Source organism: Pipra filicauda, unplaced genomic scaffold (assembly GCF_003945595.2).
Source record: "Pipra filicauda isolate LSUMZ 115617 unplaced genomic scaffold, ASM394559v2 scaffold275_size1018216_pilon, whole genome shotgun sequence".
Taxonomy (NCBI): Eukaryota; Metazoa; Chordata; class Aves; order Passeriformes; family Pipridae; genus Pipra; species Pipra filicauda.
In genome coordinates this window covers 459490-746807 of record NW_024104393.1, presented here as the reverse complement: position 1 = coordinate 746807, position 287318 = coordinate 459490, and the positions used below count along the sequence as shown (strand labels likewise).

The window sequence follows — 287318 nt, the reverse complement described above, 5'->3', positions numbered from 1 at the left end:
ACAAGACAAATGCTTTGATAAAATGGGATTGTTTGTTGGGGTTTCTTTACAATGAAGAAGTTACAGTTTGCTGTTCCCCCTGTCCTAGATGGCCATAACTCATCCCATGGCTCAGTTTTGGTTCTGTTTCCTCCTGTGCAGCCTCAGAAAACAGGGCAAGTGAAGCAGCAGGGGAGAGCACAGAGAAATACGTGTTCCAGGGGGGATCTGTGTTGCTTGTTAATGCACCAGCAGGGCACAAAGGGCCAACAATTTGTGATTCAGTGAAAGTGTCCATTCCTTTCACTTTTCCTCCCCAGGAGCATCTTCCCTCCCCCTCTTCCCCTTCCTCCTGCTACCCCCAGTTAAGGCTCTCAGAGCCATAAATTCAGTGGCGTGTGTTTGAACCCATCACTTGTACGGGCTGAAAAATTATAGCATCATGACTTGCAGATGCAAAAGTCCACCCCCAGAAATGTAGGCTGGGATCTGATATTTGGTACTGCTGTGCAGAATTTTTCCTAATTTCTACTTTATATTGGACATCACTTGAAGTTACTTAGCTGGTGAATCAGCTCCCCCACAGCCTTTAGGTGCAGAATTTTATGGGTCAATGAGTAACTGTATTCAGAGAGCCTCAGACAAGTCATTTCTTTACTGCAATGGGCCTTAGCATGGACAAGGATGTTCAACTCCAAAAAGGAAATGCTGGAAATCAGAACCACACAGCTCTATTTCTATGAGAAGCTGAAATACTTTCTTTCAAATGTGGAGGTTTAGCTATTTTGTTCTTTGCTACACAGCAATAAACACATCCTTTCACAACCTGAGGTTGGGCAACTGCCAAACCCCAAAGATCAGGGTTTAACACAAAGGTGGATCGATGTTAAATATTTCTTGGGTTCAGAAAAAACAGTGCAAGCTGAATCCTATGAAAGCTGTTAGTGTCTCTCTTTTTAGTTTCTCTCCTAAATTAAAACACACAGTTTACTAACAACACTAAGGTTTTACTCCATTTGGAAAGAGGAGGGATATCCCAGTTAGAAAACAGGCATTTCCCTCCCTCTCAGGCAGCAGCACCCCCAGTCCAGGTTCACTCCTGGCAGGAGCATCACACCAAACAAAGTAAACACTGTGGGAGTTATAAGAAACAGGCTGAGCAGGAAGCCACAGAGATAGAAACAAAACCCTGGGCCTGACTTGAAAACTGAATAAATGTGATACAGAAGTAGTAGCTGGAGAATAAGAGGCAGAATCCCAGCGTTGGTGCTTTTACACTCTGTGTTTTGACCACAAGAAGCTTTTTTAAAAACAGATTTTAGATGGTTTGCGCTTATCTGAGACTTGTAGAAAAAGTTCTGGAGGAAAATCCCTCAGAATTGTAGTCAAAATTCCCATACCTGGGCCTGTGCTATGTGGTCCAAATGCCGAGACATATGAGATGGTATTTTAAAAATTAGGTTCTTGAATTTTTTTCGTGGGGTGTACTGGAGGTATCTGGGAAGGTGGGTGTGTAAGACCACATTTTCCTCCATGTACCCACAGGGACACCCCTCAGCTCTCCATGGACAGGCACACAGAGCTGTCTGTCTGCCACTCGCTTAGAAAACAACCAGTGTTTTGGGAAATCTCTCCCCAAAAATGCTGCTCCTCAGCTGGTGAGAAAGCCAAAGATATCAGCAGTGGGAAGGTGCCCAGAAGAAAAGGAGGAATTGGCTTTCCTAATTCACAGAAAAAGCTTCTTAACAATTGCATTCCAGTACAGACTAAAAAGGCACTGATAACCTGGATCACATTAATTCCCTGACTTTGGAGTTCTCCCTGTAGGGAGCACAACATCCTGACTTGGGGCTGAAAGTATCAACACCTTTATTTTTTATCTGAAGGAGACAGAGGGTAAAAGGTGCCTTGAGAAAATATTCTCCTGTGCACTGACAGTTCAATTCCCTGACAGCAGCTCTAGGGAGGGATTGGAGGGTTGGATGCAGGGAGAGCTTTACCCTTCCCCAGTCCTGGTTCACGTCCATCCCAGGGTGGCTGAATTACAAAACCTCCCTTTTGTTGGAGATTTCACCCTCCTGGTTTTTTTGTGGCTCTCTGTAGTGCAGAGGAGCATTTTAATGTGTGCAATCCTTAAATGTCAGCGTAATGGAAAGCAGATGAGTCTTTTATGACAGCAATTTTTCACTCGTTTTTCTTGCTAAAACTATGCAGCAGGAATAAAAAAAAGATTTAGATGGTGCAAAGTGTGGTTTAAATCAGACATCACAATAATTCTAGCTTTAGCCACGTGAGCCCCATCAGCATATTAAGGCAGCAGCCTCCTTTCAGAATGCTCTGATGCAAACTTAAAATTCTGAAGTTGAATGAGAATTCCTCATTAGTGTTGCCCAAGCCTTCTGCTAATCAGGCTTTGTTATGGGCTGAATTATGGGCTGCTGTCCATGTCACAACGCTGCCTGGGCAAAGAAGGGACACTGAGCTGAGGGACAGTGAATGACCACACAGAAACTCATCCCAGGGCAAAGGAAAAGCAATTTTTATCCTGTTCCTCCTCGCACCTCCCTTCCAGAATTCTGTGTGTGGCACTTGCAGAGCCTTCCCAGAAGGAGCCCAAGATTTAATGAGCATTTGAAAGTTAAATAATTTGTAGATGTTACTGTTGTGAAGCCTCTGCTTGCAGAGAGCCAAAAAAAGCTATGCAGGTGAAGCTGCACCACTCTACACTTACCCAAAAATCTCTTCAGAACGTCCAGGAAATGTCAACTGAGCCAGATAGGCACCAGTTTAGGAAGGTCACAGACTAAGGAGATGTTGTTGTTACAGCTGCTAATGGATGAAGAATCTGAAATTATGAGGAGAGTATAGATCAGCATTTAAAAGGTGGACTAAAGTTATTGCAGAGATACAATAAATCTAAGTAAGATGATCCCTTGTCCAAACATTATATTGAAGAAGGTAATTTAATGCTCTTTCTTTGAAAATAATCAAAGTAACTTCATTTTCAAGTGCCATAATTCTTCAGTTTGCATTAGGTTTTGTTATTTAATGTTTTTTATTGAGAAAAAACATACTGAGAAATTTAAATAAGCTTCTCCTCCAAGGACATGCAAAAATTGTTTTGTATGAATAAGTAAAAAAATCAACCCAAAAACTCACGCACACATTTTTTTTATGTTCATGCAGCAGGAACCCCAGTACACACATGTCTTATCTCAAGCTGTCAAATGGCATCTGGACACCCAATGTGAAGGCTGCCAATATCTGAATCTCTGGATATCAACTCCGGTTGCATAAGTAGATGAAATATATTTTCTTCACACCCTTTTGAAAACTTTTCAAACACTCAGGTACTTAATCACACTGTTATTCAACTGTATCATAGTAAAGCCTGTACGTATTTCTCCTGTCAGGCTGAGGCAACACAGAACTCTAAAGCAAAATTATAAGCAATATCATTAAAAGAAAAAAAAACATACAAGTCAAAGGAAAAAAAGGCAACCCTTCAGCAGGCCAGACAGTGACTTGTGAGATCATCTGAAATGCTTTTCTTCTGTCTGGACTAAGGATCTGCTCTTCTGGTGGAGGTGGGAACAACTCCCTTTGCTGAGTGCCATGGGAGAGAGCTTCAGCTGTACCCTTTACTCTTCCAAAGACCTCTTCTTGCTCGTCACAAAAGGTGAGATGCACAAGGTAGGTAGAATTGTCACCATTTTGGCATCTAAACTCACATTCCTTTTTCAAAAGTTTATGGAATATGCCTTGAGTAGTTACATTCATTATCAGTAAAAATGGGAACTGGTTCCTACATCATCAGCAACCTTTTCAAATCCAACTCTCAGACTGAGACTGAATCAAACCCAGTGACCCCCAAATGTCTGCATTAAGGGGCCTTAAACGATTCCCCAGCTGTTCAACACCAGCTCCAGATTTCTGGCTGTTCCAAAGCCAGGCTGCTTTGGCCAAGGAACACAACCTCAGACTAAATCTGAACTTGTGGATGTTTAACATCTGTTAGAACTAGACCCGACCTGGTAATAAGCTGTTCAGGCCTTGTCCTTCTGGAGCTCATCTGGCTTTGATCAAAGCACACCAGACTACTGTGCAGGAGATGCCTGGTCTGCCTGAGACAAAGTCAGAGGCAACTAATGCTGATTAAAGTGTGTCTCCTGGATCTACCACTGGGGAGAACCATCTCCCCAGGATTCAGAGGGACACCTAAGCACCTGTAACTTAAGAAGTCTGGGTTTTGTTCTCTTGTGACCTGGTCACACTTGCCACTGCTGCTTGGGCAGTAAACTACCCATGAAGGGCTTCTGCTAGAGATTTCATCCATGCCACACAAATACTGCATTCAGACAGATCCATAAACACTGTAGGTCTAGAAAATATCATCTTCAGATTTCAAATATGTTCTGAAATAAAAGCAAGAGGATCAGGATTTGATCCCAGCTATTAACAACCTGACTTTTCACCCAGGCTCACCTGAGATCTCACCATGCAGATCACTCGTGTTTCCAAGGTTTCCTGCCTTTTCAGCAGTGTACATTGAAATAACACAAAAATCATCCTTAGCTTTACGAGGGGCCCAGAAAGAAATTTGTCAGGAAGTTACAATCTTTGAGAAGGACCAGACAGGAGCTGCTTTGTCCATGCACTGCCCGAGGGAGAACCTGCTCGGATGCCTCTTCCTGACAACATTCCCATCCTGCCACCCAGGGACAAGAAGTGTTTAGCAGCCAGTGTGCAGGTCTTTCCCTGTCTCTGGGTTCATGGACAGAGAAATTACATTCTAATAACAGCAATCTGTCCTTCTAATGAACTGCACTGGAGCTGGATGGCAGACCCCAAGGCAGCAGAGCCGTGAGCTGCACCCAGCCCTGGTGGGAGCTGCAGCCTGGAGTCCATGAGGGGATGCTGTCATGGGAGCAGGGGGTGATCCCAGTGCTCAGTCATGCAGGGAACACACTCACAGTGACAGAGCTGCCCAAGTGAAATCACCTGTCTGCCCAGGACCCCTTAACCCCCAGTGTGGGACCCTGGAGATGCTGCAACCTCACGGGTTCCACACACACCTGAGCACATCTTGTGGCTCTGCCACACATAAAAGCTTTGGTTTAGATTCACAGGCTCAGCAAGGGGATTCTCAGACTTTTGGAACAAGGTCACTGGACGTGGATGGACTCTATTCTTCATACTGGACTTAGCTAACTCCAGGCCTGGTTCTCTGCTGTCACCACCCACAGGTGTTCAAAGCCTCATGCTGAGGTGGCCAAAAGGGGTTGTTCCTCAGCAGGTTTCCCCTAAGACCTGCCACTTTTCTTGTTAACCAGTTGCTAAATAAAACTCACACTTTCTTATGCTCTGTTTACTCAAGAGAGCTACTGAAACCTCTGCAGGAGGCTGGTTTAACTCCTTAGGTAATCTCTTAAGCAGTTGTAATTAAAAATCTGCTTGTAACCGAACAAATGAGCATCAATACTTCAGACCTGGAGGGAGAGCAGGACTTCTCTATTGCTTGATAATTTGAAGATGGCTGATAAAAAAATGTCAGAAAGTTGAATAGATGATCTGTCCAACATAGCAAATTTTTAATTTACCCTGCCTTGTTTATGACTCAGATCTTTACAGCGCTGAGCCACTGAAAGCTGCAGCATTATTCAGCTGCACAATTGGAACAAAGCAGCAAACAGTTCAAATTAATTCTGTATAAAGGCAGAACAAATTGTATCATTTGCAATGCAAATGTGATTTCAAGCTTCATTAGCATCTTCTTTAAGGTCTAGTGCCTCAGTAGTAGGATAGAGTGATGCTTCCCAATCTCCAAGACTGTGCCAAACACTCTGCCACTCCTTAGTTCCTTCTGTCAGGGAAGAAAACAGAGGAACACAACAAGCATCAAAAGCTGACAGCGGTAACAGAACTTGCTTTGCTCCAATTTGAAACTAAATCCAAAGGGCCAGCTTTTATTTTAGCAGGGTAAATTCCTGATGCACTCAAACTTTGTCATTTATCCTGCCTTTGCTTAAATACCTTCAGATCACAGTAGTGAACTTGGTACAATAAAACTTGGTATTCATTTCCTCAAAAACAACCCCGATCCCTATGAGCTTCCCCTTACTCTAAGGAGTGAAAATGAAATCAGACTGTGAGATAAAACCTTTGTACAAATGGAGATGTGAGATAAGAGCTCCAGGATTTTACTGCTCCCACCATGCTCTGCTTTCCTCCTGTGCATCCCTTGTGACTCCATGGGAGGATATTCAACGACTATACAATATATCATCTGTTTAATATTAAGTACATTTAATGGAAGATATGGGAACAAACCACTCACAGATAGTTCAAAAACACAGTATCAGAGGTGTTTAAAGGCCACTTACAGAGGAAACTATACTGGTTAAATTTGTTTGTGGGTTCAAGCTGATATGATTACAGCAGAGTGGCCTTCCACGAGGGTAACTGCTGTATAAACCTCCAAGGAACAGGAATATTTTCATGGACTTGCTTAACTTTATTTGCACTACTGGAGAAGTCTTCCCTTGCAAGCAAGCCTCCAAAGGGGGATGAAGGGTCTGGGAATGCCAGTGTTCTGATGGAGTGGCCACGAGGGGTCCTGCTCAACTCAAAATGGTCTGAACCTCCCTCAGTCGAATGTGATAAAATGCAAATGAAAACATGCCCAAACTGTGCACACAGGCTGGATACATAGATGCATATGCTAAATTTAGGAAATGCAAATACACATCTGATTCATCTGCCCAATGACTGCCAGTGCAGGAATAAATCAGTTAATTGGCTCAGGCCAGAGCAGCCAAAACACCAACTGTTGACCATGTCCAGTCACCAGCTGAGTGCACAACTGAATAAACACCTTCTATCAATGCAGGTTTTGGCTGTTGAAACAGAAAGCTGAATTCCTGGTGCTGTTTTCTGTCTTAAACCAGTTTTTCCTTGGGATCATGGAACAACAGTGTGCCAAGGTTGAGCACGGGGCTGGTGAGAGCCCATCTGGCACCGGGGAGTCTTGAGTTAAACTGAGTGCAAATAATGTGTCTGTCAGGAGTCAGACACTGCCAGGAAGGGAGGGGTGACAATCCAGCTCTGCCAGGATGGCTGGGGGGGGTAGCACAACGATGCCATCAGCTGCCCAGCCAGGACAGAAGCACCTTCAGTCAGGTTGAAGCACACAAATAAAATGCTGGTTGCAGAAACCACAGAAGCGCTTCTGGGAGAACACAAAACTCTGAATGGAGAAATAAACTCCAGATTATAGGTACAGATAAATATGTGCCCTTACTTGGTGTATTGGACTCAGAGCAGCAGGGCTGGAGTTCAGCCACTCTGGGAGCTGATGTGTCCCCTTTTAACCATCCACTCTTTGGAAAAGTGACCTGTCAGGTTTTTTTCCATGTGAAAAACCGAGCAGGTTGTGTGGTGAGTGGCAGAGGCCTGGGGTGTGAGGGTGCTGTGGATGCACAGCAGCCTCTCACTGCTCCCTCACAGCCCTCTTTAAATCCTTCTTTGACAGAACAGCCTTACTCAGCTCCTGTTTTGCTCCTTGAGTCATATCTCTTTATTTTACTGACAAAGGCAAGTTTTCCACCTTCTCAGCACTGCAGAACCAATCCAGGGAGCAGATTCCCCTGCATCCATCATGAAGATGCAGCACAGCTCTTGCTGCCAGAAGCCTTTTCTGAAGAATGACAGATGCAGACAAATAAATACCAGCTGGTGGAAATATAAAGTTCTAGTGTCTTATCTGAGACTTGACTTTTACCTTCTCATTTGAGATGTCTCCTTTAAACCAACAAGAGGCCTCCCAAAGCTGCACACATGCCATTGCTCTAAAAACTTCTATAATCATATCTTGTGAACAAACATGAGTCATGAACAAAATCCTGAAAGCAAAAAAAAGGCTTCAAAATTAATCTACATAGTCATCACATTACCTTCAGTGCTGCCTAAATTCTTTCTCTAACTCACTTTGGCATTTTACAGATGAAGATAAGGGACACCCAGAGTCCAACTGGCCAAGTTGCCTTAGGCTACAGTGGGGAGATATGGGAGGAGAAAAGCAAAGCAGTACTGAAGATCAGTTGAAAATGGTGACCCGGCAGCAGGAGAGGTGGAGAAAGCAGGGAAAACTGAATATTTCTTTTTTTTCTCCCAGAAAAGGTTTGAAACTGAAGTACCCAGAGGGTCTGTGGGAAGTGGAGGTGTGAGGTAAATCTTCTCCTGCTTCTGGCATTTCCATTTATTTGTCCAAGCCCAGAGCCCCTGAGGGTCTGCAGGGCTGTGGTTACAAACTCAGCCATGAGTGTTTGCAGGGCTCTGGCACAGCCACTGTAGGAGCCTCTCTACAAGAAACAGCCACTGCCCTTCCCTCCCTGGACAGATCATCTTCTCCTTAAAGCCAAGTCAACTTTGGATCCTGGGCCCAGGAACATCGTACAGCAGAGTCAGAACAAAGAAATGGCAGGAGCCAGAAGGACAGAGGCCAGAAATGTGTCACTTTGGGAGTTTTTGGCTGCAACAGAAGGTGGTAAGAGGAGAGAGTCCTGGGAGATTGAGCTGACCCCAGCAAAGCCCAGTGTCCACAGGCAGCAGACAAGGAAAGGACAGAGGAATTGTTTATATTGTAAAACCACAGCTCTGGACGTGAGAGGGTGAAAGGCCTGCAGCTAATATGGGAGAAATTTGAGATTCAGTAGGTGCTGCTGCAGCACAGACACCTTGCAGCGCTTTTCTGACAGAAAACAAGGTCTCTCATCCATCACTTCCAACTTGCAGAAGTATCAGTGTTAACACGCTCCAATGCTCCACCAAGTCCCATGGAAACAGGTCACAATTTTCTTGTCAGATCATACCTAAAAGGCATTATACATATATTTATTTCCATCTGTTATATAGACTTCATCACCATAGTAACTTATCCTTCTGTTAATGCCACACGTTATCTTCCTGTATTCCAGAGAGGCAAAATACAGTCTTCTGTTGTCAGCACTCAAGGTTACTGCACCATTTTCACAAGTGATTTCAAGAGCTCACCATGGCTAGCCAAATTCTGCTGCCTGCTGAGTACTTTGGCCTGAGGCAGGAGTGGGGAGAGGAGCTCCCCTGCAACAGGGCATCGGAAATAACTGGAGCACAGAAAAGAGCACTATTAATGATTGCATTCTCTGCCATCTATTGCCAAATCAACTGCTCTGAATATTGGATTTTTTTCTAATCCTTAAGCCAAAAAAAATAAAAAGGCAAGAGAGAGAATCTGAGTCCAAAGAGGCTGCAGGCACCAGTTGCTGCATATAATCACTGAAAGCTATAGCACTGTGAATATATTTTTGATTATATTTCAGTTCTTCATTATTAAAAATGGGCTGCAGTTGATTCATGGTTTTGCTGCAATCAGCTGAAACTCAATTACCATCCAGTACAAACCACTCCTGAGGCAGATCTCAGGCTGCCAGGAAGAAATACCACTGTATTCCCAACGCGCTCCTTTCCCCGGTGGCAAACACAGCTCATTTGTTTAGGTGCTTTGGGAATTTTCTGCAAACCTTTGTACTAACAAAAAAACTACATAGTGGAGCTGGATTTTTCTTCTCAGGGAACTTTAATTTGATGTTGACCATGGCACTATATTCCAGCATCACCAGAGCACAAATCTTTCCATGGCAGGAGGGAACTTGCCCCTGGGGTCCCGCAGAACCACCCACACGGCCCTGCCCACACCCTCCTGCACCCCACCGATCCAAATCCTCATCTCTCTCCTGGCTTTCTTTCCTCCTTCAGGTCAATCCTGTTCTCACAAGCCCACCAGTCCTCATTAGACACACCATGGGGTATCAGCAGGTTGGGGAACGACGTTTATATTTTTGCCAGACGTTCAGCACGAGCAGCAGGAGCAATAATGGCCTGTCACTCTTCCCGTCCCTTTTCCCTTTCCCTCCCTCCCTCCAACCTGTCACTTTGCTTTGGAATTGCCCACGCAAAGAACTAGGAAATTACTTTCATTTTCCCTGAATATTAGACAATTTCTCTGTGCTTGTACCTTTGGTGGATTATTCCTACAGAGTTACAGCCCAAAAGGGTGTTGGTGAAGTTTTACGAAGAGTGTCGCAGGAATACACAAATTATTACACCAGTGCTGAGTTCTACCTCTAATTATAGGCAATTTGCATCCACTGCATTTATATATTTATGCAAAAATGCAGGTTAAGAAAGAAGATAGATTTGTACATCAGCTCAAGTTCAGGATGCAGCATAGAGCAGCATGGGGAAGAGGGAATTGCAGAACAGGTTTATTAGGAAAGGGGCAGGAGAGAAATAGAGCCACAGTCTTCATGTTCCTGTCCTTCTTCAGAGGTTGTCAGTGAAATCATATCTCCATTGGCAACATCACAATCGTCTCCACAGCAACAAATGTGATGCTGCAGAACACTGAAATGTCTATTTTTAAAAAGGTAGGAGGAAAACACAAATGTGGAGCATGTAGGGGTTGAACAGCCACACAAGTCTAATGACTATAATGGGAGGTGCATAAAAATACTCCCTGAAAGAGAAGCTGAGCAAAATCAGCTTCTGAAAATTTCTTCAAGAGTAACATCTCCTGGAACCCTTCGACATCTCACGGGTGAAGACAGCAAGGAAGTCACAGAGGCAGCAGAGTTCCCCCTGAGCTGGTATCCCTGTCTCTCTGCTGGGATGCTCCCCAGCCCATGGAGCCAAGCGAGGCAGGTGCCAGGAGAGGTTCTGCATAGCCATGAAGGAGATCCCCACGTGTGGGACTGGCAGAGTGAGAGGGACCAGCTGATGGAAGGACAAGTCAGTGTTCTACACTGGGTTAAAGTGCAATTACTTAAAAGAGAAAGACAGCTTCTTTAGGTCCTTAAAAGGACCATGGTTGTAGTGGTCATTAAGGCTGTGATGCACTGAATTCCTCCATTTCTGAGACAATTCTCTTGAGGAGACTTTTTGTCACAAGATGCAGTAGAGTTTCCCACAAAAGGGGGAGATGGATGAACCCTCTTTTCCTCCATTCTCCCCTCTACCAGTCCTGGACTCTAAATAACATCCTGCCTCGTGCATGAAGAAAGCAATGTGACCCTGATAGCCAGGAGGTGTGTTGCCAGGTGGCACAGGTCCTTCATACACTGACAGCCTGTACTAAGATATCAGGAAAAGGTCCTTCACCCAGAGGGTGGTCGGACACTGAACAGGCTCCCAGGGAGTCGTCACGGCCCCAAGGCTGCCAGAGCTCCAGGAGTGTTTGGACAACGCTCTCAGGGACAGGGTGGGATTGTTGGGGTGTCCTGTGCAGGACCAGGAGTTGGACTGGATGATCCTTGTGGGTCCCTTCCAGCTCAGAAGATTCCATGATTCTGTGATACTTACCAAAGACCCCAAAATAAGAGTGTGGAGTAAGAACAGATTTGGACAAATGAACCGTGCTGACGTGTGGTGCCTCCAAATCCCTTCTGGCCAACATTACTATTGCCCACCTTTGTGAATTACAAATTGTAATCAAATTTGTGCAAAACAGAACTCTAAAAAGATGAAAAGGCTATGTTTAAACTTTGTATAGGAAGTATAGTGCTGTAAATATTTTTAATTGGTGCTGTGAGTTATGTTCTATGCAGCTTTTGCTGTGCACTGGGTATGTTTGGAGATCAGTAGTTTATCACTGGAACTGGCTGATGGTTTCCACTAACAAGAACCAGGATATGAGAGTACCATAAATAGTGTAGAATAGATGGGAATACTTTTCACTGCACAAATAATATATCCTTCTTCAAAATGAGTCTCTCTCCTCTGGCATGACAACAGAATTTGATTGTCTTCAGTCCATTTGGGAAAAAACCCAACCCTCAGAAAATGCCAGTTTCTCAAAAAAAAAACCAGAACAATGTATCAATTTTTGTAAAGGTATCACCTGGAAACATTTTATACCCTGGGAGGACTTTCAGATAATATAAGGTGTGGGAAATGTTTGCTCTGCAGGCCAGGGGTGTCTGGACACAGATTTAGATTCCTTTTCTCTCTAGATCAACCTAGAGGAGTGCCCATGCTCTGGGAAGAGCAGGTGGGCCTTCCTCAAGGCTTTGGAGGGATTTTAGCCTCACCTCCAGCACAGCTCAAATATTTTTTTAAGCCACAGCGAAAATATTTTTTCAGGACTGGAAATCGATTTCCTTCCCAACTCTGTTTTTAAGCAGCAAGTCAGAACAAACCCACCTACTGTTTCCTTCATGCTCTTAGAGGTTTCTCTTCCTCTGCCTCTTCTAATAATCGAAATTCAGATTGCATGACAAGCGAGGCAATGGCACAGGACTGCTCTGCTCCCTGCAACAGCACATCCAACTGCCTGCAGGGAGAGAGCAAGGCAGTAGCAAAGCTCAACCAGCCCTGGTCCCTCTCATGGTGATTCCAGAAGGCCATGAATCCCACCCAAACCAGGCCCACGGGCACCAAAGTGGATGCCTGGCTGTGGCCCATCCACACTAGAGGAATCTCTCTGCATTCAGAGCTGGGCACTAAATTTTGAAAAAATCTGATCCCAAATTGTCAGATCTCTACGAACTAGGAAAAAAAAAAATCTATCTAAGAAAGTCACGTTTGGAGAACAAAGCTGAGCCTTCACCTTCAGGTGACACCAGTGGAAGCCCAGGAAGTTGTTAAATGTGCTTAAATTCCTGTGTAAGGAGAGATGAATTCTCTCTGCAAAGTATTTTCAATAACTCTTAAATGCCAGAAGAATGAAACTACTCTGCTGAAAACCAAAGGACTCTGAGCATTTCTCACATTTCTCTGTTTATAACATCACACTTTCAGGTAGGGCTGATTCTCCCTTCCTGACAATAGATATTTAGAGGTCTACATTCCTCCCGGTGACATAACTTTATCTCTTTTTTTTGTGTTGATAACAGAATGTTAGCACACACCAGTGCAATTAATATTTTATTATTTTCCTATCTCATAAAATATAGAAATTTAAATCACCAAGGCATTAGCTGAATGAAAGGAGCATTATGTTAAAACAGCTACACAATGTGGTTTGCCTCATGTAATGGGACACGTTTAATGCAGTTTTACACAGCAGCCTTTCATCATTTACATTTGCCTCTGGCTTAATAAACTGTGTCATTCTGTTTAGGTTTGCTACAGTTGGATATAAATGGTTCCCAGGCAGCATCCTCAGGAATCACACCTGGAACATGGCAATTGGCAACCAGCATTTTCATACATCACTTGTGTGCTTCTGCCTCTCAGCCTTAAGGTTTAATATTTTATTTAGGAGGATGCCAAGCACTTCCATTAAACTTGATGGCCAGCCATGATACCAGACAGCGTAAATGATGGGAGGTCTGAGCCTCCTCACTTGGAATAACATCTTGTTCCAGGAGTCATCACACTGGTGAGGATACACACACCCTCCTGGGTCCTGGAGGAGATAAAACAGGGTCTCTAACATCTATTTTGTTGTTACTAAAACATCTAAGTGTCCTTCTCCATGAAGATAATGAAGTTAAAGGCTCCAACAGGGCTGGGGACTCACCCCCAGCGTTCCAGGGGTTTTGGGTATGGACAGGAAAGAGCAGAGACACATTCTGGGAGATGGTTCATCATGGAAGTCACGTTTCCCAATGAACCTTTTCCTCTGTGCAGGACCCTCCATGGGTTGAGGAAGTCCCCCCAAACAGCAAAGTTTGAATGCCTGTACAGAGCAGCATCTCCTGGAGGCTCAGGAGCTCAGCCTACGCTCAGATCAGTTGACTCAACGTGTATTTTTAAGTCTACAACCACGGTAAGATTTCACAAGACAAATTTTCTGTACATATTAGGGAGCTGTCAGGAAAGAGCCACTTTCACATTGCAGCTGCCCCTGGGGACGTCGGAGCTGTCGGAAGTGCCGGGTCTGGGAGTGGGGAGCACGGGAACGCTGCGTAGGGCCCATCTCAAACCCTTCTCTGACCATTTCAGGGCAGTGTCTCCGGTGCTTCTCAGCACACGTGGACAGATCTGCTGCACAGCAGCTGAGGCAAGGCTGTGATGTGTGTGGGGGCACAGGGATAGCTCACAGCCCCAGGAATAGGAAGGGAAGGAAGCATCCTGGGGCTTCATGGAGCCCAGGGTGCAGCAGGGAAGTTTCAGTAGGAACAGGCAGGACTCTTCCCAGGGGCATCACTCAGTGACACCAATGGGGCAGTGAGGACTAAACAAACACTGCTTTTCCCAATCTGCAAGTGAGAAAAATATGTTTATACACATTTTTACATGGCAGTCTGGCTTCCCTCTCTTCTTCAAATCAGGAGGCATTTAAAGAGACACCAGGAGCTTCGTGCCATGGGCTCATCTGAATTCTGTGGAGCTCAAGGTGCTTCCTAGACCTGAGCACCCCGTGTGACACCTGAGCAGCACCTCAGTGCTGCAGAGACACAAACCACAGGCACAGGCAGGTCATGCTCTTCTAACAGGGGAACAGCAAGTCAACAGTAGTCAGAAAATGAAGACAGATGCCTTGACAACCCCTGTTTTCCAGTGTAAACATGACTCCAAAAGCATACAAGGAGTATTAGATTTAGCACCCAATAAAACGAGAATAAACATTATGGGGATTTCTTTAAAAATCACCTTTCACAGGCATTTTTATGCAGGCACAGTTTCTGATGTACAGAAAATGTTCACTTTATGAAAGAGATTGCAAGCACACAGATCTCTGATCTCTTTCATTATTTTTCATTAAAAATCAGGAGTTGTGCTGGGTTGAAAGTTCTCCAAGATTTTATTAAATTGGGCAACACCAGAGGAGAAATAACAAATATGTTCACAGGGATAAAGTTTTGCTCTCAGTATAGCCTTCACACTTTCAGTGCTGGGTTTCCATTCTTTCCCTCTGGCACTTTCTGGCTCTTGTTCATTTTGATGTTCATAATCTTAATTTAAATCTAGATGCAGTGTAATCTTTGCTATGCCATATCATATACACATCTTGTTTGGAAGCTGCTTTTTTTTATAGGCATGCCAAGGAATGCCTTTCATAAAATTCTACCTGAAATGTTCTTTACTCTTAAATAACAGAATTACAAAGTCAGCATAATGGTAGCAAAAGAATGTGAGAGTGAGAAAGGAAAAAAGGAAATTAAACAGGTAATAAAAGAGATTTTCAGATGAGATTTGGAATCAAAAGTAGTACCAGGAAGGCATTTCAGTGGAAGGGAATTGCAGAGGAAAAGGTTCTAGTATAAATCTTACAGTAGAATAGAGTGTGCAGGCAAAAATTCACAAGTTATACAGAAAAGCAGCAGGGCCAAGGTAATTTGGGGATGAAAGAATTGCCTAGAGAAGGATGTGGTTGCACCCTATGGCATGTTCATAATGGGAGGGGTATGAGAAGTGTGTGGAGAAAGGCAAGAGTTCACCATTAGGCACCAATACTCGTTGGCAATGTCTTTAGACACATCTGAATCCCCATCCAGGATGTCATGGAGCTGGGAATTTGGGACAGGAGGATGTTCAGGCTCTGAGCACCACTGGCAAAGCAAGGAGGTCAAGAATGGGCAGCCAGTAAAACTGTGCTGTCAGACTAATCACCCTCAGAAGGAGATTACACTGTACTCAGCAACTGCATGGATGGTTCCCATTCACAGCAAACCTCATTTAATTCCAAATAGTTATGAAAGACAAATCCCAGCTGCAGTATTAACACATGCACAGCCTATCAAGGTATGAGAGGGAGCAGACCAGAAAAAACACAGTACTCATGTAACACTTCCACTCCTGCAATCACTACAGTTAATCCCCAAGTCCCTTAATCAAAACTCATCAAGAAAATAGAGTTGATGAAATCAGAAGAAATATTGCTTGAATAACTCTTGAGATGGGATTGGAGATTTTTGCAGCTCTACATTATTAAAAATGATGGGCAAATCCTGATCAGCTTCTAATAACATCAGGTATAATAATCCACATGGTTTTAGTGGCTCCCTTTATGCATTTTAACTACAAAAGCACTGATTATCATAACCTGTCAATCTCAAGTAGGTTTGGAAAACCCATTGAAACAGAAAGCAATTCATTAAGCCTGCAAGATATCAACAGAAATCAGCAAAGCAATATTTTTGAATTGCCCTCATCAACATTTTCTAAAACAAAAAGAACTCCAAAACATAACACACAATCTGAAACTGGGATTTGACCAGCAAAATGACAAGTGTAATCAGTAAAACCTTCACTAGGCTTTCAGGTAAACAGAAGAGTACCCAGGTTAAAGAAGAGGTAGAGAAAGTTTAAAATTTTTTTTTCTTTCTTGAAGATTTGATACAAAATCCACGACAGCCTCCTGCTGTCTGTCTTCACAGGGTTTACCAGGAGCTAAATCATGTACTTTCCAACACAACACTACAAGAAATACTGTGATAAATCCATTCTATGTCAGCATTCATGCATTATATCCCTGATTTGAAATTATAAAATATCCCTAAAGCAGTATTTTATTGCTTTTATAGATCAAATTTAAAGTGACTACATTTCTGGTAACCTACTACACAAGATCTTGTATTAGACAGACCTGTTCCTGTGCACAATGCAATGTACTCCTACCACAGACCACAACAAACACTTCCAAAAATTTCCCCAATGCCTGGAGTTTTCATCCTGCTTTTCTGAAGACTGCCCTATTGTGGCTGTAACCTTTCCAAAGCAGCAATGACTTGCAGTGGTCTGGAATTGCATTTTTCACATTGAACTCAATCCAGAGACAAACTTGTGTCGTGAGGATGGAGATTTCAAACCCATGGAAATCCAGGTACTTCTGAAAAGCTTGGACTTCAAATACTCTTATTTTTCCAGCAAGTCCCAGGATTAATGAAGGTCCATTACAGGATGGAGCTACTGAGCACAGCTCTGGTGGGAGCTCTGCTCTGGAACACTCACAATTAATGTGCTGCTTGAGGTCCCTCCAGCTGCATTTCCACAGTCATATCATATATGTGTGAATTGAAAGAAATACTTTTCCTTTATTTGTTTAGAACAGGGGCACTAAATGATCCAGTCCTTATAAAAAACAACTTTTAAGCACTTTAAGGTTTAAATATTTCCTAAATGGAAGAGGAGAATGGACACCAGCACCTAGAGAATCTTCCTGGGGACAGACTTTATTGAGTTGTATAAATTTTCTGCTTCCAGATGCATTGAGAGCACAGGTTTTACTGTGTTCAGAGAATCTTCACTTCCAGCCTGGGTAGGAATCGGGATTTACAGAGAAATGTGGAAATAATTAAAGTAGGGGAAAAAGCTACTCATGTTTTAATTCCATGCTTAGGTTCATTTGGAGTTTAAGATGAAGGGATGAGTCATCAGTCCTTATTTTATTCAAACCCAGGCCCTGGAGAGTATTGGATTACACAAAGTTACAGTCTGCGCTCTGGCAAGAACCAGTTCTATATATTTTGCCATTTTCCTGATCCCTCATATTTGAAAATGAGCCTAAAAGCCAGCAGCCCAAAGCCAAGCTTGTGTCCTACAGAGCCCCTGCCCTCCCTCCCTCCCCTGGGCTGCCGTGGCCAGTAACACCCTGCCAAAAGAACAGGCCCTCAGGGACTCCCAACCCTGTCTAGGACATGAAGGACTGTGCAGGGCTGCTCACAGGAGCTGAGGCTTTAGGGTTATTGGTTGTGACAACTTAGAGGAAGCACTTTCAGAAACACTTGACGTGAAAAGAAGGAGCTGTTTGTCTGTCTCACCAGTCCCCTTCCCCTCCCTTGGGGATGTCAGTACCTCAGGGTAAAGAGAAAACTGTTGGATGTTGCTTATAACAGGATTAATCACAACTTCTGAAGTTCAGAGAGTGACCTTTCCTAAAACCCATGATTTTCTGACAAAAGCATTTGTAAATTAGAAGGGGCTTGTCTGTGTTTAAAGGTTTTGGTAAGGTCTGGGTTCAGTACTACAGCACCAGGACGTGTTAGGGTTGTTCTTTCCAGTCTTCCCTCAGGCTGCTCTGACAGGAGACTGGAGAGGGACTGATGGGCTCCTGCCTCTGCCTGTCCTTAGGACACCAAGTAGGTGCCTGGGAGCAGGGACACCCTGCTGAGGACTAGGGTGGCCCAGTCCTTATCTCGTTTGCAACCCCTTTTAGCCAGATATGCTCAGTTCCAGCTGCTCCCCAGAAAACACAAGGAATTATACCAAGACAAATCCTCAGCTATTGGAAGTAGCTCAAAAGAAGAGAGACTGAGGTGTCCTTTCCATTCAGATCCACAGGCTTCAAAAATCCCCTCAGAAATGTATCTGTTCTGTCATATCATCAGATTTAGCAGTGTAAAACAGGATTTCCAAAATGAGAAACAATTTGTTTCATCATTAGAAACTTCTTTGTCAGTTTGCCCAGACCACCTCATAGAATCTATGAGCACTTTATATCCATCAACACACATTTAACTGCCAGTCCCAGACAGGCTTTCCATCTTACAGACTATTATCCCTCTGCAGTGGAGCAGAAGCCTTGATTTGACTCATGCACATATTGGGGTTTTGAGTTTGTTTGTTGGGTTGGTTGTTTTCCCCCCGCTCTCTCTTTTCACTCTCTTCCTCCAGCAGAGTTGAGAATAAAGTGATTTGGGCACTTTTTACAGGAGCCTCAACTTCAGGGAGTAAAGGCCTGGCCACATCTTACCACCAAGTCAGACATCTAATCCCGGGCTGGCAGTGAGCCTGAACTCCCTCTGCATTCCAAAAAGGAAAATCAGCACTTTGAAAGGGTAATTCATCTTTTCCCAAGACAGGCAGATGGATCACGATCACCCTATGGAGACTTAACTTCCCTGCATGGTCTATAGAGGGAACTCAAACCCAACTTAGCTGGGCCAGCCTGTGCCTGGATGGTGCTGGGGGAGCTGAGTGAGTATTCAACACACAGCTCCATAACTGCACAAATCCAGCTGGATCCCGTGGTCCCCAAAAATGCACAATGAACATGAACATTTCAGGCAATACTTGTAAATCTTCCTTCACTATACAGCACCTGAGGCCTGGTCTGAAAAACACTCTTGAAAACAAACTCCCTTTGGCAGGAGATAAGAGAAAGGGTTACCTCATGTGCTACTCGCAAATCAAGGAACCAACTAGTCATTTGTGTTGGCATTTGAATGGGACAAAATAGATCAGCATATACATAATTGTTGGATGAATAATTCTGCACCTAAAATCCAAAAAGAACATTTTTAAAAAATGAGAGAGAAGCAAGCGAAGGCACTCGGAGCACCCAGCAAATGCATGAGAAGGTCCTGAGGTCTTGGGTTTCAGAAGACATTTTGTTTTATTTAAAAACTGGAATTCTTTTTATTTGGCCATGCTTCTTAATTTTCAAATACCATGTAATCTAAAGCCAAGCAGCGCCAACAACAAGCACTACAAGAGTCAACTGGATCCCATCCAGACGACAATCAGTATAATGAAGTTTAGCAAGGACAGGAGTCTGAATCACCCTCCAGGAGAGGTCACTCACTTGGTAGCCCAGATTCAGGAACAGCAATTTTCACTTGACCAAGAAGCAGGATGAGAAAGAAGCCACATATTTCAGAGATGAAAGTTGGATTTACGATTAGAAGATATAAAAGCAAATATAAGTTCAAAGGAGATTGAATGTTCAGGACTCTTGAATGAGTCATATGCCAAAAAGACTCCAGTCTGGGGAGGGTGTAGGATGAGGTGCAGCATTGCTGATTTCTGCATCTTCAGCACTATCAACAATTCCACTGCTGCTCAAGACTCAAATGTGGTCTATAAACCCAAGAAGACCCAAATGCTGTTGATACATATCTTGTTACTTCGGAGTAGTCTAAGTTCACCTCTCCTAGAACTGTACCTTTCCATCTGCCCAACTGAACTGGATAAATCAGTATAGATCTGATGATGCTTCGTCTGCATCATCATCCCTGTACAGACTGAATTCCTGAAAAGCTCAGCAAGTCAAATATTAAATACAATATTCATCACAGCCATTATGTGCCAGCACCAGTTCCATTCCTTGGTGCACCACAGGGCCACTGGGCAGGATGTTTCAAATTAGTCAGTGCTGTGGCTTTTTGTTCCTCTGATGAATGACATTTGCATGCTGCAGAGGAATCCAGCTCAGCTCCCACTGTGTCACATTCATTTGCCCAGTAGAAATCAAGCATGCTGCCAAGCCCTGTCCCGTGACCCTCTCTCAGTCTGTTTGTCAGGCAAAATTCCAGGAAATCGGGACTTTTCCTGACTAAGCACTTCGTTCTCTGACCCTTTAATATGATACACAAGAATTACACAAGCAATGTAATTTACTACTGACACTTTTCTGCAGACAATTCCACACACAGTTCTGCTCCACATCTCAGTGTGAATTCAGCAACATGCAGTGTAACAAGGGTTTGATCTCTCTGGGAGCTCTGAGCACAAACATTTCAGCCAGACTCCTTCTTTGGCTTTTGACCAGTCACTTGAGCAACTTCAGTGTCTCTACCTGTGGCATGGGAGGTGAGGAAAGCTTTGTCCTTGTCTGCACAGCAGTTTAAAAAGCAAAAAATAATGAATGGCATAGCACCCAGTCAGGAATTAGCAGTACATTTAGAAGCACCAACAGAAAGGACTTCATTTAGAAATGAGGAAAAACATAAGAGATGAAAGGATGTCTTCTAAGGGAGACAGTGAAATGCCCTCCAAATGGAGTGCATATATGAAAGGAAGACATGTTTCCAGTGCTTCAAATACATATTGAAAATAAATGTCATATATATTAATATATTAAAATATATTAAAAAGAAGTACAAATATATATATAACCCAGCTGTGTACAAATACACAAATAGAGCCACAACCTGAGGAGCCAAAAGCAGCTTCTTTTTTGGAAGAAAAGGGGGCAAATCATGCAGGAAGATGGGACAGACACGAGACTGGACTAATATTGCCTCTGTTTCCCAAAAGCTTTATGAATATATAAGTATATAACCCCCCAACTTTTACCCATGTCATAAGTTCTCACGACAATTGTCCCTAAATGCAAATTTTGGGTTTCATCTTCAAAATGAACAAGGAAAGAAAACCAAATACATCAATGACATATGAAACAGGATCCATTTCACTCTAAAGCCCAGGTATGTCCCAGATAGAGCAACAGAAAGAGAAGAAACAGAGTTTTAGGAAGCAATCCTACCATGACAACCTCTTCACCAATGCCTTTATGGCCCTTCCCAGGCTACAGGGGAATGTGGATTGTGGCAGCATCTCCCCATGGGCAATGCTTACTTTTTCCAGGCCAGGAATTCACCGTCCCTCGTCTTATCTCACCTCTGCTGCTCTTCATTGCCCACCTCTATACAACCATCCCCTAAACCAGGGAGGTTTTTGTGAGCAAACCACTCATATACCACTTCAGACAAGATATTTCCCAAAGCCTGAGGTGCCAAGGAATTCACTTTTCTCCAGAGCAGAGATGTCAGCACCCTCCAGAGTGCTCTGACCACTGCAGCTGCCTGAGCTGGCTGCACAAAGACACACACACGGGCACCAGCTGAGGAGGTAAAAACAGCTTCTTTTTTGGCAGAAAAGATGCCAAATCATGCGGGAGGATGAGAAGAATTTAACATCAGAATAACACTGCCTCTGCTTCCCAACAGCCTTCTTAATTCAGAAATATTCAAGCATGAGAAAGGACATCTAGAAACTCCATAATCTGTCTTAATCTGGCCCTTTACTGAGAAGAAAAAAGGTATTAATTAAAATATATCTACAGAAAGCCCCAAGAAGCTGCATTTTAGAAGCAGACCTTTAAGTATGCTGTCGAGAAGAGACAGGCAGGCAAAGCCCATGGAAAGAGGGGTTAAAACTACAGGTTGAGAAAAAAGGATTGCAGTGGTCCTTTTCCTGGCTGACTCAGGGCCTCAGTCAAGTCACTCCATCTTAGGAAAAAGAGGAGAATGTTTAGCTGTTTTAGAGGAATACTGTCAACATTTTCAAAGCACATCACGGAGGGTAACACAGAAGGAGCTGCACAAGGATAAAAGTAGCAGTGTTCAACTCTCTGTCATCAGTAATACCATAATTCCTCTTCCTAACAGGTCAGTGTATTTGGGGGGTTTTCTGTTCCAAATTTCATAATGCAAGAGAATCCTCAGAACAAAATGAAGGCTTTAAAAATCATGGCCTGTTTAATCCAATCATTTAATCAAGTTAGAGGAAGCAGAAGAGCAGCAAAATGAGGAACAAGAGGCTGAGAAAGAATGCAGACATTAAAAAAAAAAAAAAAAGACTCATACCCTGACTGTGGCTTTTCTCAGCTTGGAAAGCAGCTGATTTCTATGTGTCCTGATCTCTGGCCTTTTTAAAAGTAGTGTCACCACTGATGCCCCACTGCAGATGAAGGCTGTGCTCCGTGGAGTGTATCCCAGCAGTTCCTCATCACTCATCCCTTCCACCTCAGCAGCACAGACAGCCCAGAGTGACATTATATATCATTGCATTAAAAGCCCAAGAGCTGATCTTGCAGCATTGTCCTTCCCTATGAAGCCCATTTAGGAGATTCCTAGATGCCTTTTAAAACAAAGCTATGAGGAGAGCTCTCATAATTACAAGAGACTAACCACTTTGAGGGGTAATTTGTGGTGGCTCTTGGTGGACACTCGCCGCTCTCACCTGTATTTCTGGGTCTTTTGAAGCTTCTGTTGAATAAGAATTTTAACTGCTCCGTAGCAGAGGCTCAGCCCTCTCAGCCTACGTGAAAGCTGGCAATTACACAGCTGCAGACAACATAAAAAGCCTTTAAGAAAACTGCACATTTACTACTTTAATAACACCTCTGCCTTCTCTCTGCTTGGCACACCAGGTGCAGTTTGAAAGGCTCAGATCCCGCAGGGGAGTGACAAGGGAAGGGAGAACAATTCCACCCAGGATCCTGCAGAGTGAGGTGAGTGTGTCAGGGCTGTTCCCCTTCCCCAGCCACCTCCTGAAATTCCTTCACTTCTCCCAGAGCTCCAATCACCTGAAGCCAGCGCTGCAGGAGCCCCACGAATCGTGCACATGTTCCTGCAGCACTGACCTTCTGTGCAGCTCCTGTTAATTAACAGGATTTGCATTTACATTTTCTCCCTTATCCTCTTTTCCTTACTTCTTCCCTCTAAACATGCCTATTCCCTCTTCCTTCCCACTGTTTTTACAACAACACATTGAACGTGAAATATTCCCATGACGTTCCACTACCCCAACTTGCTGTTCACCACATCATTCAGCAGAGACAGTCCTGCCTCTGACTTCAGTTTGAAAACAGAAGCACAGTAAAACAGGAATTAAATTTAATGTTTATAGAGGTCCTGTCCTGTTAGACAGTCACTATTTTTGAGGTCATAGAATCATAGAATGGTTAGGGTTGGAAGGGACATTAAGGATCATCTAATTCCAACCCCCAAATATCTTCTTTCCCTTTATTCTTCCACTTGACTGAGAACCTTTAAGTTGCTTAATTCTTCAGCACTGGACATAGCTTTACCCTTGAACAGAAGAGTATTTTCTTCTGCTCAGCTTGAAAGTTAGTTTTAGCTGATTAACTCAGACATGCTCCAGAAAGATTTTCTTTTAATTCAATTTTTAAATGAAGAACATTATGTTCACATTAGGAAGAGCAATAAGGGGGGAGGGAAAAGGGTTGATTTCTCAATAATTATTAAAAAGACCAGAATTTCAATTAAATTCATGAACAGGAAGGGTAAGAGAATCCAATTATATCAACTCTTGCTTCCATCAGATGCTCCATGGGAATAAAGATGATCACATGTGTGAGTAGAAATTGCAATATGAGATCCCACATTAAGATATTGGCTCTGAACTGCAGTAAGAAGCTTTGATTTTCTGCCACTTTCCCTGACAAGGGATGCACTTCTCTTCCCTAATTCACACAAAATCAGTATTTATCACCAAGGTTTCCTTTGGGTTAAGAGATACCAAGAACCCATTACAAGCACCTTATTCTGTATCCTCCCAGTGTGCATTAAAGATTTGTGAATTTGCCATCAGCTCAGCTGGATCGTGATTAGTGGAAGCAGAATTGTGCCAGCCACTCTATAAATGGAATTTTCAAGGCAGAAAAAAACCCCAAAAACTAAAAAACCAAACCAACAACTAAATATATGCTGTTCAACAGGATGAGAGATGGAGAAAATTCTCGACTGTCAGAACAAATGTAGCTGTGAGGAGAAAAAGGATGTGTGTGTGTCCAGTGTTCATTGATTCAAAAAAACAAAGAGAAGAAAATAAATATTTCCCTTTCATATTTGTCTCATTGCAGGGATTTCATCTCACTGCCACAGTCTGGGAACGACACGTGGGTTGAAAGGCTCTGCCTGTTGCAGGAGGGGATGGGCACAGCACCACACAATCCCTGTGCAGTGATATTTGCTTTAATATCCTACCCGGGCAAGCAGAAAAGGCCAAACTAAAAGTACTTCTACAAAATGAAAGGGGTGAAGTTTAAGAGGTTGTAGCTCAAGAATCAGCTGCAAAATAAATTTATAAGGCCAGTTTTCTGCAGCTTTGCACCTTTGTGTTGTCACAGACACTCTCATGCATCCATAAAGATGTACTCAAACACTTGTAAATCCCAACAGCACTTGGGAAACACTGAAAAAACCTCTTCTGGGGTCAAATATATGAGTTGGGACTCATTATCACCCACCTAGTCTGCTCTACATCCTTTGTTGTTGTTTTCCTGCAGAAAGGCAATTTCATCAAGGGAATAACCAGCAAAAAAAATCTCTGGTACAATATTAGGAGTATAAAATCCCTTATTTTGGCTAAATAGTCCTGCCCCAAAAGGCAATATTTTTAATAAAGGGAACCTCTCCAAATGTGATGATTTACTGATGCTGCTGCTTTACTGGATCTGGGAGTTTCTACACAAGATGACAGGCAAACCTGATCAAATTTTCTGAGGTATTAAAAGCACACTATTCAATTCTCAGGTGCTAAAATAGCATCACTATTAAAGTCTAAATGCGAGAACACCAAGAATAACCTTTTTCTGCAGGAAAACATAGAAGAATGTTAACTAGACAGAATTGGTTCACGCTGGAATTTTACCATGTTAAGATTGATGCTCTGTGCAAAAACAACCACACAGATACTTCATTTGCAAGGGCCAGACTGGATTTTCTACACAGATAAAATGGACACATTTAGTTTGGAAATGGTATGTTTCAAATGTCACATTTCTAATATGATGGGAACTTTTATTCACGCTTTATTCATAAACAAGCCCGTCAACTTTCTGAGAATCTTGCTACAGTGAAATAATGGTGCAATTATACTCATATTTAATTTATGATGGAAGTCAAAAAATCTACTTTCACTCCTTGAATTTCCAGTACTTCTGTTAACTCACTGTAAGCCAGCCCACAGAGTGACAGGCTTGGTTTTCCTCTGTTTTTCTCTTGTTTCAGAAAGCAACGTAACCAACCAACTAAACTCTGGTATCAAAGTTCATCCAGGCTGTGACAGCAGTGACACATGTCAGCACTGACTGGAAAAGAAAAGCCATTGACCACAAAAAACAAAATATGGGGTTTTTTTCCAAAAGGAAATATTTATTTCTTCATAAGGGCAAGTCATTTTATATAAAAAAATGGGAGAAAATGATTCATATTGTTTGACACCAAATGAACCCAGGCAGCTGCAACCAGACCTCAATGAAATTTAAAGCATCATTCAAAACATTTTACCTCCAGCCCACTGGGAATAACTGAGCATAAGCAACACGAATAAAGGTGCTCAACATAGTTCCTGTCCTCACTTTAACTCGGGCACAGACTGTCAGAGGAGACATACCTTCAGCAATGGAGGGGATTTTCCAAAGAACAAACACACTTCACAGGAAAATATCTAGTTCCAGGGGCTTTTTAGGTTTTAAAATGGATTTTTAGATAAATAACGGCAATGTACAATTACTGTCCTCATTTTCTCACAGAGGTTCTCCCATTGATGCAAGGGTTGAGAAAATAAAGAGAATAGCTGGATGAACGAGTCAGAAATCAGCAGTGGAAGGAAAGGGAGATAGCAAAAAACCATTACCTGACAGCAGAGAGATACAGAGCTCAGCATTTTTATCAGTGTTTGACTAATGGAACTTCAAAATTAGCCACAGGAGGAAGGGAAGGAGGTCAAGGCCAAATGGTGACACTGAAAAGGATGCTTGTGAAAAAACACTGAGCTGCCAGACCCCACTCTTGGCTCTCAGAAATGCCTGGACTCGGGCACTTTGCTGTTCTCAGTGTCACACTTCACCCAGGGCCTGCTCAAAATTCATAGAAATCAGAACAAAATTCACGTTGTGCTTTGATACACAAAACGTACACCCAGGGTTTAGTCTCATCTCCCAGAACAGGCAACACTTCTGGTTATTAACTGACTGGTTGGTTGTTATGCAGCACATCAAGCCCAGGCTCCAGAGAAGCAATCCCATGGGATAACAGTCATGGGCATCTCTTCAGGAGCCTGGGCACCACTGCAGAGACAGAGTAAGGCAGGTTTTGGTAGGAGGACAGGTTTTTGCAAGTGAGAAACAAGATTTTCTCTTCTTAAAGCTGTTTCTTAATTCAGCAATTCCTGAAGTCCATCAGCTTAATCCTTCATTCTTTCCTGGCCCATCCCACACTATTCCTCTTCTTGTCTAACCCCTCTCCCCTGATTTTCAGATGTGGTGACATCAACCTGCCCTCAGCAGCTACTACAGGAAAAGGAAACCACTTCCCACTGCCCACCTCATTCCTAATGCTTAAACAAAAACACCTTTCTCCTTGGAACACCTGTTTTCCCTTTCTCATTTCTTGCATTAATATCAAAACAAATATTTAAGAAGCTTGGTCTCAAATGCAGTGTTAACCACAGCAGTATTAAAATTAACAGTCAACTCATTTGTGCCTCTAGTTTTTAAAACAGACACACACTAATGAATTATGCACTGGTCAGGCACAGGCCCACAACAATTGCACCCTTTAGAAATCCTAGTTTCTTGCAAAATAAGAAAAGGCCCAAGGTCAATAGAGAGCAGCCCTGAAACCTTCTGCATTCACTGACCACCCTGGTGCATGTTCTGTGGTCTGAGATCTGGTCCTTAACAAGCAGAGCTAGTGAAAACTGACAGGTCTAACTTCAAACCAGACAAAGCCTAATTTTAAACCACGTCAACACAAGTGCTGTGATAACACTTCTAAATAACCTCTTAAGCACTACTGTTCCTCTCCTGGGCTCTCCATCCCTAAATTGGTACTACTGGGGAGTTCAGGATGCTTCTGAAATGCTTTGATGGTCTTTAGTTTTCCATTTTCTTCCCTCACAGAGCTCTTCCCTCTCACTGAGTCAATAGAATAATGAGGAGACTGTTCTTAGGTCTGAAGCTGAGTAAGTGACATTTCTATTCATTATTTATGTGCCTTGAAATTCTCATGAATACCACCACTGATAAACACCTTAGTTCTATCAGTTTATTTCTAGATCACCATCACATACAAAGTGTGCTGCAGGTAGCAGCTAAATCCAATATTTATGAAGTGATTTTTCTTTCAATGAATATATAGAAACTCAGCGTGGTTACAACTACAGCTATTCTTTGAAATTCCAAACTGGGGACACATTGAGTAGAAACACATCTCTGTTGGCACTTACACAACAGCTTGAAAACGTCATAATCTTTCAAAAAGGCTCCAGTGGAAGTAATCACGTTGTGCTGTGCAGAATTAGCTCTACCTAAAGGTTTACTTACTTCATGGAGTAAGTTCTGTCTCTTTGAGCAGTGCAGTAGTGCACCAGCCATCACTGTCAGCATCCCCTGGGCTGAGGGCACAGTGACCTCTCCGACAGCCACAGGCAGAGATTTCAGAGGTGACAGCAAAGAGTTTAAGTCCATGCACAAGTGAGCAGGTGGGTCAGGGGGAGGTTTGTACCAGCCCAGCACAGCAGGAAGTTGGGCAGGTGTCACTCTGGCCATCTGAGAGACCTCCAAGGCCAGCCCGAGGCACAGCTCTGGAACAGCCTGTGCTGGTGTCAAATGCATGGGTAGGTCAGACCTCTAATTGGATTAAACCTTGCTGGAAAGCTTCTCTGGGTTGAACTTCACCTGCTGCTCTCAGACACTGCAATTACAGGGTGTCCATTCACAGCAGTGCCAGACAAAGCCTGGGAAACTCATGCAATTCAGGATTTTTAAAACTTCCAGAAGAAGGTAAGGAAGACAGGGATCTCCATGCTGGATTTCGTTTGACATCCTGGATAACTCCAGCACATTCAGCAAGTTTAACCATAGAACTTCATGGCTTTCGTGTCCTTTTTTACAGGACTTTGTTGTAGGTCATTGCACAAGTACACACAAATTGAGATGCCTTGGTAAAATAAAGGGCAGTAACTAGAACTGACACATTTTAGGCTGCAGTTACTGATAAACAATGATAATGAATGAATGAAATACAACTCTGTTGTACAGATAATATGGGGGAAAAATGGTGCAAAGCTGAATAAACAGCGACATTTAATGACTGCCTTGACAAGAAGCTATACATTTTGCTCAAATCAAAGACTAGAAATTGTATATGACTGCAGATTGAAAAACAAATTATATGTCTCACTACAGCCTCTGTCAATTCCACAGGTCTGTATAACCCTTTTTTTTTTTTCATATTTTAAGAATCATCACAGTTCTTCTGCAGAAGGTTGGAGGTCACAGTGTACTTCAATGAAAATCAGAGAATCACGGAATGGTTTGGGTTGGAAAGGATCTTAAAGCTCATCCAGTTTCACCCCCTAAATTGGGCAGGGACACCTTCCACTAGCCCAGGTTGCTCTAAGCCCCATCCAACCTGGCCTTGGACACTTCCAGGGATGGGGCAGCCACAGCTTCTCTGGGCAACCTGTACCAGGGCCTCCCCACCCTCACAGGGAAGAATTTCTTCTGTATATCCAACCTAAATTTCCCCTCTCTCAGTTTGAGCCCATTCCTCCTCTTCCTATCACTACAGTTCCTGACAAAGAGACTGCTCCTCCAGGAACACTTCAAAATTGTCTGCTCACATTGATAAGATTTTTAATTACTCCCCTGCAGGATATTGGTTGCTCTGTTCCAGCCATGTCCACTTGCCAGTTGTGGGGTCAGTCCAGAACCGCCTCTCTTTCTCCTCTGGGAGCCCAGGGCACATCCCTGCACTGCCTCACATCACACAGAAACCTAAAAGCCTTTTGGTCCCGGCGAAGGCCCAAAGCCAGGACCTTCCAAACCTCTGGGATACCTCGGGAAGTTTTGACTCACAGCCTTTGATCCAGACACCATTTAGTGGTCTAACAGCACCATCCATCCAAACCCCACATTGTTCATCCTCTGAATCTGCACAGCCAAAGGAACCTTGTTAATACAGGTGACTAAAAGATTCCACGGCAGCTCACACTGAAACTGTGCAAGGGGATTGATGGGATTTTAATGCCAAATCTAATTTGAACTCTCATCCAACCTCAGAAGTGAAGCAAAGGCTGATGTATATCTGAGTGCCCACAGCTCTTCCCTGCAACATCGCTGCTCTGCAGCCATTCCCAGCCTCTCCCTGATCCCACTCAGCCAGCAGCAACCAGCAGTGGCCACAAACAGTTGTGAGTTATTTTCCTCTGAATCTGACAAACTTCCCTCTGACTCAGCCTGATCTTCATTCCAAAATAGGGAAGAGGAAAGCAGCCAAGCCGAGGAGAAGAGGAGGAAAGGGAGGAGCAGGCAGTGGATCTGTTTTTGGAAAGAAGAGCAACAGGAAGCTCAGATGCCTCTGAGTCCCAAGCAGAACGTTTTTGATCTTTTTTTCCCCATTGAATTCAACACTCACATGGATCTTGGGATAACAGTGGAGCAGAATCAATGGGCACAGCATTCTTCTGGCATGAAGGCACAAGTAGTGGGTAATTACACTATAGATGTTTTTGGCACACATAGCCACCACCCATGGTCAGAAATCCTGGCCATCAGCACATAAACAGATCTAAAGGGGAGAATTTCACCCCAAGAATGCCCCAGTTTATGGCAGGATCAAATGGAGGAGACACTAGTTTTTATTTGATCATTTGCTCTTTTCTCTCCCCCTCTGAGCACATTATAAGATTAAATCCTCCCTCCCTCGATTCATTTGTAAAGAAAATCTCTGTGCCCAGCTCTGCAGTCACTCAGCATCCAAACCTGGGGCTGCTGTGAGCTGGCTCTGGGACTGATGGAACCTAGGAGCTGTTAGCAAGAGAAATGAGCTAGAAAATATCCATAATGAGAACATGACCAAAAATAACATATAAAAATGAGAATCCATCCATCCCAACAGGAAGGCAGCCACAAAACACTATGTGTGCTCCTTAAACACCCTGCAGCAGGCAGTGCTTGCTCTGTGGAGTTCTCCTGCACTGAGGATCATGTTAGGAAAACTGAGCAAGGGTTTGTAGTTTGGCTCTCATTTCGTGTCTGCCACTCACTCCCCTCTGTGCCTACAGAGATGCCAACCAGGCCCTTTACAAAACCCTTTAAGGACTTGAAACACATTTTGCTTATCTAAATGCCAAAGCTACTGCCTGTGTTCAGCACTTGCTTCCTTGGGGGAGCATTTCTCCAGGGAAAAAGTGCCCTCAGCCTTCACAGGGCTGTTCCATTGCAGTACAAGGGGCAGGGAAAAGTCTCTTGTCCTCTTTCTACCCGTGGGACCCCATGAAGGGTTTGTGAGGCAGCTGAGCCCTTCTTTCCAAGGGAATGTTGTTCCCACCAAAGCTACAGAAATTCATGGGTCCGGGTCTGATGTTCCGAAGTGGGTGTGACTGGATTTTGGGCCAGTCTGCCAGAGGGATGGGTAGTAGAAAACAGCTATACAAAGGAAGAGAAAATTAAGAAAGGGCTACCAGAGGAAAATCCCTGGGCAGGGCACAGCATCAAGGAGGTCAGTGTGGGGATGAAAGAGCACAGAGGAATACCAGTGCAGACCTTGGAACTGGTGGTGGAAGGGTTGGCCATGACAAGCAGTTGAAGCTGGACCTCGGGAGAGCACAAAAAATGGAATTTCCTGTTCCTCAAGTGTGGATATAAATAAACCCCACTCACACTCAGCTCACAGCAGACGTTCAGCAGAAGCCCAAAACTGCACTGAACACCAGGTTCACGTGTCTGACCCCAGTGTTCCCCATGGGCAGAAGGGATGTGGGGAGGCAGGAGAGGCACACAGGGAGGACAGCACCATCCCTGCACTGCCCCACAAAATGGACCACTCACTGCAGGCCTGTTGCCATAACAACCATAAGAAATGTCCATAAATAGAATATCCTCTGCCAGCAAGGGATCATGTTGGCAGAGATTTAACTCCAGCTTCTTACAGTGCACCTGCTCCTTAAATATCTGTATAGATACACATATATGTATAATCAGAATATGCATAAGTGAATACATATCTATTCACACAAGAACTATAGTCAGGGTCACTTATAGCTGTGTGACTACCTAAGCTATGAGGATAACCACTCAGTTCTGTGGTCTCAGAACTGTTCTACTCCTCCTCTGTGCTGAGAAAGGCATTTGTTTAAGGTTTGTGGTCTTGGAGCCCTGCATAAGTCCTGTCAACTCTGTCCAGGGAGAATTCACCAAAGCTTCTTGCTGCCTCTCCTGTTAAAGAAGCAAAAAAGATAAAGGGCTGTCCCACTTATTTCAATAGAATGTCAAAAAAAATACTGAGAGTGCCCAGATAAGAAAGCAATTTCTCTGGCAGGAAAGAGGCAGTGGATTCTTGACAGTATTTGCAGATCCCAGACACAAACAGAACGGTTCTTTCTCAGATTGCTGTGTGATGCAAGAGACCTTTACCACATCCTTTCAGTGAATATCTGCATCTTAAACCTCCTGTGACAACTCAGGCGTTTAGTCAAAGAGACATTTATCACGGAAATCACATTACCTTTTTTATTTTTCGTATTTTTATTTCTGCACTTCAGTTGTCACAGCAGCAAGAGACTTCTGAACTACACTCCCCTGATAACTGTAATAGCTCCCTCCAGTCACTGCCATCAGGGCTCCCTGAGAGGAATTGAACACCTTAAACTCAACCCCCTTCCAACACAGTGGCAGTCATTGTTTTCAGATCCTACCTATTGCCAGCACTAATGACACCTCTGCCTTCCACCACGCAGGGAAGTGACACCACCAGAGCTCCCTCCCTGCAGCCCTTCACCCACCTGTGACACAACCCCCGAGGCAGCAGAGTGACCCTCACCCCCACGATCCTTGTGTGGAATAAAGATGTGTAAAATAGACACTTTATGTGTAATAAAACCCGTCCCCTTGTGCTCACAATCCAAGAATAAACCGCCCTTGAAAGCCTCTGTGGGACACTCAGGTACCCCCAGCCTGCTGAGCCAACACCCCCTGAGCAAGGGGAGCTGCAGGGGTTTGCAACTCTGGGACCACGAACACTTGTCAAAGGATGGTGGTGGCTCTCACACCCAAGAAACCACCAATGCAAACAGATTTATGCAAAAATAATGGTTAAGCAAACGAAAAATTTGAGCTCTCCAGGCTCAGCTCAGGGCTCTCCTGTCAGGCTCCTCTCTTATCCTACATCTGGGGCTGTCTGATAGCTCTAGCAAGAAACAGTGAAAACCCTCAAGGGTCACTTTATCCTCTTGGCTTTTTTAAAATTACTTCATCAGTTGAAGGAAAACAATGCCATCAGTCCCCTTCCTCCCTCCCCAGCTCTCTCTCACAAGTGTTAAACCTCTTGGACTCTATTCCTAAGGTTTACTGGGGAGGCAAGTGTCACAACCCACAGGATTCAGGAGGGAAACTGAGGCACAGGAACTCACCTCACATGTCTGCAGTAGGGTCACCCTGTCAGGAATTCCACAGTCAGGAATTCCAGGCCCCAACAACACTGTGTTACCCCCTGGATCTCACTGCTCACCAGCAAAACCCACCTCCCAGCTGGGGTCATAATGATCTCTACTGTGACTAATAACTCTCTCTCCAGAGTCCTCACGTCTCACCTGCACCAGGTAATCCACTGGGATAAATGGGATTATAAAAAAAAGCTTCCCAAGGACCTGATTGCACCACTAATATTTACTCCTGGACTCCTGCAGCTGCTTTAATCCTGATGATGTTGGGCTAAACTTCAAAATAAACAACACTCTGCATTTTCCACCACCATTAAATGTAATTAATGGATACAATTAATCAGCCAAAGGCAAATCCTATGGTAGAGTCCATAGCAATGTAAATTTTTGTCTATTTTTTGAAGGTATTTTATTTACTTGGCACCTTTGGCTTTGTCTTTCATTCATCATAATCTTTTTATCCCCCAAAATCTCTACTGATTTCATTTCAAACTGAGCTCTTAATCTCATTCAATACATGTAGCTGTTAGACATTCCATATTTTAGTTGCCTGGGAAGTTCACAAAACCAGCTTTTTAGAATCTCATTTTTCATTTAAATATTTTTCAGATTCTGTTTTCAGCACACTCACTCATTTGGCTTTCTGTACTCTGAGTCTAAATAAATGTGTATCACGACAAACCTGTGACTACAGGGCAGTAAATACTCAAGTTCCACCTGCAAAGAGCTCATTTTGTGTGTCTGATTTGGAGCCTCTAAGGTCTCCAAATGAGGGCATGATATTGGCACATGATAAGGCACCTCATTTGTATGTCCAGTTCCTCTGGACACCTTCAACTGGTTTTTTATTTTCCCCACAGCAACACCATTTATACATCCAGTGCCACTAACCCCACTTGTTGATTAATAAAGGAATCGTGTGTATGTTTTACTGAAAAATTGCATGAAAAAAATCAGAGCACAGGTATGTGAGGAAGGAAGACCAATGTGAAAAATCTGAGCCCTCCTTTTCCAACCAGCTCCAAGTTGCATCAAATGTTTAAAGCCGGCTGAAGTCAGGCACGTAAAGCAGCAGCAAAATCCTCTTTCTATATTGTCAAGAGATTTTCATCCCAAGGGCTGCTGAAGAGCTTTTCCGTGATATGCAACGTGATCTCAAAAAAGAGAATAAATTCTGGGCTGAAACCTGAAACATTTCTGTAAGAGAAACTTAAAAGTATGGGCAGAATATGTTGTGCATTAAAATTGCAATGAGATATATTGCTGGGACACAGGCTTGACATCAGAGGTCTTTGAAAAGGCACTTGCAGTGCCACGAGGTCCTTGTAAGGTCTAGATAAAATTTTAAAAATTAGCTTTAAATCAGAGCTAAAAGGGTTCATTAGTGCCATGTGGTTCTCTTGCTCCTGGTGGGCAACCAACACACTCACGTGGGTTGGGAAGGGTTGTAGGTCCTGCCTGGGCTCTGCTCTTCTCACAGCTCAGCTTCTCAACTGGGGCAGAGGGGAAGAGAAAAATCATAGCTGAGAACTGACTCGGGTGAAAAATCAGTAAATAATGGAAAGCAGTTTTAACCCTCTTCACACAATGACATTTTTGTTAGCAGATAATTCTCAGATTCTCCAAACCAGGAGTTTGTTGAAGCAACTCCACTGGGACACCAGCAGCAAAATTCTGAGTTACTTGTCAGTGACTGTTCTGGCTAAACAGATTTTCTGCCAGTTCTCCACTAAAAAATCAGGAGCTTCATGAAGAGGCCTCCTCAAAATAGTGTGGTACAAACTTGCCCTCTGCAGTTAATGTGCTGCAACAAACTTTTCCTTTCAAACTGACCCCAGCAGGGCCTTTCCATGGGAGAAATGAATTCCTGTATCCCTGCAGGGATCAATCTCTTCACCAGTGACTCCTCCTTCACACCTCCAGGCTCACTTCAAAGTTTACACCTCATTTCATATCAATCAATCACCATGAAAAACAAAGTTCAAAACACCTACTTAAGGCATAAAAATTATAGGCACCAAGTAAGTGGGTTAAATAATATATTTATCAACAACAATTCTTGTAGAGAAAGGAAAAAATCCTGGTCAAATTTTGTTATAACAGTGGGATAAGTTATCCCTGATTAAAAATATGTACATGAACTGAAAATAGTGATAGAAAACAGCGTGGACAATTCTCATCAGACCAGAAGCAGCTCACAAACTACAGGTCACAGCTTGGAGAAAAACAAGAACTTCTACAGATCAATATCAGTAAAAAGTAAAAACCCACGTCAGGTTTTGATTTTGCAAAATCACTGGTAATCAGACCAAGAATTCTTCTCATCTCAGGACCTGAAGTTCAAAGGAATATTCTAATATTGATTTGCCTCTAAACATCTCCCTCAGAACATAAACCCGAACAGAAGAAAGCCAAGTACATGAATCCATGAAAATAAAAGAAAATCTTTAAAGAAAAAGTTTTAATTCTTAACAAAATGAAAACAACATAAACAAATGAAACCAAAACCAAATAAACATTAAAACAAACAAACAAACAAACAAAAAAAACAAAACAACAACAAATCAACGACCAAAAAAAAGAGGAACACAACCACAGGACAGTTGTTCTTTGAGACCTGAATTAATATGTGAAAAATTACAAGTCTTGTTGCACCAACTACTTATTAAACATGTGGCTTTAAACATCTTACTTTGATCCCAGACTGGTCACATCCACCTGTGGCCTTCACATGAGCATTCCATGCTTGGATGAGAAACTGCCCCGGAATCTCAGCAGGGCTGAGAAAGCACCATCCCACACATGTTCTGTACATGTGAAGATGCACAGTGGAAAACATTTTTGCCTTAAAAGAAGTAATTTTTAATGTAAAATTCTTCCCTAGCACTTTGCAGTTGAAATATGCTCTTGCAAGAACTAATCCATCTTTCATTTTGAAGAGAGAGAATAAAATCAGAGGGAAATGTTTATTCCTCTAATACAAATCTGTAACATCAAAAGTCAGCTGTAATTTAATTAGCTGCTATGGCAGATTAGAAGACTTGTGATTCCTGCAATAAAGAGAGATGTTTTCGGGAGCAATTAACACAAGACCACATGTGAAGCCTTGAAATTTAGAGAGAACAAAGGTGGGAGGTGGAGATGAAAATAAAAATCCAGGAAGTGGAAACAAGTAAGTTGTTTTCTAATTTTTAACACAGTTGTCCTTGCTTGGGGGAAGACAGGTTACTGTTATAAGCAGATCAAAGGAGCAAAACTGGTGCAAAGCTTCCTCATGTGCAGAATGCAATTCCTGTTAGCAATGTCCCTCCATTTAGAGCGAAGTTGTTTATTCACTAAAAAAAATATTACTGGTAGCAGCAATTTGGAGGTTCATGAACTTTTATTATTTGTTGCATTTAATAAGCGCAGAGAAAGGAAAAGGTCGTGTCTTGACTGGAATAGCTTGTAAGTTAATTTATCAGCAAAACACAGAAGCTGGAGATAAAGACAATCTACTTTTAGTTGCTGTATTTGATTGTTTTTCTTATGGCTTAATAGTGTAAATTAAAAGAGAGCTTAAATGTTAGCACCACTGACAAGATGGCACATCCAAAATAATAAGGAAGCAAATAAAATGATTCATGTGGAATTTTGAAATATCTCAAAATATGTCAACCACCAGATGTCACAAAACCTGCAAAGGATGATGCACTGCAGGGAGAAGGGCAAGGCTCTGGCAACAGCACAGCAAGGCAGGAAATTATCCTACAAGTCTCTGTAAATCTCAGAGTCTTGGAATAAAGGGAATAAAACACACTTAAGGCAAAACAAACTGAGATTTTCTCTACCACCCTCTACCTCAAAGGAGAAGTGATGTGTCCAAAACCAGCATCCTGAGCATGACAGAAAACACAGGCCACCTGTGCACTAAAAAAAGGGCATTCAAAAATATATAGTTTGACCTTTTATAAGCACTGGCAAGGTCAGTATGTTCACCATCACTCATAAAATCTACAGAATTCTGCATTTATTTTTACTCACATCCATATACATATATATATACACAAAATGCTTACTGTATCCTCCATGCAACAAATCCCATGTGAAAGACACCATTCAGAATATCTAGAAAGTACTTTCTCTGTTGCCTTTGCCAAATGCATTTTCACATCCTTAAGGAAACACTGAAAATGAGTATGAATTAATTTATATCAAATCTTGATGTTGAGAGCAAAATCCTTAGTCTAAGCAGTGATACTCAGTAAAGAACCCAACAAAACCTGACTCTTATTATAAGCTCCACAAAAAAGTGTTCGAAATTTTAGCTGAAATGAAGATTAAATCCCATTGTATACAATAATAGATCCTTTTCAAGCGCTGTGAAAAAGAATATGTGCACTTCCCCAGCCAAAACAACGATGTAAATCAAGAATATCTATCAAGGGAGAGACCACAGTAGGTATGAGTTGGAGAGGAAAAGTGATTCTTAGCATTCTATATTCAAAGGAAAATTCATTCAGAGCAATAAATAACTTTGTTTTGTTAATATAACCCCTGCTGCTTTGGTGTGATGCAATAATCTCCAAGAGCTGCAAAGATAGGAAAGAAAACACTGAATTTGCCCGAGGAGGCAGCAATTTATAACCTCTGACAGGGTTATCCTACACTTGATCACTTTTATTTACGTCTTCTCTCTTTTAAAAATTAAATTAAATGTAAAGTTGTCTCCTGCCAGTACCAAACCCTTGTATCCTGCGTGTCAGACTTGGAAGGTCACTCTTTATACTCTTATATTGAACAACCCCATTAATCATCAATGTTCACCTTCACCCAATAGTTGAGCAGGACATTGTTGTTGTAAAAAATGCTTTTGAAATATCCCATATCAGGGATGAAGAGCCTTTGGGAGTGCAGCAGAGTGATTTCAGAATGTTAAGGTAGGAGTTGTGTGCTCAAATTAATTAAGCTAATTAAAGATCAACGGTGAGAAAGGCTAATAAAAAGAGACTAAGACAGATTTTCAACTGCTTTGACCTTGAGTTGTTAATGAAGTCCAAATCCTCTCACTAGGAAATGTGGTTGCTTTGTGGAAGCTTGATAGTCTGCAAATGAACCCACAAAACAGCCATATACATCCTATTTATTTTCTTCTGGTTGAGGATACAACAAGGGAAATATGGGCTTCTAACTTGAAGCAGCTTGTGACATATAGAAAGGAAACAGAAGCAGGTTTTCTGTCAGATCACCCACTACGTCCAAAATAACAATCCACCCTATCCACTCTGACAAAATAACACATAATAGAACTAAAACTGTGCTGACAAAAATAGTCTGTTAAGCTTCCCATTCCTCTGAGGCCTGAAGTCTATTTTTGCTGCCGAGAGCTGAAGTTACACACGCCCCACCGAAGCCTGCTCGGCTCAGCCAGTTGAAAGAAGCAGCCTGCAAAGCATTAATAATTCATCTGATTTACTTCAGCTGGCACATTTCAGCAACCAAACTGCACCAAATTCTCCTGCAAGGAGAGAGAGGGGCCATTTCAGAAGGAGCTTTACAGCACGTTCCTTTTCTTTTTCCTTTTCCCTGTATTTATTGGCGATGAAAGTCGTCACGGGCAGTCAGGGAGAAGAAGGAGCTCACGTAGCATCAGGGTAGGAAAAGCAGAGACACCAGAAGGATGAAATTTCCATGTCAACCATGATCCACCAGTCCAGATTATTTCTGACAATTCTGTGTTCTCTGATAGTCATTTTGAGAAGTTTTCCTTGGCATAGGAAGAGCAGCAAAGACCTTTGGCTGCCATCGCTCCTCTTTCCAGTTGTAAAAATGAACGAAACTTAGGCACCACTCACCTGGGAAACATCCCACTATTTTTTGTATTGATACTAGTCATGTACAACTTCAAAAGGAAAGTCTCTGTTGCCACACAGCACATCAGTTTTATATGTCCATTCATTTTACTTTCGAAATATTTTCTAGAATGAATTAAACCTCTGGCTGCCTCCAGGTTTATTCACGCTATCGATTGCTCTGGAGATGAGTGGGAGTAATTATTTTGAAAAGGTTCATTCTCAAGAGTGAACATGGAGGGTGTTAAATGTATTCAAACTGCTGAATAACATACAGCTGAAAGTGAGAAAAGATGCAACTTTGAATGAATGAAAAGGAATTACACAAAGAACCGGGGTCTGAAATGGTAATTTTTGATGACCACAGCAGCATAAAGAGGATGTTGAGAATGCTCCAAAATAGAGATTTCTCACAAAGCAGATGAAATGGAAAAGGCCCAGATTATTTCTTGACAGACCTGTTCCCTTCCATGTGATGAAGGGAAGGGTTGCAGTTGTTTTATTTTTACAAACAGCGCCCTGGACACCAAAGTCTTGCCTTTTCCACTGCTATCATGGCTCCCTGGTGAGCCCTTCTCATCTTTCCTCACCATGTGTCTCCAAAGGGCATTTGCTACCAAGGACAGCCTGTGCCTCTATTGCCAGTGCCTGTGGGGGACTCCATTGCTGCAAGTTTCTGCCCAGGCTGGGGAAGGTGGTGCAGGTTGCAGCACTCTGGGCACATCCACCTCCACTATGTGTTCAAATGCTGAACAAAACTGGGACTAAAGCAACCAACATCCTGAGGGAAGTCCCAACCCCACCATCACCTCCCAGAGGAAAAGGAGCCAGCATCTCCAGTGTGTGGCTGGGCAGGAAGAATGATTTACCACCTAAAAGGGTTTGTCACAGCTTAGTAGGAATATCAGGTTTCAGTGTTTGGCCACAAAAGTGGGTCCTGCAAGATCCACGATTACCTTTTCTGTCATAGTTAAAAGTGTGGATGTCAAAACATTAGAAAGATTATGATCCATGGACATTAATCATCCAAGCACCTGGGGACTGAAAGCTCTGCAAAAGAAAGGACACAATGTGTGACAAGAGAAAAATCCATGGGCTGAGACAGTCTGGGGGTTCATGGAGAACAGCTGTACCTCACAAATAACTTTGTGCTTTCAGCTCTGTGATTATGTATAAGCTTATATATATAAACTATAGCTTCTTAACAGATGGGAAGAAATCCATAAATTAGGCCTCTCTGGCATTAATTTGTCAGTGATTTTTCGTTTGCATGAAACCAACCTTAATTAATTTGTGTTCATGAAAAAACCCCAAGACCTTTCACCATGTTGAAATTCACCCTCCTGTGGAACAGGTCATTTATTGAATCATTACTGAATTAACTTTCAGTAATTAAGTCTCTACTGTATAGCAATTATTTGAGTAGGTTCTTACAATATTACAATAAGAGAGCACTAAAGGCCACTTTCAGAAAAGTCATTTAGTCTAAAAAAATGGAATATTGTTTGTCTTTCCCAGTATGCTGTTCTGGCCCACAAAAACATAGAGTCCTCAGGTACCACTGGCTCAAACATGGGCTGGCTTGGAAACACTTTCTCACCTACACAGGAGGAGATCCCTTTTTTTCAGAAAATACAACATTTAACCAGAGTGCTCCATTTCCTGGTTTCTTCAAATACTTGTGCCGTGGTGATAGAAAGCAAACAACCAGATCTGCCAGACCCGTACTGGTCATCACTTCAGTATCTTGTGAACAAATAAACCACAGAATGGATGTGGGGGTTTTTTTTGCCAAAATCGAAATCTCCAATCACCTGGGGTAGCTCATTGTGAGGCATTTCAGTGCCTTGGAGCAAACCCAAGAAGTTCTGTGTAAGAAAAGCAGCACCAATCTGACACATTATGGAGGCCCTGGAAGCTTTCTAGCACAGATTTCCCCTTGAAAGTGTGGAATAGCTACTGGACAAGCTAAGAACAGTCATTGGAGAAATAATCAGAGAAAAGAAAAAGAATAATCCTGCCAACTGTCCAGCTGTACAAGGAGAAGTGACAGAGCATTTCATGTCCTCTGTCACCAAGCTTGGTGACATTCAGAAAAGCTTGGGCCATTCAGAAATGTGTGGACCAAGCCATTCTTCTTAAAAAGATATCCAATACATTTTGGCTGATTTAGCCTCTTTTTCAACAGAAAAATTTGTCCATGCAGAAAGAGAGGAATCTGACAGTTTGTCTGGGGATTTCCAAGCCTTCAACAGCAAATCCCAGGGCTGCAAACATCAAGAAGGCCCAGACAAATTGCTCCTGAAGAGGCTCAGTTTGTCCATGACATAGGACATATTTTGTAAGACAAAGGCCACCCTGCAGTAAACCCAAGAGCAGAGCCACATCATCACTCCTATTTGCTATTCCACTGGCCACATCCAGGATCTGTGCCCTGGGAACAGCAGCCTCCAGAGCCACCAATGCTGGGGCACAGAGGCTGCACCACATTGGCTTTCAGGGGGTTTAGTGCTCCAGGGAGGGTGATGCACTCACAGGATGTGAACAGCTTATTTTTAAAAAGCAGATGTTTAAACAGTTTCTATGTATACGTAAGCCAAGGATTCCAACTCATAAAATTATGGAGTCAGAGCAGAAATTTCATGTGTGGGAAGAAGAACATCAGAAAAGCTCAGGAGCTGTTGCAGGTTTTTGCTCCCTGCGGGTCAGGCTGTCCTTGGAGGAGATTCACAAGACAGGTATGGGCTTCCTGCAAAGATACTGCCAGTCCTCATCAGATTTTGACTGATTAGGACAGGCAAGCCAAATGAAGAAGTATAAGTTGCCAACCGACCCAGACTTAATCTCTGGGACACATCACATCCTTTATTTGCTCCCTGTGTTTCTCTGTTTGTTCCCTGCCCTCCTTGCTCTTCCAGCAACAGGCACAGATTTATTTCACACTGGTGCCAAAAAACCAGTCTTTTTCCTGTGAGAAGTCATTTGTTAGGAAAAGAAATTCACAGTTAACACTAAGGGACTTATTTTGCTTTTCTGCTCATAATTCAGGCTGCCTGATTTTGCTTGTTTCTGCAATTTCAGATATATATGAGCCTGTATTAAAGAGTTGCCTGGCACAAAGCCAGCATCATTTGCCTACTCTTTGATGCCAAATGCTCTTGCTTTTTCCATCTCCTTCCAGGATCTCAGACACAGCCCTGCAGCCATCTGCAGAGCTCTCCCCTCCTCCCCCCAGTTTCAATTATTTTGCCATCTAAGCAGCAGTTACTCCAACACTGAGCTGCAATTCCCAGGAGACTGCAGCTCTCCTGCAATTTGACTGTATTTCTAGCTGAGCATCTTTCCCATTTTGTGATATTATTTTAATCAGCTGAACATCACCAGTGTCATGCAACTTGCAATTCCTGGACAAATCTGTTTGGAGTCTTGTAGCTTATTTCCTTCGAGTCTTATAAGTAAATTATAGCTCCCAGCACCAAAAGATTTCATTACGATGACAAACGAGCTCCCCAGTCAAAAAAATGGGGTGTTTTAGCAGCCCTTTCCATCCCAGCAGGAGGTGGACTGTCCTGGGTGTGGACCTGCACTGACAGAGGACAGCCCAGAATGAGTGGGTCCAACATTTGTTTCAATAGTCAGACACTCCAGTTTTGAAGCACTGGAGAAATCCACTTTATTATCCTCCATGCATTTCCCAGATGAACTAAGGGAAATGTGTAATCCCTACACTTTTAGGGTATATTCTTTGCTGGCAGGTGGAGTTTTCAATTCTTAAAGGATCAGAGGGAAGTTCCCATCCACTGCTTAGGAGTCACTCAGGTTATGCCCACTCAGTCTTGTCACGACTCTGGCCTGTACAGGGTGGCCTCCTCCCTGTCCCTTGGTTTGCTCTCTAACTTGTCCTCCTATTTTATTGTCTCCAGTATTTTTGAGGATGAGGAATTTTACATTTTTGATTTTATTTCAGTTATCTCTGTTTTCTGGTCTGGCAGCTAAAGTTAGCACCTAAAGTTATAATTTATCACACTGCAGAAAGTAATTACTACAGAAATCACCAGTTCAAGATTTGCCCAGAGCTGTGCAGACATGGGAGATTTTTGGTAACATTTTAATCACCTTAACAAGGAAAAAAAAAATTGCTAAACCTGTGCTGCACCTTGACTGCTGTTACCACAGACACTCAACTCTGATCCTACCACTTCTGCATGCAAAACATGCCAAAACATCACCCATAAAAAGCCACGTTTGTGAAAATTAAGCAGCCAAACCACTACTAAAGAGGCAGTGCCAGCCCTCCCCACCGCCCCAGCATTTCTCCATCTGCACCATGATCTGCTAAGAGAATAAATACATCTGAAAAGTAACCTGATACATCAAAACCCAAAAACAGACCCAGTTCATTTTCAGCTGGATCTGCTTTGTGATCCAGGACAGCAGAGGAGGGGAAGAAGGGCAGGGTCCCCCTGCCAGCAGCTCCAAGCCACACAGCTGGAGGTGTCTGCCATGGGCACTCACAGGAAAAGCTGTCAGGATCTGCTTAATTGTGTGTATTAGCTCAGGAAGAAAAAAAAGCAGCTTGCCTCCGCTTGAAATCTAAAAGGAATTCTAAAATACAAAGGGCTCTGATTACAGCAGCTTGGCTGGGGGACAAACATGCCCAGGAGTCACAGTAGTGCTTTAATGTCTTCCAGTATGTGGACATAGGATCCCACAGTTTGGCACAACCCTTCTGACTGAAAGGCAATGTCAAGTCTATCACTCCCCACAGCCCTGAATTAGTAGCTAAATGTCCTTCACTCATGAGCCAGCTCATCACCAGCTTCCACGGCTTCAGTTCTCCAGGAACTAACGTGTTTGCAGCATTGGCACAGGATGGTTCTTTCTGCAGTCCCCACAAGAGCTGTCCTGGTCAGTAATCCCTGCCCTCACTGCCCTTTCTGAGCTCATTGTCCTGTGACAGGACGGAACACGAAGCAGGTCCACATAACACAAGGTAAGGAGCCTCCTGCCCCACGAGCCACCACAGCTCTGAACCCCCACAGGACAGCTCAGCACCTTCAGCCAGAGAACACCAACAAGCACAATGCCTCTCATTTATTCTAGTGATAATTCAGGCCATTGTTGCAGCCTTCTCTTCAATTTATTTGAGCAGCTGTTGCACTTCCCTGGTTACCTGTGTTGGGTTTTTCATTTATTCGGGTTTGTAGCTAGTGTTTGCTGCTTTATTTTTAGTTCAGTGGTCTGACTTCAGCTCCCCTGGCCTGTGACATCATTGCAAGAATGGCAGAGAGGAGGCATCTGTGCTTATGAGCACGAACAAATGAGCAAACCCAGCACTGAGCACTAATAACCATCATAATCCTGAAGCCTGGAAAGTGCCCCTGCCTGTTAGAGTCAGACCTGAGCCTGACCTTCCTCAGGCTGCACAGCTCATTACAGAGATCAGAGCCTTGAACTCCCTCCCTGTGCAAGCAAAGGGATGGGAGCTTTGGATAACCCCTGTCCCTACTGTACCAGGAAAGATGAGCTGATGTTCAATGACAGGAACAGAGGGAGAAAAAAATCAGTTCTCTTGCTGGCAACTGCGTAGCACTAAACTGCTGAAGTGAACTGGAAAGTGTGAGCTTAAAAAAATACTAACTTAGACAAAAAAAAGGCACAAACCAGCTATTTGTCTACCCTACATACCACCTTAAACTGAAATAAGTGTGTCCGAGAGCACAGATCCTGCAGTAATTAGTTCTCTGATGATGTAACTCAGTTGTAGCTGTTAAAGTTTGTGCAGCCCATGATTGGAGTTACTTGTTTTTCCATTCCTTTCAGCCTCCTTTTTCAGCACAGGCTCCTCTGGCTGCAGTGCACGAGCTGCTTGCCAAAGATGCCAATAAACATAAAGCAGCAGCACAAGCACACCAAGGGAGTCTGTCTGCACAGGAAACGTGCCACAAACACACCATGGCAGCTGAGCAGCCTCAGACATTTCCCTGGCCTGTATCTATTCCATTGCACAGCTGTAAAACTCTTGTGAATCCCATTTATACGAGGTGCTTGTCAGCTGAACAGAAAATCACAGGTTCTTCATTTCCATGGACACACAAAACCACAAGAACTGCACAACCTGGTAACTCACCGTGGTGACACTTGTGAGTTCCTGACCATCCCCAGCAAGTGCAGAGGGCTTTCTAAACTTCCAATTATGCAAAATATATTTGCCTTCTTTCAGCTGCCTGTGAAGTCTTCATTCATTCCCCACTTATGATGCACAATTTTTTTTGCTTTAAAAGTTTTCAGAACAGGCTTTTTCTATTACTCTGCTGACACAGAGGCAAATATTTAACCAGCATGGAATAGAAGGATCCCTTCAAGGTCCAAAGAAATACAAGTGTTTCTACATCAAAGATCTCATCAGAAAGAGAAGCCAGCAGTAAACATGAAATGGAACATACCAAAAATGCTTGAGAACAGCTAAAAGGACCCTCTCTGCTCATTAACCCACAGAGAAGTGGCTTCTGCCCCTTCAGCCATTCACAGATCACCCACCCACCCACCCCAAGGTGCTTCAGCCTCAGTAACACAGGGAACACTTTCCTTTTTCTTTGAATTGTACAAACCACTCTTTGCTCATGTTTATTTTTCCAGTTGTTTATAGCACAAAAATCTTAAGGGCAGTTCCACAGGTGCTGACTGGATTCCACTGAACTGGAACAGGGGTCTCATAGCACTAAATCCACTGCTTTGTACAGTAATGCTTGAAAAGCAATTTTATCCCAACATTAGACACACTTATTCCCTGATCTCTGATTCTCTGATCATCCTTTGCACTACAATGCTGCTGCAAAGAGATAACACACAATGATTGGAACATTTGTGCTTTCCAGTAGATTTTTTCTTTTTTTTTTTTTCTTAGTTGGTCATTGGCCAACTTATAAAGAATGAGAAAATAAAGGGAGAATTAAAACAGGCAGAAGTCTCACATTTAAAATCAATTTCAATTTGGGTTCAGCCCCTGTGCTGAACACCAGCCAAGTTCTTACAAACAAGTCTCACCAATCACAGAAATACCCAGAACTCTTGTTTATAGGCAGAGTTTATCTGATGCCAGAATAATATTTCAAGCACTAGAATTTAATTCTTATTTCCAATACGTTTGGAGAATGAGCACATTTCCATTTCCACAGGTGAATATTAGTTAGATGCAGATCTGCAGATCCTTATTACTTTCACGAGCATTCAGCTTTCTAGTGACAACTACAAAGAACAAATTCCCTGCCTGCAAACCATATAGCTGCTCTTTGGTGTTCTCCTGTAATCTCATAAACTTGCATTATTATATCCAGCATCATATGCAGTATAAGAGAAGTGTTTTATTTAACCCAAAATGTTATATAATAGAACCAGCAGCAGCATCTTCTCAAAGCTTAATTTCCTCTCTTCACGGCTCTCAGCAGTGTCCAACCCATGAAAGTATTTATTCAGTCACAGCACCAGCTACATAATACTAAAGATTTCCCTATTCCCCAGCCTTCTCTTGTTTCCTCTCCTTTAACTCACAGTTCCTCCATAACAGTTTATGGAAGTGAATGGATGATTTGGGGGATTTGCTGTTGTTGTTGGGGTTTGTACAAAATGACCCCCAAGATCCTCGAGGTAGCATCTGGCTGCAGAGTGTGACATACGTTTGTCTCATGTATTTTTTTCTCCATTTGTGAATCTTTCAGCAAATTGCCCCATTTTCTGCAAGCTGACAAGGTCTGAGGGAGGATTTGCCTGGCTTTTCTCTCATGGCTTATTTACCAAGTTGTATCTGTACCAGTGCTCTGTGTTGAGCTACTCAGGGTACCCCAGATTGCACCACTGTGTCAGGAGAGCAGCTCTTCAGACAGAGGGAGGGCAGCAGACAGGCCCCAGAGTGCAGTGGATTCAGCCATCTCTAGATACCACAACTTGCAGGAGAATATGATGTTCTTACTGAAAATAGTCCCTATCTAATAGTGTAACAAAACCAAAGCAAAAAACAGCCACTCTCACATTACCATTTCTGCCTGAACAGCCTTTCAGAAAGCCAAACATGTTCACGTGCCCTAGTTTGAGGGGGCTTCACTAGATATTTTCATATTTAAACTTCAGAATAAAGACCCTAATCCTTCCCTCTTTATTGATGTTTAGAGAACACAATTATTGCTGGAAGGTTCACTTGTTTATTCATGAGGAACTCGCCAGTTGAGCCAATGGCTGCAGTTCTTAGCTGGAATCTAAGCTTTGCCTAAGGTTCAGTAAAACCCTTTCACTGTCTTCAAATTACTGCTGCCTCTCTGCAGTTTGTGATCCAACCCAGAAACTGCTTGTACCTCTCAAGTCGTGCTTCTGTCAAGCCCCAATTACAAGTGTTAGGGTTTAATGGTATGATAACACTCCTGCTTTTAAGTACAAACCACTGTCAGACCTTTCAGGTGAAGTAGGAAGAGGTATCAGGAATTACTGTAAGACATTCAAAGTTAACAGCTGCTGTGGAGAAGTGCAGGTAGTAAAAGGTTGGTTTTTAATAAAATATGCCACTCACCCATAGAATATAAAATATTGTAATGAATAAATAGATAATTTAAGAAAATTCAGGCTGAAGTCCCTAAGCATTATCATTGGAAACTTGCAGTGAACAAAGGCCAGAAGTTTTCTGAACATTAACATAGAAGTTTTATTGAAGTTTGTGTTCTAAATGTTGGTGATAATATTTGGCACATAAACCCCCTGAGTTCAGAATACCAGAGAGACATTAAATTGTTTATGGCTGAAAAAGCACAAAATACCAGACCAAATTACTTTGCAAGAGAGAACAGGCCATGCCAGATGTTTCACGACAGTGTATATTTTCAGTCCTTAATTAAAAGAAGAAACAAGAACAACAAGTCCCAAGTCACAATCATTACAAAACTTTGGAGGGAAAAAAGCTAAATCAAGTCTCTTATGATTCTCTAGGGACTTAAATTAAGTGCCCAATAAAATGGGCAGTTAACCAGATAAGCACAGATCTCTTCACTACTTTAATTAAATGTGACTCATCTAAGTCACAATTGTCTGAGAAACTTCAGGTGCTGTTTTCAAGGGGGGAAAACCCAGGCTGTGCTACAGGAGCAAAGTTGAAAATTCACACTTTGGAGGTAAAATGTGTAGATAAATATATGACAAGGAACAGACTCAGAGAATTTGCAAGGTGTGCCACGCGGTGCACATTTGCTTTTTCCTGCCCAGGGAAAGGTAATAGGAAGCAGCAGCATTTCAAGGGAACTGTAAGTTATAATGTATGCAAATGTACACTGAATAAAAATCCCCCTCAGGAAAGCATAATAGCAAATTGGGACTTTTTGGAAAACTTTAGGGTTTGCGTTGAGAACTAGAATTAAAGTTTCAGAAATTTGCTACCAAAAGAGAATCCCAAAGGGTGCATTTCAGGCAGAGCAACAGGACACAGGCTGTGATACCTCCTGCAGTCCCAGAGTTGTGTCCATGACCTGAAGACTTCCCAGGCTGCTCCCAACACTGAGCTCAGGGGTCCCAGCTCCCACATGGGCTTCTCTGGCTGCATGCACCCAGGAGCACCTCTGGACCACAACAGCAGCTTCCCACAGGGAGCTGTAAATCCAAAGCAAAGGGAATGGCCAAGCTTGAAACTTTGCATCCCCAGGTAGTTTGTCTGTGCATCCGCTGCCCAGCTGAGGATGAAGGCAGACAACAAGGTCAGAGATGGGTAAACAAGCGTGGGTGAAGTAAGAACAGTTCACTTGTCTGTCCTTTTAAGTCCAATCCCAAATCCTGCCAAGTATTCAAAACACTGTCAGTTGAGTGTTTTTTTCATATGACACAGGACTTGCAGTCCCAGGGCTGGAACAGAAACAATTGCAAGAAGAAAAACGCTTTCACTGGCCTGTTGGAAAAGCACTGCAAAAAGGGGTGGAAACTCTCCTGTTTGAAGACACTTTGCTCAATTCACTGCTCAAGGAACCTGGAGAAGTTTTCAAATTCTTGTGACTTTTTTCAAATGGAAATTCTGAGGTCTTAACCAAGAAACTCCCTTTGCCTCCCTGGCAATTTTTTCTTGTTCTGTTGCAAAACAGACGAGTCTTTTTTATCCAAAATTGAGAAGCAAACAAAACTACTGAGGGAAATAAACACAGAGGTGAAGATTCTTCGCCCTGGGCAACAAAAACCCCAAGAAAACCCCAAAAAATCCCAAGCAATATCATCCCTGAGCCTTTTATGAAGGGATTTCACACAGTGCCCTGCCTGCTGGATTTCTGGGCAGTGCTCTACTGTGTTGTATGATTATCTGGTATAAGACGTGAAAAACTACTACAAAGCAGCTGAACAACATGAGATGACCCAACCATAATCCTACCTCTGCCTTGGCCGTAGCTCTTGTGTCCACTTGATCTGCACAGGATGAAATCACCTCTCTGGGCAAACACCCCCCATGACTGTCCTCAGGGAGTGCCCTGAGGGCACCTGGGACTGCAAATAAACATAAGGAGCTTTAAAGCCTGGGTGGGAGAGACCCAGCTCTTCACTTCAGCACTCCCTCTACAGCCACTACCAGCTCTCAGTTACCCAAACCAGCAATAGCTGCCCAAACAACTCCAGCTGGGCTGGACTTGGTCACATCCTTACTCAGCTGCTTTGTCTTGTGCTGTTGGCAAATCACCTGCCCAAAAGAATTCCTGCCTCATCAAACATTAGTTACAGTTTTCCCCCAGTGCTATGGAGAAGTGTTGTGAACTTGCATTTCGGAATTTTGGGCAGAAGATGCAGAATAATTTGTTACAAGTTATATTCTAATCTCTGCAGGTGTATTTATAGCACAAGGAAAGGAGGGGACACTGGATTTACCTGCCCTAAAACTTGTGTCACCACAATGATGAAAATCCAGTAACTTTAGTTTTACCAAAGTGGGAATTCAGATGTGAATTCAAGGTTTTAATTCCTTTGTCTGAAGCACTACCTGTCACCAACCTGAGTGAAGGACACTCCTAAAACACTGTCCCAGAACAGGAGCTTGCAACATCAAAGAAGAAACTGCAGTAAATAACATGCAATCTAAGCATCTCATAACTGTCAGTTTGTCTGAAATCACTTGTTTTCAACCACCTATCTGTGTTCATTACAACTCCCTTTCCCTTCCAGGATTTTTACTGTTTTTAAGATAAGGGAGGCAGCACCACTAAATAGCATTTGTGCAGCTCCCACTTACCCCAGTGGTCATTTTACCTCTGACTAAGCCACAGAAACCGTTCTTGCCGCAGAGTAAATCTGCCCAAAATGGTCACTGAGCATTTTGGGCTTCAGGAGATGATCCATTTCACTCCAGTGACATTAAACTACATTTGAACTTTCGAAAACCTAATTTTCGTGTAGATCGATATGGTCAATAGAGGTGTTAAGGGAAAAACAATTACATTTGCTGCACCTGTGCACTGCATGATAACCCACACACAGGTGCTGGTTGCTGGCCAAAAAAACTCTCCTCTTCTCATGAATCAAGAGGAGACATTGGTGATAACATCTCTCAGAGGAGAAAAAACAAAAACACTGACAGTGGACTCAACCCTTACAAGTGTTAAAACCTGCAATTATTTCCTTCAGTGACTTAAATCACTCTCCTCTCACCTTTAGATCCAGAAAGACTCAAATATTTCCCCCTCCCCACCTCTGTCTGTATTTGGCAATTAAACCAACAATTATTATTGGTGCCACAGCCTATCTATGTCAGTGATCTGTGATCAACTCAAGTTCTCTTCAACATGTAAATATTTCTCTGTAAACCTGGCAACACTGGATTTATGGAGAAAACTGTCAGCTTCTCAAGGAAGAAACTATATCTGCTGAAACATTTGTGCAGTGTGTAGTAAAACATAACCTTGATCCAAATATAAAAAGTGTTTAGGTAGGAGATGAAAGGGGTGGTTTCTTGAATTAGAAATAATATCCTAGCCAGGAGTTATTCATGAAAGGGGAATCTTAATATTTACTTAGGCTTTCAGCAGCACTGAGTTGCACTAGAATTTATTAACTTTTCAAATATTGCACAAATATGTACCTGGATACTGAAATGCTACCCGCTAGAAGTTTACCAGAAATAGAGTCTGCCAAAACAGCGCCTATTTTAAGCCTAGAACTGGGCTTGATTCTCCTTCACCTGAAGTCAAGGATAAAAATATTCATTTCCATATTAAAAAGCAGGGTTTCCTTATAGACAAGAGGTCCAGAAAAGAGTTATCACAGACCCTGAACAAGGCCACTTCACACTATGTACAACAGTTAATGTATTTTAGATGTTTGTTCTACATTGATTGGAAAGTCCTGGCAAGGCATAAAACTCCACAAACAGTCCATGGCGTGGCACAACAAAAGTTTACTACAAGCCATATCCCTGCTCATTTTTCATGTAAGATCATTTCTATTTTAATAAATTTAGTTCTGAAAACCTGAATCCAGCTGAAGTTTCCTCGGGGGGGGATCAGATATTTTTTTACACAACACAGGTTGCCTGTTTTTACAAGACATCAGGCTCACAAACCTGCCTGGAAAATTTGCAGTTGAATGGTGAAAGGGCAAATAGCATCCAGTACCAGAGATCTGAAAGTCTTTCAAATGGAAACAGGGATGTGGCCCTGGAAAAGAACAGGTGTTGCAGCGACAAACACACAGTTGTGTCTCTGGGGCACAGGGTTCATCAATAATGGATACCCCGGCATTCAACTGGATCCCTTCCCCATTTAAGTTTTATACTGCTTGTTCATCTTCAGTATTTTTTTTCCCCTTGAGGGGCCCCAACACTTTGTTGTCACCGTTCCTGAAACTGGCACTTGGCCCAGACAAGTTGTCACTGAACACACGCCCTGATTATTCCTGCACAACACAGAGGGTTTGACAATTCTGATGACAAACAAGTGCTGGATGCACAAGGAACGGTGACTGCCCCCCACGTTCTATCTAAATGCCTAAAATGATACCCTGAATATTTACAGGCCCCCAAATTGAACTTGGCACAATAAGAACTTCAAGGAGAAAAAAATCCTCCCTCCTCTTTTGCAGAGGCTGTGACACCTGATCTTCACTCTAAATACTCCAGTGTGCAAAGAGCCCCAGGTGTTCATCTGGAAACAGTCAGTGATGGTGTATTTGAGCTAGTCTGGGTTGCTAGAAACCTACTAATGCCTGGGTTAAACTTATGCCCAGTCACCTGTTGTACCTCTGAGCTTGTTTAAAGCTGTTGTTTAGGCTGTGCAGCTGATTTCTCTCTGTTTTGCCCATGCTCTAAGTTACACAGAGCCTCCCTCTCTGCTGGCATTTTGCTCAGTCACACAGAGGTGTAACACCCAAAATTGACAGATGTCATTACTAGTTTCCAGATACCCCAATTTCTCCTCATTAAACTCGTCTGTACCAGAGCAACCTGCCAACCTAAAAACCATATGGTTTCCCTTCACACACTTGGAGGCCCTACTGCTTCCCTGCACAGGAACACTCCAAACAACATATGGGTATGGAATGGATACACTTCCTAGAGGGCCATAACACCAGCTTAGCTTGCACCAATAAGTAAACTCCATCCAGCTTCCTCAGACATATCCTAGAATATTTTCCCACTTTCACTCTGCTGGGAATTTCCAGGGGTCCCAGGATCCCCTTTGCAAAGCCACAATCTACATGACACCATGATTAAAGTGTTGCAACCAGACATTTGCAATGGCACTGACCAAACTCAGAGCCAATTCCAGACCATGAATTCAAATACAGAAACATTCAATTCTTTCGGTTCAGTTGGAAGCTCCTTACGTAAAACAAAAAAAAAGTTAATTTGCTGTGCCTTTATATTCACCTTGAAAACCAATGGCCAGCACACTGAGCCTCCAGCCAAATCCCACCTGGCCCTCATTATTCCTCCTGTGAATTAAGTTTACAGCTGGAGCCACACAGTGGCACATTCAAGGAGTCAATGCCCAACAGTGGCACTGCAGAAGGTTTTAGCACCTTGGCTGGAGAGCCCAAAGAAACTGTTCTCTGGCACAGAGGAGGAACTGGCAACACAATGTTTGCTGCATGTTTATAACATAACTTAAAGATTTCCTGTCAAGGTTAAGCTTGTTCAAATGGCAGGAAGGACTTGAGGACCCTGAAGTGGTGGGAGACCTTGACACAGTGACAGAACCTTAAGCAAATGGATTAGAATGAAAACACAAATGCTGCTGTGACAAGCTTGTGCCCTGAAACAGAGATTATTCTGTGCTTGCAAATATACTTGGGGCTGAAGACAAACTTTTACTCGTGTTATTGGTTTTGAGGTTTGTGTTTCAGCTCGAATTCTCTGTGGGAACAGTTTGATCTCTTCAGTGCTACTACATTCCCAGAATCAAGTCAAATCCAATAATGTGGTGCAACTCGAAAATAGCATATTTGTTTCTAACTCATTTCTGAACGATTTTCATTATTGCTGTTGAAGATGTAAGGATCAGACTGTCCTTGTACTGAACACTTTGGGAGTTTTCTATAAAGGTTAGGAAATTCTGTAAGGGAGGAGCAGTAACTTTACGCTGCTAATCTGACCACAGATCTAAAGACTGCATCAGCACCTAATAAACATGCAATAACATCAGCTTCTGTGGGAGGATGGAAGTAAGAAATGAGGCTCACAAAGTCAGCCCTGGTGTTATCTAACCCACAGGCAGTGTCAGAGGGACTGGAGGAGTTAATGTGCAGTTCCAGTAACTGCCAAGCAAGGCTCTATAATCAAGGGAGCCATTTAACTTGTCAAAAGTGAGGAACATTCCACACCAAAGTGCTGCCTTTCATTTATGCCCAGAGAAATCCTTCTAATAGCTTCTAATAGCAATGTTTAAAGGACTTATCTTAGGAGCCCCTTTGTACCACGCTTCTGTTCTTTTCATCCTCTTGCAAAGCCCCCACTGAGAGACCAAAGTTATAATTTCTTCTGCTGGTAAGTGCCCCATAGGTTTAGCTGACCTTTAGAAGAGACATTCTTTTCCCTCACCATCTCCTCTGAAGCACCTTTTCCAGAGCACACCCTGTGGGTCCAGGACTTCTGGTGCCACAGGAGAGTGACAGGCAGACACATCCCACAGCACCAACGACCTCCAGGATCTCCTAAATACTCCTTGCTCAGTGGGGTGGGGGCAGGAACACGAGAAAAACATTCCTAGAGATGCAGAGTAAAGAGCACATCAAGCCTCTGACGTGGAATTCTGTCACCTTCCCTGGCCAGAGCTGCACTTCCCAGCAGGACCTGGAGCCCAGGCTGCTGAAGTCTGTTATTAGCCCTGTGTGGAGCCATGGGCAAGACACTGCCAGTGTCCCCTCACACAGCAGCCTGACCTGTGTCTTCACTTGAGGTAGCCTGGGATTTCTTTGGATTTAAAGAGAGGTGATTCACAGGCCAGTCAAGCTCTTCCTTAGACCAAAGCATTTCTGTTACCACAAAATAAAGCAACTAAGAAGGGCTTTTACAGTATCGTGGGCTCCCCACACACAGAATCAAAAGCAGAGTCCACTGGCCAGGAGGGAACAAAGTTCACTCAGGACAGGAACCACGAGCCAGCTCAGGAATCCAAGGGACTTGCCATGGCAGAGACCTGGTTAGATGAGCAAAGCTTAGCTGATCCCAGCAGCTGACCTGCACAGACTGCATGGGAACCCGGGAACTCTCCCTCATTCCCATGGATGTGATCCTGCCTGGGACACCTTTATCACCCTGCCCGTGTAACAGCCACACACATCCCCTGGGTTTTCTAGACACGGGAACCCCAACTTGCGTGGAGAATTTTATTTGATTCTCTGCAAGTCAGGCAGATCAGCACCTTTCTCTCCTGTATTTACCTCCCAAAACCCACATGGCAATGTCTCTCAGTTCACCAGATTGAGAAACTGCAGTTTCCTTTTCACTAATATATTTGAAGACCGTTATTTAATTAAATTACATTGAAGTCTGCAGGATCCCTAAATTAAAAAGCTGTCCTAGAATTGCAGAGTAGAATAATGATTTAAACTATTCCAAACAATGAAAAGCACCAATTGCTCAGCCTGCCAGGCCCCGGAGGAGTCAGCAGAGCCTGGCAAGGTGAAGTGACAAGAAATCCTACATTCCAGTTGCAGAGAACAAGGAAAGAAAGTGGTGTCAGGAGCCAGATCAGAGACAAGCACTACGTTCCTGTCTATTTATTCCTTGATTTGTTAAATGTTGTCCAGTTAAATGTTTTAAAAGCAGCACTGTGGACAACCTGAACGTTTCTGCAGCTCCACTCTGAGCACTGTTTTTAATCACTTCCTCAAACAGGGGAAAACAAGCCACTTTTGTTACCTGACATTCAAAGCCAACAGGCAACATGATTAAGATGAAGCACCTTTGGGGTGACATGGGAGAGATGTGCTGAAGCAATGGCTGGGTTGGGGTTTTTAGAGCCCTGTTGAGCCCCTGCCCCAGAACACACAGAAATGGGCACTGAGGGAGTTGTGGCCCCTGTGCTTTGGGACACAGGACACACAGGCTGGACTGCAGCAGCAGGGATGGAATGAGCTTTCCAAAGATGCTTTGCAAACAACAGAGGCACTTATGTAAAGATTCTATAAAAAAAATAAATTACGTAGTAGAGGGGGACAGAGAGCCCAGCACCAATTAATCATCAGGGGCATGATTTCAACAGCTCCATGTGCACCAGACCTTATCCTGGCACTGGTGTTTAGAGCAGCTCTAAGTCTTTGCACAATTAACTTCCCTATAAAGAAACTGCAGAAAGCATTAATGACTGTAATGTCTCCTTAACTAGCAGTAAATACAGGTGAATCAGTCAGACCAACCAACTCAGAACTTCTAGTGCACACAACACACTAATATGTTGCTAATTAAGAACCATCAGTCTTGCTTTTAATTAATATATTGGCTTGCTTGAGATTTAATTCAAATCTTACCAGCTCTCATTTTTCCAATTCAAAACATGTACCAGGCAAAACTATACAAAAGGAAAAACACAGCTATTCCATTCACATTTGTGGAGATAAATTCAGCATTTTAGCTCCCAGCTCATTCTGCCTTCGAGATTAGGATGTGAATGTGAGAGAAAAGGAAAGGCAGTGTTTGTGGCTCTGTGCACACGTTCACACAGAGTTACATCTCTTAAGGTAGGAAAGGAGCTGTTTCTGGGAAGTCTGATTTGCTTGCAGACACTGGCCCAAACTCAGCTCCAAGCTGTGAGGCCCTGGGTCAGACCTCATTTGTGCTCAGTGCTAATCATCCTGGGGCTGCAGATGTAAAAGGAAATTAAACTCTCCTCACAGGTATCATGTTTGTAAGTGTTCTCCCAGCCATCAGCACCAGGCATTCCACAGCCATTCCTCCTGCACACAGCCCAAACCCCTGTGCCTTCATCCCCATCTGGGAGGTGAGAAGAAGATACTGAAAATAACACTGAAAAAAAAATCACATCAGGACCTACTCTGGAGCTTCTCCTCACTTGGAATAGCAGCCAGTTTGCACATGTTCAGAGATTAAACTAACAAAGGAGCCAGAAAAACAGTCCTAATCAAAATCACAAATTCACTGAAGTTGGTAAAGACCTCCCAGATCACTGAGTCCAACCTGTGCCCAATCCCCACTTTGTCACCCAGCCCAGAGCACTGAGTACAACATCCAGTGGTTCCTTGGACACCTCCAGGGATTGGGATTCCACCACCTCCCCAGGATAGACATTTTCTTACCTCCTTGTACACTGAGCAAGCAGTAGAAAGACAATAATTATTCTGGAGTATTTACAGCCTGAGAGAGTCAGGTAAAGGCTGCACAGGTGACTCCATGGGCACCAGAGCCAGAAGAACTCATTATTCCCAGGTGATTTGGTGCCTCTGGCTTCAGAGATCCACCAACATCACAGAGCTTGGTCTTCAGGAGTTTGTGAACAAATTCTCAGGGGACAGGATTCCTTCAGTCTTCTCTCTCATGAAGTGTAAAAGCTACAGACTAAATCAATGAATCACTGGTTTAGATAGCTATGTCCAAAGGCAAAATGAGAACTACTTTTGCTACATCACTGCATTTTTAAAAAATACAAAGAGCACTCAGCGGATCCTCCCATCTGCTTTATTCCCTGCTTGGATCCCCCCAAACCTCACAGAGCTTCTGAACAACTTGTGTGTTTAACAGCAAATACCCTGAAGAGCTGTTGAATTGAGATTCAGAAAGTGTCGAATACAACCTCATGAGAATTTACCTAGAGGCAGAAGAGGGAGATGAGAAACAAAACTATTTCCATTTTTCCTTGCTAGAAACAGAAAAGTATCCAAGTGTTTTGCATACATTAAAACTGAACAGAAAGATGCCTTTAAACTGCACAGCAACTTCAGTTTCACAGAGTTACTTAAATCATATTTTCAGTCCCACTTTAATTCCCTCTCTACAATATTGGTTTCCTGCAAGACGGAATATTGTCAGGAACAAGAGATTTCCAGGGAGTGTAATGGAGTTGCATCTGAGAACTGATAGGAGTAGGAAATCAGCCCTTCCTATGGACAGAATGGAAGCACGAAATCATTAATTACTCTAATTAGCCCATGACCTCACACTGCTATAGAGAGTGCTGCCAGCTCACAGTAACTGAATCACCTTCAGTGGGGGAAAAAGTAAAATAGAACTTTCATCTGCCTTTCCCAAGATGGAGCTCAGAAAGATCCACGTGAGATAAGCAGGTCTTTGCCATTTACAGCAATTTCCTCTAGGGAAAAAAAAAAAAAAGGGGATTCCTGTCTTAAAACTGTGTAAAACTGTCTTGAAAACAACACAAAGAGTTCATTTCCCCAACAAAATGGTGAAAAGAGAGTTAATTGCCATTGTGTGGCTGTCTAAGGGCTGTCAGTCACTGGGTATGATGTGTATCCACACAGGTGATATAATGTATTGGTACCCCTTCACAAAAGAATTCTCTCCGTGGCACATCCCCAGGGAAAGAGAAGTTCTCCCCAAAGAGAAAAGGTTCTCCAGAATCTGACCCACTTTATCTTCTGAAAGGAAAACAGCAAGAGTTCTTCAGCAACTAGGTTTTTTTCCAGGGCAATTATCCAGTGATGGAAACACCCTAGGGCTGCAATCCCTCCCAGTGTATTCCTTGAAGGGCTGAAATCCAAATACAAGAATGCCTGGGAGGGAAAATTAAGGAGAAGGATAGAAATAGAGACATTAAGAAAGACAAATGTTCTGTTGGTAGGCAGGCTCCTGATGAAAGGGGGATTATGATGATTAAAGAAATTGTAAGAAAACAACTTTAAACAAGGAGGAAAAACGTGTTACAAGAAACAAATCCAAACACAACTGTCCTGGCAGGGAATGCTCCATCTCCACTGGGCCCCTCACATGGCAAATCCCTCCCAAACTCCAGCCCTTTGTTTGGATTTCATGTGCACAAGTGCTCTGTCCGTCTTCGTGGTTCGCTCATGTTTCCCTTTTATCTCAGGGAGTTTCACATTTATTTTAAGGTCTTTCTGGGGGAAGAAGCACAGCCTGGCTTATGCCTCCATGGCTTTGCCAAGCAGGCAGTAAGTCCTGTACACTGGCACCAACAACTCATCTTGCCTGCTCTGGGGATCAGGTTTGTCAGGACATGGAACAGCAGGTACAGGTGGACACGTCCTGCAAAACAACAGGGCCAGAAAACAGTGTTCAGGGGAATAAAGCATGTTTTCTGTTATGAACTTTTATAATGTTGTGGTAAATTCACATAATAACTCACTTCAATTTACACAGAAAGCCAAAATTTCTCCCCCAGTGGGCAGGCTCTCCCTGCCCTCTCTAACCTGTGGGAAGTACCAGCTCCACCCTTTCATCCATCCATGGAGAATCATAGAAACATGGATGGGACAACCTCAAATTGTGCTGACAAATCAAATTGCTGCTGATTTATGCTGCTTTAAACAGAAATACATCACTTCACACACTTTGTCATGGGCCCCTTCTCTTGAAGAAGCCACCTGCCATCTCCAGTGCAATTCCAGTGCTAGGACAATATTTGGCACAGAATGATTAGGCAACAGTACAAATGCATTACTCTCAGGTCTCCATATGCTGATCAGCTATTTAACTAGGCAGCTATTTTTAGCTCTGCCAAGCAATCAGGATGGTGTTCACAAAACACTTCACCTTAAAAAAAAATTGCTTTCCTCAGATGACATTGTCAGGCCCTTTTCTTTTCACCTTTAATGTGAAACTTCAAATAAAAAGAGGTAGTCTATTGAGAAAGTAAAGACTGTTCTTAATGGTGGAGAAAAATGAATGTGTAATAGCCTAAATTTTACTTTAATGATACCAAGTGATAATCACTCTGGGAAAGAATGTTGAGACACAATGGACACAAGATAACAGACAGGAGGGAAGCTGGTCAAGAGTAAAGAGAGGAGAGGCATTGTCTGTCACCAAGCATTTTGAGGAGGCCTTGGAAGAAGCCATTCCCATGGCTACAACCTCAAACCACAGGAGGTTCAGCTGGTTTAAGGACCTTCAGGGTCTTCACCCTATTCAAGAAGCCTCCTGCCTTCAGAGCCAATTGACTGCCCAGAGTCTCAGAGCAGCTCTCACACTCAAAGCCCAGCTTTAACAACACAAATAACAAACCATCTACATGTTTTTTCTGCCAGACTCTTACCCTGTTAGTACCTTTCCCTTCTATCCTCCCCTCTTGATCCCTCGGATCCCACACACCAATACACTTTCACTCTCTCCCAGTCTCTAAAAGCCCTTCTCCAAAATACACATTTTTCTTGAGCTGTCCACTCTCCCTAATCCCCACAAGTCCTGACACTTTCATCTTCTCAGGCTTAGGATGAATGAGACCATCTGAGGTTTCGAGAGATTTGCAGCCAAGTCTGATTCCTGCTCTGGTCTCTGGGATGTTTATGTAGACCCAGAGAAATGGCATTTACAGCAGAGTTAGTCTGGGTGTTACAGAGCATCACTGAGATAAGCCCTGGGTCTACAACACAGAGTGACAGACTCATTTATGGAGCAGGATAGAATAAGACCCAAACAACTGAATACCAAGTGCTCAGTGTCTCTCAGGACGTCAGCTGAAGAATTGAGCAATAACCAATGTTACATTTGTGTTACCAAAAACCAGAATGGGCACAATTAACCTTGCAAAGAGACAAGAGAATTCCGTGCTCTATCACAAATCACCTTCACTCTCAGCAGTTTTTGGCTGTCACACAGTCCCATTTGCAGAAGGGATTCATCTTTATCTGAAACTGTAATTGAATGCCAGTAGTTACCTTGGTGACATTTAAAAATCTATCCCTGTGCTTTGCTGTCAACACTTTATAATACAATAAAGTGCCTCATGGAACAAGTCAGAACACAGCTTAGGGAATAGTTCCTATGACAACTACATGGATCAAGGAGGTGGCAAAGATCCCCAAATGTCAAATGGACAGTAGCACACAGGTAAAGAAAGGCCAGGCTGAAGTCAGTGCTGCTCCTAAAGCTGCGCTGAACTGCAGCTCAGAGACCAGCTCCAGACATTTCTGTAATTAAACAAAGTCTCTAGTTCTCCAGGTCCTCTCATTTTCACTGAAATTGCCAAGAACCCTGGAATTTATTATGCAATCAATCCAATTGATTCCAGCAGACCTCTGCTGGGACTAATCATTAGGAGTGAGGGAGAAAGAGCCCCACTTCCTGTTAACATTGTTTGTTGTACTTCAGATATTAAATAAGAGTAGGGAATTTAATTACCAGTCAAAACAGAGGATTCCCATTCCATCTGTGACAGCTCCTCTGTTTGCTTTCAGATCCTGGAAGAGGGGGCTCTGGGATCACGTTCACCCTTAGCATTTCCAGATTTACTGTCCATCAGACACCCAAAGAGATTTGTTTCATTGTCATTGGCCCACAACCACACGCTCTGCGTCTCACAACAATTAGGGAGAAGAGCTTGGCTGAAGCACAGGGTTGCTGAGGAAAGCCCCCAGTCCGTCCTTTCCTCAGGAATGCCTATCTCCATCTCTTCCTCCTGTGCTCTTGCCTTTTGCATTCTCTTCCCTTAAGTTTGCTTGACCTTTCCAGCCTCTTCCAGGCTTTTCTGCTTCCTCCCAGTTGCCCCAAGCAGCAAAGTCTCCTCCCCAGCACACAGACCTCGGGCACTTCCATCATCGACCATCTGGGGCTGTGGCACAGAAGCATCTGGACCATTGGTCCCTAAAGCAGGGAATTAATTCTCTTTTGTTGTAGAACTAAATCTGAGCACCAGTTTGTTTGCAAAATGCTGCACAAACCAGCTGTCTGCAGCCTCCCTCCAGCCCTTGCATCACGTGAAAGCTGTACATGGCTCCTGGAGATGTCCCATATCTGCATTCCAAAGTCCTCGATTCAATATCCAGGAGGCAAAAAACAGTTTGACCTGTTCTGAAGATGAGACTGAGCTTTTAGGCTGCTCCTGAATTATCAGTAGAAGCCATCCAGTAGAAGAATGCATTAGAAACCCAGGTTATTTATTTTATTAAAGAGCATTTTCTACTCACACAAGGGTGATGGACCTCCCCTAGACACATTCAAGATATGAAAAGGGAAAGGGTATGTGTGTTTCAATCAGAAAATGCAAAAAAAACTGTGGTTTTTTGACACTCTCTAAACATGTGAGAAGTGTTGCCACATTTTCATTGGAATTTCAACACGAGAACAAAAACACAAGTGAAATTGATAATAAAAACGTGGCTGGGAAAGACAAACAAGGTAAACGAAGAGATTATAATCTTGCCCTTCAGTAAAGTCCTTCTCACCTTAAATCTGCCCTGAGTAAAGATAATCTTGCCACAGGAGACCACAAAAGAGAAGTTATTTGCATACAGAATAGGCTCACAGAAAATTAAACTGCTGTGGAAAACTAGAGCTTATTATGCAAGAAATGTGATAAGCTAAAACATACAAAAAATCCTCCTCAAGATCTGAGCAACATGAGCTAAAAATACCTCTATTGCATGTCATTTACAAATTCAAAGGGTTGTTTAGGCTGTGTTTAGATTGTGATCAAACAACACTTGATACATTTTTTTCTTCCACTTATGATTAAAGATAGTGCTGGATTTTAGGTGTTCTGATTGCTTTCCTCACTTCGGTTTTATTTCTATTTTTAATTTGCACTTGATGTTCCTGCACCTTTCCTGAGAGCAAACAGCAGCACTGGGAGGGGACCAAGGGAATGTCTGGATACTGTGGAATTGGCCACTTTTCTTAGCAAAAGGACAGGAGCGATGGTGCAGGAGCAGCCTGGGAACTGCATCCTGATTTCCACAACCAAGGGCTGAAGATATTGTGTTCCCAGCCTTTATCTTTGCTGCTTTTGTTCCTCACAAATGTGCTTTGCAGGTGCAAGGCTCAAGTCACCATCTGCACACACCTTCCTGTAGTCCCAAGTGTGTTAAATGTCACAGATACCTCTTGTGCCAAAAAGGTTTCTACATCCAAAACTTCCTAAGACTCTCAGGCCCTCAGCATTCCACTGGTGTTGCACCACACATGACACCCATCATTCCCTGGAAGTGGACCAGCACTGGGGCAGGTGACAGCCAGCACAGGGCAGGTGTCCTGGAGCTGCACATCAGAAATGCTGTGCAGGTGCCTGGGCAGGGGAATTAAGAGTCTCAGCACAACTTTTCAAACTTTTCATTCTTTCCAGCTGCAAAGAAGAGAGCTCAGTGCCGTGATGAAAAATTCTTGAACATAAATTACCATCATTTTTCTGTTACATAACATGATTTATCCAAAGCATGCACTGGGCTCATTCCAGTTTCCACTGAAGTCAATAGAATTATAAGTGTTCGGCACCTCTGAAAAATCAGGACATGCTTATTCATGGGTATAATTTATGGTACCCAAATTAGAACAGTCTGTCCTTAAGTTACCAGTGCAGAATAGGATGGTTTCTCACTCCTTCCCCTTCTTTAAGGACATTAATGGAGCAACACTAGAATTTACCCCCAGATCTTCAGTGCCAACCTAGAACAGGTCAAACAAACCACAACACAAGCCATATGAACTAATGATCCTGGAAATAGATTCTGCCCATCCATGAGATCAAATTGGCTTTAACCAACATTTTTGCCTATGTGAACCTTCCCTTCCATGAGGTTTCAGAAAGGAATAACTGCCAGAGATGTTTCAACACAAGTGTGTCCCAAGTTATGTGTGAAGAGTGACCATCATCTAGCAAGGACATCAGGAAAGCCAAACCAGAAAGCAGCAGAGTAGGAAGTCTTCTGTACTGACAGTTCTGTTCATCCTTGTGGCCATTTTCTCAAGGAAGCACTGTTTACCAATCCCTCTTTGCATGTCTTTTGGACAGAACCTTTTTTCCTCCTGGATGTGTTCACAGCTTTGGTTGATCAAGTATGGCAGTAAAAATCCAGTCCTGGATTTTTTGCTTCTTCAGAGCACAGCAAACATGGAAATCTGCAAAACACAGCTCAGCCTTGCTCAAGACCCCGGGATCTCTCCCGAGGCACTGAATTGAGGTGACTGTTCATCTCGAGCTTCCCCATGAGGTGACAAATCAAGGGGGTTGTAAAGAACCCACCTCTGGGTTATTTCAGGATGCTGAGGAGTTTGGGACTGCTACACAACCCAGATATCCTTAACCTGCACCCTGCAGGTGGGCACCAGGTCAGCCCTGCCAGACAAACTCCCATTCCCTCAGTGTGGGGAGAGAGAAGTGAAACTCCTGGGCTGGGAATACACCAGAGCCGGTGGGAAGGTGATATTTTCCTTACCCCAAATTCACAGCTCTTGTTTTCCTCCTGTCCCTGGGCCCCACACAGGATGGCCAGATGGGTCCCGCCAATCACTCCATGCCACGGTTGCACCACACAAATGTGCTCGAAGGAAAACTCCTGCAGCACCAAGAGCAGGGCTATTACGGGAGTCCAGAAACAACAGCTTGTGTGTTCACGTTTCTATTCCAAGTTTCAGATTTCTTCAGAAAACAGGAGGCCAATCTAATCCCTTTGACTTTGAATCCCTCGGAGGAAGGGCTGCCTAATGTGCCTGTCAGGCTGAAAAAGGGACACAAACCTTGTCCCCCTCAGCACTGCTCCAGACCAGAATCGTGCCACATCCACCTCACATCCCCAGGCTCTGAAAATCAAAAAGGACTTTGCAAGAGATCTATTTGCAGGTGATCAGACAGCATGAAATTCAGTGATTAAACAGAGCTGGCAGATACTTTATCAGAAGAGATAAAAACCCAAAAGCAACACTGAGTTTTGCAATTGCAGCGTTTAAGTTAAAAATATCAGGTTGAGGGAATTACATGAACTCAATTTTTTATTTTTAAAAGTTCCTAAACCTAAAAATCCAAAATGACCTAAACCACACAGCACATCTAAGTCACCTGAAAAGGACCCTCCTGAAACCCCTCAGATGTCATTTCTTTCTTTCATTCAAGCATGCCAGATAATCTGAGACTTTGTGTGCAAAGGCACTCAGCAGCACGTGGTGAGAAGGTACCAGCCTTCAGAAGGAACATTTGTTTAAGAAATAGCATTTCTGGAACAATATCTCCCGATTTCTTTATTCTTTCCTCCCTGTCTTCCAGCACTGGTCCCCCTGCCCACCGGGGCCACCTTTGCACCCTGCCTTCCCCAGCTCCATGAGGGAACAAACAGGTCCCTACACCAAAGGTCCACTTAATGGATACATTTTTCTCTGGAAATGCTGTTCAGCCAAGGATTGGCATTTACAAGGTCCCTCCAATCTCAAGGCAAATAACCTTCAACAGCAGGATTCAGCCCAAGGCTTGGAGAGCACAGGGACCCCGTGTTCCTGGGGTCACACACATCCCCCTGCTCCATCACTCAGTGTGTGCCACTTCCAGAGTATTCAGCACATCCAGGCTGTTAACAAGGGACACTCCTGTCTCTGGGGAGGCAATAGAACATGCAGAAAGCCTCCTTTTTCACCTCATTTTGCATTTGTGCACCACATCCAGCCCACATCCCTTCACTCTTGTGACATCTGAATCCTTGCACATTCTGTAGAACAATCCATGTTAAGTGGTTTATCCACCACTATTCCAGGAACAACTCCCCCCTCCAGCCAAGCAACATATGGCCTTTAATCATCTGCCCAGAGGGAAGGCTCCAGGCTAGAGACTGAATGACAAAACTGGAAAAAAAACAGTCAAGAAATTTCTGCACCAAAGTTGTTTCCTACAAGATTTCAGCATGAACTGAAAAATACCACTGGCAAAATTAAAAAGCTTTTTCATCTTTCAGCAAATTCACGGAGAAAAGGTGATGGATTTCCTCATACCCTGCTTGATGTCTCTGAAACCAGTAAGATCTGAATGCTCCTCAAAGGCCTCAGACTCCTCAAATGAGGCATACACAGTGCTTGCAACAGCTTCCTAGAGCTGCAGCTTGATGTACTCAACAACAACGTTCGACAATATTTAACTTGTTTCACGGGAGGAGGTGTGGGAATGCTTTGTGGAGCTCAGTGATTCACCAAAGCAGTGCAGGGAGTGCAGAAACAATGGGGAATTGTTCTTTTCGGATTGCTAACCCATTACTACGGTTTTATCATGTGCTCAGCTAATGCAGCAATCAAACCCAAAAAGACAGGAAACCCTTTACATTAACCCCCCCCAGTACTAAAGAGCTCACAGCAGTCTTAGAGCAGCAGTGCTGGCCCAAGAGACACAGCAAAGCCCAGACAACAACTGGAGAATCTTCTCCAGCTCAGCAGCAGCTCAAACCCTGCACCATTTCTGAGCAAGGCAGTCTGATGTTTGCAAGAGAAGAGACCTACATGTGAAGTGGCAACGACTGATGATCCTCACCTTGGGGACATCGAAAACTCCACCACGGACCCGTGTTGGTGGCACTTCCTAACACAATAAACTGCCCTGCTCTGAATGAACTTCCACAGCAACAAAGACCCTCTTTCTCCACACCCAGCAGTCTGATGCCACCGCCTGACCAGCAGATCCTTTGAGAGGTTCGTCCTACCTGACAGGGTAGGAGCACCTGATGGTGCTCTGCACCATCCAGCAGAGCAGAACATATGGCTCAACTCAACCTGAAAGGTCTTTTCCAGCCTAAATGATTCGATAAAGAACCAGATTCAGGCCTTGCCTTCAGGAAGCGGTTTCTAGAGTGTGACCTTAAAAGAACCAATCAAAAACTTCCCCCAATTTTAAAACCCTAATGGCCATTAGGGTGAGTCTGAATGGTACAGGCTATAACTCAGGATAGTAGTTATGATTTTTTTTTAAAAGGATTCTATCCACTGAAAACCAAAATTAACACATTTCCCACAAAATTAAGGGTCTTAACCAATACTTCAGATACAACTATTTCAAGAGTCCCTCACATCCTGCACAATATAACATTTCTGTGTCCTTATTGCTGCTCAGCAGTGTGAGGGCAGGCAAAGACAGCAGTGCTTTGAGCAGAAGACATCCAGGTTCTGTCCATTCCCAGCTACCTCACTCTGAGTACAGTGACCTGTTTATTGATTCCAACACACGTGTGGGTGGTTTAACTTGAAAAAACTAATATTAGGCATCACGTGTAGCAAAGTAAACTTTTCACAGGGAAGATGTTTCTATAGTAACTAATGTTTTTCTAGCAACACATTTCACATCAGGGTTGCCATAGAAACAGGACTATAGAGACGTGTTCACCAAATAAGTTGTCAATAGCTTCTCCCCCAGCCTGGTGTGCTCCATGCATGTCAACCTAAGGGTTAGCACAGCACCCTGTGTCTATCCAGGGAGACTCCTAACAGGAGTTATTCTCCCAACAGGAGTGTGAAACGTTCCCTGCCCACGTGAGAGCATAATTTCCCCCATATAGTTTCATGACCACGTTTTTCAAGAGTAAGTGAAGTGCTCACTTCTGGATCAGGTTGTAAATCCACGGAACTCAGAGCTGTTGGACAGAAGGGTGTCAGTGAAACACCCTCATCTGCAGGAAAACTGTAAAATCACTGTGCTGGAAACACTGAGCTGTTAAACCTCATAGAAACCTTGGTGTTCATGGTTCGTGTCAAAGGGATGTCAGCTCACTCCAGGAAGAAAACTGACTCCCTCTGGGTTTGAGCTTGTATTTCGGCTCAAGCATTCCCAAGGGGGGTAACATACAGACTCCCACTCACCTCAAAGGAAACTCTGCAAAAAGATCACAGCTCTAATCTGGCATTTACATAGTAGCTGGGATTTTAATTACTGTTTGTTCAGTACCTTCCCATTCATTCAGCAGCAGCCAAATGTACACCTTCAGGACTATCACTGCTCCTGACCTTTGCTTTGCCTTCTTTCCCACTCTTTCATTTCTCACTTCTCTTCCCTGAAGTGGTTTTTCCCTCACAGTTCCCTCCATCCCTAAACTCCCCAATCCACCAAGAAGTAGATGCTAATTTTCATTTCAATCATCAGCCCTTTCAGTCTTTACCTGTTACTCCTGCTTAAACAAAAGCCAGAGAGAATCTGGTGAAACAGCTTAGAGGAATTTATAGGGAAGGAAAGGGAGCAATTTACTCGAGTGCCATTATGGAGAGGTTCCAACTCAAAACCTGCTTCAAAAAAACCCAAAAGCAAAAAAGAAGACAAAACACATGATGCTGAGACCTAGAGAGAGTGAGACTGAAATTCCCTTGCTAACTCCACTCCAGTGGTGACTCTAATGCCTTTTAGCTGGGGGAATATCCAGGCTCAAAAGGCAACTGCTCAAGCACTACAATTCTTGTTCCCACCAGTACCTCTAGTGCTGGTTTATACTCTCAGTTCCCTGTACTCAGTATGTTGAGGTGCAGAACTTGGTGCTGGCACACAACATCTGCACTTAATCCAGGGAAAAATAAGCATCAGTGTTACAAAGGTCCTGTGCAGACAGACCCAGGGCCCCAGTAGAAGAGCCCTTTCTGCTCCCTTCTTTAGAGTGATCTACAAGAAAATAGTGGACTGGGGTTATGTGATAAAACCTGGTTTTTCAAGCTCATTCTCCAACCTGCAGCAGCACCGGTTGGAGTATTTTAAATTATTTAGTATTTCTATAACTATGCAACGGCACAACACTGAATGTGGCACCCTCCATGTTTCACACTCTGCCCCCTCCTACCTGTTACAAACAGAAGTTGCAGGAATACAGCTCTTGGTACCTCGTTCTGAGGTGTTACAACAAGACAGTCCAAATTAACTGCATTGAGGAATCATTTTCAGGAGCAGAGTGATGGTGTCCCTGTTTCCACTAAAGACTCACCAGTATAACCTAAACCAAATCTGATAAAATTTACCTGGGACAGGTCATCACTGGGGTTTTGGAGGAGCCACATACCAGACATGATGGGCAGGAAATATCTGAGCTATAAAAAAATGCCACCAGAATTCCTAAATAGCAATATATGGGCCTGGGCAACAACGTGAGGATGACCTTAAAATTCCTTTGCTGACAGATTGTGAGTTACAGTGAATTTTACTAATTCATATATACAGATTTTGCTCACCCTGGCCTGTCTGCTCACAAAGCCTTAGGTTGGAATCTGCTCAAGCCAGGAGTTGTTTACACATGTCCAGGAAATGCTAAATATAAACTGGACAATATGCAGACAAACCATTTTTATGAACTTTTTAGGTCAAGGTCCAGGTCCTCCTTTGCACCTAAACAGCACCAAGAAGACAGTGAAAATCTGCTCCAGACACAAGTCTAGGGGCACTACTGCAACTTCAACAGCAAGTTAAATCTGCAGTCTTGCCATTTTTTCCCCTACCTCATCCTCCAGACCTTTAAAGCTCCTCACCTCTCCAGCTCCTGCAGCCCAGTTGAAAATGCCACCAACTGGGTCACCCCAAGGCAAGCCCGGGGCTCTGAGCTCACACACAGTCCCATTCAAAGGGAATGACTAATGACCAGTGCTGGGGAGCCACAGGAGATGAGCCCAGTCCGAACAATCTAAACCTATAGCACTTATGAACTGATTCATATCCTTGCTAATAAAGGCAGAAACTAATTCTCACTAGAATTAATTACCTCTTCCCTCATCACATTGCCCCACAGTTCTAAATATCTCCTTTTGAAACAGTGATAAAAAGAGGTCTTCAAATGCATATCTATTCCTTTTTGTTTGTTCAGGGCACAGCCTCTTGATGGAGACCATTTCCCACACGTCATTCAGTCATTTTAAAGTATTTAATGAGTTAAGGAACAATCTGTAAATCAAGAATTCCAGTGGAATCATTTCACTATAACCTTTAGAGACAGTGGACAGACATTTGGTCAAAAGAGCCAAGAAGAAATGCAGTATAAGACCAAAAAGGTCCTAAGTTATCCTCACTAACAGACTCCCCAGATTCCACAGTGTCATCTAACATTTCCTACAAAATTCAGAATTCTTTCATTCGGTTATAAACTGAATCTAACCCACCAAAAGAAAAATACACTGGAATTTCAGCTAAGGCCTGTTTACCTGCTTTTTAACTCTCTCAAAAGAGGCAATACCTGGACATGCTGCCTCAGGGTAGGAATCCACTCCCCAAACACAGCTGAGAGAACAATACAATCACAGTGAAATGCACATTTACATTTTAATCGTTTATGCAGGAGCATTTGCTTTTCCAAGGATTGTTACTCTGGCATCCAGGGCATATTAATGAATAACATCTATAGAGGTGAGCCACTGAGATTTGGGTGCGAGTTTGAATGTGCAAAGTATTCAAATGTGCTGGAACACATCTCCCAGCTGAGATCTAGTGGCTGTTGAAGTTTAATCACTAAATGGACAGAGATGAACTGTTAAACTGCAATGATACCAAGGGCTGCATGCTTTAGATTTACCTCACTAATGCAGTACTCAGTTACTGTGTTTAAAATCTACACTGTTGAGATGCAACATTTCATTCATAGATTCCAGCTACTCCAACGTTTAATTGTCACAGGTGAAGGTGTGAGACAAGTCCTGTGTCCTCATTTCTTCTGAGGACAGCCTGAGCCTCTTTTTGGATCGCTTTAGTCAAGAAAGTCACAAGTAAAATTCCCAGCATTTCAAAAATCCTCATAACCTCCACCCCGAACAGGTTCCATCTGTGCCTTGTTCCTCCTCGGTGGGGTTACCATCAGTGATACAAATTGTCCTGCCATCCCCACGGTCTGGTTTGGGTCTTTGTTCTCCCAGTGGAAAAAAACAAAGTGTCAAGTTCTCAATCCTTGCCCGGCAGACACATTAAACTCCCTCTGTTCCCTACTCGCAGAAGATCCCCTGGTTCAGCCTCAGCCCAATCTAATTATCTGCTCAGTCACCTCCTCCCGTACATCAGGTCACACCGATAACACCGGTGTTTGAGAGTCACTCCCAGCTGATGGAGGGTTGAGCGTTCAGTTGTGTGTCAGAAATCGGCAGTGCCTGAGCTGTCGGTGATTTGCGCTGCTCATTAATTCAGGGCAATGAGATGGGGTGATTAGAGCTCTGCTCCTTAACCAGGCAACAGTGAGGAGCTTACAGAAACTCCTTTAAAAGCAGGGAAGATGCCCTCAGGAAAAGAGTGGAGTTCGGTACTGGGTAGGACAATTTCCCCAAGCAAAGAGAAGCAATAATGAACAGGGGGAAAAAATAATCCATCCTCTCAAGCACACAGAAGTCCTTCAGAAGGGGCCCCTTCCCTGCACCTCTCTGCAGCTGCTGCTTACAAGTCGCTAGAAGCAAATCCTGAGACAAAATTAGCTTTTCCAAATGGCAAAACCAGAAGGTGGCAAACCGTGACATATTCCCAGGCTCATACACCAACAAAACATCCTGTAAGCAATTTTATTTTTTTTTATAAGGAAAATTTAGAGAACACAGGCTGGGAAAATAGCTACAGTCTTAATATGGATGAAAGCTTCTACCCTAAAGTCCAATCACACAAATAAATAAATCAAAGCAAGCGACATTTCCTATTAACAATCTCCACTGGTTATTTTTGCAACTCTTGAGAAGCAAAATAGTAAAAAATACCAAACCCATTTTGCTAAGATGGTGAACAAATTGGATGCCTGTTAAGCTCTGATTGCTTCTTAAATATTTAGCTAGACAGGAATTTCTTGAAAGAAGGAAGTTTAAGGACTTTTCAGTCCGATCCTGTGAGACCTGAATGCAAAGCCCGCCTTGTAAAATATCCTACTGCTTGTATGAAGTCTCACTAAATTAGCTTAATGACTGAAATTGGACTGATCTCACTGTGCCACCAGACTCAGAATCCAAATATGAAGTGTTCAGTCAGAGTCAGACCTCTCAGATTGCTCCAAACACTTCCCTCCCCCACTTTCTTTTTTTAAGACCTTTTTTTTTAATTCCAGTAAACATCACAGCATTGTTCCAGTGCTCCAGGATAATCCCAGTGATCAGCCACTTGGATATCCAGATCAATTCACCCTCCAAAGCTGCAGGTAAGTGAGCATACATAGGTGCTGCACAGGTTTTGCTCGAGGAAAATGGATTATCCCAAGCTCTGCTGCTGCCTTTTCCCATGGTAATTTTGCCTCCCTAGGCACAATACCTTTGGAAATGCCTGTAATGGTTTACATTCAGGATGTAACAAACAGGGCAAAACAAGGGACATGCTAATGAAAGATAATTTTACTCTCTTGCAAAGGGAAAAGTCAAAAAACTCCTCCAGGCCACCCAAGATTACACTGCACAAGGAGCAGGTTTGGCAGCAGGAATGTTGCCACCAACTTCCCAGGACAGGTCACCCAGTTTCACCTCTGAGTCTCTGCATCTGAGTAATGGGTGTTTCTCAACGTCAAGATCAAGGCTCCTCAGGGTTTCAAAACCCTAAACCCTGCTGCAAGTACGTCACAAGAGCTATAAATAAATCTCCTCAAGTCCCCAAAACTCTCATGTCAGTATAATTTCAAATAAGCTTGGCCAGAAAAGATCAGCTGCTCTGGGTTTGCATGTTTGGTTCTAATAGCACTGAATGCCTGGTAACAAGATGAAGAGCTCTTATAAAGAGAGACAAGCAGTGATAAATTGTATTATGTACTAATACCACCCTCATTGACAGCACTTATCTGCAGGACTAAGGTCTGCACAGACAAAGGGAGTTAAAAGCTCTGTTATCATCAGCAAGGGCTTTGGCCTCCCTGTCTGGCTTCTGGACCAGAGGGATTCACAGAGAGTTTCTGACTCCACTGAAGTCAATAAGAACATTAACTCCACTGGAACCAGTTTCCAGCTGCAGCACAATTGCTGTTTTACCTGTTCCACAGCAGAGGTTGGTAAGAAAACTACCGACCTCGAAGTACCCATTTTCCTGCAGTGAAGCCCTGCACTCACACACATTACAGACACTCCACACATACTACTGTACCAGTTAAATCCTTCCTTTATATCAGCAACAAACCTGCAAAGTCTTCCTCTGTCCTCACATCTCTGGGACCAAGGTTATGCAGAAGGAGAGAGTTTGGCAGCACAAGAAAAACCAGCAGTTCAGACTTGAATTTTAAACCACCTTACCTGCACTCTGATGTCCTTCTCAGTTAATCTTACAGGCTCAACTCTGCACCAACAGGCAGTTTACGTTTAAGTCTGGTCTGTTCGGTCTCTTCTTATACAAAGCACTAAAAATTGGTGGCTGAATGTGCTCCATCCCAGGCACTTCAGAGCACCAAGGTTTGACCTGAATTTTAAGTGTTACTGGAGTTAAAAAGAAAACAAACAAAAAACCCTAATCAAGCAAACAAAATCAGCTAAGTGAGATCAACACACGGTGTGGAAGAAAGTACCACCGTGATTTTTTTGGGAAAGAAAAGCAGCAGGGAACTAAGAGTGAAAACTGGGAGACAGTAAGAACACGTATCCCCCACACACAAGATATTGCTCTCAGCTGCTCAGGAACTCCGGGTTAAATACTCCTGCATGGCCACAGGTGTTACCAATAGGTGCAGAAATAAAGTGCCGATTTTTAAAGGGAAATCAACATATTCTTCTGATGAGTAAAACAACTTTAAGTCCTTTCTAACAGGAACATATTTAACTATCCCCCAAAATAATCTGAGGATTATTGAGACATCCCATAGCACTGCAGGGAGTTCATTTGCCAGTATCCTGCCCTCCTCCAGGATTTGTTTTTTAAGGTTGTCTTAGAGGTCTAAAGAAAAATCTAAGAGACTCCTATTACAAAAATATGTTTTCAAATTCCTGCTTTTAAATCGGCTGAATCTGCTTTGCATTGGGGTGTGTTATCTTCACCCTTTTCCTTCAGGTGAGGACCATTTTTATCCCAAGCTTTTCCTAGTGCTCTCCTGCAAGGACTTGAATACCCAGTTCTGTTTCTTGTCAGCAACTCCCAGCACTGCTGGTGCCCCTTCTCACCAGGCATTGGGAGTCTGCTTCCTTTGGGGAAGGTAATGTACGTGTGAGGTGTTAAACACGTTAAAATGATTTGCTTTTGTTTTCCATCCCTCTATAAATGGCAACAGTGCTGTAGAGTTACCAAAACGTTGTTACAGAACACAAGCATTTTTCAGTATTCCCAGAAAAGCAGAGAACCTCTGCACCTCGGCAGAAGCTCTGCTTAACCTTAACCACTGACACTATCATTTGACAGCACCTTTCATTATCCCCCTTCTTCGAGGCTTGATGGTGTATCAGCTCATCAGCATAAAGAACAAAACTTCATTTACAAGACAAATACTGTAAACAAGAAATTAATTCAACAGACCCTTTATTTCAAATGAGAAGGCTGATGATAATTTCAGTGTTAAAAAAATCTCTTAATCCAGTAATTAAATTCTGTTCCACCAGATATAGTCAAGCATATGCTCTGCCTACACAGGGACTGATTAACTGACCCTCAGATGACATCATCCACCCATCAGTGGGGACAGAACTGTCCCACCTACATTAATGAGCATTCAGAGTCATTAATGAGCTCGAGATACCACGTCCTGCTGCAGGAAAGGAGAACCTGCTCTCTCCTGCCCTGCTGAGCTCACCCCTCCTGCCACAGCCTTGTGTAGGGCTCCTCTGGCTGTCACCAGCCTCTCCCAGAGGTCCTCACTGCCGGGATGGAGCTCAGTGCTCTTCCCTGAGGCAGAGGAGTGATGAGAAGCACAGGATAAAGCTGGTGCTGCTGTCCACATTCCTGAGCTCCTCCAGACCTGCTCCCCCTGCAGCAGCTCGGGGCTGAGCCGTGTTTGTGGGCTGTGCAGGGGGAACGTGGCATGGCTCCAGCTGGTGCTGGACAGCAGAACACAGGCTCTGCCCTGCACGGCTCTTTATTGAGATGGATGGATGGATAAAGCTCCAGCAGGAGCGTTTCAGCAGCCTGAGATGAGGGGCATTACTCACTGCTGCTCTGGGCCCAGAGAGGGCCATCAATCTGTGCAAGGCAGGCAAACACCACACTCCCTGACCCTGAGCTGCCTTTTCTCTTTCTGAGCCCACAAGCTCCGAGGAGACCAATGGGAGTGTGAACTTTAAAGGAATCCAGGACTGTGCCAATAATAACCAATCTAGACACAGCCCTCCATTCTCCCAGACAATCCATGTTTTAACATCCACTGCTGAAGTAGAAGACAGCTGGACATCCCTGGATCCTCTCACAGACACAGGACAACATCCATGGGCCATGGGGACCAAGAACTGCACATCTGGATCCCTGTGACATGGCTGGCATCCCATGGAACCAGAAATACAACAGTTTTAGTCTTTTTTTCCCCATAAATCCCCCCCATGAGAAGCATTTAAACTTTGACTCTCATCACTAACCCATTTTTTAACTTCCTTAAACAAGAAGATATAAAATAAACAAGGAGGATAGAAGAAAGAAACCAGTGAAGTTCTGTAGTTTAGAAAGCACAATTAAAATACAACAACCCCTTTTGGAAAAACTCTGAACACACATGCAGTCCTTTTGTATAATCAGTTTTTTGACAGCATTCTTAAACTAAGTGTGATGACTAAAAGCAACATTGAAATTAAAGAGCAAATATGTGGGGCTGAAGTAGGTTTCTCTACAACACTAGGGAAGGAGAACTGAAGATGCTGGTCAGGATGAAAGGATTTTGTTTAAGAACACATGTAGCTGGGAAAAGAAAAATTGATTTTCCAGACACTGCTGTAAAACATGCCAAGAACCCAGAGTAAACCAAAGAAAGCACAAGCTACAACTGGATAATAAAGCATCCAAAATTTTCCATGTGTGCCCATTTATGGGAGGAAGAAATTACCCTACATTTAACTTGGCTCCCTCTGGCACAGCTCAAAAGACAAGAAACATTTATAGAAAGCAGAATTAAGTATTAAAACAGAGAATCATCAACAGGGAGGAGCTGATGAGCAACCTGAGCTCAGCAACCCAGATGAGCTTGGCACTGAGCAGCAGCCACAAGCAGAAACCCCTGAGAGCCCAGGAGTGGAGCCTGATGGGCAGTAAACAGGAGGGAAAGGAAAACTCCTTCTGGATGGAAACCCCATTCCGACGACTGAGGTGACAGGAAATATGACTATGTTAAAATATTGTGAGTCTATTTATTATTCCAGAGCAAGACAGGTGCCTATCAGGGACCTTTCACTGAGCTCAAGGAACTACGATGATTTACACTGGTATTCCTTCAGATTACACTGGGTAATAATCTTTTTTTAGGCACATTTTTTAACTCATGCTACAAGTGATACAGCCAGATAAATGCACACTACCCATGCATATAAAGAGCAGGTTATTTTTTACCTGGGTTGTCCAACACTGCTATGACCTCACACATCAGTGAAGATCCCAGAACTGAAGAACATCCTGTATTTTCAGTAACCCACAGCCACTAATATTCCCAATGTAAATCTGCCAGTCACTCACAGGCTAAAGATTTCTAACATAGCTAATTAATGTAGAAGTATAAATTGTGTTTCCATATAGTCAGTAATTTTAAGGTACTTAGGCCCTGAAAGAGGCAGACAGGCACACACTGGAATGTTCTGAGGTATCTACCACTTACATTATATACAAAATTACATTCAAGTAATTACCCTAATGTTAAGAGGAAAGCTGACTTGAGCTACTATTGTTCTATTCTCCAGATCTGGCTTTCAAAGTGACTGATAAACTATTCTTAATTTTGTTCCTGGCCAAAAAATACGGCACCTGATTTAGTATTGATTTGCTCATTGTTATTAGAGCAAGTACAGTAGCACACACACACCTCAGGAAAAGTTGTAAAAACCAATGTGAGGAGCAAAAAAGAGCATGATGGCCTGAGGGAGATGCCCCGCCCTCAGCAGTGAGGAAGAGGAAGGCTCAGGGAGAGCTGTACAGGACTGTTCTTCACATCACCAAGTGTCACTCCTGAGAACAGACCACGGCTTTTGAACCCAGACTAAATAATTCAACTGAAATGATGACAGTAGTAGCCCAATTAATTACTCACAGGTGCCTATAAAATGTTTCAGAACATTTTTCTCAGTTTCAGACATGCAAACCACCCCAGTGGGTAACACTCCCCCCTGATTCCCAACGTGGAAATACCCCACTGCCTCCAGGATCACAGAATTAAAATGTTGAGCATATTCTCTTCCCTGGGGAACACTTGATGCCTTTCAATATTCCAGTTTTATATTCATTATTAATGCTTTCCAGATCATTTCTCAAGCTAATAGCTCCCCAATTACACATAACCTTAGTAACTACTAAGAGTAGGGAGAAGCTTATTACAGTAATAGTCCTGGACACATCCATTTCCCATACATAAAGGACTTAGTGACACACTCATCTGAGTCTTTCAGTTTTATACAAGTGATCTCAAGCAGAAAGAAAAGAAAAAAGAGGAAAAGTTTGCTTCTGACACGTGATAACAGTTCAGCAAAATATCCGAAAGCAGGGCTTTTCCTGGCACTTACCTGTACCCCTGGGAGCTGTGCTGGACAAGGGGCACCAGAAATGGCCACTCTCTGTTTCCATCTCAGGTACCTGAGATGTGAACCAGCACATCAAATCTGACACATGAAGTGTCTCACCCTGCAGCACCAAGGCTGAGTGTGCAATGCAGGACACTGGAGGTTTGCTGCTCTGGACCCAGAGGTGTAGACAAGCTCTAAATAGGATAAAACAGAAACCATTGAAAGATTTCTGGAAACCTACTTAAAAATCTGAACTGTATTTGTTTTATTTTCAGTTTACCTTCTACATCACTAAATGAACAAAGATTGCCCAAAATGTGCATAATCTGCAGTGGGGCCTCAATCAGCCCCTTCATTTGCATGTTTTACTTTCAACTTCTGAGGTACCTTTTTATGCAGAGAAAAATAAAAGTTACTTTCAGTCTCCTTAAGCCCATTTTTGTACTTTGCCGTGATAAATTATTCTTTTAATTTGGAGTCTGGGAAAGAAAGCTATTTTCTAAAGGCTGGAACCTCATTTTCAAAGTAAAATGAAATCATCCAGTTCCACAAATTTAGAGTTTTTTGTAAGTATAAATCTCTGAAGAAATAGTGGTGGAGCTGTTGTTCAGACCCAGTGCAGCAGGTAGTGATGGTAACGAGCCCAACAATGACAGAACCAAGCAGAGATAATTCACCACACATCTCTTTTTATTATTGCTGCTTGAAATGTCCCTGGTCTCTATAGCAGCACTGCTGTGGATAAATATTTCCTTTGTTTCCCTTCCTTCTGTAGGTAAATTTACCTTTTCCTCTTTAGATAGCAACTGTTATCCCAGAAACCAATTGTCATGTGGGCCAAATTCATTCTGGAGTGAACCTTACATCTTCCAAGAGGTTTAGTCAGGAAAGTATTTGATTAAGCAAATTTAAAGTGAACCTAATTCTGTTTTATGCTTTAACAGAAAGGGCTACAGGTATAATAAAAACTAAATCTATGGGCCAGTACGACAAGAATCAACCCCAGATATTCTGAACTTGGGGAGAATGTGGTCCAACATTCATTTCTCCAAGTGTTTTGTGATTTACCTCACTTAGCCCTGAGCTAGACGGTAACATTTTGCAGAATTTGGGCCTTAGGATGTCGTATGGCACAGCTGGAGCAATTCCTGCCCCCGGGAATCACATTGTCCAGAGCAGCTGTTGTGATTACAGCCAATGACTGGGAGTGGCATGAGGATACTGTTCATTCCATATCTAACCCAGAGACAGAGGAGTTCAGGAGAGGATCCAAGGAATGCCCCAGGACAAACAGCTCTGCCCATGGGAAGCCCTCAGTACATGGAGGGCTGCTCAGGACCATGGCAATGTGCCTTGTTCACTGTCTCCTGGGACAGCAGGACCAGAGAGACACCACAAGCTGCTTGGCCATGGAGCTGCTCAGCTCTGCTCCAAACACCACACGGTGTTTCATGTCTCCTCCTTGCTCAATGGATTATCCTCTGGCATCCTGCCACCTTTGTCATAACTGATTATAATTTCAACTTGATGAAAACCTTGTTCTGAGTCACAGCAGGGAGTAACTGCATCATTCGAGAGGTTTCATTTATACCTGCCAAACTCCAGGCATACACTGCACTGAGAAAGGACTGGAAGTGGTGGTACAAACAAATTACTCCTGCTGGAAACTTCAAATGTGCCATGACTAAACACTCAGTCTTGATGTCTTCATTTTAGTATGTAAATGATGCAAACAATAAGACAATTCCATATTCAAGAGGGGTGCAGGTATCTCTGGGACTGATGTGATGGCTCTCTTGAAATAAGAGTTATTTCCTGGAGGGTATTTTCAGAGGTATTAGGAATTGGTTGAAAATGCAATGCAGTGTGCCCATGGCAGCACACTAAGACATGCTAGAGGAGACTGGCAAGAAATCTGCCATAGGAACACTCACAGGGAATACAACAGAGCTTCCTCTGGGATATCACCAGGAGCTGGAACTCCAGACAGCATGGAAGATAACTGGAAAGTTTTTCCTGCCCAAAGTAGCAAGAATGAGCATTCATGGTGGAATGCTGCAAGCCTGCAGTATCACTGGAGGGTGAGTCTCAAAGCCTGAGGGCAACAGAGCAGGTAGGAATGGGCTGTGGGACGAACAGGTGGAAATGGGCTGTGGGATGAACAAGGAAGGAATTCTGCTCTTCCAGAGAGGACCGGACAGGCCCGGCCCCACATAGTGCACTAGGGCTGCAGCTCTGTGTGCAGATAAAACCATTGCATCAGCTCTTAAAGAATAGCTGTTGCTCACAGCAGGATCCAGAAGCTTTTCCCAGGAATTAGAAAATTTATCCATGTACTCAGAATGAAGACATACTCTGACTACAGCAAATGATTATTCCTGCCCACAATATAGCATCAGAGAGGGAAGTTTGTTAGGGAAGTTTTAACAAGTCATTATGTGATGGCTTTCAGGGAAGAGCTAATTGGATGTGTCTCCAGGTCCCTGACTAAGTGGTATTACTTCCAGCTAGAGAGGAAAAGACCAACTGTAATTCCTGTAATTAAAAATAAAATCAGTGTGTACTCAGCCTCCTTCTAACAGACCACAAACCCGTAACGACAAGCATTTGTCAGCTGTACAATTCCACCACTGAAATTTGATCTACAAACCCATCTCTGGGCATGGTGGCAGTGTCTCAGTACAGATGAGCTTGGCTGATCCCTGGAAGCAGAGCAGTCCTGTTCCACCGAGCTCCCAGCAGGGACAACACTGTCCGTCCCACCTCAGTGAGGGTCAGCGAAGGACACTGAGCAGCCAACCCCTGCTCTGGCCCCAGGATGGACAGAGGGACAACTGTGCAGGAGCCAGAGGGGATTTCTCTTTGCTCAGTGATGGGAAAGTCTCAGGATGGCAGGGTAGCCCACTGCAGACACCACTTGTAAACTGCTGATGTGTTAATTAAACAAATCCCCATTAGCCAGGCTCCACTGAGCCCTCTGGAGTGTTCTGAGCTCCACAGCTGCAAACATAACCTGCTCCTTTTGGCCTCAGAGCACAGCCCATAAAGGGCTATAGCCCAAATATAACCTTGATGCTGCCTTAGAAGGGCTTGTCTTCATATAAACAAGGCAAATGGGATTTATACCAGACCCTTGAAGAGAACTGGACCCAACCAGCCCATCAGCTTGCAGTGTTCAGAAAGCCGTGGACATCCTGTGACTTTCTTCTTGTGTTTGTTTTGGCAGATGAGTTTAACAAAATGCTGGAGATAATCAGCTTCAGGGTCTCACCTCCACTGTATTTCAAAAGAAAGTAACTCTAGAAACTGACTCTTCACATGCTGCTTGTCTTGCTATAACTATGTCAGCCTGTGAAATTCTTACAGAAATACCAGTGCAGCCTGAGCTAATTTATTCCTTTTCCTTCTTAGTTGTGTCTATAGTGGCGTAGAGAGAGACTGGACAACGCTGACATAACTAGCTCAATTTTCTCGGGTACTGACGGCTGTAAAGCCATAAACCAAGAATAATGAGACTGCAAAACAAACACAACCAGAATTCAGTGCAAAACACCCAGAAGTATATCCATAAAAACAACTGACTGAATTAATTATTAAAGTAATTTTATACACTCTACACTACAAATTGCAGAACTACCTAAGTGACTCCAAACTATCCCCAGTGAAGCAATTTTGAAAATCCCCCACTGCAATTACATTCTGTTCTACATCCCCTGGACATGAAACACTTTCCACAAGAGCACAGTTAAGTCACTTACCGAAATACAGGAGATGGTATCTCTCCACCACACACTGAGTTGATGTTCCAGTGCCCATTTTCCGATTAAATTGGTCTGCTGCACTTTATTTGACTGTCTGACAGAAAAAGAGTAATGGCCAAGAACTCATTAATATCTTTTTATCAGTCCACCAACTGCTAAACTAAGATTTGATCAGCAATGAAATCAGACCCTGGTATAATAATGACATCACATTGCAGAGATTATACAGAGACTGAAAATATGGAGATTTGTCTTATATTTGTATAAAATGAAATAAACTTTTACCTTCTGTAGTCCTAGAACACCTGCAGATACAGGAGAGTGGAGTGACCTTAAGCCGTATTTGTTCCTCCAGGGGAACTACCCATTCGTGAGTTATTTCAACAAATTTGTCATGATACTGCTGCTTTCACTATTTTATGAGAGGAATAACAAATGCTAACATTGTTCTTCAATTCCCAACAGCCACAAGATCCAACAGAGGAGTCAGCTGTTCAGTGTACGCACCCCAAATCCCCTTCTTTGCCAGATTAAACACAGAAGTGGCAAAAAGGACAGATTTATTGGGCTCATGCTGGAAAATTACTCCTCTTTATTTGTTTTGTGGCAGCCTCCAGGAGCCCCAGCAGTGGGGCTGGTCCTTGCTGTCTGAGGACAAACAGAATTCAGTGCTAATGAAACCACACGATGCTCAAAATTTGAAGCCAAAATCCAGGCCAAGAAAGAAAGAACCATGATCATCTGTGAACTTCCACTCTGCCCACACTGTGCCAGAAGATGAGCAAAAGCTCTGAGTGCTACGGGACTTACAGAGCAAGGGCTACAAAAGAGTCTCAGAGTCTATTTGAGACCTTGTTCAGGATTTATCTGTGAGCCCACACCAGTTTTCCTTGGATCTGAGGGAGTTCTGACAGGAATTTCAATGGAGACAACAAGCAGAAATTTGCCATGACCAAACTGCAAAGGTGTGCAGCTGGTGGGTTCCTGTCAGGAACTAGAGCCAGGCAAAATTATAACCAAACAGGAAATGTCAAAAAATAATATTTATTTTTAGAGAAATTAATGAGCTTCAGAAGTTCAGTAAATATGAATGACTAATGCACAGTAACCCACCAATGAAGAACCTGATTTTACTCTTATGACTTCTACAAGAATTATTTTTAGAGTAATATTTCTTAAACTTAATAAGAAGGAAAAGAATCTTATTAAGCAGAAAGCTGGTCTACATTTTGTGGCAATTTTGCTCTAAGCAAGACATACAGCTGAACAATAATTAGGTATAATAACTGTATTATGCATGTCTTGCTTCTTGTATATGAGGTTCCATTTCTGAATTAGAAGAATCACACATTGGTTTAACTTTGAATTTATCTACATTGACTTTTTTCACATGCTAAGAAAACTAAACCTCTCCATGAGATACCTTGCCTGGACTCCACTGTATTTTCTTTTATTAACTGATAATAATTTCAGGAGCTATTGAATCATAATAAGATGAAAGTAATAATCTGAATTTAGCAATAGAGATGTTAAGGTTCAGCATATAGTCATGAAAGTGCATGGGAGATTTAATTATCAATTTAGAAAGCAAACAGTGGTGCTGTATACTTTTCAAAAAAAAGAGAGTAACCCAGAGGGAAGTTTTAGAAGCAGAGTCAAAAGCATTTATTTCAGAGCTACATACACCTAAAAATTAACTAGTTCTTTTATTATTTTGAGTGGGCAGAGCTCACCCTATCCCATCTATCCGAGGTCATTCCTTCCATGGGATGCAAAACCGCCCTGTGAGGCTCCATAGGAAAACATGGCCTTGCTCACAGAGAGCAAAAACCCCACAGTCTGGTTCCAGGTCAGAGGGACTACTCTAAATTGTCATTAGAGACCATTAGAGACCATGGAATCATGGAATGGCCTTGGACACTTCCAGAAATGGGGCAGCCACAGCTTCTCTGGGCAACCTGTGCCAGGGCCTCCCCACCCTCACAGGGAAGAACTATTTCCCAGTATCCAATCTAAACCTCCCCTGTGTCAGTTTGAAGCCATTCCTCCTGTCCTGTCACTCCATGCTCTTGTAAAAAGATGTGGAATTACAGTGAGCCCTGGGAAGCAGAGCAGTGGTGGATGGTGAAAAGCTCTATCCCTAGAGCCAGACTGCACTTCCCCACCCAGATTCCTGGGTTACCACTGCCAAATATTTCTGGTTTGTTTGTTTGTTTGTTTGTTTTCTCTCTACAGAGCTTCAACCACTCATAAAGCCTTTTAAATCAAAAGTGCACTGCACAACTTCAAGCCCATAATCCAGCAAAGCTCACACACCAATGGACCCACTAGGCAGGACACTGGATGGATCTGCCAGGCACCATCACATGGGGACAGCAGGACACTGGTGGATCTGCCAGGCACCATCACATGGGGACAGCAGGACACTGGATGGATCTGCCAGGCACCATCACATGGGGACAGCAGGACACTGGTGGATCTGCCAGGCACCATCACACGGGGACAGCAGGACACTGGTGGATCTGCCAGGCACCATCACACGGGGACAGCAGGACACTGGTGGATCTGCCAGGCACCATCACATGGGGACAGCAGGACACTGGTGGATCTGCCAGGCACAGCCATGTGGGCACAGCAGCCCATGAGCAGCACAGCCAACAGCAAGAATCTTGTCCTCACAACTGCCTGCCACACACCAGCACCTGCAGGGTTTGGGTACTCAGAGTTTCCACTGTTCCACCTCGTGCAACAGAGGTAGGAAATTCCTGTGCAAACGCCCACTCAGAGACTTCCCCCCGGGATTTGGGACTGCAATTATAGGAATGACTGCGCTCCGCACAGAATTATCTGCACGTCCCACTGAGCCTCTCAGGGCCTGTTTTACCACTTATTCTCCAGCTGATTCCCTTTCCAAAGGGAAGGTTTCCAGCAGAGAACACGTGCAGGTTTTGTTATTGAAAATGTTCTGCTTTGCAGACACAAGAAAGCTCAGAGTGAAAATAAGCCCAGACTGTACAGGAATTTCACTGGTGTTGCAGAGGAGCTCTCTGCACCATCTCCCAGTGTCTCATCCACTGCCTACTGGTGCCATTGCAGCCAGAGACAGGAGGGGAGAAAACAGCCTCAGAGGAGGTTCAGGTTGGACATCAGGAGGAATTTTTTCATAGAAAGGGTGTATTCTCCATTACGTGAGTTACCTGCTCACTTAAACAATACAAATTCTCCAGGTTATAATTTACTGGGTAAAATTGGAAAGGATGAGGTTGCTCTGGATGAAAAACGTCAGGATTAAACCTTTATTGTGTTTATTTGCAGAAATAATGAAATGTAAATCTTTTCAATTCTACTGTATGCCCCCAGCTTTTAGTAACAGCAATTACAGGAGTCATGCATGATGGCTTTTGCCTAATAGATTTTTCCTTTATACTATCAAAATCATTTTAAAAGCTGCAACACAAAATATATTATTGTTTGAATCAAAAGTATTATGACTAAGATAATTATTTCACATCCAGTGAATGTATCACGAGTATTAAAAATTGACTGAGCTAGAAAAAGAAATGTAATGGAAGTTCATCTCTTCTTACCTATATTTTTGAACAGAAACAAATGCCTGAAAACTGTGTGCCTGGTCACCTCTGGTGACATTTTGGCAGTTTGAGCAATCTATCACCAGGGAACTGGTAAATTTAGTTTGGAACTAAGGACCCTCTCACCCTTGAAGTGTTTCATGGCACAGGTTCTGTTCTGAACCAGGGCCATCTGACCTCTCTATTTCTTTTTCCTGCCCATAAATTCAAAAGGGCTGACAGTAAAAGGTTGTTAATTTGAGAGACTCCTGTTCAGATTGAAAGGCAGTAGGAAAAGGGAATGGCTGAGCCCGGATTTCTCCAGTTTCCTTGCAGAGGGCTTGGAGTCGTGTGTGCATCAGTCAGGTGCAAACCCATGACCCCAGACCCACATGTACACCCTAGGAATACACCCACATGTTTTCAGTGCCTGAACACAGAAGAAGAATGATGATTTTCTTTGACTAATCTGAGGCAGATGCAGTAATGAAGTATTTAGGAGCATTACCCATTCTTACTCATGAAGCTGAACAATACTGCTGCTGAAGAACATGCTTGGGAAGACATTTCTCTTATCCTTGCAAGGTTCTTTCAGTTCAGTAACCTGAAAAAAAAAACGTGCAGTGTTTTTGGAAGTCTGCCAGAGCCATGATAAATAATCCACTGTCCCTGATAGTTTCAATACAGCAGTTCCCTGAAACTCATTTCAGCCCAAGAACCTTCCTCTCCTGTAAACACTATCACTGGTCTTGTTGGTACACGATAGAAATTAATTATTTAAACACAGTTGAAGTTCTGCATTTTACCAAATATTTCGGAATGTTGATAGTTTGAAGCTGATTCTCTGTTTTGTGCCATAGCTACAGTTGTACACCTCAGCTGCAAAGGAATCCAGTGCCACAAGAGTCACCTGCAGGAGGTAATTCTCCTCTTCAGCCTTTGCTAGGGAGGTAATCACACATTCGGATTAGGCAGGAATTTTACAAAACATGCAAAGTGTATGCATGCAGAGATTCCTCTCCTCCCTCATGCACTTACAGGATTTTCCAGGGTTGGATGCAATCTGGATGGGAGCAGAGGGCTGCACAGCCAGGCACTTGAGATACAGCGTTAAGCTGAGCAAAAAAAAGCTGCAAAGGTCAAACCAAACCCCTGCAAGGCTGTTTGAGCACATCCACACCTCTGTACTCTTTTAAATTAAAAAGAGTTTTCTGCCCAGCCATGCTCCTGACTTCTTTCTGTTCATTCCCTGTTCATTTCCCAGTTTCTTTGTAGAGTAAGAGTTTATGTTGGTTCTGGTGCCCTGCCCACCAACGGATCCTACTCAGACATTTCCCAGCAGCTCACAGGTACCAGCACACACTCTCCAGCCAAGGATCTGCAGAGGGAATATGGGGGAGGTTGGCAGCACGAGGTACTGGAGTAAAATCTCAGGAGATTGTAAATTAATTTTAGTCACATCGGCCACCTTGCAAACATAAACAGCACATCTCCAGGGCTGCAGATGGAGGAGGGATGTGTTACTCCTCGCTCCCTCAGTGCCACGACTAACACGACACAACGTGCAGGAGCTCGTGCAGGAGCTCCCCCAGGGGATTTGCAGCAAGGACAAACAGAGGCAGGAGAGGAGAAGAGCCTGGTTCTGCCCATGCACGGGCACAAAACTCCCAGAAAACTGTACAAGGAAAGAAGCTAAAGGAAAGCTTTTCTCCAAACACAAACGTCTGAGGGTTTGTTTAATGATTAAAGGTGACAGAAAGATGTCTAAATGTAATCCCCTCCATGCTGCAGACCTTCTGTGATTCCAGGTGGGATCCTGCTGACCAGATGTGAGCAGCAGTGCCAGAATTCCTTGGGATTCCCTTTACACTGAATTGGGCTCTGATTCACCAGTGGAGACAGATACAATTTATTCTCATACCTTAAGGTGAGCAACCACATTTGCTCAAATGCGTCTCAAGTGGCAACAAAGGAAGCATAAAGTGATTAAATTACCTTACCTCAAGCAAGGCAGGTGAGGAAATCTTTAGCATTCCTTGGAAAAAGGCACCAGACCCAAACACACCAGGACCTGGTCCATGTCCTTGAGGGCAGCAGCACCAAGAGCTCTGAGACACACTTGGAACAGCAATTCTGAGGCTTTTAACCAATTTCTTCTGGCTGGCAGAAGGTACCTTGGGCTTTGCCATGTGGTTTTTCTGAGACCTTTCTGAACCTCTTTGCAGCAGTGTCTGTACTTTCCACTTCCAGCCTAACACTTTGCATATACCTCACATGGCATCCTTAAAAGGCAAAAGCATGAAGTTTTCTAGGACCAGGTGAATAATTTGCCATCCATTATTTCTTCAAAGAATTTTGCTTCTGTCTCTGTAAACAGAGTTCTCAAGCAGATAGCATTTGGGTATTGTATTCAATAGGTGAAATTTTCTGATGAATAAGTTCTGTGAATAATTCTTGGTCATAGCTTGGTTTTGGACAATTCTCACCTTTCAGCCATGTGGATATTTAAGTTCTGTTTATAAGAGAGGAATTTAGCCTCCTGTTTTGTTTGGGAAGTGCAAGGTGAAAGGTGCTGTGAAGTTGGAATACCTTGTTTGCTGGCAGCACTGCTCCTGACTGCAGAGTGATGATGGAATTACCTGCAAAAGCCAGAGAAACCCATAGAACAGGATTTCAACATCAACAATCAAAGGAACAGAAGGAAAAGCAGCCGCAGGCTGTAAAAGTAATAAAAGTGGGATTGAAATTTTTCTCTGTGGCAGTACCAGTTCCTCAAGGAGCACAGAGCAGTAAATTTACTCTGGGAATCCTGGGCCAGTCCACCATGCAGTCAGGTTATCCCTGCAGGAAAACTGAGAGTGCACTCCTTGGGACCCTCAAGGGCAGGTGTCACTTCTGCTTCCCACAAGAATTCCGTGCTCATGAAGGATGCAGGCAGACATGCCTGAAGAGGGAAGAGCTCCATTTGCCAGGACAGATTTAATATTGGCCACAGCCAGTGATCTCACACCTGACTCCTCATGTCTGTGAAATCCTTGACCTCAACTGAATCTGCCAGGCAAGGGTCCAAATGAGGTGATGAATTCTACAGTGAGTCCCAAGCAAATTGCAGGACATTTATATTTACACTGACCATCGAGTAATAACAATTTTCAGTCATTATTGCTCAAAGCTGGATTTGAAAACTGCTTACTTGCCATGGATAGTTCTGCTCTCTGTGTGTCTCCATGAGGTGCTCTTGGTCTCCAGATGATAACGAGATCCTGATCACAGAGGTGATTTAGTTAAAAAGATCTGCATTAATCATAGGGGGTGATAATGAGTTCTCTTTTTATGCCTCTTCCTGGAAGGATCAGTGTAACCTGATGGGCAGCCAGGAATCACTGAAATGTGGGCTGGTAAGTGAAGGTGACTGGGAGTCTTCCCTGCCCCAGGCATGCAACAGCCAGTCCTGAGAGCTGCTTGTCTAATCTTTTCTTTAAATCTTCACTGAACAGATTTACAACCTCCTGAGATTTCAGCTACTAGCAGGATAATCGTTTTGTCTTGTTTGTTTGTTTTTTCCCTGATATCTAAAGTAACCTCCCTAATGCACTTTAGCAAATTGCTTTTTATCCCGTCATTTGTGGTCACAGAATAACTGTTTACTGTCATCTTTATAAATGTGTTTATATGTTTGAAGACAGTTGCCATGTCCTTATATTGTGTTTTCTTTCCAGATCAAATAAAAAATTCCAGCTTTCCTCACAGCTTACATTTCTAAGCCTCTTACGCTTTCGGTTGCTATTCTCCTATCTGGTTTGCCTACATCTTTCTTTAAGAGTGAGTGTAATGCTTGAAACTGGATAGAGTGCTCCAGCCAAGCCTGGCTGGTGCTAAATGGAACAGAAATAACGCCCTCTGATGTCTTACAGCTGATCCTTCTGCTACAGAGCTCGGAGCAGCACGGCTGTTCTGCAGCACCGCTCAGGCTGCGAGCCACTCCAGTCCCGAGGTTCTCTCTCCTCTGCAGTGTTCTTGCCTAACTAATAGTCCTCATCTGACACGAGATATCCCTTCCTTGTGGCATACTACAGAATTTTTTCTCCTGGAATTTCAGTGTGTGGAGTTCAGACTGGCTCTGCAGTGTGTCAGGGTCATTTTAAATCTCAGCCTCGCACTCCATGCTGGAATCACTGCAAATGTAGTAAAAGTGCTCTCCGTTCTATCACCCAAGTTGCTACAGAAAACTAACCAAAACTGTTCCCAGATTATTCCCTGGGAGATCCTACTTAATATGTCCTTCCCCTTTGACAGCAAAGACTTTTAAACACAGACTTTCATCAACGAGATTATTACAGACTGTCGCACAAAAGCCAAAACTCTTGTTCATGGCACTGTGATCAGTAAAACCGGTCACCTCTCTGCTGCAGATAAAGGCTGAGAGCCTGCTAAGAAACCTTTCCAAAGCCAAGTACAAATCATATGCAATATCAGGGAGAAGCAGCCCAAGCTGACAGCCCATCGCTGACAGCCCTCTACACAACTGCTGTTCAACAGCTACAGCTCAGGAATATCAGCACGACTGTTTCTGTGTGCCCACACGATTCTGAACCACAGTCCAATTTAGTTTAGAAAAAAAGGAGGTATTTTTCTAAAATTACCATAGTATAGATTTTTCCTTTGTATTGCCATGGCAACAAAGGACTTTGCCTGAAATGAGACCCCGCAGTGCTCCGGGTGAAGTGCACAATGCTCACAGGGAGAGACACCCCTTGCCCCACTGAGCTTAGAGGTGACTGTCACCGTTCTGCACGGAGGTGCAGATCACTGCAGGGAATTCCATCCAGGAGCAGTGCCTCGGCAGGGAAGAGAAACCAGAGCTCAGGAGTATCATGGTCTCCACACCCGCGGGGGACAACAGCAAACGGGATGGGAATAGTTTGCACTTTTTAGTGTGTGACAGACCTTGAGCTGCCGGTGACTCCCTAACCCTGGCACCAAGATTTAATTCACTGCCTTAAATCCACACAGAGTAACTTCCACCCAGACGACAAACAAATTTCATTAGAAAGTAGAGATACGGAATAATCCCCAGATCTCTGACAACGAATCAGGTTGTTAATTGCCGCTGGACGCTGCAAGGGTGCCTCAGGAATAAAGCACAGGTTTGGCTCTCCTGGAGCCACTGCTGTGGATCGGGAGGAGAGCCGTGATACGATTTATACTTTACCGGACACCTGCAATCCCCCTTCCCCAGCCAGCAATCACAATTCCCCCGGAACGGGCGAAGCCACAGAAGTTTTCCCGAGGCTGCCCAGCCCGGGACGCCACCTGTGCGCAGCCGGGGCTGCCCGAGCGGGGCCGGGGCTGCGGGGGCTCCTCCCGGCCCGGCCCGGCCCGGGGCTCCTCCTCGGCGCCGGGAGCTCCTCCTCCTCCTCCCCCGGCCCCGCCGGCCGGTCCGTGGGGAGCTGCGGGTGCCGCGGCCGTTCGGCGCCATGCGGGGGGCTGGGGCTGCGCCGGTGCCCGCCCGGGCCGCCCGCCCCGCTCCCGCTCCCGCTCCCGCTCCCGCTCCCGGCCCCGCCGCCGCCCCCGCCCGCCCCGCCCGGCGCAGCGGAGGCGCAGCGCGGTAGCGCGGCCGGTGCCGACCCAGCCCCGGGGCGGCCGCGCTCGCTGCCCGTGCCCGGCGAGCGGGCAACTCGCAGGCAAGTTCCCGGGGAACTTTTCTCCCAGGAGCGGCGCGGGGCCGCGGGGCTGCGGGCATCGCACGGCCCGGCCGGGGGGCGCGGGACGCGGGTGAGCTGGACGGGGCTCCCCAGGACAGGGATGCTCGGGACGGGGATGCTCGGGACGGAGATAACGCGGGACGGGAGCCCGCCGAGAGTCCGCCGGGAGCCGCCGGAGCGGGGAGCGCGGCGGGAGGGGTGGGGGGTCCCTGCACGGGTTGTAGCAACAGGTTCTCGCCCGCCGCAGGGATGGAAGAGAGGGACCGTCCGCCCGCGCCGTCATTCCCTGCCGGAGCCGCGCTGGCTGCGCCGCCAGCAGCGGGAGCGGGGCGGCTGCTGCCCGGGACCGCCCGGCTCGTTCCTGCCCTGCCCCGGCCCCGCCGCGGAGGAGGCTGACGGCGCTCCAGGCTCATCCATCGGGCTCCGTTCGTGCTGCTCGGGCTTCCCCTTCCCGGCTCTCCCGCTCCACGGGTCCTGTGTCTGCACAGCGCAGGATGGAGGCTTGTGTTTCCAGTTTCTTCTGCTTTGCCTAATCTGAAGGTCCTTTCTAGCTTTAATTTTAAAATAATTAAGAGATGTCTTTTATGTTGATCTATTTACTGACTTCTGCTCGTTGGCGACTGACACATCAAAGTGAACTGTTCTTGATAGGCAATGTCTTTCTAGAAGACTTTTTTCATTGGAAAAGACTTGGGGAGGGGGGGGAAGGACAGGAGAGGCATGAAATAACTCTTCCATGACTACATATCTTCATTTCAGTGGCAAAATATTTACCTATATAAATAATTATAAAATCCTTTATTTTTAAAAACTATGTTTAAGGAATTGTTTTGAATGTGACTTGCTAAAATTTGTTGACATAAATATGTTTCACAGCAGGAGAGTAAATACAGTTATTACTCCTAATGTATTTCAGAACATTCTCCTGGGGATATAACTTATCTGCAAAGTTATTTCACTTCTGATTATTATCAGTAGAATAAGGTTCAGCTCCATAAAACCAAACAGTGAGTAACATATTTGACATAATTCAGTTTGTAAATTGTCATAAAATGCCATAACTGTCCAGCTCAAGGTGAGCAACACAGAGATAGCAGCACGTTTTTTCAGCTTATCTGCTTTTCTGGAGAATTTTGTTTCCTATTAGACATTGACCTTTTTAAGTTTTACTTTGATTTGGCTGAAGTGCACTTTGCAAGAGCTGAAGTTTGAGATCTGTTCTTGGGCTGAAAAGAGCTGCATGAGTGTGGCTTGGAGTATGTCAGGAGGTACCTGCAGGTGGTACAGCCCAGAAATCCTGTACCAGGGGAGAACTGAATGTAACACTGCTGGGAATACTGCCTGCTTAACTAAGGAAAGACTACAGGAGGAAGGATCACTGAACTGTAAAGCAGTTTCTTATGGAATTCTCTCAAAAAAATCACTATATTCGTATTCAACCTGCACCAAAATCTGAAACTTTTCTCTTTTTTTGTTTTTATTTAAACTTAATTTACAAATGGTAAAAAGCAACAGAGATGAGTTCCAGGTACTGGAATTGATAGAAGAGTCTAGGGGGGAGTTCTGCATCTTCCTTGCATGCTTGTTTTCATCCAGGCACAACTTTGAATTGTCTGCACCACGGAGCAGAGCAGGACTCCTTGCAGGAGCTCTGATTACATCAGAGATGCACTGCAGAATTCAAAATACTGCAGAGGACACTGGGGGGGGGGGGGACGACGACACTTGCAGTGGAATTTTAGCATGTTACTCATGAGTTCTATTTCTTTCCCTCAGAAGGGCATCTTTAATAATTCTTTTCCCATTGCCTGGGAGTCTGGCATCCTTCCTGAATTTTAGCTGCAAGTAAGGGCAGTACAGATTTCTAATTTGATTTCTTCAGCAGACATAAGGGATATCATCTCGTGCAGGACAGATTTTTTTTAAAATATGTTCTATCTTGCTTCCCATGCACAACACCCCACTTTGGTCACCAAGAGCCCTTTCCACAGCGAGTTATTCCTGTAGGTTCTGGAAGCCAGAACAGTTACCAGGGTTGTATAATGCAGTGAGAAACAATTATTGCCCCAGTAAGCTTACAAACAAAACAGGAAAAGATGCTCAGAGAGAAGCGATTTGCCCAGGTGAGAACACATTATCAGCTAGGGAAGCCAGAAAGCTGACTGGGCTTCAGTAACTCCCAAGCATTCCAAGGGCAGAATGTTGACTCAGACAAGGAGGGATTTTACCATTGGGCCTTGAGCAGAGCAGGGGATTTTACTGTTCCAGCATATCCTTGAAGTTCATCTTGTTTAATTGCTGGGGAAATTGTTGCTATAGGCCAGTGGGTTTGTGTGACCTTATATTCTAGTGTGTTGTCTTTAATCCTTAACACATTTCTCATTAGCTGTCCCCAGTGTCATTAGGCTGCAACTTGGGAAGAAAACGTTTTGCTTGGGTTTTAAGCTCAGTAGCAAAAAAACCCTTCCATGAATTAGATCTCTCCCATCTGAAAGCAGTAGTGACCATCATTCTGTAGAGGCACCTTCCAAAGGAAAAAAATAGACAGACAGAGAAATGTATGCATTTATTTTCCTCCTTCCTCCGTTCCTTCAACTCTTTGTTGTCTTTTATTTCCTCCCACTCTTCTCCCATAGATCTGATGCTACGTGTATCTGAGGCAAAGAACGTGTAAATAACCCATGGAGGGCACCAGCTCGTATGTGGGACCTGTAGGCTTGCCAGCTCTGGTTATGGAAAAGGAAGGAGCCACCTTTTATCACTGCAGTCGCTCAGTGTGTCACACGGGGGATTAATTTGTCCAATTTATTGTCTTGCACAGGTCGAGAAGCTGAGAGCAAGGAAAAAAAATTATTTTTCTTTGCTCTGTCGTTTCCCAGTTGCTGCCTCGGGGCTACAGCGTGTGTTTGACACACAGAGAACATCTACATTCCCCTCTCCCCATTTCTTCCCATTGTGTCAACAGTGGATGCGGTGGGAGATCAAACCAGTGACAGAGATGAGCTGCCTCCTCATTTTTCCTGGCTGAGATTCAAAGGATAAGTTGTTGCTAACCAACATCATCTGGTATTGCAGAAGGGAAAATGGTTAACAGCTCCCATTTATCCATGGTGTTATATCAGTCATCATCTTTATTCTCCTCGGCCCAGCCCTGCCTCAGACATGGTTGAGGCAGAAGGGAAAATGCCTGTTTCCAAACAAAACAAGTTGCTCTAAGAGAAGGAGCCCTACATAAACAGACATCAGGTTTTCCCTATTTTCCCACATCAAACCTATAGCTCGAATTCCAGTGGCATTACTGCTGATCTTATCTTGGGAATGCTTTAACAGGAGACCAGCTCTGAGGTCACTGGGAATGCTTCACTGATGGACTGTATGGCAGGGCAATTGAAAGTTGAGCTGCTCCTCTGTTCCATGAGCTCTAGTTGGCACTGTCTGTGCCAGCTCTCCCTCTCTTCAGATCCCTTTGTTTATCCAAGTCCTGCAGCTTGTCCAGTGGACAATGCCAGAGTGCCATCACCTGTTGTGAACTCCACTGACAATCCCAGTATTGGCTACAATTTCTTGTAATGTGGCTTTTTAATACAAGTATGTTTCAAGTTAATGTTCTTTCTAGAAAAAAGACTTTCAGGTCAGCAGGCCTTCCCTCAGTCTTTCCTGAGGCAAGAGAGAGACCGAAATCCATGAGAAGCTGATTTGAGTGCAGGCCTGCAGGGTTTTGTCACTGGTTGCACCCACAGTGCAGAATTTCAGACTCTCCGTCCTCTGTGGAGGGGATTTCCAGAGTCATAACTCTGGAGCAAAGACAGAGCAACTCAGCAACACAAGCCAGTGAGCAGGATAAGGCACTGAGAGCTAAACACAGTTCAGATTTTGACATGGAGAACAGCTGTGCTCAGGTTGCTGTCAGTAGTAACAGAGACCCCACTTTGTGACGTGAGTGAGGTGACAAAGCTCAGCTCTTTGCTTACCTCAGGCCAGGAAATGGTACCACAACTCTTGAAAGATCTGAATCATGCCTTGTCCACTCTTGTATATTCCTGTAGACCTTCTTGTCCATATGCCCTAAAGGTAAGTAAATTAATGATTTCCTTTTAGTAATAGAGAGGATTACATGTCATCAGGGTGGACTGGCTTCAAACTGACAGAGAGCAGTTTTAGATGAGATATCAGGAAGAAATTCTTCCCTGTGAGGCTGGTGAGGCCCTGGCACAGGTTGCCCAGAAAAGCTGTGGCTGCCCCATACTTGGAAGTGTCCAAGGCCAGGTTGGATAGGGCTTGGAGCAACCTGGGCTGGTGGAAGGTGTCCCTGCACATGGCAGGGGAGTTGGAATGAGATGAGCTTTAAGGTCCCTTCCAACCCAAGTCATTCCATGATTCTATCCAGGTGAAGAAGCAGGAAATACCACTCCATCCAAAGCTGACCTGGGCCCACCTGTTTGGAAGTGCGTAAGGAGCTGCTCTGTTGAGCGTTATCCCTCTTGGAAGTTTAGGAGCAGGACTGAGGGAGTGTTTCATTGAAAGCAGCATTGTAAGTCCCATTGCAGCAAGGAGAGCCTGTTGCTCTTGAACTGAATTGCAGCTGTGGTTTGAGCCCTTTACTGTTGTGTGTTCATGGGTTTTTCTTCTCCAATAGGTATGTACCACTCCTGGTGTGGTTTATAAAGCCCAGCTTCTGAGAAGGAGGGTTCTGTGGTTAAGGAAGTGGCCCTGGCAGGGGGTGTATCCCCAGGGCGTGCAGCCAAGGGGAGGTAAGTGCAGCCAGGTGAAGAACAGAACTCAACTGCTACTGAAGCCAATCAAGTGTAATATTTATTCCTTTCCTGTGAACTCGAGGCTAGAAAGTCAAAATACTGGTGCATAATTAATACCTATTTATTGTACAATCTGCTTAGTAAATAAATACCCTTATCAAGTGAAGCCCAGCAACTCCATGCACAAAGCTGTAGCTGAGTGTGCAGATGGAAGGTCTCAGAGCAGGGCTGCACCACCCTCCTGTGGAGGGGCAGGTTTCAGGCTGACTTTAAAAATACAGTGAGTTAGGGAGGCCAAAAGTTTAGCATTCCCAGCTCCTGTTTTTTATACCCTTTTGAACTCTGTTCACTTCATTCAACAGGCTCTATGCCAGTGGTGTGTGAGCAGAATTTGAACGGGATTTTCCAAGTTGTCGTTAGAATTTTTCGGTTGGTGAAGGCACTTTGGCTCTCAGGTACTAATCAACCCCCTGTAAGGACAGAGCCCTATTACTGCATATTGGGTGTCTGCTATAACTGAAATAATACCCAAAGGGTAGAAATCATGTATTTCTTTGCAATCTTTTGTAAATGAAGCTGTAAAAAGGGAGTTCCCACGTCATTAAATGTGTATAAACTCTATACAAACATTTATGTGACCACCAATACCAGTGGGCTTTTTTCCCCCAGATTGTTTCCATATGGCCTTTTAGAAAATAGTTTTGTACTAAGTGTTTTTTATAAGTGTGTATTTACTCAACTACAACATAAGTGACTTCTGATTCTTTCAATATACTTCATAGGTGCTAAAATACTCAAGATTTTTATGAGTAATACTTAAATAAAAATATACAATTTGCTTTTCTACAAAGTGCACTTGAACTGTGTTCTCATATGACAGTATAATTTTTATACCTCCGTTCAGAACCAGAAATATCCTGCCACATGGAGGAACTATTCCTGTTTCCCTCTCTATCTCCTGAGAACTGAGACCTCTGTATGTGAGACAGGAGAAGGTTCCCAGTGTGACAAATATGCTGAGCAGAGCTCCTGGACATGGGAGCACCCCTTGATAGACAAACCAGCTGGACAAACCCAGCCTTCCCAGAAAGGTCTTCTGACCACACTCAGCCACTGCTGTTTTCTTCCCGGTTGTTTTTATCATCCATAAATGTTTTTGAGCTCAAATCGCTATATTTGCTCAAAACTCAAAAACAACCTCTCGTTTACTCACCCCATGTGGTTTTTGTTCCAGAAGACACTTGCAGAAGCAGCAAAGGGATGTAAAGTTGTCTTCCAAGATGACTCTGATGCCTGGAGAAAATTCCGACTATGACTATAGTGCCCTGAGCTGTGCTTCAGATACTTCCTTCAACCACCCATTCTTTCCAGAGTCAGAAACCCTCAAGGGAGTCTTTTACCAAAGAGCCAGGCTAATTCCCCCCCAGGAGGATCTCCTCAAAGGCTTTCACCCCGACGACAGGAAGCACCACATCATTATAAACGTGGGGGGCATAAAGTACCTGCTCCCCTGGACCACACTCGATGAATTCCCACTGACACGTCTGGGACAACTGAAATTCTGTAATAATTTTGACGACATTCTCAACATCTGTGATGATTACGATGTGACTTGCAATGAATTCTTTTTCGACCGCAACCCGGGGGCGTTCAGGACAATCCTGACCTTCCTGAGGGTCGGGAAACTTCGGCTCCTGCGTGAGATGTGTGCGCTGTCTTTCCAGGAGGAGCTGCTCTACTGGGGGATTGAGGAAGACAACTTGGACTGGTGTTGTAAAAGGAGATATCTGCAAAAAATGGAGGAGCTCACAGAGATAAATGAACGGGAGGATGACCTCCTAGAAAATGAAACAACAGGTGAAACAGTAGAGGAGACAAAAATTGGTTTGTGCATGAAAAAGTTGCAAGACATGGTGGAAAGGCCCCAGTCTGGCCTTCCTGGAAAGGTGTTTGCGTGTTTGTCTGTTTTGTTTGTAACTATTACAGCAGTGAACTTATCCATCAGCACCATGCCTGACCTGAGGGAGGAGGAGGAAAAGGTAAGTTGGCTTTTCAGGATGGAAAATGGTATGTGCTGGGAAGAGCAGAGCAAATACAAGGTCTGAGGACATTGATTTCAATGGGGATTTTACAGCTGTCTTTAGAGGGGGAAAAATATCACAAAGAGTATTTGAAATCTTACATGACTGTTCCACTCCCTGTAAGATAATTAAGCACATCCAGTTCTATGCCCAAAGAAAATTTTGTTAGTGTGCAACTGAATCTTGCCTTGTTAGGCTCTTTGTGTTTGCAATTTAGAAAGCCTGAAATTCCCAAGCAGTACCTTCTATGGAATAAGTAGTTCCTTTCTAAGTTTTGCATATAACTTGTTCCAAATTGTCAATGTGTTTCCCCATAGCAACAGCTCCGATTCCTTTAATATTTTGGGTTTAAGAAAACCCACACAGAAACCTCTCTTCCTGTCACCGCACCAACTAAAATAGTTATTACCCAGTGCCGGTTACAAACTCCTCCTCTTTCCTGCAGGGCGAGTGTTCCCAGATGTGCTACAACATTTTCATTGTGGAGTCTGTGTGTGTGGCATGGTTTTCCCTGGAGTTCCTGCTGAGGTTCATCCAGGCAAAGAGTAAGTTTGCCTTCCTGCGGCGGCCGCTGACGCTGATCGACATAATCGCCATCCTGCCCTACTACATCACGCTGCTGGTGGACACCACCTCGGTGGGCTCCAGGAAGCCCAGCTCTGGGAACATCTACCTGGACAAGGTGGGGCTGGTGCTGCGGATCCTGCGGGCGCTGCGGATCCTGTACGTGATGCGGCTGGCGCGGCACTCGCTGGGGCTGCAGACCCTGGGCCTCACCGCCCGCCGCTGCACCCGCGAGTTCGGGCTCCTGCTGCTCTTCCTGTGCGTGGCCATCGCGCTGTTCGCGCCCCTGCTCTACGTCGTGGAGAACGAGATGGCGGATTCCCAGGAGTTCACCAGCATCCCCGCCTGCTACTGGTGGGCTGTCATCACCATGACCACCGTGGGCTACGGGGACATGGTGCCCAGGAGCATCCCCGGGCAGGTGGTGGCCCTGAGCAGCATCCTGAGCGGCATCCTCCTCATGGCATTCCCCGTCACCTCCATCTTCCACACCTTCTCACGCTCCTACCTGGAGCTGAAGCAGGAACAGGAAAGAATAATGTACAGGAGAGCACAGTTCTTACTGAAAGCCAAGTCTCAGATGAGCAATGAGTCACAAGGGAGTGAGGTTTTATTCACCACTCTCTCTTCTGAGACCAAGGACAATGAATGAAATTTAAGTTACTATTTCTCCTGCTGTCGAGTAGTTTTGTTGTATCAGATTCCATCTTTTAATTTGCTTTGGAAGCATTTTACAAGGGTAACCCTCTTACTAAAATGAAGAAAAAGAGCTATAGCCAGGAACTGATGTGATTTAAGAGGTCTGTTATTATGCTGTTCTTTCCTCCCCCCCCTCAGTATAATGTATAGGACAGATCTTGCACTGAGATCATGCAGTGGGATTTAAGGAATTAAAACATCCCTGACAAGAAAAAAAAGAAGAACAACATATAATTATGCACTTGACAGGCTGTTTTGCCATTTGTAACACACATTTTTCCAACCGAATCACAATGTATATAATCATTAAACAGGCTGCCATTTCTCTTGTTCTTCTTGTATATAAATAATGTAAATACAACAAAATTAATGGCTAAATTCTCTCCCAGTAACATGCCTTGGAGCATAATGGAAATAACCACAGATGTTTGTCCCATTGTGCTTTTAAAAAAGCGTCAAGATTTGTCACTCACAACAGAACCACGTATTTCTTTGCAAGTCAGCCCTAAACACAGCAGAAAAGAGAGACCAAGCTGTTTACAGTATAACCTTGCTAAAGATGTAAATACTTAGAGCTCCCCAGCTTCAAAATTTAATTGGCATTACAGCATTGATTCTTTGCCATCGAATGCAGCATTCCCAGGAACAAAGCCTTGGAGTTTTGTAGCACTTAATATTATTATCAAGAGGTGAGTAGCTGCAAATGCAATGCAATATGCATGAGGAGATGCCAGCCTTCCCCACCATCTGTCCCAGGTTTCACTGTACCTCAGCTCTGGAAGGGAATTCAGAGAGGGCATTTTCCAGGGGACCCCCCACCAGTGCTGGGCAAATCCACGCTGGGCTCCCATTCCCACTGAGCACTTGGTTCTGTATAAGGAGCAGAAAATATGTGGTCGTGGGAAGTTGCCAGTGAGGAAAAAAAAAAAAAAAACAAAATACCATTTGAGTCATGGAGTGGGGTGCACTGACAGCTTTATCCTGTCCTCAATCAAGAGGGACTCAAGGCTTCATTAACTCTGCCTTTGCCATCCTTACACACATGGTAGGAATGGAGAAAATTTTAAATAGGACATGAAAAAGCAATTCAGGTCCTAAACCACAACCACGTATTCGTCAGCCCCAGGGCTGTCTTGGTCCAGGTTCTGCTGAAGCTGGGGGGAACACATGGGTCATGAGATGCTCAGGTTTCTCTGCAGGTTAATGACAGACACCCCCCCATTTATTTTAGAGGGAATGGTACTGGCTTGATAACAGCTCAGGAGAAAAACTCCAGAACTTAAAAGAAAATTAATTTAATCCACTGATTTATTTCATGTGCTTAGAAGTAGAGGAAAGCTAACCTGAGGAGTCTCACCTTTTTTCCCCTTCTTTTTATTAAATTTACTTATTAGCAAGTTAAGAGTTGGGGAATTTAGAAGTTCCCATCACACTGACCAATGCTTCTCTACATTGATTTTCAGAAATACTATCTCTTATTGGCATTTCTAGAAACACCAGAATGCAAGATGGTTTTACGATTTAAATTAAGGCCAAGGACACAACCATTGTCCTTTCAAAAAAAGTAAAATTAGTTTCTCAGTCTGTGCTGTTTGGCCAAGCCCACACTATGCTGATTTTCTTTTCAAATATCTTTAAAATACAATTTGAAGGCGTTCTGATATGCTTGTTCCTGAAGGATAACTCCCAAAGTTTTTAAAATGCACTTTTCAAATAATTAGGGCTCCAGTCTGCGGTAGGGAAATGTGCCTATGGAACATTACTGCAGAGTGCTAAAATATCCAGCCTAAACTCTTGGCAATTAATTCTGTGCCAAAGCTACAAATGAACCAGCTTTTCACTCTTCTTCTTCAGTTTTAATTAGAGTTGGACAAAAAACAGGAACATCGTGACAAGAAAGGGACACGTTTTCCATTTTATCCCCATTTTTTTAAATTTCAGGACTGTTTGATCATCTGTGGCATTGGCTGCAGCACAAGTGCTATACATCTTCTACCTTGGTGTCAGCGTTCGTTATAAAAAGAACTGGTAATTAGATTGGTCCTGTGAGCAACAGTTGCTTATCTAAGAATGTGTTTGACAGGCTGAGCCATAAATAAGAAGCTGTAAGTGAATATAAGGAGAAATCAAGACTTACCAAATAAAACCTAAGCTCATTTCCATGTTCTGCTAGTTAATAAATGCTGTAGGGCCATCCATTTTCTCAATGTCTTTACATTAATGTGCCTTTATTTTATGTATCACTTTATTTTTTTTTTTATCCCCAAACCGAAGCTTGATTCTAAAGCCCTTGTCCAGAAAAAAAAAAACAAACACCAAAATTAAAAATATCACCCTGGAGTTGGGTGTTGGTTGAGCAAAACTGTGAAAGCATCTTGCCTGTTGCAAGTTCTGCCTAAGCCAGGGACAAATAAGCTGCGAGGATGTACCTACCCCGTGTAATTTTGTACTTGGCAACAGCTCCTTGTAAGGATATGGCCATGTTTTACTCTGAATCACTCTAACAAACCTGGCTGTGTTTTACAGGAGGCAATACAGACTGTAGTCCTTATGCTAAATAAATCCAGCTAGAAGAGAACAACACTAGTTTGAAACCCACACGCTGTTCCAGCTTTCCTGGGAAGGCTGAGGGTCTCAGATGATTATGCCTCTTTACAGCATAGTATCTGAATTTTTAGCCAAATTCACGAGAATTGTGGCTCGACTCTAAAGCTGCCTGTTCTGAGAGCCCCCGAGTCAGCTATCACTCCTTTTTGGCATTTTAGCAGCATGTGCAGCCAACAAGACAGTTGCAATAAAGCCCCGTTGTGCTTTCCTGACGCGGGAGGGCTGCTCGGGTGCCCCGCCAGTGGTGACGTCTGTGACAGCGATGGGCACTGCTCTGGGACTGCCCTCTGTGTGCTCAGCACATGTACAGAATGAACCCACAGCAGGAGCTGTGCTAGTGTGGATTAATAAAGTGTTAGGCTCTCCCTGCATTTTCATGTGCTTCTTGCGGGACACAAAGCCTGTCACACCTGCTAACGGGGTCACTGCGGGAGGGGAGTGGAGCTGAGGGAGGATTGGGGCTCTGAGTGTTTCTGACTGTGACAGAAAGCGTTCACTAGGAAAGAAAATTAATCTCACTGTAGAAAAATCGAGGTGCCAAGACTGAATAGGGAAATCTCTTTCTTGCACGTTGTCCCAATAACATCAATCACAGTTCACTGGGACGTAACTTTAAACTATTTTAACCATTTAACCAAAGGACCTAACAGATTCTGAAGAGATCAGTGAAGACTGAGAAAGAAAAATCCCTGATGAAACCAGAATTTCCAGGTAAGGTGGTACATTGAATGACTTTCTCTGAAATCTTTCCCCTTCCACCCTCCTCTTTCCTCAAAACCAGCACAAATCCCTTGGTGGGGCAACACTGACAAATTAAGGCAGAGCCACACACCTTCTGTAATGGTACATCAAAGAACAGCATCTGCAGTGTGAGCAGAGTGTCAGCCTTGTCAAAGGATCTCAACCCCCACTGGGAGATATATTGTCTTTTCTCCTTTTTGATTTTTTAATAGAGCCCCGAATGAACCAGATCCCTAATTCAGGTGTTACAGTAAAAGTCCAGTGTTAGGATAGATGGAGTGTTAAATTGTACAGAACCACCAATACCTCCACATGATTTATCCTTTCCACATTTCATTCACTGTATGTGGGGAACCAAGGAGTGGGAAGAATCCGGATGCAGAGAGGTCAAGTTGTTCTTGTTCAGGGTCAGTCTGAAACAGCAACACAGCAGCAAATACAACAGCTCTGGGCAGCTCATGCCTGGCTGCAAACCAGTTCTGTTCCATGCAATTACTGATTAGTCTTGCTTGGATAAGAAAAAAGACAAGTAAGATAAAACAAGAGGAAAGGGACAGATGCTTCTCATAACTGTGCATGTTCTGCCTTGTAACACAGAGTGTAAGTCCTGAGGACAGGATCCCTTGTTTGGTGGCTGTCAGTCACTATGGAAAATCACACCCCACAAATAAAGATAAATTTCCACACCACAGATAAAGTCAAGGAGAATTTTACCTGTACTGCCAGCCTGAAGTTTGGCCTATTAATTACTAACAATAAAACTAGTCCTTTCCCCCTTTTTGCTCATTTTTTGTCATTTTCCAGCATCTCACATCTTCTGAAATACTCCACAGAAATCACTAATGAGATGGAGAATGTTATTAGCTCTCAGCCTGCCAGAAGCATGGTGAGGAAACTGCAGGATCAGAATATCAGGGGATCTTCTGCCCTCTTCAGCAGGGCTTTCACTCCCTCTTTGCCTGCGGGACCTAATCCAGAAGCAACTGTCACTTGAACAGAAATAAAGTCCCGCCGTAACTGCAACCACAGCAGGCCAATTAGGGTAATTAGAGCATATTTGCTACACTTGATAAATATTCATTCGTTATCCCTGCAGCCCTTGTGACAGGAGTTGAAGAGCCTTGTGCATCTCCAGAGCCAGGCAGGGCACACAGACACGTGTAACTGTGTCAGGGAGAGGGCTCAGCTCCTCCTTTGTCAGGTACCCTCGTTAACAGCGGCGGCTTTGTGGCCATTCTTAATTACGGTCATAATTTGATTCCTACATCCATTGTGGGTCCGGAAAAACAGGGCTGTAAACTACAGTAATTAGCCTGCTCTAGTGACTGACTCAGAATGCGAGCACGTCCCAGCCATCATCTGGAGGTGGGAATTCTTAAAAAACACAGCCATTTGTTTCCAAAACCAGACAGCTCATTTTTCAGCTCTCATTCATGCAAGTGAAGTGGTCAGCAAGATAATAATGTTTCTCTTTCTGTTAAAGATAACATAATTTAAATGGTGCCCACCTCAGAAACAAAGTGCTGGGGACTGGCATAAATTTCTCTAGTTAATCATACAGAGAAATGGAGTTTTGACACAATTGCTGAATGATAAATTGAAGTAATGCTCTGATTCTCATTAGTGATGCACCCCATGTCACAACAAAGCTGGGCAATATCATCTGTAACTTTTACAGTGATGGCAGTTTCCAGGTCAGTCAAGGAAAAGATGACTCAATTTCACTCATAAATAAAAGAACATTTTGAGAAATCAATAAATACCATCCTCAAGCAAACCACATCCAACACTGTGGAATTGCGGGTGTCTTTAATTTTGGAGAGGAATAGTTCTGAGGACAATCTGAGTGGGGGAGGTTAAGGCTGCAAAGCATCACATGGCACAGTGGGTGAAGTTAGGTGAGAGCAGAGAGCACATATTCAACGTGGGGTCACAGGATGAAAACGAACATAATTTGATGGGAACGGGAAAGCAGCATCAGCAACAGCAGCATGAGACAAGGCTGGATCCTCATCCCACCATGGAGGCTTCTAGAACCCCTGAAACTGCACTAAGAAAACGTTCCTTTTGGTGGGACCTGTGGAAAGCTACCTGTGCATTTTCCCCTGCTGACTCCTCCTCTCCACTGACAGCCAGAGCTCCAGCCCACAGCTAAAGTATTGCAAGCACGTGAGAATTCAGGGGGAATTCTTCCTGCAAAGGGTAGTCAGGCATTGGAAGAGGCTGCCCAGGGAGGTGGTGGAGTGCCCATCCCTGGAGGTGTCCAAGGAGCACCTGGACATGGTGCTCAGTGCTTTGGGTTGGGGGACAAGGTGGGGATCAGGCACAGCTTGGACTCCAAGGTCTGGGAGGGCTTTTCCCACCTCAGTGATTCTGGGATATGGTTAAATTTTTGCATATCACTGACAGGGAAAGCCACAGGGTGAGTGTTCCCTGTAAATCCGACTCCCGTTATTTGTGTATTTGTGTACAATTGTATTTCTGACCAGGAATGGGACAGCACTCCAAATGCAGACCTGGACCCAAGAGGCTGGTCAGTGCTAGGAGAGTCAAAAATCACCGAGAACACCATAAATCCAAGGTGTGAGTCAGTGTCTGGGGAAGAGAACGGGCTTTCCTCCATGCCCGATCCCAGGATCTTACATTGCCATCTACGGGCTGCTCCCGGCAGCTCCCGCTGATTCCCGGTCCTGGAGCTCCCACTTGCACCAGCGACACGAAAAGGAGCTATAATACATTTTGGGAAATTCTTTTTAAAACATAGAGGAAAATATTCGATCCATTGCACACGTGGCCTGTCATTTCCAGAGCAGGCTGGTGGATCTGCAGGGAAACGAGGACAAGGATACACCATCAGCAGAACTTCCTGGGAAGTGCAAAGTACATATTGACACTACATATATACTCATAAAAATATTTATGCAGCATTTCTTTGGCTGGAATATTGGCAAGTGACTTTTTTCAAAAGGCTAATGCAGTTTTATCTGACTAAAATTAACAGACTTCAGAATCACAGGAGGCAATGTAAACACCTCCATCTCTTGTACAGGAGCAGTCTGGTAAGGAAGCAGTTATGGTTTTATGTGTAAAAGAAATTATAGAATCTACAGGAAGTCATCTAATTGAAGATGAAAAGGCATCTATAGTGTTTTAATTAGTTCAAATAACTGTCACACCTGTTACCTCCCACTAGTACAGTAATAAAATGAAACCGAGAGCAGAGTTTAAAAAACATGTTTGAAATGGACAATGTGCAAGTCCTGGAAATGACTTCTATAGATTCTGCCTAACATGGGTTTGTCACAGCACCTGAACACGCCCATCCTCCAGGTGTGCACATACACACCTGTACATAAAAATACACATAGAAAAAAAAAACCACCAAGTTTAAAAACTTTAATTTATTATTTTAAGCATTTCAAACCCTTACACGGTGAAGTTAGAAATCTGTTTCCCAAAATAAGAACTTTTAGCAGGGCCTGTAGCAATGGGACAAGGGGTAGCAGATTTAAACTACAAGAGGGTAGATTCAGACTAACTATAGGGAGGACTTTTATTACAGTAAGGGTGGTGAGGCCCTGGCAAGGTTGCCCAGAGAAGCTGTGGCTGCCCCATCCCTGGAAGTGTTCAAGACCAGGTTGGATAAACTTGGAGCAACCTGGGATAGTGGAAGGTGTGCCTGCCCATGGCAGGGGTTTGGAGCAAATGATCTTAAAAGGTCCCTTCCAACCCAAATCATCCTGTGATTCCATGATCCCTTTCACCACAGGTGAATGCCCCCTTGTCTAAGAGAGTTCGTTTCCCAGTCAAATATCTACAGAGCCATTTTAAATTTGGAAATAACCTTTCTTTGCAAGCAGGGATTTGGTCTCTTAGCAACAGCACGAACACCTCGTGAACCAAACTACGGCTTCCTGGCACAGCAGGGCCTCGTGCCATGGGCAGGGAGAAGCCACAACAACATCCAACTGCTGGTTCCTTCCTTCAGTGACTGATGGAAAAGGGGCAGGGCAGCAAATCCCACAGTGAATCCCCCCATCAAGGCCCCGGTGGAGGTCGACAGCTGGACCATGGACAGTGTGTTCCATGGACTGCTCTGCCTCAGCTGTGTTTCCCAGATGTTGGTTCTGGCTAAAGCTGCAGCCTGACTCTGGCTTTCAACAGACACCATCATTTTAAGTAGCCCTAATGCAGACCAGGAATAGCTTCTTCTCTGGCTGGGAAACTTGTACCACAGCAGGACTGGACTGAATGTTATCACTGTGCTTTTATAAGATTCAGATGACAGCCATCATTTTGGAGGGAAGCTATTTTTTGTCCTTAGCATGAGCATGAGATATTACAATTGCAAGCACTTCACAATAAAAAGAACAAGAGGTCAGAGCAGCACCATCACATGGATATATTTCAGTTGGCTTTGACTATCAGCTGAATCAGTCACCTGAAATATATTGTGAAGACAAGATCAAACGAACCCGTTCAATGATAAAAGACCAGAGAACAGGCAAAGAGGGCATTTTCCCTTCCCTTTGCTGCTGTATGGAGAGTACAGAGTGTGCAGCTGTATGGTACAATACAGATTAGAATGGACTTGTGCTCTAAATGACCAAGCTTTTGTCATTGCAATACCCCCCTGCCTTGTCCAAGTCACATGACCCACAAATTTGAGCTATTAGAACTGTTCTAGAACAACAGGCTTATTAAATTGCTTTCTTGGAATCTGATCACTGGGGACACAGTGGGCACACAGCAGAGACTGGGGAAAGAGTGACTTGCCCAGGAGTGCAGCCAAAACTTAGCAGAAACTCTGCATTTCTTCTCTGTCTTTCGCCTTGTCCGTGAAACCATTGCCCTTCTGGACAACTGAGTTATTGGAGGAGAAACTCTTTCTGTCTCCTTCCTAACCAGGCCTCTAATCAAGTACTGCTTTTCCTGCACAATATTTATTTCCCCAGCAAGATACTGAAGCTGCAGCGTGAGGCAAGGAAAGGGGTTGGTATATTTAACCAAGTAACACAACCCACAGAAAGTTTGTATCACAAGCCAATTCATGTGTGTGTTCTCCTGCCATTCACACTGCTAACTGTGCTCCAAATTTTACTGCCCTAATAGATGTTAATATTAATCTCCATTTTATTCTATTTCCCTGGACTTCTTTCAGAAGAGCTGTACAAAACCAGCTCTTTCTGAGCTTGAATTGCCTCTCACAGCTTGGGGAATGCCGTGGTTTATTAACTTGCAGTGCCACCTAGCACACGGCCTTCACATTATTTTTTCTGTCGTTTCACAATGCTCCAGATTTTCATATTAAAAAAAAACAAAACCACAATCTTGTGCTTGAAGTATTTTAAGCATCTAGTGCAAAGTTTTGTTTTGAACAGCTAAATTTTTATTAGAAATTATGCTTTCTAATAGGATAATAATAATCAAGATGCTCACATGCCTAAAATTCTGGTGTGTGAACTCTGAGGACTAGTTTTGGTTACATCCCTTATATAGTTGTCTACAAATACCTCTATTAATTGTTAGGGGATTTTTTTTTTAAATCCTACACTTTGATAGCAGGTCAGTGATGAATTTATTGAGGTTTTGAGATAAACAGAGACTCCTGCCAGATTATCAAAGCACATTAGTACAATGTCTGCAGACATGTTTAAGACTGGTCTGCAAGCTTGACCAGCTCAATTTGCTTTGCCTTAAAATACCACCCATGGCCCAGGAATAAACAAGATTAGAAATGAACTCTGCAGCCATCCCAGAAAGCAACACATGGGAGACATTAAAAGGCAGCAGTTCAGCCCAAATGCTGCAGCCACTGTGGGTCCCCTCAAACCTTGAGGTGGGAGCTGTTCCTGTGCCAAATCCTAGGAAGGCTTTTAAAGCTAATATAACCAAGCAGGCAAAAGGCAACCTTGTGACATCGAGGGAAGGACAAGGAGATAAACCCTCTGTGCTGCCCCACCTTCTCCCTCCTGGTAACACATCCCAGAGCAGCCACATCAGAGCTCCTTCAGAGCCAAAGCACCTTCTCTTCACTCACAATGGCAACACCCACCAATATTTCGACAGTACTTTGGCAGCACTACAAAATCATAAAGTTTTATTGCATCTCTTAGAATTTCTAAGTGGAGTTTCTCTAACAGTAGAGAAACCACCAGGTGTTTTATGGAGCTCAAGAATTAAATTATGTCAAAATAAAAGATAAGTTTGCAATAATAAGAATGGTTTGGGCTTAGATATGATTTTATGATCCTTGATTTTTCAGCTTATCTTCAAAGAGCCCAGCACTGCTGAGGGCTGTATTTACAGGATGACCTGTGTATCAGCTCAGCAAGCTAAGGGGAAAAAAATTAAAATAAAATTAAATTAAATTAAATTAAATCCCTAGCATGCAAAGAGTGAAATTTGACAAGCACTATGGACCCCAGCTTTATCTGAGAGACGTGGAAGATGTTTCCATATTTGCTGATGATTTAATTGCTATCCTAAGTCAAGGAAGAGAATATTTTTTTCAAAGAAACCTACATTTTGCATACTCCCTTGAGAGCAGAACTGACCACCAGTTCTTTCCCTCCTCTGTAGAATACCCTCCTCTATATTGTATGGCCCAATTAGTTCTGTACAGAAGTCTACATAAAAATCACAGATGTATAATTCAGATGCTGCACTCCTGTAAGAGCTTTGGAGAGTCCCTGCAGAATGGCGGGAATGGTCTTCCCAAAAAGCCATTTTAATAGAAAAGATCCTTGAAAGTTTGTCTCTCATCAGCCTGAACTGATGCTTTTTTTTTTTTTTTTTGCCAGTTCTGATATCAGTCTGGTTTGGGTCCATTTTCATTCATCCTTATCACTGTGTTTCCACAGAATTCTCCAGAACCTTCACGTGTTGACTGTTTTCTGTAAAGCACAAAGACTCACAGCCTGGTTTCCTGCTTGAAAATGAGCTACAAGAAACTCAGGTTTAAATTTGCTACAAAATATCCTCCTCCTTCTGTCCCAGAATTTGTAAACACGTGCTGCTCAATGTTTAACCAGAGTCACAGAATATCCTGAGTTGGAAGGGACCCTCAAGGATCAGAGTCCAACTCCTGCTTCATTGATAGTTTAATGAGTCCTGAGAAGGGATGAGAACACCAGCAGAGAACATTTCAGGACAACACACAGGCAAAACAAGTCGTAACAAAGGAAAATATTCAGATTTAGAATCCAAGTCTTTCCCTTCTCTCCCGGTCCTTGGAGTCTCCTTGCTGGAATGACTGGAAAGGAGTCCCTTTTTCAGGGCAGATGGGGGTGTGACACACTCCCTGCTGTAGGTGGTTCAGAATTACTGCTACTGCTGCCTTTAGTGTGCCAGTCTCTCCCTGACATCACAGCAAAGTCCCTCTGGTTTCCAAATCCCACAAGAGGAACCCACCAGGACCTAAACATTCTGACTGAGCTGAGCCTCCACTGTCCACCTGAAAAGCACATCCACAAACACTAAAACTTAGTTTATAAGTCATGTCCTCCCACACTTTCATTGTCCTCTAAACTGTGAGATACAACTTTGTTCATAAACTCACATCCAAGACTGTCATTGCCAGAACCATGGTATCTTATAATAAAGCAGGAGTGTGGCTGTTCTCAAATTTACTTTACTAAAATATACCTTTTCAACTACTAATTATAATGGAACTATTCTTTTTCTTTTTTTCTCCCCCAGTACGATGTGAAGATTAAGTCGTGACAGGTGTTTTTTTCTTCCTTGGGAAGTAAAGAAATCCATACCTTAATTAATATAAGGAGATAATTACTATGCTGAAGTGATGAGGCCTCAGGCAGCTCTGTTGAGAAGCTATTTATTTCTCTTTCTTTTCATTCAGTTCAACTACAAATACTTCTCAGATGTGCAGAGCTCTCCATGCCAGCAAGCCAATAAAATAAACACGGACATAAAATTGCCAAACAAAGAGAAAACTTAAGAAATAGGTCTTTGTCCTTGCAGGAGGGAGGATTAAATATGTATATTTTCTTCTCCTCTCCCACCCCTTATCTCTCAGCCTCTGAAATCTAAGCACTGACAAAAGCATTTTCCGTCTGTTTTACAAACTTTCTGGGGTCAGACTTACATCTTATTAACAGTCAATCTCAGTTTCTCTATTCAAATTGGAGAATCCACTTTTTTGTCGGCCCACAAGTGCGGATGGCTGGCTCTGGAAGTTCTTAGCAGAACCCCCTTGCTGTAGGTGCTGTTCTCTGCCATAAATACACAAGTTTCCTAGAGAGAACTAAAAGTTGTTGACCACAATGGTCTCATCAGTGCTGCCTTGGCAATTCCCTGTGACAGATTAGTGCTGCTACAGATCAGCTAGAGATTAACAGTTATTTTTTTTAAATTGCTTCATGCACTGTTTCCATCTCTAAAGGATTTTGGAGATTGAGTAAAAACATGATCCCTAAGCTTTGGCATTTTCAGGTTACAATTAGTAATTAGGAGCCATTCTCAATCATTACATGCACAATTCAGTGGTTATACCAAGTCTTTACTATTAAATCATAACCAAGAAACACATTTCTCTTCCATTCCCATGGACAGATTCACATCTTTATAAAAATAATCAGACACCTAGAAAAATACATAGTGTTTTTGGAAAAAAAAGTAACATAAGCAACATGGTATTTCTGTTTTTAACATGAAATATAGTCATTACACAAAGAGGATGAAAACCTATGGAACCTACTAGGAAAACGTGGTTTTTTCCCCATAAATTTCTAATACTGAGGGAATGTTGGATCAATTTTAGTGGCCCAAGCCATGAGCCCCCCTTTAATATCCTTTGCTAACAGAGAACCAGATTCTTTGGCAGGTAGCTCCTGCAGGATTTTTACAGCCTTCTGGGAATCATTTCCCAATTTGCAAACAACATATACAGGAAGAGATGCTTGGTCGTTAGTTCTCTGCTTTTCTTCGCGAATTCTTTTTTCTAAGTACTCCAGCTGTTCTTCATCCTTCTCTTCCAGTTTGCTCAGCGGGATGTGGACGGCGTGTTCCAGGCGGCAGATATCCACCTCCACCCGCGGCCGGACGTCCAGCAGCACGTGAGGGACTTTGTCATCCAGCACCTTCTTGTACTGCTCTACCGAGATCCTGTCCTTGCTGGGCAGCAGATGTAGAGTCCTACACTTGTCGGTGGCAGAAGACCCACAGAACGCCTCGTAATCCTGCAGGCAGGTGACGGTGGGGTTGGCCCCGCACACGGCACAGTCTGGTTTCTTTGGTCTCAGCCTGATGTTGCGAAACCTCCCTTCGAGGGCGTCGAACACGAGCATGAACTGGTTGAAGGAGGAGCCCATTCCCGAGGCGATCTTGAGCACTTCCAGGGCCTGGATGCAGCCGATGATGCCGGGCACGACCCCCAGCACGCCCCCGTCGGCGCAGCTGGTCACGGTGTGGGGCGGGGGCGGCTCGGGGAACAGGCACCGGTAGCAGGGCCCCCCGCGGTAGTTGTACACGACGAGCTGCCCCTCGAGGCGCAGGGCGCTGCCGGACACCAGCGGTTTCCCCGCCAGCACACACGCGTCGTTCACCAGGTACCGCGTGGGCGCGTTGTCGGAGCAGTCGGCGACAATGTCGTACTGCCGCACGAGGCGCAGCGCGGAGCGCGGGCTCAGCGCCCCGCAGTAGGGCACGTACTGCACCGCCGAGTTCAGCCGCCGCAGCGCCGCGGCCGCCGAGGCCGCCTTGGGCCGGCCCCGCCGCGCCTCCCCGTGCAGCACCTGCCGGTGCAGGTTGCTGGTCTCCACCACGTCGTGGTCCAGCAGCCCCAGGCGGCCCACGCCCGCCGCGGCCAGGTACTGCGCCAGGGGACAGCCGAGCCCGCCGCAGCCCACCACGAGCACGGCGCTCCGCGCCAGGCGCAGCTGGCCGCGCACGCCGAGCTCGGGCAGCAGCAGCTGCCGGCTGTACCGCGCGATCTCGGCCGCGCTCAGCGCCGCGCGGGGCGGCAGCGGGGGCAGCTCGGCAGGGAAGGCGCCGCTCATCATCACCCCCTCCGCATCATCATCACCATCATCGTCCTCGGCGCTGCCCGCGTCCCCCCGCGCCAGCAGGTCCCGCAGCCCGCGGTCTCCATCCTCCTCCTGCTCGGCATCCCCCAGAGACACCTCGGCCGCCAGCCGCTCCCGCGGCCCGCGGGCTCCATCCTCCTCCTCCTCGTCCTGCTGCTGCTCGGCGGTGTCCCCCCGCGCCAGCTCAGCCTGCAGGCGGTCCCGCAGCCCGCGCAGCTCCCGCTCCCGCCGGCGGATCTCGGCCCGCAGCCGCGCCGCCCCCGCGCCCGCCATGGCCGCGCCGCTTCCTCCTCCCGCCCCGCCCCGCCCGGCGCGGCGGCGCTTCCGCCGGGCCCCGCGTCACTGCCGACATGGCGGCGCCGCGCCCCGAGCGCCTGTCGGTGCTGCTGCCCACATACAACGAGCGGGACAACCTGCCGCTCGTCGTCTGGTTGCTGGTGCGCACCTTCCGAGACAGGTACGGGCTGGCGGGCAGCGGGGCCGGGCTGCACCCCCGGTGTGGCGGCGGGCGGGGTGAGCAGGGCCGGCGGTGTCTGTAGGGCCGGCGGTGTCTGTAGGGCCGGCGGTGTCTGTAGGGCCGGCGGTGTCTGTAGGTCACCGGCCGTGACACCGACACGGGGACGGCACAGGTCCGGAGGGCAGGAACATCGTCCGAACCCGGAGTGAACTTCAGAATTGCAGAATTCCAGAATCATTGAGGTTGGAAAAGCCCTCCCAGACCATCGATTCCAGGCTGTGCCCGATCCCCACCTTGTCCCCCAGCCCAGAGCACTGAGTGCCACGTCCAGTGGTTCCTTGGACACCTCCAGGGATGGGCACTCCAGCACCTCCCTGGGCAGCCCCTTCCAATGCCTGATCACCCTCTCCATGAAGGAATTCCTCCTGATGTCCAACCTGAACCTCCCCTGGCGCAGCATGAGGCTGTTCCCTCTTGTCCTGTACCTCCTGCCTTGGGAGCAGAGCCCGACCCACCCACAGCGCGGCTCTGACCCCACAAAATCACTGCTCTGGTTCTCAGCTTCCCGCCCTTCACAGGGATTTAGGGAGGGAAACGGGGTTTTCCATTTGTTCATTGAAAAATAATTCTCATTTCAGTGGAATCGATTTTGAAATTATCATCATTGATGACGGAAGCCCAGATGGGACACAGGAAATCGCTGAGCAATTGGAAAAAATATACGGATCAGATAAAATTGTGAGTTGCGTCTTCTGTAATTTTTTTTCCCTAAAAATGAAAAGTAAACTTTAAAATATTTTTATACCTTGAAAACAGCAACTTTTAAGGTGTCACTAAAATGAATTAAAAACTGTACTTCAAGTAATATATGTGTCTTTTATATTTTCTGCAGCTTCTGAGACCCAGACCAAGAAAGCTGGGCCTGGGTAAGTCCTTATTAACTCTAATTTAGTAATATAAAAACTTTGCTGTGTACTTTGATTGATCTAGTGCATAAAGGTCCAGAAAAAGGTCACAGTAAAGCCCAAAAGCAGAAATGTATGTTTTCATCAAGTTGTTTGCAAGCAAACAAGGTTAAAAATGTACACATAAAAATCCCGTTGTGTTTATAAAATGTTTCCCACAACTTCATACCTGCCCCTTTCCCTCCCAGCCTCATTCCCTGAGCGCAGAATGAGGGTTTGAACTGTCAGTGATATTTGGAGCCCGAGTCCTATTGTAGTTTTAGTGCCTGTAGTGCTTTTGTAAATGAGATTGCAGATAGTGACCCACTTCTGCAGTCAAGTTTCTTTGTGCATTTCTGGTGCAGTGGGACTTGCCAGTGTTTATGTTTATAAAATCCAGGGCTGAAATCATCGGGAAAAGGAATAAGAATTTTAATGTTTATCCACTAACATGTTATTTAAAATAATTTAGGGGCTTTTACTTGATTGTTTTCTAGCGGAGATTTTAGAAAATGAAGGGAAGACTGCACATGGCTGGAAGATTGCACATGTTAAAGTAGTGAGGGAAATATTTCTGTGCTGTTTTCACCAGGCACTGCTTACATTCATGGAATGAAGCATGCCACTGGGAATTTCATTGTCATTATGGATGCTGACCTCTCTCACCATGTAAGTCTGTATTTCATGTACCATGGACTTAGTCTGTTAGAATTAAACTTTCATTGGTTGGTTTTATTTTACCCCCACCCTTTTGTCTTTTCTGATCTGTTTTCCTTCTATTTCAGCCCAAATTTATTCCAGAGTTTCTCAGGTAGGTGCCAATTGTAGTATGAAAATGCAAGTTGATCTTTATAAATTATTTATGAACTCCTGTGTGAAATTCTGAGCCATAGTGGGTAAAAGGTAATTATAAGATTCCCTGAAGTAGCTCTTTTTAAGAAAACAATTAACAAGTATCTAAATAATGCTTATAACCACCCTAATTACTGCTTTCCTCTCTTCTCTACTTACTTATTTAAAAGTTTGTAAACTTCACATTTTGTACTAAAAGAGTGATTGTTCTTACTTTGAAATTTGTACTTTGAAATATTCCTCCTGTTTTCCTGATAAAACCAATTGTTTATAGAAAGCAGAAAGAAGGCAACTTTGATATCGTATCTGGAACAAGATATAAAGGAAATGGAGGGGTACATGGCTGGGATTTGAGAAGAAAATTAATCAGGTTGGTATTTTTCAGATATTTACAGTTAAAATTGTTGTTTATAAACAATAATTACAAACACTCCATCCGCGTGAGCTGAACTGAGTCTTTAGTCAGCAGAACTGCTGTACCTGCTGAGAACTGCAAAATCACATTAAATACTACAGGTGTGCACCACTGGCAAATTGTGTGGTTCAAATCCACCAGGAAAGGATGAAATGACGTGGCTGGGCTTGAGAAATGGGTTGGAGCAGTGGGCAGATTTGCATCGTTGGGACAGCCCCAGTTCTGTCATCCAGAGAGTGAGCTGACATTGTGACACTTTTGTCAAGTTTAAAATACACATTTGGGTGGCTGTAATGGTCCTTCCCCTAAGCAGTGAATCCCTTGCTAAACTCCTCTGGTGACACTCTGGTGGTTTTCCGTATCCAAGTCTCACATTTGTCCAGGAAGCATTTTTATTCCCTACTTACAGTGTGTGTCAGTCAGAAGAAAAGTGCTGCTTTGATGGTTGTCACATTCATTTCTTTTAATTGTATGTGTAGACAGTTCTTCCATAAAGAACCAGGTTATAAACCTAATTTCTAAAAATCCTTGTTTTTTTCTTCATAGAGAAGTTCAGTAATCTACTAATTATCTGCTTTTGAAAAACAAAACGTTGGGTGTTTGATTTCAAGATTCTATAATTTATTAATCAAATCTAGCAATGAAAACACACTAGAAATCTAAATTTTTTTCATAGGAAGCAATAAAAGTTTTGTTGGGTTTTGGGAGGGGGGATGATACGTACTTATTTTTTAGAAATTCTACTTGATCTTTGGGAATTGTGTGCTGGGCAACTCTGACATTCACATTTTCTTTCCCAGCCGTGGTGCCAATTTTCTGACTCAGGTTTTGCTGAGACCAGGAGCATCAGACCTCACAGGGAGTTTCAGGTATGGCTCTGGTTTGCAATTAATAAAGTTCATTGGAAATTAAGAAATTGCTGAACAAGGAACTGGAATAAGAACAGCCCTTCTTTACTGAGGGCTGTGAAATCTGTTTGGGAAAGGTGGAAGAAATAGTGGACTAGATTGCAAGAACTGCTGCTCCTATGGCTTTGTTAAAGATTTTATAAATAGTAATGAGATGAGTGAGGGATTGCAGTTGAGATTCCCACACACTGCCTTGATTTCCAAATTTCAGAAAATTGTGCTTCAGGTTTCATTTTCTTTGTAACTGTTTACAGGTTGTACAGAAAAGAAGTCTTACAGAAACTCATGGAGAAATGTGTTTCTAAAGGCTACGTCTTCCAGATGGAGATGATTGTTCGGGCCAGGCAGTTGGGATACACCATTGGAGAGGTACAGGACAAGTTTGATAGGGATCTTGTGCTTTTGTGTAAAGGGACACACAGATTACTGAATTTCGTGTGCTCCCAAGAAGCAGCCAAGATTTTCAAAGTAATATAAAGAAATTACATGTGTAGAACTCTACTTTTCCAACTTCGCCAGGTGAATACCGGATCTGAATTTCCAGTTCCTTATTCCCCTGGCTGATAAGATTCTGAGATCCCTCCCTCTTCCTGTTGCCACTCCTTTAGCTGTAGACAATTTTACAAAGTTCTTCATATTCAGAAGTCATCTCCCAGCCAGGGGTGAGGCTGAGCTGTTCCATGGTGGTGGGAGATTTGTGCTTCCTGGGGCACTGACTCAAAGGTACTGAATTAACAAGGAAAGTGCTGGAGGTTGATTTTAAGCCCTCAGGCTTAAAACACTGAGGCTGTTCTGACTACCTACCACCCAGCCACCGAGTAATGCCTTGGGATCATCTCTAAAGGTGATAAGCCAAATAATTTCATGCTCCTCAGCCACTGGGAAGAACTGACACGAAGGAAGCCAGTCTGGTGCTTGCCTTGTTCCCATGTCTGAAAATGCTGTAGTTCAAAGGCCATTCTTTTGTCTAGAGAATCTCTGATTATTTAGGTTTTGAACCTTAAAAATAGTTCTGTTTGTTTCAACAGGTTCCTATTTCATTTGTGGACCGTGTCTATGGAGAATCCAAACTGGGAGGCAATGAAATAGTCTCCTTCCTAAAGGGGCTCTTGACCTTGTTTGCCACAACGTGATGGTTTGTCCTAAATTCACTTTTTTAGTCAAACATTTTCTGACATCTGTGTAGTTTTTATTATATAACAGCAGAAGCTTGATAATCTGTTGGTGACCAGAAGACCTGCTATAAGCTACCAATTAAACAAACCACCAGCAGTAAACTAAATCCACTGTCTCCCAGAATGCTCCTTCCAAAAGAAATCAACTGTACGTTAAACTAAAAACTAATAAAGGCTAATGATTTTCTATTTTTGTAAAAACAACGAAGTCTTAATAAAGAACACAAAGCTCAATGATCCTTTGCATTTGGAAATGAATCATTATTCAGCAGAAGCTAATGAGGATTCTGAAATAAAGACAAGCAAGGACAGGAAAAAAAACAACCCAATGGAATTTCTTATCTTTGTTCTGTGGTTTGTAGATATTAATTTAAATGAATGTCCTTTAAATTAGTGTCCTTTCTTTCCTCAGCACGTCTTAAAGCAGCTACATGTTTCTGCAGATCTGATAACACCTGGTGTAGTTTAAGAGTTAATACAGAGTACAGTGATTTGTTCCTAGACGGGAAGGAAGGAATATTCTTTGGATAAGAAAGAGAATTGTATGTGGAATAATTTTGTATTCTGTGTGTTGGTCCAGAAGGAGATGAGTCCCTTTTCTTACCTCCTTTAGAAACTAAATAGTTTTGGAGTCTGTACAACAGGAGCCTGGCACCTCACAAAGTTCAGGGTAGCAGAAGACCCAGTTCACCACACTGAAGATATTTGAGATTTTTTTTTCTTTTGTCAAATAACAAATTGCAATCTAAAGTCTGTATTTGCTCCAGATCCTGTGGAAGGAAACACAAATGGAGCAATACTAGTTTTTTTCATGGTTTGATAGAGCCAGAACTCAGAAATTCCAAAGCCCTTGCAATCAAATGTGCATTGGGGAGGAGGGTGACATTATTCTGATAATGGCTTTATAGATATGAAAAATGAAGTCCTTTTGTTGGGGGCAGGGGAGGATTTTTCTGTGGGTACCTGTATCAGAAAATTAATGGTAGGAGAGGAGAAGCGACAAATGTCTTGAAAATGCTGCCTATTTGGCTTGTGTTTGTCTGCATTCCTTTAGCACATCAGATACAGTTGTTACTATTTGAAAAATAAATTTAGAAAGTCTGTAGATAAATGATAAATTCATATTTTCAGATAGTCTTTTATCACATTGATAAAAATAAGTAAAACTTTTAAACAAAGATTATTTCCTAGTGGGCTGCTTTAGAGCTCTTCCTTTGTTCTTTAGTGGAATTGTACAGATTCAGTTTCTCCTTTTCTGACTATTCAGAGCAAATGTTTCATATTTCATTCGCTTAAAAATAATAAATAACAAAAAATGTAGCTGTAAGTTTTCGAATCTTCATGTAACTGGATCACAGTGACTGAACTGTACATTTTGTGACATTTGCCTGTAATTTTTCCAAATATATATAATTTAATTTGGTGCAGGCTAATCAGATCTAATAATATGTGCAGAGTTATGTCTCTGGGTCCACAGGGGCACTGAATCTCCAATAAGGTTTCATCTATTTATGTTTCGTTTGGAGGTTTCATGGCAAGCCCCAATATTTTAAGTTGAAAACAGGTACAAAGTTTTTAATGACTAAATAGTGAGGGTTTAGATGTTAATTTAAATTTACGAAATGCTGATCATTTGCTAGAATGCAAATTGGGGAACAACAGCAGAAGGACGTGGAGCTGCTGGAGCGAGTCCAGAGGAGGCCATGGAGATGCTCCAAGGGCTGGAGTCCCTCTGCTCTGGAGCCAGGCTGGGAGAGCTGGGGGGGTTCACCTGGAGAAGAGAAGGATCCAGGGAGACCTGAGAGCCCCTTCCAGGGCCTAAAGGGGCTCTGAGAGAGCTGGAGAGGGACTGGGGACAAGGGCACACAGTGATAGGAAAAGGGGAATGGCTTCCCACTGCCAGAGGGCAGGTTAGATGGGATATTGGGAAGGAACTCTTGGCTGTGAGGGTGGGGAGGCCCTGGCACAGGTTGCCCAGAGAAGCTGTGGCTGCCCCATCCCTGGAAGTGTCCAAGGCCAGGTTGGACGGGGCTTGGAGCAACCTGGGCTAGTGGAAGGTGTCCCTGCCCATGGCGGGGCGTGGGATTAAATGAACTTTAGGTTGCTTCCAACCCAAACCATTCTGTGATTCTATGTTCCCTATTCTTGTTCCCATTTTCCCTTTCCTATTACTTTACAGACCCTGCTTATCCTCTCATCATACTCAGTCTTGCCTTTTTCATGTCCCCAGAGAAGCCACACTACACTTGCCATTCTCCAAGTGTTACTAGCAGACTGTAGTAGAACAGCAGTTCTATGATCTTTAGAGTTCAGGTGCTTAGAACTCCATACAATGTCTTAAATATTCATGTACTAGGGATTTATAAAGTGGCATTTTAATTCTCAGTTCCTTTCTTAATACCATTGCAATTCTCCACTTGCCTTGTTTTGGCCACCACGAAACACTGACTTGACATTTACAGAGAATTTTTCATTTTATGTCCCTGGTTTTACAGTTCTACATAAATCAGCTTTTCTTAATTACATCCATATTCATTTCCTATGAAGGCACAAATACTTTGCTAATGCACTTTCTCTGTTATACTTTCTCAGGAATCTGTGTCTGCAAGCACTCAATCATTTGGCAAGAACAGGAGCTTTAATTGCTTCCTGGCTCAAATCAGTGTATATCATGGATATATTTGGTTGGGCATGTTTAAAAGGGGGGAAGAAGGTAACTCACATTTCAGTTTTCCCTGAGCAGATTTAGGTCTGTGATTCACAAGGCCAAGCAGTTTCAATCCCTCTGACCCAGACCATTGGGATCCCGAAGCTGGGACAAAATCACTTCAGACACCCAAGCTTAATGTGCCCAAGAGAATGTGAAACCAGGACCAAAGCAAGATCCCTGCCTGTTTGGGTGAGGGTTTGTCTGATCTGAGGTTGGAAGGAGCTGGCTTCTGTTTTGCTTTGGGTTGTCTGTGAAATCTTTATGAGGCTCTAATCTCAGCCTGCAATAAGGATGTACCCAGCTGCCAAAACAAACACAATAATCAAACATATTTTCCAGTGGACTGTGTAGAAATCCAACCGCAAGGTTCCACAACCTTCTGCATATCAACAGTAAAAAATAACGATGACTAATCAATAATATTTACTTAAGGGTCTATCAGGATTCCAAGCATAAGCATGGATTGAAATCTTGGCACAAAGGAATGAAATGACAGATTGCCTGCTCAGTTCAATACATGGGTGACTTCAGCAACAGATTTCAGGGGCTGGCATTCCAGAGCTGCAGGCAAATGGTAATATTGGGAGCAGCAGGAACAGGGGATGTGCAGAGGAGAGGAATCCTTACCAAACTTTTCATTGTTTATGACATTACCTCCACTTCATGCTGCAGAAGACACGAGTAAACAAGGAAACTACTGGCAAAGCACAGAAACTTTATGAGCATCATCTCTTCCTCTGTTCCTGCCACATTTTATCTTATTTCTCCAGACCTTGTGGCAATTTGTAACTTTCTTACAGACTGTGATTGTTACTGTTCAGGAGGAAATACATTGAAACTGGAGAGAGAAGACCAAATTGCAGCTTTTAATCCAAAATTAGATCTGAAAACTCAGCCCGAGAGAGGGATTTCAACAAAGCAGCAGAGGGCAAAGAGCATAAAACAGAGTGTTATCCCTGCAAGGGTAGTTGCACTGACTGTTCAACAAACTGGTACCAAAGGTGCATCATAATAAATAAACACCACCTTCACCACCTTGTGTTTGGCTTCTTTCCTGTTCTGACTTTTTGCAAACATGTCACACCCCAGCAGGTGAACCCAGACAAAACCACAGCCGAGAACTTGTTTCCTGGGAAGCTGAGGGTGGTTCTCTAACACAGCTCCTCAAATACTGTGCTCTCAGGAAGGGGAAGATCTGAGCACTAAAGGATGCTTGTGCTTTTGCTCCAGAGCAGGAAAGATGTTGACTGAGCTCCTGCAGTCCCTGGGAATGCTTTAGGCTCTTTTGTCCCACTACGTCTGTGCTGGGGGATCCCCAGGAAGGAATCAACCAGATTTACTCAGTACATGTGAAGCTCATGTCGTGACTGCAGCGTGTCTGGAGAGCTCCCACTTCTAGCCCAGGATCCATCCTGCCTGCCTTGCAAAGAAGGCACATGGCAGCACTTCTGATGGGTGGATCCTGTCAAAATAATGACATTTCTTACTGTATAGTGCAGGGGACATGGAAAAGACAAGCTGCTTGGAAGTGATCAATGACAGAAAGACTGAAGTTCTAATGTTTTAGTTCTAATCAGTGTCTCTCATGCAGTAAATCCTACCTGAATGCAGTGCTTCTGAAAGCACTGACAACTTGTAAGGTATCCACAGAAGTGTAGTTTGTCACATCTCCCCCAAATGAGAGAATACTTGACTGACCAGCTTCCAAGAGAAATTAAGTTGCTACTTATGACAGATAAATTTCCTATTGGTCTGACTAAAGGGCTTTCAAGTTATCCCAACCAACTAAGCAAATCTATCCTAAGCATCTCTAATCACAGACATGCTCAATAGGAGTATCCTTTGAAAAAACAAGTAGAAAAGGAGGGTACACTCTGTCGAGGAATTGTTCTTCCCTACTTTTATCCTGATACAGATTAAATTTGGTTCCTTCCTTGTGACTTTTCCCAAAGCCAACTTCATGGAAGAAGGTTGGAGAATGCTGACAGATGATGAAGTGCCACAGCTCAGAAGGTGGGTGGCTTAGTGGGTCTTAAAGAGCATTGTGAGGCCAGTGATCTTAATGCTGATTAACTTACTTGTATTTATTATATAATTAATTATGTGTAAAGCCATCAAGAGTTGCCTTAATTATTTTGTATTTGAATAAAAAATAAGCATAATACTGCTCCTAAACTAGCACAATTCTGCCCTGAATCACCACCACAAATGCAATTAAACCTATTCAACTTGGGAGTGCTAATTGTCTCCCCTCTGGTGTGAGTGTTTAGTCTCCTACAGTGCTGTGATTTTACTGATTTTTCTGGTGTGAGAAACAATACCCACTTCTGTGACATAAAAAGTATATTAAAACTATTACTATCAACTTTTGCTTCATTTTGTTCACCTCACTCTGCACACACAGGAGAAAAAAGGAGAAAGTTCTCCTGCCTGGACTCCTATTGTTTGTGCTTGTGCTATTGTATCCTTTGCACAGATCTTCATGTTGTGTTCATTCCCTTAAATATGTATCAAATATAATTTCTACTTCCAATTGCATTATGATGTTCCTCTACACTCAGTTCCTCCAACCTTCAGACACTCCTGTTTTCTCAAATTCAACCCTCAGATTAGAAAGTCTGTGGATTGTTTTTCTGGAGTTGTTGTATTTTCTTTGCTTTAAGTGATGGCTCCAGAGTGGTCACTGGTAAAGCATAAATAAAAGAGTGTTGAAATAGGAAGGTGCTTAAATTTGGGGTTGTGTGCTTTAGGCTGGCGCAGACTGGCTCAAGCAGCCATGAAGTTGAGAGTTTCTGAACACAGTCCTGACTTAACGAGGTTTCAGAAATGTTTTCCAACATTGAAGCCATCAAAGAAAAAGTATCCACTCTTGGAAGGCAAAATGATGTTGCCACAGAAAAACAAACCACCTTTCTTTGCTTTCCTTCCTCCAGACGTACTTCACATGTGTTGCAGAGGAACTCTGGAAGTACCTCAGTTCCAGGAGCCCTTTTAATGTCAGAGCACCAGCTTTGGTTTTGCAGGTAAGTTTTGTGTATTTCCACTTTTTTATTTACATTTCCACGTAGAACAAAGACTCCTTCAGTGACTTACTGACTCTTATATCCACCGATGAGAAGATGCCATGGAAGCATCCAGTGAAACCATGGTGTCACTTGCAGACAGTGACAAGCAGTGGATTTCTACATCCCACCGAACGAGGAAGTGTCAAAGCAGCCTCCCAGACACAACAACATGTCATTAAATTCTTCATAAAAGCTATTTAAGTGAACTGTGATAAACAGCGTGTACACACTGCCAGGACATCAGCCACTTGAAGACACAGGAGATCCTTGAGTTATACGAAGTCTCAGTAATTGGTGACAAGTTTTCTCTGCTTCTGCACTTCAGGTAATGCTTCAAACACGTGGACTTTCCTTTCTAGCATTGTAAGGCTGAACTCGAGTGTGTCACTGAACAAGAAAGGGTTTGAAAGCTGAGGATGGAAGGATTACACTTTACTTTATCCTCCAAGTGCTCGTGTCTTTCTGAAGTATCAAAAACCATCGTTCCCTTTCACTTCTGAAGGGTTTTTACTGTGCTATTAGAACTCGGCTTCAATTGTTGAAGAGGTCTTGAGCAGATAGGTCTTCCACAAGGAAGAATTACATGTGGGGTCTTGTCCTGATCCAGATGTTCCTGCTCTAAAAAGTGAAGTCCAGTGTCTCTGCACAGGTGTGTGTGAGCACGTGTGCACAGGGCCCACAGGAACATGACACACACGCCTTTTGGGTGCTGCCTTGGCTTCAGGAAGTTAGCCCAAAACATGGGAGAATTTGGATTTCTGAGATTGGCAGTGTGTAAATCACACATGTCCTCTGACGCCTCTCCGGATTCCCTGACCAATCCCATCACACTCCAGGGCACATTTGGCAATGGGTGCCACTCACCCGACACCTCCTTCCCTCCCTCGGGCTGAGCCCGGCCTGGGGCCTCCCCGGTACAGCCCTGGCCCTCCTGTGATGGGTCAGGCTGGAAGGGCCCACAGGGGTCACCTGGTCCCACGTCCTGCTCCAGCAGGGCCATCCCAGAGCACATGGCACAGGATTGTGTCCAGATGGTTCTGGAACATCCCCAGTGAGGAGACTCCACACCCTCTCTGGTCTCTGTTCAGTGCTCGGTCACTGCACAGGGAAGAAATCCTTTCTCATGTCCAGGTGGAACTTCCTGGGCATCAGTTCCTGCCCGTCCCTCGTGTCCCATTGCTGGGCCCCCCGAGCAGAGCCTGGTCCATGCTCTGCCCCCTCCCTGCAGACCCTGACACACATGGATGGGGTCCCCCCTCAGTGTCTCCCCTCGAGGCTGCACAGCCCCAGCTCCCTCAGAGATGGTCCGGTCCCCTCACCATCCTCACCGCCTCCGCTGGGCGGGCACGGCGGGCGCGGGGCCGCCTCGAGGCCGGTGCGAGGGCCGGGCGGGAGTGGCGGGAGCACCGGTGCGGGCGGTGCGGGCGGTGCGGGGTGCGGTGCGGGGAGCAGGGTCTGTCCCCCGGGCCGGGCCGGGTCGGTGCCCGGGGCGGGGGCGGGGCGGGCGCGGTCCCAGAGGCGCCGCCGCCGCCGCACGAGGCCCGCGCGCGCTCCCGGGGCCGCCCCGCGGTCACGTGCGCGCCCCCCCCCGCGGTCACGTGCCCCGCGCCGCTCGCGCCCCCGCCCCGGCGGCGGCGGCCCCTCAGGACGGGAAGTAGTCCCGGCCGGGGGCGCGGCGGAGGGATCCCCGCGCCGGACCAGCCGCAGGGCGCGGCGCCTCCTAGCGGGGCCGGGGTAGATCCCGCCGCCGCCGCCGCCGCCGCCATGGCCGCAGCCGCCCTGCCGCGCCCCGCGGGGGCCCCCCCGCGGCGGGGCCGTGTCAACGCCCGGTGGGGCGGGCGCGGCGGGACCGGACCATCGGGACCCCCGGGGCTCCCCCGCCCCCCCCGGGGCGCGGCCCCCTCCCCTCCCGCCGGACAATGAGTCCCGTATGCTAATGAGGGGCTGGCGTCACTTCCGCTCTTTCTCGGCCGCCATCTTGGCCCGGGCAGCTGTGGGCAGCGGGACCCGGCTGTATTGTCTGAGGGGCCCGGGCGCTGCCCCCGCCTGCCGCCCGCGCCCCCGCCCCGCGCCCCCGGACCAGTGCCCGCCGCTCCCGCCCCCGAGGCCGCCCCGCACCGCCCGCCCCGCACACTGCCCTCCCCCAACATCCCCCCCTTTGTCTCCCCCGCGCCGCCGCCGGCTCCGCTCCGCCCGCCCGCCCGCCTCGGGACCGGGCGGCGCCGGGGAGGGTCCGGCGCCCCCCCCAGCCCGCCCTCGCTGCGAGGACAGCCCGCTCAGGTAGGTGCGAGCGCGGGTCCGCGGGGCGACCCGGGCGGGGGCAGCGCCCGCCCGCCCCCTCCCTGCCTCCCTCCTCCTCCTCCTCCCGCGGGCATCCCGCGCCCTGCCCGCCGCGCCGGCTGCGGGGCTGGCGGCGGCCCCTCCCCACCGCACACATGTTGAGGAGCCCCGGCGGCTGCGGGCACCGGGCGCTGCTCCCGCCCCGCCGCCAGCCCGGCCGCCTCCCTTCCCCGCACGGCCGCGTCCCGGGGCAGCGGCAGCGCCGGCCGGGCCAGCATCCCGGGGTGCGGCTGCACCGGTGCTGAGCGGGGCCAGATGCGATGAATGGGAGCAGCCGAGGGGTCCGTGCCCGCGGGAAAAGGCGGGATCCGCCGCTGCCATCCCGAGCCGCAGCCGCGGGATGGAGCGGTGTTGCCTCACCCGCCCCTGCCCCGGGCTACAGTTACCGACACCGCTCCGCAGACAAAGGCGGGGAACCCACCCCCGGAGCCTCGCACCGCACCGGGGAGACACCCCCGTGCCGCGCACCCCTTGCCCGCGGCGGCTGCAGCCCGGGGGGGTCCCAAAGCAAGCCCCGCGGGGTGCGCGGTGCGGGGGTGCCCCCAGCCCCGGTGCTCCCGGCCGTGCCCGCGGGGGACACTCGGGCCCCCCCGATCCACCGCAGCCAGGCCGGGGCGCTGCACGGCGGCACCGCCAGAGGGCGCCCTGCGCGCCGGGCCCCGCTGCGGCGGGGGGGGCCCCGAGACCGGGGGGGGCAGGAACGGGGGCACCGGGCGCGGGCCCTGTCACAGCCGGACGGGCCTCGCGGTTCGTTCGCTCGCTGAGCCCTCGGGCACGTGGCTGCAGCCCCCAGCCCACGGCGCGGGGCGTTCCTCGAGCCTCGGGGGGCTTTGTCTGGGGCCGCGGGGCAGAGCCCCCGTACCTGGAGGTGTTGTCGTTCGTTGTTTATTGGGTGTATTTGAGGCGTTTGGTAGGTGTGAAAGAGGTTTTTGTTCCTGCACCCCTTTTTCTTAAGTTGGGGGGTTTTTTTGCTGGCTGTGTTTTTATTTATTTTTACGCCTATTTTCTGTTTCTGTTGGAGGTGCAGGGTGTGAGCTAATGGAGACACAGCGTTGCTGCCTGTCAGGGTAGCACGGACCAACCTTAGCTGACTGCTGTGGCTCAACTGTGTGTGCCCCAGCACTGCTTCCTCCTGCAGGGTCTCAGGAAAACTTTCATTTGAGGACTCTGGCAACTCATAATCACAAGTTGTCATCCTTCTAGGTGAGAAAGATGGACCAGCCTGCTTGAGAAACAGAAAAGCAGGGGATTTTTTTTTGTGCTTCTAATAACAAACCAAACCCAGGCTTGGTTCCTGTGCAGATGTGCATTTGCAGATGTTGGGCAGTACTTTGCTGTCAGCACATGGACATGTACCATGATATGTGCTGAAATCTTCAAACATTCGCCAGAGACACCACCAGAGGAACACCCTGTTGTTAAAAGAATTGCACCAGATGCTGATGGGTTACCTAATGGTAACATAATGGTTACCTTTTCTGAAGGGTATTACAGCAAATACTTAAACTTCACGCGACAAATAACTTGTTTTTCAAAAGTAAAACTAAGTTAAATGGCTTTGTACTTTTTCTTTTCTAGTATGCTGCCCTTTACTCAAATCAATATCATTTTTAATTAGCTCATAAGAATTATTTTTTGGTCTCCAACAGAAATGAGTTGCTCCCAGTGTCTGGGGACAGCTCTGAGATTATTGCAAACTGATATGTTTTTTGTGCCCCATTATTTAAAAAAATCTTGTTTTGTTTTGAATTTGAAGTGATGATCCATCAGACAGGTTCGTAGAAAGTATCTCCTTAGGTTACCACTCTTTATGCTTCAAACTCTGTTGTCATGAAGAGCTTGTAAGCTCACTTGTGTTCAGGTGTAGGAGGGAGATTCTTTGGAAGTGTGGGAGATGAGGAGGGTGAAAGGTGGCTGGTTTGCTTGTAGGTAGGACAGACAAGTGTCTGCTGCTCACAGTGCTTAAGAATGAAAAGCCTTCACAGGAGAGGAGCTTCTTGGCTGGTTTGGGAAGTTCCTGCCCTGCAGCATTAACCATCAGCTGCACAATCACCACACCTAGGAAGGTGTGTGTGCTCCTCAGGAGCAGGTGAAGAACTTCATGGTGTTTCTGTGTGTGTAGGGTAGAAGTTACCAGTTGTCAGAAGGTGCCCATGAGCATTTCCAGAGCTGGTGTGTGTCACTGACAGGGTTATATTGCAACAGCATTTTAATTAAGCATTAATAGTATAAAACCTCATTTGTTGGGTGCGTCCCAAACTCCCTGTGCCGTGACTGAATCGCTGGTAGGTCGTAGGTGAGTGTGTTCCCGTGTTCTGGGGAAGGTGAGCTGTGTTCACACACTGCAGAGGGAATAATGGAAGATTATTCCCAACCCAGCTTTACCACTCCATAATAACAGTAAACACTGAAAGCAAATGTGAAAGTTTACCGTAGCATTCCTGGAATACAGAAACATATCAGAATCTTATCAGTAGTCAGAAGTCATACAGTCCAAATGTATATTTTATAGCTTCTTATTAAGATGGCAGCTGATTTGATTGATGCAAAGAAAGCAATTGAAACAAATGGTTTTGTGCTGCAAAGGCAGTGCTCCTGGGTTAATGTGTTTATTTTGAGGTGGCTGCAAATCAGATTTAGCAGCTTTGTAGGAAACTTATTGGGGTGTGTTTTGTGGGGTGGTGTTTTCAGGAAGGGAAAGTTGTCTTTGCTCCACTACTCGAAGTTGGTTTAGGTTGGGAATGAACAAACCAGTGTCAGATCTGAGGAGGACCAGTGTAAGTGTGTGGGGCTCGGGTGTCAGGAGAGGCAGGGAACAGGTACGGGGCTGCAGCTGCTCAGTGTGTCACAGGTGTCACTGGAGCTGCTTTATCTGCAGGGGAAAAAATGGGGGATTTTTTAAAATCATTAGTTCAGCTGAGGTTTTGTATTAACCATGCTGCATTTACTGGGGTTGTGTTTTCTAAGGTGCTTGTAACGTGCTTGTTTAAAAAGCAGGCAGCTGACTATACTGGCCTGCATCTGAACAAGCAGCACAAAGTCAAGATCTTCTCTGCCTAGATTTATATCTATATAGGTATATAGGATATGGTTTCTATGAGCATAATTGTAACAGCATAATTGTTAATGTGGAGGTAGTCCTGCCCATACAAGTAGATCTGCTGATAGACGTGTGTTCTTAATAGTGTAAGAGATGGAGATGAGAATGAGAGGTGCTGGTCTGAATCTGTATGTGCACTAGAAGGAAAAGAACTCTTGTTCATGTTAATTTAGTTTTCTCAAAAAGAAATCCTATACCTTCTGCATATGTGGAAGGTGTGTTTTGCCTCAGCTGACACACTGGGGAAGAGTGCCCTGGCTTTCCTGGGCAGGATGGCCAAATTGCCCTGTTCCTTTTGAGCTTTCAGGAAGAACTTAGATCTGGTTTAAAAATCAAGTACACGTTCTAGATTTGAATAAAGACATTTTTTGAGAGGGTGTAGCTCTTATTTATCTACCTGAGGGCCATATGCCTCAAGGCAAGAGCTGCATTGTTCAGAGCTTCACTGCAGCCCTCAAAAGGCAAACAGGAGGCTTGAATTTAGTGTTTGTGATCTCACAGTAGTGCTCTTGAATGTGTGTGGCAGTTGATGGTTTTGAGTAAGAATGGAGTAAATATCATTTTTTCTGCAGTGAGTCACAGTCGCCACCATTTATATCCTTAGTTGTTGGGGTTTTTTTAAGGAGGCATTAAAGATTATTTTGATGAAAAATGACAGTGACTATTGGCCTATGCCTGTGTAGCTGACCCTGTGAACACCCCACACCTGCAGGTGTATCCAGATCATGTTGCCAAATGTTTCATTTAATATCTACTTCTGGAGTAGTGTCTAAAACAATTTATAAGAATTAGAAAGTAAGCAGCTGTGTGAGCAGCTGTCCCCTGAAGAAACACTCAGCCCCTCCAGCCCCTCAGGTGGAGGAAAGGGCCTGCTCTGGCTTCAGTTTGCTGTCTCTTCCCTGCCCCAGCTCCCCTCCTCTGTCCCAGCCCCCAGCAGTGCTCCCTTTCACCCCGTGTCACCTCTCCTGTGCACTGATCTCTGCTGTGACTCTGGGAGTTTGTGCTGGTGCTGCAGCTGGGCCAAGGGAGCTGTTGGTGATGCAGATTCATAGCAGCAACACTGAGGGGACAAAATGGCTCTCGGAATCTAAGTGGGCAAGATAATGGTCTTAAAATGCTTTTTTTCCTTCCTAACTGGTCCAACTCAAGTTTGTGATGTTCTGTTCTGTTTTGTTTCCCCATTGCTGCTGCTGCTGCTGCTCTGAAGGCCTTGCCTGTGGAAGGTTCCTGAGTCAGCTGGAGGACAGCAGTAGCTGAGGTGGATTAACACTGGAATGTAGGCAGGGGCTGGAGCACTTGGGAGCTATGCTTAGACAGAAAGGGAAAGAGGTAAGAAATGTGAAGTGGTAAGACTGATTTTAAGCTCTTCTTTACAGACTTTACCCAATCTCGTAATGCCAGCATTTGTGCATCGCGTGTGTGAAGTGTAAGGCAGAGGAAAAACAATCGGCACCAGCCTCCTTCCCTGACTATTTTTACACTTTAAATACTCAATGCAGCCAGTTGGCGAGATCCCTTCAATAGCTGATGTATCTGCTGTCTGAGAAAGCACGGATTGGCAGGGCTTTGGATGAGCCTGTGAAAGTATTTGTGTGCTCCATTGTGCCGCTGGGCTGCTCTGCCCCTGCACACAGGCCGTGCCTCTGCTGGGCAGGACACACCAAGGCTGCACTTCCCTCCTGATGTAAATACCTGTGTGTGTGTCTGTGCTGCCATAGCCCTGTTCCTGCTGCCCTGGGGCTTGGCCCAGGCCCAGCACTTGTGTGTGGTGAGTGAAGGAGCTGCTCTGCCCCCAGACCACTCCTTTTCAGCTGGATGGGGCTCTGCTCTGGCTGCTGACACAGTGGTGATGTCAGGAAACATGACACACAAGGCTGGGGACCCTTTTCCCTTGCAGTCTAATCTGGCTGCAGTTTCACAGTCAGTGTAATCCAGTCATAAATTACTTGTATATTGATTATTTGCTTTGTTCCTGCACGTTTTACAGCGACTTCTGTGCCGCTTTGTTTAATTAGACAAATGTTTTTGCGAGCTTTGCATTGAAAATTTTAAGGTGATTCTTGATTTAATTTTAATAGTAACTTCTCATTCGTTAACCATTCTTCTATTTCCATAATAATTTTTATTCTGGGATTGTTCATGCTTAGCTACAATCTAGATGAGGATTATTTTGCAATTGTAGAGCATATTCATGCAGCCTTTTTTCCTGATCACTGAAGTGTGGATATAATGGTGTAAGCAAATAATATCCTTTGTGCTTCAATGATCTCCACTCTCGATTTCAAATTTCAGCAAGATGTGCAGGCTTTGCTGCATTTCACACCCAAATCTTTTAGAAATAGCCCTAAACAAGCCAGGCTCTCCTAGTGAGTATGTGTGTTGCATCTTGATTTCACTGCACATGTCTGTATGCATATAAACATTTATCTTTGGAGGTCTTGAACAGGCACAAAAATATCCTTTAAGATGGCAGTAGTTGTGCAAGCCTAATTCTTGAGCTGCAAGTGCCTCTAATTCAAGATTTCCTGTGCCCTGGAGAATGGACACAATTTCAAACTGCTTCTCAGAGTGCAGTAGATTGCTGGTGTTGATGTGGGCTTTGTCATGTGTGTTCAAAAGATCCCTCAGAAAACACTCAGATTTAGCAACAGCACATCCTTTGACACACCTCAGCCTATGTCGCCCAAATCAAAAAACCCAGGAGGAGCTCCCAGCAGAGTGTAGGGAAGCAAGTTGTTCATCAGGAGCAGAAATGAGGAGTTGTGGTTCCCAGAGCAATCGAAATGTGACCATTTTGGATTTCACGGTGGGGCACAGAGGTGCCACAGTGCCCAGAACTCCTTCTGAACAGGAGTGGATGAGGAAACAGTTAATTCCCGCTCAGTTTTGCAGTGAGTGTCCACACCCACCAGATGGAGCTTCGGGCTCCAGTGGAAAATTCCAGAAATTGAGCAAGAATGAGAAGTGTGTGAATGACTTAGGAGATCCCTGTCTGCTGGACTGCAGAAGGTGGGCTCTTAACCTTTAAATAAAGAATGAATGGAGACAGGCACATCAGCCTTATCAATTCCTTTCACTCCAGCTGTCTTCCATGAAGTTTCTCCTGTGATGACAAGTTGAGAGTTCTTAGTGCAAGAGCTGAAGGGACACAGCAAGCACCAAAAAAGAGATGTAAACCAGAGTTTCATAAACCCTTGCTGAAAATTGCCTATAGCCATTGAAACAGCACAATAAAGATTTAGGCTCAGAATTTCCTCCAGAGGATAAGATAGGAGTGTTTTAGTACCACACTTTAGATGGACTCATCTCCTCTCCTGAAGCCATGTTTACATGGGATGTCAGGAGAGGGGGTGTGAAATGGTCCTTTTGGTTTGGCACACAACTTGAATTTTTTTTGGATGTAGCTGATTTAATCTCTGAAATGTTCTTTAAATGTTTCTTTTTGACAAAGGGTCTTTTAAGAAATAGTGTGTTTGTCTGTGAGTGGGAGCTGGTGTCACGTGCACAGTGCTGCGTGAGTTTGGCAGTGCTTTGACCAGGTAGCAACTTGCAGTTGTTGATTGCCTTCAGTTCCAGGTGTCTTAGTTTTAAAACAACGTCTGGTTTTTCCCCAGGGTTTGATTTGTTGGTTTGTTTTTTTTTTTCATATCTTTTCAGTAAGTCCTGTTTTGGATGTAGATGTGGGTTAAAGGACCTTGGATATAGGAACAAGCTGAAGGGCTGGGGCTCCTTTGCTTAAGGTTGAACTGAAGTGCTGTGTCTGACCTGGAACTGTGCATCCCAAATTCCCCACTGGAGCTGGGGTGTGTTGGAAGCTGCAGGACCATCCTGTTCCCTGGGCAGGACCTTCCAGCTGCAGTGGCTGAGAGGAGGTGCTCTCAGTTCAAAATGCTGCTGTTACAAAACACTCTCCCTCCAGGATTATAGTGGATTGGAAAAATGAGCCCTGAGTTGTCTGGCATTTCAGATGTGCTGTTAAACTGCAAATCTCATTACCTTCACAGGAGTGTGGGTGCACGGCCCTCAGAAAACTAGGCCAGAAATGCTTAAATAATGTGAAAAGGGAAGAGTCCAAGGGAAGAAAGTGAAAATGCTCAAAGTCAGGCAGCGATAGATGTGTCGGGAGCTGACTCTTCAGTCACTCAGTGCAGGGAGGAGAGAGATTTAATTGCAACTCTCACCTTTTCAAGGGAGTTTTTAGTAGCTTCAGTTCTTTCAACTTCTCTGTTCTCCCTGGTATTTCTACTCCTGGTGTTTTTGACTTGCTCGCTTTTCCCTGAGACACCTTTCTGCTTCCTGGCTCTCATTCTTCCTTGCTCAGCTCTCCTGGAACTGTCATGTCCCAGAGTCCCAGGGACAGGCCATCCTTGTCCTCATGTGAATATAGAGTGTTACACACCATCATTCCACACAGCACCATTTAACCTGCATACACAGGGAGGCAGCTTTTCTGTTGCTGTGGGAACCACAGGTTCATTTGCTTGCATATTTTTCTTGTATTTTAAGAGATTTCACTCAGTGTTGCACTACCAGGCTTCTTTGCAAATCTGTTTCATGGCTGCCTTTTAGAGCATGTTATTAAATGTAGTTAGCTGGGCAAATTGTTAAAAGTTGCCTTATTCTAAAAGCAGTTGGAATAGGGAGATAAAAAGCACAGTATCAAGAAACCAAGTCTTGTTTCATCTCACCCAGGATCTTAGAGCTGCAGCCAGCTCTGATGTTTGCTCCTGTGTTGGGCTGTTAGATAAAATACTGGCAAAATAAGGGCTAAAATAAAAGAAATTTGGATTATATAGAGTCAGAAATGCCAGATGCTTGGGGATCCTTGTCAGCAACACAGTGCAGGGCAATGATACTCAGTCTGTGGAGACCCAGCATGGGATGAAGTGCTTCCCTGAGCTCAGCATCATCAGCCTGATAAACTAATTGTCACTGATCTGCTCTCAAGGCTGATGGGTCCTCACCCACAAGTGTGCTCTCTGCAGGGAGGATTCCATGGGAGAGAGGTAATTCCTAGAGGCATGTGGGCACTAAGTTACCTTCTAGTTAAAAAATACTTCAGTATGAAACAACCACCCATCATCCATCCTTACCTGTCTGAAGGTATGGCTGGTGCTCTTGTTAAAGCAGATGCAATATTCAGTTTTGCCTCAGTGTGAAGCATTTTAAGAATTTTGTCTTTTTTAATTTCTTAAAACGTTTTAGTGTCTTGTGTTGGAACTGTACTTGCCAAAGAAAGCAATCTGTACTTTCAGCTGTGGATGTTCTGTCTGAATAATGAAGAGATTAAAATCTAACAATTTATTTTGCTTTATGCCTTGGCAAAGTAATTCTAAATGACTCAACAAGTTTTGCTTTTATGAACTTTAGATTTGGCTGTTCCAGATTTCGTGGTGCTGCTGTTGTGTCTTGTGTTTCCAGTCTGTTCAAAACTGAGTGTCTGTCCATGGCTGATGGGAGTTGAAGAGGGATCAGTCTTCCAGCAGAAGTGTGATCATTTACATGCCATTCCCCAAAACTTCCCATCCTCCTCCTAGCAATGTAATTGAGTTCTAATCTGAATTAAATTCCTTCCCAAAGGAATGTGTGTCCCCAGGGCTGTGACTGACCCCTGTTTGATGTCCCATAGTCTGGTCATTGAAGGTGGGGCCTGTTTGTATGGACCCTTGCAGGAAGAATGAGCTGCCCAAGGCAGTGCTGTTGCTGTGGGTGCTTCAGTGTCCCTCAGCCCTGCAGGGTGCAGCTGTGGGTGGTGCTGAGAGCTCAGGGCAGTGCTGTTGCTGTGGGTGTTCACTGTGTCCCTCAGGGTGCAGCTGTGAGCTGGGTGGTGCTGAGAGCTCAGGGCAGTGCAAACAGCTCTGAACCCCCTCAGCCAGAAGGTTGGCTGGAGTGTGAGGAGGAGCTTTCCCACTCTGTTCACTGCTGGACTTGTGCACTGGGTGCCTGAACTGCACTCTGAGCACTTCATGGTTCCTCAGGCAGCACCACCCAGCACAATCTGCTATTTAAGCTGCAGCCCTGTGACCTGCACTCAGAGCAGCCCAGGCACAGCACTGTGGTTTGGAAGGAGCACTGATGGCTCATTGTCAATGTGAGATTGCCCTTATCACATCTCTTACCTTTGTCTTTACCACTTTGTTTTGTACAGCAGGACATGATCCTCCTCCTGTGCCCGGGCTGGGGGCTCCCCCAGTAGGTGCCACATCCCCCTGAGCGGGCGGCCTGCAAGAGAGTTGGGTTTGGAGGCTTTTGCAGGAAACTTGTCCAATGAGTCTGAGACGCCCAAGCACCATCAATTTTGGAGGTAAATACTTCATCATATGTACTGAATAGATGGGGAAGAGTTGAGATTTTCATTTGACAAAGTATGGGCAAAAAATAGTAGAAAGGATAGTCTTGACTGTTTGCTTCTGAGGTTTGGATGTTTTGAACTTAAAAGGAACACCAGCTTGAACTCCAGAGAAATTGAGGGGTGGTGGTTTTGGGCTCAATCAGTCTGGCAGCTTCACTGCAGATTAATTAGTTTCCTGGGTTAAAACTTTCTCCCCTCTGTTGTAAAAGTGAAAGCTGGTTCTGACTGCAAGGGAAATGACCAGCCTGCCTGAAGTAATGCCATGCTAACTGGGGGAAAACCTCTGAATTGGGGTAGGGAAGTTCAAAGATACTTAATTCAAGTTGGATGTCCTTTTAAGTTATTCCTTGGAATCTGACATTACATATTTGAATCTCAATTGAAATGTTTAATTTTGGAAATTCATCTGAAATGCTCTTTATTAAGGTATTTTCTATCATTTGTCTATAGCTTGGTCTGTCAAAGTGGGCTGTATAAAGGGAGGGGAGGGAAGAATACTGTGAAAAGTTAAGCCAAAGGGGAAAAAAACCCCACCAACAAAACAGACAAATGGAAGAAAATATAACAATTAGTCCCAGAAGGGGTTTTTTTTAAATGACAAATTTAAATGTTGGTACTTGCCTTGGGTGGGGGAGAGGGGAGAATAATTTGCATGACGTGTGTTTTACTTCCAATTTAATTCATGCTGTTATTGGAGTTGAATCAGGTTACTGATCAAATTGTAAAGATAATGTACGTTTAAAAGTGAATGAGTTAAGTTTGCTCGAGTAAACACCAGTAATGTCCTGGCACCCAGCCCACAGAGAAGTGAAACCCTGGTGAAGGTTTGCAGTGTCTGGGTTGCACTGAGGATGTTGATCCTGGGTTCTCGTTGCTTTCTGATTTTAATGCCAACTGTTATTCCCAAATATTTAATACCTAAACCGAGGCTGTCTGGTAGAGAGCTACCTACACCTTTTAATGAAGTAATTTGGAGCATAATCTGAATTTTCTGTACTAATGTGTTGCCAAACTGCATGCATTTTTTTGATTATGGTGTTTGACTCTGCTGCAGCCCTTCCCTTTTAGTATTATGGATATTAAGAAATTTGGGGTTGAATTATTGGAATGAAAACCATGGGATCATGATACAGAGCTAACAAAGGCAATGGACCAGAGGAGAGGGTTTAAGTGTGTGGGGTGGGGTATTTATGTAGGGGAAAGGAACAGCTTTTAGAATAAGGGTTTGAAACATTGCTTTTTCTGTAGGAAAAAGATGGAGTATTGCATGCTGGGAACAAGTGCTTTCCAAAAGGTAGCTAAATTTTAAAAGTACATTTGTTTCATTTTGTTTTGGGCTTTGCTTAAGTATTCTAATCTAGTAATTTTGTCCTTTTCTGCAGTTTTCATTTTGATTAGACCTCTGCAAATCTCTCTTCTAAACAAAAGTTAAACAAAAAAGCCCAACCAAAACAAACTCAAAAAACCCTCAAACCTGGGCCACAATTGCAGTTTGTCATTGCTGAAGCATTGCTCAGTGTGTACAGAAGGGAATTTAAAGGTTGTTCGTAATGATGAAACTTCTTCCCGGGGTCTGTTTTGTTCTCCATGATTTCAAAATCGCAGGTATTAACATTGTTACATTTGAAGATATGAATGTGTTGGGTGAATACAGAGAATAACCAAAAGTAAAACCTTTTGTTAAGTGTAATCTCCATTGGCACCTCTTTAAAAACAAGAAACTCAAACCTCAAAACCCCAAACCCAAGAAGCCCCACTCCTGGGGAATGCTGTCAGCAGAAACTCCAAGTAAATAGTCTCATTTTTTTCCCTTTGTTCTTGTGAATAGCAAGACATAACATACTTGGAGGAAGTCTGAGTAGATGAGTCAGGACTTATGTCATTAACTGCAGTTAATGTTTTGGCCAGGTTTCCCCAGGAAACAAAGCTTACACAATTTTTCAGATTGTGGCTTGTCTCCTAATCCCTCTTCCCAGCCAAGAGAAGAGGGAGCCATTTTCGACCAAACTGGGTGGAGATGGAGGTCTGAAAAGATCAATGAGCACCTTTAAGTTTGGTTCAGTGCAGCTCTCCACTAAGGGAGGAAACAGGTTTGACCATTCCCAAGTTTCCTTCCCAGCTCTCCTAGCAGCCTGTTCCTTCAGTTGGGTGCAGCAACGCCGAGGGGCTGCTAAAAGCTCGGTGGGAGGGGTCGTGAGGAGGGCACAGAAATCTCAGTGCTCAGGCCTGGGGCTCCAGGGCATTCCAGAGGGTTCCAGGGGGTCCCTTCCCGGTGCTGCAGAGAGGCCGGTGAGGTGGTGCCTGGAGCTGGCAGTGCCTGTCCTCATCCAACACGGAGCAAGCCCAGGGCTGTGCAGGGGAGAGAACAAGCAGTGCATTGTCCTGGCTTAGCGTTCGAAGTCTGGACTCCTTTGGAGTGTTGGTGTTGGTGCCTGGCTGGGTGCATGTATAGTGTGTCATTCCATGGATACGATATTATTGCAGGTACAGCAGCAGCTCATGATGCCCCGTAAAGCTTTTCTTTCCCAGAAAGAAAAGCAGGCTCGTGCCAGGGAAAGGGATATGTTAAAAAAGAGGAGGAGGCGACAAGACTATCTCAAAAGAAGCGTGGAACCACAGAAAAATACTGAAACAATAAAATGGCACAGGGATGATGAGAAGAGGAGAGAAAATGAGCAAGTTAAGGACAAAGATATCAAGAAGCGGTGGAGACAGGATGAGAGAGAACGACGAAAGAATGTGGACGCTATGAATTGGCACAGGGAAGAGGAGAAGAGGGAAAATGAGCGAGGTAAGGACCAAGAAGGCCAAGAACCAGCAAAGAAAGGAGGAGGATGAGGGGGAAGGAGCACCGAAAAGATGGACCTTTGAGGCAGCAGAGGATGATGGGGAGAGGGGAAAAGAGAGAGTAAGAGAAGTTCTGGTTTATAAGCATGTGCAGAAATGTTGCTTTAATGAACTAGAGTTCTTACATTGCTGATGATTGTAATAAGATTGATGTGAGTGGAGATGTAAACTAACAGTCACAGTGGGACAGAAGAGGCTGGGTTTACACACTGCTTATCCAATTGCCTGTTTGCACACACGCTCACACCTAATGCTTTGTTCAGCAGTGCCATTGGTAATGCTGGGTGTCAGATCACCCAAAACTTCAGGTTTTCTCAGTCTTCATAATAGGAGTAAATGAGAGCATTAGGAAAGGGAGGGTCAACCTTACGTGCTCATAAGAGAAGGTAAAACTGATGCTTTATTATTTTTTTTTTTTTAATAATGTCCCTAAGAGAGTTGTAATTGCATGGACAGATCTATTCTGAGGTCAGTTATTCAGCATAAGTTGTATGGAAGTGTGAATTTCATGGAATACCTTTAAGAAGCAGCAGCTCAAGAGATGAAAAGAAGAAATTTGAAGACATTAGGAAGAAATTCCTCCCTGTGAGGGTGGGGAGGCCCTGGCACAGGTTGCCCAGAGAAGCTGTGGCTGCCCCATCCCTGGAAGTGTCCAAGGCCAGGTTGGATGGGGCTTGGAGCAACCTGGGCTAGTGGGAGGTGTCCCTGCCCATGGCAGGGGGTGGCACTGGATGGGCTTTAAGATCCCTTCCAACCCAAACTGTTCTGTGAAGATTCTATGAAAAAATTACCTTAGTGTATAAGGGGTGCTTGGAGGGGTAGATGTTGCTTATTATGAGTAACTTTTTATATTTCATTGTGAGGGAAAATGCTCTCAAAAGGAGTTTCCAGCTTTCTACCTCTATGTTCCTGTGAGGTTTTTATTGTAGGACTGGGAATCATCAGCTGGTAAAAAGAAACTGAACGTCAAGAAAATTGCTAAATGTGTGTAAAAAAAGTTTGCACTTCCTTTTTTCATTCATATTTTTCACTCAGTACTCACTAGGAAAGGTTAATTTTTGTAGTTCTCCTTTTCTTGATTGACTGCTTCTTCTAACTGCTCTGCTCTGGGAACTCAGATCAACTTAGAACTATGTTCATGACACTTTTGAAGGAAATAAATGAAATATCCAGACAGGAACTTCCCAGTTATTCCTCTAGTCCCATTAGAGTCTAGAATTCCACTGGCTTGGTTGTGCCAGTGATGAACAGGCACTTGGGAAGAGCCAGTGGCCACTGAAGAGCTTCAGGATCCCTGTCCTCATACAGGTCTGGGATGCCTGAACAGGATAAAATGCACTGGGGGCTGGGGGGGTTTGTGTCCAGCTTTTGGGGAATTCCATAACTGGTTTTTACCTGCCATTTCACAGCAGTGCTCTCTCCAAACCTGGCTGGGTGCAGACTCTCCCTCAGAGAATGTTCAGGTCACCCACGTTCTGTGCTTGCTCGTCATGGGAGGTGTCCTGTGTGGGCAGGAAATGGTGTCATTTCCAGTTAAGCACAAAGAGAAGGAAACCTAGAGTAGGTTTTCTAGAAAACCTAGAGTGGTGCTGTCATGGTGCCTTTGCACAGCAAGGTCTTCCTGCAGGTTAGTTCTTTAGTCTTTATTTCTTGCTGAAAACACAGTTTTACTGTGCAGACCATGACATTAGAAATACACTGTGCTTGCTGCTTGCACTGGGCCAAAGCTGAAACATAAACCCAGCCTAGTGAGCACCCTGAATAGTGTCCAAAATTGCAAATAACACAGTGGGCAGATTGTGAATACAGGCTGAGGATTTCAGTTGAGGGAGAAAGGCTGTCTGCCACTGGTGCACCTTTCCCAGAATCTCAGCAGTGTTGTGGCTTGTGGGTGCTGTGAAGCTGCACGTGGGAAGATCAGTCCTTTCATCAGTGAGAGCTGGAACAGCCCCACACCTGATACCTGAGGGCATCAAAGGCAGCAGATGCACAGCAGCTCCTCTGCTGAGGGCCAAGATACAAAAGACCCACTGGAGAATTAAGATTTTAGTTACACTAAAATAGAAAGATCTTTTGGGGTCTAAAGACAGGTGGGAGTTTTCTCTTTTTTATCCCCTCTGATAATTTGGTGGATGTGGGTGTTTTTCCCTCTGGTGGTCCCTCCCCTGGCTCTGAGTGCAGACCCTCCTGTGAGGTGGGAGTGCAGCGTTGGGTGTGAGATCAGGACACCCCTCCTAAGGCAGGGCTGTTTGCCCTGACAGAGAAATGTAGCATAACATTCACTGTTGCAACCTAGATAAACCAGACATGCAGTTACTGTATTTTACAGTAATTTTTCCAAATAATTGCACAGTCATCTTTTAAATTCATCTTGTGACTCAGCTCTTAGGTGGTTCCAGTCCCTTGGTAACTGGTATGTGTCAGGACTGAACTGCATGGCCAGTTGAAGCTGGTACAGTGAGGGTAGTTTATTAAATGTTAAAACTGGTTTAAAAATCAGAAATGTAACAGGAGGATGTGTCAGACATTCTGAGTGTTTTTAGAATAGAGACTGCAATTGTTTCCATCTGGAATTTGAAGTGCTAGTAAGTCAAGTGGTGGAGAGGTAATTTGGAGTTGGAAGTCACTGAAAGTCTGTCTGTTTAAAAAAAAAAGTAGTGAAGAGTTTGGGGTTTGTTAAAAATGCTCTGTGGCTATACAGTGGCTAATCTGGGGCTAGACCTTGTTTCCTTTCTGTGTTGTCATGCCATAGAAATGAGAAGTCCTGGTTTCCTGTTCTTGGGATATTTGCACTGTTAAGTTCCTAAAACTAAGCAGTAATGATGGTTTTTTCCTGACTATTCACACCAGTGCTCCTGAGAGCATTTGAAGGTGTTACACCATTTCCCCCCTACTTTGCCCACCGTGGCTGACAAGGTTAGGGATGGATGGAGAGGAAAAGCCTTTTGCTGTGGGACAGGAGGGACCTCAGGCAGACAAAGCATCCCTTGTTTCCAGAACAGCACTAGTGTCTGGATGGTGGTTGGAGATGCTGCTCAATCCCAGCAGGTTTCATGTCCACACCCAAGGAGGTGCCAGCAGAGGGTTGTGTACAGTGCAATTACAGTTTGAGGTACTGCTCTAAATAGAAATGAAGGGAGGTGCTAAAAGCTGCTTTTGTAGTCACAAACTACAATAATATCTGGCTCTCCACTGACTGTGATTAAATAGTCAGAAATTTCCTTAATCAAATGAACTATGCTTGCTTGAGAATGAGGTTTTTTGTTAGATCAGGTGAGTTGGATTCAGCCGTCAAGCAGAACTTGGTTGATTTTAAAAGCTGATCTGTAAAAGTTCAGGTTTCAGATGTGAAGATTTAATTTTCTCCTCTGTTACGATGCAGGGGAAAGGAAGGTCCTGGAGTTTCTTGTCTTGTTAGGACTTCACTGAGGCAGGCAAAGGGCAGAGGCAAGAGGTTGGTGCAGAGACCAGAGATCTTCTTTTCAGGCAGTTCTAAATAATTTGCTTTTTCTTTGGGTTTCTGTATCCCAGTGTATTAGGCGTGTTTAGACACAGTAATTAAGATAAAGCATTTGGTTCCTTTGGTGAAGAAGTTTAGTGGCATTTTGTGCTGAAATCACTTATTTGATAACAAACTTTATTTGAGACTTGTGGCTGACTCAAGTTTACAAGTGATCACTTCCCAAAGCCAAGCTCTGCACTGACTGGGGTGAGACCAGAAATGGTTTCTTTGCAGGCAAAAGGAGTTTGTTCTTGAAGTGGGGACCTGGATTTTAGAGAAAGCAGTAGGGCTTGCCAGGAGCTTTCCCATGACTGGTTCATGCACTGCTGTTTCTGCAGTTCATACTAATCACTTGGGTTTTTCTGGAATAAAATTTCTAGGACATCATCTCCTTGGATTTGAAATTCACGTGAAAATATTAATTCAAATCCTGAACACACTTGACTGTGCTGCTACATAGAATTTTTTATATTAAACTGGAGCCTGCAGGTAGTGCCTGGAGGGGTTACTGAGCCAGTGCAGTCCAGAGAGAGCCACGTTATCCCACTGCCTTCAGAGAGCAGGGGCTGGTAGAGCCACGAGTCATTTCTTGGCTACATTAACATTTTTCACTCTGGCTCTATGACCTGCAGCAGCAAGAACTTATAATAAATGGCTGTTCTTGAGTTTGGGGAAAAAAAAATTCATGCTCTGCTTTGAAAGCAGACTTGTGTGACTTGATTGTAGCTCAGAGTTGAGAGCCATAGCTCCAGTTCTGTGAGGGAAGAGTTGGAATAGACTGTTAAGGAAGCATACTTCCTTTCTAATATTCCTTCTCATTTCTTTAAGGATAAAACCACTCTGTGCACTATGTGCTATTTTTTGTGTCCTGTTAATGAAGTTCTAGTATCACACAAGTCAGATCTGGTTTGAATCTTTTTAAACCAATTTGTTACTAATGTTTCACAAAACTGACATTGGTGACCCTCAGCCCTGTTGTTAAATATTTTCAGTTACTCTTTCTGTCTTTAAAATGGACCTGGCTCACTTTAGGCTGTATTAGACATTGTTTTTACAATTAAAGCAAAATTATTTTTAGTCAACGAGATTTTTGTTCTACTTGTTGAAGTAACTAAACTAATTGTAAAATTGCCCTGAAACAAATAAATGTGCTCTTTGTGGTCTTAATTTTTTTGATACAGCAATTTCTCAGTACAAATTCCTGTTTGCAAGATAGATATCCATTACTGGTTTCAAATTTTCCACCATTTATGTGCTTGTACTTTGACATAAATGGTATTATTTTTATTTGACTTGATCCAAAGGCATGTTAAGCAATAGCAGAAATAACAGGATGCAGCCTCTGCCCAGAGGTGCTCACACAGTAACTGATACCCCGTGTGGGCAAGGCCAGGGAGAAAAGAGAGTGGAACTTGTAACTCTGGAGTAACCTACTCAGAGCCTCACACACAGAACAGTCACAACATCTTACCTATGTTGAAAGTGGTTTTTAAACTTCTCTGCCATGTGTGCCTTTAGAAATAGCTCTTAATACAAGTCAGAGGCAGTGGCCATGTGGATAAATCAGAATTTGATTAGGAAATCTGATAAAGAACCATAACCTCGAATTCAGGGTTCAGTAACTGATTTGCCTGAGTCAGTTTTCACAATAACAAGAAGTCAGAAACTCAGATCAGACCTTGTTTCCCAGGCCTTCATGAGGATTTAAAACAATTCCCCGGGCCAGAGTGAGCAGGCTCTGCAAGGCCAACATGAATCACCCTCGCTGTTAGAGCAGTCGGGGTCCCTCCTGCACAGAGGAGGGAGTGTCTGAGGCCTGGACAGTGTTAGAGCTGCAAGTGAAATCCTGATACCGGAGGAGGGGTGGGAATGGGGAGAGCAGAGGAAAAGAGCAGCTCCTGTTGTGTAGCTGACAGTTCCATGTACACACAGAGGTTTAAGCCATCCCTCGTACTTCCCCAGTGGTTGCTCTCTGAAGGTCTCTGGCCAAGCTCTCAGGGCCCCTCTTTATAGAAGGATCTTTGCTGAACAGCTTCAGCCACTTAAAGCTCTAAGTGCAGTAAAGGAGGGAAGCAGCATTAATTTCTCACCCCACCTAAGCTGAGTGCAAGGGGCATCTTTCTCACCAAAGAGATGCTGGTACCTGGGTTATAAGGCTGACACAACCCTTGGAGCACACCTTGCCAGTTTTCAAATCAGTTAGAACACGTATGCACAGGAGAGAAACTTGAGTTCTGAAATACTTCAGCATAGGGGTTTGTAAAGACAAACACTCTAAAGAAATAAGTTATTTCCAGATGCACTGAAAGTCCTGCAATAGTTGTTCCATCAGTTTGTTGCCTTGTTAAAGTGCCCTCTCCAGCCTTATGGGCAGCCTCAGCCAAGAACAATCAGACAGAATGTATAGTTTGTTAGTTAAAGGTTCAGCTCTGATACGAGTTCTGTGGGGAAATGAGACAGACAATTACTAATAATTAAAAGTGCAGCACTGTCAGACAAAACACATTTGATTTAAACCTTTTCTCTTACTCTCTTTTTCAATAGAAACTATGTTCCAACTTCCTGTCAACAACCTTGGCAGTTTAAGAAAGGCCCGGAAAACTGTGAAAAAAATCCTTAGTGACATTGGTTTGGAATACTGTAAAGAACATATAGAAGTAAGTATGGCACCTCCCAAGAGTTAGAGCTGAAATTCTCCGCAGTTAGGGGCACTGAGAGAGATTTGGGGTGTGACGTTATTTTTAGACCTGTTTAAGTTCTACACAAAGTAGGTGCTCATTAAAAACTTGAGGTTAAATGTACCTGTAAACACTTATTAGAAGGTTTAGTGGAGCCAAGACACACCTGAGGCTCTGTGTGACTGATTTGGTGACACTGAGTTCTCTTTGGTTATGGTGGATTGTTAAGTGGCACCTGGTACTGAACACCCGGGAATGCTGCAGGAACTGGGAGCAGTGTGGATGTTGGGGGGGGCAGAGGATGGGTCAGTCCATGCTTCAGCAGGTCAGAAGTTAAAGAACCTCTTCATGCCTGTGTCAGTTCCTACAAGGGAAGGGTGTTTGTGCTGCTCTCCTGGACAGACTCCATCAGTGCTGTCCCACAAGTGCAGCTTTCCTTGGCAGTTCCCCACAGCCCCTTGCAGCTCTCAGCACATGACCCATTGCTTTGGCTGTTCTATCTGTGTCTTGTGAAGAGCACTGAAGTGAGATGTGTAAGGGAAAGAAATGCCAGTCCTTCCTGCTTGGAGAATTTGCTGGGCCAGTCTCACGTTTAAGGGGAGAATTCTGAACTGGGACAATGTTCATTTCAGTGGAAATGTTATTTTTGAGTCCTTCTGTGCTGCTGACTTCCATGCCAAAGTACTTCATAAGGTTACTTTTTTAATAAGAATTGAGTGTCTTGGACATCACACATGTCCAGCTTTAAAAAATTTTATAATTTAAATTCAAACAGACCCAATCAAACAAAACAAACACCACACCAGTATCCCCCCAAAAGCAAGCAAGCAACCAAAAACCCCCAAACATCAGAGTCTGGGAATACTTTTCTCCAGGATTGCTTTTGAAATGAGTATGTAACCACAGTCTTGGGTTAATCAGGAGATGAGTACTGAAAATGGATCTTCAGGTGTTTTATGATGCAGAGAATATTCACAGCTCTGCACCTCTGAGGAGGTGGGACACCACCACTGCCTTGGGTTAATGATCTGTGCCCTTTGCCAGCAGCCCCCGGGGAGAATCCAGGGAATGCTCAGGGATTGCTTAGGGTTTTGGTCCGGGTGTTTGGTTCTGACTCTCTGTCCTCTCTTCCCATCTTCCCCTTTTCCAGGATTTTAAGCAGTTTGAACCTAATGACTTTTATTTGAAAAACACTACATGGGAGGATGTAGGACTGTGGGACCCATCGCTTACGAAAAACCAGGTTGGTAAGAGTTTGGGTTGACACTGTGAGTCTGAAGGTGGTTCGTGCTGAAGGGCCTTTCACAAACATGCCAAGAGCTTCTCCTGCAGTTTTCCCCATGATTCATCCTGTGTTGGCAGCTCAAGGGACAGCAAAAAGCTGTGTGCTTTGTTCTAACGGTTTTGTGTTGAGTTACAATCCTGGTGTGTCTCAGGAGTCTGGGTGGCCAGTACTGGAGAACTGATGGCTCCAGAAACCTTGCTCAAGTCAAACAACTGCACACAAGAGCCCATTCCCACCTCTTTCCATGCTTAGCACAATTCCACCAGCCTTCCTGTCAAAAGATCAACAGTTTTATACAGTCAGGGATAAGTTTTTTACCTTTCCTGGATGGTTTATTCCCTGTTTCCATCACTTTCAGAAGTTGTTGAACTGAACACATCTCACTGCTGCCCTGTGCATGGTCACTGTCAGTGCCTGGCAGCCACAGCCAAGGGCTCCAGAAGCTGTAATCCCACATGTGGTTGGGACATACCTGGTTCTGTACAGCAACTCAGTGACACTGGAACTGTTGTTGTTGAGGTGTTTCTGAGCCAGTAATTAAGGAAATTTGAATTGAGCCAGAAGTGGAAGGAGGAAATGATACTTGATGTTGGTTAGAGCAAGTTGTGTGTGCTGCAGTGGCCTCTCCTGATGGTGCAGTGCAGAGTAACCCCAGCACTGAGGGCAGAATCCTCTCTACAAAGCAATCCCTCTTGTCAAAGGTCAGGGATTGCTCTCAGAGGAAATGGGAACCTGACTTGGGATGGATTCCTAGTGTTAATCTGAAGATGTCCCTTTATTACTCTGTTCCATAAAATACACTGATGTCCCTTTTTCTAGCTAATCCAGAACAAAAATTGTAATATAAAAGGAGCCAGGTGTTGGTTAGTTGGTTTGCTGTGGCCTGTCTCCCTCCCTCCAGGTGTCTGAGGCTCCAGCAGGTGCCCAGAGGCAGATATTCCTGCTTCCTTGTGCAAAGGAACAGTGCAGATCTCCAGCTCCTTCACGTGATCTGTGTGTATCTCAGCACACAGGACTTGTTCTGACACCCATGAGGAATGTTTGTAACTATTTGAATTCCATGTCTTGCCTCCCCTGAAGTGCCAGGTTGCTCGTGGCCACCTCTAAGGCCAGTGAAACTTTGGTTTGTGGTGCATCAGTTGACAAGAACTGCATTGGCACCACATTAAATGTAACAAAGGGAAAAGCTGCAGGGAAACTGCAAGGGTGGAATTTTCAAATTTTTTTCCTGAGTCGAGGTTGATTTAAAAATAAGGTTTGTGCTTTGATCAAAATGAAAAGGCTTGGTGGCTTTAAGGGCTTGCGTAGCCTTAGTCTGTGTCTTGGTAAGCTGAAATCCTTTTGTTCACCAAAAAATAGGTTTTGAATTCCATCTTTGATATTAAAGTGTGTAATGGATAAGGACACTGAAATAGCTGAAGTTATAGATCCATCTTACATCTCTAGGAGTTTGGCAGATTTAGGTGGGAAGTATCTCATCTGGATACAGTCTCATTCTCCTCAAACAATCCTGTTTGCCTTTTCCCCCAGAAATGAGCTTATGGGGAACCTTTTGTTGCAGCTCAGCTGCAGGGAAGAGGCTCTTTTGTGACTGGTGGGAAAGAGGCTTCTGAGTCAGCCCTGCCTGCTGAGGTCATGGTTAAACTCTTGAGGGGCCTCCTGGCGCATCACATGTATGCTCAGATGATAAACTTCTTAGGAGGCCAGAACTGGGAGAGAAGAAATTAGTCGAAAGGTTTGGGATGGTTGCAGGGGGTCTTGCGAGTATTGTTTAGAAACGTTGTTTTGGGAATATTTAGTGGATGTTGTTTTCCTAAAAACTGCCGTTCACTATTGAGTTTGTGCTCTGTTCTCTGTTCAAGGACTATCGGACAAAGCCCTTTTGCTGCAGTGCATGTCCATTCTCCTCGAAGTTCTTTTCAGCCTACAAAAGCCACTTCCGGAATGTTCACAGCGAAGACTTTGAGAACAGGATTCTCCTCAACTGTCCCTACTGTACCTTCAACGCGGACAAAAAGACTTTGGAAACGCACATTAAAATATTCCATGCTCCCAATGCCAGTACACCGAGTGGAGGCATCAGCACTTTCAAAGATAAAAACAAACACGAGAGCCTTAAACCCAAGCAGGCTGACAGTGTGGAACAAGCTGTTTATTACTGTAAGAAGTGCACTTACCGCGACCCGCTCTACGAGATCGTTCGAAAGCACATTTACAGGGAACATTTTCAGCACGTTGCTGCTCCTTACATAGCGAAGGGAGGGGAAAAGTCCCTCAATGGTGCGGTTCCGTTGAGCTCCGGTGCCCGAGAGGAGGGGGGGATCCACTGCAAACGATGCCTTTTCATGCCGAAATCCTACGAAGCTTTAGTGCAGCACGTGATCGAAGACCATGAACGGATCGGATACCAGGTCACTGCAATGATAGGTCACACTAATGTCGTGGTTCCAAGGTCTAAACCTTTGATGCTCATAGCTCCAAAACCCCAGGATAAAAAGCCTATGGGGCTCCCCCAGAGGATGGGTGCCCTCTCCGCTGGAAGTGTCCGGTCTCTCTCGTCACAGCAGATGATGAACAGACTCACTATACCAAAGCCTACGTTAAATTCCACAGGAGTGAATATGATGTCAAATGTTCACCTACAACAGAACAATTACGGGGTCAAATCAGTGCCCCCGAGTTACGTTGGGCAGCCGGGGGGGAGGCTCAGCCTCAGTGGAAACGCGCCCGTTTCTCTTTCCCAGCAATCACAAACCATGAAACAGTTTTCAGCGAGTGGGAACGGAAGGCCTTACACCCTTGGAGGGGAGCAGAGGTCCCAGGCCTCAGCAAGGTACTCTCTGCAGTCTGCCAACTCCTCCTCGCTGTCCTCAACGCAGCTCAAACAGACCTCGTTGTCCCAGTCACAGGCAGCGACCAGGGCTTTGGGCCAGTCTGGCTCCAAATCCCCCGTGGCTGCTACAGGTCCTTCCTCTGTCAATACATCATCCACACAGAAGTGGAAAATCTGTACGATCTGCAACGAGCTGTTCCCTGAAAACGTGTACAGTGTCCACTTTGAAAAGGAGCACAAGGCTGAGAAGGTGCCTGCGGTCGCCAACTACATAATGAAGATCCACAACTTCACTAGCAAATGTCTCTACTGTAACCGCTACCTGCCCACCGACACGCTGCTCAACCACATGCTGATCCACGGCCTGTCCTGCCCCTACTGCCGCTCCACCTTCAACGACGTGGAGAAGATGGCTGCTCACATGAGAATGGTTCACGTGGACGAAGAAATGGGACCTAAGACTGATTCCACTCTAACCTTTGATTTGACGTTGCAGCAGGGCGGTCACACGAACATACATCTCCTTGTAACCACCTACAACCTGCGAGATGCTCCCGCTGAATCCGTAGCTTACCATGCTCAGAACACTCCCCCCATTCCGCCAAAACCACAGCCCAAAATCCAGGAGAAGTCTGACGTACCTGTCAAAAGTTCTCCACAAGCAGCAGTGCCGTACAAAAAAGATGTGGGGAAAACTCTGTGTCCTCTGTGCTTTTCAATCCTAAAAGGACCCATCTCTGATGCTCTTGCACATCACCTACGGGAGAGGCATCAGGTGATCCAGACGGTTCACCCCGTGGAGAAGAAGCTGACCTACAAGTGCATCCACTGCCTCGGGGTGTACACGAGTAACATGACGGCCTCGACCATAACGCTGCACCTGGTGCACTGCAGAGGGGTGGGCAAGACCCAGAACGGGCAGGACAAGGGCACGTCCCGGCTCGGCCAGTCCCCGGCCGTGGCGCCGGTGAAACGCACCTACGAGCACGTGGAGTTCCCACTCATGAAGAAAAGGAAGATGGATGACGAGGACTCCCCCTCTGGCTTTGAGGAGAAGCCTGAAGAACCCGTAGTTCTCGCACTGGACCCCAAGGGTCATGAAGATGATTCCTATGAAGCCAGGAAAACGTTTCTTACAAAATATTTCAATAAGCAACCCTACCCCACGAGGAGAGAGATCGAAAAGCTGGCGGCCAGTTTGTGGCTCTGGAAATCTGATATCGCTTCTCACTTCAGTAACAAAAGGAAGAAATGTGTTCGGGACTGTGAGAAGTACAAACCCGGGGTGCTGCTCGGCTTCAACATGAAAGAGCTCAACAAAGTCAAACACGAAATGGATTTTGATGCTGAATGGCTGTTCGAAAACCACGATGAAAAGAACTCCAGAGTCAATGCCAGTAAGACTGTTGATAAAAAAATCAACTTAGAAAAAGACAATGAGAGTTCCTCAGACAGCTATGAAAATATAGAGGAGGAATACAACGAAAGCCGTAGTCCCTTTGGTCAGTGCATCTCTGACGTTGGTGGGAAACCCACATCTGATGGCACAGGGGAGAACCCCGAGGACAGCATATCCAAGGAAATCGTGGAAGAAAATGCATTACAGTCTCCAGAGAAATCTGACCAAAAACAAGAGGAAAGCTCTAAATATGAAGAGATTATTTCTGCTGAAGAACCAACAAAACTGGTAGGGGACATTTCGGATAGCGAAGGTGATCAGGATGATGCTGTGGAATGGAAAGATGGAGCTTCCCAGTCTGAAAGTGGGCCTGGTTCCCAGCAGGTCTCAGATTTTGAAGATAATACATTAGAAGTAAAACCAGAAGTGTGGACAGATGAATCCTCCCAAAGTGAAGATGCTGGGAGCAGTAAACCAGCTGTCGAGGCCAAAGGGGGCGGATCCGAAAGTGATGAAGAACAGTCAAAGTGGAAGAATCGTTCCTATGGAAAAGTAGAAGAGTTTTGGTCTAAGGACCAGTCGCAATGGAAGAACACATCGGAGATGGAGGAGAGCCTGTCCAGTCAGCAGATGGAGTGGCAGAGCAGCGCGATGGACAGCGAGGACGGGGAGCCCTTCGCGGGCGTGGCGGCCGCCGTGGCCGAGCCCATGCACGGCAGCCTGCCCGGAGTGGAGCTGAGCAGCCAGCAGGCGTGAGCGGCCCGGGCACGGCCTGGCATCGGCCTGCACTGCCCCACACCCCCTGCAGTGGGACTGCGCAGCTTCACCCAGCTGGGACTGCTCCCAGGGCTCGGCCTGGCCTGGGGTGGCCACTGCTGGCCCAGTGGGCCTGGACGGATGCTCTTGGCTGCTCTGGCTTGAGAATTCCGGCTGGGATGAGCACAGTAACTTAATGTGAAATGGATATGCTGGTGGCTCCAGAATGCACACAGAGAAAAGCAGAGGTTTATTTTATCTGCATTTCCAACCTTTATTCACCTTGTCCATGTTGAGTTGTGTCTTTCCAACATGCCCCTCTCGGCGGCGCGGCCGCGACCCGGTGCACCTGTATAGCAGACTCTGGGGAAATGGACTTTTCATGTATCATTCTGAATAGTTGAAATGTATATTTGTACAGTCTTTTAGACCTATTCAAGTGAAGCTTATGGAACTGTTCTTGTGTACCCATCATAGATCTGTTTCTCTTTTTTAGTGTTGCCCTGCTGTGTAATAAATGCTGTATCTAGTTTCCCTAGCAAAGCTTGAGACTGCTCTAGTATGAATTTTGACAAACTTAGTTTTTGCACATAACCTTGTACAATCTCCAACCAGAGGCCAGCAACATAAAAATATATCTGGGCTCTGTTGTATTATAGAATTTTCTTGTTCTGAATATCCTTGACATGACAACTGATGACAAACGTATTTCAGAGCCATTTTCTGAAATCTTTTAAGCTAAAAAAGAAAAATCACATGCAAGAAACAAGTTTGCAGCTACTAATTTTGACACCTTTTAGATCTGTATAAAAGTGTATTGTGTTGAAGCAGCACACTGAGACAAAGTGCTGGGTTTGGATATTTAGTTTTATCTTTAGTTTACACCAACAAGGTGTTGTATTCATTTATACCATCTAATATATGACACACTGTTGTAGTATGTATAATTTTGTGATCTTTATTTCCCTTTGTATTCTTCATTTAAGCATCTAAATAAATTGCTGTATTGTGCTTAATGTAAATATTTGCTTTATTACATGCAACTGCTACATTCCTGGTTAAAAAATCTCACCTTGCTGTGTTCATTCCTTTTTTTTTCTCCTTTGTTTTTCCAAGTGCTCCACAGCCCTGCTGGGGCCTGTTTAGTACTTACTGAATAGAGTGATGTCCTTCAAGGATATTGAAAATCTGCACAGCCAACTTGGGCTGAAATTTGTTGTTCCTGTTCAGTGTTGTAGAACACAGAGTTATAAATAGAACTGTAGTGGTTTGCTTGTTCTCCATCCTAGGGAAATTGTGAATTCCTTGCCTTTTCCATCCCTTTGTACTCAGTGAATGGAAATTGCTTTCACCTCTAAAAACCCTCCCCAGAGCTGTGTCTGGAGCACTGTGGCCTGAGGGACAGCAGAGCAGCGTTGCTGGAAGACTGACCACTCCCACAGGGAGGAGCACAGGCTGGGCTTGGCTTGGAAGGAAAAGTAATTTGGATAGCAGGAAAACTAAAAATCAGGTTATTCAAAGATGGGATTGGTTTGGCCAAGCCAGTCCTGCACTGTGGGCATGTGCAGGGAACAGACAGCTGAGCAAGGCAAGCTGAGGATTTACTGAGGGCAGTCTAATTGTGATGACAACAAAACTGTTCTTCATCAGAGCAATGAGTGGGACTCATAAATCCCAGTTCCTACTGTTTGATACTTTACAAGAACTAAACTGACCTGTGCAGTTCTCACTGATGTTGTAAAGGAGGGAATAATTCTGTGTTTTCCAACACTTTAAGCAGCAAAACCATTTCCCAGAGATCTGGAGCAGTCAGGTGGGTTTAACTGTACTTGGCCCTGGGAGCCAAAGCTGAGACTCTGCTCCATGTGCTGCTGACACTGCAATGAGCATTTCTGGGATTTGTTGGACTAACTCTGTGTGTGATGACTGAAAACAGGTACCTGGAGGTGGAGATGATTTAGATGTGTCCTGTTCTTTCCCCCCTCACAGAAGGGACACAACTCTTGTTGTGCTTTTTTACCTCAGAGGAGTGGCCGGCTCCCAGTTCTGAACTCCAGAGGTAGAAGATGTTTCAAGAACAATACAGGAAAAACACTTTGGCATTTACATCAGCAAAAGAGCTCCTTGTGTTTCTCTGCTTTAAAAGAAAACTTGAACCTCAACTTGTTTTGTGAGCAGGTTTTCCAAACTATTTCATGGAGAATGACTTCAGTAAATCAGGTGAGAGTTTGTTAACGACCACTTAGAGCTGTCAGTGGCTTGATCTGTATCCCAGTAGCTCCAGGCAGGGAGTCCTGGAAAAGCTGAGTCCTTTCTAAGAAAACTTGGTTGTGTTCCTTCCTCCCACTGTGTTGCAGGCAGCTGCTGGCTGAAGATTGAGACATTTCAGAAGTTATTCTGTGTCCTTCATCTTGGCTTTAAGGGATTTTACAAATGTGTTTGCAAAACACTTGAACCCAAAGTACAGCAGCCTTTATCTATCAAGCAATGGCAGAAGCAATTTGGTATCCTTTTATCAACCTGCACCAGATTTGTCTCAATATCTGGCAAGGTAAATTTAGTATTAGTGAGCTCTGTAGTTATAAGTTAAATATTCTGAACTCCTGGGTGTAGTCAGTGAATACTAAAACTGAAATATGAACTCTCTAGGAGCACTTCATTTGCCAGAAAATTCCAGGAAATAGCATTTTATATAGTGATTAAATTAAAGGTCTTGCACAAAATCAGTCTCTTACCAGAATATCAAGAAGGATGGAGGGTGTTTATTTTAAGTTTTGCCGTAAACTTTCCACTATTTCAAACCAGTTACTCTTCAAATGTGGATTTGAGGCTGGGCTCGGATTCCCCTCAGATTTGAGGCTAACCACACTTTTGAGGAAGTCAGAAAGCAGAAGAGGTAAAGAGCCCAATAAAACTGGGAGAACCTTAACCCCAATTTGTGTAAATTAACACCATGTGTAATGTCACACCATTATAACTTTATGAGCTGGAAGTTACCCAAGTTTTACAGCCATTACAAAGTTCTGTAGCAGATCTCTGGTCCCCTCTTGCTATGCTCACAGAGGAGCAGCTCAAGCTGCCACTGACATTCCCTGTGTCCAGTGGGAGCTCGGAACTAGGAGGCTGCCTGGGCTTTGGGAGCACAGCAGCACAAAGACCATTAAGACTCTTCTTTGTTTCAGCCATTTCACTGGAACTGAAGAAAAGTGAAGTGAGTTTTCTGTCTTAAATCCACTCTGAGATCTGCAGGGTGGAGCAGCTGAGACTGAGCAGCAGTTTTTGGCACAGACATCGTTTTTGGACACATGCCAGCTCTGGGCAGCAGAAGGTGGGAGCTGCTGTACCCTGTCACCCCCAGGGTGCTGAGGGCAGCCCCAGACAGGTACAGCAGCTGCTGTGGTGCTTCTGTGTCGGGGTGTCACAGCCACAGCTGTGCTGGTGAAGCCCTGTTCACACACAGACCTACCCTGGTGCCACAGGACACTTCCCTCGCTTCCCCTGTCAGTGCTCCTCTCCTTCCAGCCCCTCCCCTCCACCCTCGGGCACAGCCACTCAGCTCTCCCCCAAAATGAACAGGGATTTCACAGCAGGGACAGACAGGCAGCTTTCCTAAACTCCCAGTTCTCTGTCCAGTCCATCACACACCAAAGCCACCCTTAACCTTAATCCTTTCCCTGCCCTGGGATTTCTGCTCAATCAAAACATTCCTGCAACATCATGGCAAAGATCTGCACCGAAGGTTTATTGCACGAGCTCTGAATCTTCCTGAAAGCTCCAGCAACGTTTCCTGCTGCCATCCCCTGTCCTGCAGTAACAGTTCTGTAGCAACAACTCACTTGACCCTTTGACACGTATTTTCAAGACAAACCTGAATATTCACCCTGTATTTTTATAGGAAAACTCTGTCATTCTTGCTACCAAGAAATTAGCAGGTGTCAAATATTCACTAGTACAGCTACAGGAAAGTTTCCCTTTGTGTAGTACACACATCTCATACAATGCTATGGTATTATTTCCATTTCTATCAGAGCCAAAAGATTTCAGGAATATGTTGTGTGCACTGTCTCCAGTTTTGTAATAAAGAAGTTGATATTTGGATAAACAGGTTGGTATAACTAAGAGTGTTTTGTTCCTTTCATAACTAATTTGCCTCTCTGTAACCCCAGCTCATTTGTAGTGATCCATTACAATAACCTGCATTGCAGGGGCAGAGGCAGCAACCTGTTCTGTCTCTATTGCTTTATATTTTAATTTGACTTTATCTTTCATCATCAGTCCCACTAATAAATATGAAAAGGTTGTGTTCATTTATTTCTGCATCAGAAGAGCTTTGGTCTCCATGGTTACAGCCATGCAGCTTTACTTTCACCATAAGCTTGGCTTTTTTTCCCCTTTACAGACTTTGCAGTGGGTTCTCCATCTTGAGCTTTTCCACAGGCATTTTTAAAACAGGCATTTTTTTCCATTTCTCTGTATTGTACTGGATGCAAAGCCAATCACTGGAAAGGTACATCCCCTCCTCTGTTCCTTATTCAGAGAATTGTGGGGGTTTTGTTTCCCTAGGCCTCTTTTGAAGTAAAAACATTAAAAATGGCACAGAGATGAACTGTGCTACTCCTGGTCCTGGCTGAGTCACATCTGCATTCCACAATTGCACATCCAAAGGTCCAGAAAGTGCAGAAGGTACAGAAAGTTTATTCATATCATTCAAGTTGTATTACACAACAGCTTGTAAAACACTACCCCTGTGTAATAAAGAGTGTAAAGAGTGTGCTGGAAGCTCCAGCCACTTGCAGTTTATTGAATTTTAAAATTTTGCCATTGACTTCACATCCTCTACAGCCTGAGCATTTGTGGAGCTGGCAGTGTTGGCACAGGACTGGCAGGTTTAACGGGCTGCACTAGAGCACTTGTCAACCCTCTGATCATTTTAAATTTGAAAACATGAGGGTAAACCAAAGTGAGCTTTTGTACATTGTCTTCACTGGTTTTGGAAGCTCATCACCTAAGTGCAAACTCCTGTGATGTAATCCCAGAATAAACATTTCATCTCCACGGAGCTACAACAGGATCAGTAATCTTTGCCTTCCCTCAGAGCTGCCAGGCAAAGACCTGAGATGAAATACAGTCATAATGTCCTGAAGTACAAACAGCTGAGAATAATCCCAGGCACCTTTCCTAGAAACCTTTTGGTTATCAAAGCTTAATTATTTGGATACTTGGTACTTACATAGTCCACAGGAAAAAAGTCTTCAGTTCAGTGGAGTTCTGGCAGGTCATAGGGGTAAGCTGCTGGCAGAGGATGTCTGTGGAACAAGAACAAGGCAGAAATTCATCTTATTGCTCAAGAACAGGAAATAATACTTGAGGGGATTGACTGGTAAAAGAGACAAGAGGGGGGTAGAATCAGCATCTCAGGCTGAAGTTGCTCTCCAATAGTAATAACTGCCTTTGTAACCAATACTGAAAATGTGAAGTTGTTTACTTTCACACCTGATTCTACAGACTTTTGCTGGGTTAATATTGAGCAGATAAAAATAGAGTAGAACACAGGGGAAATTAGTTTTAAAGCACAGAGAAATGCAAATGAATCCGTACCACTGGAAAATACTGACTAAGAAGAAATACAGAAAGGGATTTGGTTTTGCTCCTGGGGTTTTGAAGAATTCAAATAATTGATTAATCTTGAATTGAGGAGATAAAATCATTTTTTCTGTGGTGCAGCAATCCAAACCTCTAGCTAAAATCCCAGTCTCAATGGAAAAGGAAGAGCCTGTCTTTCCCATGAGGCTGATGCTCTCCAGGCTCTAAACTTCACCTCTTTCCAGAGGGTAGTTTGCTATTTAAAGGTAATCCTCCCATTAATTTGTATTTAATTCTCACTCGTGTGTTTCAAGCCGTGTGTCTGCTTACAAAAGTTTCTTGAGCATCCACTGTTAATTCTTGGGAATAGACCCTTGCTCTGCACATTCACCGAGGCCTAATTAAATAGAAAATATTCATTTATCCTGGGATCTGGTACTGGCTCCTGGAGCTGTGCTCACGCAGCACGGGCAGGACGGACAGGGGTCCCGCTCACACAGCACAAAGCAAACCCGAAGCAGAGCAGCTGCGAGAACAGCCAGCTGTAACAATTCACGGTGGAACTCGAACATTGTCTGTATTTTACCCGAAATAACAGTAGGGAGAAAGGAAAGTTAATGGTCACTCCGATATTCCAAGGAAAATAATCCGTCCCCCATTTCTAGGGCAGCACTGCCAGTGTTCATACCAGGAGAAAACAAGGCAGAAATAGTGCTGTGAATTGCAGTAATTAAGCTTAACGATCTGGGTGCCAATCTGTTTGCAGAAAGCCCTGCCCAGGGCAATCCACCTTCACTACGGACACAGCCTCTCAAACCAGCTTTAAAATAGGCTCCGGATTTCCCGCTCTGGTTCGTAACCAGCTACTTTAGAACTATTAGCACTTACTATCGAAAATTCCTCCTAACAAAGGATGCCACAAGTGCAATGAGAATTTACTGATTTCTTTTGAGATCCCTGCTGTAGTAAATCTGATGCTTTGGTGAATAATACCTTGTTATTTTTATAGTATTACAGGTATTTTGACTCACAGGCACACCTGCCTCTCTGACTGCAGATGCCATATGCTTTCTCTATACTGTCTTGACATGGGTAATTTTTTGGGGTGACTTCCTGTAACTGTACCTTAAACACTTCCAAAAGTGACTCCTCCTGGTTTATGTCCAACCACACCAAACTTTCATCGAGGAACTCTTTTGTTACCAGCTTATGTTAAAGGAACTATTTCACTCGTTGCCTGCAGTACAGCTGCTGAACCACTGGGAAGTGAGAGGCAAAGCCCCCAATCCACGTAATGTGACTGTTTTCCAAGGAAGGGGTCCAAGGAAAGCTTTTCCACAGTGGCACAAATGCCATCCAGGTTTAAACAACAGGGGCAAGAGGAACCTCTGTGCTGTGCACATCACACAGGCTGCACATGAAATAATTCCTATGTGGGCAGGGTGCTGGGAAACTCAAAGGAAAGGTGATGTGGTTGTCTGCTAAGAGGGGGAAGGGGGAAAGAGGGAGAAAGTATCTTGAAATTCCAAAGCCTCTTGAAGTCATCACAAGAGAAAGGTTTAAGTAGAAGGAAATAGCTTTTCACCTCTAGATCACTGGATTCCTGTGAGTCACCATCTAACAAATGCCAGATCACAGCCCTCTGCTGGAATCAGATCTCTGTTGAGCTGCCCTATACCCGTGGATTCTATTACTTTAAAGATCCAACAATGAGGGAATAAACTGAGGAAATAAAGATTAAAGGAATTACAGAGGAATTTAGCATTTGCAAGGCAGTAAGGCATGTTCAGATGAGGCCTGATCAAATAGTAGTAATGAAAGGATTAAAACATTTGCGAGAGCTTTTGAAAAATCAAGTCCACACAACTCTGCACTTGCAGGCAAATAAAAGCACTGGCATGTAGAATCATGCCTGGAAGATTAAAACTTCTGGTGGCAGCTGTAGAGACTTCAGTCAGTGGCATTTGAACAGGCAGCCGAGTTATCCAGGGACACAAACTGTGTCACACCGTCGGAGGCACTAAAAGCACCCTTGGGAAAGGCAGTTTGAAGCCCCCAAGAGCCAGACCCCGGCAAACACGGAGCAGGGAGACAATGACCCATTTAAGAGCAGGTTACTCTGACAACTGCAACCCAGCATCAGAACAGCAAAGCTGGGTCAAAAGGTGGTCACTTCCAGGTTGTGTCACGCCCAGCAAACAGCTTAATTCACAGTCAGTCAGATTGTACCTTTGACTGCAGGGAAATAACTGCTGGGCTGAGGGGGGGTGCCTGCTCAGTATCAGTTCCACAGCCAGGCTAAAGTCAGCTCACACAGCAGCACCACATTTAAGGCAAGTGCTCCAAGAACTGCTGATGTGGACACAGCAAATCGTTTCCCTTCCATCCAAGTTTCAACAAGATGGTCCAGAAATCCACCTTAGTACTGATTTTATAAGGCAGATGGAGGGCATCTTCCCTCAGGGACCATTAGCCCAGCCCAGAGTTCATCCATCTGTCCCTGTCCCTGTCCATTCTCTTTCCAGAGGGCTCCCAAACAGCTCAGAACAGGCAGTGCTTCCCCTGGAAGCAGCTGGGGCAGCACAGGAGGTCTGGGCTCTCAGTGGGGCAGGGCTGGTACAGCCCTCGAGTTCCCCACCTGAAAGGTTTGCCATCACCAGGAGGATTTCTGACCCTATTCCAAGCAGGATGGTTATCCAGGCTATTTACAGCTAAAACACGGAGCTACTTCCACAGACAGAGGGAAGAGCAGATTACCTGAGAAAAGGGGGAGGGATATTATTTCATGCAGAAAAAGCGAGCTGCCCTTCCACATTCTGTGTCCCTGAAAAATTGGACTTTCATTCTGACTCTGACAGGGATCATTCCAGATTCCCCCCCCCCCCCAAAAAAAAAAATAAAATAAAATAAACGTCTCCTTTCAGGCTACCAGATGTACAGCCTTGGTAATTCAGTAGTAACTGTCCTGGGGTATTTATCCCTCTGAACTCAGCTCTGGATCAATCCTGCCTCTTCAAAGCCAGGAAAGGAGCAACAATTAAATATTTCAATCCCCTCTGCTGGACTGTGGTGATGACTTTGCCTGAAATACTATTCCCATTCCCAGAGCTCCTGAATCCATGTCTCTCACACCTGCTGCCTACCACCTGAAGCAGCACTAATGCACCTTTCCCTTGACACCAATAAACAAATTTGCTCCAGTTAGTTTACAGGGAAGGCCTGCCAAGCTTTCTGGAGTGGATCAGCACGGCTGCAGGTACCCAAAGAAAGCAATGCAGCTCAAGGAGCACCTCTCCACAGAGACCTGCAACACACATCTGAACTCTGCTATCAGAGATAAAAGGGGATTCTCGGCTCTCTGGCAATAATTATTTTTCAGCTCTGATCATTCTTGCAGGTATTAAAATCAATACCTAGACTGACTGTAATCAAAACAGAGCAAAAGCTGAAACCTCTTTCTTTGGCAGCTCCAAAATCAAGCAAACTTCATTTTTTTCCCAGCAAAACTTAAAAAATTATTATTTGGATTCCTCTCAGTCTTGATTTTTACTATAGTTTATATAACAATGGTAAAATAATTTTCATTTCTACTAAAAGAGATATCCACTACTGCCACATCAGAGACCACTTTTGCTCAGGCTGCCTTCCATCGTCATCCTTATCTCCCATTTTGGGGCTACCAATCCCACTGTGCAAAGAAAACAAACCTGAGCTCTTCTGGAAGCCTGTGCTGAGTGACCACGGCACTGAGGATGTAACACAGCACGGGAAGAAACCCTCAGTGTAAAAACAGTGCTGGGGCTCATCCTCAGCCAACCAGCCCAACTTCTCAGAAGCTTCTTAACCAGCCGCAAGGAATCACCTTTTAATTGGCAACTCCAAACCAGGCTGGAGACTGAAGATAACCTAACACCAGCCCTACAAACTCATCAGACACGCTGCACCTTGGGAGGCAGAGAGGTGGCACAGCACATCCCAGGGGACAGCAAGTCCCAGCAGAGCCCGGATTTGCATCAGGGGAATTCTTGCAGCGCCTGCAGCGCTGGTTAAAACCTCAGCGCCTCCAGCTGTGCTCCCCATTCCTCCCCCGAGGGGATTTTTCTCTCCATCACAGGAGGAAGTGGGTCACCACATCAGAGCCAGCCTGGCCCAGCCTGGCACAGCACCTCAAACCCCTGAGGAGGGCAGGTTTGTACGAATGAGCCAAAACTATTCATTGCAAAAGCCAGAGTATGGGTGGAAATTCTCCTCTTCAGGACAGAAGTTCCTGTCCTAAGGCAAACACAGCAATGTCAAACCACGCCAGTTCTCAGAACACAAGTTTTGGAGCTCAGTTTCTGCCTATGTCCTACACCAGTTATACTTTACCCAGCACTCCTTACAGGAGTCAGGTTCCATTCTCCACAGGAGCAGCTTTACTATCTCAGCCAGGTAAGGAAATCAAACTACCTCTCTGTAAGCCCAAAATGTGACTGGATGGGGAGCACAAGCTGCAGAACTTTCTTCCTGAAGAAATACAGAAGTCTTTTCCTCTCTGTTGTTCCAAACATTCTGTTCAAGCACTTCAAGCAAAGCAAATACCCTGCAAGCTCCAGAAAGCATCACATAGACACCCCCCCCCCCTTTGGCTGAAATTGGCCATTCATGACAACCTTTCACTTATATATATAATTTCCCAAAGAGAAGGATAAATCAGGCTTCCCTTTGTGAAGCACAATACGATGAAAATATGTAAAAACTGCCAAACAGTTATTTTTATTTCATAAATAATAATGAGATACATAAAGTCTAGAGAGAATTTAGAAAAACACAGGAAAAAATCCAACAGTGTGCCCTTTTTTCACCTTCAATCTCTTCGGCAAAGACGTGTTCAGCAGCTGCAATAATGATCTGCACAGATCAATAATCTTGCTGAAGCCATGGGAAGGTACAGTTTATTGGCTGTTTGGTAAGGAGACAGAAAACAAGGATGCAGCAGCTCTTCTCCTGCCACAAGAGTGTGGGACACAGAGAAGTGACAGCTTTCAAAACCTCACTGCAAAATGTGCACAGTCCAAGACCTTGTGCTTAGGCCTGTCACCCACCATGTTTTCTGCTCTTCAGTGATGGATTTAGCTTCTCACTAATAGAATCATTTTCCCAATATGCTCTTGCCAGAAGGAGCATGTCCTTTAAAAAAAGCAAGTCTGGATGTGTTTTCTTGCCATTTGTGGTTGGTCTGACAGTCTGTGTCTGCACGGCTTCCTAAGGCAGATTGCCCAGCTTGGGCAGGCTCAGCCTCTCAGTTGCCTCCCCTGTTGATATTCAGAAAAGCCAAAAGGGAATAGGAGAGAAGGAAGGAATGAGGCAAACCAAGGTAAATAATGATAGTGTACTGAGCATTTCCACCTGCAGAAGCACCACGGGCAGAAACCCTCCCAGCACCCCTCTGACACAGCTGTTCTCATTCTACCTCTTAGAAAACTCTGTGCATCCTTTGCCCTGGTTTTTACTGCCAGGTCCGCTCCCAGAATTCCCAGATCCCTGTTTAGTGGCACAGCCAAAGAGTGCCTAAGACAGGGGGAGATCCAAACAGGCACTATTACAGCAAGCTGGTTAAAAAAAGCAAAAAAAACCCCAACCTCTAACAAAGCTTTTGGGACCAGACAGATGCACCTGGGGATGCTAAAGCTGCTGGTTCACATCACCGTGAGGCTGCTGTCAGTCAGCTTAAGTGTCAGGGCAATCAGAGGAGGTTCTTCATGACTGGAAAAAAGCCAGATGTCATACCTGACTTCCAGAAGGCTGAGGAGCAGGATACAGGAATTTATCCACAGGATGTTCAGCCTAACTTCAGTACTAATGAAAATAGGGAACAAAACCTTTTGGAATCCATTACCAGCACCTCAGAGAAAAAGAGGTGATTGGACAGTCAGCATAGACCTAGTAAGGGCAAACAGTGGTTAAAAGAGTCAACCTAGTTAACAGCTGGCAAGAAAGGAAGTCCTGGTGGTCCTCAGAGACAAGAAGCTGCCCCTGACTCAGCAGAGCCTCTGGCAGTGTGGAGAGAGAACACACCCTGCTGTGGGACAGGCACAACCTACAGACTGGGGGGTCTGATCACGGCCCTCTAGCTTGGCATGAGACTCAGTCGAGTACCATGTCTGGTTTTGGGCTCCCCAGGACGTGAAGGATTTGCAGAACTGACACACTGGGAGCAAGTCCAGCAAGAGGACAATCAGGGTGCTCAGGTTATGGATGTGATGAGGAGAGGCTGAGACAGCTGGTGCCTCCAGCCTGAAGAAGAGAAGGCAATGGGAACTGAAAGCACATGGCACCTTGGACAACCCAGCAGATACTGGAAATGTGGCAAAACTGGAAGTGCTAGATTTAGCCTGGCAAAATATTCAATATCCTAATGCTCATTGGGAAGGCATTCAGACAAAGACTGACACCCACCCACAAGTCATAGGAGATGGAAAATTACACTCAGCTTCCAAGAGTAATACAGCAGGAAACGAAGATCAATGAGGACTGGCTTGTGTGTGAACCTCTAGTGAGCAGCTGGGATGCTGTTCTGCAGTAGCCCAGGAAAAAATTTGCCCACAAATACAGGAATAGCCAGCATGCCTACACGGTCCAGCCAAAGCTGAGGAACTTGTTTCCAGCTGAGATCAACAGCTGATGCTTAGAGCATAAGAACAGGGCAAGTATGCAGCATTCCAGCCTGGAATGCTCCCCTAACCTATAGGAATTTGCAGCATATGGGTTCCTAGAAATAGAAAGGTAACTTTGCTAAATTACTTTGATCAAATTTAACATACATAAATCTTCTTTTAGTTACAACTACAACAGTGAGTTCCAACTCACCAGTCAATATTAAAGATGAAACCACAGATGTAGAGAGGGGCACAAGACAGTTTTGATTTTCTTTCTTTGTACTTTTCCTAATAGGTCCTAACTTTCAATGTTCTCTCTCTGTAACTGACCTGAAAGCTGAAGGTTTTCATGAGGCCATCTGGATTATTTCATTATCTCCTTCTTTAGTGAAAAATACTGGTTCAGAGAGCAACACCACACACGTGAGGCTCCCTCACATCATCCCCATGTGCATCACATTTAATTTATTGACGCATCATTTTGGCTACAAGTTTCCATTCTCAGTGTTGCAGCTCTCTGCAGCTGACATTCCCTTTTATGATCTCAAAATAATTATGTCAACAAGCCTTCTCATCCCATTGTATGCCTCATTTTCTAAATCCTTTGTGAACACTGAACAGCCTGCTGGAGACACAGCCAGCACCTGAAAGACTTCTTCCCCAGCCTCTTGCTCAGGAGCACTTAAAATCTTTGGGATCCAAGAGGATGAAGGAGCCAACACTGCACTTTTACACTTTGCAGGCCTGCCATGGAACATATGTGAATACGTGACTTTTAGCAACCTGGCATGAGCACATCCACAGTGCTTAAGCTGGGGGAGAATCAGCCCAAAATAAAAATAAAAGTACTGATAGTCCCACCCTTGATGCAAGCCTCTGTTTCTTTCTTCTGTAAAAAGAAATACTGTTTTGTCTTAGTAACAACGGATAGCAAAAATTGTTGTTTACAGTCTGGAAATTATCGTAATAGTTTTGCAATCCCTCAAGATCCTGCTACAGGGAGTGAGCTGAGCCCCGGGTGAACCCGGGGCAGACCCTCCGCCCCGCACACGTTCCCCGCAAACTGTCCTGCATTTGTGTTCCTGGCGAACCAGAGCAGCCTGGGAAATTCTCGCAGGTCCGGCTGCCCAGGCAGGCGCAGCCCAGCAGGGAACTCGCACCAGTCGCAGAGTCACTGCGAAATCATCCCCATCATCCCGGCCGCGCGTCCTGCAGCATTTCGCCGCCCCGCTCAAGTACAGAACCAAGGGCAAACGCGCCGTTCTCAGACCGGTTTTCCCCCAAGCCATATTTACACATGGACTCTGCGACAAAACGAATGCTACTGAAGCCCAAAAATACCTGCACTGAATATAAATATATTATGAAATAGCTTTAAACTCTGCCCTAAAGCACTTCCTGATTGGCTGCCAATGATGTCACGCAGCCCCAAAGCCCAATAAAGGGGCCGGGCTAGCGGGGCTCGGTCCGGTGTGTGCCCTGCCCGCGGCAGGAGCGAGGCACTGTAACCACACCAGAACCGCACCACCCCTGCTCTGTAACCACGCCACACCTGCACCATAACCACACTGGAACTGCACCGGCACGGCACAATAACCCCACCATCACTGCAACATGGCCACACCTCACTGTAACCACCCCAGAACCTCACCACAGCCGCACATTCCCTCAGGATGCCCTGCGGGGCTGGCTGTGCTCACAGACAGACTCCAACGCGCTGAACTGAGCATTGTTTGCTTGGAGAGGAGCTTCATAAAGGGTACAGGAAATCACTGTCAGTTTTTAGGTATTAAAGATACACTTGTGCATATTCAGAGCAATTAGTCTGGTCTTTCCTAGCAGTTGTGACCTTACATTTCAAGTCAAAGGTGAGCTAAGTATGATCCCCTGTCCTTTCTGAAGAGGAACTTGGCCTTCAGTCCTGTTTGAACAAACTGCCATAAGTGAGGAGGAACATTTTGCACAAGCCCTAACAAGACTAAAATCTACAATTTTACAAAACTCGAAAACTAATGCCAGAAATATCAAATAAGCCTTTAAAACATCCTATATGGACACCAATTGCTCATACAGTAAAATATGTTAACTCTTCCTGTGCCCTCAGGTTTACAGGTTGCCTGACAAGGAAGCCTGGTTTGCAGTTTAGGTAGTTCTTGCAAACGGAGCATTCCATGCAGAGGGAAACTTGCTGTGTAAAATACCAAGTGGGTGTGATGTTTAATTACCATCAAGCAGTGTTTGTTTCTTACTATGAATATGATTCCTGGAGCTGGCTCAGTGTCAGATGTTATGAGAGCATGTGTAGTAAGGAATCTTATGCATGAACTGAAAATGTTCTGAACTCGGTCACCATATTTCTAGGCCATTTTTCTGACAGGAGGGGTTAATTCATATATAGCAGCCCACTGAATAGCTAGCACTCATACTTTCAAAGCAAGAGCAGAAGGAAACCACAGAGAAATATGAAAATGTTTCCTGATTTGCTACATAGTACTTTGTTTTTCAAACAAAGTACTTGTCAAAGGTTTAGGAACATTCAATAGAATTTAAACCACATGGTCAAATATGGAGCTGCCATAAGGTGTCTGGTGTCACTGCAGTGCTCAAAGTCCATAGAATGGTTTGGGTTGGAAGGGACCTTAAAGAGCATCCAACTCCACCCCTTGCCATGGGCAAGGGCACCTTGCACTAGCCCAGGTTGCTCCAAGCCCCATCCAACCTGGCCTTGGACACTTCCAGGGATGGGGCAGCCACAGCTTCTCTGGGCAACCTGTGCCAGGGCCTCACCACCCTCACAGGGAAGAGTTTCTTCCCAATATCCCATCTAATCCTGCCCCGTGGCAGTGGGAAGGCATTCCCCCTTGTCCTGTCACTCCAGGCCACTGTACATAGTCCCTCTCCATCTGTCTTGCAGGCTCCCTTCCGCTAAAGGCTGTGTGTTTCTATCCACTCTTGCTCCTTCTGGATCTCTTTGCAGTTTCATATTAATGGCAAAAATGCTGAAATCAGTCAAAGGAATAAAAAATCCACAAACTCAGAGTCTAGAAACCTCCTGCTTTCCTCGATTACTCCTAAAGGATCCCTTGGCCGCTGAACCCAGCACATACCATTGGATATTTCAAGTGGAACAAATCCATTACCACGTAAACACTACTAGAATTGGGAGCCAGTGCCAGCCCCAGCTCCCTGTTCCCTGTTCCCGACTCCAGGCAGAGCTGCAGTCCGTGTGTTCACACTCGCCATCTGCTCGGCTGCGTTTTTTACCACAAGGAAAAAATGTGACTGCTGAGTAAAGACTCTTCAAAAACGAAAGGGGAGAAACCTGACCTCGCAGAGCCATAAACCGCGGGGTTATTTTGATTTCCCTCGCACCCGCACGCACGCACTCGCTCTGTCTCGCTGCTCAAACCAAAAGCACCTGTGCAAAACAGCCTTTTCAGCTATTGTTGCCTTGTAATGGCGACACTGGGAAAATCAGGAAGGAAAAGGCAGTGCCCGTGGGTGGGTGTGTGTGCGGGAGCGAGGGAGCCGCGCAGGGAGAGGCGGGGCAGGGCCGTGCTGGCGGGCGGGGCGCAGGGATGATCGGGGATGCGCAGGGATGATCGGGGATGCGCAGGGATGATCGGGGATGCGCAGGGGTGATCGGGGATGCGCAGGGGTGATCGGGGATGTGCAGGGATGATCGGGATGATCGGGGATGCGCGGGTGCCCGCGGGTCCGCAGGGAGCCACTGCTCGGCGCGGCACTCGGAGGCTGCGGAGCAGCAAAGCGCCTTCCCCACAGCACCAAGACACCAACCCAGAGTGCCCGAGGCCACGGAAAAGGGACCGGCCGCCAGGGATGAGGCCGGTGATGGAATGTGCTCCGTTTTGACAAACAGGCAATGGTTAAACTCATTCTTCTCAAAAATCAGCTTGAAAATAAAACCCACTTACTTCTTACCCCCTGGAAAACTAGGGAATGTCAACATCTTGCCCCAAAGTTGTGCCTGGGACTTAGGGAATGCCAAGACAAGATGGTAGAATCTTTGTTTTAGCTTTGACCAAGGTGGTGTTTCATTTGACATTCAGTGTGTCCTTCTGAAAAAAGGACATTAGCAGGACAAATTCATGCCACAAATATTTGAACAAAAGGTATTCTTTATAGTGAAAAACCCCTCATCTGTTCCCAGATCCTTCATGCTCCAAACTTGAGCCATTTTACTTCCAGTCGAGCTCTTCACTCTGAACAAAGGAGCTCAGGTGTTTCTTGAGCTCGCTTTGCATTTCCAACACCTCACTCACTCCCACATCAATGAAACCCATATGGTTAAGTATCACTACCCTCCATTCCTTCCTTACTGCCCTTTTCCAGACACTTGAGTTCACTTTATGAGTAGCTTTCCCTGTACTACAGAGAGTTGCAGAGATTTTATGAACCCCTTTCACAATTTTGAAGACTACTCTAAAATTGCTTATTTACTTGAGACCGTTTTGACACGAGGAACCAGACGAGTGTCTCCTCTGCAACATTCAAGTTCCTATTTTCAAAAGTATATTGGTCCAAGATCACCCCTTTTACAGCCTCCCACTTAAGAGCTACTTGAAGAATTAACGTGGCAGACTGCATACATTAAACTGGAAGCTCAAAGACAGAACAGCTTGCATGAAGACAGTTGCAGTATTTTCAACCCCCGTTGATCCCCAAGTATAAATTATGAACTTTTTTTTAAAGCAAAATGTTTATAAACAGATAATATTTTAAAAGGTTAATTTTTTTTTCTTTTTCTGTGCAGAATTAAAAATAGGAACAAAATAAACACAGAAGTTTTTGCTTTTGTCACACTGAGACCACAATTTCCACAGACATTCCTCTGGTGGGACACTGTTCCAAAAGTAAATATTGCATGGTTGCAGCACTAAGTGGAAGAGCATAACGTGCTGTGGAGACAATAACCCACAGAAATTTGGTAAAACAAAGTTCCCAACAAGGTCACCACAACTATGGCTGGCAAGAACATAAATTCTCAGTGTATAGAAGTCCATCTGAGATCTTTAACCCCAAACATCATGCAATCTGCAGGGTGTTTCTTCATCTAATTTAACTAGAATTTTACATTCAGCTAGAGCATAAACTGAGAAAAATAGCATAACCAAGGAAACCCTGAAACAGGGAACAGAGTCATCCTTTTCTAGTAAGGGAATTGCAATATTTTGGGAAACGTGGTTAATGTCTCTTAACACCAGCTGTACAAACAGCACCTGTAACAAAGCAACTGGGATGCTGCCAGAAAAATCCAGGCAGGTGATTCTGCTGAGAAAGGGACCCAAGAACATCTTTTCCCAGCACATGCCCTGCTGGCCCTGGGGTGTTTATGGTAGAGACACAACAGCCAAGGTTAAGCTTTTATTCTTTTATTGCTTTGGGGTTTTTAAGAGCTGACAGCAGCACAGCCCAGGTTTGTGAACAGGAGCCCTGATGGGTGAGTATTTCACACGTGTTGTTTCGTAACCCTGAGCACACCCAGCCCTGCCTGACAGTATAAATACAGCACAGAGCTCGGAGGGACAGAATTGCAAGCACAGACAGGGAAGCTGACCCAGCTGCAGCCATCCCCATTGCCCAGGCAGCCACATGCAAGCACTTCCATCCTTACAGCAGGAGTGCAGGAACGTGAAAAGGGAGGTGAGGAGATGCTCCTGCCATTGACTGGTGCCAGCCAATACCTGCTCTGGGAGTAATTCCCTCTAACTCTGCACAGGGAATGTTATGTAAAACGCTGCTGAAGGAAGATGTTTCCCTGCCTTCCCAGAGCCCAGTGACCGTGCACTGCAGAGAGCAGTTGGAGCTGAACTAACCAATAGTCCCTGGCACTGACTCAGAGGAGGAGCTCTGGTTCCTGCTCGCTGGCACAGATCAGACCAGTTTACAGAAAGGCAGCATTTTACAAATCTTTACATATGTAGCCAGAAACCTTTGTCAGTGAGATGCAATTATAGCTTGAAGACAATTCCTATGACAGAGAAGTGATGAGAGCACTAATGAAGGTGCCTTTCTGATGAATCAAGTTCTTCCTAAGTGTTTTTATTCATTCATTTGATCTCAGTACTGGAATTTTGCAACAGGAATTGGCTCGATCTCTTTCAAAACATAAAGGGCCTAATCCCTCCCATTAGAGAACAGGAAATCAGAAGCCAATCTTAGCACTGATTGAAAAAGGGAATCTGGATTGTTATTTTAACTTCTTTGCTGCAAATAAATGAGAAAATGTTTTTTTTTTCTGCCATTGCAGCACAATGGCTCAATTAAAAGCTGATTTCCCCCCAAAGTGGCACCTTTTTATACAAGAGCTCCTTTGCCCCAACTCTTCCCAGAGAGCAGCAGTGACACTGCCACGTCCCCCCATGGCTGTGTCTGTAACTCAGCACAGGAGCTGCACGGAGGTGTCACTGTGCTGTCCTGCTCTGCACAGTCTGACAAGGACATGTCTAACAATGTCTAGTGCAAAGACATTTTACACCTGCTCTAAGTACAGTCCAACAGAACTGGTTCACGTGGGAATAGGCTGTATTTTGTATTTTGACTTCTGCTCATGCCCACTTAAAAACTGCAAACTGTCTCAGCGTTGTGACAGCTGAAATCTTGACTTCTGGGCCTACAGCATCCCCTCCCTGAATGTTCCCATTTTCAAGTGTTCATTTTCTCAACACAGAACCAGTGTGACCTTTTTGGGGCTGCCAAAGCAGTTAATGCATCAGTCCAAGTCAGAAAGGGACTGGAGTAACTTCAAGCAGAGCTGCAGGTAAAATAAGCTGAACATACCCCCAAAGTCCTTAACATCAAATATTTTAGCACACGGCAGATTTTTTTATTTTCTCCATTATTAAGAAAATGGTTTGTAGCATTCAGCACTTGAAAATTAATGAGCTTTAAATATGAACATAGTACACCCCCAGTTTTGAAATACTCTGCTCTATTTTCTCTCCTCTCATCTTTCCCATCTGCTATGGCTGAGCATTAATTTAACAAATATTTTTCTTCAAGGCTGTCAGAAAAATCTCATAGCACTTTGGAAACACCAAACATTATCTTGTGAGGTAAATTAGGACACAAAGAAGTAGCGTGACATATATGTGATCACACATTGTCAGCGGCAAAGACAGTAACAGAAATTCCAATATGTGCTGCTTTGGAGTCCTCGAGAAGAGGAACTGCTAATATGTAGCAAAGAGTGAGGCTGACACCTACATCAAGTTACATTTGAAGGCTGATCTGCAAAAGTTAAAAAATGCAAAGTCTCAGTATAGGAAAGATTTCTTATTCCCATGATTTATTTTTGATAAGACACAGTTTGATGTCTTCTACACAGAGCAAAACAAACTCTACACAGCTCCTTACTCCTCCTGAGCTTTCTTCTCTCTGAGAATCAATCTATGGAGACTGCAGTCAGAAGGCTGGGATTCCACATCCACACTTTACACCAGCAGCCACTGGAAAGGACTTAAGTACAGGTCTCTCAGTCTAACTCATCAATAATTTCTGCTCATTACTGAGCTCAGCTGAACCAATAAAGTAACACAGAGAATGCTTCATATTCCACTACCAATTTCCCACTTCAATTTCTGAGACTCTACCCCAGGTACCAGGAAAAACTATTAGCCAGCACCTCAGCCCAGGCAAGACAGCAAACCCCACCTCAGATAAGCAGCTGTTGTTGTAGAGATTACAACATCAGGAGAAAGAAATACACAGTAAAAAGCCTCCAGAACAGTTATCTAACAAATGTGCGCTTTTTCTTCAAAAGAGATTTTTTGGAGGTTATGATTTTATAAGCCTTTGCCTGCAATTACACAAGGGTTAAAAATTACGCTAAAAATAAATATTTGACAAGATTTTCAGCCAATGACATTGAAAGAAAATTTCTAGCTTTAAGAAAATGCCAACTATCACAAGCTGCAAAACAGCAAGGGTTGCTAACATTCAGCTTTCTTCCATTGGGAGATACTGGTGTTTTCTTTAAACTCCACATGCTGAAGTTTTCTAAAATAGATTTCCTGTCCTTTCTCTAAGATTGCTGCACCCCATTCAGCCAGGGCACAGATAACATCTTTGAATAAAAAGATTTGAAATCACAGTTTCTCCCATACAAAGTTCAAGCTTTACAGCAGAAAAGCTTTTCTCCCACAGAGAAACTTCACAAGAGAAAGTTCCTTCCTCTGCTCTGTTCCCTCTGGAGGTTTTATATTCTTAGAACCCGTCACACTTACCCAGGCATGTTTGTAATTTATATTTAGTACAAGGTCCTTTCTTCTCAGCCCACCTCTGGATATTCCAAACACAAAGAGTGAATCCTGGTTACTCACTTTTCTCCTACGGATTAGATTCCTCTCCCAGTGTTACTGTGCACTGGAAGTGTTTATGAAACAAATCTCTGAATACCCAAAAAACCACAGTGAAAGATGAAAAAAAATTATAAGATTTTGAAATCTAATTGCAGAACACTAAGAAGATTTCCCTTACATTTAGAATGGCATCCTTGTTTAATTAGAAGAGGAAAAAATGTAGCTGAAATAAATACACACACTGTTCAGAGAGGGGCACTCAAACTTTTTTACCCTGTCTGATCAAGGCTACAGAGAGAAGATACCCAAGTTGGACACTATGATTACAATGTAAACTCACCTACAGATATTGTCAGGATAGTCTTAATTTTCCCGTGGCAAGAGATGCTGAAGGGGCACCTCTGCAGTGATGTCCCACAGAACAGGGGGAAGGGATGGACAGCCGCAAACAGATTTGGCACAACCACTTGGTTTCACTTCGAGTCAGTTAAAACCGGTTTGAAACATTACACAATTTCTCTGCTCATGTTTTCATCCACTCCTCCCAGAGGTACACGCGCCCTCAGCTGACACAAATGTTACCACAGTGCTCACTAACCATGGGGAGGGCAGACAGCGAGTCACACTGCAATAAACACCAGAGCAGCCACAGCAGAACGGGGCAGCTCAGAGATCTCTGCTATGGCATGAGACAACACCCAGCAATTTAAGATGGGTACATCTGCACTGCATGTGAGACTTGAATTTTTGGTTACAAATGGTTTCACACATACTCCTTCAGGTCACAAAACAGATTAACATTATTAGCATAATTATTAACGTTGAAACCACAACCAATGGTTTTCATCTACCATTTTTAATTGTAGAATCCACAGCAATAAATTACTCAGTGATGTTCCAAAACCATAAACACTTATATGTGCTGAACCATGGGTAAACACACTGATTTAAAAACAAACACGAGACAGTAGAGGGCCATAAACATCTGAGTGCTCCATATAAAATCCTGGACAGTTAACCCATAAACATATAAAGAGAAGGATGTAAATTTTCTAGTGAACAAACCTCTAGTTTATCAGCTTTGGCACAGATGTGGTTCCTCTCCAGCACCTTGTCTTTAATGAGTGGAATGGTCTCATCCAGAGTCTCTGACATATCACTTCTGATCTGCATGAAAAAAAAGTAACTCACATGAGGATGAAGCCTGAAGGTAAACATTACACTGTTTTTTTCATGTGAATACTTCAAAATACACCTATTCAGAAAGTTATCACAAGGGCCTAATATAATAAACATTTTCTTTTGTTACCTACTACAACCAAGCCTGTTTCTGGCATCCACAGGAGAGCCTGAACCTTATCTGAAGTCCTGCCAAGAGCTGTATTAGCAAGAATTACCCAATTTCCTATATAACACCTGCCAGTGCTTTGTTCAGTGGCAGCAAGATACATCTCCAAACAGCACTGCAGCTCTTGTAATGTACAGGCCAAAAGTGATGGATAGCCAAGAACTGAGAATAACTCTCTGAAGGGAAAGATAAAAGCAAAACCAAGAAAACCTCCCCAGAACACTCAAAAAGTTATTCTAACCTGTAAAACAGGGCAGCAACACTGACAAGAGAAATGAGAGGCAGTAGAGCCCACTTCTATACAAGCTTTCTTTCTCAGTTGCAGTGGAGTACAGGAGGTCTTGGTTAAAGCTGTGCTATGCTTTTCATAGACTTAAAGAATACAGAGGAATGAGGATCACTTCAGCTGAGATTTTTGTCCCAGTGACTGAGCTAGAAGATACTCTTCCCTTAACCTCATAGGAAAAAATAAAGATCTTTTAGCTAGAAAGGAGAGAACCTGGCATCGGGCTAATAGTGCAGGAAATTTTCTGGGCATTTTCAGATTTAATCTAGAAACCCAAATAAAGCATAAATGACTGCTGTAGGTCATTTAATCCATGGACCATGCTTTATAAACTCTAACAGGTACTTAGACATTTTACTGATGATCACGTCTCATTTGTGTGTGTTTTTTTTTAAAGAAGTCATCTTTTAAAACCTAAGTATAAATGAAGTAATATACATATAAAATTACTCATAGTAAGGTTTTATGGTACTTTTATTACCAGAATGAGTATATGCAGATCAAGTGTTTTTATAGTGCTCTAAGTGTTCTGCAACAGAAGATCAAACAGACATATCAAGCAGTAGCAGCTTTCTACTGCAAACAAACCAATAGTGTCTCCTGCACTCCTGGTCTCAGCACTGCAGCCACCAAATGTACACTGGCCACCTCCCCAGCAGTGACATGACTGCAGCCCCAGACACTCCCTGGGACCTTTACAGTACGTCCCTTGTGTCCAACAGGATCTCTGTCAATGGAGCCACACTGATATTTCCTAGTGTAAAATAAAATACAGAATTAACACATAACAGAGGAGATGAAGCAGATGGATTCCAGGTTTGTTCTGTTGAATTCATTTGGGTCCATGGTGGGCAGAAAAACTCTCCTCTATCATAAAGCACACGTGAAGAACAGATTGGTCGTCTGAGGTCAGGTTCATATTCAGGCAAACAAATCCAGGTTAAAATCTGAGCCTGGAATTTCCAGAGAGAAGGTACAAACTTACTTGCTCACACTGGTCTCAGAAAGGACCTGGAAAAAGCCACTCTTATCGTGAAATGCTACTGTAATGATTCTGATAACTAATGCAACTATGAACCAGAGTCTGGGGCTGAGCCAGAGCTCTGGTGCACAGAGCCAGTACAGAAACTACCACCACAATGTCAGAGCAGACATGGAACAAATTTAAACCATCTTTCTTCCAGGGTGAAAGAAAATGACCAATACAAGACACAAGAGAGCTGATCTGCCAGCAGCAGCCTGTGCTGAGGGGAAATGATATGCAAATATGATTCATGAAGAGCCGTTGTGCAGCAGTTTGCAGAACCACAGCGACAGCGAGTTCGAGAGGAGTCAGTGCATGACAAAGGAAAATTATTCTCCTGGTACAGCAACCTCTCATGAGCCAGAGAGAGCAGGACTGCCCTGAACCCCCAACTATAAAACAAGATTTATTTCCCCTTGTGCAATGTATTTTACTTTATCTTACCACAGATTTAGTCAAGTGCTCAGCATAAGCACCAGAGCATAGCAGTCCACGGGAAAAAAAGGATATTCCTCTTCCTAGACTTTACTGTGCTAACTGGAGGAGGGAAGGTTTGACTGAGCTTGGTCTTCTAACTCAAATCAGCAAGACCAAGCCCAGGGAGGTGGCAAACCAACAGCACTGAAGTCAGTCTGGAGGCAGCACCAGCAGAGTAAGAACAATGAATGAGAACACAAACCAGGGCCAGCATGCTGATGCAGGGCAGGCTAAACCACTTAACCAAGCACAGATTTCTGTTGTTTTATATTTTATAGAAACTCTTACTTTTTCAGGAAAAGGAAAAAAAAAGTAGTGAGAGCCAAAAGTGAAAGACACTGTGCAAATCCTAGTTGTCACAGGGACTTTTTGGAAAGGATTTATCTATATTCTTTCTCAGTCTTGGATCCCATGTTAACATAAAAGGCTCATAAGAAAAAGTAAGCACTGTAAACTGAACAGCTCAGCAGTGAGAAGAGAGAAGAGGTTTGTTTGGAAGAGGTTGGTTTGTTTGGAAGTGAGCAAACCCCAGACATAGTGACCCAAAAAAACCCTCTTCCTCTCTTTTCACAGTGATGACACCAGGTTTCACACACAGGGCCTCAGGGAGCAGGTTCTGAAAGCACCATGAGACAAAGATGAGCCGTCAGCAGCTGCTCTGGGGAACCATCATAAAGCAGGATTTATAAGTATATCATGGAGCAAGTTCTGCCCAAAGTTCAAGTGGCTTGAGAACCACTCCCCTGTGGTTCTGTAACTGTGAGTATGCTGGATGATCAAAACATGCATTAAAATAAAAAAAGTATCAATACAGGTAGATTTTGTTTCTACCTGTAAATCCTCTTCAAGGACCAAGGGCCAGAGAAATGGAAACAGGGAATTTCCACACTAAACCAGCTGTACATGTCTGAGTAGGTATCTTTTCCAATCTTGCTTTAAGGCACACAAGAAGCACAAAGAACCCTATCTCAAAAGGTAACCAGCACTGCCCCATGGAAACAACAGGAGAACAGCATATACAAGAGTCTGGGGTAGGAAAGGCTGGCAAAAGAAGTCTCACAAGAGGTTTAAAAGCTCACAGGATCCATCTGAACAAGCCAACCACCTTCCCTACACCAGAGTCAGAAATGTGAGGTGCGTGACTGGCCAACGGGAAAACGCGTGAGGAACATAAAAAAAAACTTAGCATAAGCTCCCAAACAGAAGAATTGAGTGAAGGAAGGTAATAGTAAATGAGACAGAACACAATCAGCAGTCAAGAGCTATTGATTCAAAGCCCTGGCTTTGAGCAGGTGATGCTGTATCACTGAAGCAATCACTACCTTTCAGGAATGAACTCAAGGGACTTTTGGCTGAAGAAACCAATCTCTTGTGTTCTACATTTTGCACAGACTAGATGTGCTGTACTCGAGAATCCAAAGACAAATCAAAAAATAGACTCTGAGGTTCACGTGCTCCTTTCCAGCTATTTTTGTCAAAAGATGAATGGAAAAAGAGCTGCTCCAGCAGCCACTAACACTGAGCCATTCTTACGAGGCAGCTCTTCTCTGAAGTCCCCTGCTAACCATGTGAGATGTGAGCAGCCAAGCTTTTGTTTCTTTCCACTCTATGTCATCTCCTCTGGAAGCAACAATGCCTCCTTTCCATGAGCAAGACATGCCCATGACAAAGCCAGAGACTGATAGAGGCTCGGATAGAAGTCAAAAATAGCTGAATAGCAACGCAGATCTCTTGCTCTGAATGGTTCACCCCCACAATTAGGCGGTGACAATGGTGAAAATAATCAGTGTGCTACAAATATTGTACCCCCCCACTCAGCTACTCCACCAGGATGAACTTCTACCTCCCATTCTGACCACAGGCTCTTGATGGGTACCACCAGCTTGTGCCATCGGTGGCTGTGCCTGTTGCCATAACACACATGAGCCAGGCAGAGCCACTGTCTCTGAATGCTGGGGCAGCACCGGAACAGCCTCCTCCGAAGGCTTCCTAACACCATGAGGAACCAGAGACGCCCACGGAGAATGCTGGTTGTTTACAGAATCCTAGAATAGTTGGGGTTGGAAGGGCCCTCTGGAGATCATGCAGTCCAACCCCTCCATCAAGGCAGGGTCACCCAGAGCAGGTGACACAGGAACATGTCCTAGTGGGTTTGGAATGTCTCCAGAGAGGGAGACTCCATTTCAGCCCTGGGGAGCTGTTCCAGGGCTCTGTCACCCTCATGGGAAGAATTTCTTCCTCAAGTTGAGGTGGAACTTGTTGTGTTTTAGTTTATGGCCATTGCTCCTCATCCTGTCACTGGGCACCACCAAAAAGAGTCTGGCACCTGCCTTGGAGATATCACAGAATATCATGAGTTGGGAGGGAACCACAAGGGTCATCCAGTACAACTCCTGGCCCTGCACAGACACCCCAACAATCCCACCCCGTCCATGAGAGCGTTGTCCAAACACTCCCTGAGCTCTGTCAGATTTGGGGCCGTGACCACTGCCCTGGGGAGCCTGTTCAGTGTCCGACTATCCTCTGGGGCAGAACAGTTTCCTGATATCCAGCTTAACCTTCCCCTGACACAGCTTCAGGCCATTCAGGTCCTGTCTCCACAGAGCAGGAATGGGTGCTGTCCCTCCACTTCCCCTCGTGAGGAAGCTGCAGACCCCGGTGAGGTCCGACCTCAGCCCCCCCTTCTCCGGGCTGAACACACCGAGAGCCCTCAGCCGCTCCTCATAAGGATGCTCTACACCCTCCCCTACCGTGGTTGCCCCCCGTGCTGTGTGTACTGGTGACTGCCCTCCCCGCGGGGGTGTGTTCGTGCCTGCCCTCCGCTCTCCGCGGGTGTCTGTGTGTGCCGGTGCCTCCCCTCACGCCTCTCCCCTCAGACCCTCCCGCCCGGCCCCGCGGGCGGCCGCGCGCGCCCCGGCGCCACCTGGCGGTCACTGCCCCGCAGCGCTGCCCGCGCCAAGATGGCGCCCCGCGCCCGCCCCGAGGGCCCCGCAGGGCCCGTCCGGCCTCCGCGCTGAGGTCTGAAACAAATCCCGCTGAACACACCTCAGCTGTGATGAAACTAGGGGGTGACAGGTGTTTCTTGGTCAAACTGTAATTGCACGGACACTTCAAAGCTGCATAAGCCGGCGCTGGTGATGGAAGCGTTCTGCTCATCCCATCACCATGTCCCTCGGCCAGCCCTGTGCACGTGAGGGGACACACAGTGGGATCAACCAGGAAACTCTGCTGGGTTGAAAACCGCCCGTTAATTCCTTTGCCGCCTCACTTTAGCCCAGCTGAGCTCTTCAGTCCATGGCACAGCCGTCTTCATGCCAGCACTGCCCAAGGGGAAGGGATGGGTTCAGTCTTCCAGGAGCAGTGATAACTTACCATGAAACTTCAGCCAAAGGCTCAACAGCACCACTTCTACATGGCATTTAATGTTCCACAGCTGATCCTCCTGTTTATTTAAGCAAAGAAAACAAAACAAAATTAAAACCATTACTTCATTTTGTAACTTGGAGGGGAACAGTCCGCAGCCTGGCTTTGAGGTCAGCTTTCCTTTCATGCTTTGGTTTGAGCACTATATACTGTGCCCATAGTAGTATCTCTTTCTCACCACTTCTTTAGATGTCTTTATTTCTCCACAGCCAATCTCCTCCCTCTTTACTCCACACCTGGAATAAGAGAAGTTTTTTTTACTCCCCACCATCACTCCTTTCATTTTGCCTCTGCATTGTGTTCCCATTCAACCTTATAACAATTTACCTGCTTTTCCCATGGATATTTTTAATATCAAGCTCTCTCCTTGATAAAAATATTTGGGTCAGGTATTTTATATGATCAACTGTTCAGGCCCACCAGACATGAATACGGTGTTCTAACATCACACTTTATGAAGGAACATGAAAAAAGAAAATCCAGCACTAAACCTCTTCTATGAAGTTTTCCAAAAAGCCTTTGTTGGGATTCACAGTGCTCTCCTAGCAAGTCATTAAGGTGAGAAGGCAGAAAAGTTTAAAAATAGCCAAAGCAGACAAGCACAGAGCTCTGTATAACCCTGGAGACTCCAGCAGGAACACTGAGTATTGCTGCAAATGAGCAGGGCTTCAGTATCATCTGGTCCCATGGCAGCTCCAGAATCCTGAACAAACCCTCCTGAGGACCCATAATCTGGGTCTGAGAGGGAGCAAGGAGTGGAATGCCAGGTGTATTTCCACAGTGAACTAACGTCTGTCCTAACTCTTTACAGGATACATTCACATCAGGCAGAATAATGTCACCCAGGAGAGGCTTGAGAGGCCAAGTCTTCTACTAGACTACACAAATATCTTATTTTGTATTCAGCAGTATTGTAGTCTTTTTTTCTTGGTACAACCGCTACACAAAACTAAACCTCATAATGAAAATTAGAAGTCATATGCTTGAGGAAATAGTTATTGCTAATTGAAAATTAAAAACTGCAAAATTAAGGCAACTCTCTGTGCAAAGGAATCCAAAAGCTCCATTCTGATTTCCATGGTGCTGAAATACATGACTGAGGTGAGCTGGCAGGGCCAGGCCCACCTGAAGAGACACTCAAGAAAACGCTGCCACAAAAGCTGTGATTAATTCCCAAGTAGGAAAACACCTAAATGACACTGCTGCTTTGAGCAGGCTACCAGTATAAGTGCTGAACACAAAACCAAAACACAGATCCCAGGCTTTGGATGTAAGCGGTCTGACTTCTTGCAAATCATTGACAACCACATATAAAGAAGGAATTGATGGAGAGATGGTTTTGGGGAAGGTATGGGGAAAAAAATTTCTCTCAGTGGTAAAACTGAACAAGTTTCCCTTTCTTTTTCTTGGCAACAAAAATAAATCACAACATTTTACTGTCAAAATGAAGGAAGGGGGCAAGGGAAGCTGTTTTAAAAGCTGGTTTAGAAGTATCTTTTATCTTAACAAGGGAAAACTTTAATCTGCCCAAAGAGGTGGGATAAGAGCTTTCTACAAGTCAGAAAGGGGAACACTCCCAAGTGCTCCCCACTTCAGGTTTTGGAGCCTTCCTCTCTTCTTTTGGGGTGGGAGAGCATCTCAGCCTGAAAAGGGCAACTTCAAACCCTCCCTCTTGCCTTCAGGGATCTGAAGTGTCCCCTGTCCCTTACCGGGACTGTGACAGTGCAAGACCCCGCTGTCACAGCATGGACTCACCGGCTGCACTCGGGGAATTGGCCACTCCTCGGACCCTCAAACCCAGCATTGTTCCGCTCAATCACAGCGGCGCTCAGAGCCCGCCCTCACTCACACACACCGGCAGGCTTGGTTTCCACAAACCAAATAACAACCACCAGCCAGAGTAATTAAGAAAAAAACAAAACAAAACAAAACAAAACCACGAAAAAACCTAAAAAACAAAAGCATGGAAATTCTTACTCTGCAGCTCAATTTTACCGAGCACCGCATCCCAGACGCGGGAGTCCTGCAGACTTGTCCCTGCTCGTCCCGAGGGAACATCAGCACCCCGCGCTGCCCACGGACCCACCGGGCACGGCCGGGACGGCTCCTCGCACAGCCCCGCCAGGGTTCGGGGAGGGGGCTCGGGAGCCTCCGCGGCTGCAGCGAGGCGAACTCGGGGGCTGCGGTGCCCGGCGGGGGCAGCGGGACCCAGTGGGACCGGGCCGGGCAGGGGAGGCTGCAGGGACCCGGTACAGCCCCGCCGGGATCCCCGGCTCTTCCCCGGCCGCAGCTGCAGCCTGCCCGCCCCGCCGGGGCAGCCTCTCGGTGCCCGCTGACGGACCGGTCCAGGCACCCACCTCCTCCCCGGGGGCTCGGGCAGCTCCGCCGAGCTCCTCAGCCCCCGCCCGGGGCTCCGGGGGCTCCTCCGGCCGCAGCACCCCCTAGTCCCGGCTGATCCCGGGCCCGGCTCCCGGCGGAGCGGGGCGGGCTCTGCGTCCAGTCTCAGTCACCAGGACATGAAAGGCTGCAGAGGAAAATGCAGCTTTAAGGTGCTCGGAATTTCTCCATTCCTGTTGGCGAGTATTGAAAGGACGTGAGGTCAGAGACGTTCAGCTCTAGATTATGCAGAGAAGAACTGACACACTGCTTGGGTCACAACAAGATCCTGCCCTTATCCCTTCCCTCCATCCTTTTCTCTTTCTTTTCCTTCTGCATTCCCTTCTGCCTTTCTACAATCTAGAGATCCACCTAAAGCATATTTGAAAGATAGTTAATAGCATTTCAACGTTTAATAAAAACACCTAAATTGTCTTTTGCAAGTAGTTTTTTTGCTTTAAGTTTTAGCTCATTTGTTCATGAGTTCGCAAAAAAACCCCTACTTTTCCAGTTTTACAGCACAGGACAGAAAGAGTATGAGAGGCAGGCTCAGTAACAAGGTTATTAGTGGATTTAAGCTATTAGGATGTGATTACAAAAAAAGCCATTATCAGTAACTGGGTGTTGCGGGTGCTCACATGAAAGCATTCTGGAGAAGCCACTGCACCACAGAAGACAAGAATCTTGGGCTCCCAAAGTAGAGGCAACAAATATGCTCTTCTAGACCTTCTTAAACATAACATCACAGAGCCTGAAACCAGCCTTTCACACTGATGAAATGCGAAGTATTTCCTTATACTACCAGGTAATTAAATAGTAGTTCAAGTGGGAAGGAATGTTATCTGGAAGGACAGGATATGATATCTTATTAGCAACACTTCTGAACCCTAAAAACTGCTGGTTCAATAGCACAGCACTTCTTCAATTGCTTTGTGCTTCATAGCTCTAAAGCACTTTTAAAATCAAGCACACAACATTTAGTCCTCAGAGACAAAATTATCTCCTATTTGAGTGGCAAAGTACACAAGTGATCATCGTAGCTGCACAAGGAGTCTGAATTCTTTTATCTTGGCTGCAATCTTGCCTCTCCAAGAACCAGCCATACCATTTCTTGCATACTTCTACAGCATCCAAGAACAATATTCTAACTGTCCGATACATTTTTCCTCATGTTAGCATTGGAAGCCATTTATGAAGCTACCTTAAAGCTGATTATTCTTCTACTACCACATACAACTACAATCCCAGTATCTGAGCATTGATACTTGTGTTGCAAAAGATGTGTGTTTGTCAGAAGTAATTCTGGCAAGTCTGAAACTAGAATGTCACTGCTAGTTTTAAGATAAAAACCTTCAAAGGTGTATTTAGTACTAGTCTAAATCTTTCTCCTGGTATACTGAGGAGAGGAGGATTTTCACTTTGTTACTCACGAAAATCCAGGGATGTCTTTTTATCTGTAACCATACATGAATTTTCAATTTCATAAAGTAACTCAAGTCCTAACACCTTGTTAAGAGCTTGTCACCTTGAGAGAAGTTAAATACTGCTGGTGTTTAAGGGTTGGATGTTATGGCAGTTAACAGCTGCATTCCTTCCTCGAGGAGGCAGCAGTAGGGAAAGTTAGTCTTCCTTTAAATTAGTTCCTCAGTTTAAGAAAACTACCTGTAGGTATTAGTGATTTCTAGAACTGGCATTGCTGCCCTGCCTGAGTGGGTACTTCAGTCTCAGCCCCTGGAAGTGTCCCAGCCCAGCTCCTGGACCGTGCCTCCTTTGCAGAGCCAGGCCTGTCAAGCTCCCTCTATCCTCACAGATCCAGGCATTCCTGAGGACACAGCTCCTGCAATAACCCAGCCCCTTGATTCCTAGTAGATTATACTTAGGACAAATTCTCCCATACATAGAACCTCACAGGAAGACATCAAAACCTTAATGGATACTTATGTTCCAGCTAAATGGCTTGTGCTCCTGCTGCAAAGAGCATGAGCTGCCTCAGTAGTGACCCCAGAGCCTGTGTCCTGAGCCAAGGAATGCTGGAGAGGGTGCATTTGCAGAGCCCACAGGGGCACACCACAGCACCCCAGGGGCACACCACAGCACCCCAGGGGCACACCACAGCACCCCAGGGGCACACCACAGCACCCCAGGGGCACACCACAGCATCCCAGCATTCCTTCAAAGCGTCCATGCAGAGTCAAGAGAAGTCTTCCAGCTCCAAGACACCGAGGCCCAAGTGGGCAGGGGAGCAGCCTGGGTTCTTTCAGCAGCACATTGAGACACTGCAATGGTGTTCTCAGCCCTTCTGTCCCCTCCCAAAGGCTACATCAGCAAGGATGAAAAGCACTGGCCCACACAAGTGAAACAGGCCTGGAGACATGGAGGGAGGTGCAGAACAGGAGTCCTGTGCTCGGCCTCAGAGCAGCAAAAACAAAAGCCACACACAAAGGGCTGAACACAGTTCGAGTCTCTGGTCACTGGGTAAATGTTTACAGGGGCTTCAAAGGCAAAAGAGATGGGAGAAAACATTTGCAAGTAAAATGGGTGAGTTAAAACAGACAGTTGGCCCAATACTTACAGTGGCAGTGACAACCCCACATCCCCAGCAGCACCTGGCACAGGTGAGGGAGGGTGAGGAACCACCTCCCAGGCCTCAGGACCCAAACTCGGGAGGAGCAGTGCTCAGGCAGGCACTTGTAGGAGTCACCATTTGCAGCTACTGCAGGAACAAGCAGAGCACAGGTTAGTCAAGAGGACCAAGGAGAAGTGTCTGGAAGCCCGGTGACCTCCCACATGCAGAGCTCTGCTCCAGGGAAGGCACGGGAAGCAGGGGGTGAAGACTGGCAGGAGAACACAGCCCGCTGAGCTGCCCAGGAGGAAAATGTGACACTTGAGAAAAAGAGGATACATTCTTCCCCATTTTTATTTATCTGACAAAGTAATTGAGAAAAAACCCATTTTATTTCTATATCCATTTATTTCAGTCTGTAAAAATATAAGACTAATATACAACTACATCTAGCTTGATTTTGTAAAATCAATCTTCATTCAGTGAGATACCAATGTACATTATACATTAAAGTTGTAAGAAAAATACTGATATTTGACATTTTAAACAAGTTCATTCATGTAAAAATCACATTGCAAGTAAAATTTAATTAGAAAATACATAATATTCACAAAAATACACATGTTAAAGACAGCTTGTGAGAACATTGTCCTAAATTTAACTCAGGTGTGGAAAAAAAAAATATGATTCACAGTTAGGCTTGACTTCTCCAGTACCACAGCAGAACTTCAAAGTAAATGCATCTTAATTCTATTAAGAATTTGTTCTTCTTCCTATTAAGGTGCACTTAGATCTCCCATTGCAAGGGAGGAATGACTTGTCCCCCCACTGTGTATGTACAACATATAACACTAGTCAAAGGAATTGTAGTTTTTCATTCCATTCTGAAATAATTTGGATACTTATAAATTAATTTATAAAATCTGGATTGAAAATACAATTTACATACACAGGATAGTCAATACACAAAGATTACATCCATAGCAGCGTAATATTGTCAATCATGCGCAGCATCCTCACCATCACCTCTAGATTTTTCCCTCTTTTTTTTTTTAGCTAAAGATAAAATCTATATAAAACAGTCAAGCCTTTAAGTATTGTCTTCCAGGGAGAAAACAGTAAAGATGTTAAAAATTTAGGAGGTAGTGAATGAAAGGCTAACAATATCAGCATATTTTAAAAAACCTTATAGTGAACCCCAGTATCATTTATATATAAAATTAAGTTTAGCCACTCATAATCAACCGTTGATCATCCTGAAGTAGCAATTTAAAAATCTTTTGTAATTAACAGTGTATGCATTAGTAAGATATGGAAGAACTTTAGGAACTTTGTGGTAACTGCAGCATTAAGCAATTACATGCTGTGCAGTCTGTCATCGTAGCTGTAAATACACACTTGAAAAAAAAAAAGCATTTTTAGGTTTATTCTTTAATGTTTTTATCAAGTCCCAAATGCTTCGTTTTACTACATGTTACCAAATGTCTGTAAAACAGAACGTGATATATGTCAAAAAGAATATTACCTCACGTTTAGATTAATCAGTTTGCAGGAAAGGTCCTAAGGATGAACTCTCATGCAGTTTAGAGTAGGACCCCAGTTAAATTTCTACAAGTCCTTAATACTGGCATGTATATTCACACTATTCACACCCCTGCTCCAAGCACAGCCTGGCTGACACATCAGACTCGGGCTGGGAGCTGAGCAGTTCCCTTGCCAGCTGGGCATTCCCAGACTCAGCCCAAGCCATGATCCAAGCTGCAAAACACTCCTGGACATCAGCTCCAGAAGGGATTTCCATGGAATGAAAGCATTACACCTGCATTAAGTGCACTACCAGTTCATTCTCTGTACCTGTGGACCTCATGTCTTCCCATCCAAGTGCCTTTATTCCTTTGATTATTCACAATACATTCAAGTAAACCAAAGGCACAGAAGTGCAAACTAGCAGAATAATGAGCCTCACCCTCCACTGGTGATTTCATACAGGAAGGAAAGTCTTTTGATAAAGGAAAAAAAAAAAGATATTTTAAAGTAAACAATCTTCCTTAAAGAAAGGAAGTGTAAAGCAGCACTGAGAGAAAACACGTACAGGTAAAGTCTACTTGTTGCAGAATGAGTATTTCTTTTCCTCATTTCACACTAACTGGGTGTAGTTACTTCATTTTTAATAACTATTAGCAAAATAAGTGAAACACTTCAAAGTTCTTGCTCTTGTAAAAGGTTCCAGGGCCTCTCCTTATACACACCGAAGAAACCATAAGTAAGTGTGAGGCCAGAGCACCCTCACCTGTATTTGCAGAGCACCAGTGCCTGCTGTGCCTACTCTCCATAAATCCTAAAGGCCATGGATGCCTCTCTTGGCAAGGTTTGAGAACACCCCTGCTCACGAGATACCCATTTCAAATGTGCATTTTTTAACACCAAACAGCAGGGGCTCCTGCAGCAGTGTTTGCATCACAAAAACCTTAAACAAATACAGCTTTAGCCTCTGATAGTCTATGAAGACCTTTACAGACGCCTTAACATTAAACTTACAGTTAGTCTCCTGTTAGTAAAGTTACCAGAGGTAGATGTTTCCTCAAGATAGACTGAGGGGAAAAAAGAAAGGGGTTAGTGTCCCTCTCCACTCATCCTGTCTTCCCAGAGGGTAGAACATGCTCCCAAGCACCTGACTCCTGGCTCTGGTGAGCACAGGACCACAGGACAGAACTGGTACTTCCTACTTAGAGCCTATGGGATCCCTGGGGACAAGCTCCAGCCATCCTCCTGCCCAATCCTGCTACTTCCCATCTCACTTTCCTGACACAACTTATGTTCCCAGAGAAGAGTCAGGTTGGGAACTGAGTGCCAAAGCAGTAAAGCAGGAGATACAAAAAGGGGAAAAGGAAAAACAAGGCTAGAATCCTCCCCTGCGAGAAACCCAGTGAGTGCAGCTGGTTGCACACACACCTATGTGCTCACAGCATCAGGACTTGTCAGTGTTGCTGCACAGAACAGCTCTGGAATATCCCAAACACCCAGCCAGGGGCACACAAAGATCTGCATTTACAGTTCAGTCCGTTATAATGGGTAAGTTCATATCACATGGCTCAAACAAGTTGTAGTAAAGCCTCATTCTGATTTAAGACTTTTTTTAATCCGGGGATTTAACTTAAGCTGTTCTAACTTGTTCAGGTTTGAAGAAAGTCACTTTTTACATTATCCAGACTCACTACAACAAACCTTTGCCAGTAGAAACCCTTACAGCTTCCACGAGATTATGTTATGCTATTTCCATAGCATTAAGTTTACATTTGATTTCTTTGTAATTTATGGGGATTAGCAACTAAATCCAACAATGTCTGTAAAATATTGCAAACTAAAATGAGAACAGGTCTTTGATGCACTAGTGTTAAGACTTTTCACATTTGAATTTCAAAATCAGTCATTAAAAGTAAGCTTGCCTGGCCATTAGAACCAGGAAAGGTGCATGACTAACGAGCCTGTGGTTGCACATTCACCTACAAAGGAACAGTCACCCTCCAAGCCCCCAGCTCCAAACAACTGTGCTCCCTGTGTCAGTCAGGGAACAGCCCAGCCACCTCCAGCTTATCTTCCAGCTTCCTCCTGCACAGAGCCCCACAAGCAGCTCTGCAGCCCAGGGCAGGAGTGAGGTGGCTAAAGCAGCTCCATCACACGTAAGCAGCAGTTCACATGAACGTGAAACCACAGGACATTAGATAGTCAGCCTCACACATAATTAAGTTTACTTCTATAGAACCAGTAGTATTCGACATTAATAATAGAAAAATCAAGTACCTTTAAAAGAAAGCTCACAGGCATCTCTTAGCTATCCTTCATTTTCAATTTAAATTTTCCTCATCCGATTTCAGCCATTTATCAATTATCTTCCAGCTTTGTGAATTATTTACATTGAAGTGCAGAATTAACGAAGTTAGTTAACTTACATAATTTTGAATTTCTTGTATTTACTTTCTTCCCTCCTCTTAATCTAACTGCAGTGCTTGGTAGATGGAGAGGTATCAAATGTATTACATATTAAGCCCAATTAAAACATGTATGGCATCCTTACTTAACACAAAGTACACCAATGGAATTTCATAGTGTTATTATAGTTCCATCTTCTTCCAACGACTTACGCCCAGGATCTGGTACGTCATATTCCACGCTACTGCTGCCTGCTGAGTGATTGGAGTTCATCTCACTGGAAGGCAGGAATCCATTTTGTGTGGACTCGTGAAGGAGTTCAATTTGTGACAACGATTCTATGCTTTCGCTGGTAGGTGCAGCTTTTGGGATCTGCTGTGGCTCCCCACTATCTTCAATAATAATGTCCTCTTCGTCGCTCTCCTCTTCTCCTTGCAAGAGGTTTCCCAGAATATTTGGTGTGCTGCTTGGAAGGCTGGACTCAGTGGACTGGCTGGAGCTGCCCGAAGTCCGACTGTTCCTCACGACATTGTTCCTCTGGTTGGCGGGTCTGACCGTGATGATCAGGTTGCGGCTGTTTGCAATCATCATGTCTGTAACTTGATCGAGGCTTTTGCCCGACACCTCTATTCCATTCACCTCCAGCACCTCATCATTGACAGCCAGTAAGCCTGTGCTCTGAGCCAGCCCTCCAGGGACAAGCCTGGATATGAAAATCCCTGGCACTTTCTCTAAGCCGTGCGGTGTCACCCTGACGCTCGAGCCGTCTCGGATGTAGAAGCCCAGGGGTTTGTCGGTCCCGTACTTGTAGAGCCGCACCCTGCGGTGGGTTTCGGGGAGAATATCCACGTCTATGATGGAGGACACTGGCCTGAAGTCCTGAGGCATGCTAATGACAATGTGGGGCTTCTTCTTGTGGTTATCCGGCCGGAGCACGTTGGACAAGACGTTCTTCTTCCTGGTCATGGTGTCTGTCCCAAAGGCACTGTAGTCTGCATCTTCTGCAAGAGAGCACAAGGGGTTAGAGAGAGCACAAGGGCTTAGATCCTTCAGCTGGGGCTCAGAGCACACTGCTACCGTGGTAGAGGCTGGCTGAGTAAAACACCTCATCTACAAGGTTTCTGCTTTACTGCAGTAGAAACATTTCTCTTTACTCGCAAACCAAAAGTTTTAATGTTATGAGATTCAAAGTTTGTAATACTTTTGGGTTTCTTCTACCGAAGGAAAGAGGGTACACAAAAAAATTACAGCAAGTTCGCAGCGGCAGACACAAAGAACCACAGCTGCTTGAGAGAAAGGGCAGAATGGAAAGAGTGAGCACATTCCTAGAAACATTTTAATTTTATTCAGAGTAATTCCACTTGCTAGTTTTCTCTGCTCAGGTTTCAGATCATTGGAAAAGGAAGAATGAAAAAGGGAAAGCAGCCAGCGTGCCTATTATTGCCTAGTTGCTGGGAGCCAGCCAAGTGACCTGGATTCAAACTCCAGAAAGCTTATTCCACTCTGCACTCTCCCCTGCCCCCACGCCATGTAGGTAAAATGGCTGTGGAGAGAAACAAAGAGACCTTGCACACAAACACTTGAGGCCAAACTGTTCATGCAGGCAATGCTGTAACTGCCACAATTGGATACAAAATATGCAAATGGCTTAGAACTTCAAAAAAGAAAACACGTTAGTCATACAACTTCTGAGGGAAGAGAACACACGTTCTGATTTCTGAAATGCCTAGTTACCAAAGGTTCCATTTTTCCTTTTAATACACTATAGTTCTCCAAAAAGAATTAACCTAAATACAATCAGATCTGAATTTCCTTGGACTTAAACTTGTACTTTTGCAAAATTGCATAGATTTTTTTTTTTTTCTGAAGTGGATAAAAAAAATAGTCAAGCAGAGCTCTGGGACTCAGAGAAGTTGGGATTCTTTGTATTATCACATTAAGATGCCATTGGTAGAGCCAAGAAAGCAAAAGAATGGCTATACATTTCAATCTGTGAATTGGAATAACCATGGCAAGCTGCCCCAGTGTGGCATTTCAGGGGAGCTGTCAACTGCTGAGGAAGCAGTGCAAAGGGAGAGCTGGGTAAGTCAAAGACACTTCTTTTGGAAGCTGAGATACACAGACATATATCAGTTATATTTGGACTCTTCAGATGCTTTAGGCAAAATAGAACAGAGGAAGTATTTCTGGAGCAACAGTTTTACCACTACTCCAGCATGGAACACTAACTCCTCCCTGAAAACAAAACCAGCCCTTTGACTGCTCTGCTCAGGCAGCCTTGGACTTGGTATTCTAAAAGAAAAAGGACAAGAGAAGAAGAAACAAATTTAAATTAGCCCACACAAAAAGCCCCAAAGGGACTTATTATAAACCTACCTTGTGTGTACACAACAGCTCACCAACATGGTTTAGAAAAATGTGTCCTGATGGCCTCATTTACTCGTTTTTTTTGTTTAAAAAAACTAATCACACAGTAAAGGAGGCAAAGCTGTTGTTTAGCTGTTTGCTAAAGACAGAGCATCTTTTGCATTGATGTTCACAGGTAAAGTTGTTAAACAATTTAACTGACAAACAGGAATTATTGCTGAAGGCACCTGATTCAATACAGCCCTACCATACTCTGGAGTGGCTTCTGTGACAATCTCAGTTACTTTGTAATTTAAGGTTAAAATAAAATAACATTAGATCTCAACATCAAACAGGGAGGCTTTAGAAATAGCCTAAAACCTGTTCTTCAGATTCCTAAGAGTGTTCAGTATAACTGACTTAAGAGTTGGTTCATTAAAAACCAGTCCAACCTCCCAAACCAAAGCATAAAACAGGTGGACTATGTCTGAAGAGTAAAACACCTCCAAAAGTGCAAACTTATCATTTTCTCTGTAAAATGCCCCTTGGGATATCTGACTGACTGAAGATCAGCTGTTTAAACCCCTGTATTCCATTGCTGAACTCCACTGTGCTGCCTTTTCAGGCAACACAGAGCAATTCCTTTGTTGTGCGCTTAAAATTTATGATTAAAGAAGAAAGTGTGAGAAGTTTTGCCCTTATCTCTCCTGACAACCCATCCAACCAGTTTCCAGTTAGACATCTGGTGTTTCACTGGAAGGATTTTTGCAATTCAATGAGTTGCCATAGTCTTTTTTTTGTTTGTTTGTTTTGGGTTTTTTTTTTTTAGAGTTACAATTGTTTACAAAACAACTTGGAAAGGACAATTGTGAAATCAGATCCCAGACTGGTCTTGCTTTAAATATCTTCTACTGCTAAATACAAAGTAACACAACAACAGCAAGAAAGTGATAATATAGATGGTTTTAGACAAACAGTAGACAGTGGTGACTTGAATATTAGATTTAAGAACATTAGTGAGTGCTAAGGTTATTTTTTAGGTCATGGACTCCCCCATGTGCATTGCACAGATATTGAGTTTATGGGGGTTTCTCCTTAAAGTGCACAAACTCAAGAGAATCAGACAGGATCTGGTATTTTACCCCTTCTGTCCTATCAAATGTGTATCACATCAACATTCCCAGCTTGCCACAGTGGCTCTAAGGGCCTCCTCACCTTCATGGCAGGTCACTCACACCCCAGTCTGGCATGGACTGGATACACAAACATACACACATTTATTGCATCCAAATCGTGTCCTGCAAGTGATTAAAGACAGTCTGTGTTCTTTACCCAAGTTAGATCTAGAATTGTTCCCAACTTCCTTCACAAAAGCCACCACCCAGCCTGGCTTCCACAACACCTTGTAAGGCTTAAAATTCTGTCCAACTCAAGATTTTCCATAATTAGAGGAACACAAAGATCAGTAGCAAAAGGGTTGGCTTTGAAAGAAATATTAAGTAAACATGCAAAATAACAGATTTAAAAATGCTTTTAACCCAAAAACGAAGATCAGAAAAATATTTCTTAGAAGAGAGGAAATTTAAGTCTCTTTCAAAAGACAAATATACAATCAGAAATCTTAACAGAGTTGGGGGTTTTTTTGCTTTTGTTTTGAGAAACTTTAAGTTACAGGACACATTGCTGAAATAAAAGCATCCTAAAACTGTAAGCCAGATGTCAAAACATTTAAGAAACTCTGAAGCACCAGAGGGTAAGTTTTTTGCATTATAACTGCTCTTAGCTGTCTAATAATTCAAAACTAGCATGAACCTTCAGATATACAGTTACAGAGTTTGTGGGGAAAAAACCAGCAAAAGGTTGATAAAAACCCATCTGTCCAAATCTCAGCCAAACAGCACACTCTGGTTAACCTCCCTTCCACTGCTAAACAAATTCTCTAAAGCAATACTCTCAAGTACAAAGGCATCTTTGTTCTGGCACCTCACTAATCAGTTTAAAGCTGTGGCAGAAAATATTTTGGCCTAAAGCCAAAGGACAAGGTGTAAACTCCAGATAGCGTTAAGAAGAACGTCCACACAGTGCAGGGATGATTTTCCCCAGCAGTTTCAAGCTCAAGGTGGCACCAATCTGTACAGACTCACTCCATGAAGCTGAAAACAAAAGCCCACAAGTGCCAAATCTGTTTTCAATTTAACATTGCTGAAGACAGATTTTTAAAATATTTTCCTGATCCATTTGCAAAGCAATGTAGAGTTACCCCCCAAGAATTCAACTTTCAAAGCCCCCAAACAGTTAGCACATTTGAATATAGATGCAATTTTGCATTTTTTAAATAAGCCCCAACAAATCTTTTCCTAGTCACAAGATACACAAAACATGGTTTTAGGAAACTAACCTGTGTTTTTAGGAAGAGGCCTCAGAATAACTAGGATAGTCCATAAAGAGCTGTTTAAAAAAGCCAACTGCTCTTACTTCTCACCAAAATAAAGGTTCTTGGTGAAAAGAGGTACAAATGGATTAACCAAAGAATGCACTTTTCACTAAATACAGCCACATACATGCAGAACTTGCAGGAGTGGTATATTTAATTTAATATCCTGCAAGTTACTTTTAAGGATATTATAATGAAATACATCTTCTGTTATCTCTATTATACTTGTATTTACAATGCAAAGTTCCCCACATCAAACTGTCCTTCAGTCTGTGTTCCCCCCTTTGTCTCTTCAGTCGGGTTTTTCTCACAGACAGAGTGACTCCCATACATCTGGATTTAATCACAATACATCAGTTTAACCTTTAAATACCAGATGTCAACAGTACCTGTTAATCTGTTAAACTGCAGAACGAAATTCCAGCCAGGAACTGCTTTCCACAAGCTGACAGCCAACCTCCACTTGTGCAACATCAAGCCCCAGTTTGGATTTAGCACGGGAGGAGTTTGAAGTATTTTAAAGGAATTTAGTGAAGTACAGTTAGAGGAGTCTAGGGGGAATGATGTGATTTTGTACAGGACCACATTAACCAAGACACAACAATGCTTAGGACAAACTGACAGCTTTCAGAAATGAGGAGTCACAACTGAAGAGGAAAGAGTGATTACTGTGGCTTAACAACATTATCACAACTGTCACTTATGAATAAATGCACAAACATCTTGTTGCTTCCATTTCAGCCCCTTAAGGTGTTCCTTGAATGCAATGTACTAAGAAGTTAATACTATTTACATTAGATTTTATTGCAGTCTGCTCATACCTTATGTTAGCTTTGCACACATTAAACGTAGTTTCTAAACAGGTAAGACAGTGTAATAAAAACTCTGTATATTTTAAGACAGCAGAAACTTCCTCTCTTCCTCACAGTGGCTTTTTGCCTTAAATTCCCAACTACTATAGCTGAAAACACAAAAGAAGGTGAAGTTCCACTACAAAACCCACAGAATTTTTTCAACTGATTTAAGAGAATGCATGAAAGCCACAAGCAGCCTTGCAGGGGGAAAAGTAACTTGTGTCACTTATTATAGTTCCAAACCAGCACAGATCAAAGCAGCTCCGCCAATAGCAGGTATTTGTTCATTTATTTTCCATTTCAGAGGTACAGCCAATAAACTTCCCTGCAATCCTATGAATTAACCACAGCTAAATCACACTGCCCAAAATACAACCCATCCCTAACTCCAGCAATTCAGCTTTGGTTACAGGCAAATCATCACAAATAAAATACAGAACCAAGTTATCTCTTTATTTCCCATCAAATATCTGCTCTATATGGCAAAGATGCCAATGAAGTCAAAGCCTCGATTTAATCAACAGACATGATCAGTGTGGTCACAATTAACTCACAACAAAGTACAGCACTGGAAGTGCTGGACTAACATTCCAGCCTGGGTTCCCTATTCCCTAAAACTCCATAGCCAGAAGGCTCTCATGTCCTAGGGAAGGCAATGACAACTGATACTTTCCACACAGCTTTTCCTGCCAGCCAATTCTTGTTCTGATAAACTATAGTGGGTTAATCTTATTTCTACTTCTGTGCATTGCATCAGTTCTTTTATCAACTCTTTGTACCAGAGTAGTAACAACTAATCCATTAGGCTTTAAATGATGATATAAGGTGTTAAAAATGTAACAGGAACAGGCAACATTAGACAGGTAACACTAGTGACAATCTAAAAACATATGGTGTTAAAATATAAACTCAATAATCCCAGCCTGACAAAGTGGCTTATCCGTTCTCGTCATATGGCTACTGTAGGGGATTAAATGGAATCATAGACCTTGTCCACCTCCAGGTTCTATTAAAGCAAATGCTTCATGCCTTTGGCATTTCAGGGCTGAAAGCACAGCCCTCACCAGGTTATACTATCAACACAAACCAACCAACCATTTTGCCAGGGCACAGCAGCTGCCAAGCAGCCACACTGGTTGTGAATACTGGGTTAGTGTCAGGCTGTGGTGGAGTTGTTCATTTTTTGGAGTGGGAATGTTGATAAAAGGTTCTTTTATCAACCCAAGTATTTTCCAAGGAAAAGATGCCTGTCTTAGCAACAACCAGAGACAGTGAACATCACAAGAACAAATACAACTTCCCTTCCTGAACAAATGCAGGTATTAGGAACACACAACCAGAGCAGACATGCTACTTCTCAAGGCAGACCAACAACCCAGCAGCACTCACATCTGAGGTTTGCTAACTGAAATAAGCTTGTCAATTCAAAGCTTCAAAATGTTTTATTAGGAAAGTGTGATAAGAGTAGCATATTACAAAGTGAGCCTTGAATTTACACTTGTATATTAAATTTAATACCTCATGTAATAAGACTTCCAATATTCCTTTCCAGCCTCTTTTCTCATCTGATCAAGATTGGAATTTTAAGTAAAAAGTATCCTACATACAGAGTAGAAAGCCCTAGAGGTTTAAAGTTTATTTTCATTTGCCTGCATAAAACCAGAAGGAAGCATTTGCCAGAGATTTAATTTAACTGAACTAGCAAAAAAGCACAAAGTATAAATAGGTTGCCTGAGGAAGTTCTTTCAAGAGAGACAAGTTGTGAATACCTTTCATGATCCACAATTACTACGGAATTCAACATGATGAAATAGGGCTAAAGGGATTTTTCCTCCATACATCACACTGTTTGCTGACATGTGGGACAACTGGATAAACAGATGATTCACATATTTCAACTGCACTTACCTTTTCTCTGAATGAAAATCCTGAGTAGAGGATTGGCTGTGGAAACTGCTTTATGATAATTGTCATCGTTATTGATAGGCAGCAGGTCCCCATGAATGTCCGTGTATCCCACCAGCACATCAACATTTGGTATCTTGTGCACATGCTGCAACAATCCATAGAATTCCTCAAACTTTCCAGGCTTGGACCTCTCCAGAGAAAACCGTCGGAATTCTGCTCCAAACTACAACAAAATATATCTTACGTCATTAAGATGGAAATCAAACACCCTCAAGCAACAGAACTATTTGAATGTTAAACCTGAAAAGTTATGGAATTAAAAGTGCACTAGAAATACAACCACTATTTTGAAATGGCATTGAAAAGTCAGTTAAAACAACTGTTTGGATTTTTTTTTCACCGAAGTTGTAACTATTTTTGGACTTGATAACACACGTACTTTTGAGCAGGCAAAGGTTGTCTCATTGTTCCATTTAATGGGAGCTCATTAGCATTAAGGTGACAAACTTAAGGATAATGCACATTCTCACATGCTGCTGAAACAGCCGCTCTCACTGAGCGCCAGAATTCACAGTCAGCACCGATGTGGTGACTCAAACAGGACGGTGATTAACCTCCTGTGCTATGTGAATACCTGGAATTTTTCTCAAAGAACTACGAGTGCACTTGAGAACAGAGTGTATGGATTGTGACACAGCCACGGTTCACCTCCACAAGAATGAACAGCCTTCAGACTCCCAATTGTTTGGCCAAGAAATGAAAATGCCTCTGACGTGAAGACTACCAAGAACAAACCACGTGCAGCAAAGCTTTAGTGAGCTGAGCTCAAGCCAATTCTGCTCTTGAGAGAGAACAGAGGCAACCAGCCACTACCCCTAAAAGCATTTAGAAGATTCACTTCCATTATCAAGACTCAAATTTTGATTGCATGATCTTTTAAATCATGGTTCTATCCAGGGTATATGAAAATACTCAGAAAATATGAATGAAAGCTTAATCACTGACTTATTACTAATTACTTTCTGGGGTAGGATCTGCATTTAGTCAATATAATCATTCAAGCCATACCCAGCTCACAAGTCCACTCAAGCTCAGTCTCCTAAGTCATCTATAAAGCAAACACTCATTAAAACACGAGGCTGCAGTGGGGGCAGGTATAAAACTAAACTGGGTGCCAATAAAAGAATAAGCATTTGATGTAGACTAGACAAATTTAATTTCAGCACACATAACCAATAAAATCTTAGTGTTCTGCCCAGCAAGGGCAAAGCAAACAGAGTACTGGACAAAAATTACTCCAAAACCTCCGTATCAGGCACACACAACATACCAGAGATGCTGAAAGGAATTCAGAGATAGCAGCAGCCAGGTTACAAAAAGCAGAACAGCTTGTATATGAGTTAAAAGGGTAATAAGCTAATAAATAAAAAAACTCGGTGGCTTTTTTTTTTCTGCTGAATTATAGTGCTGCCCTACAGTGAAAATAAAAACTTTAAATAATTTTTTAGCAAGAACATGGAACAAAACGCCTCAGTATCACATACTCAGGTGTGTGTTACACACAGCAGATGTGAAGGTGCACTTACCACCCTCCAGCCCAACCTTCACCTCACATTTGATTACAATCTTTTGGAGAATAAAAGCTTTGGAGTTCTCACATGCAAACAAAGGAATGAAATAAGGAGACAACGACCCCGTTGTTAGCATGTTAACACCATGCTAACTCAAAACAAGCTGCACCTTCACCACCCCCACCTTCCTCCAAAACTTTCAAATAAAGAAATTATCTGGGAACATTCCTCCTCTAGAAATACTCCAATTACAGTACCATTAACTAACAATAAGGCAGAAGGGATGATTCATACCTGCCTACTACAAAAAAAGGCAGGTCCAGCCCACCGGAGGAACATTCATCACGTCAGAAGCGGCACAATCATGATATCACTGAAAGGCTTTATCCTATCTCTCAAATCCTTTCTCAGCATGGACACCACAGGAACTGTCCACACATGGCAGCAATGTAAACGTTTGGCTTTCAAAGACTACAGTTTAAACATAATTCAGTAATAAAAGTTTAAAAAGCCAACAACTTCACCCTCAATTTGGAGTAAATTTAAATCTTATCGCGCCAAGTGAAGGGCCAGACTTTCAAACGTGACTTTTATTTTTTCCACGTTATTTTATACAAAGTCGGTGTAAATACCAAGAGACTCATAATAGGGCTCTTATTTCCACAGTTTGCCAGGTGCTCAATACCACCATATAGCAGATGAAAGACAAAACTAAAACTGTGCAACTCCATGGTTTATTTTAACCCCTCGAAATGTTTTCATTTTATATCAGATGTTGAACACCATCCCATTAAATAGGCCCGCACTTTACACTTTGGAGGAGATGAAAGACTGGAAAAGTAACTTAAGCAGAGAAGGCTCCTTGCCACCTGAGCTCTTAAACACGTGCTGTTCTCCTGCTGACTCCCCCGGGAAAAGGCAGGAGAGCCGTGTCAGCACACCAGGAAGTCACCCGAGATTCTCACTTAAGACTCACTTATGGGAGACACTTTTATTCAAGCCCTCTGTTACACAGCATAAAGCTGCTGTACTGCCAGTCTCCAGCACTGATAGAACATAAGCTCCAGTGACCATCTCTGATAAAAAAACTCCCAATTATTCCAAGCCATAAGGAAGAGAGGAGGGCAAACCTGAATTTTACATCTAGAGAACCAGAAGTTTATTTTCAGGCTCCCATACCATCACCAGGAACTCCAGTTTGGGGGTATAAAATTTTATTTTCTGTGACAAGAAAATGGGCTGACTGGAATTCAAGTGCTATGGGGAATCCCCAGAGCAAGTTCAGAGCAGTTACCCAAACTGAATAAACTAGACTAACAAAAGGATTGTGCTCATGTAACTGTGGCCACAGCTGGGCTGTGCTGGCCCAGCCCAGTCAGCTGGGTACAAGTATTGATTTGGAATATCTAAATAAAGAGCTGTACATCACTGATCAGTCTTCAAAGCCCAGGCCACTCCACAGGAAGGGTTCACTCCACCTCCCTCCCACACAGGCCTTTCTTCTTTCTCTGTAGAATTGCTCATTTTCATAGAAGGAAGCTGACTCCTCTGCGATATTAAACGGAGGTGCTGTTAAATAATGCATTAGCAACAAGTAGTTCTAGGAATGCCTTGAAACCTGCTCCAAAACATGCACTTAAGGGACAGTCCCTATTCATTAGAGCTACACTTCTCTGTACAAACACCAAGAACATCACATGGGTGATTCCCTAGATGTATTTTAAATCAAACATACAGTGGGGAAGGAGGAATCCTAGAGTTTTGGGTTGAGGAAAAAGTGGTTTGGGTTTATAAGCATATCACACTGATTGTTTTCAACTTCATAAGGCACAAACAAAATGAAAGGCTTCACCAACCACAGTACCAGCTGTGCTTTATTAGTGTTTGAAATCAGAGCTACCAGATATTCCTGTGCTTTCTGGTTTTGTCCACATGAAAAGGTGACTTTTTTTTTTATAGTGTTAACATCATTCAAGCTGTAGAGACCAGCCACACATTTTCCTGAAGTTCCAGCACTCGCTGGAATGTTATCCTTACAAATCCACACAGCACAAGCCCTGACTGCTTCACCTCCCCTGCTGCTGTAACACCTGATTAGCAGGAAAGGAGGATACAAAATACAGACCACAGCCTGGTCACCAGATAAAAAAACCCCAAGAGATCCACGTTCCCACCAGTGGAGAACACATTCCCACGTGGGTGCATTTACAATTTGCCTGGGAAACGAAAAAAGAGGTTTTAACGTTTATTTAACTAACAGCTTGACACTCCACATCCAACAGTTCTACAATTGTTAACAGCAGAATGACACATCAAGAAATTATTTCGAATATAAAACAAACGAACAAAAAATAATCTATTTTCTTTTAGAACAAAGCTTTCTCAGCAAAACTTTGCACAACCAGCAAAGGAAAAATTAAAAATAGAATGGATGTGGATACACACATGGGAGAATTTACAGATTTGTGCAAAGCCCTGACCACAAGACACTGGTGATATATTCTGTGACACACAGGTACACACTCATAAAACACTCATAGGACTCTCTGACTGCCTCTAAAAGGCAACAAACTCCACTTTAGGACAAGTTCACCAGGGCTTACCTCTACCTCTCATGTAAGCTGGAAGAATATGCTCTACCCCACAGACACACACACACAAAAAAGGTCCAGAAACGCATAATCACTAAGTGAAAAAAGGGAACCACAGAAACAGTCACCAAGTTAAACAAATATTAAACAAACGCACTCGTAATTCGGACGGAGAGAGGCTTTTGGAGGTTATGAATTATGACTCCAAATACGTCTTTTGGCCCAGTTATCCCAAACTTTCCCCAAGCACCTATTTCTCTGCACGTTTTTCAGCCTGTGCAGGAACTCAGGGCCGGTTCCCCTGACCTGCACCTTTTATGTTAAACCACTTCTATTTTCTCCCCGCGGACAGCGCGCCCCATGAACGACACCGGCGCCTTCCCCGGCTCTGCAGCCCCGGGCCGAGGGCTCGGCCGGCGCAGGGACAGGCGGGGCGGGGGCCCGTGAGCGCCCCGGCCGTGCCCGGCGGCCTCGGGCAGGTGAGTCAGCAGCTGTCCTGTCCTGTCCCTGCTCCTGTCCCGGCCCCTCGCAGCCGCACCGCGGCCCCACGGCCCCGCAGGGCCGGCCCATCCCCCGCGGCCCTCAGGCGGCGGCGGCTCCCACCTTGCTCTTCACCTCCATGGTGCCCAGGCCGCGGCTGCCCGCGGCGCCGCGCTGTGCCCGGTTCATGCCGCGCGCGGTCGGTGGCTCCGCTCCTGTCGCTCGTGGCTTCGCCGCAGCGCTGCGGGACGGGACAGGCCGGGCAGCGGCGCGGCCCAGCCGAGAGACCCCCCCAGGAGCGGGAGCCGGAGCCGCGGCCGCTCCGCCGCCTCCGCCCTCAGCGCGGCCGGGCCGGGGCGGGGCCGCGGCGGCGGCACCTGCCGGGGAGCGGGGCGGGGCCGCGCCTGCGCCGCCTCCGCGGGAGCGCGCGGGGCGGGGCCGCGCACCTGCCGCCGCGGGCAAGATGGAGGCGGCGGAGGGGCGGCGGGGTGAGGGGAGAGTGAGGAGAGGAAGGAGAGTAAGGAGTCGGCGTTGTCTCCCGGCAGCAGGTGCGGGATGTGCCCCGGCAACCTTTGCCCGCGGTGGCCGTGGCTGTGCGCGCACGGGGCTGGAGCGCGAGTTGGCTCCGCGTCTTCTCGGGGGCCTCTCGCCTCCTGCGCCCTCACTCCCACAGTCCTGAGGAGCCGCCATCCCGCACGTCCCAGTCCTGAGGAGCCGCCATCCCGCACCCCTCACACAGCCCTGAGGAGCCGCCGCCCCGCACCCGCCGTAGCCCAGAGGAGCCGCCATCCCGAACCTCCCAGTCCTCCCACAGCCCTGGGAAGCTCCACAGCCTCGGGGCCGGGAGACCCTGGGCTGGTGCCCTGAACACACCAAACCTCTCAGACATCTGAGGTTGGGGATGGACTGGATGATCTCCGGAGGTGCCTTCCAACCCTAGTGATTCTGTGATCCTATGGGCTTAACACACAAACTGCACCAGTGTTAGTTACATAAAATAAGTCTTGATGGGGCTGAAGGTTTAAACTCTTCATCTCTGGCTGTGGCTGTACGCCTGTCCTGGCCATAAAGGTGTTCATGGAGTTTGTTTTCATTTTAGCCACAAATAAGATGGCAGGATCTGGTAACATGTCAGAGGGGTTGTCCTAGGCAACCTTCATTGGTTTAATTCTGAGATTGATAGTTATTTTCATACAGAGGTCGGTTTAGCCACCCTGAGAGAGCTACTGACAAAACCAGTGAGTGGGGGGACCATAAGCACTTTGCTGTCTGAATTAGAATGAGTTTCCACTTGTGTATTGGCAAGAAGAAAGCATGTAGATTAATCAAGGTATGTCGACTAACTTTTGAATTACAGTTCTCTCCCTAATCTGCAAACCTGATAGAAGAGAACTCCATGTGAGGTATCCTCATGTAGATGTTGTGTGGACGGCTGTGAAGGGAGTTCAAACAACTCCTTGCAGTTGAGGCAAGGCATGAGTGTCTAGTCAGTCCTCAAGTCTCAGCTGGTAATCAGTAATTAAATAAAAAACATCCAGTGCTGAATCACTTTTAAGAAGGTGCTGGTTTTTATACAGCTCATCTTAATCCCATCATGCCAAAGGCAAAGGAATTGCAGCTATCACTCGAGCCAAGACAAGCTGTAATTAGCACAGAGGATATTGTTAATAGTTAAGTATAGTTTGCTGTCAGACGGTGTCTAGGCTGATTCAAGTCTTTATCCAGTATGTTTTGGTTTTACACTGCAGAAGGATACGTAGAGAATTCAGCCTGTAAATTTAGATAAAATTGGGATCCTGGTGCAACAGAAGACAGACTACAGCTATGTAAGCAGGACTAGAGTAAAACCTCTTATTCTATCACTTTGTAATTATTAAATTGAAGAGTTTGGACTGCTTTCCCTGCCTGTCTTCTACAGCTCTGCTTAATGAGCTGTAGGAAGCAAGAAGAGTGGGAGTGACAAGGGAACAGCGACTTCTCTGGGTTTTTAAAGCCGCTGGTTTGCTTCTTTTCTCTTGGAGTGAGGGAGGAAGGACCTCCTGAAGATGCTTTCTGCTGGGAGCCGTTGTGCAGTTGACTTTATTGCTATAGATTTATGAGGTATCACCCGAGATAATTTGTTTTCTATTGTGCATTCCTGGCGTGGCTGGAGTGCCGTGCAGTGGGTGTGGGAGCGTGCCTAAGGAGGCAGGGCAAATTCACTTCAAGTCACTGGAACCAACCTAATAAAGTGTATTAATCACTGCCTGGCTTTCATCACAAGGAGCTGACGTATGAGGAAGGAATGTGATAAACAATTTGATTTCAGATAAAGGTAGGGAGAGAGGCAGGCTCTTCGTGCCAGCTCTAACACAAGTTTGTAGAGCTATTTTAGTCACAAGTTCTGTACAACCTGTGATTCAGACCCGATCAAGCTATTCATGGCACGTTCAGTTTCTGTGAGGTTGAAAGACAGGTTGGGTTTCCTAATCTCTGAGCAGTTGGGGAAGTTGATTGGGAGGCCATTTTTTTTCATTTATTTGTTTTGGTGTAGAAATTCCATCACTTAAGTCCACCATGAACTATAATGAGATTCTATCATGATGCTTCTTTCCCATCTCGACACTTCTGACAGTTTAAGTGGGATGGTATTCCAGACAACCCTCCTGGGGGTTCATAGAATACTTGCAAGAAGAAAGCATAGAAAATTTCTGTCAGCATATGTTGACTGTACTGATGAGCCACCTAAACTTTTATTGTATAGTTCAGGGCTTATGCTGATTTTATGTTTAACACAAACTATTCTTTGTTTATACTGTCAGTGCCAGCTCAGAGGAGTGGTTGTTGGATTCACTAGATTGTAATCAGATCTTTGATTTGCACTATTTCACACAAAATATTCCCATAAATTAAACATAGTGTGGGGAGGGATGATTACCAGCAATATACCCAAGTAATTTGGGACACCAAGGTGAGAGAAACCACTGAATAATTTCTGATTTTCTTACCTCTGCAGACATTTTTGCCTTTTATTCTGGATGGGAATGGTGACTTTCATCTGGCTCCAAAATCAGACCTTCAAAGGAGGATGTGCTGCAGGTACTTCAGAAAATGGGCTGTTTGTCCCAGCTCTGGGGGGGGCTCTGGAACATTCCTGTGATTGTTCTTGGTTTGGGGCTTTAGTTTGATAACCTTGTGAAGGTTTTTGAAAATACTTTCTTAGCAAGTCAAAAGCTGATACTGATACATTAATTTGTACTCTCTGAGGTTTCTAACTAAAATAATTAAAAGCTTTTAAAGCTTTTTCTTCCCCTTCATCTAGTGATCCATTTCTGTTCAATGACTGTGAGTTACTTTGAAATTCCTCCTTATTTAAACAGGGCAGTACTGAGCACAGCTGACACCTCACACTTGCACTGGTGTGCAGAGTTTAATGATTTAACTCTTCTGGCTGAAGTGTTTGGAAGAAGCTACACTGGTGCTGAGCTGTACAGGTCAATAGGTAACACTTCAGTGTTTCTTTCCACAAAGCAATTTGTGAACATTTCTTGTTTGGTTTTCCACTACTCACTGAGTATTCCTGGGCTAGAATCTGGAAAAAAATATGGCAAACCAAAGGAATAATTGTTCCAAAATTTCTTTTTAACTTCTCTTGGTACAGATTGGAATTTAAATTTTGTCTTATTCTCAGAGAATTAGACAAAAAAGTTCTGCCTAATAAACCTTCTGGAGTAAAGACTTTGCTTTTGTGCTTGCCTGGAAGCCATTTTATGACTATTTGTGGGGAAAACTATGCCCTCTGCTAGTGGCTTAACCTGAAATAAGTAAGATATTAGGTGCCATCTGCTGAATAATGAGTACTTGTGCCTTTTGCTACAAAGGAATGTTTTTATACAGAATGGTGGTTTATAGACCTTAACATTATTTGTGACTACGTACAGTATGCTTGGAAAGCAAATTACTAGGCTTTGTTGTTCAAGGTAATTTCCTCTCAAAGAAGGATAACATTTGAGCTTTAAAGTGAACAAACCACTATGGTCTCTAACAGTTTAACCTTTCATAAACACACAGCTCCAGTTGCACAGTCCCTTGCTGCCCAGCGGGATTGGACAGTCTTGTCTGGTGTCCTCTTGTTCCCCAGGTGTGATGTTTGAACACTTAGTGTTATTTTGACATCACTTAATGAGTTTGTAGCTCACTCATAGGCAAGTTCCTCCTGCCCCCTACTTTGGCAGGTACTGTTTCAGAAATCTAGCATTTGACTTCCTTCTCCTGAGCTTTTCTATGTGTGCCTTCTGTCAGAGTGCCACAAACAGGTTTGTGCTGAGTCAAACTGCTCTGACAGAAACACGTGAAGCAAAGTCATGGCAGGGCCTGTTCCCTGGTCTGACTGTGAGACAATGAATTGATTTTGCAAATGATTTCAGCATCTGGTTGCAAAAATAACGATACCTTTTTATAGAACAACGAATTATTGCTTACTGAGATTGAATTATCACTGGATGATCCCCGAGTCAGCCGGGGGTGCTCACACAGGCTCGAAGGCTGGAAGCAGCGCGGTGCCTGTGGGGCAGCGCAGACCGGACTGCTTTAGATCTGTGCCGGAGGGGGAGCCGGCACTAGGGAAGGGAATCCCGTGGGGATTGTCCATCGCACACGGGAGGCTGTGTCGCGACTGTCGCGACTGTCCGTCCTTGGTGCTGCGGAGTCGCTGCCGGCAGAGGGTGCTGTGCCCGCGCTGTCCGCACCGCTGTGACCGGAGCGACGGCCATTAATGAGAGCCGTTAATTAAGGCAGCGGCCTTGGCTGGACCGCAGTGCGTCCAGCACAATAACAGCGTGCATAACCTCACCTGGATTTGTAATGGACATATGAAATTAATCTTACTGGGGTTTAGTATATCATTTACAGAATCACAGAATGGTCTGGGTTGGAAGGGATCCTAAAGATCACCCAGTTCCACCCCCTGCCGTGGGCAGGGACACCTTCCACTAGACCAGGTTGCTCCAAGCCCTGTCCAGCCTGGCCTTGAACAATTCCAGGGATGGGACACACTCATTTGATTTGTTTGATTTGTCATTGACTTCTTGCTGAAATGACTACAGAGTATGAACAGGCATACATATATATATATTAATGTAATAAAGTGCCACTGTTTATTAACCAGATAGTACTGGTGCAGTGGTGATAAGTAAAACTAGAAAAGTACAAGCCAAGGGAACTAGAAAAGCAATTTGATTTTTCTATTTATGTCACATTTGGAAATATTGAATCCAGTGGTTTCAGCCACTGTCCCAGTGTGTTCAGCTTTTAGAAGATATTCTTTGCTTCTGTTGGCTCTTCTCTTAGTATGTCTTCTGAGTTATAATACCGTGAACTATAAACTCCAGCACAGATAGATGCACAAAGAAGGAAAAATAACCATGTGCTTGTAACTCTGGATGTGTGTATTTACAGTTTAGGCTCACTCTAACACACCCTCACAAACTGGGAGCAAATGCTCTGTGCAGGGATGGGTTTGTAACGTGCTCTGAAGTTTGTCTTGTTACAGTAATGAAAATGCCTGGTCAATATGTTGGTAGACTGAGAGATAATCCACTTCTATGCAGATTACTTCATATTATTAATATTTAACCAGCGTTCTAAAATTAAAAAAATACAAAATAGAAAAGGGTGGGGTGGAGACACAGGCAAATGTTTGCATACATATTGCTTGCATTAGGAGCTGCAAGAAGAATTATTGTCTCTCCAAGCCAGCCTGGTGCAAAGGATCACAGTAATAGGCCCAACTACTGAGTTATTAGCTATTGCTTTTATAAACAGAGTTATGGTTTATAGCAGCCTTTCTGAAAGTCAGTTTAGTCTGGATGTTCCTGAGAAGGCTGGTCTGGTCTGCTCACAGGGTTTGCTGCCTGTAAATCGGTCCATTTAGAAAACAAACAAAAACTACTGAATTCAGTACTTAAACAATAAAATAATGATTAATCTGATTATGCCAGGACACTGGTGATGCTGAAACACTGAATGTGTAATGCTGTTGCAACCATCCTGAATGCTTTGTTGTGGAATGATCTTTGTATATCGTTGGCATATATTGATGGGTGTTGAATGGCTGAATTTGTGAAAGGCTTTTGTGAAGTGCTTTGAGATTCTGGAGGAAATGTACTGGCAGTTTTTTTGTGTCACTTGAGTTCTGAGAGACATAAGAGTGTGTTTTATTTTTTCATTGTAAATATTATAATGGTGCCAGCAATGCAGTATTTACTGCTTTTCATATGCGTGAGAATACTAAACATATGCATTTCTAAAGGAAATTCCAGAAGAATGTGAAACTAGCTTGTAACAATAATTCGTAGGTTTGTGTCCATTGTTTTCAAGAATATGTAAATTGTTACATTATAGAACTCACTTTGAACCCTTCTACATAATTATCTGCACTGAACATCAGTATTCAATTTGGAAAATCTGTAGCCAAGTGTTTTATTAGAATTTCATGGAAAAGGAGAATGTGAACAAAACCATAGAGCAAATGATCTGAAATACAGTTAAAAATAATGAAAACCAAGCACCAGCCACATAAACACACCAGATGAAGACACAGCAAATGAAGATCATAAAAAATAAAATGGAATAAAAACACATAAAGCCGATCTTTAGCTGAAGTAAATGGGGACATCTGCACTGGGAGTGAGGAAGCCATGGTCATTTGTGTCAGCTGAGGGGCTGGTCTGTGAATTTGTTACAAGTCTCATGTTCAGGAGGAAATGAGAGTAACAGTAAAGGCTTTTTGGTCAGCTGGTTGCATGGGGCTCCTGCAGAGATTTGGTGTTCTGACAAATGTCCTCCTGCAAATCCAGTTAAGTTGATTTAAACTAGTCCCAGAGTGCCCCACCCTCTGTGGGGCTGGCACATGGAGACAGGGAACTGCTGCAGCTCCCAGCCTGTGTTCAGTGCAGTGCTGTGCTGCAGGAGCTGCTCTGACACCGTGCCCGGTTGGGGCTGAGCACACACCCATTGCTGACTACCTTATGGGGCTGGAAAACCTGAGCACAGTGGCAGGACATGTAGCTGCTGCAGTTATAATTGCCAGGGGATCTTCAAGCAGGGATTCTTCAAGCAGTTAGTGTGACTGATCCTAAAAACCCCAGATACTGGGAAAATCAAGATAAGAGTTAGAGTTACAGTTATTAGAGTATCTCATTTGTTTTCCTAGGTACACCAGCTCTCGTGTCCATGGTGGATCACCACTGCCATTTCCAGTGCTCCAGGCCCCAGCCAGTTTCAAGATGAGGTATGAAACCCACTTTTACTGCATCTCAGCACAGTTCTTTCTAATATATATAAAACCCAAAGCGTCTGAGTCGTTGACTCAGCCAACTCCATCAGCCCATCTGTTTTTGTCTCTTATTGCTCTCCCTTTCATCTGTGTCGGTTCCCTCATGCATCTCCTTGAAAACACGTTCAGCTGTGCAAAAGATCCCCCCTTGCCTCTTTCAAGACTTTCCTTTAAGCATGTGCACAGAAAAATATAAATCCTGATCAACTTCATAAAGTACCGCAAAACAAAGTGGTAGCTCTGCCCTAACAGGTTCTTGGATGGGGTCTCTGGTCAACTGGTGCTTTGAGAACTTCAGTTTTGTGTTTTATCCTCCTGAAACAGGATGGGAGAGTCTGCTGTGCGTCCTGGGTGTTGCAGAGCATGGTCAAAGGGGGAGCAGACACTATTAGTAATAAGTTATCGTAAGGGCATGTCCGAATTCCACACAGTCAGCTCATTTTCCCCGTGGGGAGTGTCTGGCTTCCTGTGCTGTCAGTCAGTCAGCATGGGGAAGTGGTGCTAAACACCAGGGGAAGATGGAAATGGATGAGCCACAGTGTAACCCGGGGTGCTCTGCCCAGGGCAGGGACGTGTTTGTGTGAGGTGTTCTGACAAAGTACTGTTCAGGAGAGAGGTGTGAATGTGGGGGTGTCTGTGGGGAGATGAGGAATGGGGAGATTCCAGCCTGCTTTCTATATCACAACTTTACCTCTTTTTGCCAGGATTGCCTGGAAGGTGTCTAGAAAGCCAGCAGAAGGCAGCCCATTCCCGAGGAACAGTACCTGCCTGCAGAAGCGAGAAGGAGGTCAGTAGTGGGTGCAGCAGGAAGGACTCAGAGCAGGCTTTGGTCAACAGAAAATAAGAGAGCAAATTACATCTCTTCAGTCCTAGAAAACCTCTGGGAGGGTAGGATGGTGAGAGGGAGGAGGCAGAAGGAAAACGAGAGATGATGATTAGGGTTGTATGACTGACGGCTGTAAGGGGAGGGAACCTTTAAAGGGATAGTGAAGAGAGAGCGTGGGGTAAGGGCAGAGGAGGAGTGAGCAATGGATGGGCAAGATGGGAAAGGCGGGAATCTGGGCACGGGAGAAAAGGCCTGAGAAGAAGTGAAGGCGTAAGAGTTGGGGGGCAGGGGAACGGAGGAATAAACGGCGGGGGGACAGGGACGGGTGTCCCCGCGTGTGATGCCGGTTTGCTGTTGCCCTGCGGCGCTGTGGGGCCCGGAGTGGAACAGCTGGAGCGAGCGGGAGGGCGCCTGGGATGCTCCTGATTAATAGCAGAGGGTCCGGGCCGTGACCGCCGGCTCGGCATGTGCTGGAGCCGCGCGGCGCGTTCCCAGCCCCCCTGCCAGGATGAGGGGGGTCGGAGGGAGGGAGTGAGGGAGAGAGGGAGGGAGGGAAGGAGGGAAGGAAGGAGGAAGGCAGCGAGCGGGACGGGGCCATCGGCATCCAGCGGCAACCAAGCGCTCCGAAGCCGCGGCTTCCTGGAAGCGGAGCCCAGCTGGGCGACAGGCGGCGGCGATAAGCGGCGGTATCGGGGCCGTCCCGGCGGGCCCGGCCACTCCGCGACAGCCGCGGAGCCGAGCCGCGCTCCGCACCCGCCGGCAGCGCAGGTAGGACGCACCTGGCGCGGGGGGCACCGGGAACGGGGCAGGGGCACGGCCGGAGCGCCGTCCGGGTACCCGGCACCGGGACGCGGGTCCGGGACGTGCAGGGCAGCGCGGGGACACCGGCACGGTCTCGGTAGGTAAGAGCTGTGGGGCACCGAGAGGGGACAGGGCAGGCACCTCTGGGGGGGCATGGCGGTCAGCTGTGGGGAGGATACAGTCACCTAGGGAGGGGCATGCCAGTCACCTATGGGGGGGATGCGCAGTCGCCTATAGGAGGAGGACATGTCTGTCGCCTGTGGGGGGATGCAACCACCTTTTGGGCAGGTGATCTCCTGAGGAGAGAGGAGGCAGGCATCTGTAAGTGGACAAGCTGCAAAGGATGCCGATATTCCTACAGAGACTGCACCGGCACGAAGAAGTTTGGTAGCTTTTTATCCAGGGTAAAGCTGTTCACACCAGGAAACAACCGGGGAGCACCTGGCTGGAACAGGTGGAACAATGAGAGCAGCAGGACAATGCCATCCTGTAGGGTTTGTGTTTTGGAGGTGTCATTGCGTGGGCTGGTTGTATTTTAGTTAACTCTTTTTGTCTGTGCGGAGATTGCATTTTATTTGCTCATAAATACGAATTGAGGGTTTGGGTCACAGCCCAGTTACATTTTGATTCACACAGAGTTTAATTTCCCCTTTTAAAAAGTGTTTTAAATAAGTTGGGCCATATGGAAATAGAGTTGTTCGTCGACCAAAGAAACTTGAAGGAATTTGAAAAATAAGGTTACATATTTCTTGAGCCATTTCTTTAGTGTTGAACCAGCACCAGCACTCAGACTCCTGATTCAGTCATTTCCTTTGTTGGGATTAAGACCTAATCCGTCTATACCTGTGTTTTCACAGCTGTAAAATGGGAGCTACACCTATTGATGAGGTGCAGTGCATATACTCAAGTGGAGAGGTACATCTGAGAGAGTGGCTAAAGGAACGTGTATATGCGAAACTCCTTCTCTGTTGTGTTCCTTTGTAGTGCAGTTGATCCCTCCCATGCTTCTCCTCTGAATTCTGCAGAGTGAGTGACATAAGCACCACATGTATTAGTGCAGGAAAAGCTGCACAAAACCTGCCAAAATGGGCTGGAGCTGCCATTGAGTGGCGGGTCCAGCCTCTTTGTGCCCCATGTCTGGAGAGAGACATGTGAGATCCAACACGTGTGATCTGGTAGTGAACAACTAGCTTGGTAAAATTTTCCTGCAGTTACAGTCTGGATACTCTTCAGAGGAATGAAAGGGCTTCCTTGAGGTGACAGGTCCTGCATCCTGATCTGGTGCTCCACTCTGGAGTCAGTCAGGAGCTGCAGGGGAGCAGTGGTGTTTCTGTTAAGAGCACAGAGCCAGAACCATGGAGATATGGGCCAAACAGTGAGTTATGTAATGGCATTCCCCAAAGGGTAGTGTAAAGATGAGATGATTTCCTTCTGTCAAGACAAAGAGCAGCTGTACAATCCCTCTACAATGTTCTCTCTAGCCCTAGGTTTCTTAGGAGCAATCCAGGCAGGGAGTCGGGACCCTGTAATATCACATCTACCAACAGCACTTTATTGCCTTCCACAGCTAATTCCTTCACAAATATTCCTTTGCAATATCCTCATAAAGAGCCTCAGAAGTGGAATAGAGCCACTATGGCCAGAAAGGGAAACCAGACTCAGTCTCTGGGGAGGGGAAAGTTATGATCTTACTGTGTGTCTTTCTCAGGGGTTTGAGGAGTGATAATGTGGAGTTACAGAACACCAGGACAAAACAGAGGTTCTGGCTATAGCTATAGGAGGTTATACAAGACAAATCAAGGGAGGGAGAACTGTCTCAGAAGGCTTATTAATTTGTTTCATTTGGATGAAATAAATAGACTGGAAGTGAAGGAGATATTTTATGTATAATAGTAGGTTTAATATTAGTTAAATCTGCACTCTTGATCTTAGCCAAAAGGCTGAGAAAGAGGGAACAGGCAGAGCTGAATTATCCAGACTGTTATTGCCCAGAACTGGATTTTTGGAAGGTGATTGGCTGGTGACAATCCAAAATTATACAGACAGCAAGTCGTGCAAGGGCCATCAGCCAGCCTTTAATGGCTACAGGTGCTCAGGCCCTGGCTTCGATTCCCATCCTCAGATGCTGCCTCCGGAAGCACCAAAGGGACATACATATTTATGAAATACCAGGTTTTATCCACTTTTTTCAACTTTTCCATTTCTGTTGCCAGTTTATTCTCCCTGAGGACAGACTGCTTTAAACCAGTATGTCTTCAAAGACAGAGTGGCTGAAAACCATAATTTTTATTCAATTCAACTTTTTAGGGCAAAACTTGGTTTTCAGCCAATCAAGGCATTTAATCATTAGTAATTTAGAAGGTCAGAACACCAAGATGATGTTGTGTTCTTTGTCACTAATACAGAAATACTTTAAGTGCAGTCAGCAAACAGATTTATATGTAACTTCTCTAGATTTGAATTTAGCTGTTTCAAATTAAATAATAAAAATTGTTTTATGGAGAACTTAAAGTGCAATTATTATTGGAAAAGTAACTGTGTCAGTGATACTTTGTTATTCATCAGATATGTTCTTTCCATGAATTCATCTGCTTGATGAAGTAGCAAAAATCCACTTCCATTATTTTTTTAACTCTTGTTGCTACAGGCTGAGCTCAGGGAATGCTGCAGCCCTTGGAAATTGCCCTGGCCCTTGGACTGTGAATTATGTCCATGACAGAGTTTATATTTTGATATGTCAGTCTCAGTTGCATGGTAAAATAGCCATAATAACTTGCATTGGATTATAGTCATGCAGTGTGATTTAAGAGTTGAGACTGACTTTTCAGAATTATTAGGGATTAAAAACCTGCTCATTTGTTGACTTAGCAAGCTGAATTGGGGCTGTAAGCTTTTATTCTTGTTTTTCTTTCCTGTCTCTACAACTAAGTTGTTCAGATGACACATCCTGAGATTGCTGATGTGCTCAAGCTGGGACGTCCAAGACTTACATCAAACATCCATAGGTTCCTATAATTTCAAGTAAGGCCAGTAAAATCTATTGGTCCTGAAGAACTTCGAGAGCCCAGGGCTGCATATTTTGGGAAGAATTTCTCCATGGAAAAGGTGTCCAGGCATTGGAAGGGGCTGCCCAGGGAGGTGGTGGAGTCCCCATCCCTGGAGGTGTCCAAGGACGTGGCACTCAGTGCTCTGGGCTGGGGGACAAGGTGGGGATCGGGCACAGCTTGGACTCAGTGGTCTGGGAAGGCTTTTCCAGCCTCAGTGATTCCATGATTCTGGGAGGGGTGACTCCCCACAGGGGCAGCTGAGTTTACCAGACACTCCAGGCGTTCTGTGCTCCTGAAATACCGTCTGTAAAATGGTGATAATCCAGCAATGTCTACGTAGTGCTGGGGGATGATAAGAAATCAGCATCAATCTTTCTCCATTCCATAGGGAGAGTTATGTTTATGATTAGGGAATGAACCTTGGTCCTCTCAGCTGAATATTTCCCTCACTTATCTCACATGGTAGGAACAGCAGTAGCAGAGCACTCATCATTTTATTGAAAAAACCCTGGCTTATAGACAGCATGTTTGCCATGAGAGTTTTCTCTAACCCTTGTTGAAATGTTTTAGAACTTGTAATTTTAAGCTATGCATAAATGTCTGTAGCTGATATTCTGTGAGCCTGTGAAGGCAATAAGGGCGACCTGATTACGTGTGTTCACAGATCTCTCTCTGCTTCACGTTCCTGCAGACCAGAACAACAACATAACTTTCTTCTTTCAGGATAGTTAATGGTCTGGCCCAGAATTACAGCACCAGATGTGTTGCCACAGAAACAATTTAAAGGGAGAAGGAATTGTGAGCAAATTGTCTTTCTCGTGGAAAATGTTTAAGAGCCTCCCATTGGTTTCCATGTGTCTGTCTATGTGTGTGCACAGCAGAGAATAAGGGACAGTTTTGCTTCTTATTTCATACATCTGTTAGTGGTTTAAAATGCTGTATACAGGGCTGAAAATTGAAAAATATTCTATTATGGGCATGACTTACGTACCTCAGAGACATTTTTTATTAAATCCTGACTCATTTCTAGAAACTTTTTCCTTGAAAAATGTGCAGTGTGCTATCTGATTTACTTACCTCCACTTGCAACATGCTTTGGAAAATATTTCCAGTAATAGTTGTTTCTGTGAAAGTAAGGAAACATTTGACTTTATAAAGTTATCCCAGATTTTGATGCTGGGAATTAGTATCACATTTTACTTACTACAATTGACATGCTGATGAAAAGAGGGAATGTTTACAGGAAATATTTTGATTTAATCTTGCCTAGGAAGCCTTAAAGTAGCCAAAGCCCTGGATTTTAGCTGACATTTCTTTTTCTCAAAATAGTGGATACTCTATTAAACATATTCCTTTCTCAACTATTGTGAAAATATTTGTCTGAACAAAATGCAACGTGAATTACCTTAATATGTCTTTTTGACTCTTTTGACCACATCTTTATCCTACAGTTTTGCATTTTGTTTGGGGACAATAATGAGAAAAACACCCAGGAAGACCCCAGCCCTGGGAAAATTTAAAAAAGACCAACATTCACACATAAGAGATTTGTTTCCACAGTTCCTTGCCATTTGTGCATTTGGGAGGTCTTTCTCCCTGCAGATTTTGAAATGCTGCTGGTTGTGGAGTTGAAGGAGACATAGTTGATTTATCTTATCAAAAGCCAGAGTGTCTCTCTGGAGTGATGGAAAGATTTTGCCATAAGCATCTGTATGTACAAGATGCCCTGTGATTTGGGAGGGCAATGGACACACAATGTTATGCTGAGAAAGCTTCTCTTCCTATTTGTTTGTTCAGTATTTCCCACTGTGGGATTTATGGTTATTAAATCTTTTCCCATATAGCCATCCTTTTAAATGCCCATCATTTTGGAAATACACAATTTGTTCCCTTTGTTACTCATTTTTATACAAATCTGGGATCTTCACTTTTCCATTGATGAAAGTTGTTTCTAACAGAAATATCAGAGTCTATCCAGGTGTCCTGGAGTTAGGAGCAGTTACTTATGGAAATAGTTCTACTTTATTTCAAGTGTCCTAGAGAGTAGAGTAGTGGTTTGCAGTCTCTCAGCTCTGGAACTCGGCTGGGTGCCATGTCCCACATTTGAGTTCTGGCAGGTTCACAGGCATGTACATCACCAAACAAGATCTGCCAGGCCGATAAGGAATTCATTTCTCTCTTGCATTCCTTATTCAGGCAGAACTCCAACCCTGGGTGTGGAAGGAATGCAGAGCTGGGCCTAAAGCTTGTGTCTGCACAGGTTAGAAATGAACTTCCAGTGTAAAATGGGGATTGGAATCTGCATCCATGTTTTGCTCCAAGACCGCAGACATTTGCATCCAGGTTTCTGCTTTGGGTGCTCTTTGGGGCGTCCTTATGTTTACAAGCTGATCCAAATGTCCCCTTAATTAGTTCACATCTCTTCTGTTTGATCCCATGAGAAGGTAGGCTGGTCTTTCCCTGGGCGGTAGAGCTTTCCCAGACAGACATTGTAAACTGGAAATATAGGTACTTGTAATTGTCTTAAAAACCTCCTTTGGGCTGAAATGTCTTGGGCTTGGTTTCAATCCAGTATTGAATAAGACTGGAAAGTCTGAATAACGTCAGTTCAACTGTATTGGAGTTATTCAAATGCATTTTGAAACTATGTACTTTCTACTTACGTTTTTCCATAATTCTCTATACTTATATAACCTGTGTTTTATTATTTAAATTACCAAAGACTTGAAGAGGGAGATATAATTTTCCAATACTGGGCCTGAACAGATAAACAGAGAGGCAATTCAAAGGCCTCAGTGTGCTTTAAAATCTGAATATTTACTGCTTTAGTGTTGGCATGAATAGGTTTGTATTTCTACTAGTGCAGAAAATACCCAGTGTCAATAACCTTCAGTTCACCCAGGCACTGAATTTCTGCAATTCTTCCATTACATAATTGAGATTTTATGAAAAGGGTTTACATTTCTCCAGAATACGAGCAAGGATTTTGTTTGATGAGATCTGTAAAGTTAAAATAGTAGGCCAGGGGTTTTCCAAAAGAAAGAGCTGACACCCAGAGATATTCCAAAAGCACGTGCAGCTGTTTGAGCAATCATTACACTGCAGCGTATGGATGTGGCTGAGACCTGATCTCTGCAGAAAGTTCCGAGGCTTTTCTAAAGTTTTGAAGGAAGCTGGTTTGTAGGAAGTTGGTTACCCGGTTTTTACAGTGGAAGGCAAGAAAGAGCAGGTCAAATGGCTGGCTCATGTCTGAAAATGCCTGGTTTGATCCCATGTGTAACACCACAGCCTTGGGTACATTTATCGATACCTGTCACCGCACCTTTGTGTGCACCTTTACAGTGCTTTCAGTGCAGCAGCAGATCCCAGACTGCATGGAAATCTGTCACTGGGCCTTTGTTACTCATTGTCTGAACTGGAACCCACACAGTGATCCGGAAGGTAACGCCACCTTTGAAGAGTCCTGGCATGTAGAAAGCTGACGGGAACTACTCCTTCAATTAACCACAACTGCCATGAGACAATAGAGCTGGCCTTTGTGTAACTCTGCTGAACTCACTGGAGCTTGTTCCCAATTCCACTGAGGCCCAGTTGTGCCTCTCCCTTTTTCTGAAGGGTTCACATGCCAATGTGTTGTGCAACCAGTGTAATTTGTTAACAAATGGAGAATTTAAATAACCTTAGAAAATCACAGGCATCCCTGCTGCCTGCAAACAAACAGCAGAAGTGCAAAATATTTAGGTAGCAGTGCAAAGTATCTCAAAATTACCTGAGCTTGGGTTCTTGAAGAACAAACCCACAACTGTAAGGAGTTCATGCTCTGCAGGGGAAGGCTTAGGATGAGAATATATACTGTGTGTTCTGGTGAGACCTCCAGTCCAGACATAATTTCTGTGTCTGTTTTCTTCAGAGCTGTAGGAAACATGAAGAATCTTTCCTCATTTGTGTATGAGTTTGACTGCTTTTAGATTCATTTAAAGCAATAAGTGAGTATACTTTGACCTGTAATTGTCAAATTATCTTTACACTAGAGTAAAACTGTGTCTCACTGTAAATATCTCTCGAGTGAGCCAAGTCATATGGAGCAAAACACCATTTTTCTATTAGAACATTGAATACACTGAGTGTCATTGCTGCTGTAATTGTGTCAGAATCTGGATTTAATTCTGGACCTGAATTAGTGTATTGTTGGAATCACTTGTCAACATGTTTTTGTATCTGAATGGCCATTTCTGAATTTTGAAGATCACCCAAGAGTGACTTTCTGCCAGAAGTTCTCTGGCCTGTGTATTCTCAATGGCAGTTCTGTGGAGGATCACAAATGTGAGTTCATGAGATCAATGGTCCATGTGCTGATGGTTGGAGGGTCAGATTGCAAATGTGGGAAAGCTGCCAGGGGACAGAGAACATCCCAGGGACATCCTGTTCTACCTCCTGCCTCTCCAGCCAGCCATGGTTCCTGGTTAATGGGCAGGCTGGTCACTGCTCACAGCAGCTTTCAGCATTTCAGACACTGCTGCCATCAGTTCAGGCCCATCTGGCAGGATGCTGAGGATTATCTCTTTCACAAATCAGGCCTCTCTGATGCCAAAAAGGCAGACCAGTAACACATAATGCCTTTGATATCACTGGAGTCATCACAATACTGAGATTTAGCTGGTTTGCCTGTGTGTTGTCCTGAATTTAATGTTCTTCACTGGTGTTCTCATCCATTACCAGGACTCCTTAAATTATCAATCAAGGAGGAGTTGGACTTGATGATCCTTGAGGGTCCCTTCCAACTCAGGATATTCTCTGACTCTATGATTAAGCAGTGTGAGTGTGGACAAGGCATTTGACCATCCATTTCTGTGTTCCATCTCTGCAGCTCCAAGAACTGTAACAATGCAAAGCTGTCACTTCCCTCCACACCACGTTTGAAGGTGGCTGTTGTTTGTCCTCATTCTGTTGGGGCAGTAGGAGCTGATACACTAAGGATCAGTATGTTCAGTGAACTGGTTGATCCTTTGAGTCTTGGATGAGAGTCTTCACACTCTTGAGTCAGTGTGTGCATTAGGATTACAATTCACTCCTACCATGCTGGAAGGAAACTAGGAGAACTTTCTTAAGGGTTTTGTCCAGAGGCACAACCCTACTCTGCAGGAGTGGCCTCTGATAATTGGCTCATGGGTAAGTGATAGGGTTCAGGTAATATAGACTAAGTCAATTTACATCACAGAAATAAGTCCTGTTTTATGAGGCAGGGAGGACTTACACACAGATTTTTTTTAAGAACTGGGAACTGTAGTTCTACACTTGCCATGCAGCCACACTAACCTTTGTTCTGCACTGCTTAAATGTAGTACTGCTGTAAGTTTGTCTCAGTTGAGGGTTTTTAATGATGTGGACAGATGGCATGGAAAGCTTCTGCAGCTACATTGGCATGGCAGTGTTGCAGGCTCGTACAGCTTCCCCTTCCCCTGATGCTTCACAGCAGCACATCTGCACCAGCCAAGTCCTTGTAGTGTCTGAGCCACCAGTAACAGGCCCCTCTCTCCAGCTGTCTCCATGACAGATTCCTGCCCTCAGCTGATTTGGGTAAGGATTGTGAAAAATGGATTCTTTTACTATTGAGCCTGCATTAGCAAATGGTGCATGTGTAGAAATACATATAGTCACCTGTAGTTATAGTGCACAGCAAACTTCTGCATGTGTTAGTCCTCCTTGGTTTAGGTCTGAGGGACAGTTCTAACTGTGCTGATAGAAAGCACAGTCTTGCCAGGTTGCTACATTCATTCTAGGGGAAGTTTTGTAGTCAACACCAGCAATATTTGGATAGCAGTGAGGTGCTGGTAGTACAGATAGACAGTGTTCACAGTGCAGGATTTTTCATGATCTGCAGGCTGTTAATACCTTTCAGACTGTAGTAGTTGTTTTAAACCAACAAAGCTTTCTTGTGTAATTGTGTAGATCTGTGCTTCAAAGTTTCTGGCATGGCTGTGAGCACTAAGAGGAATGTGAAATAATGAAACCCATACAGATACAGCTATGCTGGCTAAACACCCCTATAAGAATACTCCTTTTGCCAGGGATGCCTGTGTCTTTAGGGGAGAGAGGTAGAAACAAACTGGCAGGAGACCTCAGTTCTTTCTTCTGTTGGAGTGGTTTTTTGGTACTTACACATAGATGCTGAGTAAACCAGTCCAAGGTCTAAGAAAAACTTGTGATGCTGAAAAGTAGGAAACACTAAGCAGATGTGTTAGTTGCAGTAAAAGCTTTGAGTCCTCAGGGAACAAACAATTGGGTTCACAGTCTTTGAAGGAGTCTGAGACTGAGCTGATTGATTTTTTTTTTTTTTTTTTTTTGTGCACAGAGCTGAAATGCATTTTCATGAGTGACTCTTGCCATGTTTGTCGATGATATTCACAACATTTCAAGGGACCTTAAAACTACATTAACTTTTGGCCTAAATGTTGAAGTGGTTTGATCTTGACTGATCCTGCTGAGCAGCTCCTACTTAGCACTTCCAGTTGTCTGCATTTTTTTTCCAGTGAGTAGCTCTCCTGTGCTTGGGCTGGGTGTTGTAGGGGGGCCTGGCACTTCTAGGAATCTGTTATCTCTGGCAGAAGTCTTGTTACTGTCAGTTATTGATAAGTGGGAAGGTAAACATGTGGCTGATTAGACAGTGCCCCTTCAATGGCTGAGCACCAGTCTGATTTCACTGCACACAGTGATCCTCCAGAGAAAAATTCTTCTACCACTAATTAATATTTAAAATTATTTTTACCGTATGATTTTGATTATAACTTACCTACTTCTTGCTAGCTTCTGATGTAGAGGGGTTGTTTTTTCTTGTTTACAAATTTCAGTATATTAGAGATATCATTTCCTGGTCTTGCTAGAAATACTTCTGAAATAAGTATGGCAACTATTTAACCTTTAAAGAATATGAAGAGGGAGTTTTCACATGACCAAAGAGATTCCTTCTATTTGCTGACTGTGAAATATTTGAATTAAATAGCAATAACAAAAACACAGGGCTGAAGAAAGGAGGTTTACAAAGGCCAAGGCAGATCTGCAGTCAGTTATTCTGATGGAAGGCCCCACCACTCTCCTTTGGAGATGTGTTGTCAGAACTGGCTTTGTGAGCTCTCCCTACCCAACTTGCAAGAAAATAACTGCTTTAGAAAAACCACTTGAAACAGTTGTCTTTGCTAAGATGCCTTCTTTAGGCTGGAATAGATTTAAGGGGCACTCCATGAAGTTATGAGCACTGTTGATTATGTAGTGTTTCCTGGGCAAATGATGTCCACAAGTCAGTACACAAGTTTGGCTCTTCTGATTTTATAATTTTCAGAGACTCTTGCTGTAATTCTTTTTAGGCTTGAAACAATCCAAAGCTGTCTCCTAGGCAGGACCAGACTGACAAAACTTGACTATCTGGTTTAAAAGTAAATGTGGTCCAGTTTAAACTGCATTTTGCTTAACTGCTCACTTCACCATTTGTATCCCAGTACACATTAGTCTTTCAGCTGTTTCCAAAGCCATCTCCTTTTGAATGTTTAATATCTAAGAACCAATTAGTTCCATTTTGTTTTCTTTGGATAGTTTGCAATTAAACATTCTTTCAAGTTGGCTTTATTTAGCTAATTCTGTCACAAAAATAAGCTCTGAGGGAATGAAGAGAAGTTCAAGCTAGCCAATGTTTATTTTTATTATTAATAATTTATATTATGGTAGTCCCCAGGGGAACTAGGGCCCCACTAAACCCAGTTTCCTCTGCATGTAATGACTGTGTCTCACAAGCCTCTTTTTTGCTGCTGTGGCTCAGTGCAAGGAACCCCCTCTATGCCACAAGGAACCTCCTGATGAAGAGCACAGAAAGACAAATCAAGAATCATTTTTTTTTTTAAAGAAGCTTAAGATAGGAACCAGAGGGAGACTTTGATGCATCTTTTCTCTAGAAAGCCACACTAATGCATTTTTCCAGTTGGAGTGCCAAATGATGACCTCAGAGGTCTTGTTCATCATGTCATGGCAATGCTCCCAGTGACTTTGCTGGGAGCAAGATTGGGCAGAGAAACGATGGTCCTAAAAACCTTTCTGAACTAGCAGCAGGAGACACTTTGTATTTTAAAAACACACTGAAGGGCAAAGTTAGTTTAAAAATGTTCATGTTCAGTCAGATTTCTATTAGAAGTTACGGTTTTCACAGCAGCTGATCCTCAATAATTAGTCTACTTTATGTTTTGCAGAAGTCTTGAAAGAAGCAGAGTCCTTTCACACCTGCCAAATGCAAAGGTGACACAGAGCCAAACCCTGGGCTTCTGTACATAGACTGGTTTGAACAGAGTTGCACAGTTCACGTCCCCTGAGGCTCTGCCTGCTCTCTGTGGGACTCTTGTGTGAGTTAAAGGGTAGAACTGACACGGGGATGAACAGGCCTTTGGGGTGGAAGTGCCTTCAAGCCAGTGCAGAAGTGCAAACTTTCCTCATCGGTGGGATCTCCGTCCTCCTCCCCTTCCTTTATGTGGAAGCATGGAGTCTTTACAGCACTCTTTCCACAATTCCAAAGTCAAAACCTAGACAGAAGTTTTCCTGACCAGATTCCTGTCCTCATTAGTTCAGTTGAAAGGGGGTCAGACATCTGGTTCCAAGTACAGCTCTGTGGTGAGTATGTAGGGCTTTTTCTTTCCAGAGAAAAAAAATCCCTAAATCTGGCCATTTAAGACACAAATTTTATAGGAGCTAAAGTTGGGCTGTGCAAAGTTCACCTCATTAAAAACAAGCCCAAACCAAATAAAAGCAGAGAATAACAGCATAAAAAATGTGGGCCCTGAATGTCAGAGCATGTGTGTTAGGAACTGGTAAGAAGTGAAGGGGAAAGTACAGATATATCTACATATATTCAAAGTCCTTGTTTTTTTCCACAAGTAAGTTTACATGCTTGTGGAGTGTCTAGAGAAAGGGAACATCAGTGCAGAACACAGTGTTAGGATTGCTATGACAGCTACCCTAATTTGTTAGAAAATATAATGACTTCAAGCCTGTGTTAGAAGATACTGAATAAATTCAGCCTAGATAAAATGTTCCAACACACCAAGTCATTTTTTGACTCTGCAGTTGTTAGCTGGCCAATGAGAGACATTCTAAATTGTCTTGAGTTTGATATCTCCTTCTAAAAAATACACCTTTTTTCATTATCTTAAGATAAGTACCAAGATTCACTAGCCAGGTCTGGAAATACTGACTTTGAAAGGAAGTAACTCTATGTCTACTCAGCACTTAAGAAATTATTTGGCTTTAAAGCATAATCCTTTTGTCTCATCTATTTCCCTCTTTTATGACATTTGGTATACTCTTCCTCTTTTTCCAGTGTTCTTTGGGATACTGATCCTAACTTAACAACTTCATTATCTCTGTGGCACAAGATTGTCTTGGTAACATTTATGGGAATAAACCAAGGGTGCCATAGGGAGTGGACTTAATGGTTTAATTCTTAATAAAGGGACAATTTTCCTGGTCAGACAGGTAAACTACAGAGTTTGTCCCACTTCAGAAGCACTGGGATATTGTGATTCATCAGGGTTCAGTTTTTGAAGATAGCAAATTACATCCCACATACTGCTGAAGATCAGATTTCACTATTACTGGAAGTTTGTTGTCTGATTTGGTTAATATATTCTTCTCAGTGTAGTAATCAAAACATTTATCTCTCCATCATGGTGGTTTCTGTTGGAGCTTAGCCTTGGGACTCTCCACAGCCCTAAGGCTGAGATAAAGGACCTTCCTTATTTCATAATTAACCCGGCAATGGGCTCCTGCATTAGAAGGATGGATGGATGGAGACATGATCACACCTGATAAGTCTGTTTGTAACACTCATTCAGGCACAGACTGGGGAAAACAAGGAGAATGAGGTGTGTATTACAGAAGAGTGATCCTTGGGGCTCATAATTAAGAATAAGGAACCTCCCAAGGCCAACACTGGTGGGACTCAGTGCATAGACAAGTTTTCTTTTGTCAGAAATGGAAGAGCCTGTTCATCACTTGTAAACTGCTCTCCCTCAGCACCATCTGCTTCTTCCCATCAGGAGTTTGGATTTCAGGATTCATCACAGTGCAGCCAACTGCAGACTCAGATTCTGCCAACGCTGGGAAAGCTGCAAGTCAGGCCAGCCTGTGGAGCCTGCCACATTCCTGAGTCCCTGATTCAGGCTTGCAAGTTTGTCATCAAGTTGGAAATTGAAACCAGAGGAGTTAGCAGCAGGGCCTGTGCTCCTAAATCAGCTGGTAATGGGTGGATTGTCCTATGCCTTCCCCAGGAGGAAAGCCAAACTCCCTACAGGAGCCTCCCAGCACCTGGAAGAGCTGTGACACAGGCATGGAAATGCAGCCTGGCCCTGGGGATATGCCTCAGGCTGGCAAAGGGGGGAAAACAAGATTTGCTTAGATACAATCACTGCTTCTTTTCTTATCACTGCACTGTCAAATGCCACGGTGGGATTTACAGCCAACTGTGGCTCCAAGTGACAGATTTCCATGAGGGAAAGGGCCAAGTCCCTGGGGATGCTCCGTGCCGAGGTCCCCTCTGTGCTTTGGGTGCTGCTGCTGGTGGGAGGCACAAAGTGAACCCCGACATCAGGCCTTGAAAAATAGTTTTCAGGTCATTAACTGAGTCAGGCCAGCTTCTACTGCTGGATTCTACTGGGAATCTGGAATAGATGGCTGATGAATTTCCTCTGGATGTGCACACTGTCACTGAGAATAGAACTTGGAGCTGTGTGCTAAGGTGGAAAGGGATTAGAAATACAGTAACATTTTGAATCACAGGCTTGAATAGCAGCTCATCCTGGGCTTGGAAGTTGAGTCCTGTGTTCAGAGCACCACCCTAGAAATGGGTCCATCAGAGACACAACCTCCAGCACAGGAGAACTGTCTGAGAGCAGCTGATGATATTTAAATGTATTGCTGCCTAGGAAACCTGGGCTCCAGGACTTCATTTCCAGAAGGGCCTAATGACTAAAGCAAGAACTTGGATCAAAGCCGTTTATCTGATTTCCTTTTAATGGCTTGAGTTTGGCCAGGAGGAAAGTATGGCAGATATGCAGTATTTAAATATATATTCAAGAGTCGAATCTGCCCGGGTAAAATCTACAGAAGTGCCAAGGTGAGTTACACACTGAAGACTCATCTTTCTAAAGAATGTGTGCTCTGAATGTAATTCTTATTAAAAATCAATTAACCAGCTCCTAAGAGCCTAAAGTACCTTCGAGAATGGGATTATATTCCTGAATCATTTGAGATTTTCAAAATACGACCTGACAGATATAAGTTTGGTGCAAAATAAAGGGCCCATCTAATAATCTGAGTTAAACAGGTTTGGGTCAAGACGTTCTGTGGAAGAAGAGCAATAAAATTTACCTCTTAGTACCTCAGAGATGGATGATAAAAGTACTGAGGGAGAAATTTCCAAAAGCTCATCACAGGCAGCTCTTTGTCTCCCTTACCTCTGTTTTCACAAATCTGTTTTACCAGAGAAAAGCTAAATATCAAACATCCATTTTCTGTATCTGTATCTGCAGTGGCTCTTCCCCTGCCTGTGTGGTGCAGCTTATACGTGTTGGTGTGAGACAGCAGTTGTACAGAAATGATCCCTGCAGTCAGAATTCCTGTGTTCAAGTGAAGCACATAAAACCTTTCAGGCTGTGCTCTGAATCTTTGTGCTGTGGCTTCTTTCCACAGACAGGATTTGTTTGAAGAAAGGATCCCTATTTGCATGTAATGTTGTGTTAAAATGGCTATTTTGAGATGTATTTTGAGAGCAAGGGCACTGTCTCCCTAATTCAAATGATTTTTCCTCTCTAGAAAAATAACCAGTTCTGCCAATAAGTGTATAAATAGAATGTTTGTCCAACAGTTGTACAAAAATGCTTAACATTTAAGGGGTTTTAATGATAAATTTGGAATGTTTATCCAGCACAGTAGACATTGCTACTGAGGTCAGCGGGTTTTGGGAGGAATGCTCGAGAGCAAAGATTAAATACAGTGTGTATGTTCCCAGTGGATTCAACACTGCTGTGCCCAGAGGTCACTTCACTCCTCGCTCAGTCAGCTCACTACACCTACCTTTGGAGTGATTGGGGCTGAGTCAGGATGTTATCACATCTCAGCAGTTTCATTCATTTAATGGCCTGGATTCTTTAGATGTCCAACTGCTGCAGAGGAAGTGCCAAGGTCTAGGCACTTCCAGCTTGTTCAACAGCACGTTGAAAGCACAAAAAGCTTCAGTGGTTCAAGCCCAGAGCAGCCCTGAGACTTTGCTCCAGATGTTTGGCAGTACTGAGGACACTGTGGCAATCTGATTTTTCTTTATCAGTGGCAGGAAAGACAAATGCCATTGTCTGCTGCCTGTGTTTGGGTACCACCCATCAGCAGCATTCAGAAGTTAATTCCATCATTCCTAAGCATTCAAATAAACAACAAGAAGAAAAATAATTTTGATTACATCAGTGTAATGGGAGACAAATGTAGCCCGGTTTGCAAAATCGGTCTTAAATTTGACTTATGGTAGAAATTTTCTGGTGTAATTTTATTGTTAGTGTTGTCTTTCCACCCATTAAATCTTTGCAGCATATATTTCTATCAGCTAAAACCCCGATGCCAATGCAATTGTAGCAGCAAAACAGTTATTCTGGTAGATTTTATCAGAACTTCAGGGAAGTGGGATGAAAAACTCCAGCACCTTTGACTGAAGTTTTTTTTGAAACAACAGATGATCAGTTGGAAACACAGCTCATTTCTAAGGCCCAGAGAATGTCTCTAAAGGCCCTAAATTTTCATCTGCTTAATCACTGCTGATTTTGGTCACATACAGAGAAAACTGAGTTTCAGTGGAGATGGTATAGACCCAGTACACATTATTGGTGAGTTTATTTGGCTGTCGTGAAGTGAATTTTATAAAACCACGTTATGAAAGATGTAGATTCTATGTGGCAACTGCAATAAACCCATGTCCTCTGCTGTGCAGAAACCCACTAAGGGGAGTTATTAACAATTGATAGCTTCTCTGTGGTTGTGTTTATTTTCTATAGTGACTAATAGTTTACTTGAGCAGGTACTGCCCCACTGGGGAGATCTGGCTGTCCAGGCTGTCAGCTCCGTGTGTGCCCACAATGAGCTGAGGGAAGCAGAAATCTGGGATGGTTTCTGCAAACACACAACCAGGAGAAAGTGTGTGTCTCCAACCCAAGTGCTCATTCACAGTTGGAGCACTACAAACTTGAAGGAAACACAAATTCTTTACTGTAGCAGCAGTTCACCAAGTTCAAGTGAACCTCTCGGACATGCTGACACAAAAACATGGCTACTAATTTAAAGCACAAAACACAAGAAATATTTTGCAAGAAGCCAGTGAGTCATATTTTCCTCATAAAATTGTTGAAACCATTGTGCCCAGAAACAATTAAAGATGTGACTAGGGCTGGAAAAGTTTAGCCATAAACACAAACAGACCCCAGTTTTTTGTTTGTAAAGGATGAAGGTCATTTGGCTTGAGGAATATCCTAAAACTAACAGAGACAGAGCAGAACACGCAGTTTGTGTGTCCTCATTGCTCCACAGGAGCCCCAGTGTTTGGCCCTACATGCCTGAATACTTGGTGACACCAAAAGTTAAATGCCAATAGACTGTTATGGCAAATCATCGTAACAGGGGCAAACAAACCTACTCCTTTAATTTGAAAAAAAACCCTTTTTTTATTTATATGAAAAATGCCCCTCTGAGACCTGAAGGCTCAGTCATACAAAACTGATACTAAAACATTTGAGTGGATGAGTCCCTGGCAGTTGAGATGCGTGGTCAAGACTCACCAGCTTTATAAGAATTTTTCAAGACTCCATGGTTTTTCCAGTAGTTTGGTGTTTCATTGCCTCTGGCAATAGACTCCTTCATTTTGGCCTGATATTTTTGTGCTCTGCATATGCCAGCCCCTGCCCAGCTACTGTCCTTGCATTCTGTGCTTTTGGGAGGAGTAAAAGGGAGGAAGTTCCTCTGCTCCCTAGAGCATAACCTCTGTATTTATGAGATTTGGAGACACTGGCCTGCACAGCAGAGCTTACAGGTTAGGAGGCAGATTTGAACTGCGCTTTGTTGGGGGTCCTTATCTGATTTATTTCTACCCTAAAGGCGGGTAGAATTTGAGATGTGTCCAGATGCTTTTTCTCAGGGGCACTTGTAACACAGCTCAGCACTTCATTCAGTCACTCCAGCTAGAAAAACCCTCTGTTTAAACAACTGCATTTATAAGTCTTTCTTATAAATACAATGTTGTCTTGACATCCAACTTATGGTCTTCTGCTCAGAAGTGTGAGGGGAGCTGTCAGATTTCTAGGTCACTACAAAAAATATATGTATTAGGTGTGTACCAAGAGGTATTTGACTCTGTGGACATTATTTCAGAGCAAGAAAGATAACCTCTCTAATGGTGCTTTCCTAACATGATTGAAATTCCCTTCGCTCTTGGGGAACTGGGAAAATGTGCTTGGGAGTTGCTTTGGGGAGTAGCTGTGTTAGAGCAGAAGGTGACAGAGTCAGTGGCCTCGGGGACTGAGCTCTGTGCAGTCTCAAAAACAAATGACCCTGAGGAGCTGAAATGCTTTTGGCCATGTCCAAGTGAGGCCCAAGTCATCTCTCACTCCTACTGATTTGCCACAGTACATCTTTTTAAGTCCAGAATTACATTTGATTTATAACCACACATGTGGCAGCAGAATCAAGTCTGGGCAATTTGAACAATTTCTTTCTTTCCCCAGCTGAGTTTGGGGGTCTGTACGTTTCCAACATAGTCCTTCACATCTAAACTTCAGTGCACAGGATTTTCTTCAGGAGTCTTCTCATCATTTTCCACTTTCTTTTCCCTGCCAAGGGCCTGCCTGGTTTTGTTTGTTCCATATCTAGGTGCTCCAAAGGCTGTCAGTCCATGCAGGCATTAGGGGTCCTATAAAATTAGACAAGCTGCTCCTGCATTTTCTTACTCCCTTTTAGCCATGAAATAAGTTTCCCAGGTTAAGAGCTAACAAATAGATCCTGGGAATCTGGCTTAGCCTTGCTGAGGGATGTGGTCAATAACCAGGAGGCTATTCCTTTTATTTCTTCCTTTAACAGCTTGTTATGCAATTACATTTTTCAGTAAGTTGCATGCTTTTTCAGGCTAATGATCCTTTTGATGGGGTGACAGTTCACAGACTTACAAACATCTGAAAACTAGAGGAAAGAATGGAAAATATTTTGAAACTTCAGCTGTGATATGATGCAAGTACAAAGTCTGATTAAGGGTGTTAAGGAGGATCTTTTCAAAGGAGTATGTAAGTGCTGTACAGTTTGATTAAAAGGTGATTAAGACCCACCTACGTTTTCAATGTAACAGGTTTCCATGGATACTACTGAGGCTGTGGAGTCCCATGGACTCTGATCCTCTGAGATGTAAAATACCTTGCCATGCTCAGCACCTCTGACAAACCAGTGAGCTTGCAAAGCAGGCAGCTGTTTGGCTCAAATTTATCATTTTCACATCTTGTTCTAAAATGTTTTGCCTGTTTTTCCCAGATGTTTTCAGGAGCTTGGCACAGCCCACAGAACAGACAAAGAGTCTTAGACCTCAGCCCAGGGAATTGACTGAGTGGCTTCTCCTGGACCAGTCAGTCTCACCACAGGATCTCTGCTTCTGGAAATCCAGGACAACTGTTCCTGCTTTGGGAGATGATGATACCTAACCTTAGTCACTGGCAGTAATTCCTGTACTTGTAGACTAGCCCAGAATTAGCAAAACACCCTCCAACCCCATTCCTCTCGGGAAGTACATCGAACCACTCAGTTCTCACGGGCACTCTGGAAGAGCAGTGAAGAGGTTGCTTTCCAGGTTAGTGGCAGAGCCAGGGAAAAAACCTTATGTTGACATTTCTGGCCTCCTGTGTGACTAATGGTAGCCATGCTAGAGGGAGCATCCACTGGTGGATTCAGAGCTCGCTGCTCTTCAGAGCACACTGTGATGTGGGACTAACATCTGCATGGCCATGGAGAGCACTTTCTTGGAGTTTGTACTTCTCCCAACAAATACATACTCCAGCTTTTTGTTTGACTCAGTTTTACTCAGTTGTGGTGTTTACATTACACCAGCTTGAGGGGGGAAGGAAGGGAATTTTTCTGTATATGAACTGTCCGGGTGATTTTCTACAGCTGCTTTGAAGGATATGTCTGTTACTTATATTGTGACTTGGATTCTATAGACACATGGCAGAGAACACAGTTCTCCAGAAAGCCAAAGAGTTTGACTGATGGAAAACAAGAGAGCAATCCAAGAGAAACCCTGCCAGAGGAGGAGCATGAACCTGAAATTTACTGTTGAAACCAGACTTCTGCCTTGGGCTTAAGCACCACACTCAGCCAATCCTACCATTGACTGCAGTGTGGCTCTGCACACATGCAAGGAACTGCTTTTTGGACCTCACTGAGTCTGGAGCTTAAGTATTGTTCTGGCATCCATACTGATTTGGAAATACACTGGTTGGCCTGGACTCCTGAAGCAGTGGGACAATTACAGGGTTTTTAAAAAAATCACAAATGTAGAGAGCCTGTGAATTGAGGCTATTCTGGCTTTTGCATAGTGAGTTTGTAAAATCAATCAGAAATTGAAGAGGGCATGAGAGATTTCATTTTAGACTGTTCAATCCCTCATTAATTGTATAGTGGATGGCAACAGAGGAAACAGGATTTGCAGACAAGTCCTTTTTTTCAGGTTATTCTCCTGTCTGTTGTTTTGACTTTCCGCTTCCATGCAGCTCAACTCTTGCAGCAGCACAAGTCTGAACTGCCAAGAAGGTTTTGACTCATCTGTTTTTGTGTTTTATTTCAGAAGCCAACAGACTCCCTGACTGGGAACCATGTCGGTCAAACTCACCTTTGTGTCCCCTGGTGATGGGGGTGGGATCAGCAGGAGCTGCTCCTTCACTGGGTTCAGCACTGTGCAAAGCAGAAAACTGGCGTAAGTAACATCCACCTGATCCTTTGGGCAGCAGGCTGGGAATGGAGTTCTTAACCTAAGGCAGCTATGAGGAGATGTCATTCCTTAATTTTCATCTTAAAACTACTGAGTGTTGTCATGGTTCACTGATGAACAGCTGTACTTCACCCCAGACTGTCTTACTGCTCTGCACACTGCACTGCAGGGATGGTTGGATTACAGAGGTGATGGATCAGACTCTTAATAGTGTCCATTTCTTCTGAAAAAATGAAGGGCTGCAACCCTTCCTGCTAGCAGCCAAATAGTGACTGATGTATTCTGACTAAAGCCTTCTTAGTAGTTATGGTAATCAGAAGTCTCCCAGACCTTTAAAAAGATGGGGATGCTAATGGTGAATCCTGGCAATATCTGTCACTGGAGCTGGCTCAGATCCTGCTGAGTTACTGAAGCAGAGCAGCATTTCATGAGAGGAAGGGCTGTGTTCTGGCAGTGCCACAAGGGAGAGGAAGGGAGGAATCAAACAGGCCAGGAGGCCACTGCAAACCCACTGCTCTCAGTAACAGTCCATAATCCAGCCAAGGCTGAGCCCAGCCTTCAGCTGGGCTCTGTAATTGCTAAACCATCCTGCACTGATCTTCTCATTTTGCTTTTCACAAGCTGCTGGGCAGCATTGCTCTGTGTAGGTAACTGCAGCTTTTCCACTAGAAGTGCTTTTTCTGAATTCAGCAATCCTGTAAAGTCTGTTGAGTGCTTTTAGTAGATATGATACATAAATGTAAAATTAATATGACTGCCAGTGCATGCTAAAATAATACCAAAGGGAATCATTTAGCAGTATCATATAGAAGTGTTGGGAAATATGCCCCTAGGAATATTGTGCTCAGAAAAATCCTGTTATGTATCAGGAAAATACCTGACTCATGTAATGAAATATCTTACCAAAGAACCAAATGACTGAATCAAACTTTTAGTTAAACACAGCTTAGTAAAGTAGGAGCAAAAAATGAAATCCCAGCATGATTGTGATGCCATCAAGAATTCTTCAATTTGAATTAACTGATTTGTTGTGGAAACTGAAAATTAATATTACCTCAAGCAAAGATCAGACATCTAAAATCACACCAATCACTAAGATCTGGAGAAAAACTCTGTCAAATGATATAAACAGACTTGAGCTTTGAGTGGGAGTTCTAGCAGGGAAAGGCTCTACCAGGAGCAGTGTTGAACAGCTGTGTCTGCAGCAGGGGTGTGAGTGCTCCAGACAGAGGAGTTCATCTGTCCCTTCAGGTTATCCTGTTACTTCTTGCTGCAAAGGTTTTCTAACCAAATGCCTCTCTTTATGCATTTTTAAGATGGTGCTTTTCATTATGTAAGTGTTTAGACAGACAGTTTTGCTCAGGAATCACTGCAATAAGGAAGATTTGTGTACTAGACACTCAGTCACAGCCCAGTGAACATGAGAGCTTTCCCCAGCATTTTTTAATCACCCTTTCCTAACTTATCTCTCCCTCAGGCACTGTTGCAAAACACAGCAGGAGCTTGCAGGGGCCCTGTGCAAGGTCTGTCCAAAGGATGACACACAAATCAGGTCCACATGGACATTCTTAAACAGATGCTAAATATACTTTTGCTTTCCTTTAGCAACTTCCTTTTGAGCCTCTCAGTCAGACACACGACTTCGTATTTCTCCACAATGGGTTCCACAGGAAGTAAATATTATTACTGTTATCCATAAAGTGGGAAATCTGATACTGAAATTATGAAGTTCACAAGGGAAAGCAGCAACACAGCATCCAGCTTTTAGCTACTGGGCCCTGCAGGCCCACATCAGCCACTGAACTGTTGTATGAAATGTGTGAAAATGAGATTCTTACATCAGTGCTCCTATGGGCTACAGCAGTCAGTGGGAGATGCTGAGGAAAAGGGGGAGTTTGAAATCCCAGCCTCTCTGGTTGCAGTACTTAGATGCTGTACTTCCAACTGAAGGGAAATGATTTCCCGAATTTAGGATCCGCACTCCCAAAATCTGAAGGTAAATTTCAAATTCCTTTACTTTCCAAAATGAAACAAAACCCAGGAGTAATTTGGTCTGTTTAATTTCAAAATACAGAAATTATCTGTTCTATATGGTATCTTGCCAATGAGAGTACTCTAACTCATGGAATGAGATGCTATTTCTTATTAGCATGAAAAGATTTTAAGTGATGAGCCTTCTAGGAGACTCTTTCAACTGCTGTTCTTGGCTAGACTGTCCCTTCCAGTGTTATTCCTGCTGGAACCCTCTCACTTTGCATGGAATACTCAAACATTCATTATCTTAATAAAGAAAAGTAATATTAATGTAAGTTTCTAATTTAAGAGTTGTGTTCCTTGTTATAGGTAACCTGAGCTCCAAATGGTTTGGTTAATTAACACTTTACATTAAGCCATCATAAAAAATTAAGATAGTCATGGTAGTGAAGAAATCAAATATCCAGTAAAGTTTGGCAACACCTAATTTATCAGATTTTTTGCAGAACATATGTTAAAAAATGGAGTCAAGTGGATGAGGATAATTAAAGTAGTTACTCAAGTGTTTCTATAGTAGGAGCAGGGACAGCTCTCAGGTGTGTTGGGTTTGGGCTTTAATCACCAAGCTCAATAATCTCCTTAGGCCTCCAGTCACATGCCTTGAACTTAAAACAGCCAGTGGTTAAGTGTAAAGCCTTTTAAAGTTGGTAATTTCTCCAGGTGAGTTGAATTTAGGATAGAGATTGGAGAGAAGGAAGAAAGCTTCTCTGAGAGCCACCAGTTGGTTTGGTTTGCTTTGGTAGATTGGGGAAGCTTGACTTACAGGCATTATTAACAAAACTATATAAAAATAGCCAAGACTTAGAGGAGTGTATAGATAGAGGTAAACCAGTCAGGAATCATCTGCAGAGAGCTCCTTTTCTGGTTTAAATTATGTAAATATATATATATAAGTAATGGCTCAGAGTGTTCTCACTCTGTAGCTTGGCACAAAAAATCCTGTGTGGGACTTCTCTTAGAAACAATATTTCATTTTGGTTTTGTAGTTCCTTTTAAAAGTAATTAAGTGAGGTGTTAGATGCTGAAAATACACCTTGATGATTCTATCTTGTATGCAATCTAGGCTGGGTAGTTTGCTTTTTAAAACCGTGGTGGGGCTCTGAGCCATGGTTTAAAGGGATGGAGTGCAGGCAGAGGAATGGCTGTTGCTAAGGATTTTTATGTGAGCTTGATCAGTCAGACCTTGAGCAGTTGCCAGCAGTGTGAAGTTTCTGATGTCACCTGTGAAAGTATTCCCTGTGTGTCCAAAGGCTTTGCTCTTTGAGTAAATGTCTATGGAGTTGGGCATACAACTTGCAGCCTGGAAGCTTTGTGGGTTAGGCATCTCCCTTCTCCCAGGTGATGGGGTTTGCATCTTCCCTGTATTTCTTTTCTCTTTCTACAGAAAGTCTCTCAGCAGAAGCTCAGTGAGATCAAGGATGTCTCTGAAACCCCCCAAGGCTTATAATTCCCTGCAGAAGGGGGCACTGATCTGGGATCCAAAGCCACTGCAGGTGAAGAAAATTTTTGAAGCTTTGAAGAAAGGACTTAAGTAAGGACTTTTTAAATATTACAATTTGCCTCACCTCGTCATGCTGCTTAAGTCTGTCTGTCACTGTGCTCTGTCTCCATCTGGCATCTCTAAACATGTGTGGTGGCTTCCCCAGACACTGACTGGGGACCTTGTAAAACAAGTTTCATTCACTCTCAGTCTGCTTGCAAGCAAAGTGCTCTGATGCTTTTGTTTTCCCCAGGGACAGGTAGAACTCAGTGGGGAGATTGTCCATCTCCTGGGGAGCAGCTGAGCTCCTGTGAGGAAGGGAGGCTTTCAGAGCATGCAGGGTGGCAGGGCAGGGATGGGACAGCCAGGCCTGGGCAGTGCTTGGCAGAAAGTTTCTGGAGAGGGAAGTGTGTGGAGTTTGCTTTGACTCAAAAAGCTGAATTAAAATCGAGTGCAAGTGAGGGTGTGCCCTACAAGGACACAGTGGGGAGGCTGGTTCCTCAACCATTTCTATTGTCCCTATACTAATAAGGGAGCACTTGCACAATTAGCTATTCTAGGAGGGGTGGAGGTGTCAGGGTGGCTTTTTGTTTCTTTTTTTCACCCTCTTTAGTGGAATTATAGCCTGAAGTTCAAAAGTCATCTCTGGGTGTCTTGTAAGGGAAGTCTAAGCAGGTACACCTGAAAATTTCAGCTGTGTCAAGGTGATGAAGCAGAGCTGTAGTACAGCTCCATCTCCTTATGGAAATGTAAATAACATTACTTTGCTGTAAATGTGGCATTATTTCAGAGCCTTTATCAGAGTGGACTGCACAGCCACTGCTGCATCAGGGCAGACTGGGGTGTAAAGGCAAGAGACCAGTCGTGCTCATTGGCTCTGGCTGGCTGGTGTGGGGTGTTTGCAGCAGACAATGGGGACCAAAGGGTGGGCTGGGAGCCTGAATTCAGGGTCCTGTGGCTTTGGGGAAGGTGGCAGTTACCTCAGAGAACACTGATATTATTCAGTGCTGAATGGGCAAACAGGCCATGGGTGAGCAGCCCACAAGGGCTGTGCCTCCCTGGGTGACCGACACTGCTCTGCCTTCAACGGAGTCCCCAGGTCCTGTAACACAAAAATGCACATCTTAAAGCATTACAGTTGATGTTGAAGGGTCCATCTGTTATCACAGAGCTTCAATTACACCCTGCAGCTCCTATCAGAAGATAAAATACCTTTTCTTGGATGTGTAAACCCTGTAGCTCTTTCTGCTGGCATCCTACTAACAGTTCCTTCACGTGTGTTGCTGCTGTCCCCAAACTTTTGCTACTGTATTAATTTTGGTCAGAGTTTGTTTTCTTAAGCAAAGAATGTAAAATGCACTGTAATAATACATTGTAAAGTCAGATGTGTCACATTTTTAGTCCAGTAAAAGACTATGAAGTCTTAGCCCTAAAAATATCCACCAACGTCTTATTAGAGGATTTAGATTTAAAAGAAACTATGAAACCAAATGTTTTTGCAGAGTTTAGAATTTATCAGAGCTTAGGGAGGAGAAACCATAAAGTGGATCAGAATTTGTTCCCAGTTTTGCAGTGAATACCATAGGATCAGCCTCCTGCCAAAACTGAGTAGCAACTAATTGACTGAAGTAACCTACAGAAAACAACTGTATCAAATAGCAATGCAAAGTCCAAATTTTAAGCAGATGCAGACAAAGTCCACTTGGTGCTGGAGTGACTTGGATTTTTAGTGCAGAACATGTTTTTACATGCCTGTTTCTTTATAGCTATAGAAAATAACTCTTTATTCTGTTAACCATCTGGGTGCCATTCCATCAGGCTGGTAATTCCAACATACTTAAATCTAAAAGTGACAAAGCTTTTCTGAAAGGTAAGTGAACACTTTTCTGTCACCAGCCTTGGCTACTTCTGCATTGAGCTGTCAGTGGCAAGTGTTAAGGGCAGGCAGCTGAATGCTGGAGACATGGGGCGTCTTGGGGGAACTGGTTTTGAAACAGTAAGAAAATGAAATGCATCAAAGCAAATGTGAGTAAGTGCAGCTGTCTAAAATGAGGTTATTTTGACTACTCAGAGCCTGTGTCTAATAATGTAGCCTTTACTGGGTGACTCTTACTCCCTCTTAAACGTAAGAGGAAAAAGTTACCTAAGTCTGCTCTGTATTAAAAGCAAAGTTGGAAGACGATGGTCTCAGCAGAAAAAGTTTAAGGCCCTGTGGAAACTCCTAAGGCACAACCCATGTGTGCAAGCAACTCTGTAGAAGCCAACTGGCACCAAGTGCTTCACACCTTGCAAAATAGGTCTTGTTCTGGAAAAAGTAATGGTTGCATCAAGGAATTGTCTCAATGTGGTATTGAGCTCTGTTTGCTAAAACGCTGATGGCATCTGCCTTTCCTTACCTGGGCAGCACTTCTGTGAGCTTGGGTTTGTAGGGCAAGTGTTCCATATTGCAATTCTCTGTAAGATGGGGTTGGTTCTTTCTCCTCAGTAACTGCAGAAGAGACTTTCTCAACAAATGAACTGACAGGAAAGGTTCAGGTAGGAATAGTCAGAGAAATCTGAAAAGATCTGTGAGTTGGTTTATGTGTTAGAACTTGCTATTCTCCTAATCCCTCCTTTCTTCTTGCCTTTAGTAGTACTACCAGCTCTACTGTCTGTTTTGTTTTGCCTCAAGTTCTAGAATAAAGCCCATCTTTCATTTGAATGATTTATTTTAAATGAAGGGAAACAAGAACCTGTGAAAGTTTGAGTGCAGTGTGTATGTGTATATGCCATGTACACTCATGCAGCAATGCTGGCCTTGCATTGCACTGCAGCATTCCACAGCTTGTCAGAGGAAAAAGGAGTCAGGAGGATTCCTAATGTAAAGCATCTTTAAATTTTGGGTGACAGTAACCATCTTCTGGTACGTGTGGGGTACAGTTGTTCCTCTAGGGTCAGCTTGGCATTCAGAACAAGTATTTGTCTATGGAAACCAGCCTTTGTCATCTCTTGGCCCATTTCCCTGTAGCCATTCACATCTCAAGAGAGTAAAACAAGGGAAGTCTTCTGGAGAAGGAAGTTGCTTCATAACATTCTGCTGAAAACACCTACCCAAAGAATTTCTAATGAATGTACCAGAGGAATCTAACAGTGGGTTTTCTTTCTCTCCAGTGAATACCTGGAAGCACATCAGGCTGAATTAGATTATCTCTCTGGTCGACACAAAGATACAAAAAGGAACTCCAGATTGGTAAGATTTTTTTAATGTCAAATACTTAAATAAAGTCACAAAAGTAGATGCTCTCTCCCACCTGGGACTCCCAGGAGTTTTCCATTTAAAATGCTGAGGTGGGATCCAGTGAGGCATTACAATCAGCAATTTCCCAAGGAAGGTAGCCCTAGATGTGAGAATTTAACTGGAGATTTCTCATTTTCAACATCCAGCAGTGTTTTTCAGATCCTGTTTCTTTACTGGGATGATATCTCCTTGTGTCTGCTCAGTGGTCAATGTTTGTAATCTCAATTTAGTGCAATTTAAGATAGTGAGTCTGGCAGTACATATGAAAGTATCATTAATAGGTACAGATACACGTGCTCTCCTCTTCAGCCTCTGCCATTTCTCTTTCAGGCTTTCTACTATGACCTGGACAAGGTGAGCCTATGGGGGATGAAATGCTGCAAATAGAGAAAAATGGATGATGTGTCTGCTGTGTAACTTACAGATATGTTTAGGAAATAATTTCTCAAGTCCCCTTCTCTCTCTGTCTCTCCTCTTCAAAAGCAAATCCGCTCTGTGGAGAGATACATCAGAAAGCTGGAATTTCACATAAGCAAGGTAAGGGGGTTCATACCTTGTACCTGTCAGGCTCACACTGCTTTGTAAGTGACTTAGCTAAATGGAAACCACTTTAATTATAATTCATCTGAAGGGGAATGATGCTGGGGACTCTCTGAAAGCTGTAGCCACTCTTTGTACCGAAGGAGGGGATTTTTATTTATTTATTTTCCTGAATGGTTCTATTCAGGCTGAATGTTGGGCGCGACCCAACCTGAGTTTTCCTGTGAAACCAGTTTGGACACTCTGCCAGTTTATTCAGAAAATGTTGCTCTGGGAACACTGACATGTTCTTCCCTCCCCTTCTCACAAGGGGCCAAAGGGGCAGTTCTGTGGAGTTTCTGTCTGCTGTCTGCCAGCTGCTTCCAAAGGACTGGAACCTCCCCTCTGGCATAGCTAATGGTGGAGGGGGCTTAGTCTGTATTGAAGGAATTGGTTTCCTGCTCTGCAAGTAAATTTTTCATGAGAAAAGTGTTACTCCACTCCTTGTCTTCTACTTTGGTAATAGCAGAGCTAATTGTATTCCTGAAAAAAGCATGGGATATTGAAAAGCAAACTGTAGCACTCTGTAAAATGCAGGAGTTGCAGCACCCTGCAATGCTCTGACAGAGGGATTTGGTTGGGTTTTTTTTTTTTGCCAGGAAAGATACTGATGTTCCTTTCCAAAACTTCTTAAAATTATGCCAAGGTAATTTTGGTTCCTTCTTTCCCCATCTTCCAAATCCTAAAGGTAGAAGAACTCTATGAAGCTTATTGTATCCAGTGCAGGCTGCGAGATGGGGCCACTAACATGAAACATGCCTTTTCCCTGTCCCCTTCCACCAAAGCCTCCAGAGAGAGTCTAGTGGAGCTTTACAAGAACTTCCAAGAGTGCACAGAGGTATGAAATACCACATACTTGTAATGAAGACCTGACTTCTTAGCAAAAAATGTACTAGGACTTGCTAGTGGCTTTTTTTTTTGTTAATGGTGTGGGTTAAAAACCATGTATAAAATACATAACATAAAAATTCTTTAATACTGAGGTCCATTATGACTTCCACTGGAAGCATGGGATGAGAATTGAAGGAGGAATAAGCTTTGCTATTTTCACAAAACAAGGAATGGAACATAACTGGGAGTGGTCAGCTGAAGCAGTTCCACTCTTCTGTGGAAGATTGTCTGTCTTAAAAGTAGTATGAATGGACTCTGTATCTGCCTCCACTAGTGAAAATGTTTGTGTGTCCTTTAAAATAATAAAAGGGCCAAAGTCCTCTAAAGAAAATGGCCCATGTGGGAAGGTGCTACTCTGCACTGCTTTGCAACTGTGATGACTGTGCAGTCTTTCTTGTAGGACATGTGCTTCATAGAGGGGGCCTTGGAGGTCCACTTGGGAGAGTTCCACGTGAAGATGAAAGGTAAGTTCCTTTCCTCTTTCCTTCAAGACTCATCAGTCGATTTTGTGGTCTAGGTAGCAATCTGATCCACTGAGAGTCCAGCTATTCAGTGCCAGTTGCTTCCACTGGCTTGCTGGATGATACCCTGAACAGAGTTCTGGCAAACTCCTGTTTGCTTCAGTGCTGTAAAACAGTTCTGCAGTGGTACTGTCTATCTGAATACAAAAGCTGACAAGCTTTCTTTCCTCAGCTCAATTAAATTTTGTCCTTTCAAGAGTGTCTTGGGCTTGTGGTATAGCTTCTGCACAGAGCTGAGGAAAGGAGAGGTATTGGCCAGAGAGCCACTTGATTTATTGCAATCTGAAACTCTACAGGTATTAGGAGTTTTCCTTCTCTTTTCAGGGCTGGTGGGCTTTGCACGTCTCTGCCCGGGGGACCAGTATGAGGTGCAGTATAAAGCAATTAATTGTCCTTTACTTTCCTGGTGTGAGTTTGCAATAGAGGAACAGGAGAGCAAGGGTGGAACATGTAGGATGAGAGCAGTGGGTGATAAAAACACCCACTGCTGTGATGGGAACAGTGCTTCGGCACATTCAGGAGTTACTGTGCCCTCTGGGCTGGGGAGGGAAAGGTGTGATTTGGGTGTTATGGGAGGGTTTAAAAGATGGCAGTGATTGTCTGTGAAACCCAACCTGTCTTCAGAGTTACCCTGGAATCATGTAGCAGTGGCTGCCTGTTTCTTGGAAGGCTGCCCTTGGCATCATTTGAATGCACCTTAGTGTCTTACTGGGTGCTCTCCTACCTGTGACAGTTCCCAATGAATTCCAGTGTGCCTTGTATTCCAGTACCCCCACACTTGGAATGCAGTGTAGTTCTGCAGCTCTTCTAGAATGGGTGGGACGTGGCATTTGGCACTGCTTCAGGTGTTAAAACCTGCATCCTGAATTCCTGTCTCCAATCTTCCAGCCTTATCCAAGTTCCCAAGTGCATGGTGATCAAGGGGATGGCTTCACTCCTGCCTGACTGGAACAGTGAGAGGCCTAGGGACTGAAGGGAATGTTCTGGGATATGTTGACCCGACATCCTTTGCTCTTTGTGGTTTCCAGGTGTTTGTGCGACTGGGGCGCCAGAAATGGAGGTTGAAAGGCAAGATCGAGACCGATGACAGCCAGACATGGGATGAGGAGGAGAAGATTTTTATACCCAATCTCCACGAGAAGTTTGAAATTAAGGTGTGGTGTATAATGGTTGGATTGGAATCAGTGGGTTAACACGTCTTCTGCCACTTACCTCTTACCTCTTAAGTTACCAAGTGTTTCTGAAAGTTCTTAAATAGTTTTCTTTTTCTAGCCGTGTAAAAATGGCAGTTAATCCGTGTTCTGTCTAGTGAAGGGACATGTACTTCTGGTTTTCCTTTGCTTCTGGCCCTTGTAACTGTATTAGTGCATCTGCTTTCCCCTAGTCTGGAGTCTGGTCGACGTGGTTGTGGTTTGGGTTTTTTGTTTGGTTGGGTTTTTTTAAAAAATGTCCAAGATCAATATCTGGGATTTTCTAGGATGAAGTCTAGATGTAGAGACCCAGATGTATATGTAGTACCAATAGTTCTGTTCTCTACTGAAAGAGAGAAATTAATGTATAGAAAACATACCATTGCACCTGTGTGTGTTTGGAGTGTGGGGTTCAAACCTCCCTTTATCCGGGTGCAGTGCAGCTGTTTTGTTGTGTTTTACTGCAGAGATGCTCCATATCTGTGAAGAACCAATGGCATTTATGTGCTGCTGCAAACTGTACTTTAAATCTTTGTTTAGAGTTCTGACACTCTTTTAGAAATCCCTTGGAACAGGTCACATCTTTGGCAGTAAGGGACCAGTGCAGTGGCCGTAGGTGACACTGAGGGAAGTGTTCAGAGCCCCACGTGCAGCTGCCCCTGCATTGGTTCTGACACCTCCCTTGCAGGGGGAATTAATCCTTAAGCAGCATTTGCACTGTAACCTGGCATCTCTAGTGGGCTGGACCCTGCAGCGTGACTCCTGTCAGCCTGAAGGGAGCTGAGATTGAAGGCTGTGCTGGATTCTGTCCTACTGGGAAACTGTGCCAGTGCAGGGTTTGGGGTTTTGGCAGTTGTGTTAAAGCAGCTATTGCAGTGTTCTCCTCCTATCTGGCAGCAAGAACTGGGTTACACAGGAGACATTCTTTGGCATCTTGCCAGCACTGCCTTTGGAAATGTGCTTATAACATGCTTTTTTACTGTCACTGCACAATGAAGATCAGGTGAGAAGCTAATTCAGATCCCTGTTTTCCCATAATAGTCGTTAAAACCTGTATTACTTTGTGTGACAATGATAGTTTTACTCTTTTTGTCAACTTATGAAAGTCTACTGATGAATGTCCTCCACAGCCTCCTGCTCTTTCCACTTTGTGCTTAATGATCTTTGCCCAGTGCAAATACATAGCAGGTTTAAAAAAACAGAGAAGAAAATTGATGAGTGCCAAAGAGTGTTCCAAGAGGAGCCCAGCAGCATGACTTCAGCTCTTAAAAGAGATGTAGGCAAGGAACTAATTCCAAAGTGGAGTTCAGGCACTTGTGCTAAAATTCTGTGCTGAGTCTGATGCTTCATGCACTTCTAGAACAATGTGATCTTCAGTTGGAAGTATGTTTTTGTAGCAAATACTCAAGTTAGGTTGTTGTTTTTTTTTTTTTTTTTTTTAAGTAGCTGAAGAAGAAAAGTGCCAGCCTGGGAAAAACACAGGCCTGTGACTGCATTGGTAACAAACCTGGAGCCACCTGCAGAGCTGGAGGAAAGAATGACCCAAGTTCTGATTTTGATCCTGCTGAGCTCAGGACAGTTAGAGAGGTCACAGAGGATGCAGAGAGTTGTGTCTCCAGATCCTTTAGGCAACTGAGAGCTGAAATAGTCTGGTACTGAAATAGTTCCAGTACTAGAGCAAGAATTACAGACTAATTTTTCTTAAAATCATAGTCCACCAAGTTCCCTTGTCTGAAGTGCTGTGCAGCTCTGTGTGTCCCCTTTGCCAGCCCCCTGGGAGCTGTTCCCTGTGGGGATATCAGCTCACAGCTGTTTAGGAGCCTAGAACTGAGTATCAGTGTTTGGTTTGTTATAGGCCTCAGAGCAGAGCTGAGCCTGGGGTGTTCTCCTTTCTGTGCAGGTGACTGAGGACTGTCTGGTAGGATGAAACTGGATGTGTTTGTCTGTCTCTGCAGGTGACAGAGCTGCGAGGACTGGCCACTATTCTAGTTGGTGTCGTGACATGTGACAGCATCAACTTCTTTACAACCAAGCCTCAGGCCATCATTGTGGACATCACTGAACTGGGCACCATCAAGCTGCAGCTGGAGGTCCTCTGGAAGTAAGTAGAGCTTCCAGTGGGAAAAGCTAGAAAACATTGGAAATGATCAAAGGCTCCTAAGTATGTCAGTGAGCAGCATTCACCCCCACAGTCCTCTCTCCATTCAAGGTGCAGGACAGATGACAGCCTTGTGCTTCCTCACAGCCATCCCGGCTGCTGGGCCTGATCTCTGTTGGAGCAGTCCTCAGGAGGGCAGGGGAAAGGACACAAGCTCTTTCTATGACCTATCAGATCTTCCTTTGCTCTTACCAAAGCCATGGATAGCCATGGGAGCTGACTTAGCCTGACTTAGTGAGCCTTACTTAGCTCACCCCTCTTCACAGTGAGCATTCAGTCCAGCTCCAAGCAATTTATGTCCATCTATAAAATATGAAAAATAACTGAAGATGATGAAATGAAACTGGAAGTAGCAGCTTGTAGGCACAATGAAAAAAATACATAGCTGAAATTTTAGAACAATCACTCTGACCAGATCACAATTTGTTATAAATGAAGCTTTCCCAAAACTTGGCACCTTCATATTTGCACTGAGTAGTTATGGATACGAGGCCTGTTTGTGCACTACAGGGAAGCTTGGTTACAGATGTGCTTTTAAAGGAGCTGAGCATTGTCATGGTGCCTGTGATTTATTAAATTGTTTTATAATTTAAATCTGTAAGTTGATTATTGTAGTGGATTACTGATGTTATTAAAAGCAAATTCTCACTGTTGTGGATGCTGCAGTGGAACTTATTCCTCACTCCAGACTCACCAAGGTTTTTGAGGTAGTACTGTTGTTTCTGCTTTATGGGACTGTTGTTCCACACTGAAAGGACCATCTACAACAAATCAAGACTTTTTAACCTGTTTCCATTTACTGTTGTCCAGGGATTAAATGCAGCCCCTTAGTGAAGTGCCCAGTTAAACAGTGGGCACTGTTCTCTTGTACCTCTGTGTGTGGCTCACTGCAGTCCTTGATTCTTCCCAGCCCTCCATGGCCAAGAGGCCTTTGAACACACCTCTGTTGTAAGGACCCTCTTGAAAGGCCACTTTGACCTGGGATCCAAGCTCTCTCCAGGAAAAGCAGAAACAGCTTTCAGGTTCCATTTCTGGGGCTGGGGAAAGAAAAGCTTTATTGATCAACACAGTTTTCTGAATGTCTCTTGTGCATGCTGTGGTTCTTGACATTTACTGCTGACTTGTACCTGCAACTGGGCTGAAAAATGTGTCTTGCCCACAGCACCTGAAAATGATTTTCCAACACACAGATTGCTCAAAGTCAATGAGAAATAAACTCACCCAGCAGAGTTTGGCTGCACCCATTTATGGTGCTTCTTCCTCTCGAGATCTGACAGTGGGCATCAGGATGTGGTGTGTTTTGGTGAGGTGCTCAGAAGAAATCACCTCTACTCTCTTGTTATTAACCCACACCAATGGCATCTGACAGTCCCTTCACTTACTGCTGCTGGATCTGCTCACTTCCTTTCCTCTCTGTCAGTAGCTTCCATAATGAATTATGCACATAAGCTGTTCTTACAAAAGGACTGTACGAGGAAAGCCCCTCCCTATTCTGGGATATTGCATAGTTCCTCATAATAGCCCGAATCTCCACAGCAAATTACATTTGTGGCAGAACTTTCTGGAAAAGTCCAATCCCGACGCTGTTGACCCTCGATGGCTGTGGTGTCTGATAGCTCCGAGTGCAGCTCTGGGCTGGCAAAAGCAGCAGGTCTGTGGTATTTGGGACAACCATCACAGCCTTTGGAGTTGGCAACAGTTGAGCTGGGAGCAGGGTTTGTCGTGACTCATTTTCTTTGGGAGTTAATCCCCTCTTGGAATTTTTCAGCGTGTGAGAAAACCCCGGCTGTGTGTCTCTGCTGTGTTTAAGTTTTGCGAAATGCTTTGGTGTCCCACCAAGTGGATTCTCCAGAGCACTTCTGTGCAGAGCTGGCCTCTCCTCTGGCAGCCTGCTTGCTGGAGTTCTTTGCAGAAAAGAGAAGTTTTGTGGTGATAACTCAGGGTGTTTCTGTTTGCAAAGCTAGAGCACTCAAAACAACAGCTGCTTTTCTCTTTGATTTGAGAATAACTAAACAAATCCATCTGATTTGCCCAAACTTCTCTGAGGCACAAGCTTTCAGTCTAGACCTGCTTTGTGAGGAATCCAAATGCAGATCTCTCTCTTCCGCTTCTCAATGTATATTTTCTTTTAAATAGGTCTCCAGTCTTCTGGGCTCAAACAAAAGTGCCTTCAGCTCCTTTATAGATCATGCCATGAGGAGTGTGAATGAACTTGGGGCCGTTGCAGAACAGCTTTGTTGGCCAGTTTGGCAAAAGGCTTTGGGTTTTTTGCCAACCTAAACAGCAGTCTGAATTCTGTGTCTCACATGCGGGACAAAGAGAAAGCTGTATTCTCCTTTCAGAACTTCAGCAGCACCCTGTGCTGGGATCCAAGGGCACCATCCAGTCAGAACTGCTCTGGTGACTCTGCCTGCTTTGGGCTGTGCTGGCCTGGCTCACAGGGCTTCCTGGAGTGAGAGAAAACCTGAAGGGAGAATAAAAAAAGGAAAGTCTGGTTTCTATTTTTGGATGCTGCCAGTCCTGATCTTATAGTGAAAACTTAGGTGAACATGTAGGTACTCCTGCAGTATCTTCAGGCAGTATCCATCAGTGCATCCCTGTGCACTCATAGCCTGGGGCTGTGACAAGCTGTACTAACCTGGAAAATGTGCTTGCTGTGCTTTAAGGGGTAGGTGAAACACCTACTAACAACCTTCTCACTGTTAAATTGCATGGGCATGTTCACCTGGGTTTGATGGTGGCAAGAGAAATCTCATCATTAATAGTGAGTCCAATCAGTTGACTAGAATTGGCTTTTTTTTCTGTATTAATGTAAGTCTGGATTCACAGGCTGAACACTGGGATTCAGGCAGGTCTATCCACCAAGAGCACTTCTGGTCTGCTGGTATTTAATCCATGGACAGAAAGGGAGTGCTTAGGGCACAGTGGGAGAAAGCAAGGCAGATCCTCTGGGGCTGAAGGCTGGACTGAGTTCTGCTCTTAAGCTCTCTCTCATCACTTCTGCTCCTCTGAGAGCATAAACCAGGCAGTGTCCTCCTTACCCAACAGAAAGTGCAGCAGGGGGAGGTAAATTATAGAAATCTCAAGTATTCCATCACTCCACAGGTTTGGTGGGTGTGACAAAGTAACATCTCCCTGGGAATTCATGCTCAGGGCTGGCAGAGCTCAGGTGGGCCACTTTGATTTTTTTTTTTTTTCTAATAGAATTTTTAAGCCTTGAGAAGGTGCCTATGGATAATCCTGTGCAGGCACATCAATGTGGACAGGATATGATTAGCCACAGACACCCCTCACCCCCTACAGCAAGTACTTGCTCCACAATTTAAAGTTAAATAATGACATTTCTGCACACTTTTTACCTACACAGAGGTTTTGTGTCAATGATTTCAGGAAAGCCATTAGACAAACTAAGGAAAAACCAGTGACAATTAAAGGCAATAGTCTGTTTGCAAAGTCTGGTGCATGACAGATCTCAGCCATGGATTGCCTCAAACCTGGGCATGTGTCTGGGGAAAGCCCACTCTATTTGACTAATTTCCTGTGTTTTCCCCTGGAATATCCCCTACTGGATTCTGTCAATGTCAAAATGCTGGGAGAGATGGATTCATAGATCTGTCCCAGTCTGATGGTTTGTTTGCTGTAGAAATGTGGAAGGAGATGATGGATCATGCCCAAAGAGCTTAGAGCCAAGAGATAATAGAAGCTTTAGAGCAGAGTCCATTCTTTCTTTCCCCTCTGCTCTCAGCTGTTCCTTGCAGGGACTGGGAGTGTGTCCTTGTCTGGAGGCAGCTGAAGAGCTGCATTTTGCTGGAGGGTTCCAGGAATTGTCAAAGGGGCAAAACAGATTCAGTTTGTTGTTGTTGTTCCTTTCCCAGAAGTGTCATTTTGCATTACTGCAGTGCTATATTAAAAGCTAAAAGTGAAAAATGTGAGGAATGGATCCCTGTGACTTTTTCTAAGAAATACCACGAGTAGGAGTAATTTGCTTTCATCAGCAAACACAGCAGGCTTTGGGGAAAAGGCTCTGGCTGTCAGAAACCCTATTTATTTCTGTCCAGTGAGTCAATGCAGGTGGTGGTGGTTGGGACTCCGTGGAACTGGGCTGTGTGATGGACCCCAGCTGGGTGACACTGGTTAATTCAGCCAATTAACCTGTGCTAGGGGAGCTCAGAGTGTCACCTCTGTGCTGAGGAGCTGCACTGCAGGGTGCTGGGGAGAACTGTCCCTGTGCAACACGAGCAGCTGAAGAGACTTGGAGCTCTGCTTTTCAACTTTTGCCAGAGAGCAGAAGTTCTTTTCCCTGCAATTGATTAGTCCTCATTCCCTTTTGGATCTCCTGCAAGGTACAGCTGAATGCAGCTGACTTTATCCTGCTGTTTGGTCGTCATGTTCCTATCACTGAGGTTACAGATTTGTGGTGAACAGTTCACTTCTTTCCAAATGCCAGTCCTTAAGTGGAAAAACAAACTTTCTTTTGGTGCCACAAGGCATATCAGTGGGGAACAAAAGTAACACGTAGGAAAAACAAACTCGCTTTGCTGAACTTGAAATATGTTTTCCCTCTCCTGGGTAGCTGAGTTGCATTTGGGGAGACAGTTTGTCCGAGTTTCCTTAAACTGGTTTGCAGAGGAGTTGGGAAATTAATGGCTGGGATGCAGAAGGTAATTGGGAACTCTTCAGAGCAGGATTTGTCAAGGTCTTGCAGCCCACAGCCAGCACCCTCTGGGGCTGTAAGTGGCTTCATCCGTGCCTGTGTGACCCACAGAACTGCCCTGTAGCCCTGCAGCTTCCTCTGCCAGCCAGTCATTTATTAGTAAGTGAAGGATAATGAGGGGGTTTTATTGGCTTTTCCAGGTGCTGTGTGCTCTGCAGGAGGGAAATTGGCAGTTTTCCTTTATTACATGTGCTCTGTTTCCTTCCTGCCTGGGGTGGTGCCTGTCCCACTGTGCCCAGTGCCTGTCACACACAGGCTGTGCTGGATGGGCAGCACCAGGGCCTGTGCAGGCTCTGCAGGAGGACAGGGAGCACTTCAGCCTCTTGGAACACTGGACTCTTCCAAAAACTCTGGCACAGGTCTCTGTTTAAAGGGTGTTGAGAATTCTGGGTAAAATACCTTCTTGCCTACCTCTTTCTCTGCTGGAACAATCAAAGATACTGGTCAGAGGGGCAGTTTCTGTTTCCTTTTATTCCCTGTGGCATTGACTGAATGTCACAGTTCAAATCCTCCTAGCTGTTCCTGCAGCTGAACGCCTCTGTGCTCTCTGCTCTCACTGACACTTTGGCCTTTGTTTTCTGCTGCAGCCCCTTTGACACAGAGAACCTGTTTTTGTCACCTGGAAGCACTGCCAAGTTTTCTGTGGGTAGCAGGAAGAGCTCGTTGTACAACTGGACCCCCCCAAACACCCCCAGCTTCAGAGAGAAATACTACCTGGTGAGTACCTGAGGAAAGCAAGATACAAAGCACAGACCTAGGGCTTGATTTTGGGTTAGATTAGACTGTTCAGGAGCACACTCAGAAGTGTGAAAGCATAGCACTCTGGGCCTTTGCAGTTTGGGGCTTTGTTATGTTTTTTTTTAACCCCCATTCATTTAACCCAGAAACAGGTTTTTAGCTGCCTTAGTAACTCTCACCGGAAAGATAAACCACACAGTTACTCCTGCTCTTCTGTTCATCCTGGGGCTCTTAGAAATTGGTTTCAGTAGTTTTTTGTCCAATCCATGCTGGCCTGGCCCCACGTGCAGAAGAGCCCTGTGCTTTGATGGATTTGGGTGCATGTTTCCAAAACAGGAATCAGAGTTGTATCTCTTGGGTGGGGTCTCAGGCTTCCCAGTTGTGTCCGTGCTCATTTATGGATCTCTTTGCTGCAGTCTCTTTTGCAGCTGAGGCAGAACCAGGGGGATGTAAGTGATGAAGCCCAGCCCCCCAGCATTCTGAGCTACTTGGCTGCCTGTGATTTTGATGACCATGGGAGGAGCAAAGCTCACAATCCTGCCGAGACCAGTGAGGGAGACTCGTTCAGCTCTGAGGACCAGAAAGGGGCAGAATCCCGAAGTACAACTCCAGCTCTGGACCACAGGCCATTGGTGATTATTCAAGAAACTGGTGCAGAAGAGCACCAGCACCCTCTCCCAGATCACACAACTCTGGATATCCTGAAGAAGACTCCATGTGGGGATGGATTTCCAAGTAACCCCTCCAGTCTTCCGAATCGCCACAAGGGCAGGAGGGATTCTGTGAGCCAGCCCAGGACTCGGCCCCTGGCAGAGCAGGAGGACAGCAGCCAGAAAAGCTGGAATGCTGCAAGTGACCCGAGACTGGATGGACATACAAAGTCTATTGACAAGACTCTCCAAGAAGTGTTGAATTTGCTGAAATCACACGATGTGGGGCAAGCCCAGCTGGAGAAATTGGAATACCAGGTTTCGTCTCTGAGGGATAAATTAAAGGTATGGGAATGTTTTACCCTTGGGACATGATGCAGCTTCCTCTGTTACCCCTAAATCTGAAGACGTTCTGTGACCCTGAGGCTGATTTCATTTAATGATGCAGCAATGGCACGTTCCCAAAAGGAGTTTGGCCACCAGAGGTCAGGCAGGACTCGGGAAAGGCAGCTCCCAGTGCTGGGCACAGAGCAACGGCTGGGAAAGGAATAACCAATGCAGTCCAACTGGAAACCAGTCTGGGCTAAGCTGAGCATGAACTAGTCAGAGCCTCAGCATTTAGGTTTGCTTCTAATCTTTCTTGATATTTTTAAAATTTGGTATAGCTCGAGGTGACTGCATCAGTTCATCAAGCCGATATGCTAAGAATGAAATCAGAAAAGCAAATTAATTTATTATTAAGAATGATTTCAAAACCAGCAAAGAACTCCTGCAAAATGACTTGATACTACAAATAACAGCATTTTTCCTTCCACCCCATCAACAGCAAAAGACACTTCATCACAAACACTCATCTATGGAGAGTTTAATGGTGGAGACAGTCCTGGAAAGCTTTGACTTCCTAAACGCTGACTGCAGTGCTGACGAGCTCTCGCTGTTTGGGAGCATCAGGACAGCCAGTGTCAGGTATGTGCTGTGGGGACAGGGACAGGGCTGAGGGGGAACACCTGGCTGAGTAACAGCTGTGCAGAGCTGCTGCTGGTGTGAACACCCAGCACCAAAACGTGTCCTCATGTTTTTAAGAAGGTTATAAATGCAATTTAAAAAATTGCTGTTGCGTTTGGTGCCACCTGGTTTGTAGTTTGGCGACTTTCTTGAAGGCTCCCGTTGAGACTGCACATCTTCAGTTTTATTTAGTGATGAGAGTTCTAACTCCTTTTCCCCCTCATCTCAACAGCACATACAATGACAACACACTGAAGTCCCTGAGCTGTGACACGAGACCAGAAACTCAAGATGTCACTACTGGTGATGACAACTTAGACACGCTGTTGATAACTCACCTGAAGCTGTGCAAAGGTCTTCTGGAGGTACAGAACAGCCTGGGGGTTCCCAGGGCACTGGATGTCATTGTTGATTCTGATTATGGACAGAAGGGATTACGTAGCTGTTTTATAAGAGCAGAAAGACTCAAAATGGAAATGAAGTCCAGAAACTGCAGCATCTTCGTGTATCTACACAGAACATGTCATATAAAACTCTGCTGCCTTTCTTCAGCCTCTGGGTTTTGCTGGAGCTCTAATTAGTACTTTGTGCCCTAAGCAGGCTGTAAATGCAATCAGACAGGTTTGGCTCTAAATGTGCAAGGGGTGATCAATTTTTGAATGAATGAAAACCCGATACTACCAGTAGTATATGCTGTGATGGCAGAGGGGCCTTCTCAGAGCAGCTGATGTTTTCTCACTGCTCTTAGAAGTTTGATTCCAAGAAACAAATCCTGGTTTACCTTGAGCTTTATACTGCCCTTGTTTCAGCTGCTGAGATACATATGTTGCATTTCAGAAACTGAGGTCACCAAACGTAGCCCAGGTTGTCCAGGAGAGCATTTTGGAAGAAGTATCGGAGCAGACTCGAGTGCTGGGGGATGTCCTGGATATGTCTGTTGAAGAAAGTGAGTAGCTGCATTATTTCCAAGGCATGCCAGAGATGGGAGAGGTGCACCCCTGATGTGCCCGCTCCAGCTTCCCCAGACACATCAGTGTTTCATTCTAAATTCCTTGCAAACAGTCACATAATTAAACCAGCTCTTATATCTGGATTCTTAGAGAAAACAGGGCTCATGGTTTGCTTTGGATTTTTCTGCAAGGAAGGAAAAGATTTGGAGAAATTTGTCTCGAAGAGTAGCTGAACTGGTATGTTTTAAACAGGGATGTTGTAGATGATGGAGTTTGCAGTCAAAGAACAGCAGAGCAGCCTTAGTAAAATTCTCTTTTACCTGTCCTTTTACTTGGTAAGCAAACAGCCCAAATTCTGTGCCCATCTGCAAGAAGAGTTGGGCAATTCTTCCCACCTCAGGCCTTCCCAATACTAAACTCCTCTATACACTGTTGACAAAAGGATGAAGCACAATGGGAGGCCTGGAAGGCTTTTGTTCTCACCTTGGTAAATACAGCATCAAGAATGCAAATTTTAGTTGGAAGCATTTGCTGACAGATTTTATCCTGGAGGATGTGAGAATAACCTGTTCCCCAGAGCAGAGCTCCAAAGGGCCTTTGGTACAGTGTGACAGGGAAGTGTGGGAGTGTGAAATGCAGTTCAGTCTCTCTGTAGGGAAGAGCAAGGCATGAAGGGTCCAAAGGGTAGTGAGAAACCACAGGTTGACTTCAAGTGAAGTGTTTGATAAGAGAGAGCCCCGAGGAAGGAACACGAGGCAGGATCTCTAAAACCTGGCAGTGGCACATCTTTGGCTGTGATAGAAGGGCAGCCAGTTAAACTCACAGGAAGTTCTTCTGGAGCTGGACTCACATGCCAGGACAAAATGAACAATAAGGGGCAGAAGAGCTGCTGATGACAGTTTAGGAGCTCAGCCTAGGCTTGGTGAGATCAGTGCTTGCAGGTTTTAGCATTTTGGCAGGAAATGCCCCATTTTGAACAAAACCATCTCTAGCACAAATACAAGTTAACGCTGCCCCATGTCTAGATAATCCATCTGGTGCCTAATTTCTCATGTAAAATCCAAAATCTGCTGGAGCTCACGGACTTCTTCAAATGTGGGGTTTCAGTTATTCAGAAGACTAAGAAGAAGAAGCACTATCTGAAGATGTGGAGTGACCTTGCAGAGCCTGGCAGCATCTTGTTGGCTTCAGCAGAAAGGTTCCGTCATGCCCTGAAATACACGATGATGCTCAGAGTGAAGGAAAAGTACCCCAGGCAGCTGGAAGCAGGTACCACTGGAGCACAAGGCCACTCAGACTGCATTTGGCTGCAGTGCTAAAGATTGTCCCTGTGCATTTAAGAAACCCCTAAACCTCTTGCTTGTTCTCAGCAGCTTCCCACAAACTAACCTGCTGTTTTCTCATTTGTCCTTGTCCGTGTTCCTTCTTGCAGTGCTGCAGAGGCTGCTGGAGCAGATCCTCACCTGTGATGGGTTGCTCCCCACTCCAAACCTCCAAACAGAACCAGTTACTTTATTCCAGTTTTATAGCTACCTGGACAAGCACCACATTGCCAGCCTGGAGAAACATTTGGGAAAACTTGCCAAGGAAGGTAATGGCAGTGCTTGGCTCCTCCTTTAGGGCTACCCTCCAGGTTCCCACTCAAGATACAACTCCAGAGCAGGAAACACCCCAACCAGTGCACTGACAACTTGCTTCCATTTTAATTGCCCTTATGACCATGTAATTTTAATCAGAACAGGAAAGATGTGCTTGACTCCCATATCTGGCTATGTACAAACAAACCAGGTGTGAAGGATGGGTTTATCTTAAGTGCCCTGAAAAGTGGGTTCTGGGATATTCTGAAGTTAAAGCAGAAGCAAAGTCAAGAGGAATCTACAGCTGGATCCAAGGACTGAGTAAAGTCTGGGGCTTTGGGTGTCTATTGCAGCTGGAATCAGACACAGAAAATAGCAATAAAATTGCAGAGGTTACTAACGTGCATTTTCTAGCCTGAGGTAGCCAGAGCCTCACTGGAGTCTTGTCCAACATGTGAAAGTACTTGAAAACCTACTCTGTGTTAGAAAAGAGTTATTTTAAAAATAGTCTTTATATTGGCTGCATCTTTAGGCTTATGTTGATGCAGATGACTCATCTGGAGGGGGGCTAAAACTTGAGCATTCCTAGTCAGTGAAAAAGACCTGGAATATTCTTCAAATTGAAAGGGTAAATCCAGTGCCTGATTTCTTAGTTTTTAAAAGAGAGAGGGGTTTTTTTGTCCTGTACCGTGAGATCTTCCAGGGCTGTTTGCATTTTGCTTGATCCTGTTCCTTGTTGTGGGCTGGGCTCTTGTCCCGATGCCCAGGGCTGTGGGACCTGCTCTGGGTGTTGTCCTGGATGCACCCGGGGCTGGCACAGATCGGCTGCTCTGCCGTCCCAGCCTGGGCACGGGAGGAAATGGAACAATGGCAGGGAGAGAAGACAGGATGGGCAAAGGGGCAGCTGTCCCGGTTTGCTTCCTGCCACGCTTGGCTTCCTCGCCGGCCCTGGGAATAACTGCTTGTGGCTAAAGGGGAGCGGGCCAGGGAGGAGTTCCTTGCAAATGTCTTGGTTTGCGGGTGAGTGAAGCCGAGCACTTCCCTCGCAGTGATGCTGATCGAGGAGCTGCAGTGCCCCGGGAGGCTGAAGACGCTGAAGAAGCTGAAGGGGAAGCGGCTGAACAAGCTGCAGCCGCTCCCGCAGACGCTGCGGCTGCTCGGGGAGCTGCAGCTGGACGAGAACCACCGAGTGAGCAAAGCGGCCACGTCCTGCCTGTGCCGCGCCGCCGCCAGCAGGAGCCTCAGGGCCAAGGTAAGCGCTGCAGCTCCCCTGGCCTTGCCGGGCTGCTGAGATCCATGGGGTGGTTTCAGCCCGGAATGGCACTGCTCCCTCTGCCCTTGGCTTAGCTGTGAACTGGCCCCTAAACCGCAGCAGTGCTCGGGTGATTTGTCTCTGTCCTGTTTTTGACTTTCAGATGGGCAGAGCTGCTCCTGTCAGTCTGCTTTGGTTGTTTGATTAACACTCAAGGTGTTCCTTTTACTTTCCTTTTTCCATTCAGGCTGTGTTGTTTTACACTGATGCTTTATCTGACTGTGATGCAAGACTTCAGCAAGCTGCATGTTTGGCTCTTAAGAACCTCAGGGTAAGTGTTCACAGCTCTGCTGGGCACATCTGGCCACAGTCATGGATGCAGAAGTGTGTCTGGCCGGGATTTTAAAGCTGGTAGGGTCACTTTAGCAGCTTTCTGCTGTTTGGAATTCCCGAATTCCTTGGCTGCCAAAGTTCCAAACCATTAATGCCGTTGTTCCAAAGGCAGCAGGAGAGGGAGCTGTGGGCATCTTGTTTGATGTGCCAGGCACAGCACAAGGACACAGGGGATGTGTTTGAACTCCTGTGATATCCAGTCACACAACAAGAAATCAGTCTTATTCTTAAATTCAATTTGCAAAGCAACAACTGGGATTAACCCTTTCAGGGACGTCCTGGTGGGTGATGCTGATTTAATGGTCCTGCAGCAGGGACCTGTACCCTGCGACTTTTACACTTTCTAAGACCCTAAGACAGGAGAGAAGGAGGTGAGAGAGGTGAGAATATGTCAGGAAATGTAACTGCAAGCTGATGTGCTGGGGGAGAAGAGAAAGGTCCTGGTAGAATTCAGGTTCAAGAAGAGATGGGAGTTTGTGTGTCTGTTTGCCTTGTGAAAAACATCCACCAAACTGCTGAGGAGCTGCTGAGGCCAATGTTTCCTTTCTCCCACAGGCTGTGGAGAGCATTGAGCAGGTTGCCCACCTGTGCCAGTCTGAGACAGAGGAAGTCAGGAATGCAGCCAGGGAAACAACGCTGTCCTTTGGTAAGGCTTTCAAACAGTCTGAAAAAGTGATGTGAAATAGTGCAGGACCAGGAGAGGCCTCAGGTGCAGCCTGAACACATCCAAGACAGTGGAAATCCCTCATGAACAGCTGTTTCATACCATGGAGACAAACTTTATATCACAGGTACCAACCAAGGGCCCTCCTGTTGAGGTTTATAGAACCAGACCAAGGAAATTCTCCAGGATAAAGTGCTTTAGGAACCACTGAACCTTTTGAAAAGGTGGCAGATAAGAACCAAAGATGCTGGAAGTGATGCTGGAGAACTGTTTCCCTATTCTATTCTTTCCAAACCCCCTTTGATCCATGTTTAGTCCTGGGGATCTCCAGACTTGCTTCCCAGAAACACTCAGGCTCACGTGCATGGCAAGTTTTCCAGCTGTGATGCTCCAAACTGTTACTCACATGGAAGCATTGACAGGAGGCCTGATTTTCCATGGTGGCTTCCAGCAGGTTTTGGAAAACTGTTCCCTTAGGGACGTGCTTGCCACTATTAGGAGTCCTTGTTAGTTCCAAACAAGGTCACAATGGAAGTGTTTCCAGAGGATCCCATTTCTCAGGCGTTTGTGTCTCTCCCTCAGCACAGGCTGTTTCCTTTCTCCACAGGGGAAAAGGGCCGCCAAGCCTTCGAGAAAATGGACAGGATCTGCTGTGAACTGAGGGAAACTGCCCAGCACGAGGCCGAGATTGAAATCACAGTGTTTTAGGAGTGCAACGGGAGGAGCTGCATCCCCCTGTCCTCACGGCCACACGGGGACCTGAGGGATGGCTTTGGTCATCCCTGCTGTCTGTGCTGCATCCTGCCCCAGGACAGGCTCATTTCCAAAGGGCACAGTTTGCAGTCTCCACAATTCAGGCTGGAACACATTTTCTCACCATCTCTCAGCACGTGATCAAATACCAAGTGCCTGGATGAATGAAAGCTGGGATCTCTTGGAATGTGGCACCAGGTTGTCGCTGGAGTTAAAATCTCCATCTTGCTGGAATTAGCTGCCCCTGCTCAAACTGTAAATCCAATATGATTTATTTTCCCATGAAGTGTTTTATTAATTTGGCATTTCCCGAGGGAGAAATGAATCACTCTCCAACAGTCCCTCTGGAAGGCAGCAGACAACAGCCTTTTACACCAACTAGCAGAACAGATCCAGCAGCATTGCTCAGTGGGTTCTTTTGCCTGGACAATTTAGTTGCAGAAGGAAAACTTGTTACTTCCAAAGTCTTCAGCCTGGTTGCAGCTTAGGCCACGTTCCAGCAGGGACAGACAGCGTGTGGGAGGAGTGTGTGTGCTCAGCAGCAGGGTCTGTGTTGGGTTTGCCAGGTGCAGGTCTGACTGAGGGAGGGACAGGTTTGGGTTGGTTTTAAATTTTGAGTTTAGTCATAGATCAAGACTTCTCATAATCATCCACCTGGTGTCAGGCCCTTCCTCAGCCCCTGGCTGGCAGGGCAGGGTGGCCGTGGAGAGAAGCCTGGCCTCAGGTACAATACTTGAAAGGGTTGGGCTTGTGTGTACATATTTTTATATATGTATATATATGTGTATAAAACGTTTCTATTCAGTATTTATTTGTTGGATTTCATACTGTTTTCTGAAGTTCTAATAAACCATTGAGCCAAGTTCCTGTGAGTGTTTTGTGGTGCTGTGCTGGCAGGCCTGGGGACAGGTACAGGGCACTGGGCTTGACCCCTGTCCTGCCTGGGACAGGTCAGGCTTGGACCCCTGGAGTTCAAATTGACCTGATTCATGTGAAAGACCAGAGCAGGGAGCTGGAGGGGTCAGGGAGAGATGCAGGTGCCTCATCTCTTTTACTCTGCCCACAGAAAGTTCTTACAATAACATTTAAATCACACTTTCCTCTACAACCCCCCAACGTTCCCCTCCTGCCCCCCTGTGCGTGTGGGTCAATCAGGAGCCTGTGGCTCCAGCCCCAAAGCAATAAGAGACCCATCAAAGTTCTTTAAAAAAAGAATTTTATTGTTACAACTAAAATGAGAACTGAAAACTTGTATGGGAGACTGAAAAACTGTACAGTTGTACTCTAACCTGGGAGGCCCAGCAGCGGCTTACACAAAAGACAAGATACCTGAAACTGTATTATACCAAAACATTCAGCTTTTTTGTTGAGTTTTTAAATTTTTTTTTTTTATAAAAGTTTATTCTATGGCAATCTGTAAAAAAAGAAAGACCTGATGAGTAAATATTTGCTTAAGGCAGATAGCAGAGCAGCTCACTAACGTCCTACCGAGTCTAACATGGATGTTTGTCCATTTCCAAGAACAGGTTACCCAACACCCCCACGGTATTTACACCCCCCAACTACCACAGACAGTACAGGACAGCAAAACAAAATGGGAACAGTTCAGTATTCCAAGCCTTATCCACACCTCAGGGGCCTGGGGAGCAGTCACTTTGTGTCCTGGGACAGGGGAAGAGCTGGACCTGGAACAGAGGGAAGGAACAGGTGGAAAGGGGGATGCTCAGAGCTTCTCTACAACCTGCAGGAACTCTCTCTTGGTAGAATCATTTGCAATTGAATTAATCTGGAATCAAAGGAAGGAGGCTTTGTTTTCCTGCCATACCAAAACCTTAAAATATTCTCTCTTGGGAACATGTGCAGTGGGGGGGGGTTTGGTTCGTGTCTTTCCAAAGGTGCCCCTGCTGCCCCCAGGCCAGGGGAGGTGTGGATAGGGCTGACTAAACTCTGGAATGTCTGTACTACACTCACTCAGCTGAAAGGAACATGCTACCACCGGGCACACGGGATCCCACGGGAAGTCATGCCAAGGATTAGGCGAGTACATATTATCTGATAAACACCCAACAGGCCATCGCTGAACGAGGAGACTTTCAGCAACACCCTCTGAACCACAGCCACTAAGGATCAGGTCATGCAAATATCATTTGGGCACATCAGGAAGCAGAAATATAAGTTCTTTCACCTTTCAAGCACGTGGTGTTTCATCGGGACACCGGAGACTTCACATGCAGTTTAATACAAAGGGGTACAAATGGTGCCTCAGGGCAGGACCTGCCCGTGCTGGAGAGAACAGTGGGGACAAAGCAATCACATAATGTATCTTAAATACACAGATGAGCCATTATATATTACCATTTTTCTATACTCATTTTTCCTGTTTCCAATAATATAACTAAATATTGACTGATTACAACATTCCTCCTTTCAAGTACTGGTCTGACCAACAGTCTCACAGGTAAAAGGATTGATTCCCAGTACTACCTGAGGATTTATTATTGTACTCTTGAGAAGCCCTTGATGCAAGCTTAACAAAACACAAAATAGAAATAACTCCAACCCCCCCCGACCCCCTTCACCTACTCACCCACTGAAGGAAGAGCTACACCTACAGCCAGCTTGGCAAAAATAAATACTGAGTGGAGAGAGCTCCCCTGGGCTCCTCCACAGCGAGGCCTGCACTGAGGGGGTGCTTAAGTGCTCTAAATCTACAGAGACTTGAGAAATGAAAAGAGCAGATCAGTAACAGTGCTGCAGACCAGCTGTCCTGGGTCAGCTCAGTCTCCACAGCTCTCAGCAGTGAGTTTGCTCCTGGTCTCTGCTCCACGACACAAGCAAAGAAATCTTTGCTATTATTGTTTAAACTATTAATCATTTGGTACTACCGAGAGGAACAGCATTGGCTGCCTAGTGCAATGCTGCCTTCCAGTCCCAGTCCTACCCACACCCCCAAATCCTTATTTACAAGCACTTTACACCCTGGAGCCCTGGGCCAGGCCCACAGCAGGGCCAGTGCTGGGCCCAGCCTGGCTGCAGGACCCCCGCCTAGAGCCAGGACTTTAATCTTGGCTTTACACAAAGCAGAACACACAAACACTTGCATCATAAACCGACATGTTCACAGACCAACCCGGCTCCTGGTGAACTGTCTGTGTCTCAAGGAAGCTGCCACAGCCTGGATTGCTCTGGATTTACCAAATGCTCTCCTGCCCCGTGCCTGCAGCACCCCTGGGGCCTCTCCCCTGGCTGGAAGCAACAGCTAGTCCTGACGGAGCACACGGAGAGTGAAACTGCATTTTACATTCCAAATGATGAGGTTTAAGAACTGGTCCTTCCATGGCAGAGTGCTGGTGGACGTGGTTTGGTTGAATTTCCCTTCCTGTTTCTCTCTCTCCCCTCAATCTCTCCTAACCCAGAATATAAAACTAAAAACAGCTTTAGAAAGGATGGTGCAATGTAAAGAGCCGTATGTGCAAGTAGAGTGCAACAAAAGTCAATGAGGAGATACACTTAGTAAAGGAAAAAAAAAAAAGGAAAAAATCCAAGAGCTGGACGTGTTGGGATACCCTGAGCAAATGCAGAAGCCTGGTTCTATCAACACAAGTAAAACAATCAGCTCTTTAAGAACAGTTATGCCAAGATTAAATATATCAATACCACAGGCACTGCCCACAACTCAGTCTTTAATGATGAAGCAAGTTTAAAAAAAAAAAAAAAGAAACAAAAAACCAACCACAAACATCCCTCCCCTTCCAAAGGTTTACATTCTTCAGGTATGTGGGTTTCTTTTTCTTTTTTGGGAACTCGTCAATGTAAGTCATGTATTTGGTTACAACACTTGGAGAGTACAAGCAAGTTTCACTTGTGCCTACTTTTTCTTAAACAAAAGAAAATGAACTGGCTTTTTAAAAAAGGCTAAAAACAACAATGTGTTGTAATTCTATTATTTAGTTAAAAAAAATCAAAACAAAACAAAACAAAAAAAAAAAAAAAGGAAACCAACTATTTGGCATTTTCTCTGCTTACTCCTGAATATTTTAAGGCCCTGAGATTAGAATATTATGTTCTTGGGACCACAGGGCTGGATAAAACCCTAGTGCATCAATTCTCTCTTTAAGCCCTACCCAAAGTTCTGGCCTTTCACACTAAATCTACCTGCTCTGAGACAAGGCTCCCCTGCCTGGACTGCTCCCCCTCACAGGAGCTCCCACAAACCCCGACCGGGCGTGTTCCCCGCGGGTCCATCCTGCTGGAACAGCCATCAGTGGAAACACACCCTGTAGCAGAGATAAGCTCCTGCTGTGAGGAAAGTGAACATGCAGATGTTCACTAGAAATGGCTTCCACGTTGTCACCATGTTCTCATCCTCCTCGTCCGAGTTCTCCGACTTGGACTCCTCTTTGTGGGGTGAGAGACGCGGGTTTTCACCAACAGTTCTCCTCCGAATTTCAGTGTCTTGACTAGTGCTTAAGGACAAAGAAATCAATATTCAGTACTGGATGGACACAAATATTCCTCACTGGATTTGCCATGGAGCCCTCCTGAACCCTGGCACAGTGGAGGACTGGACTCCAGTAAGGGGAAAGTCAGATGTCCAGTCCAAGCGCCTCCAACCAATGAAGACAGGCAGTTCCAGAGGAGGATTCAGCTCCATCCTCAGACAAGGGACTACACTAAATAAAATCAATCTGACCTCTCTGGAGCTGGACATGTCTGATGTTCATTTACACTAAACTGAGAAATTATTTATTCACTGAGAAATTCAGATTTATCCCACTAATGAGAAGACACAAGACACCAGTTTTAAATCCATACCTTCAGTGGGTGTGGAAATCATCACCAGGCATCTCACACCACAGGCAAATGTTCTGCTAACAGAACTATACTGTCACCAAAGAAAGACAGAGGGAGATGCTACCAGTGCAACACTTCCTTCTTTCACCGCTAAGCCTCCACTTGTGTGTGTTCCTGTTTCCAAGACTTCCTTTCTTTTTAGCAAATACTGTTCGGAATTTGAGTATTTTTCCTTTCAGAATCTCCCCAATGAATTAAGAAAAATCCAGATCAAAACATTGTTTCTTTTGGGCAGGGCATTTTATCTCCTTGCCTGCAGCAGAACTTGGAGGGAGACACCATGTTCAGCTCCTGGTTGCAGCCTCCCAGCTCTGTGAATTTAAGACTATGGGAACCTCTCACTGATCTCCAGCTCCCAGAGCCACACACCCATCACCTGTCACTTCTTAACAGGGTGCCAGAAGAGGCCCCAGCCCACGGGGAAGTTAAATGAACATGAGTGTGAGACCTCGACTGAGAGAATTTTGGCTTGGAACTACTATTCCTACTCTTACACTGCCTCGATCTGCTCAGGCCCTTCTGTATGAAATGCTGTTTTATGTGCCAATGTCCTCCACACACACTCACCCCGTGGACAGAGATCCCGGGACACTTCACAGCGGGAGAAGCCCTGAATTACCTGTCTGTGCTCAGCGGTGCAGGTGAACGAGCTCTGCCGTCTGGGACCGTCTCCTCCACGGTGCTCACTGAGCGGGTGATCTCCTCCTCTGCTCCTGGGTGTTTGGGAAAGGACTCCGTGTGTTCGTGCATCCTCCCGTTGTGCATTTCCGAGGTTCGCTTGGGTGGCCGGGGAGGTGGGGGGGTGTGCTCAGGTGGGGGGGCCAGGTCCTCGTTGGAGAGCTCTTTCCACTGCTCCTTCAGGGAAGGACAAGCCCTGGTAAGCTCTTCTCTTCTCTCTGTAAGCTGCTCTAAACTTTACCATGGCAGAATCATTATACTCTCCCTTTTAATTAATTCTTAAAGTGGCTCTTCTTTTGCATCGAGGGAAAAAAAGACAAACCAGACACAAGAACTCCAAACCCAAGCTACATCCACTACACACAGAACACATCAGATACAAATGCAAGAGATTCCAGTCTACTTCTGGAAAACTTAAATAGCACAAAATAGGATCTGTTTTGCTGGAGTTTTGCTTTTCACAAAAAACCTGATGAATTTAATCATAATACTTGGACTTCTGCTATATTAGAAAACTTTTATTATCTAAAATGCCAGCAGCTACACCCTGGTCACTGTGCTGGAAAGCACACAAGGCACCTGTTAACTCACAGGTACTCTCTGGAAGGTTCTTAAACACAACACTTCAGGTTGTGACAGATTGTAAAGCACTGTGTTGAAGAACCCCATAATAAAAAAATGTATTGGAGCTGAAACAAGCACCAAGCTTGAAGCTTCTTTTTCTCCTCCTCATCCCACACACTTGCTACAGTTCCCATGGAGCTGCAGCTCCTCCTTTGGCTGAGCTGCCCACAGCACTCACTTGCACTGAAGCATCTCCCATGATGAATTTTGCCCCTTCAATAACAGCCAAGTAGGAGAAGCGGAGCTGGTCTGCGGTCTGGATGAGTCCCATCCTGTACTTCCTCATTTCCAGGAGAACCTGCTTGACATCCACAGAGGAAGGATCTTTCCGTTTGTCCATCTGAAAAATATGACACGTGCTGGTGATGTTCACTACAAGGACTCATCTTGTGGCAGGGCTTTCACACTGCCCTTCCCATTACACAGTTAATGAACTCACACCAAACTGGTATGGAGCAGCTTTTTACTGGGCTTCCAAAAAGACTGAGGGGAAACCAACGGGACTCCAAATGTTGTCCCTTTCCCCCTTTTTTCTTTTTAGTGACATTTTAGCCTAGGCCTGACTTGGCTTTCTGTAGGTCTCACGCAGTGAGAGAATAAAGCCAAGAGAATTCCAGCCTTATGCTGAAGTCAGGACAATTTCCTCCTGCCCACAAGTGCAGGTGACTCTGTAAAAGCAAACTCATCAGATGGGCTTTGCATTGTTTCAGGACAGTTCACGCTACGACTTAGCAGACATCTAAGTCGGGTTAGTGTGGTTTTCTCTTAACCATGAAGGCAAAGCCTGTCTTTGTGAATCACTCTGAAAACTAGAGAGTTCTCTTCCCCAGACCCCAAATGGCCACTCAGCAATGAGACCTGCCTTGGAAAACACTCCCAAAACAGCACGAGTGAAATAATGGAAATCACGGCAACAACACTTCCCAGGCCCCGCCACAGCTCTTGTAAGGCTCAAACCACTCCCAAAAATACCCCTGCAGAACCAGCCCACGAGAAGGAAGCCTCACCAGGAGCAGACACGTGTCCACCAGGCAGAAGGTGCCGGACCTGCCGATGCCGGCGCTGCAGTGAACCACGACGGGGCCGTGCTCGGGGCTCAGCGAGCCCGACTCCCGCACCTTGAACAGGAAATTGAGGAACGAGGCCGGGGACTCGGGGACACCAAAGTCAGGCCACGTGGTATAGTGAAAGTGCAGAATCTCCCGAGTTTCCTGGGTCTGGAAAAACAGCATTTGGGAAGCTTTTTAGAGCAGATACACGAGTCAGGAGTGTTGGGAACTGCTGACTGAAAAGTCCCACCAGTCTGAGGGAGCTTTTGAAGCTGCACAGCCAAGAAACTACAAATAATTAGCTCTTGTTGTGAAGGTCTCTATTTGGGGCACAGGAAATTGGATGAGTAAATGCACTTCTTTACAAGATGGTTTAGTCTTTTCAGCACAGCTCAAAAGCTTCTATCGCTCAGTGTACAGCTGAGACACGGAAAGGCCTCGAGTTTCCTCACGTATGTTAAATAAATATCTGAGTTTCCTGTCCACAGCACACAAACTGAGACTGAGGAATAATCTCATGCAGAATCACCAAATTCAGTGCAATTCCTGACCATCTTTTCCAAGTCCCTGCTGCTCTCAGGAGGTCAGTCTCCCGCTGGGAGAGGGCCAGGGATGGGACTGGATGAGATCCTGTACTTACGGTTGGGTTTTCCAACTCCAGCTGTCGTACTGTGTAATAGGATTTTATATCTTCAGATATCAATGTGAGTTTCAAGTTTGTGTCTTCAAAAAACATTTCCTTCTCCTCCTTCCGTGGCCAGTACTGTGCACACTTTATCTAAAAACAAACAGGAGCCATACAAATGTCATTTATGTCTGACTGAAAGGTAAGGAAGAAACATCCTTAAATACAACCTTTTCTTATGAGACAATTTCTTCATCTCCTTCTACTATAAGGACCAGAAATTACAGTGTGAAGAATATCAGTCTTCCTTTATGTTGCAGAACCACATCTCCACTTTTGTATGAGTCAAATTATTTTGACCTTGACTAAACTCATGAAAACACCTAAGGACTGAGGGTAGGTACCTGAAAGCTGAAAGAGTGTGAAGCTGTGAAATCTGATAAAAATCCCCAAAGTCGTTATTTATTTTATATTGTGTCAAACAAACAAACAAAAATCTAATAACTAAGTACAAAAGCTCTCATAACTGCCTGCCAAAATCTGAATTTTAAGCCTACTCTGCATTTTATTACTGTCACATCAAAGACTTAAGTTTCAAAAGAAGAGACAGATATTAATAAGAGCAGAATACACTGTGAAAAGTATTATGAATTCTGTGAATAAGCTACATATAGGAAATGATCACATTGTTAATTTCAAGGGTAACATCAGATGAAATTTTGGGTTACTCCTTCTACTCACCACAAAAAATAAAAATAGCAGTGAGATCATTTTGATTTTACATGGCACAGTTTAAAGGTGAAGTGCCAAACAAAAACCCCCTGTGTTCAGCAAACATTCCCATTACCTACTTCTGACTGAATTTCAATTTTCTTATCAAAAGTCTTCCAGAAAGATTAGTTTTGCAAAGACTGCTGCATGCCAGGGCCTTAAGTGAGCCAACCAAAGAGAAGGGCAGCACTGTGTTTATTGAGGTGTAGAATGCACTTATAATTCTCTGCACTTTTGTTTGGTTTTGTAATAAAGACACAGCAATTGGTTTTGGGTCTGATTTCTCCACAAATGTGTCTGCAAACAGTATTTTGTTGTCCACTGTGAGGCTCCCAGTGCTGTTTGCTGAGCAGTGCAAACAGCCTAAGGGATCACAGGCACTCGTTTTATTCAAAACTGAGAATGTGCTGAGAAAGAACAGGAATGTTTGGAAAGGAAGAAAATACTGAAAAATACGGTTACTGCACCTCTTTTGAAGATTAAATGTCACTTGCACTACAAAAAACAGCAAAACACTTGAAAATTAAGACAGCAGTTTATTGAAACACAACTCATTGCCCAAGAATTTTCCTGATTATTGGGAATTTTTTCCCAGTGATGCAAAAGCATGTACCACCCAGTTATCACTGGTGGATACCCAACATCCTCACTACCCCTCCTCCAAAGGTCTTTATACTGACTACACTGCAGCATTCAACTTTTAACTGGGCATTTCTATCACTCTTTAAAGCTGCTTTTGTCCCAGGTTTGCAGAGCTGACAGGCCTCTTTAGGGATGACAGCTGTGGAACCAGCACTGAGGCAGAGCTCTGAGCCAGGGAGGAAATCCAAGCCCGATGGTTCCATCTTCTCCACCATCACAAAGGCCAAGGCATTTCCTCTCAAGGCAGCAGCTTCTCCACGTGCCAGAGGAACCCAAACTTTCTACTTCTCTGGTGGTAAATTATTTAAAATAACCCCGATTCGCCCAAGTATTCAATTCTAGGCATAATTTCTTAGATAAAATCGCTGAACAGTCACCTGGCCCTGTTCTCTGGGTTGGTTTTAGTTGGGTTTTTCATTAAACAAAAACCTTAAAGATGTGATGAGCACAGAGCTAGACCTGGGTAAGTACTTACGGATCCCTTTTCCATCACTCTGTTCAACATGACAACACCGCGGCTTTTCTGTTCCCAAACCATCTCCCAGAAGTGACCACAAGTATTTGGCAAAGGTCCCTGCAGAGACAGAATCCCCAGAAATAAGCATTATTTTCTGTGACTGTCAGTGCACTGTTCCCCAGTTACAGTTACTGTGCTGGGCAATAGATTTAGACAAGTAACAAGCAACTTCTCATTTAAAACTGTAAAAAAATGCAGTGAGACAGCTCTAAGTTCCATGTTATGAATTTTCCCATGAAAGCATGGTTCATATTTTCTCCCCCACACATAAGAGGAAGAGAGATTGAGTCTCATTTGCGAGAACAGAACTGGGAGTGAAAAATACCACATTTTCTTAGGAAAGGTATACAAAGGTCATGGGGAAATAAAACCCCACTGTCTAACTAAGAGCAGAATTAACTACTCTGCAATACATCAACCTTATTCAGGATACTTGAAAATTACCTGACTAAAGGGATAAACACTCAAAACACTGAAATGATGCCAGATCAGCAACAAATTACACGGTGGTCCAGAATCTTCATGGATCTGCTCTGGGACTGAATGAAGTGCTAACTCCTTTTAAAGACTACTATCTATTTCACAGAGCAGATTTCCCTCTAACTTCCTGTTTGTCTTGGGTTTCTTCGCTATTTTCCACTCCAAAGCTACTGTTCTGAATTTTTGGCAACACAAACCAGCATTATTGTGCCCCGTGTTTGCTGTCCATCCCTCTGCTCAAACAGAACAGCAAGGCAGGGTCCTCAGAAGGAATGACTAGATTTAAATAAAGCCATTCAAAGCCAACAAATTCTGGATCAGAACAGAGAACTTGTACCAGTCAGCTGCACATTCAACTATCCCACATCCCAGTTCAACCCTGTGATCAGCCTCCCCTGTCCTGAATCAGGGCAATAAGAGCTGTGTGCAAAGAACCATTTCCACACTCAATCTGTACTGTCCATTTCTTCTTTAGGAGATTTATCTTTACTCTCTACAAACAGGAAGGAAGAGCTGTCACTTGAAAATATTAATCCCAGTCTACCTTAATCTAAAGTGTGGGAGGAAGGGATAAAAAAAAAAGTCAAGATCAGAGATCAGAACAGTCTCCATGGAATATTTAGGACAAACAAGAATCCTGGCGCAGTTGCTGGCTCTCAGAATAAAACAACAGGGTATCCGGGTATTTTTAATTTTTTTGTATAGATAGGGGTGGAATTCACAGATTCAGGGAAAAGCAGCCACTGCCCTCCTGCCCCCCACATTCCCATCACTAAAGTCTGTATTTCATGGCTTTCCTCTCTCACATTCTATGCACATGTTTATGCACACACGGATGTGTATATGCACTTAACTGGCTTTACAATAAAGAAAATAAACAAAACCCATGAAAAAACTCCAACCACCACATGATTTTTATTAACCACTGCCAGCAATTACCTGGGTGAGAATGTAGCTCCTTTGGGCCTCTTCCATTTTTATCAAACTAGCATTGATATAGTCATTGTCACCTTGGTTTAGCTTAATTCGACTGTGATCAACTGCAGCATAATTAGAAAACACTGGTTAAATACGTATATGCAACACAGCAGAATCCATGCACAACCCCATAAGGTGTTAGGGTCAAAAAAGCTGAGTTGTCCTGAAGAATGAAAAGGGCTTAATAACCCCAGGTAGTTCAGGTGTCCCCTGGGCTTGTAACTCTGGAAATACAATGTAGGTACTGCAAGAACAGCACCACAGCAGAGGAGTGAACACAGGCTGCTCTTCACCTTCCAAGAACACACTGCAAGAATGAAGCATTTGCATCTGAAATAATCCCCACAGTAATCTGCAAACCAGACCACACTGACCTATTTGTACAGTTACCGAGTTACTGGTTTTAAATAAATAGAATTACACAACTGCTTATCTCTTGCAGCTTAAACATTCAAACCCACATTTTGCAAGAAAGCCAGACTGGAAGCAGTTTTATCTAAAGGCAAAAAGGGAACCATCTCTTACTCACAACCCCAGATATTAGAATTGCTTAGTAAAACAAACAATGTGAACATTACTGTTCTGGTCAACTGCCCCGAAGGCTTCAGGAACTTTTAAGCACCAAGTACAGAAGTTCTCTGCCACACAGGAATACTGTGGCCAAGGACAGAGGATGGAGATTTGCCCCACGACAAGGTCAGTCTAACACTGCTGCTGTAGCAGCCCAAGCTCACGGGATGCCAGGCCTGGGCAAGGCTGGGTGGTACTGTCTCTGTTCCTGGGGCCATGGAAGGAAAAACAGGCTGCAACCCCCAACTGAGCCCTGCCTTGTCCAGGCCACACTTGCTCAAAGATGCACTTCCCACCGGAATAAGAGACCATAATCATTTCAAAAATACAGGTCTCACTCTTGTAGCACCTCCTTTGCCAATGTCCCCTCCTCTGTTCCAATTAGCTCAGATTTCTCTCTAGCAGTCATGTTTTATGCAAGGCTGCTGCCCACCTCCCACAAGGGGCAGTGCTGCCTCCTGTGCTGACCAGCAGGATGCCCTGGGGAGTGAACACACTGCAGCACAAACCACCCCTGCCATTGCAGCAGTGCTGCTTCAGCCACCCTTCCTCTCTAGCAGAATTCAAAAGCAAGTTTCTTTTGTCAGCTTTCTGCCCACAAATACAGACTCTACTGTATGTTGCTCTAGTATAATCCTATGGATATAATGGCATCCTGTGACATCTATCTCACAAATAAATACATTAACACAGAGAATTGTCTTGGATGCTTATCCACCTAACAGAATCTTGTCCTTAAAAAGAACATTTAAGTGTTAGAAGTCATTAGAGGTCAACAGTCTGTTACAAACAATGGAAATGAAAGTGTACTTACAGGGGCTGACATCTCTGTACCTATTTCTATTTTTGTTTCTGGGATGTTTGGCCACTTTACATGGAAAATCACTGGCTTCATGCCTGATGTCCTGAAACAAAAAAATAAAGTGTTAGATCTGAATCCATCAAATTTCATACCACTAGCTATTTTAAGACAAATGCCCGTGTGACTTCACATCTTCATGTGTGGGAGTTCTGGCCAGAAAACACTTTGGGCTTCAAATTAAGAATCGAGTTTAAATGTATCAGAATACAACAGTAACATTATTTCTGTATTAAAATACTATTAGTTTGCATAATAACGAAGCAGAACACTTTCACATAAACTGCTTTAAGCACTTGTTTGCAGCCTCAGTCAAAATATCAACTGTGCTTCTGACTCAGCAGCAACGAAAACATTCACTGTGATTAAAAAAAAAAAATCTTGTCTGCCCCCCTTGGCATCAAACACAGGGTGGTGATTTGTCTAAGATCACTTGCATCTTTACCTGGGGTTTTTAGTAAGATGTCACAAAGCTGCAAATGGTCAAAGTTATTTGTATCCAACTCACATGCTCAGCTAAAACACACGTATCATCTCAACCACAGAACTGGGATTCTTTCAGTTGGGTTTTTTCAGATGCATATGACAGCTCAGCTATCTGAGACAATTTCAGAAGTTAAAAAGAATTCTGCCATCCTTGGAGGTTAATCCCAATTTGTTGAAACAGAACTTCACATTGTAAATAAATACTGTGTACATGCAGTTCTGCATAAAGAATCATGTACAATGCCAAAGATTATTTTAAAATGGGTTATCTGCTGGAGCACATTACCTGCTTATCTATTCTGCTGCATTATTCAGGTTATGTATCAATTTTCATTGAATGCTCCATGTTGAGAGTAGTTCTAATTTACATAAACCTACCCAAAATTAGTACAGTATTCCAAAACAGCTCCTCACTGAAATAAGCCCTGACATCAGCTGCCAGCTTTTTATAACTTAACACATGGCTGCCAGTATTTCTGCTTGTGAGGAATGCAGTCTGGAGAATATGATCTGCACTGCCACAGTCTAATATCTCAAACATGAGGCAGCTAAAATAGGTGTTTTCATAAATGTGTCTCTGACACCAGGTTGGTGACTTTGTATTTTACAGGGGTTTATTCTTCTGTAATGACTGTACAGGATTAACAAGAGACAAGACCAGGGAAATAGGAAAAATGGTTTTCTAGATCTCTGACCACATTTCCCACAGAGCCTACACGCGTTACTTTTTTAAGCGTTAAAAAAAACCCAACCCAACACCAAACCAACACAACTACCCCACCACTTAGGATTCATATTATAGAATCAGCAAAATGCAAACCAAACCAAAATCCCTTAGGCATTTTTCCGTAAATACTGGGCTAAATTAGCAGCAGCCCTAATGTACACTGTTTCCTTTCACAGCATTAACAAATTTAAAAAGAACTGTCCCCTCTTTTAAAAAACAGAAAAGGAACAAATGTTTCCTTACCGAAATGGAATTATAAAAAGACATTCTAATATAAAAACATTTTATTTAGGCATACACATGTATGTGCACATAGAATCTCCTGCCAGTCTCTGAGAGTTCCACAGATTCAAACATCTACATCAAAGTATTTAAGGAATTGATGGTGTAATTTATTGTCCAGGGAATAGAGAGCTGGCTGTTACCTCACCAGTAAACATTAGATCTTTTTCAAGATGCAACAATGCCTAAAGGTCTTGAAAGAATAAGGGAGTTCTAAGAGATGCATAACTCCCACAGGCACGGAGAAAATGAAAAGAAAGAAGTTACTCATGTGCTTTCAAGAGACAATTTAAAAAGGGCAATATATTTCTGGAGCATGCTTCAACAAACAGGAAAAAACACGAGGTGGGGGTGGGATGGGAATAAAATGAGAGACCCAGATATGGCAACAGGCAAGCTGCTGCCTTCTGTGAAAATCCAACCAGCACAGAGCACTTCATTTCTGAGTGTAATGAACACGATAAAACAGAATATCCTGGAGGGCATGTATTCCTGGAGCTCAGTGCTCAAATCCATGCTGAAAGCATGGGACATACTCTGCTCAGCAACATGGGATAAAAGTGGTTGGGGGTTTTGGTTGTTGGGTTTTTTTCCTTTTTTTTTTTTGGCTACAGCAGTTGCTAGAACATCTGAAGTGATCAAAAGAATTTATCATCCCAGATCACTTCCAGGATACAGAGCTGACTTTAGTGAAAATCAGATGGCCTTCAACAGAGAAAATTATTGGGGAGAAACAACCTCGTGCCAAGTTACTACAATGTCCTGTGGCCATGTTAAAGGTTTTCTTGTCAAAAACTTCTGGTCCTGGGTACTGCTGGAGTCACATAACTACTGCTACTCACTGGGGTTGAGGCAGGCTCAGAATATGTCCCTAACAGCACCCCAGGATTTCTGTGCAGGAGGAAGCAGAGTCATACACAGCATGGAATTATTATGGTATGAGGAATTACTATGCTATGAGGAACCATTATGCTATGAGAAATTATTATACTATGAGGAATTATTATACTCTGAGGAACTTGGAGCCAGCGATGCCATAAGAACTGAAGGCAGTGGATGAAGGCAGGAATTGATAAAGTGACGAATCTTGAATCACACCAAGTCACACTGCAGAGATCCTGTCTGTTAAAAAGGAAGCTCGACATTTCATTTAAAAGGTCATGAAACATAAAACTTTAAAGAGGAAGGGCTAGAACTGAAGTCAGTTTTCCCAAGTCAAATGCTTCGGGTTTGGAGCGTGAGTCACTCCACACCACTCATCTCCTGGCTTTAGGTCCTGTACCCCGTGCAAGTGCCCCAAACACTTCAGGGGTGAAAGAGGAAGTCTGCTGCAGCCTGGTTCTCCAAATGGGAAGTTCCTGTAGCTGTTAATTTGCAACAGTGACTGGAATAAGAAGTCCTCCAGCAATATCCAGAAGGTTGCTCTCAGTTGCACCGATGGGTTCCACTTGGCCCATCACATCACAAGTCCTGCAGCACAGAAAGGACCCGGAATGCAAGGGCAGCCATTCACACACTGCAAGGCTGTGTGGATTTGCATATCAGTATTTCCAGAAGAGGAACTAAAGGTGCAGTCTCAAGGCCTTCAGCTTCATCAATCAGACTCCCTGGGAGCCTTGCAGCAGGGCTCAATTTGATCACACTATTTAATTGCACCATAAACTCTGGAGCAGCTCAGACCAAGAGATAACAATAGATTGTCATTTTAACAGTTCTGTTCCTTCGGGAAGCAGCAATTGCCAAGATCTTATCAGAGGCCACAGAAGTGCACCCAATCCATCTACTTGAGGCAGTCACACTAAGGAAAGTAATTCACAAGTATAAAAAGACTTAAATAAAAAAGTAATTTTAGCTTAAAAGCTTAAAAAAAAAAAAGGTTTCCTCTTAAAGCTGGCACTGAAAAAAATGATGAGGCTTCTGTAAGAAAAACGATGAGGCTTCTGTAAAAGGTGGAGGAGTAAAAACAAGTTACAATAAAATCAAGTGAAAGGTGCTCTTTGCTGAGGTGTCACTACTGACTGATTTCAGAATGGAAATACCTCAACGATTCAATGAGGTGGCAAAGACCTGCTGAGAAGACCACAAGAAAAACAAGTAGTACCAAGGGATCCACCATAAACACCTGCAGATGGGAACAGGTCTTCAGATTCAGCATGTAAGGGAGCAAACTGAGTCCCTGAAAAGCAGCGAACTGAGTCCCCAACAAGGGAGCCTTGATAAGATATAAAGCACACAAAGATCAGCTGCTCATGTAACCTGCTTTGACATGGAAGATTTGATTTCTTATCCTACATTAAGCTTTACATCAGGATATCTGGGCAAGAACAAGAAATGAGGATGTAACTTGTAGGTAAGAAGAAGATAATCTGAAGATCAGATAAATGAACAGACAGCTGCATCACCCAACATTAATCTTAAGCAGCTGCAGAATTTTAGCCACGTAAGTGAAATAAATGTGGATTTTAATACTCCTTAAAAGTATTTTATTTAGTCTCCTAGTTTTGCTCGCAAGTAAAATACATTTTTTTCTTTATTAATCTCCCTGAAAAATAAGAAACCAGTTGCCTGGTATGCCAAGCTTCTTCCTGAAGTCAAACAGCACAGAGAGAGGAAGGGACAGGCTTGTTTAAAGTTCAACAGCACTATTACACCAGGTTTGAGTAAATAATTAAATAAATAAACAAGCCACACTTGCACCATCGTTTTCCTAGAAAGCCCCTTGCTAATTCAGCACTCCAGGGGCAACCTGAACAGGCTGCAGCAATGTGGCTATGCAGAGTTTGTGACACCAGTCAGCTGGTTGGAAGCACGGAAATAACCCCCCAGGAGAATGTAAACTGGGCATGACTGCGATATTAAATCATATCCACACGTGGCAAAGTGGATTCATTTCTCCTAGGCCCACATCTATCCCAGCTAGCAGACTGTCTCTCACCACTGACTAGTTTCAACATGCCCAACTGGAGAGACTTATGAAAGTAAAGCCTGCAGTACTTTATTGTACCCACTTTATCGTGGGAGATAACTGAACGCTGCAAATGCTCAATTAAACACCTGCACCTGAACCTACGTACACCCTGGGCATGTACTTCCAGAAGGGGGAGAGACACAGACTTGTGTCATTTCCAAATTTTAACAGCACATTTATTTTGCATGTTACCAGAAGGAAGACAATGCTCAATAAAGCTCTGCAATCCTGCACAGCTCAGCTGCTCAGATTCTTGTATTGCTCCAACGTCACCTGCAACGGGTGAAAACTGATTTCTCAATTCTGATTTTTCTGAGGGTTGCAGCAGAGCCAGGGAAACTCTAGTATCAGGTTAAAGAATTACATGAGACTTCTCAAATATCAGTAAGTTCAAAATACAGTTTGTCCTTGAAATTTATGACCCATAACAGAAGAAGTTCAGAGCTGCTGGCAGGAACACTCAACTTCTGCTGTTTTGTAGCCATGTACTTTCTGCCAAAACAGGAAACAACTGAATGGAGCATCAGCATAAGAAAACAACCCAAGTTCCCTTCTTCTTCACATCCATCCCTATTCTTCCTCCCAGATACTCAGTCTGCTCCAGGAGTGCATCTTGGACATTACTGGAAGGATAGACTTTTGAAAGACAAAATGGCTTTTTTCTTGACAGCTGTTGTGCAAAAGAAAAGCTTTGCTATCTGTATCATCAAACAAAGTCAGTGCCAGGAAATAAACCACACTCTCATTAAAGTGTCAAGAGGTTCTAACTCAGTTACTCTTCTTCTCTAAGAAGAAAAATAACCACGGAGATGAGATCCAGATCTTGATTTGCCCAAACATTACAGGTTTCTACATAAAGAGTTTTGGTTTAACCTCATCTCAAACAGACTGGTGCATCTGACAGCCCAGATATCCACATAACTCCTAAAGGAATTCAGTCTGCTTAGCAAATTCAGACCTTAATTTGTTTGCAGCATAGGTTTTGTGTGAGTTTAAAATTGTGTCATTCTTGGCCTGTAGGGTATTCCAGGCTTCACAGACTGACAACTGTGGTTATAAACAGAGTCCTGCTTTCCTAGCTACCTAATATTTTCATTCTGACATCTCACAAGCCATCTGAAAGGATTATAGCTTTTACAGAGCTACCACCACCAAAAACAACCCAACAAACCACAAGGCTTTGCAGGCTTCAGGGAGGACAAAAAGACACAAAAACTGTAAATACCAGAAGGTAAGGGAGGAATGAGAAAAGCTTCTTCTCACACCTTTCCATAGCAAAATCAGATCACTGTGCTGCATAAGCAAGGTATTTTCTAGAGTTTAGACAAGCTGAAAAATGACATGTTTCAAACTGGAAAGGACAAGGGATGCACTTGAAAACACTGCAGATGAAATGGAACCATGGAATAACTTTATTTATACTCAGAGTCCTCTACTCTCTTTCAGAGATACAGTGTTAATAACCTCAGTTAACGCTAAGAAAGCAAGACTCTACTAATGCCATAAATTCTTGCATAATCCATTACCACAGTTTAATCTTAAGATAAATGAAATATTTTGACTAATAAATAAGATAATCAAACGTAAGACTTGTTTCCTCACCAGGCAGCAGACTCGAGGTCTTACCAGTTAAAAGATGGATGGACCTTTACAGATTCTTTTTCCTTTTCTCCCATTTTTTACCCCAATGCATGTGTCTGCTCTAAGGCTTTTGGTTCTGAACACATCCTGCTCTTCCACTTGCCTGGGCATGCAACTAAAAGAATACAAATTTTCAGAATATCTGGTGTTATTATTCCTGCAGTTAACAAGAAATTTGAAAAGCTACTAAAGAACTAGGTAGGACTAAAGAACAGAGAAGGACATTATCATCTTCTGCCTACAGAGATTCCAGGCAGCTGTTTGGTGTTGGATCTACTGTCACAGTTTAAGGCCCTTTAAATCAGTTGGGAAGACTATTAACAGGCTCATGTAATGAACTGTACAGAACTACTGCAATTGCCAAGAGCATTCAAGCACAGAGCAAGTTCTGTGGGTTCGAGGAATAACATCAGAAATGAATTTGAAAGCAACTAGCCCTGTGCATTTGAGGAGCTGAAGTTTGACTCTTCCTACTAAGCCTCCAGGAAGTTTTTTGAAAAGACACTTCACTTCAGGTTAAGACACACACTTCACATGCACTGAGCTGCAACCGAAACTCGTCTGTGGTGTTTGTGTCCTTTCACCTTTTCCTGGAAAGTATGTTGACTAAAAACCAGACAAACAGCACAGCACTTTAGCAGCTTAGCAGACAAACACCGCAGTCATTTCGCTCAGGACAAACATTTTAGAGAAACAAAATAAAATTACAAATGTTAGATTTATTTTTTAAAAAAGAAAGGCCAACGTTTCAGCAGCTGTCTTATCAGCAGTTTAAACTCAAGCAATTGCAGAGCTACCACAGCATTATTTTTAATCCTTTTGCAGATGACATGAGTTAAACACATCTAGATTACTAACTGTATTTTAGCAATCTTGGTCACATTAGCAAGACCAGTATTCCCTATGTACAGTGACACCTGCTCATCAATAACAGGCAGGACTTGTTAAAACACCAGAATTGTCAAAGAGAGAAGGGCAGGCTGCAATTCCCCAGTGATCTTCATTTTGTCAAGGTCATTTTCAAATTAAGGTACCATATGTGAGATAGAGATCAAATTGCCTAGCACATACCAAAACCAGCAGGTACCAGAGAAAACCAAATTCAGCAGGAGAACACCATTCCAGCAAGGCCCTGCTCTAGGGGTACACATGCAGCTGCACCACGACACGGCCCATCCAAGCTCCCACAGCCATTTTCCTGTTGTGTTATGAAATTATCCATGAAAGCCTATCACAAAGCAGAGCTTCCAAACAAAGGGTGATTCCCCAGACACTTCAACTGGTATGATACACAGATCATGTTCCTTCCCCAGGGAAAGCCACAGTGCAGGGGTTGCCAGCACAGAGCACGAGCCCACTGCTAAACCAGAGGCTTGTCCTGGGAAAGGAGCTGAAGGTGGTTTAAAGTACTCCCAAAACACCAACCACAAATACACACACAACCTCACCAACTAATTAGCTTTCCCTTCTGTCCCTAATTGAAACTAATTAGGGAGCATCCATGGAGCATCAGGGATTTTAGTTAGGAGTAAGGCCAGGATGCAGCCCTGGGGACATGTACAGTACCTACAAAATACACAAGACCTGAGCAATACCTGTGATGTGGGATAAACTGCCAGCTACCACAAAGTCATCATCTCTCCTAAATCCATCATTTTGCTTATCCAATAAGATAAAAAAAAATTATTTGTCAAGCTCTGAGGCACTTTCTAGTTCTAATCCTCGAGGCAATCCTAACAGGTCAGAGAAAGAAAAGATTTCTTAAACAGTCTCCTAGTGGTGAGGTTGGATTTTTTTTTTTCAGTTTGATTTTACATCCATACATTTAGCAGGAGGACAGTTCCCTGAGTAAGATCACAAGGATTTTTAACCCTGGCTTTAGCAAACAGGACAATGCTTCTTACACTTTCCAGCCTGTTCTGCAGCATTACTTTCTGTCACAGAGAGATGAGGTTCCAACAGAAGAAAACAGACACCTCTCCTGAATGGTGCCATTGTGCACATTAAAGTGGTTACCACTAATGAAGACCAAGGAAGTTTACATTCCTACTTGAAAACAGGAAATTGTACGACCTCAGAAAGTTTGGTGGGTGCTGAAAATGAATGTTACAAAGTAGGTGGAATGATAGGTGGCTACACAGAGACAATCTGACCAAAGTAAAAACTTCACCCACGTCAGAGGCCTTACAGTACTAAATGTGCCTGAAAACACAAAATCAGTCGTGAGAGCTCCAGACTTCTTCTTGTATTTACTTATCAAGCTCTTTACAAATTCAATAACTTGACTTGGCACCTCTTAACACCTCCTAAAACCACAGTCAATGCAATGAGTAATAGGGAAAGCAGGAGACACTCTGAGATTTATCATCAATTCATTTTTGTTATGCTATTAACACATCAGCATTTGCATGCAAAGGGAAAAGATGGGCTGAATGTGAGAACGTGCACACACATAACCCCTGGCTCATTAGAGACTCGGAGCTGCAAAAATATACTTTTAGGGCTTACAAAGGAAAATACCGTACATTTTTCACATCACTGTTATTGTCCTCTGAATACCCGAATGTCAAGTTGGTTGTTGTTGTTGGCATTATATTCCAAAATAAACATTCACGTCTACTTGAACTGCTAAAACATTAAAGGGTTTCAGTGAGAAGGAGACAGACCAGTGACTTCGATCTGCTCTCTCTCTGAACAGCCGCTCGTGTCCTCCCTCAGGAGTGGTGCAAACTGCCCCAGCTAAGGAAGTCCCCCCCTGAAGAGAGGCAGAAGACACCTCCTGGTTGCTGTAATGATGCTACTTGTGCTCTCCAAGCAGATTAGTTTTCATCTGGGATGCTCGAACTCATTAGGTTTCTAACTTAGGAGCCAATGTTCCTCACTCCCATTTCAGGAATCCAACCCCCTCGCTGCAACCCCGGCAGCTGTGTTGGAACAATTATGGATTTCTCCTTGTGGAAGGGAGGTCATTTCTCTGAGCCATTCTTTTAGGCTCTGGTAGGAATGCTTTTGTCTCCCCTGGTCCCTCAAGGCAAGGGAAGAAAGCTTTAGACAGCTCCCCTACCCCATCATTAGCACTACAGAAAAAAGAACTGTCACTGGAAGGGGACAGGGAGCCAGGCCTGGGAATCCTGCATTCCCCTGGTGGTTTTGGTGAGAAACTTCCTAAATACAAAGGCACTTCTACATAATTGTCAATGGCCTATTTTCCATGATGACATAAAACCAGAAACAAAAGGACTCTTACTTAGGAATCAGAACTTCTGGAGTTTGCCTCATTTTTATTTTCTCGATTTGAGTTGGTCTGAAAGTCTCTCACCATTGTGAAAACAGGATTTTATGAATACAGAGCAAATCTGCAAGCCTCATTTTCTACCTCCACCACTGACTAAAACTAAACTCAAATCTTATCTAATGTTAGATGATAGAATAATCAGGTGTTCACGGAAGAAAATAGGAATTAAAATAGTTTTTCTAAGACTTAATTCTTATCTGGAGTTTAAGAAGTTATATATGCCTTTAGAAAGTAGTCAGTTCAAGCAGTTTTAGACACCAGCTTGCCATATGCTATGGTAAAATTAAACTGATTTTTTTTTTAAAGCAACAAATTTATGCATGAAGTAGGTCTATTCAGTACACACAGATTTTGAGGAATGGTTCTGTTCATCCAGTAATCTTTATTACTAATTATTATTTAACCTCCAATAATCTAAAAGCTAAATCAAATTTGTCTCTCTATTTGACAAGGTCACCTCATGACTACAATGGGGCACATGTTCAGACCACATCAGTATTATTTTGTATTTAGAATACTATGAGGGAGGCAACAGCCATATTTCCAACTTTTTACTAATTCCACCAAAATTCTGCAAGTTATGAGCTTGTATGTAAAGGAAGTACTAAAACACACAAGAAAGGAAGTGGCAGGAATTGTTTAATAGGAAGTTGTGAACTCCACATTACCCATTAAAAAAAAAAAAAAAGGTATCTACATCTTATTCAGTGGTGAACTTCATTTCCTTGAAGACATTTGTACTGTACTTTGCTTTACTGGCTTTCTTGAGATCCAGTTTTCAAGTCAGGAGTGTGAGGGGGAAAACCTTAATATCAAGAACCCCTGTTCATTCAAAATGATGAACTGTATGTTACAACAGGTACCAGCTCCCTCCCAGGTAAATGAGGCTCCCTCCTGCATTCTGTTCCCTACAAATTAGGCTATAATATGAAATTCCAGCAAGTTCTAATCTGTGGCAAAAGGATATTTCCCCATGTTGGCCACTAGTAAGTACACAAGCAAGTAAGTACCACAGCTTCATTCTGCCAAAGCATGCCCATTACACTGTTACCAAAAGCTTTTTATCATTTCTAACCTAACGAGATGCCAAGAGTTTAAAGAGAATGTACAATTAACAGGATTGCACAATCCTTGTTCATGCCTCTACATGCAGGGAAAGGTCAAACTCAAGCTCTGCTCCTACAGCAGAACCAGGGAGCAGTCATGCTTTTAGCAGCTTTGTTTTTCAGCAGACTGCCCAAATCCCTATTTGGGAACTTTTAAGTAGCTCTAACTGCTTAACTACCATTCTCAGAAAGAAGTTATAAGTATCTTTTCTTAAGAAAGACGTTTGGACTGAAATTTGAAGAAACTCTCTGGATTACAGATTTGCATAAGCAGCTTGTTTCAGTTGGGATCTGTTTAACATGGCAGTTGCTGTTATAATCACAGATGCCCAATTCCCTGTACTTAGAATATTCAAATTTGGAAAGGAAAATTGTAGTGATGATTAAAAGCACACTGAATTCATTGAATGGTGCAACCTACAGGTTGCCAAGCTACTGCAATGCACACAAAAACCTGCTTAGAACAAACAGTACTGCTGAAAACAGATGTTAGATAAAGTAGAATTGGGATACTCCTGGTTTTTCACATGACTGTCTAATATGTGTTTAGGAAAGCAAGCTAGGTTAATATTAAATCTTACAGTGTTCTGAACCTGAGATGTTCAGCTCACAATCTGTGGCCCAAATCCAGTTTTGGGGGAAAGTCAAACACTGATGCCATTTCCTCACCCACAAACACGAGCCTACACACGTGTTACCTGACTCATGTGACTGTCATGTCATGGAAGGGCTGCAGAGGCCACGCTGGTTGATGAGAGGGGCAGAACAGACTGTCCAGCCCCACATGCTCCAGGACAGAATGGCTGGACACCTCTGTTCTACACCAAGCTTTAAAAGAAGAAGTTGCTCTTAAAGCAGAATGTTTACGCAACTACTTCCAGAGTAGTAAACTGTTCTAAGGATAAGAGAGAAAAGTCAATACTTTTTTGGAAAGAGAAACTTAACCCTTAAATATTTACAGCAGAGATGTACTGTTTACTGACATCCAGACGAATTAAGCTACTCAGTTCTGAGGTCAGTTCCTGAGCACTTCACTTTATTGACAGCCCTCCACACAGTAAAATAAAAATGCACATTAAGTCTGCAGTTGCAGTGGATACTGATACTGCATTTTACTTATCATAAGCACAGTTTCTCACACAGAAAAAGTGAACAGAAGTATGTCTTCAGAAAAGACAATGTGTGAGAAAATCTACCTCATGCCAACAAGCCTGAGAGCTTCCAGCAGACAGACACAATCCCTCCCTTAACCCAAACCAGCCAGACCTTCCGTGCTAAAATGTATTCACTATTTGACTGGTTCTCCGAGTTGCAAAGTACTTCTGTAAGACACTGACAGAACCAATCCTGTGTTACTAGAGGTCGTTTAAACTGTCATTGCAGTGAGAGGGAGCTTTCACCTCCAGCTGTGCAGGACATCTTCTCATCTGAAAGCAACTGAGAGTTTAAAAAACAACTGTCAGTGTTAACAGGCACATCACATAATCAAGATAAGCGTTCACAGACATCCTGATGCAGGACAGATTAGCACTGTGCACCCCAGCACATGAAAAAGACTGCAAAACTCGATGAGCCAGGCCTTCAAAGGGCCGGTTAATCCTCCCCATGCTAATGAACCAGACTGCTGAGTGAAAGTCAGTTCCATGGATCAGATGAGATAAACAGTTTTGCCACTTAATGCATCTACGCATCCTGCTAGTTTAAAATAATTAAATCTGAGAACACCAACTGATTTAGCAAAGCCAAGCAACCATAGTAACTTCTACCTCTGACAGTGACAGCAGCCTCTGTGGAAAGGCACAGCTCCCATTGCTTCCTCCATTCCCCCTTCCCAGCCCAGACAGAGCTGCACGAACCCACCACACCCCACGGCTCCACCAGGCTCTTGCTCATCATGTTCCACTTCCTGCCAGCCGGAGCCACTTATCAGTCTCGACTAAACATGCTTTGTAACTCGGTGTCTACCTCAAACCCTCGTTTGCAGTCTTAGCACAGATCTGGAACATTTACAGAAAAAAAAAAATCAAACAGTATAAAATGCAATAAAATTCCAAATATCTTCAAGAAAGACCTTCATACTTACCACATCTCTTTCCATTCCCCACCCCTCAAAGACAGCTAACACTAAAGGCTTACGAGCTTTGGTCCACAAATAATGTTATCAACTATCAGAATCACACACAAGTGCTTCCTTTTACATCAACAGTGCTGAGGGCAAAGCATTTTTGCCAGAAGATTGGATTATTTTTCTCTAAGTATTCCAAGACAGGATTTTGTGTGTAGAGAGATTTATATGCAGAACACATTGTTAGCAAAGATTTTTGTGCAAGAAAACCCTAAAAATGTAGATATTATTACATGAAAACAATAAACGAGTACCTGCTCCTAACTGGATAGCAATATTACCTTATTTATCTACTCTCAAAAGATAATAAGCACAGAGCAGTTTTACCACCCCAAATCCTTCTTTCATGTGGTAGAGAACTCAGCAGAACAATGGCAAACAAGGAATTTCCTGCTGCCAGTCAGTGACAGAGAAGTCTCCTGTACACTGGACTATGGGGCACCAAGCAAAGCCTTGCCTGACGGGCTTGGCTCCAACAGAGGCTCCTGATGGTCAGCTTCACACAAATTATAAACATGAAATCAATGACAAATAAGACATAAGTCAGTCGTTTTCACGAAGCCTTTCTGCTCTGTCTGCTTCCTGACAACCTTTAAAAAGACTGGTAAGATTAGACCTCTCCACTAATGCTCTCATGTCGGCTAATAAATCCAGGAACTTAGCAGCTGTAAAGATTTCACATATTTTCAACCTCCTGTTCCAATCTTTCACTTCTAGTGAAAACAAGATGAGTCTGGTGGACACAGAAGAAAGCAGCTCCAGAACCTGGGGGTGCCCGTTCCTGAGCCCTTCTCCAGAGGACGACAGAGCACCACAGGGTTTGTCCCTCGGGCTGCTCACACCTTCTCTTTCCCCAAGCCAACACTACCCAAGCTCACCACCTGTCTGTGCCTCTGCTCTCTGCTCCCAAGCCTGGCCACACTGCCACACGCTCTCTCCTGGTTTATCTCTGTGTGTTTAGGTGTGTCGGTAATCAGGGAGATACAGAAAGAACTCCTATCTGAAGGGAAATCATTAATGAGCCAGCAAGGTAACAGTGCTCACTGCCAACTGCTGCCAACCACCACTGCCAACCCCAACACTGCGTGTTTGGGGCACTACCAACCCAAGCCCAGCTCGTGCTGTGATGTGCCAGGATCAAAGGGACGGGTCTGCTGGTTCACAGCACACACTGTCCTTCACACATTTCCTACCGAGCTTTGAAACAGCACAAGGGCAGATCTGCTCTGGTCCTGAAACACTGCAGGCCAGTTCTGAGAAGGTTTCAATACTGGGAATGAAAACATATACAGGCTGAAACACGATTCTTGGTCATGACAACCTACAGTTCTAGGAGAAACTACAATTTACTGTGAAAGTTCTCCACTGTCCAAAGTTTAAGAAATAAGTGACAATGTTGCTTTCCAATTTAATTAAACTCTGATGGAAACAAACAATAATATTTTCTAGAGCTTGGTGGTTGTCCACTCCTCCTCTCTTTACTGTTTAAAACTCCCCACTATTCTTCCATTTCTGGAATACTCAGAAATTTTGTCAAATGTGTCAATATGTATTTTAGCTGTTTAATAAGCTACGTAGTTTTTTTCCTGTTCTTGCTCCAATGACCCACCCTTTCCTTCTTTCCAAAAGAAGTTCCTCTTACTAAACCCTCTTGCTCATGTCAGTTGTGTTTTTCCTGTAGCCCCCACTTTTAGTCATTGATGGCTGTACAAATGCCAAGCAAGGACAGACAATTCCACACAAGGATGGCAGAGATTTAGTCCTACTTCAAGCAGCTGCAATGACTGTACAGAAGACAGTGGAAAAAACAGGCCCCACACAGTATAATGGAGTCAAGATCTTCTGAACCAGTATGGGTTATTTTTCCTGTCAGAAAAAGGAAGTATACTCTTCCTTAGTCAAAGATGCATTTTTAAAATAGATTTCACATTTTACTTCCTGCCATCACATTAAAAGGTCACACTGTTTATGCTACTGTAACCTGTTACTGTGGGATCAGAAATGATATAAACAAGCAATTCTCATTCAAATGTGCACAAGGGAAGAAGGTTATGAGAACATTCCTCTCTATGTGTAGAATACTTGTTCTAAATAAAAATAAAGAATCTGAGAAACAGAGTGTCTTTTGTAGGACGGTTCATAGCATCAAGTACTCCATGAATCAAGTACTTCACAGAAGCAGCATAAAATTCTGGGAACTTCAGATACAAGAAAAAGCACCTGAAAGACCACAAATAGAACAGTTACTTTAAGTTCAAAATAGTACTACGTAGTAGCATTTTTAACAAGTGATTATTTTAGTACATTAAGTACAGTGAGCTTTCAGCCCAGAGGGGAGAATCTCCTCTGCCTGCAGCGAGATCTGCCCAGCTCCACACTTGGCCCTGGTACAGCACCAGAGTTTTCTTATTTTCTGTGTCTACTGATGTTGAAACTGCTTCAACCTTCTTCTAAGGAGAAGAAAAAGGCACCAAACGATGCCAATCTGATTCAACCATCTCTTCACAGTCAGTGAAAGAGGTAAATGATCTTCATCGCTCATCTCTTCACCCTCAGTGCTCAAGGTGACTTTTGATCCCTTAAACCACATGTTCCCAAAGCATCCACAGCAACCAAGAGCTGAGACAACTACGGAACTCCTAACAGAAGGAAACGAGACATCCTCCATACAAAGGAGGAATCAAATTTCAGTTCCTAACAATGGAAACGGGCCTTTAACATAGGTATCAGTGTGTTATTTAAGGGAATTCAATGTGAGATTAATGCTGGATGCAGCAGAAAGGTGGTTTTATTTCTTCCATGAAAGATACACTCAACTAGGAGGTGGGACTGTCCAAGTATTTTTTCATTCCAGAGACTAACAAATCAGCAACTAAATAAGGTACATGTTCAGTATCAGTGACACCGAAAGAATTCTGCTTAAAAGGACAGTGTAATTTATCATGCCAACAAGGACTGGTAGGAGACAGGAGCAGAGTATATGCTAAAAACAAAAGTCACTGGAGAAAAATATACAACAATTTGGAAGCAATCACATCTGACTTGGTGTTGATGATAAATACTTTGAGTTTAAAAACATACAGACTCTAGCTACAAGTTAAACAACAGACCTCTCAAACAAGCTGGCTGGATTTATGTTGCTTCCACAAGTAGCTGCCCTTTACTAACTCATTACTCCACTATTTACTAATGCAAAACTTATGGAAACATAAGTTACATTATGATATGGGTTATCAGTCCATATTCTAGGATAAAGTATTGTCCAACATGAAAGCACATGGAAAGGGAACCTACAGAATTAAAAATGAGAAAAAGAATTCATTAAAAACATTTCCAAAGGTTCCATATTATGCTAGCTGATTTTCCTTCCCAACAAGGACATCAGATTTTTCACTGCTGTTCTGTGAACCCTTTTTTCTTAAAAGCAGAAAGCACAAACTCGATTTGAAAGCAGATCAGCTATCACTACTAGCAGAATCACATGAATTTCCAAGAATCACTTTTATCACTTTTCCTCAGCACAATATGACAGGCAAGCTGTTGAATCTTCGCCGTACCTCAGCGTGGGTGAGAGAAAAAGCACAGCTAAATGCACAGGGGTTGGGGGAAAAGGAGTTGGCTTTTGTACGACATCATCTACAAAGGGAACACACAAAGGCACTTGGATGCTCTATCAAAGTGCCTCTCCCAGTCAAACCAGCAAGGGCATGTCTGCTGGCACTAGACTGAAAAAAATACTTCTTGTGCAAATCGACATGAAACAAGTTGACCAATGACTAAAACAAACCCCCAAAACCCTCAGTGGTAAGTGGTGTACGCAGCCAAGCTTAGAGAGCAGATCAAGTCTCTATTAATTATGAACGTTGCAGAGAAGTGGTTTCTGCATTTTCATGAACTCACTTCTTTCAGAAAAACTCTCACTGGAGCTGCTTTCCTCTGACACTGATGCTGTGCACACTTTCACAGAGGTGCAGACACAAACGTTCCAGTCTAATAGTTTTAGTCTAGTCTAGTATTTTAAAAATAGTGAAGTTTTAAATGTATGCAATTCTGTAAAATGTCTGAACACTGACAGTGCTTCGCCTCAGCACTGCAGACGACACCAAGCCCTGGGCAAGGCTCTGATGTTTTGTGTCTTAGTTTGTGCTGTCCTTTTTCCAAATCAGTATTACAGAAGTAAGCAGAATTAAGTAAACTTTAATATGAAATCGCTGGGAACATTCTAACCACTCCAGGTAAGGGGTTGGAGTTTGTTTTGTTTATTTTGCTAATTTGGTAGGTTTATGGTACAATATTAAATTTTCAAACATTTATCCATTTGTTGTTAATAAGCCTCCTACTCAAGTCACATTTTGAGAAACTTTCCCTCTACATAGGGAACTTATCCCTTCCATGCTGGATAACAGGTCTTTGATTTAACAGAGAATAACAGAATAAACCACCTATGATACTGAATTGTCTGAAGCATTACAGGAGCTGACCTTTCTGTCACACTCATTTGCAGGTACCTAAAAAAACCCCAAACACACAAACCCCCAAATCCTAGTAGAACACTCCTTAGGATATTACTAGTGACAGAATACTGATACTAAATGCAAGTATTCTGTTCCTTCACCTCTGTGTTACAAAAGGGCATGAAAGCTAAAAAAAAAAAGCTATCACTCCACTGAATATAAATATCATTTTGCATATGTGGAGACTGAAGGAAAAACTAGTTTATTTAACTATGGGAAAACAAATTCACTGTGGCATTATCTGGTGGCTGAAACAAACCCCCCCAATCTCACATTCACTGGAGCACAAGCAATGACATGACTTCAAGCTTGTACCTTTTCTTACAGGTTTTGTATTTTGTAAACTCTTACCTCCTTAATTTTCTTTTATATCAAAGATGTCCACTTTGAAGCACAGGTGAATTCTCAATTTTAAGGAATCACTTAGTATCCTCAGGTATATAATGAGGCTAAATTCACAATCCAAACAGATAAGTAGTGACACTGATCTAAAACCTGATAATTCTCATGTTTACAAGAAAGTAGCAGTGATATTTCAGCGTAAACCACAGCTTACAAAGTCTCAGCTAAAGAGAACCCTTAGAGAAAGTCCATCTGCAAAGTATTACAAGAAAAGATTTCATTTTAATGTTTAGTTAACCATAGGATGAACTGTTATTTCAAACCTACCCAGAATATTTAGAGAGTTATTTTAGTTTCAAAAATACTTGGGTCTACCACTACCACATTTTATTCTCTGCTTACAAGGGCTATTTCTATTTGAATTTAACAACATTTGGCATGTGGCCAACACTGCTTTCTCCTTAAGTTTTCTTCTATCCATCTACCCTTCGAGAACCCAGAGAAGGAGGAATAAGTACCATGTGGAAGAACCTACTAACACCACAAAACCCTTCTGGATGTGCTCAGAAGCAGGTGGAGCACTGTGTGCACACTGTACCATTTCTAGGTTTTTAGCTAATGATAACCACAACAGGCTTCATTTTTCTATGTTCTACTTTCAGCATGCTATCAACAGAAGATTTGGGTTCAAATACTTAGATTTTAGACTCTGAAAACCAAGCAAAACTAAGCATCTCAGCAGCCCCACGTATCAGGACTTGCCCAAACTCACATTTGCCAGCAGTAGACACAATTGGTCTTGACCTGAAAAAGTCCAGGAAAAACGTAGCAGTGCTCTGATCCAGTCTTAACAGCACAAAATGTGCCATCACCAGCAATTCAACAGAAACTCTGGTTTTCAGGGGAGGGTGCTGGCTCTGGGAACCACAGAGACTCTGCTACTCCATCCCTGTTTGCCCCTCCACAACAGGTATCAAAATTCAGTGGCTGCACAGCCTGGAAAACACGGAATATGTCTGGCTTATTGAAGGAAAAGAGACTCCCTGCAACTCTCAGTTCTAAACCAGCTTTCCATAACCAGAGCCAATTACACCAAGCCTCGGATGAATCAACAGAGCACGAATTAAGCAGTGGCAAGGCATTGCATGCAGAGACCTGCACTCTGCAGCAGCAAGACCTGGCAGAATAAAGCCCAAAGATGCATTTATAATAAGTCATGCTCATGCCTCAATTTATCTGCTGCTCAGCACCGGAGCAAAGCAGTAACCCAAATGCAGCAGGACAACATCTGAACCCTCCTGCAGCTCATAAACCAAAAACACTTGTAGGACTTCCTGCTCACTGACTTTAAATACACAACACAACCACACTAGTACAAGCCTACAGGGTCAACCGTTTCACAGTTTACTTTCAGCATCAAAACCTATCTACATATTCTACAAATATTTCCCAGAGACAGTGAATATGTAAAAAACTTCCCATGCCTTTTCTCTCTTCACAGAGAGATATCCAAACGTCCACAAAACCTTTCTGTCTTCCTCCCATCGTCTGAGTAAAGCTTATTAATTTTCATAATGTGGAGTATTTTAGTTTAGCTTGGAGAGGGGGTTGGAAAAACTGACATTCACGTTCATATTTGTTTAGAATGCCCTCAAAAATTAATAAAGAAACTTAGAACAATTATGTGTCTCTTACAGGCCTCAAACCCAACTCTTAACTGCACTTCAGCTTTCCAGAGTTCACAGCAGCATAGTTAGTTCAGGATAACCACTTCCAAATATATTTGAAAATGCAGACAATGCCCAGTTCTTTCTTACTTTATATTCTACTAACTATAAAAATTAGAAAAGAGTGCACATTTTAGTTTCATTTTGTTACCTTCACACGGAAAACTCTGCATGAGCTGTCCCCAAATGTCAGCTCTGCCTCTCTCCATAGTGCATGGAATCCCAGTTGAATGGCAAATAATTCAGAGGTATTTTTACTGTTCCCGATAAGCACATCAACATTAATTTGGCCAACATACTAAAGTCAACATACTCAGTTTATATAAACACAAGAAGCAACCCTACCTGTATTTGAGGGTTGTGTTTTTAAGATAATATCTCATTCTATCACACTGTGTGAGAAGTTAGAAACTAAAATACCTCCTAAAATTCCGAAAGACTTCTGCATATAAAATTACTGTGAAAATGCAGGTTGCACTCACTGTGAGTAAATGAAAATCAAATGTTGCTTTGATATTCTGAACAAATATCTACCTTTTTCTCACCTGCTCTAACAGCAAGCCTAAACTGTGTTTTTCTTAGCTTTGGGCTATGGGTTTTTTGTTGTGACATCTGCAGAGCGAATGCTTTTCATTCCAATAGATAGTTCTGATGATATTTATGCAGGGTGCGTACCATTCACTTACCCTTGAGCACTTGTTTTCTGTTGCACACCTTTAGCACCTCACCTTTAATCACGTTCCTTTAACTTACTGTTTTATGGAAGAGGATTTGAATTTGAATGGGCCTTTCTTATGCTTAGATCAGGTCTTATTTTATTAATTATCTTCTAAGTATGTTTCTCTAAAATACAAGCAACAGCCAGAGCCTGAGCAGTTCTTTTTATCACTTAGGTCCCTGAACAACCTTCACAGGATCTCATGGCTCATAGTTCTTGTAGCAAGTAAATCTAGAAGAAAATAAAGGGACAAGAATGGGTATTAAAAAAAACAAAAAAAAACTCACCCCAAAACTAAAATCAAAACCAACAAAAAAAAAATCGCCAAACCAACAAAACACGAAGAAGTTCATCACTGTTCACCCTGTTCTGACCAGCTGTCGTGGAGAATGTTCCACTACACATGTGGCGCCCAAGTCATGTCGTCACAAAATCACCTACACGAGGTCTTAATTTTGAAATGTTTGTGTCCCCATCCTGTGATTATTTCTGCTGGAAAAAAAAAAAAAGTAATCTAAATTCTGTTCTGTCACAACTGTACTATCATAGCTAAACACGGCTTCCGCTCGTCCAAAAAACAACAAAAAAAAAGAAGCTGGGACAATTTTAACCCTTCTAAGTCACGTGGCACCCAGACAAGCCTCCTTGTAGCCATACCTTCAATTAGCTTCACCTCCCTGTAGTATTCCTGACTCCTCCTCCAGATGCTGTGCAGCTCTGTATCTCTAGATAACAGATTTAGCCAAGAGCAAGAAGAAGAGCCTGTTGGCAAATTGCATTATGTTCACTTGGATTACTGGTGAACATTTCTGGATTTCAGCAGTTACAATCGTTAACACCAGCTACCAGAAGCCTGTGGTACAATGAACTTGGGGGAAGGCTTTTTTTCTGCACCAATAACATAGATTATTCTACTTACTGCATTCTTCAGGCAAAGCCTGGTATTTGTAGGAAAACTGCTTTGTTAATGTCACAGCCCAGACATCAAAAGCACGGATTATAGAGAAGCACACTGTTCTTCCAGATGTACATGACCTGCCAAGATGTCATTTTCAAGAGCCGATTTAAAAGCAGGATACAATTGAGAAACTGAATTTCATGACACAGATGCACATATTTACTAATCAATTTCAGGGAAAAAAAACAAGTAAAAACCCCACCCACTGTGCATATCAATAGTTGGATGCAAATCAAAGAATCACTTTAGTCCTTTTATTTTTTTTAATTGAATTTCAATCCTGAATCAAAGCTCATGCTGTGCCACACTTGAGGCAAGCTACTGAGTCACATCATTCAAAGAGAGTAGGACAAAAATATCACTGAATGCTGATCCTTCACTGAAAATGGCCCATTCCCTCATTCTCCTTAGATACTTCATTTCTGTAATTAAATTGTACCTGTAGAATTAGACCTCTTCCATTACAAAGCTCTATTACTCAAAATCATTTCCTGAGTACTAAGCCTGCAACACACCAAATCGTCCAGAACAGTTCAGCAAAAACATAACGTCATATATCCACATGACTTTCAACTGATACAGTCAGCAAAGCACAGACACTCTGCAGGGAAGGAAATGTAAAAAAGGGACCTTCTGAAAAGCATGCTCAACATTTCATGCTTATTCTCTAAATGTCAAACAACTGAAGACGTTCATCCTGCAAGCTATTACTTTTAAAACTTGCCTTCTGTGATTCTGAAACTCGAGTCCATTTATTTCACTTTTATACAACTTCACTCCTTCTTTTAGAGGTCTGTCGCCAGAGAAATTCATACTGAAAGGAAGCAAAGCTCAACTTCTTTGTTGCAAATATGAACTTCAGCTCATTAATTTATGCAATATACCAGCCTAAACATTCAAATGGATGTTTAAGTAATGCTGCCTGATCTGACTGAACACATCCACCCAGCCATTCATGTACTTCATCTTCTCTTAAACTTCACTTTAGATACACGTGTGAAGAACTTTTAAAGAAAAAAGCACTAATTTCTGTGGCTTGTATGTGAAACTGGATCCAGCAGCCAAATACCCCTGCAAGCATTCACGTTTGCTACACAGGTGTTTTAAAATGTCACAAAAAATCTACATGCAGTAAAGGACATAACAAAAAAACAGTACCAGCCAACTGCACAAGTATTACTAACATGCTGCTTTAGGCTCTGTTCTACGATTAAGGTGACTGCAAAGCTCGGTGCGTGAGATGCTGCCCATCACTGCTTTTCTGTTCCAAAACAAAAGGCAAATCCGACAGATTCCCTCCCCCGCGGCTCGGAAAGCGCAGTTCTAACAGGCTGCTGAGGACTGATGTCCGAGCTGGGCTCCAAGCGGCGCCTGGACGAGCCCGGAGCGCGGCTGAGGATCCGGCCGGGGCAGCTCCTCCCGCTCCGGGCCCGCGGCCCCCGCCCCGCGCTGCCCGCGGTGCCCGCCCGGCCGGGGGTCCCGGGGAGCGGGGCTGTGCCCGCGGGGCAGGGGCGTTCCCCGAGGGGCACGGCGGGGCCTCCCGTGCCCCCCGGCGGGGCTGAGCGGGGCAGGCACCGAGGGCGCGGGGGGCGGCGGGCAGGGCCCCCGGCCGGGCAGGGCAGGGCGAGCCCCCGGGGCCGGGGCAGCACCGGCGGCGGCACCAGGGAGAGCGTGCGGGAGCGCTCCCGCTCGGCGCGGGGCAGAGCCGGCCGGGCGCTGCCCCTCACCTGGTAGATGGCGGCCCAGCTGGCGGCCTGGTCGAGCCGCTGGAACTCCTTCTCGATCTCCATGGCGGGGGCCTGGCCCCCCGCGCTGCTCCGGCAGCTCCGGCTGCAGCTGCTGCCGAGGCCGCGGCGGCTCTGCCCGGCCCCCGCCCTCCCTCCGCCGCCGGAACTGCGCACCCGCCCCAACGACGCGACGTCCGGGGCGGTGGGGCCGGGGCAGCGCCCGCCCCGCGGGCCGGGGGGCTCCGGGGGCAGCGCCTTCCCCTCGGGCCCCGAGCGCCGCCCCCGCCCAAGCCCCGGGCAGAGCGGCCCCGGCCCGGCTGAGGGGCCGCAGGTTGGAGGCGGCAGCGAGGACGCAGCAGATCGGAGCCATTCGGGCCCCAGGCCGGGCCCCCTCTGGTGTCTGAGCCGTGGGGAAGGGCTCGAGTCGAGTGTTCAAGCGGCGGCAGGAGGGTCGGAGTTCTTTTCAAGTTCTCCTGCGGCCGTTTGGTTGCAGAGGAAGGGCCGTCAGGAAACGGGCGGAGTGGTGGCAGTGCCTGATCTGGCAGTGCAGAGCGCTCGGATGGGAGTCCATGTGCTCACTTAGAGATGGGAAGACACTCTCTCTTGCTGCAGTCAGATGGAGAGATTTTTCGCTCTTACACAATCTGCAGAATGAAATGTATTTTTGTCAGTTGGCCCATACCCTATAATTTAAAGGAATGCCACAAGCTCTGTTGGCGTTTGATTGCCTGTCCTCGGCTCTTGGATTCCTAATCTGAAATGGCCATTACTATCCAGGTGCTATAGTGCTATCACAGGAGGGAAATGTGTCGTTCTACCCCATCTTTTTCCTAAGACCATTTATTTCCAAATGAATGTAGCCTACACATCTCAGAGAGCCAGCATCCTTAATCCTGAATTTCAAGTCCAGATGATCCAAGCATATGGACATAGTTATCCCAAGTACAATGGTAGAGCATAATTTGCTTCCCAAGCAAGGAATTTTACTCCTTATGTCAGACAGCTTCTGTTTGTTCCATGGCTGTTTGGAACTGCCTTTTGGAGCACACAGTTACTGAGGGCTGGTGCCACACTTGGTACCTCTGCAGCAGGAATGCTGACCCAGAATAAGGTGGTGAAAGCAGATTTGTAGGATCGACACTTTTCATGAGAGAATTCAATTATAAATGCCCTAAGCACAGCATGGTGGAGTTTCCAACATGTCAGGTGCGTCAGTGTTGCTGACACGGATTTAAACCACTTTGCTGCTTTTTCCTTTCCCTGTCATTTCAGGGTCACAAATTATGAACGTATTGC

At 44.2% G+C, this 287318-nt stretch overlaps 7 protein-coding genes and 3 long non-coding RNA genes across 32 annotated transcripts; 5 read left to right on the top strand and 5 right to left on the bottom strand.

Annotated features, from left to right (window-relative positions):
* The first annotated feature begins 13651 nt into the window (after nt 1-13651).
* Nucleotides 13652-24361, top strand: LOC114004165. The gene is made up of 3 exons (XR_005564014.1): nt 13652-13786; nt 22838-22918; nt 24293-24361. It is a non-coding gene; the product is annotated as an uncharacterized LOC114004165 (long non-coding RNA).
* A 52366-nt stretch (nt 24362-76727) lies between these two features.
* LOC120323506 lies at nt 76728-89450 on the bottom strand. Of its 4 annotated transcripts, none has more exons than XR_005564011.1 (4): nt 84748-89450; nt 84450-84545; nt 80370-80466; nt 76728-76805 (listed from the first exon to the last, which is right to left on the bottom strand). It is a non-coding gene; the product is annotated as an uncharacterized LOC120323506 (long non-coding RNA). The 4 variants fall into 4 exon arrangements; XR_005564013.1 differs by having other exon boundaries at nt 84450-86580; nt 87135-89450; XR_005564012.1 differs by having other exon boundaries at nt 85942-89448.
* Nucleotides 89451-89893: 443 nt separating this feature from the next.
* KCNG1 (potassium voltage-gated channel modifier subfamily G member 1) lies at nt 89894-100722 on the top strand. 4 transcript variants are annotated; one of them, XM_027751894.2, is made up of 5 exons: nt 89894-90186; nt 94034-94177; nt 94283-94397; nt 95635-96439; nt 96927-97697. In XM_027751894.2, the coding sequence occupies exons 4-5, from the start codon at nt 95681-95683 to the stop codon at nt 97695-97697; spliced, it is 1530 nt and encodes a 509-aa protein (XP_027607695.1). In that variant the 5' UTR covers nt 89894-90186; nt 94034-94177; nt 94283-94397; nt 95635-95680. The 4 variants fall into 4 exon arrangements, with proteins under 4 accessions (XP_027607695.1, XP_027607694.1, XP_027607697.1 ...); XM_027751893.2 differs by lacking the exon at nt 94034-94177 and having other exon boundaries at nt 96927-100722; XM_027751896.2 differs by lacking the exon at nt 94034-94177 and having other exon boundaries at nt 95638-96439.
* An 8193-nt stretch (nt 100723-108915) lies between these two features.
* On the bottom strand, nt 108916-111411 carry MOCS3 (molybdenum cofactor synthesis 3). The gene has a single exon (XM_027751899.2). It carries the CDS (start codon nt 111409-111411, stop codon nt 109843-109845), a length of 1569 nt encoding a protein of 522 aa, XP_027607700.2. The 3' UTR covers nt 108916-109842.
* Nucleotides 111412-111473: 62 nt separating this feature from the next.
* DPM1 (dolichyl-phosphate mannosyltransferase subunit 1, catalytic) lies at nt 111474-116126 on the top strand. Its single transcript, XM_027751881.2, has 9 exons — nt 111474-111595; nt 112234-112333; nt 112488-112521; nt 113132-113208; nt 113325-113350; nt 113666-113761; nt 114607-114675; nt 114969-115083; nt 115743-116126. The coding sequence occupies exons 1-9, from the start codon at nt 111489-111491 to the stop codon at nt 115845-115847; spliced, it is 729 nt and encodes a 242-aa protein (XP_027607682.1). The 5' UTR covers nt 111474-111488; the 3' UTR covers nt 115848-116126.
* Nucleotides 116127-123818: 7692 nt separating this feature from the next.
* Nucleotides 123819-149809, top strand: LOC114004143 (activity dependent neuroprotector homeobox). Of its 8 annotated transcripts, none has more exons than XM_027751854.2 (9): nt 123819-123944; nt 125032-125207; nt 128312-128433; nt 133253-133408; nt 134705-134750; nt 135941-136247; nt 142350-142462; nt 143634-143726; nt 145631-149809. In XM_027751854.2, exons 5-9 carry the CDS (start codon nt 134712-134714, stop codon nt 148754-148756), a joined length of 3678 nt encoding a protein of 1225 aa, XP_027607655.1. In that variant the 5' UTR covers nt 123819-123944; nt 125032-125207; nt 128312-128433; nt 133253-133408; nt 134705-134711; the 3' UTR covers nt 148757-149809. The 8 variants fall into 8 exon arrangements, with proteins under 8 accessions (XP_027607655.1, XP_039238526.1, XP_027607657.1 ...); XM_039382592.1 differs by having other exon boundaries at nt 125026-125207; XM_027751856.2 differs by lacking the exon at nt 125032-125207 and having other exon boundaries at nt 133256-133408.
* Nucleotides 137669-175877, bottom strand: LOC114004147. 5 transcript variants are annotated; one of them, XR_003546475.2, is made up of 4 exons: nt 175184-175276; nt 170364-170465; nt 153987-154062; nt 137669-137805 (listed from the first exon to the last, which is right to left on the bottom strand). It is a non-coding gene; the product is annotated as an uncharacterized LOC114004147 (long non-coding RNA). The 5 variants fall into 5 exon arrangements; XR_005564015.1 differs by lacking the exon at nt 137669-137805 and adding an exon at nt 151446-151952; XR_005564016.1 differs by lacking the exons at nt 137669-137805; nt 175184-175276 and adding exons at nt 152478-152637; nt 175806-175877.
* Nucleotides 175878-181183: 5306 nt separating this feature from the next.
* PARD6B (par-6 family cell polarity regulator beta) lies at nt 181184-197249 on the bottom strand. Its single transcript, XM_027751868.2, has 3 exons — nt 197033-197249; nt 192268-192490; nt 181184-185726 (listed from the first exon to the last, which is right to left on the bottom strand). Exons 1-3 carry the CDS (start codon nt 197096-197098, stop codon nt 184897-184899), a joined length of 1119 nt encoding a protein of 372 aa, XP_027607669.1. The 5' UTR covers nt 197099-197249; the 3' UTR covers nt 181184-184896.
* Nucleotides 197250-197517: 268 nt separating this feature from the next.
* RIPOR3 (RIPOR family member 3) lies at nt 197518-251624 on the top strand. Of its 6 annotated transcripts, XM_039382598.1 has the most exons (25): nt 197518-197832; nt 199905-199987; nt 204102-204179; nt 204929-205011; nt 225790-225918; nt 229352-229498; nt 232598-232676; nt 233055-233078; nt 233208-233261; nt 233992-234141; nt 234595-234658; nt 235040-235083; nt 235744-235869; nt 237861-238006; nt 243365-243494; nt 243932-244510; nt 244992-245131; nt 245403-245535; nt 246008-246116; nt 247228-247389; nt 247553-247711; nt 248747-248949; nt 249197-249280; nt 249898-249988; nt 250614-251624. In XM_039382598.1, exons 5-25 carry the CDS (start codon nt 225818-225820, stop codon nt 250712-250714), a joined length of 2826 nt encoding a protein of 941 aa, XP_039238532.1. In that variant the 5' UTR covers nt 197518-197832; nt 199905-199987; nt 204102-204179; nt 204929-205011; nt 225790-225817; the 3' UTR covers nt 250715-251624. The 6 variants fall into 6 exon arrangements, with proteins under 6 accessions (XP_039238532.1, XP_027607662.1, XP_039238533.1 ...); XM_027751861.2 differs by having other exon boundaries at nt 197518-199987; XM_039382599.1 differs by lacking the exons at nt 197518-197832; nt 199905-199987; nt 204102-204179; nt 204929-205011 and adding an exon at nt 205734-205818.
* Nucleotides 251625-251957: 333 nt separating this feature from the next.
* On the bottom strand, nt 251958-286279 carry PTPN1 (protein tyrosine phosphatase non-receptor type 1). The gene is made up of 9 exons (XM_027751866.2): nt 286023-286279; nt 263362-263452; nt 261939-262039; nt 260478-260576; nt 258605-258742; nt 257923-258132; nt 257094-257255; nt 256233-256468; nt 251958-255225 (listed from the first exon to the last, which is right to left on the bottom strand). The coding sequence occupies exons 1-9, from the start codon at nt 286083-286085 to the stop codon at nt 255021-255023; spliced, it is 1305 nt and encodes a 434-aa protein (XP_027607667.2). The 5' UTR covers nt 286086-286279; the 3' UTR covers nt 251958-255020.
* Between the last annotated feature and the right edge of the window lie 1039 nt (nt 286280-287318).

Excerpts from the sequence above, each read along its gene's own strand:
- PARD6B (XM_027751868.2), bottom strand. The coding sequence starts at position 197,098 with ATGAACCGGGCACAGCGCGGCGCCGCGGGCAGCCGCGGCCTGGGCACC. Across the intron at positions 192,491-197,032 it reads CCATGGAGGTGAAGAGCAAG|TTTGGAGCAGAATTCCGACG; the intron begins GTGGGAGCCGCC and ends ATTTTGTTGTAG. Across the intron at positions 185,727-192,267 it reads GATTTTCATTCAGAGAAAAG|AAGATGCAGACTACAGTGCC; the intron begins GTAAGTGCAGTT and ends GCTCTCTTGCAG.
- RIPOR3 (XM_039382598.1), top strand. The coding sequence starts at position 225,818 with ATGTCGGTCAAACTCACCTTTGTGTCCCCTGGTGATGGGGGTGGGATC. Across the intron at positions 234,142-234,594 it reads ACTTCCAAGAGTGCACAGAG|GACATGTGCTTCATAGAGGG; the intron begins GTATGAAATACC and ends TCTTTCTTGTAG. Across the intron at positions 244,511-244,991 it reads CTCTGAGGGATAAATTAAAG|CAAAAGACACTTCATCACAA; the intron begins GTATGGGAATGT and ends CCCCATCAACAG.
- DPM1 (XM_027751881.2), top strand. The coding sequence starts at position 111,489 with ATGGCGGCGCCGCGCCCCGAGCGCCTGTCGGTGCTGCTGCCCACATAC. Across the intron at positions 111,596-112,233 it reads GTGCGCACCTTCCGAGACAG|TGGAATCGATTTTGAAATTA; the intron begins GTACGGGCTGGC and ends TTCTCATTTCAG. Across the intron at positions 115,084-115,742 it reads TGGGATACACCATTGGAGAG|GTTCCTATTTCATTTGTGGA; the intron begins GTACAGGACAAG and ends TTGTTTCAACAG.
- LOC114004143 (XM_039382593.1), top strand. The coding sequence starts at position 134,712 with ATGGAGTATTGCATGCTGGGAACAAGTGCTTTCCAAAAG. Across the intron at positions 136,248-142,349 it reads GAAGAGGGAAAATGAGCGAG|AAACTATGTTCCAACTTCCT; the intron begins GTAAGGACCAAG and ends CTTTTTCAATAG. Across the intron at positions 143,727-145,630 it reads CATCGCTTACGAAAAACCAG|GACTATCGGACAAAGCCCTT; the intron begins GTTGGTAAGAGT and ends TCTCTGTTCAAG.
- PTPN1 (XM_027751866.2), bottom strand. The coding sequence starts at position 286,085 with ATGGAGATCGAGAAGGAGTTCCAGCGGCTCGACCAGGCCGCCAGCTGG. Across the intron at positions 263,453-286,022 it reads GCTGGGCCGCCATCTACCAG|GACATCAGGCATGAAGCCAG; the intron begins GTGAGGGGCAGC and ends TTTTTGTTTCAG. Across the intron at positions 257,256-257,922 it reads TGGACACGTGTCTGCTCCTG|ATGGACAAACGGAAAGATCC; the intron begins GTGAGGCTTCCT and ends CATATTTTTCAG.
- KCNG1 (XM_027751893.2), top strand. The coding sequence starts at position 95,681 with ATGACTCTGATGCCTGGAGAAAATTCCGACTATGACTATAGTGCCCTG. Across the intron at positions 96,440-96,926 it reads TGAGGGAGGAGGAGGAAAAG|GGCGAGTGTTCCCAGATGTG; the intron begins GTAAGTTGGCTT and ends TCTTTCCTGCAG.
- MOCS3 (XM_027751899.2), bottom strand. The coding sequence starts at position 111,411 with ATGGCGGGCGCGGGGGCGGCGCGGCTGCGGGCCGAGATCCGCCGGCGG.